The 288,358-nt window shown below is 40.4% G+C and overlaps 1 protein-coding gene across 3 annotated transcripts; it reads left to right on the top strand.

Annotated features, from left to right (window-relative positions):
• Positions 1 to 73,104: 73,104 nt before the first annotated feature.
• Positions 73,105 to 210,785, top strand: QKI (QKI, KH domain containing RNA binding). 3 transcript variants are annotated; one of them, XM_065888478.1, is made up of 8 exons: positions 73,105 to 73,246; positions 108,795 to 108,937; positions 124,874 to 124,990; positions 174,538 to 174,681; positions 201,230 to 201,317; positions 202,685 to 202,984; positions 205,736 to 205,810; positions 209,735 to 210,785. In XM_065888478.1, exons 1-8 carry the CDS (start codon positions 73,105 to 73,107, stop codon positions 209,749 to 209,751), a joined length of 1,026 nt encoding a protein of 341 aa, XP_065744550.1. In that variant the 3' UTR covers positions 209,752 to 210,785. The 3 variants fall into 3 exon arrangements, with proteins under 3 accessions (XP_065744550.1, XP_065744553.1, XP_065744551.1); XM_065888481.1 differs by lacking the exons at positions 205,736 to 205,810; positions 209,735 to 210,785 and adding an exon at positions 204,950 to 204,975; XM_065888479.1 differs by lacking the exons at positions 205,736 to 205,810; positions 209,735 to 210,785 and adding an exon at positions 203,697 to 203,740.
• Positions 210,786 to 288,358: the final 77,573 nt, after the last annotated feature.

Raw genomic sequence — 288,358 nt, 5'->3', positions numbered from 1 at the left:
TTTACTTCTTTCTTTTTATCTCTATTTTCTAAATTTCCACAATGCGTATGTACCACATCGGTTGTAGGTTGAATTGTGCTCCCCCCAAAATTCATAAGCAGAAGTCCTGGCCTTTGGTATCTCAGAACGTGACCTTACTGGGAAATAGGGTAGCTGCCGATGTAATTAGTTAGGTTAGGATGAGGTTATGCTGGGGCAGGAATCACAGGTGTCCTTATAAAAGGGGGAAATTTGGACGCAGAGACACACACACAGGGAGAATGCCATGTGAAGATGCAGGCAGAAATCGGAGTCGTGCTGCCACAAGCCAAGGGAGGCCATAGATCGCCAGTGAACCACGGAAGACGCAGGAGCGGCCTCAGCAGGAACCAGCCCTGCCCACACCTGGATCTCAGCCTGCTGGCCCCCAGCCCCCGGAGAAAGTAAAATGTGTTGTTTAAGCCCCGGTTTTTGGCAGGTGCTTTAGCCAGTGATGCAAACTCTCAAATAAGAAGAAATTACAGAAAAGTTAAAATAGAAAACCCGGGGCCCGGGGCGTGGTCGCCAGCCCTCACCGTGTCAGGAGCTTCTGTTTCGAGGGCAACAGGTTCCATTTTATAAATGACAAAAACATTCTTCCTTACATTGAGCTGAAAGCTGCCTGCCGGGCTCTGCCGCCCATGGACCTCATGAGTCAGTCTCCCCGTGCGTGAGTCACTTCTGCTCCCCAGGGCAGCACAGAGGAAGAGGCTGCGCTCACGGGGGCCTCCCGGAGCCGCCCAGCTCTGCGCTCTCCCCGCCCACCCACGCTCCCGCACCCCCAGGCCCGGCGCCCACCCCAGGGGCACCGAGAGGGATGCTGAGCCAGCGTGGTCCCAAGCCCTCAAAGAGCCGCCTGCCTGGTGAGGTCGGAGTCTATTATTATAATGAACTGCCTCATCCTCCCATCACGTGGACCTGAGGCCCGGCCAGAAAGCTGAGCCGACGGCCCAGCCGCTGGAAATAACTCCCAAGAATAACCGGCCTGCGCGTCTCCCCGGGCGCCCCGCAGAAGCCCAGGCCGCCCGCTTCCTCCCTGGGCTCCCCAGGACTGAGGCTATCATGTCTCACACACTGAAATACAATAAACTGGAACAATCGGAGGAAGTGTGGAGCTTTCTCCACACTCGGAGCGAAAGGGGACCCTGCTTATCAAAGTGACAAGATTGATTCAGTTGCTACAGACTTCCAAAGACTTCCTTTCCCAAAAGAAAGGCCGGGAGGAAGGTCATGTCCTTCGGCCACCTCCACTGAGCCAGGAGCACCATCTGCTTCACGTCAAGCAGGTCCGTCAGCTCGTCCATCCGGGCCCTGGAGACTGCAATACAGCACCCGAGGGGGCGGACAGAGGGAGGCGCAGGTCCCCTAACGCCAGCACGTCCCTGTCAGCTACCCCCCAGGAAAGGGCAGGGGAGGAAGGGCCAGGAAGGTGGAGGGTAGGAGAAGAGGGGGGAGGGTAGGAGAAGAGGGGGGAGGGGAGGAGAAGAGAGGGGGGAGGGGAGAAGAGGGGGGGAGGGGAGGAGAAGAGGGGGAGGGGAGGAGAAGAGGGAGAGGGGAGGAGAAGAGGGGGGTAGGAGAAGAGGGAGGAGGGTAGGAGAAGAGGGGGAGGGGAGGAGAAGAAGGGGGGAGGGGAGGAGAAGAGGGGAGGGGAGGAGAAGAGGGGGGAAGGGAGGAGAAGAAGGAGGAGGGGCAAGGGCTCCCACCAGCACGGGGGGGCACCACCTCTGCAGGGACTGGCCCTCCAGCCCAAGCCCCACACTTTCCGATGGCTCCCCACTCCATCCTCCCGGCCCACAGCAGCCAGAGAGGTCTCCCACAGCCTCACTTCTGTCATGTCCTTTCCCTACTCGAAAGCCTTCCCTTTCGCTACCTCGCCCGGAGTGTAGAGCACATCCTGAGCGGGGTGGAGAGGCTCTTGGTCCCCTGGACCAAGCAGGCCCCACGTCCTGTCCGGGTCCTTGTCCAGGATGCCCCCGCGTTGAACGTCCTGTCCTGTCCTGCCCCACGTGGCCGGGCGGAGCCTCCCAGCGACCCCGCTGAGCCCAGGCTGAGCCCCCCGGACCCTGCGCCCCTCCCCTTGGATGCGGCTAAAGCTCACGTCCCAGGCACTTACGACGGCGTACTGGTGAGCAAAGGGCGCGCCCCAGCGGGCTGGGCCTGAGGGGGCCGCAGCCCAAGCAGAACCACAGATTGTGACATTAGAGCAGGCGTTCCTTCATCCTGCAACAGGGCGACAGGGCCCCGCTGGAGACTTACCAGGGGCCCCAGACAGCCGGGTGCCACCGGAATGAAAGCCGGGCTCTCCCCGCACCAGTCTGAGCAAAGGCATATGAACCGGGGGGCTCTCTCTTCTCCATGGGCTCTGAAAAGAGGGGACCCGTCTAAGTTTGACCGCCACCATCTGGGGAGGAGGCTCCCCCAGGGACAGAGGGACATATAGAAACCGGAGGCCAGTTTATTGGTTTCACCTGGAGGTGGCTTAAAACAGCACCTCCAACTGCTGTTTGCAGAGCACGGGGCCTCAGAGTCCAATTGTTTTTGAACAAAGAAGTATATCAGAGGGATGAGGGCATTTGTCAAGAGCTATGCGAACCCACCCTTGAGAGCCCTGCTCTGGGGGGACTCCCTGAGTTTCCTGATCCAAAAAGCCAAGAACCAGACGGAAGACAGGGAAGATAACTGCCGGAAGGCGCTGACTGCCTACGTTTATGTCCTTGGGAGACTTCAGGGACAATCAGCGCTAAATTTAGATACAGCTTCGGAATCCTTCTCAACACTACCCATCAACCAGGCCTGTAAGTTGAAGCCGATTTGCCCTACACGCTTAGTGAGGAGGGCCCTATGGTGTCCACCTCCCAGTGACGCAGTGCCCGAGACAGCAGCCGGCTGGGTCCTCCCTGGGCGTTTCTCAGTGCCACACCCCAGGCCCCTGCTTGCCCCAGCTCTAGGGCCTCCCACAATCTCTCTCCACGGCCTAGAGGCGCTGAGCCGCGGGCTTGCCCATGGGAACTGCACACATCAGTTATTAATGCAACTTCCTGCAGACTGGCCCTGGAGAATTTCCATGGCACCGGGACTACTCAGAGGAATTTCAGTCTGTCAGTCAATGAATCAGTCAACACCTACCGAACACCTTCTACAGAGACCCTGGACCTTGGGAGAGGAAGGGACGCGGATCCTTTTCTTCATCTGATGAAAACTGCTGCATGCTGGCAGATGTATCAGCTACAAAAATAGAGAAAATTCAATTAAAAGTGCCTCAAGAAATAGGACATATATCACATAACAAGTTCAGAGTCAACTACTCAGGGCTGGGGAAGGCCGTGCTCGGTCACACCTGAGGGTGCCAGGCACCCCCGACTCCCTGCTCTACCTCTGTCACATCAGCGGCCTGTGGTCCCCAAAGGACTGGATCCGTTCCGGACACCGTGTGGGTCCCGGGACTGGATGAAGAGGCAGTGCGGCGGTCGCCTCTTGCCTCCCCTCACGGGAGAGAAAGCTCTTTCCCAGACATTCCTAGCCAGCTTCCCCTCGGACCCCATCGGTCTGAGAGGTCACCTGCTGGAGCCTAAACCAATGGCCACCAAGGGGAAAGGGGCCTCCAGGACTGGCTCAAACCCCAGGGGCCTTAGAAGGACAAAAAGCGAGGGACCCCTGTTGCGAGGCTTCCACCTGTCTGCCCCTGACGTGCACACAGGCTGCCCACGAGTTCAGGGACCTCCTAGATGCCCCCAAGTCTCTCCGTAGACCTCACGTTAAGATCCCCCGAGGGCCTGTGGGCCAGACACCATGTCACCGTGAGGAAGACACAGTTCTCCACTGGAGAAGCACGAATTCCGTTAAGAGGGGACACACAGGACCCGGCTACACGAAGATCACCATAGTAAGTGTAAAAACAGCTGCAACGGAGGCCACAGGGAGGGGGGCGGTCAGGGACCATGTGGGGAACAAAGAGGATGGTGAGAATGGACGGGATTCCAGGGGCAGGGCAGGCAGGCAGAAGGCGTGGCCAGCAGGCCTTCCAGGCCCAGAAAAAGCCCGGAGTTCTCACATGACGAAGAGTTTGCAGCTGTGGTTACAGCTCAGCCACTGCAGACCTACTGCTGTATTTGTATTGAGTCCTTTTGATGACAGCATGAGTTCTGAGAACAAAGCTTCCAGCTAGGCCTGTGTAACTGGAGTCCAGAGCCAAAAATAGCTGCTCTTCGCATGCACACATAGGGCCTGATCTGAAGCTTTGACCGCGTGTTTTTGTCTTTTGTAAAACTCAGCGGGGTCCTCCAAAACCACAGAACAGGTGAATGACCAAACATTTCTATTTGGCTAGTTCCGTCGTGTATAATATTCTTCTAGTTATTTGCTACTTTCCTAAGTGACTTTTGAAGCTGTTTTGAGGTATAATAGAGAGTGATTTAGCAGTTTAAGAGGTTGGAGTTCTTATCATAACGTGAAACCACGTGCCAACCTTGAGTAAAGTTTTCTTTAGAGAGACGTATACACGTGCTCAGCCAGTATTTCTCAGTTGAGTCAGGAGATGCCCCAGAGAGCACATAGCTTGCTTGTCTCTCAACTGAATCCCTGAGCTGGATTTTTATACCCTAATACTGGTCAATACAAAATGAGTCATGAGGAGTTAACAGGTAATATGGAGAAATTAAGACAGTTATATATATTTCAGTATATATTTATTAATAAAACAATACACAGATAATTATATCCAAATCCCTTTACCAGCATAAAATGAACTGCATTTCTTTATAGCTTCCTTTCATCTGTATCCATATATATTTATACATTATCTTTAAAATATTTTCAGCTACTTCAATATATTGCATCCTACTTGACATAATTTTATATGCCCTCTATTTTGTAGACCCTCTGTCGTTTTTTAATCACCACATAATATGTTATGAAGTTACTATTCTATGACAAAGTAACCGTTGCTGCATTATTGGATTTTTAAATTTTTATAATCTTCCCTACATGTCTCATTATAACTTTCTCTTAATTTGAATAATTTCATTCTCAGGAACAGAATTATGGGATCAAATTGTAGAATATTATGGCTCTTGATAACAATTACTAAATTGTCTTCCTAAATAATAAACAAATTTGTACTTAGAAATTTCTGGATATTCCTAGTTAACTGTAGTTTCACCAGCATCTCTGTTATTATAATGGTATTTGATATTTGCATTACTTTCTTCTTATTTACTAGTGAGTTTAATGTGTAAAGGTTTTTTTTTTTTAACTCTCTAGTATTCATTGAATTCATTCATTTACTTTTATTTCCACTTCCGTAAACTGTGAACTCTTTTGACCATTTTTTAAGGATCCGTATGTGCTTGGAGATTCAAGGGCCCTTTATGTATCTGTCACCTTGAATCTCTGCATTTGTTACAAGTGGACTTGCTGTGACTGCATTATTATTATTCACCATCATTGTTATTACTCTGTGCCGAGCTCCATGCTGGATGACTTCATTACCACAACCTTATAAGGTAGTATTACACCCATTTTACAGTTGGGAAAATAGTGCCTCTAACACTCACGTATTTTAGCCAACCTCACAAAGCTAGAAAATGCCAGTCCTGACTTCAGACAGTCCCCACTGCCCCGCAATCCTCCCGAAATTTTTTGTACAACTTCTTTCTATCTTGTGTATTCTGGTTACTTGGGTTTTACAGCATTGTGGTTTTTAATTGCGTATAATCATATATGTCCATATCGTCTTAAAAGTTTTGTTTGCCTGTTGTCATAATTACCACTAAGTACACATGTATTGATTTTACTTGATACAGGGATTTAATAAACCCCAGTGAAATGTTCTCATTCTTATTTTATAGAGGGATTTTGACATCCCAGGAATCACTTGAAATAGATTTTTTTGTTACTGGAAAGTTTTGATGTAGAGGGATTTTTTTCCGTAACTCAGATTTATCCATCTTCATTTTAAATTCATATGTAATAATACCATTTTCCAAATGAGAGAAGGAAAATGAAGCCTTCACCAGTTGTACTTTGGTCAAAGAGTGGAAGTGAGATAAATTTGAAGACTCGGGGGTGATTCTCCCTTTGTATCCTGCTAAGTTGCCGTTGCCAAAGCCAGACTTAAAAAGCCGTGCCCTTGAGATGGTGGTGAGTCTCTGCTCCCAGGGCAGACCCTCCAATCACTGAAGTTCAGAGGACCCTCCTGGGCTGCTGAGTGTCGTCTGCTATTTACCTTTCGTCAAGTTCTGACACAAACCCTGAGACATGGGAACGGTCTCATCTGATCCTCTCGGGCCACGGGCTCCATGCGGCCACGTGAACTGTCCTGGTGTGCTGCCGACATGTCAGCCGCCAGCCTAGCTCTCCTTTTAGCTCTCCTGCAGCCCCAGAGCCGGCAGCTCACGCCAACCCCAAGTTATGAGAACCACGGCTCCACTGCCATGTCTCCGAGGTGACAGAGGGATTCCTGAGCCACACATACTGTTGCTTTGGGATACAGACCCTTTGATTTCCAGACTTCCTGCTGCTGCTGTTGCTGTCATTCTGAGCAATTCTGAAGAATCAGTTCCTACAATTGTCCTAAACCCAGACACCGAATTCCTGACAGGTGGTTCATTCTGTCCTTGCTGCTGGAGCACGCGACAGGGGACCCCGACATTTCCCTCAGGTCTGCCCGGTCCCACAGCTCTTCCTCTGCCATGTGTGGTCAAGCTTTGATTTCAGCTGTAACTTCTTGGAACACAAACTGGAGCCTGCTTTCTATTTCCGCCTCGCCCGCTTTTCCAGAGCTCTCGCATCTGCTGAGTTACAGGCCTCACACACGCGTCTCTTTTCTCTTATTGCTGCTGCGTCTCCCTGGCCATCCAGGCCGGTCGTTTCCACACAAGTCTGGTCCTTTCTCGGTGGTGCTGACCTCCAGGCAGCTCGGCTCTGGCCCCCACCTGGTCCCTCAGGACCTGCGCGCACAGCTAGCCCCTGCTGCGGATGGACCGCAGGCCAACGTTCTTGTTTTCTGGCCCATAGTTTATTCTGTGGCTGAGAAAACCGTACCTCCCATATATGATCATGGTAATCTCTGGGATTTATCATAATGATGAATCAGTTTTTAGGAATGGGTGAAACAGGCTGTATCAACTTCCCAGGGCCACCGTTACAAAGTACCCTAAACTGGGGGTCTGAAACCAACAGAAATCTATTCTCCCACAGTTCTGGAGGCCACAAGTCTGCAGTCAAGGTGTTGACAGGGCCATGCTCTGTCCAAAGCCTCTGGGGAGGATCCTTCCTTGCCTCTTCCAGTTTCTGGTGGCCCCAGGTGTCCCTTGGCTTGTGGCAGCATCACTGCAGCCTCTGCCTCTGTAGTCACACGGCATTCTGTCTGTTTCTGTCTTCTCTTCTTATGAAGACCCTACTCATATTGGGTTAGGGCCACCCTAATGACCTCATCTTTACTTGATGACAACCGCAAAGGCCCTATTCTGAAATAAAGTCACATTCACAATACTGGTGGTTAGGACTTCAACCTAACTTTTGGGGATACAACTGAACCCCTAACCAGCAAAGTCTGCCTTTGGCCCCTTCCCCATCATCCCCTTCTGCATTTCCATCCCCAGCCTCACCGGAACCCTCCTTTTCCTATCTCCATTCCCTGCTCCCCAGCCCCGTTCAAAATCGACACCAGCGTGAGGTAGGAGGGAAGATCAGTCCATGTTGGGGTGGACAAACGATGACACACTCATGTTGGAGCTTTCTGCATCCGTGAAGGAAGATTGGGGGGTGGGGCGGATGCTTGGGGCCCTCGAAGTCGTTTCAGAAGCCGTTCACCCGGTTTGCTGACACTGAAGGCACCACTTGCACTTGGACCCCGATGTCCCCTGGGGTCTGAGCAAGTCCGCCTCTCTGCACCTGCTCAGCACTTCACGGTGGGATGAATCATCTGGAATTGCAGATCTGTGAACACAAAATGCACAAGCTCGTGAAGACAGAGAGGGTGACTGTAAAGAAGCAGGGTGAGTCCCAAGGGGATCGCTTGACTTTCCCACTTGAGTGGAGGAACTTCTGTGCAGATAGGAAACCAGCGATGCCTGCCAGGAAGACAGATACAAGAGACACGTGTTCTTGGGCTGCTTTCCTGCACCCGCAGGTGGCACGATCAATCAGTTAGAGGGGGCTGGTCCCTACGGGCCTGGAGGTGTCCTTGAAGTCCCCTCCGTCAGCACCGCAGGCAGCACCTGGGGTCATCAGGGGTTGACACAGAAATGAAATCTGTCTGCCATGCTTGGTCTGGATCTGGAAGACTAAGCATCCTTCACGTTCTGAACTGAGCTGCCTTTGACCACTGCTGCCCATCTGCCCATCTGACTGACAGATCCGCCCTCCTTCCCAGCTTCTGGTGAGTAGGGCAGGGAATGAGGAGGGGAGAGGAGCCCACAGAGAGCCTGGAGGCCACACTCCTCAAGGGAATAGGGACCGCTTCCCTGTGCCCACCTGTAGACGGTGACACTGAAGGCAGGGCCAGGCCACCTGAACTACATTGTTCCTTAACCTTTGTCGCCTGCTCGGGGTTCAAGTCAAACCTGCTAGGTCTAGCTCCTGGCTTGAAAGCCTGGTGGTTCAAGGGGAAACTGGGCTCTCGCTCACAAATACACTATTTAGAAAGTATTTACAGTTGGAGGATGTCACATCTGGGATATTTCAGAGTCGGCCATCTCTTCTAAAATTACGTCTCTGAAAAAATAAAATAAAAAAAGAAAAGAAAATTACGTGTCTGCTGTTCTTATCGATAGAAATATGCTGCATCCAAATTTAAATTCCAACAATAGATAAAGCAGCTATTCATTTAACCGGTAGGTTTTTGGTGCCTCCTTCAGAAGTTTCCTTTCTAAACGATCCATTGTATACCTTTTATTTATTTTAAAAAAATTTTTATTGGGATATAATTGATTTACAATGTTGTGTTAATTTCAGGTGTACAGCAAAGTGAATCTGTTATACAGATACATATATACACTCTTTTTTAGATTATTTTCCCATGTAGGCCATTACAGAGTATTGAGTAGAGTTCCCTGTGCTCTACAGTAGGTCCTTATTAGTAATCTCTTTTTTACATAGCAGTGTGTATATGTCAATCCCAGTCTCCCCCGCGCCCCCCCCAACTTCGGTTTTGTAGATAAGTTCATTTGTAGCCTTTTTAAAGATTCCACATATAAGCAATATCATATGACTTTGTCTTTCTCTGTCTGACTTACTTCACTCAGTACGAGAATCTCTAGGTCCATCCATCATATATTCTTTAAGTCCCAACTCTGCTGGCGCATCTTTAAAGCTATTTTATTCATAACAACTCATGATGACACAAGCTACACAGAGTAAGTGAAACCCGTACGTGAGGCTCTCAGGTATAAATTGAAATACACCGGTTTGCCATGTAGAAGAAATTCTCCACTTTCTGTATTAATCACCCACCGTCTATCGGACATAGAAAGAAACATCAGATTCCTAAAAGCACATCTGTCCCCTGTCATTAAACTCTCTGTGCGACCTCCTGGTCCTGCCACCAACCAGCCCCATCCACTTGGGAGAGGGGGGCGAACTGTCCCTCGGGGCCCCTCCTCCAGGGCCAAGCTCCCAGCAAACTGCCCAGGTGCAGATGCCAACCGACTTCCCCAGGCCGATCGGGAAGCTCCCCGGTGTGTGTTCAGATCCCGACCCGAGCACTGCAGGACGGAAACAGGAGGAGAGGGGCCCCTCCCAGGCCCGAGCTCCCAGTCAGCCGTTCCTTCCAGGCTCACTCATCCTTCCTTGCCCGGTCTCCCCCTCCGTGACCTCAGGTGCTCCTCTGCTGGCCTGTCTCTTCTGCATCCCCACCTCGTCCTTTTTTTCAGTCTTGCAGCCCCCCTCCCTCCCCGAGGCCATGCTTGGGGTCCCGTAAAGAATTCAGATGACTTCTCAATCTGCAGTACATCGGGGGCTGGGAATGACTTTGCTCAGTTCCGACTTCCAAACCCATTCCCACCTGGACTCCTGGCCGGGAGGGTCCTTTAGCCTCCAGAGAAGGGGGAGCAAGAGGTTTACTGGGGGTTAGGCTTGTAAGAGAGGAGAGGGAAGGAAGCGGGACTGGGCCAGGAGAGCTCAGATTGCAGATCCGGCAAAGCCTCAGCCAGCTCCAGCAGCGCCACCATTAGAGGGTGGGAAGCTGAGCGAAACGCCCAGGCCTCAGACCTCCCGCCGGCACCGCGCCGGTCACCGATCGGGAGCGCTCAGGAGAAAGAACCATTTCTTCTCTTCCCTGCGCCTGACCGTTAACAGGGGCCACCAGCAGCCAAGGGCACTCTGCTGCTTGGTGTCCATTTATAGGGCATGCGTGACGTCACTGCAGGTAACGTCCAGGCAGCGCCACTTCCGACTCACGAGTACACAGGCTCTCAACAACCTTGAGTACTAAGCTCGAGGTGCCGCAAACGTGCCTTTCGGAGCTTTCCTCGGACTGTTTTTAAAGTGCAGATGTGGCCAGCGGCACGCTGGGCCCCTCCACGTGACGCAGGCGTGCAGGGCCCGGGCGGGGGGGGGCGGGGGGCGGGCAGCCAAGCCTTGGCCGCTGGGGGACCCGCGAGGCCTGGCCCCTGCAGGCGGGGCGGGGGCCGGGGCACTGGGTCGGCCTCAGGCCCACCCCGCCCCCTCCCCATCCTCCAGGAGTCCAGCAGCTGCGGCCCAGGCCTCCCGGTGTCCCGCCCCAGGAGACGGGGAGAGGACGGTGAGTCCGCCCGAGCGCCCGCAGGCGGGCGTGCGGCATCTGTCACATCAAAACCTCCCTAAAACTAAGAGCTGATGTCGTGAAGCTGGAGGGTGGGAAGCTCGAGGTGGAAGCGCAGAAAGAAAGAGCAAAGCTCTGTGAGAGGTCTTCACCCCTAACCACTCGGGGGGGCACGGAAGAACCAAGCCCACGGCAACCGTGCCCTTCAACTTTAGGGATACCCTGAAATGCCTACTTTCCAGTGACAATTAGCCAGCAGGAGACTTGTTCAGACTACGTTTCTTCCAGCTTGAAGTCCAGCATAAGTGGGTCCCTTCTCCCGGCCACACACCTTCCCTCCTCCTGCTGGGGCTCCCCCCTCCCCCGCCCCCGCCCCCAGGGCTTTGGACTTTGGGACAGTCGGACAGTCAGTCACCAGAGCTGCTCCCGAGCCCCCTTCCTCCTGGTGAGCCAGCTGGGCTGTTATCGTCCACAGGGTTCTCACAGACGCTGCCCGGTGAGGACAGAGGAAAGGGCCCCAAGTGACGGTGACGGAGACCTGTCCCCCAGGGGGATCAGCGCCCAGGGAGAAGCTTCTGGTGGGCAAAGGCCTGGAACGCCAGCACTCGGAATATTTTCATTTTCTGAAAGTTAACACGCTGGCAGCTCGTAACACGGCCAAGTGGTTATGAGCTCAAAAGCTTTGCGAGAGCTTTCTGCTGAGGGCTGGTTAATGCGGTCTTTTAGCGGAGCACTCCCGAAGCTGAATCCCTAACTGGAGCTATAAATAGGTGTGATAAGTACCTGAGAGTAAAGCAGCTCCAGCTAAAGGGCCCTCCTTGCCCAGGGGTTCCGCCTGCAAAGCCCATCGAAGGGGGTGGGGCAGGGGAGAAGGGGGACAATAGGACAGTTTCGGGAAATGCGTTCCTCCCAGGGGCGCAGGGCAGGGATGGCACCATATCCCGAGGGAGCCCCGTGGAGTGGTTCCAGGCTCATTCCAATTAACAGGCACCACGGAGCTGCCTCCCGCGCCACTCACACCACCGCCACCCAAACCCAAGGCCCGAGGCCCTCAGGCGCGCTTGCCTGGTGACTCACGGTGGCCTCGCTGGCCTCCGCCCTCCTGCCTGTAGCCCTGCTTTGGGCGGCCTTCCTGAATGCAATACATATAGTTGAGGCAACTTGTAGGGATATTTTGGGGAGACAGCTGTTGGTGATTCTGGCCGAGAGTTATGGGTGGCACTGGCGGAGGGGGCTGGCCCGGGGAGCTGGAGCTGGGGAGCGGGAGATGTGGCGTCCCCAGCGGGATGCTGCCTAGAAGCCACTGAGGGAAGGGATGCGTAAGCAAGTGAAGGATGGAGTCTCTGCTGCCTTGGAGGGTGGAGCTGAGGTCAAGCGGATCCTAGTCAGAGATTTCCTAGAGGAACTTTCAGACGCTAAATGAGGCATTCCTCTTCCCAGTGTTCAGTTATTCGCAAAGCAGCACGTGGGAGCTGCAGAGAGTGTGCCCAATGCAGGAACCACTGCTCTCATCTGTAAGATCTTGAAGCAACATCTGGAACCTTTGTCAGACGTGAACCTTCTTCCCAGTTTGGCTAAAGCACGTTTCCCACTTCATCCTGAAATGTTAATCAGTTTTACACACACACACACACACACACACACACACACACACACACCCCAATGGGTAGAATCTTTGGTCAAACAAGGTTGGGAAATACTACGTACTAAATTTCTCTCTTGGGCTCTATAATGTACGTTAGAACATTAAAAACTCCAAAAATCCTGCAATAAAGAAACCTATTTAACTTTACTTACCCCAACATTTCCTAAATTTATTTGTTAAGAAAGAACATTTTTCATAGTGTAGACAGAACAATACCCTCTCAAGGATGTCCACATCCTAATTCCCAGAACCTGTGAATATGTAACCTCATGTGGAAAAAGGGATTTTGCTGAGACGATAAGTTAAGGGTCTTGAGATGGGAAGATTTTTCCTGGACTCTCCTGGTGGGCCTAATCTGATCACAAGGATTTTTATGAGAGAGAGGAAGAAGGTCAAAGTCGAAAGGAGAAGGACCCTGGAAGCAGAAGCTGGGGTGATGCATTTGGAGATGGAGGAAGGATACAAGTCAAGGAGTGTGGGCACCTCTGGAGGCTGGAAAAATCAGGCAAATGAATCTCCCCAGAACCTCCAGAGAGGACACAGCCCTGCCCATACTTTGAGTTTAGGACCCACATTAGGGTTCTGACCTCCAGAACTGTAAACAAATAGATTTGTGTTAAGCCACTGATTCTGTGGCAACTTGTTACGGCAGCAATAGGAAACCGATACACAGAGTATTCGTATCTCACTGTCGACTCTCAGAATTCGGGAAGCTGAGGACATCAGCTTGATTGTCAAGCACATCAGACCTCCCACCACATGCCTCCCCAGGCCCTCCCTCTGCCACTTGGCTTCAGGTCCTCCTCAGTCTTGGTCTTGCGATGTGGTAGCAGCTATTGAAGGATCACATCCTCTGGTAAATCAGTACATGGGATTATCCATTTTTTTCAAACACTGATGATAGAACAGGTCCGAAGGGGCTGAGGTCTTGTTTCAGGGACTGGTCCCACGCTGAGCTGCGAGAGGTCTGTGCGCCGGGAGCACGTGCAAATGTTCTACACACGAGCGATGACTCTTCGCAGCCAAGGATGCTGACATCCTTGCACTTCTTCCTGCTTCTCCAGCAGATCTCATTAAAGAGACTCTGTTCAACTTCTCAGCCTCCTCCACGAATAGTCTGGGAAAGGGCCCGGCCAAGAAACCTTCCAAGTTTCCTTCCAGAACCAGTTCTAAGTCAGTGTTTGTTCGGGGCTAAGAGTCCAAATGCCTGAGATGCTGTGTAACGCGGCGCTACCGGATGTTTTGGTGTCAAGACAGGTCAGAGGGCTGGAAACAAAGTAAAAAAGCATAAAACCACCCGGCTGAAAGTTTTGCGAAGGAGAACCAGATCAAAAATGAAATTACTGAAAGAGAAGAATGCCTCCAATGCTTTGTTTTTCATACGGTGGGGCTTCAGGGCAGGAATTCAGTAGCGTGGCTGAAGCCTGGAGTTCAGTCACTGCCCATCCCATCACACTGTGTAGCTGCTCCCGGGGCCATCCCGCCCTGGCAGCCAAGTGAAAGCGTCTGCAGTCCGGATGCACACGGGCCCCAGGTGCGCCCGCCGCCATCCAGGCCCCCGCACTCCCGGTTCCTCTGGAAGGCTCTCCCCGGCTCCGTGCAGACAAGTCCTAGTCTTCAAGGCGCCTCCATCAGGCCTGCCCCAACTCACCAGCCAGAAACAACCGTTCAGTCCCTGGGACAAGCAGTGTCACTGCCTACCTGCAGCTTTCTGATGGCCCTTCACCTCGTCCCATGCCAGAAGTGCATGCACGTCTCCTTCATGGGACCACAAGTTAGTTCATTGAGGGTCTGTCCTCGCCAGGGCTCCTTGCATGGAGGATGTCAGAAGCCGCCCCCCCTGGCTGGGTCAGTAAAGGAAATGAATTATGAGAATGTTGCTGCATCTCGTGGAACGTGTCATCTGCCCCGTGTCCCTCAGCCTTATCTTGCTGGGGGATTAGTGCCCTAGGGAGGCTGTAGCAACGTGCACAGACGGGGCGAGGGGGGAGATCGAGGTGTCGGCAGGGCTGCTTCTGGCTGAAAGCGTGGCAGAGCATGTGTTCCAGGCCCTCACTGGGCTCCAGTGGTGTGCCGGCCGTCTTTGTGCTGGCTCATAGCACCGTCACCGGGGTCTCTGCCTCTGTCTTCATGTGACTTCTCCCCGAGCGTGTCTGTGTCCAAACATCCTTTTTTATTTTATTTTTTTAAAGATTTTTATGATGTGGACCATTTTTAAAGTCTTTATTGAATTTGTTGCAATATTGCTTCTGTTTTATGTTTTGGTTTTATGGCTACGAGGCATGTGGGATCTTAGCTCCCCCACCAGGGATCGAACCCACACCCCCTGCGTTGGAAGGCGAAGTCTTAACCACTGGACCGCCAGGGAAGTCCCCGAATGTCCTTTTTTATAAGGACACTGGCTATATCACATTAAGGGCCCACCCAAGGACCTCATTTTAGCTGAGTACACCTGCAACTGCTCTATTTCCAGTAAGGTCACATTGGGAGGGGCTAGGGGTTAGGGCTTAACATATGAACTGGGACTGGGGCGACTCAACTCAACCCCTAACACTTAGCGACAGAATCCTTGTTTTGACTGACATGACAACGTGGCCAGTGAAAAATACTTCTCTCTCCACAAGTCCCTTTATCTGGAGGTGGCCACAACGCGACACCCAGCTCTGGCAAATGTAATGCAAATACAATTCTTTGGGGAGGGCTTCTGGAAAAGCCAGAGCAGTTCTTGTCCCTGTCCCCTCCTTCCTTCCTGAGCACGAGGTGACACAGCCATCCTGCTGCAGCCACGATAAAAGCCACGTACGGAAACGGTGGGCAAGGCTCAGAAAGTGCTGGGGTCCATGGTGGCTTTCTGAGCCTCTGCGCTGTCTCTGGATGGACTACTTGTCACATGAGAAGATAACTTCTCCTTATTTAAGTAAGTCAGTTGTTCTCAACCAGGAGCAGTCTCCCTCCATCCGGGAGACGTATGGAGACATTTCTGGCTATCGTAGATGGGAGAGTCCTACTAGCACCAGGGATGCTGCCGAACAGCCTGCAGTGCACAGGGCAGCCCCTGCCCCGCAGGAGGGCATTACCTGCCCCAGATGTCCCAGGGCGGAGATTTGAGAAAGCCGATTCAACTCACGTGGCAGGTTTCTTGTTAGGCCTCGTTTAGGACACGGTAGGAGAGACAGGAAGAAGTTTCCCTAAAACAAAAAGAAACGGGGCCACTGATGGGGAAGACTCATTGGGTGTCCCCTTGGAAGGGGGAACACATGTTTCTCAGTTTTGCATCTTTCCTACCACGCAGCACAGTGCCTTGCCTGCAGACAATGCTCGCTGGTCACATAAGGAATGCTTACCATTACCCAGAAACGGCAAGATGCTCTGTGACTAAGGACCCTTGTCACTACACTGTGTATTTAGGGGTCTCAGCGCACAGCTGGGTGTTTAGGAAAGAACCTCTTCCCATTGATACACAAAAGATTAAAAGTAAGTGCCCTCCATCCACACTACCCCAGATATATTTACTAAACTTTTTTTTCCGGGTTTCCAGAATCCTTTGACACCGATAGTATGTATAGTGTACTTTTTTCAGGTTAACATTTGGACCCATCGCTTTAAATTTAAAGGTTCTTCACCTGGAGAAGTATCGAGGTTTGAATAACAATATAGTGATCACATCATCTGAAAACAACGAATATACTGTTTAAAAATAAATGCATCCTAACTAAGCCTCACAACCATTTGGATGCTTTGTAATTCGTTCTTTAGGCCCCTCCCCCAGCCGCCAGCTCCTTTCTTCCTTCCCATACCCTGAACCATTGGCTCAGCTGTCCCCCTCCAGGGTCAGGACTCTTCCCTCGTTCCCTAAGGCCACTCTCACGCCACCCCTCCAAACTGGTCTGCCATTTGTCCAACTGTCAGGGCCCTGCTCATTAACTGACTGGTTAACCTAATGATCTCAGTTCAAACAAAGGTGTTTCCAGCTGGGAATGGGTTCCTTTCCCCGCCCCCTCCCCCCAGCCCCTGGAGTACGGTTTGTGCTTAAACAGGAGCCTTCAAAGGACACACAGTCTCTCCCTGCAGTGGTGGCAGGAGTTTCATTCAGTGACACAGGTCAGTGAGGAAGATGATTCTGATTGAGGGGCCTTAAGGACCCACGAAACCTCAATGACACCCCCATGTGTTAAACACCTCAAAGTGCCAGACCCCAGGCCAGGCATTAACATGCAGTATCGCCTCCTCACAGACCAGGAAGGGAGGACGTGAGTGTCTGCATTTTGCAAATTTGGGGAAGAAGGTCACAGCAATTAACCCATTTTCTTTCGCAACAAACCCAGGTCTGTGTTTTACCCCATGTGACCACTCCAGCCTGCCTTGTGTACAGCTGGCTTCTTGGTGGGTTCTACAACAGTCCCTTTAGAAGTAAACAGGTATGTCCCCGTCCAGCCATCCAGCTGTCCAGCCGTCCAGCCCAGGCGGGGGTCACAGCATCTACTTCCAAGTTACAGAGGAGGCCTTGCTCTGTGGTGAGTCTTCCGTAGCACCTCCCTGCTTGTGCCCCTCTGACCTGACCTCCGCTGCCGTCCTTCCCAGCTCTGCAGCTACTAAGCGAAGACTTGTAAGATATTCAGGGGAGAAAGGAACAGATTCACCAGGGCCACGTCTCTTCTCCTAAGTCTACATCCTCATGTCCAAATATGAACCTGCTTCTGAGCTCTGCAGCCCAGAAAATACTCCACAAAGCTGGGGGCCACTGCGCCTGCAGGTTCCTGTTCTGTCACCACCACTCAGCCCTTCTAAGGAATTCCACAGAGAGGGCATCCTCCAGCATTTGCATCAGCTAGCCTTGCCCCCAGGGGGACCGTCAACCCATGGTCAGGCTGAAATACCGCACTTCACCTTCTCCAGAAATACCTACCTTGAAAGAATTTTTACAAATCAAATCATAAGCGCATTAGAGTTAATTATATACTATTAAATTCACTGCTGTGGCAAAGCCTTGGAAAATGAAGACCCTTTTTCTAATTAAACAAATGTCAGGTCACCTCTTTGCTTTACTTTTCTGTAACACCTTCTGAGTGAAAATGAGGCATATTCACGTACCAAAACATGTTGCCAAAACAAAAGTAATAAATCTAAGAAACATTTGGAAAGCCAGAATTCCTGACCCCTTTTAAACATCTTCAATAATGAATTTCAGCCTGTACTTTTCCTGTGGAAGAGCACGGGGTTTGGGGAGCAGGGGGCGGGGAGGACACAGAAAAGAGCTCACAACACACTCTCAGTCCTGGGGTTGGAACCATGGCAATAGTCGGAATATCTGAAGCGAGAATGAACCAAAGTCTTCACCGAGTCCAGTAGTGACAAGCTTGATAATAAAGCCTGCACATTCAATTCTGCAACCGCGCATGCTTTTTATGCAATTTGCATAGGAATTTCGAGAATGTGAGGGTGTGAACTGTTAGCAACTCTGTCTATAATTATTGAGGGATTTTTTTTTTCAGAGTAAAAAAATGTTATGGAGCTTAAATACAAGCTGAGAGGAACACTGCATTAGTTTTTCTTTAAATTTCTTTCAGACCAGTGGGAATCAAAATTGATAATGATGGAGCTCTCTTTGGTAAAGAATGATAGGGCTGAGGTTTCTGATTATAGCTGCAAATGCTTTAAATAGCTATCAAAATTAATTATTAAGAGAAGTAACCCTCCTTTACTCGTAGAAGACTAAACCTGTGAGAAAGGGGAAACTAGAAGATGTCAGTACAGGATCTTTTAGGGCAGCAGGAACTTTAAACGGGATGCACATCTGTCAGCATTTCAGGACTGGAGATGTTACTTATGAGGAAGTGTCTCCAGGAGACATTTTTGGCCTCAGAAAGTCGTGAGAAAGAAAATGCTGTTCTTTCTTTCAGCTGGGGCTGTTCAGCTCTGGAGGACAGGAGGGAAATCAGACCCTCGCTCTCGTGTTTCCTCCCTGTGGTTCTGAGACAACGATCTGCCTTACAGAAAACACATGCCAGACACAGGACCACTTGTCTCTCAGCCACATGCTAGGGTCTAGACGGTGCCCGGGGAGGGGGGTGGCACTCCAATGTGTGAAGGGGAGAAGAAAGCAACAGAGCTAGCTAGATTCATTTCCTTTTTTGATTCTTGGAGGCCAGCTTTCATTTCCCCAAAGTACATGCCGAGTTGGCATGAAGCTCCCAGCCTGGCCACCCCTGGCAGAAGCTGTGGACAAAACCCCAAGATTTGGGACTAAGCCTTCAGAAGCACAAAATTCTGCAGACTCCTGCAGACACGACGGCGTTGCTGCCTTGTGGCCACACTTCCAGAAACGTGGCCGGACAGCGGAATCTGGGTGGGGCAGAGCTAGGGAAGCAGGTGTCCCAGAGCTTGGGTGTGTGCACACATGTGTGCTGCTCTGCACATCCGTGTGTGGCACGTGTGGTCTGGGCTTTGTTGGCAAGGATAAAAATCATGAAGGTATTCAGGGTCCCTTAGGCTTGAAGTGCAACTCTTTTTTTTTTTTTCCTGCTTGGCTACACATGTGCAGAGGAAGTGAATCTCCACTACCAGTGACCTCATTTCCACTGTTTCTCAACGAGGCGCTGGGCTGTCAGGAGGATGCTTACTCAGCCGGTCACTGGGCCAAGGGGAGTGGAGGGGCTGCAGGCACAGGCGGTGGTGATGCTGCCCTGCGCTCTGCTGACCCCGGCCCCGCAGGCCCCTCCCCCCATGAGGGCACTTGGTGGTCATTCCCGAGATGAAGCGTTGAAGGCCTAGCCATTGCCAAATATAAAGAGCCCAGGTGGACAGGATCCAGCAGCTGGGGACGGAGCATTAGTTCTATGCAGAGAGACCAGAGCTGTGACGGTAACAGAGGTTTCCTGTGATTATGCCATGGAAATTAATCACCCAACAGAATCAGCAAAACATCCATTATTGATGACGTTGGCCAAACTGGAGATAAATCGAGTGCTTTATCCCGACCCAGTGACAATGATAAATGACTTTTATTAAATCAATTGATCAATTCAAAGCCAATAAATCAAGACATCCAGAGGTCGATCAAAGCAAGGTTCTAGCACAGGGAGCCCAGAGGTCAGCTCCACACAAAACTGGAACTTTCCAACACACCAGGACAGCCTACAGGCGAGCAGAAAGTTAAAAACAACATGCTCCTAAATCAACTATATTCCAATAAAACTTTTTTAAATCGACTATATTTCAATAAATTTTTTTTTAAAAAAGCACTTTTTGCTTCTCTGCTTATTTCTTCAATTTTGAAGAAAACTAGAAACAGGCACTATTTTGCAGTTAGAGACGCTGTACACGCGATGCAAAGAGGTGATGTACACCGCAGAGCCCCAGGGAGAGAGATGCCCTGTGCTGTTACAGTGCCCTCCACCAGCAAAGCCCCTTCCCTCACACTCTGCATCTCCTCCAGTCCTCACGTAGCTTGTGCTCAGTCTGCAGATGGTATTGTTGCCACTTCACATGTGAGAAAGTCACGGGTCCTGGTGGGGTTAGGAGGCCCTGCCAGAAACGGGAGGGAGAAGGGGAGGCTCAGAATGTGGATGTGGAGGCCAGATTCCCAGGCGGAAGGCCTCCGAGTGCAGAGCCGCCCCTGCTGCAGCCCAAGTCGGAGGAGGTCTGGACTCAGGACCGCAACCCCTCCCTTGGCCACACCCCTGCCACGTGCCTCGGGGCCTCCACAAAGCCGGTGGATGAGTCTCTACACACCCACCCACCCACACACGGCCTCACACACACACACACACGGACAGGCACGCACACACACACACGGCCTCACACACATATACACACACGGACAGGCACGCACACACTCACTCACACGTCCTCACACACATATACACACACACGGACAGGCGCGCACACACACGGTCTCACACACATATACACACACACACGGACAGGCGCGCACACACTCACATGGTCTCACACACATATATACACCCAGACAGGCACACTGACACACACACACTCACACGGCCTCACACACATATACACACACATGGACAGGCACACAGACGCGCACACACTCACATGGTCTCACACACATACACACAGGCACACACACACATACACTCACACGGTCTCACACACATGCCCACATACTTACAAATGTGGACACACACACACAAGCACATGTACACCATTAAAACACACACTGTCACACCCCCCACACACAAACATGTCCACGCTCTGTCACACAAACCAGGACACCAGGGCCGTCCAGTGAGGCTGGGAGGTGCTTTTCTCTTTTCTTCCCTCTCCCCCAACACTGACCTGCGTTGTAGGCTCAGATGACAGGCAGAAGATTGAGAAATACCATTACTTTCTCACACAAACACTCAGAAAGAAAGAGATAATGCAGGCAGAGGCTCTACAGGGGCGATATTGAAATAAGAAGAAGGAACTGGATCCTGAGAAGAGCCCTTCGGTACATTAAAGGGAGACAGATGTGTGTTGCAGATTGGTGGAGCTTGGAGAGCATGGTGACAGGCTGATCAAGAAAATACTCTGACAATTTCCTTTAAAGCTTACATCTGAGAAGAGCAGGTTTTTGAAGTACGGGTTGGGTTTTCCAAGTACGAACTGTGCTTGGGAAACTTAAAAGCTTTCTTGAGAATGTTAAGGCGCTCACATATCAGGCAGCAGTGTCTATGCGATGCTGTGTTTTATATAGCAAAGCCTCTCATGAGGGGCTTTATGGATCTCTATTTGCACACTTGATTCAAACCTTCCTGGGTAAGCCTCAGGCCGATGGATTAGGCCTTGGAGGAGGCAGTGAGACAGAAGCCACGCGGTAAAGGAGAAGCCTCAACAAAGATTAGAGCAAAGGGGTCCTGTTGCAGGGAAAGGGCGGCGGGGGAGGCTTGAAACTGTTACCCATGTAAAGATAAACTGCAGAAACTAACGTTGTTCTTTATTGGACACTCATATGTTCAATCAGTACTTCACCAAGCTACACATACAGGGAAAAAGTTGCCCAAATAACACTTTACCAAACCCATGTACGTAAGTAAAATAAGAAGTCCTCAAAGGACACAGAGCCTGAACCCACTCAAATAAAGTCCAGAAAACGAGAATTACAGAGACAGAAGAATACATATGTTCTTTATAGCTGTTCATAAATGTCAAGGACTTGCTGAAATAGCTGGAGTGTCTTGGAGTCCTGAGTCCCCTGAAGGGAATTTGGTTCCAAAGCTTCTTCCGGGAGTGTGATGAGATGTGGGATGAATGTGGGAGTTGGTGTCAGGGCGAGGCGGAAGGGCAGGCGTGCCCAGGAGAACACGCAGCACAGCATGAGGCAAGCCGGGAGGGAAGAGCGGCTGAATCCCAGGGATGCGCGAACCTGGGGAGGATGTAGAAGAGCTGGGTGGAGCCTCCTCTGTACCTTAGGTAGAAGGGAACACCTGGGAAGATCATAATTAAGGACAAAATAATGGCTGGTCTTGGGCTGGATAAACACAGTGGAATGCAGCAACCTTGGAAGTATAAGGTTCTGGAACTAGATACACCCAAATACTGTGGGGGAAAAGACCCAGCTTCAGGGACTGGAGGAAGTCCAGTTGGGCAACCATCAAACCCACGAGGAGGGAGCTTTGTGGCCATCCTGATGCAGTAGAAGAATGCTGATTACCAAACCGATACCAACCAGCAAGAGGTCACTGATGGAATATCCCAGACTCCTTGTTCTTCCTAGTGAACATTATTTTAAAGTTCTGTATTTTCCTTTATTTTTATTTTAATAATTTGGAGGAGAAACCTTTTTAGACACAGAAAAGTTGCATAGATGGTCCATTTTGTTGTTGTATTTCCTTAGCCTCCTCTGCTCTGTGACAGTTTCCCAGTCTTTCCTTGTTCTTGATGGCCTGACAATTTTGAAGTCATCTATTTTGTAGACTGTCCCTCAATTTTGTTTTTTTTCTGATGTTTTCCTCATGGATAGACTGCAGTTAATGGATCTGGGTGGGGGGAAGACCGCAGAGGTGAAGTGCCATTCTCATCACATCATGTCAGGAGTGCACGCTACCTACCTCACATATAAATGATGACAGTAACGCGGTCACCTAACCACGGGAGCGCTTGTCAGGCTTGTCCAGTGGGCAGTTACTTCGCCCCCTCTTGCAGACTCTGTTCTTTGGACGTCCTGCCATATTCAGGGGCAGAGATCTGGAGAGGGGGGCATCTGCATAAATTATTTGGAGTTCTTCCGTGAGGATATTCGTCCCTTCCCTCCCATTTGCATATGTATTCAGTCATTTATTGGTGTCAGCACAGACTCGTGCAGCTTTCTTTCGGACTTGGAGTTATAATACAGTACTATGCTATTTACTTTTGCACCAATCATGACGGCTTTGGCCATTCGCATGTCTTCAGGTTGGCGCTTGTATCCCTGTGACCTGCCCCCATCTTGGGGTTATCTGAGCACTTCCTCACTTCTTTGCTACAACAGGATGCCCAGGCTCATCTTATGTTTTCCCTGATCCAGTCTTGGAACGTGCCATGTCTCCGAGAAGCCCTGGTGCCTTTTATTGGAGAACTGCGTTTAGAAACCAAGACACGGACCCTGCACTTGCTTCACGCTCCTGGAATCTTCCCGCTTCTAGGCCCCCTCAGCTGACAGAGCTAGGAAATGTGTGTACGGATGCTAATTCGCGTGTACACACAAATCTATCATTACTCTGGTATCCGTCCACCTGCATCTATATGATGCTAAACCTGAGTTCTCCCGGATGTCTCTGACCCTAGTCTAGCCTATCGCCTTGTGCATCCAAAACCTCCCCCTCCAGGGGAAACATGCCTCCCGTCATCCACCACCCATTACTTACTTGCTTGATACAAGCGCACATGTGAAACTGCTTCAGAGCTGTGAACCTGTACCCCTACTGAACGCTTTCATCTATGCTTTTGAAGCAAAGAATATTCACATTTTAAGCTCACGCACAATGAAAGCTTGGAGATGTAAAAGCACATGAAAGAATCGGGATTCACAAAGATATCAGACAGCTAGAATAAGGAATCCAAGTAAAATATGAATTAACAGCATGCACAAGAGTCTGAAAATAGATAAGCGAGGTAAGTAGAGAATTACAGGGACCAAGCTCACTGGCAGTTCGGATGAGACGGGAAGGGGTGGACGTATCTGGCTGACTGCAAGCTCAGGGTGTGACAGTGCAGCCAAACAAAAGTCATGGCAAGAGTCGGCACTCGATGAAACAGCCTGTTCCAGCCAAGGCAGGAAAGCGCCCCTGGTCTGAGCTCAGGTCAGACACCATCTCTGCACATGCAGGCGTTTATATCCGCCCTTTAAAGAGTGCACAGGAGAGCGCGCAGAGCCACGCAAGGGGGGATGGGATCATGCTCCCAAAATACTAGCAGGGATTAGATGTACCCGGTGCCACTCCAGAGGACAGAACTGAGACCCCGCGGGCCTGAGGATCGCTCCCAAACCGATGGCGCCCAACAGTGGTGGGGGGAGCCATCCACCGCATGCGCTCCTGACCTGGAGGGCAGCAAACTCAGCACCCTCGAGATCCAGGAGGCTGGGGGGCAAGGCTAGAGGACGTGTGCTAGAGAAAGGGTCAAGAAAAAGCTAGAAGGACATTGCAACTGGGTTGTTGGCGACGAAGCTTCAGTGAAAAATGAAAATGGAACGAGGAATCGCAGTGAGGGAGGTCAGGGGACAGGACAGCCAAGATCAAGGAGCAGGGGGAAGAGGGGCTGCGAAAGACTCCCAAGGGTCAGATCCCACCTTTGGTTCAGTCGCAGTCTACTGCCAGCTAGCAAAGTCTGCTCGGAGGCTACGGAGGAAGGTGGACCCAGTGAGGACAGTAGGAGGAAGACAGAGCTTGTGCGATTAGACAGAAACCTTTCCAACAATTAGAGTTGTCCAAAAATAAAACATAGTCCCCATCAAAAGAGTGATTCAAACAGACTCAGTCAGGCAGCATTAGCGAGCATGGCTGCCAATGACAAACCACTGCAGACGCACCGTGATCGCGAGAGCTTAACAGATGCTGGGAAGAGAGACCCGGGTTCTATCGGGCTTGGAGGGCAACCGAACCAGGGTGAACAGGTGGGATCCCCAGGAATCAAGCAATGCTCCTCAGAGGTTCAAGGTGCCTGGGATGAATAGCACATTAGGGGCTGCAGGGCACTGGAAATGCGCTTGATTTGTGTGGTCTTGGGAGTGGCTTCTGTTCCTTCTTTTACATATATATCTTTGATTTTAAAAAGACAGTATTTAAAAGGGAACCCTGCACCCACGGAAATGAGTCAGGAGGCCAGGATTCTAATCCTGACTCAGCACACACTCCCTAAGTGTGCTTGGGATTGGATGCGATTTTTCAGATCTCGCCCAGCTCTAAATTTTTTACGAAAGAGATTCTGTCATTTAAGACAAGACTATCTAAATTGCTACTTCCCTAGAATGTAATTGAGCCTCTTTTCCAAGCCTGGGTATTGTTTCTTTAACATCTTTGTTAGCAGAAGGAAAATGGATTGAAAAACAAGCATCTGACGTCCTACCAGGGAAAAAATTCAAATCGTGGTGAGGAGAAAACATGTGAATGGATTCAAAGCTTACACATAAAGAAGCCCAAAAAATCAAACTTAGATCTATAGCAGCACCTCACGATGTGTGCCAGAAAGTGACCAAAATGTGCAAGAGGCGAGACCAGACAGTATGTCAGGACAAGTTTAGAAAGGAATACAGCCGCACAAGAGCCAGTGCTATTTCGGTTTGCATATGGAGAGACATCCTGTCATGGGATATTATATTCTCTGTGGGCACCTCAGAGCACAGTAACAAGGACTCCTGAGAGATGAAAAGGAAGATGGAAAGCTGAGAACCAGCACACGTGCTAAGAGGCCTGTGGGGTTTAGCCCAGAGCCCGGCGCCTTGGAGGAGCTCAGCAAATGTTAGTTGGATGAATAACTCGAAACTAATGGTGGAATGGAGGGGTGGGCGCGGGAGGAGATATTTACTTTGTAAAATGTGAATAAATAAGCACACGTCCAGGGTGAGACTAACCCAATCTCATATTGATATTTATATCCGTATGTGTTTGCAAGTCATTTGGGCAAAGGTCAGCACCTGAACCATGATTCTGAGCAAAAAAATGTGGATAAAAGTCAATGTAGGCAGAATCACAAACAGGAAATACACACTGGTTCCCAGAGAACAGAGAAGCTATTTCCCAAAAGGATTAGGGGCAGCCCAGAGCACACCGGGAAACCATCCTGGGGAATGAGCAGACCCACACAGCGGGCATCTGTCCTCACAGGAGGGTGCCCACAAGTCGGGCAGAGCGGCTGCCTGGGTCATGTCTGCATCTCCATCAGTCGACATTTTCCTCTAGCCTTGATCATCCCTGTGGCCCTCCCAGACCTCGGAGGTCTCACCTGACCCTGCAATGCTGGGGTTTGGGGAAGACAGTGTGAGTAATTGCAGATGAAAGAGAAAGCTTGGATTTGGGATGTGCTGATCATTCTGTTCGTCTGTCAGCAAGCTTCCTGAGCTTCTAAGGTAGATGAAATACGGAACTGATAAGAGAGCTTGAAAAAGAGATACATGTCCTTTGGAAACTCAAATCACAATATAAGGGGAAAAAACACAATACAAACAGAAAATTGATTATAAAAATTGGCAGCTTTAATAATTGTTTAAATAACAAGACAAAACAATAAAATGTTAAGAGAAGACAACAGAGAGATACACAAAATGCTTTGTGAATAAGATAAATGATTATTGGGCATTTGGGGATGACCAAGGTGAGATCAAACACAACTTGGGAGGAAGTTTGGAAGGCTGAGGGTGGAGGTGGCCTTGGGTGAACACCTCCCAGGACCCAACGCTCTGTGCCGTGATCTCCTGGGATCTGAGGAGGAGAGGCCACCTCTAGGGTTGCCCATGAGGAAACTGAGCCTCACAGAAATGAGGTCACTTGCCCAAGTGACCATGGCTACTAAGTGGAGGAGAGAGATTCAGCCCCATGTTGCCCTCACAGTGCACACCCTTCCCTCTCATCTCCAGGGCCATGTGATGGGCGAAATGATGGGGTAGAACAGAAATCATTTTTAACAGGTGTCAGCTTTGGTAACAACAAACGAGAGTGTGGGAGAGCCAGCCTTGGAGAGCTCTCCAGGGGAGATTACGAAGGCCATGCTTCCTCTGGGAATTCTGTTGATAAAGCCTGGATCCCTGTCAGTTCAGGGCCGATTTTTATTTTTATTTTTTATTTATTTATTTTTGAAGTAGTTGATTTACAATGTTGCATTAGTTTCTGGTGTAGTGATTCAGTTATACATACATACATACATATATATTCTTTTTCATATTCTTTTCCATTAGGGTTTATTACAAGACGTTGAATATAGTTCCCCATGCTATACAGTGGGTCCTTGTTTTTTATCTATTTTATGTCAGGGTGTGTATCTGTTAATCCCCAACCCCTCATTTATCCCTCCCCCACCCCCTTCCACCTTTGGTAACCATAAATTTGTTTTCTATGCCTACGTGTCTGTTTCTGTTTTATAAATAAGTTCATTTTTTAGATTCCACATATAAGTGATATCATATATTTGTCTTTGTCTGACTTACTTCACTTAGTATAATCTCTAGGTCCATCCATATTGCTGCAAATGGCATCATGTCATTCTTCTTTATGGCTGAGTAATAGTCCGCTGTATATATGTACCACATCTTCTTTATCCATTCATCTGAGGATGGACATTTAGGTTGCTTCCGTGTCTTAGGCATTGTAAATAGTGCTACTATGAACACTGGGGAGCATGTATCTCATTTTTTAAATTTTCAATAATTTTACTTCTTGTTTTTTCTCTTAAGTTTTTATTTACAAATGTTAACATTTTACCATGTGTGTTTTATCATATTCTGTTTGAGAGCAAGTTTTATATAAGATGTCCCTTTGTCCCTAAATTCTTTAGTGCATATTTTTTAAAAAACAAGGGCATTCTCTTACATAATCACAGAATATCAAAACTCAGGCATTAGGTTTTTTAAAAATATTTATTTTGGCTGTGCCGGGTGTGAGTTGCGGCATGCAGACTCTTAGTCGTGGCATGCATGTGGGATCTAGTTCCCTGATCAGGGATCGAACCCATTTCCCCTGCATTGGGAGCTTGGAGTCTTACCTGCTGGACCACCAGGGAAGTCCTGAGGCATTAAGTACTGATACAACACTGTTAGCTGATTTACAGACCTTAGATAATTTTGCCAATTTTTTTTTTTTCCACACTGCAGGGCATGCAGGATCTTAGTTCCCCGACCAGGGATCGAACCCAGGGCCCCTGCAGTGGAAGCATGGAGTCTTAACCACTGGACCACCAGGGAAGTCCCACATGTATCTTTTTGAACTAGAGTCTTCTGCAGATATATGTCAAGGCTAATTTTTGAAGAGCTTGCCTCTGTCTTTCACACACTTCTCTTTCACCGCAGCGTCATGCTTCAGCAAGATCAGCCTTAGGGTTCAGGGAAAGCCTAGTGTGAAATACCATAGGTGCTTCTGTCAGGCTGTGAATCAGTACATGGTGGAGAGCATGCCTGTCACCCTAGATTCTACCTGCTGTGCTTTCCAAAGATTTGGCCTATAAATCAGAGACTGGGAGCCCATGAGTAAAAATTTAAGAAAGGATTGTTTTTGTAAATTGTACGTAAACTGCATGTAAATTGCTTTTTCTTTGTTGATTTGGGACAAAAAATGTCATCAGACCCCATGGACTCCTTGAGCAGTATTCCCACTCACAGAGAGAGAAAAAACGGGGCTGCTGGTAGGAGCTGTTTCCTCTCTCGGACTCTGTTGCCTTTCCTCTGTTCCCCATGGAGAACAGGGCCGCAGGGACGATTAATCTTAAAGATGGAAATTTTATCTTCTCCAAGTGGGAATTTGCTGCATGCCTAGGGTTGAGCTGAAGTCAGTTCTGAATGGGAATGTCATGCTGAAGAGCCTCTCTGGTTCTGACAATACTATATACAACTTCTCCCTTGAAGTACCAAGTTCTGAAAGTCAGAAGTAGGTCAAAATGCAGGTCTTCGGTACCACGGTTCCCAGGGTGATTCTACACTTTAGGCCCTCAAACCTTCCAGACTCACTGGTCAGAGGCCTGGCCTGGGGACTCAGATCCTATTTCCAGTCTTGACCACAGGAGGCAATGTCCCGGGGGACAAGTCACAGCTTCTCTCTGCCTCAGTTTCAGCTCTAAAACCTAGAAATTCCGTGACTCAACCTCCAGGGGACTGACTACAGTACTCTAAATATCGCCCTTCTGCAGGAAACTTGGACACCGGCAATTAACTATCACCTGAAATATCTGTCAAATGAATGAATGATTGGACAAAACGAGTGCCACTCAGGGCTCTGAAACCATTTTCTTGAAAACTTTGAAGGAACCGTCAAAGGCAAAGTTCAGCAACCAAAACCTGGAGACTGATTTATTGTCACCAAACAAGTTGAAAAATCTTAGTAAAAGACACTTGAACCTTTTAAGTATCATCTTATGGTAATAATGACCTCTCATGCATATTTATGCACTTAGCTCTATAATAACCACTTCAAAGTCTAGGTTTTTTTTCCCCTGGGGAATGAAGCTATGCGAAACGTGACAAAATATTCCAAGTTCAAAGGTCCAAATATGTAACATACAAAAATGTTGGAATTTCTCCCACAGGTAGAAAACATCTGAGTGTTTATTGACTCAGAGAGCATTTGAACACTCAACCCATCCTTGAAAATCCTCAGAAGCTTTGCCTCTCCCTGCTCAGCATTCTTCCTGAGAACACAGGCTGACATCATTGAAGTGTAGGTAGGTTAGTCTGGGTCGAGACAGGTGAAGTTTGCAGATGGAGAAAACTGGTCAGGTATTGAACAAAAGTTCCAAAAGATCCCCGCAGCCAGAGTTGCTTTGCAAAACCTTGTTACCGTTACTCAATGTCATTCATTACCCTCGGAAAGTAAAATCGTATGACGCCGTTTCCTCAGTAAGTTAATTATTCTGTTTCTTTGTATGAAGCAAAACACTACTTTTACTGTTAATTAATATGCTAAAATTAGGTTATACCATTCTGGACATGTGAAATTGAATTTAGTACCTTCAAATATGTTTTTTTAAAAGCCGGTCCAAAATAAATGCCTTCAACGTCTTTTCTTTTTCCAACTGAGCATAAATTTCCTTCCTATGAAATTTTATTTCTTCCTGCTATTCTAAATGACATAATGCCACTTATTTTCCAAAGGGAGGGAAAAAGAATAATAATGAGACATTCAGTTAGCATTTCGAAATTCAGATATTTAATAATAGAGCAAAAAAAAAAAAAGAAAAAGAGAAGAAAAGCAAAACTACAACAAAAGAGATACAATCATCCATGAGTTTTGGGACCAAAATAATTAAACGGAAAAATGAGAAGAATTATTTATTTTTGGACTAATTTTGGGCACTTAAGATTTTTCTTTTCCCCATTGATTAAAGTGAAGATAGGAAATTCAGAAATTTCTTTTCTTGCAGAGGAGCAGAAGTAACACTTCCACCCCAGAGAAAGGCAGCATGAAAGTTCCATCGGATGCTGGGACACAAAGTGACTTCTTGGTTACCTCCGTTCTTCTGCTTTAATGAAATTCCCTCTGATGTATCTGCCATCACGCACTGTTAATTACTTTTCTATTTATTTAGTAGACTTACAAGTGGAAAGCAATCTATTGCCAGGGAATTGTTTGACTCCTATTCTAAGTAGACAGCATTCCGATCCAGTGAGGTTGACAGCAGCCAGAGCAGACTTTTATCTCATCGCCACATTAAATTAGCACCCGGCAGGCCCTAGATACAAGAAGAGGTTTTTTTTTTTTTTTTTTTTTTTTTCCTTCTCTGCAAAGGTTAATAGTTCTTAGAAGTCAATAAACGGATCCTGGGCATTCTCTGTGGTCAGACCCTGCTTCCTTTCCCCTGGAAATGATAGGAAGGATTAAAGGAAGAGTTTACATGGCTGGGGCTGGGGTGTTGTGGAGGGTTCATGTGAAGGGTCTAACTGAGCACGTAGCCCTTTACATGCATCAGGTGAAATGACTCCGAGAGATGAACGGAAGAGCGAGTTCACGTCTAAAGAACAGTGGTGCTCACAAGTCCACGATGTGGCTTTGTTCCTTTGCACCAGGTTTCACCAAGCAGATGTGTGAATTATGGGCGCATTAATATGGGCCTGACCTTCCTTCTTCACACCGTGGTCATCTGGTGGTCAGTTAAGGGGAAACAGAGGCAGAGATAAGACTAAGAGAGGAGCACAAACCCCATGAACAAATGGTCCATCCCGACTTCTCTCCAACAGCCGAGAGGTCCTCCCCATGCACGAGCAGGACATGAAGCCTCTCTCCAACTCAGTCTCCTCTCACTGCGTGCTCTGCTTGGCTTGTTTCGCTTCGTTTTGTTCTGCTTCAGTAAGACCGCAAGGGGCCTGGCCTCCTTCTGGAACATTAAAATAGCCAAAGAAGAGGCACAGTGAGGGAGAGCAGAAGTAGGATGAGCTAGCAATTAGAATTCCACTTCCTGTTTCCATCTTTTAGTGAGACTTCCTTCCTTCAAGTCACCATAAGTGGCTGACTGTTCTATTCCAATGACCGCCTATGCTTGAGGGACTGCATCACTTGGAGTCTAGACCCTGGAGTGTGTGACCTGAGAGGCTGACCCCATCCTGGCTGCTCCCAGGCTGCCTGGTCCAGGCACGTGTCCTTCCACGCAGGCGCGTCAGCTCTCCAGCCCCTGAGGCTGGCTCCAGCCTCCCCTCCGTGTCACGGCAGCTTCCTCCCCAGCCGCTCACCCAAGACCTTCATTTCCTTCGACTTTCAACTCCAAAAAGCACTTCCTGACTCTGCGGGGCCCACACTGGTGACATCCTGGCTCTGAGACTTGGGAAGACTTGCCTTGTCATCCTCATCAACTTGTAGTTGCCTTGAAAGCAGGATTCCCGTGTCCTACAGGAAGGGTCCGTCTACAGGTCCTGGGACCCCAGAAAGGAGCAAGGAGCTGCAGACATCCTTCTCCCTTAGGGCTCCACTGGCACCAGACTGGAAGCCCCAGGCGGTCCCCTGTGGATAGACTGCCCTTTCCTTCCACTGCCTTCCTTGTTGGGACCCATCCTCCTTGGTGCCGCCTCCCAGCCCAGGCTGGGCCCCCTGCTGCAGCGCTGGCTCCGTTCCACAGGCTCTGCGATGAAGGCTATTTTCCACAATGTCCAGTCAAGCCTCTATGAACAGGGAGCACCTGTGGACTCTCCCAGACTACCCTCCCCAGAGCAACCCCACCCACCGGCATCCTTCCCCAGCCCCGGCCGCCGTGGGTACAGACACCACCTCCTGATGGGAGGGCTACTTTCGTGAGGGTAGGATTAGATGCTCTCTCTTTTCTTCTCTGGTGGGAAAGTCAATTATGCATGAGAGTCTATTAATCTTATAAAGAGTTATGGAGCTGAAGAGGCTGAATCGAACAGCTGAGGTTTTAAAGAAGTTGGAGCACCGTAGCCATTATTATAATGAAGTTCTGTGATGTATAATCATGTCTCTGAGTGACCAGGCACAATTCTTTAAGTCTGAGAAATTGTAAGTGATGTGTAAGGGGTTTTTTATGTATACCAAGCAGCCTCCCAAAAGCTTGTGCTCACAGCCAACCGTCTTCAGGTCTCCCGTCTGGGGAGGACACCTACTCTTAGCCTGATCATCGGGTCTTCAGCACCTTCTTTCCAAAGCTGGCAAACCCCACAGGCAAGAAGGGACCTCCTCCTCCTGTTGTCTGTGCACAGGGCCCAGGGAACTGGACAGCTGGAAAGAGGAAGAGGGATGTGCAGCTGCCCCCTTCTATCAAGACCTGTTTGTTTGTCTGTCGCTTACATTTGGTTCAGTGGCATAAAAAAAAAAAAAAGGAATTTATCTTTCTCCCCAGATGAAACAAACAGACGCTGGGGACCAGAGACCTTGCAGAGTCAATAAAAGATAAGTTATAAAATCCATAAAAGTGCTAAAAGGAATCAGAATTGCAGCAAGTTCCAGGGTTTTTTTCAGACTGCTCTGTTTGATCAGCTATGGGGAGAGGGGGAAAAGCCAGCCATGCATAAATTCCATCTGTTATCTCGCATGGGATGCCTGTGGCTGGAAAAGGAGCAGAGGAGAGAGTGATACTGGAGCTGTGAAACTGACCAAGTGGGAATGGAGAATGGTGCTAGTGATAAAGACAAAGCTGTCCTAATCAATTAGCATTTAACTTTTGTAAAGATCTTGGAGGTGATGGATTCTTTAGATTTTAATGTGCGTCTTCAAAGTAATTTTGTAAGCTATTTAAATGATACTCCCTTTTTTTTTTTTTTTTTACACGGGCCTCTCACTGTTGTGGCCTCTCCCGTTGCGGAGCACAGGCTCCGGACGCGCAGGCTCAGCGGCCATGGCTCACGGGCCCAGCCGCTCCGCGGCATGTGGGATCCTCCCGGACCGGGGCACGAACCCGTGTCCCCTGCATTGGCAGGCGGACTCTCAACCACTGCGCCATCAGGGAAGCCCGATGCTCCCTTTCTACAACTCTACTTAATTTGATTATACAAACCATCCTCCAATCCTTGGATATGCAAATGCATCATCAAAATGATTTTTTCCATATTTTGATAGAATTTGATGTTGGTTGCAGTGATAAGAAGTGACATAGATTGCAGCAGGGCATGGGTAATCTGCTCACCTGGCACACTGAGGCCGTTCAGATTTTAAGCAACCACTTCTTGAGAATCAGCCTTAAGAATAAAACTTTGAAAACCAAGCACAGGACAGTGATTGGGGTTTGGAGTCAAACTGCCTTATATCTAATCCCAGAGCCACCAGGATGCTGAATTTGTGAATTCAACTCTCAGACCCTCAGTTTTCCCACCTATAACTTGGGGATAATAAGATGTAGCTCACAGAAATGTTATAAGGATTAGCAATTAGAGTGAAAACACCTATCAGAACACAGAGAAGACACTCATGACACAGCTGCTGTCATTACTCTATTATTACTATGACTAGGAATATGGGTTATTCCTTCAGCAAAGTTATTTTTCAAGCAGGCATCAAGTGATATAGTGATGCTGAGATTATGTCCATGGCTGAGCTATGCAGTGATCCTAGATGAGAGGTTAATTGTGATGCTTCTTGGAGGGGTCCTCACCAAGAAGCACTAGCCTGGAATGGCAGATCACCCATTCACTCAGCATTTCTTCAATTCCTTCTGTGGATCAGATTTTGTGCTAAATGCTGAGGATTGAAGGATATAGATTTGGAGCCATAATCCTCCTAAGCCATAAGCCAGCTAAGGATGCTGCTGTACTGTAGGGACAGCCCCCTGCGGCAAAGAATCATCTAGCCCCAAACATCAAGAGCGCCCAGGGTGAGACACCCGGAGCTGAGGGCACCACGTGAGCAAGCATTGGGGGCTGCAAGAGACACAGAGCATCTGGGGAGGCCAAGCGATTCAGCGTAGCCGCCCTTGGGGTGGAGGGAGGGCAGTCGGGATGTGCAGACAGGGGTCCAGTCAGGAAGGACCTTGCAGCCATCGTGAGCTAAGGTTTGCTCCCGTTTCTGTGCTCCTTGAACTTACCCTGAAGTAGCTCCCGCATGAGAGGAAAGTAAACTCAGTCCACCATACTGGAAAGCAACGGTCCAAAAGAGCCAGAGTTCGTGTATCGTCCTGCAAAGTCGAGGAAACTTTGCTTCTTTTCACCATTAACATAAAAATGAATGACATGGTCTTTTTCTCTTACAGGTTTAAAATCAGTGCTTCAGGAAGCCCAGTGCTGATGTGTAATCCAGGATGAGAAGTTGGAATGGGCAGGACAGGCCCTGGAGAATTTTGAACAAGGGAGTGACATGAGCAGATGTGTGGGTTTGGGTCCTTTCCTCACACAGGGCTGCACCAGAGCAGGCCAATTCAGCAGTGCTGACAAAAGCCACCTCCCCAAAGGACCGATTCATGATCTGATGCCACTGAGATCCGAGGCCACAGCTTGTTTTGAGCTGCCAGCAGCAGTGGGATGAGAGTCACAGGGTCCATTAACAGAAAGAACACTGCGCTGAGACCCTAAGAGCACCTGAAGGCTCTGGCTCTGCCACTCATTAGCTGTGTGACCTGAAGAAAACCACTTCCCCTCTCTGGCCGCAGGTGACAAGAGTAACCTGGGTGAGAAGAGCTTGCAGGCTCCCAGCCCTCACATTCCGGGCCTCTTGGCTGTGAGATGCGCCTTTCTGCCAGGTGCCCCCAGCATGGTGTGGTCTGGGAGGTCGGCTGAGACCTGGCTGACACTTGCACGCCGGCAGCACCGTTACAGGCTTGGGGAAGGCCCCGTGGCATTTAGCAGCAGTGAGTTTAATTTTCCACTTTCATAACTTCATTCCTTTGAGTCTTGAGAACTCTTTGGCCTTCAAGAGTCCCTTATTATTATACAAATCTCCCGAATCCCTTATCAGCTGACTTCTTAGGCTGCAGAGAACCCTTCAGCAAGTATTAACAGGAACGAAATTTAGGAGAACGGGAGGGAGAAGCCAGCTTGCGTTACAAGAGTATAAATACCGTTCATGTTTTTTCAAACGCATTTCCTTCCCTGTTCATTTAGGTAAGGGTCTTTCTCTCTGGAGTCGCAAAGCAATTCACAAAACCAGAGATGGATGCTTTCCACCTGCCCAGCGGGCCATATTTGGACCGAAGGCACATGGAGAGAGAGAGGAGAGTCGTGGAACCAGGGACCTTTGTCTGCACGTCCAGGCAGGTGGTCACGGGCTCGGAATACACCCTTAACTCCTCCAATGCATTGCCTCATCTGAAAAATGAGTTGAAAGAGATGTCTCTGCATCTCTGGCAGCTCTGCTCTCTTACGGCCATGAGCGGGGAGCCCGTGGCTCCAAGCTGGCTCTATAGGGAAAACTGGAAACGTAACCCTGCTGACAGAGAACGGCCCGGAGAGGCAGGGACGTGAAAGCAGGGGCTGCTCCGTGGGCACCTCTGGGTTGAAGTCGCTGCTTCTGCTGAATAAATATCGATAAGGAAGAAGAATGGCCCCCAATTAAAAGGAAACCAGAGAGTGGGAGTGGGCATGACAGCATCCCAGGAAGGGAGGAGGGGAAGAAGGGGCTGAAATGGTGGGTGGAGGGTGGCACTGAGACCCCAGGCAGTGCTTCCCCGTGTGGTTTGGGAAAACAAACTAATAACGGAGGGATTGCCCCTGGACTCACAAGCACGCGCAAAACGCGTTCGTCCCTCTCATCCTCACTCTTACTCTAAAAGTAAAGATCACACGGTCACGGTGCCGGACAGTTTTCAAGGACAGTCCAGGAGCCTGAGCCTGCAGCTTTCATGCCATCTGTGTGTCTGTCTCCTCCCGGCATCACCTCCTAGCCCCCTTCTACCATCGGATCCATTCCCTGGTTTGTCCTGCATCCCCCTCCCAGAGTCACCTTCGCTGGATGGTCCAGGAGCCTGGCTGTCGCTGGAAAGAAGCTGGAGCCCTGTATCCAGGGTGAGCAGGTCTGGAGGTGATGCACGCGCAGCCCATGGCGGAAGCCGCCTCCAAGGCCGGGCTCCAGCTGAGCTGACACCCTGAGAAGGACTCGGGAGTTTGGAGGCATATTGAAAGACTTTTTATCATTTTGAGGATTAAAACCCTAGATTTGGGCTTCCCTGGTGGCGCAGTGGTTGAGAGTCTGCCTGCCGATGCAGGGGACACGGGTTCGTGCCCCGGGCCAGGAAGATCCCACGTGCTGCAGAGTGGCTGGGCCCGTGAGCCATGGCCGCTGCGCCTGCGCGTCCGGAGCCTGTGCTCCGCAACGGGAGAGGCCACAGCAGTGAGAGGCCCGCGTACCGCAAAAAAACCCCACAAAAAGCCCTAGATTTGTTATATATAAAATATTCATAAATGGGCCCAATTTCACATTTTATTGATTGACGCAGAGAAATGCGGGTCTCAGCAACACAAGTCATGGAAACCTTAAGAAAGAGATTTTTTGAGAATTGCCTTTGCTGGAGTATCAGGGCTCAGCCAGGGCTGAGCCTCCTCCTGGCGTGGGAGCCTGGCACCAGAACCCCTCACAGAGCAGGCGCCCCAAGGCCAGTCCTCAGACCTGGGATCTGCTGCCCCGTCAGAGCCACTGGCTGAGCCCACGTGCTGGCGCTGTGGATGGTCCCGAGAGCGCTGGGCGGGAGGCCCTGTGGTTCCCCAGCTTCAGAAGTGGACATGGAGCCCTGAGTGGGTGAGAAACTTGCCGAATCAGCCACGGCAGAGCCAAGATCCAAACTCGGGCAGTCTTGCTCTGGGACCCACATCCTGAACCACTAGGCCAGCCGTTCCCCAAGCGCGGAGGGGACTGAGCAGACTCCGGGGCCCTTTCAGAGCATCCCTGAGGTCAGAGCCAATTTCATAATGACACTAGGGTGTCACTGACCGTCCTCCCTCTTACTCTCAGGAGTAGATAGTCAAGGCTTCCAGAGGCTGCTTGAGACGTGGTGTTATCATCACTCTGACAAGTAACGTCCCGCGAGATTTTGTCCTTGTGTCTGAAAAACGTTTAGTTTCTAATAAGGTCAATGTTGATAGATATTACAGCCCACCTATGTCTCTTTGGGATTCTCAATGATTCTTAAGAGTGTAAAGCGGTCCTGAGACAACTCCTAAAGGGCACCTGCTCCAGGCCCCGCCCAACCCACGCAGGCCCTGTACCCTGTGGCCATCGGCTGCCCACCTGTCCCAGACCCCAGCTGCGGTGGCCTCCCCAGCCCGCAGCCGCCATGCTTACACCATGGCTGGTTGTTCTCACGCTTCACTGGGGCCATGTTCTCCTTGGCGAAACTGAAACTTGAAAGTGGAGCGATCCTGGACGTTATCAGAGTAGCGGCAGCAGTGACAGACTCTAGAAAATGGCAGCTCGATGACACCACCTGCGCTGGATTCCGTGTAGGTTCCTGAAGTGGATTGTCGGGCTGCTGTGTTTATTCCCCAAGCGACCCCAGGAGCTGTCAAATATCTTTTTCTCACTTAAGGTTGCTTGAAAAAAACAGAAGCTTAACTAATAGGAAAAATTTACTATACCCTTCCTGGACTCCCCAGTCCCCCTGCTTATTATAATGTACTAGTTTACCTTTGGGCTCAGTCAACTGGCAGGTCTCTCATCTGCTGCCTGAAACTGCAGTGGGCCTTCCTCGCTGCGGACCACCCCCGGCCAGCCTCAGCACCGCGCTCCTTGTCTCCCTCACAGCCCCTTGAAGGAAACATCGTGTCTCCAGCTTCTGTGTTCAGATGGGACAAATGAGACCTGGGGTCTGGCTGACCTAGGCACCTTTTACGAGAATAAGACAAGAAGACCGTATCTTATTCTCTGGGCTCAAAGCCCCACTGAGAAACTGGGTACCTTTTTCCCCTGAGCAACCCAATTGATGGGCGTAAAATATTCCCCTAAATATAAACTGGCCAGTAGGCAGCAAGAGAAAATTTAACTAAAAGAAAAGTAACAAACATTAACTATGATCTAACAGGAAAGATCTGTGAATTCCTTGTTCCATGGTGAGTTTTCCCTCTCTGCTCTTCACCATCGGTGGTTTGTTGAATAGCTCCCCCTCAAAAGACATGTCCACATCCTAATCCCAGGAACCTGTGCATGTGACCTTATTGGGAAAAAGCGTCTTTCCAGATGCAATTAAATTAAGGATCTTGAGATGAGACCATCCTGGAATACCCAGGTGGGCCCTAAATCCAATGACAAGTGTTCTTATAAGAGACACACAGAGGGGAGACAGAGAGAAGAGGGAAAGGCCATGTAAAGACGGAGGCAGAGATTGGAGTGATGTGGCCATAAGCCAAGGACAGGCTGCAGCCCCCAGAAGCTGGAGGAGGCAAGGGACAGAATCTCTTTAGAGCCTCTGGAGGGAGTACAGTCCCGTCGATGCCTTGACTTTGGACTTGTGCCCTCCAGATCTGTGAGAGACTAGATTCCTTTTGTTTTAAGCCACCAAGATGTGGTAATTTGTTACAGCAGCCCCAGAAAACGAATCCATCACCTTAGATGAAAAGCCTCGTGATTTCAGGGACTCCCACCTCTGACTCCAGGAGGTGCCCCCAAGTGCTCCCGGCAGCCCTGGCTGTTCCACCCCTGTACTCGTTCTCACCCTGTTCCCTACCTTCCCCCCAGCTTCTAGGTAGAGAAATGTCCTATGTGGTTGAGTCATCTTGTGTTGATGAACTTACATTCTGGAGTTGCCAGTGATGTCCACAGCTCTCCTTGGCCATTATGACTAGTAAACGTGTTTTATTGGTACATAGATCTTGACCCATATGAGTTTCAGCATAAAACAAAGAGGAGTTTCTTCTTTAGATAAACAGTGCCCAAGGGCCAGAAGCATAGTCAAGCCTTGCAAAGACCAAGAGCAGATGCTGATAAGCCTTGAGACCCCAGGCAGTCACTGGATCACTTAAGTTTTTCCATCCTCTTCATTTTTCTCCCAGTAACCCAGCTCTCCTTGCCTTGGTCAGCTAACGATGGCCACCCACCCAAGTAACATCCATTCCAACTTCCTGATTTCCCTCACCTGAGTCCAAGTAAGCGGCAGAGAGATGACGCCACTAAATGCCAATTCCAAACACTTGGGAGAAAGAAGCTGAATGGGAGAGACCCCTGGCTGAGACCAAGTGGGCAGAATCACGTAGTATAAGCATGGCTACTAGGGCCCATTGCGGGGAGAGATGGGTTCTCAGAGAAGGGGCCCATAGGTTTGTTCAACATAGCAAAGAAGCCCAAAAGGGACTGGCCAGCGATGGCCACTCCTGGCAGAAGGCGCAGCCCTTGAAATAAGGGGCCATCTCAAGGGGGCAGCCTTGTCCGGCCCCTCTGCCCACACAGAAGGTTATCGTGTGGCTCTGCAACTTTCTTCCTACTTGTCCCCTAAATGGATTTATACATTAGAATGTATTGTTAAAGGAATGACCTTGGCTTACTCAGCTCCCTCCGTCCCTGTGTGCTTCCAGCACCCCCGGCTGGATAGAGCATCTTTTAGGAAGAGCCTCCACTTGGTATTTGCCACACACCCTCCCTCCTGCCCCGCTACCTTCTTCCCCATCTGTGTCCCATCAGACACAGGGACAAATGGGCACAATGCCAGCTGCTGAGCCTACCCCCGCACGCCTCTCTCATTGGGGTGCGGGGGTCATTCTAGGGTGACGTCCAGGTATACATGCTTGGACGCTCACTTTCATATTTCCTCCATGTGCCACGAAGGAGGTCAGAACTCAGGTCTGTGCCCTAGCTGACCAGACGGGACATTCCGTGATGCCTGGGGACCCTTAAGAGAAACCATATCCGGTTTTGTGTATGGGCGTATGTGTGTGGCTAAACATGAAGAACGAAAATGAAATTCCAAGTTTCCAAGGACGTGAGAGAAGCAAAAATAGTAAACGGGGAAAATGGGAAATATTGTGGCTGTGGCAGCTCAGGTGGGTCTTTGATTTCCCCTCTGACCCCCCCTGGCTTCATGGTTGGCTGCCCCTGGATAATAGAATTTGAAAGTGCCTCCCAAGCAAAGGGCAGAGGACCCTGTTAGGTCTGAAAATGAATGATGAACCCCAGGCTTAGTCCTGGTTAGAGAAGGATAAATAAATTTAAAATTGGAAATTTGTCTTAAATGGGTTGTTAATTGCCATTGAGCTTCAAATATTTGAGTTTATTAATTTCTCCCTCACCCCCTGAATTGTATTTCAGCAATATTCCCCTGTTATTAGGCTATTAAATCAGACATATCAAAAAGGATGCATTTATTTATATCTTCAGAGACATGTACATCTAATAGTTCTACTGTGCATATTTTATATCAGGCAAATGCCGCCTGTGATTTGTCTCATCAGCTCTGAAGGGCCTTATTTTAATAAGTGTTTGGAAGATTTGACTTGAGCCAAAGGAGGAAGATGCCCTATATCTGTTTGAGCAGTGATTTCTTAAGAACCTTCACCCTGAAAGAACTAGCTGTTTTTAGACGTTGTAAAATCCCTTCTTAAAGAACCCAAAATGGATAAATTAGGAGATTGGAATTAACATAAACACGGACCTTGGGCTTCCCTGGTGGCACAGCGGTTGAGAGTCCGCCTGCCGATGCAGGGAACGCGGGTTCGTGCCCCGGTCCGGGAAGATCCCACATGCTGCGGAGCGGCTGGGCCCGTGAGCCATGGCCGCTGAGCCTGCGCGTCTGGAGTCTGTGCTCCGCAACGGGAGAGGCCACGGCAGTGAGAGGTCCGCGTACCGCAAAAAAAAAACCCAAACAAACAAAAAAAACACGGACCTACTGTACAGCACAGGGAACTATACTCAATGTCTTGTAATAACCTATAATGGAAAAGAATCTGGAAAAGAATATATATATGTATACATATATGTATATATATGTATATACATATATATACATATACATACTTTGCTGTACACCTGAAGCTTACACAACATTGTAAATTAACTAAACTTCAATTTTTAAAAAATGGTTATTGAAAAAACAAGAAAGAATCCAAAATGGTAACCTCTAGAAAACAAGAGATTTGAAAATTGGCTGCAATGCCGGAAGATCTCCACGTTAATAAATGTAATAAAACCAGTCAACATCTGGAGAGCATCTAGTGCATGCCACAAGCTCTTTATGAATGCTTATCACCTCATGAAATCCTCACAACAACCCGAAGGGATGGAATATTTTTATCCCCATTTTACAGATGAGCAAAACAGAGGCTTAATGAGATGAAGTAATTTGCCCAAGAGGCAGAGCCAGGACCAAAACTAAAGCCTACCTACCTGACTGGAGCCCATGCCTTTTCCACTTCGCCTCCCTTTGTTGCCAAGAAGAGTTAGTCCACTCTAGAACATCCTCAACAAAGTGATATCACCCCTTCCCCCTACAAGATGATGGAAATTGACTCTTGGGGTGCAAGAAACCGCATTCTTTTTACAGAAGAGCACAGATATCCATACAGCACATCATCAGGTAAACAGTACACCTGTGGTACTAAAACTTCACCGGAGAGGGCAAATAGGAAAAGATATCTGAAAAGGCACCTTGGAGAGATGAAGATGAAAAAGGTAGAGAAAAGGCTATTTTCAAGCATCTGCAGTAATTCACTGCCCCACTTGTCCTTGTGCACAGCGAAGGCTTGTCACTGTCCTGCATTCTGATTACTCCTGCTGTTTTGTTTTCACAGCTCAGATAAACCGGACATAAGCTAACAGTTAGCTCACTGTAATAGGAGGGCCCAAGCACCAGTGTTGCGCTGCAAATTCCCTTTGGCTGTGACAACTTTCTTATCTGATGAACTTTTGTTAAAAGACCACGAATTCCCATTTCTAAAGGAGGATCAAGTTTTCATGTGAAGCCCTCCCAAATCGCAGGAACGATACTTTGATGTCCCCATTTGTTTATGTTTTGGGGCTTCTTTAGCCCAAGATTCCTGATTCTTTTTTCTATAATGTACAGGAAGGTGGTGGAGAAAATATGAGTTTGGACTATACCAGAAAAACTCAGAATTGAATCATGGTCTACTCCTTCCAATTCATGAGTCCTGGGGCAAGATATTTAATCTCAAAGAGTCTCCCTTTTATCATTAGTCATGTGTGGCCATTTAAAATTAAATTCATTAAAATTAAGTAAAATTTAATATTTGGCTCTTCAGCCATACTGGCCACATTTCAAGGGCTCAATAGCCACAGGTGGTTTACCAACTGGACAATGCAGGTAAAGAACATTTCTATCCGACAGAAAGTTCTGTGGGACAGCCCTGCCCTAAAGACAGGAAACAGGTCCTTTCAGGCAACAAATTTTCATTGAGAACCAACTTTGTGCTGGCCCTGTCCTAATCACAAGAGATGATCAACCCGAAGTCCCTACACTTAAAGAAGTGTTGCTATTATTCTTACTACAGGCTTTTGTGGTTTCCTAAGGAGTGGGCAGTGGAGGTGTTTAAGAATACTAGTATATCAGGGCAACATGGCCTTGAGTCTGAGCCGGGTGATATGGATACATTTACTAATTCTCTCCGTTTCATCATCCATAAAATGGGTCTACTAGTAACTCACAGGATTGTTGTGAAGATTAAATGAGGAAATGGATGTCTGGCACAGCCGGTGCTCACTACGTTACTGCTCCCCTAATTAAGATAAAAATCAGTCGGTTCCCCTAATGGCTAATTGGTTCATATATTAGGATATTTCTCCTGCTGTCTGGGATTTATTGGTTTGTTATGAAGGCCCTATCTCAGTATATTCCTAGAGGTTACTTGATAAAATAATACTACAGTCACGCTTAAGTTGCCATAGGAATCCATCCTTTGATTCACATTCGAGAATTCATTACTTACATAATAATCTTAACAACGTTCTTGCTGGTATTGGTTGCTGTAATTACAGAAGGTTGGAACTTGAAGAGATATCAGAAGAAATAGCACGGAATTCACCTGTTGTAAAGGCAAGTAAAACCCAGGGGAAGGAGTGAGGTGCCCAAAGTCACAGCTATTTAGCCGCAAAACAAGGACGAGAAGGCGGACGTCTAATCTTCCAAGACAGTGTGCTTAGCATTTCAGCACATTTCCTTTGCTCCCTATCGTTTTGGCAGGGCTCCACTCCCCAAAGAAAACTACAATAACCTCTTGATCATCTGTCAGGCGAATAAGTCCTCCTCAGCTCTGAACACGGAAGTGGGTGTCCGGCCTTCAGAGCTGAGAGTACCGGGGTATCCGTGGTGATCGGGGTAGCACGGCCCATGACAGCCAGGGTGGCCGGTGGCCGAGGGACCGTTCGCCTCCCCTGTGTTAGGCGTCACCTCTCCACCACCTCTCCTGCAGACGACCAGCCTGGGAGGGGAGTTGCTTTTCCCCCTTGATGTTTATTTTGTCCAGAGAGTGCTAGTTATCATCTAAAAGAAGACGTGCCATTGTTACTCTTCTTTGCTCGTCACTGGATAGAAAAGAATCCTGTGCTTTCGAGCATTTTTTGTGACACACTCAACTTTTGATAGAAAGAGAATGAAATGTTAAGAGAAACTGCACATATAAATCATTAGGCACAAAGAAGGGGCTATAACCCTCAGCCAGGTTTGAACTTTCCTACCAGAAAATGAAATGTTTTACAAAAGTGATCAATTTCACTCCATGGGCAGTGAGGTTGTGAATAAAGAAGGCTTTTTTTTTTTTTAAATAAAAATGGCTTTTTCTTGTTTTCTTGTCCTCCAGAGTTCAGAACTTTTTTATATTCCCATCAGAAAGCCCCGAGAATGAACACTTCAGTCGACTCTGGATTATACATGGGCCACCTGGATTGTTTCCATCTCCTACCACTGAGGTGGGTCTCCATCCAATTACACAGTCCAGGCAGTGAGGGAGGTGGGCTCCCCCTTCTCTTTCCTTCCTTCCCCTCCGGCAGTGAGAGGAAAGGAGGAAGAAAGAGCAGAGTAGAGAGAGACACACTTTCCCCTCAACTGGTGGAGAAGGGGATGCATCAGCATTTCAAAGCAGAATAACATAGTTAGAATAATCCAATCACCAAACAATTGGAATTGCTAATGCCTGCAAACTTCAGATAGCTATATATATTGTTTGATTTTTTTTTTTGTCATCAGAAATGTTTTTTAAAGAATTCAGCAATTTAATGTCTAAATAACAGGGACCAACATAGTTTTGCCTTTGTATGAGAAAAGTATGTAGTTATAACTCAATGGCAATGTAGAAGCAATTAGATTAGTCTTGGGGTTTGAAAAGCTTTCTTTTTTAAAGGCCTGTGGTTAGTTTTTATGATATGATTGAATTTGTAACAGAAAGCCTGGCCTTGCAATTGGACTCTGATTTAGACTATCATAAAGGGCTTGTATTTCCTTTGGAATCTTATGGCATTGGGCATGTATGAAAATGTCCCAACAGGAAGAGGAGGGAAGAGGAGGAAGTGTATGGATAGTTAGATAAAGTGTAGAAACTGTCACAAAACAGTATCCATCCTGTCCCCTCCATACAGGCATGGAGCAAGCTAGCAATCACAGACTCATCTGTACAGTGAGGTATATTGGCTGTATAGCTGCCCGAGCTCCTTTGCACTAAAGGCCCCAGTATTCTGGATGCTCTGCAGGGCTACACAACAATGGGGATTGATTTCTATTTGGATGAAGGTAACGTGATTAAACCTGAAATTGGCTCTGTGTGTATCACGGCTTGTTTGGGATTAGAATAACAGGAGAGTAGAATTTCCCACCCATCTGTGAAGAGCTTTAAATTAGAGATCAGAATTAACTTGGGGTCCCCGGGAGCACATGGAATGATCCAGTAACTGAGTAAGCAGGCCCTTGCCTACCATGTCTGGGGGCCTGGAACCCTCCTGGACCCAGTGGGCCAGGGCAGAGACCCCTAACTGACCTTGCCCAGGGGGGCATGTCACCTTCTTCCCTCTCTTCATTCCTGGCTGCTCTGTGGCTCCGCACCACTCATTTTGGCTCCGTTAATTCAGCACCAGTTTTCCAACAGTTAGTTTAATTTATGATATGGTCTGGACATACTCGCTGGTCCTGACCTTCGCCCTCACCCCAGAATATTATTTTCAGCATTCGCCCTCTGGCTCTCCCACTGCAGCCATGGGCAGGAGGTGATCCATCCTGTCTGGTCCCACATCCCAGGCCCAGAGGGACAAAGGCCCAGGCAAAGGAGTCCAGTTCCCACCCTCAGCTCCCAGTCAGGTGGGGGGCCCACGCAGGGATGGGGCAGAGAGATGAAGTTGGCTACGCTTGTCTGCTGTGCTCCTACTTTGAGGACGACATGCAGAACGCTTTTTTTCTGGCAGCACCAACGGTCGTTGCACTCCTCCTATGAACCTGGCATTCACTCGGGTCTCACCTTTGGAGGGACAAAACCCGCACACGAAGCTCTGCCTGAGAAGTCCCAATGGATACGCTCAGATCACACATTCACCCAAAGTAAAGCAGAGCTCCTAAAGAGAGAGGGTCAACGGAACAGGTGTCCATCCTGGAGTATGAAGTTTGTCCCAATCTTAAAGGATATGGTGGACATAGCCCATGACGGGCAGTGGGAAATAAACAGATGTACAACCCAGGTAGACAGTACCTACGTGAGCCAACGCGGAGAAGCTGGGTCCAGCTGACACACCAAGTAACTGAGTATGGGATGGAAGTCCCCCATGACAGGGCCACAAATAACTTCATACAATGGGCACAGCTATTGCCAATCAGAACAGATTCCAGGGAATTCCCTGGTGGTCCAGTGGTTAGGGCTCTGCGCTTCCACTGCAGGGGGCTCGGGTTTGATCCCTGGTTGGGGAACTATTGATAAAATCCCTTGTGCCATGCATCGCGGCCAAAAAAAAAGAGAGAGAATAGGTTCCACGGTAGACAAGAGTCACCAGAGAAAAACTGCTCAGGAATGGAAAAGCTCTACCGATAGATCTAAAAGGAACAGGAAGATCATTTAAGCCAGTGTGATATCAAAGAATCTATATTTGTGTTGTCATCCTACTGCTGTTTTCTCAGGTGATTCTCTAAAACATAGTCAACTACGTATAACATCATAAATAATGTACTTGTAATTTACATTTTTCTAACTGAAAAAATTTCAGCCATAGCCCCAAGTTACATGCATGATTTAACAGGAGATGAATAACATTTTAACTATGAAAAAAACCTTTGAAATAGTGCTGTTTCCTAACAAAATAGTGGTTTTAATCCTTGGTCCTGTACTTTCATAAGATTACAAACTGGAATGGTTTAGGTTACAGGCACCAGAATAAGTTAGTTGACCTTTTATTGCTATAGCACTTTCAACTTGGAAGGCACCTTTCAATCTATCCTGGCATTTGTTCCTCACGTCAGCCACAGAAGGCAGGCGTGGGTTTGACCGAGAGCTTCATCCTTTAGCCTAAGGTCCCCCTCACTGGGGAGCTGAGAAAGAAGGTTGAGCCTCCGTGCTTTGACTGCCTCTGACCCTTCCTCATATTTGGGGACACCCCTCTCTTCTTGGAGAAAACTGCTTCTCTCTCACTGCACCCATCTGCTTCCAGTAGGGACGAGACAATCAAGGACTTGCCCCCATCCAGGGCCCCTCACCCAACCTGAGCGCACGAGAGGCTTTTCCTGGGACTTTTCAACTGGCGTCAGGCTTGGGGCGAGGAGGTGGGCGACTTTAGTCACATTTTGTTTTTCTTCTTGTAGCAAAATCGTGAGATGTGGGGCGCAGGAGTCGCTGGTGGCAGTGTGTCCAACCACGTGTAGGAAGTCTGCCTGAGAATAGAAAAACAATATTCAGTGAGAAAAGAGAGAGTCTTGCTAGCATTCAGATTTCTGGTTCCAGTGGTTTTTGAGGCTCAGTTGCTTCTTTTCCATGGTTACTTGAGACTGTCAGTAAACCCTTTTTTTTTTTTTTTTTTGCTTAAACTATTTCCAGTTGAATTTATGTTCCTTAAAAGACCAAAGGAGTCATAACTAATGTATCTGTCCACAACATTACACTGCATGAGTTTATCATAATCCACTCTCATATCTGAAGGAAAAGGACTCAGTGAAGTTAAATAACTTATCCCAAATCTTACATTGAGGTGTTGATATAATTATGTCACTCCCCAGTATATGCTATTAGGACCCTATACGTGTAATTAATAAAGGTTCACATACACCATCTCCCTTGTCTTCTATGACAAGCCCTTAAAATGAATTGGACTTGGATAAGCATTGTTAGCCTTAATTTTGGATGAGAAAACTGAGGTTCAGAGACAGTAGGTGATTTCTCTCCTGTCAAACAATCAGCAAGCGATGGACCCACGTCTTCTGACCTGATGTCCAATGGTCCCTCCAACCACACTTCACAGTACGTCCTCACATGCATAAAAAACACACATAGACAGGCAGGCACACCCAGGTTCATTTCAATCAAAAATGAAAATCGAATTCAGCAAAATAACTGTTCTTCTTAGGAATATTTTTAAGTGTTTTAAGATATTGCTGCTCAAAATTATTTGTACTTTTATTTCCTGCTGAAACGTTGGTTTAGGAACCACCTAACTCTTCTGCAGATCTAACTGTGATAAAATATTTTCCATTATCTTGAGTCTTGATAACATATAAATAGCTTGTACTTTGTCTCTTTTGGTTTTGATACCTAATGAAATGTGAAAAAGCAAGATGACACATAAAAGAAAAGCAGGGACTTCCCTGGTGGCGCAGTGGTTAAGAATCCGCCTGCCAATGCAGGGGACACGGGTTTGATCCCTGGTCCGGGAGGATCCCACATGCCGCGGAGCAACTAAGCCCGTGCGCCACAACTTCTGAGCCTGTGCTCTAGAGCTCGCAAGCCACAGCTACGGAAGCCTGTGCACCACAACTACTGAAGCCTTTGTGCCTAGAGCCCATACTCCGCAACAAGAGAAGCCACCACAGTGAGAAGCCCACAGACCGCAACGAAGAGTGGCTCCCGCTCGCCACAACTAGAGAAAGCCCGCAGGCAGCAACGAAGACCCATCGCAGCCAAAAAATAAATAAATATAAATAAATAAATATAAAAAAAAAAAGAAAAGCAAAAGATAACTAATTCAGAGATTAACTTTGGAAAAGCTCCAAAATTGGATCATGTAATTAGTTCACAGCCTTTGGTGGAATTAGATTTATTCAAACAAATTCCATTCACATAGTTTAGGAAGACTGAATGATTTGGTAGGTGAATTCTGCTTAAAATTAAGGATTCATAAGTCTTATTCCTCATTTTCTCTATATATCAACTGGTTTTAACAATCAAGAAAACCCAAGAACTGGCACTAAATTATTCACTGGAAAAACTGATGGTGGACACAAAAATGGTGGAAAAAAGGCCACAACAAAGCTAAATCACAGCCACTCTTCAAAAGACATGAACATTCCACGAAGGCAAGTAGCCAAGGATGGTAGGCGCCAAACTTGATCGCTTTGGTTGTCGTATCCTTGTGCAACACTGTACAGGGGTGAGATGAGCAAAAGGCTAGATAGGACCACTGGTTTTTACATTGTATTTTTTTGTTGTTGCAGGAAATCTAACATATAGAACCATCGAAGGTGAGATTGCTGTCACTGTAGGGGCCAGGGAAGGAGACACAGAAGCCCAGGGCTCTGTCAGCCATTGGGCAAGACAAACTCTATGGGGCTTTCCCACTTGAAGCATTTATTACTCAATATCAGCTGCATTTAACCATATGTTTAAATATTGATTACAGTAATTTGATCATATCTTAAGACATTACTCAATGGAAATTCTTCCTTAGATGATGAAAATTCAGACCTAAGATTCAACAATGTAGATAACAACTAATCAATATAAACAAACCATCCAGTTGGGTAAGTCACCTAATCAAATGTTAAAAAGAAAATGTTTGGGTTTTTTTTTTTTTTTTTTTCACTGAATTGACTGGTTGTCTGTCTATATGGACAAAATAAAATGATTGTTTCATTGTGCAAATATTTCTCGGACAGTATCCCCCCTGTTTACAAACCAGCTATTTTCAGACTAGTCAGTACATGTACACACTTTCAGAGAACAGAGGGAGACAGGTCAGGGAAGTTTTGAATTTGGCATTTAGCCAGAACACTTTTAAATTCAATTTGGATTTAGGCTCAGCTGTGAAGTGTGTGCCTCCGTGTAGGGCAGTAACAGTTTTAGATTGGAAAAATATCATGATGTGTAACAGCTGCCACTCCCAGTGCTTCCATGAAAACAGACTGGGCTGGTCTGCCAGTTCACATAATGTTTGAGAACTGTGTGCAAACATTCTGAAACAGGCAGTGTCATTAAACTTTGCAATGAGTTGGGTGAAGGTTTCAAGGATCAAATATTTGAGAAACAAAAATCATACCATGAGATAAACCCTTGTGAAAAATGAGACTGAATGCAAAATTGTTGTTTTTAATATTTCAGCTCTGAGTTAAGACTTCATAGAGATATTTTCATTTATTCCTTGCTGTTTTAATACAAATTCAGATCAGTTCTGGTTTGAGAAAAGATGATGTTCTGCTATGCTTTTCTATTTGCATGAAACTCCATGGTAATGAAGCTGAACTAGAGAAAAACAGAGGTTGGATGAAAGAGGAGGTCTCCAAGGTTTTGAGAGTGTAAATGCTGAGTTGCCTATATTTTGTGCGTATTTAGTTGTGTTTCAAAAAAGCAAATTAAAAATTATAAACTGTTTTCAAAATACATATATATTTGAATTAATAAAAGATTCAAATTTTGTCTATATTTCTCCAAACATGACCATTTCTCTGACATTTTGCATGTTTTACTCTGATGTCAGGAGAGGTAGTGTCTCAAGATGATTTGCACACAGGTTTTCCATCCTTCCTTGGGCCTGAGCATTTCTGTGACCTTGGAGTAGTTTCCATGAAGTTCCTGTCAATCAGTAGACACCAAAGGACCTCCCTGACCAGGGACAAACTATTTTTCTTAACAGATTTTATTGCTGATTTCTTGTTACATAATTAATTAATTTTATCATAGAAAATATAGCTCAGCAAAAATAATAAAGAAATAAATAATAACAAATAAAAATTCTTTCTTCTTAATCTTCCACACTAGAAATAATATTACTTTATCTTTGCCCATTTACGATTATTTATACAAAATAAATTCCCAGAAATTATAGCCCAAAGGCAAACAAAATTCTAAATCTCTCGAATATCTATTATTAAATGGCCTTGCAGAAATCTTCTATCAATTTATAGTATTATCATTAGATTATGAGACTGTTTCCTCGCTTTAATAACAGTGGCTTATATCATTAAGACATAGTTTTCAATTTTATAGCCAAAAAATAGTTTTTCTTTTCCTGGACAAACTTCTACACTGTACAGAGTTTGTCTTTGGCTTTCTCTACCCTGTTAGATGTTTCCTTTATGTGTTAGTGTCTCTGCCACTGCAAAAATGTATCTCTGTTTCCCAGGGAACCCTGTTCTAGAACATTCTAGTGTATTCTAGTGTGTTCCTCTACAGGACACTGTTACAAGGGCCTGAACAATAATTTCAGTCAGGACTTAACAACTGATAGCATCCTGCCATAATACATACATGTTTTTTAAAGGCTATAACCAATAGGAATTTTAAGAAGTAAAGTAGACTTGTGAGGAATGTATTTTTAGCCAAGGGAATCTTTCTTGGAGACCCTCAACTTACTGCAAGCAGCACATGGCCTTCTATGGTGGTTATATAAATGGCTGGCTCTCCTGTTTCCTGTCAAAGTGTTACTTAGATGCCAGTCTCAGCCTAGACCAGGTGCTGAGTGCCGGTCGGCTCCTTACACAAGGCCTCCCCAGAGCCTCTAGCAGCTTGAAGTATGGGCATTAGTTGGGCTTGAACCACATGCCATCAATAGGGGTAATAGTTCTGTATTTATTTATGCATAAATTGATATGTGTGTTTAACTTTTTTGATCAAAGCCATGCAGCATTCATTTTAAAACACTTACTGAATACTCACACTGCTTTCCTGAGCTTTATACAAAATGTCCTTCTGAAATACTTTCCAAGCAATGCTTTTTTTCCCCCAGGGGAAATTTGGAACAATTTTGTGAACATTTCACTAAATTTTTCTTTAAAAGCTAGATACAGTTTCTTTAAACTTAGATATAGCCAAGTGCCTATTCATTCAGACAAGTAAGTAATAAACGACTACAAAATAATGCTGAGCTAATGCAATTCCCTGTCTTTGCATCAGGTGAAAGACAGTTAACAATTCCTGTGTGAACATTTTGTCTTCCTTTTTATTGATGAAACTGATCTAAAGACACTCTGGTTGTAAGCTAAGAATATGTAATGCTTAGATCATAACAATAGTTACATAAATAGACTACAGTCAATTATTATCTCGGCTTCTAATAACTAAGAATCAAGTAACTGGAGTTTTTTTTTTTTTTGGTATGGGAAATAGGAGACTATGTTCTGTAATTTACTCTAATGTGAAATAAACAGATAAATATTAACAATTAACAACTTGTTTTCAGTGTCAAAAAAAGGTGTAGGGAAGTCTCCTCTGTGTCGAAAGGGGAGCTGGAGATCCACACTCTGCTCTCTGTCCCTTTGGCTAGAGCCGCAGTGAGGGCTGTGAGGGGCCTGAGGTGGGATTTCTCAACCTTTTTTATACCCTATGAAGATAGGTGACAAGAGCCAGGCCGAGTATTTCTTGAATTTATCAAGAATTTTCAAAAATAGCAAACATGATCTTAATCTTTTTGTATATTATGACTTACAAATGAAAATAAATACCAGGTGGGGGTAATATTCTTTAAAAAAGAAAAAAGAACACTTTTAAGCCTAATACCCTGATGTCATTAGCAGGGCTTTGACCTACTGCTCTGGCATCCTGTGTTCACAGGAGAACAGAACAGAAGAGGAGTAAAGGTTGGAAAGACTACCGTTTCTGGCAGTGAGATATTAAGGCCATTAATATGTCTGCATTTCAGTTCCAGTGTGCCCATATATTACTCTATCTATTAAAATATCATAAAGATTACCTATAATTAAAGATGATTCAGAGTCTAAGCCATAACTAGATATAATTTCATGCAAACACATTTAGGGTGAATTCCCTTTAAAGTGGACTTAGCTAGCCTAATGAAAACATTATCTACCAGGCACTGAAAAGACAAGAAAAAAAAAAAAAAAAGACGCTATATATGGGCAATACAATAAAAACCGTGACAATCTTCTCATGGATTCATACCCAGATAATCTGTATTGAAGGAATAGGTATAGAGCACTGCCTAAAAGAAAATGTTGGCCAGTTCTTTGTTTTCTAATAAACGGTTTATTTCCAATATTGAAACTCTGTCCTTAATTTTCTTCATCGCTGGGAAGAGCTGGGCGAGCCCGTTCTCATTTTTCAATCATGTTTGATTTCACATTTGTACCGACTTGACACACAGCTACATTTGCAACTCCAGACAGCAAAGATGAAACTTTGTTCCTGCTTTTGTGTTGAGCTGTACAATTTATTTCTCTGGCAACAGATCTTAAATCTCTCTTCCTCCCCCCTCTCTCTTTTCTTCCTTTTCATGGGAACTGTTTGGTGAGCGCCGACAAAGCGCTGTGTGTGTTTTTTTCCCCTTTGCCTGGTTTCTGTGTCGGTGTGTGCAGGCACGCATTCATTAACGTAATGCCTCAACATCCAACAAGAGCGCATCATAAACCCGGGAGAAAAAGCCTCATAAATATTTAGATGCTCCTTCTACCTTCCAAACGAGAGTGAAAAAGCGTATTTCGTGAGGAGCTGGTCTGGGTTAATCTGCATGTGAATCAAGAAGAGGGACAAAAGGATGAAAAGGTGATGGAAACTCGAATACAAACCCTCTGGTCTCCAGGGGGTCATTCATCTTGTTCATGTCAATATCACGGCGGGGCTTGGCTTTTTTCTGCGCATGAGCAAACAGAGCAGTTTCCAAAGACAGCTGGCAAAGGCTGTGTGTGCTTTGTTCTACCTTGTAGTTTTCTAAGGAACGAAGTTGCTTTACACTTTGTATTTGACTGATTTCTTCATTCTTCTTAGTTGCTGCTATACATAGGAACGATGCATCTCTATTTAGTGATGTATACAAATATACAAGACAGGAAGTATGGACAAGATTTTTTTGTGTGGCAAAATATACATAAAGCTTACCACTGTAACCATTTTTAAGTGTACAAGCCAATGGCATTAACCACAATCACAGTGTTGTGTAACCGCCACCACTGTCTACTTCTAGAACTTTTTCAACACCCCAAACAGAAGTTCTGTACACATTAAACAACTCCAGACTCTCCCCTCCCCCAACATGAACAAGATTTTTTTTTTTTTTTTTTAAATCCATCCCTAAAGTCCCACCGTGGCGTTAGAACTCCTGCCACTTGATTTTGGAAGGACTGGGGTGTGCACAGCAAGGGAGAGTGAAGGAAGGTAAAGATAAAGAAGTGAGATAAAGCTAGAAAAGTCTTTTCTTTTAAGTGAGATTTCACTGAGCCAATGAACTCAAAGCCTGGGAATGAATATGGGGAAAGAAAACTTGGATGCCAAATGGCTAGTCTGGTTTTCACCAGAATGAAAGAAAATGACAGGGAAAAGTTTAGCAGCTTTTGAAAACTCTCCATTTTTATAAGGAATTGGTTTAAGTAAAATTTTCAAAATAAAATTCAAAGATAAAACCTCATACTACCTGATATTATTCAAGACAAAAAAGTGGATTTTATATTTTATAGAACTATTCCACCAAATATTGGGGAATATACTGTATGTGACCAAAAAACTGAAGTGAAGCCCGGGAGGATAACCAAAAATTAATTTATATTGTTATTTCTCATTTTGCAAGTCTCTGGGGTTGCAACTATGTTTTTTTAAATGAAAAACATATTTAGGTATTATTGGTCAAATTCCACTACAAGGCAACATATTATGCAGGAAATCCCAACCCCCAAATTCTCCACTTTAAGAAATTTTTAATGTAACTTCAGTGCAATTTAAAAAATACAGTATCTTGTAATAACATATAATGGAAAAGAATCTGAAAAAGAATATGTGTGTGTGTGTATAAACTGAATCACTTTGCTCTACACCTGAAACTAACACAACATTGTAAATCAACTATACAGTCACTTAAAAAAAAAATTGGGCAGTCCTGTTGAGACCATATGTGAGTGACTAATATTCTTCTTTCCTCAGTGGGCTCATGCCTGCTACTCTCACTGATTATTTAAGGAATTTTAATATTTGATATAATGTGAAGATAGGATTATCAAGAGGACTTCAAGGCAGGTGTTGGGGGAGGGGAGGGAGCATGTAGAGCCAGCGGCCCAAGGGAACTGGGGGAAGGGGCAAAGCTGGTAAATTGGGAACTCTCAGTCATTCTTACTATTTAATGGCAAAACGGTTTCTAATTAGCCTAACCAAAAAGGAGGTTCACTGACCAAGGTGACTGGGAAATATAAATCAGACATTAGCGAATGCAGGAGCTCAAACGATGTAGTAAGGAAGCATGCTGCCATACTGGCTCTGCTCTCCTCTGTGCGGGCATCTTTCTTCTGCGAGCTCTTTCCATGTAGCAATTACCACCATGACCACTGCATCCCTAAAATATCTTCACCAACAACCCGCCAAGAAGAGAGATCCTGTTTTCCTGAAGTTTCGGTGAGCATGGTGGCAATGATTGATTAGCCTGCCTAGGGTCAGGTGGGTCTGGGGGAAGGGCGGGGAGTCCGGTGTGTCCCGCGCATGATGGCGGAGGTATTAAGCCACACCAAAATCACACTACATTTCCCGCATAGTGAGAGGTTCTTTAGGGAAAAGAGGAGGGGGGAAGGGTATATGCTGAGTAGACAACTATAGCTCCAACTGTTCACCACAAAATCGATCCTTCACTGAGCTCACTGTATCTGAGTTGGATTGGTAAGGACTAGCTAGGCTGCCAGCCAAATGCGTATTAATTTAAATACAATAAAACTGTTTCTTTTCTTTTTTTTTTTTTTTTTTGCGGTACACGGGCCTCTCATTGTCGTGGCCTGTCCCATTGCGGAGCACAGGGTCCGGACGCGCAGGCTCAGCGGCCATGGCTCACGGGCCCAGCCGCTCCGCTGCATGCGGGATCTTCCCGGACCGGGGCACGAACCCGTGTCCCCTGCATCGGCAGGCGGACTCTCAACCATCGCGCCACCAGGGAAGCCCTGTTTCTTTTTTAGGTAACAGAATTGTGCAGGTGAAGAGGACCGTGACACGGCCTTTCTCCAGGCAGTGCTTTTGGGACCAACATCTTCAAGTCTCCATTCCTGCAGGCCCCAATGGGACAGATGATGGTGCAGGACATCCCTCAGCTCACATTCCAGCCACTAGAACTCAGTCATGTGGCCACACCTAACTTCAACAGTGGTGGGAAGTGTAGATTATCTGTGTGCCCAGGAAGAAGAGGAAATCATTTTGATGAACCACTACTGATCTTTGCCTCACCAGTCACCACCATCCTGCAAATGGGGTGCAAACCAGAGGCACTTGTAAGGGCCTCATAATAGCAGTTATTTCGTTCTTACTATGTGCTCGGGGTTGTTTCAAGGGCTTTGCATATATCGACTCACACAGTCCCTCTCATCAACCTGAGAGTTGGGATGAGACTCCTCTTTGGAAGATGAAGAAGCAGAGGCACAGAGAGGTTGCAAAACTAGAAAGTGCTGGAGCCAAGATTTGATACAAACAGGTTAACGACCCGGGGTGTTGGGGAGACTAACTGAGATGATGTTTGTAAAAGTCACACCCCGTACACAGGAATCAATCAGTGGAAGTTGTGAGGCTCCAGAAGGCTCTTTCCTACTGAGTCCACAGGACCACTGCGGGGGCCTGGATCCCTTCAGTAAATCAGAGCAATTGTTGAACCAACCAAGCTCATGCAAGGGTGGGACCAGCCATCAAGGCTGCCTGCACACATCATCTTCCCAGCGGGACAGCCTTTCCCCAGTATCTGCACACCCTTCCCCTGTCCTTGGCCTCAGGCTGAGTTAGTAGCTCCCGGCTCCACATCCTGAAGGACTTCAAGCATAATCCCACTAAAAGCCCGTTACTTTGTAATTTTTAGTTTACTCGATCATTTTGCTACCGTGCAAACTTCTTGAATGCAGAGACAATCGCTCACTTTGTCTCAGAGACAATGCCTCACATCAATGCATGAAACAGAGTAAGGTGCCTACAAGTGGTAACTGGATATTGACAGTAGTTGTAACTGCCAATGCATATTGAGAAACTGCTATATTCCCAGCATATTTTAAGGGCTTTATAATCATTGCCTCATTTTATCCTCACAGTAACACTCTAAAGTGGGTATTGTCAGTATCCCCGTTTCGCAGCCGAGGAGACTAAGCATTGCTTAGTCATGGTGTCTGCCCAGCTTCACAGCAGAGTTGGAGCATTCTATCACTGTATCACCTCACTGGGCCAGCTTTAATTTGGTGACGAAGAGACTCACAGCCTGCTCTATGCCAGAGTCATGGAGACACCTGGGAGAAGCAGAGAAGCAATTGAAGAAGGTTGGGCAGGGAGTCCGGGGTGTGAGGGACAGTAAGGACAGACCCCAGGGCCTCAACCACGAAATGTTCCATTAGGGACTGTGGTGGCAAGTTGAAGGTCAGAACGTGCAGCCTCCAGCCTGGGAGAGAAGCTTTGGAGGGGAAGGAAGACAGGGCACCTTTGTCAGGGGGTCAGAGATCGGGCCTGGCCTCCCCAAGCGCTAGGGCAGCACCTCCACAACAGAGAAGGTGTCCCAGGGACCTGCACTTACCGGAGAGATTGATAAGAATGTTCGGGAAATATTCCAAATGGCTGACCCAGGTCTCCGGTGAAATGTAAATGAGGTCAGGCTCTGAACCCCTGCTGGATTTTTCTGAGATTCTCTGGCAACCTGGTAATTTTCCCAATGTTTGTAATTTTTAAAAACGACCTTTTGATAACGAAAACTCCTTTGTCCTTTTCCTAATTTGTGTTTGTTTTGGACGCAGCGGGTTTGAGGAGAGGTTGAGGGCTGCGCTGTGCTGTGTGGCCCACGGGGGACAGGGCTGGTGGAGAACCACGGGAGGAGCTGGAAAGGAGAAGTGAGCAGCCTTAGTTCAGGGGCTTCCGAGGGGGAGGAAGGCAGGGGCTGGGGCTGAGGGGCTGCGGCCGGGCCGCTGGCTTGGGATGCAGGGGGATGGAGGGAGCTGACAGTTCTTTGGCTACTTCTAGAACTTAACTCTCAGACCCAAGAAGCATCTGTGTGTCACACCGAACTTCACGTTGGCATTAGGGGAAACTAGTGCACACAACCTCTTTAGTACAAGTGCAGTTTACATTAAATTAGGATGGAAAGACTATACGCTTTGCAAATCTCCTTTGTGAGGATTTCGGGATCAGAGACACCCAAGAGCTGGAATCACCTGAGGCTTAGCATCGCAAAGGGGGAGCACTGGCGCCTGGACTATTTGGTCAGAACTGTTGGGCCTTGGAAGCTTCTGGTTGCTGTGCAGATGAGGCACGGGTAGAATAAGGTGTGAGGTTTAATTAGCACGAAGATCTTCTCCCCAGATCCGGGGCTTCCTTTTGACTCTGAGGAGGGAAAACAGATAGTGAATGACAGACTTTTTTAGTCTTGTGAGGTTGGCCACGAATTTAATTAGATTCTCATAAGAAATGACAGGTCTGAGGATCCTTTTATTTTTTCTTCTCTGAAATGCTTTCTAGTATTTTCCTATGGTTAACGTTACACGGAAACCAGGACCTTTTCTTCAACAATGTAGGTTTTGCAAACAATTGCAATAACAGCACAAAATCTGAAAGCCCTCTTGAGCCACCTCCAACCAGCCTGAACCTGAGGGCACAGGGGAAGAGCAGAGCCACATAGCACTCTGGGGTTGAGAGACAGATGAGCTAAAGGCTGAGCTAGCAGGCGAGGAGTGGCACTTTTGTGTTTAGAACTTGAAAAATAGTGAGCTATTAAACTCACTTCCTAGGAAACTTGCCTTTTGGAAATTGTTTCCTTGTACTCTTTTCTTTCTTGTGCAATTCCCCTTTACTGCTTATAGAATGACATCGTTAATGAATGCTGTGCAAGCAAAGCTGAGACTACTGAAGACTGTCAAATGAAGGATAAATGACAATGACAAGTCTTATGTTAAGTATTTTTTTAAAGAGCTATATTTGCTGGAAACCCAGCCAAGTTTCCCATCCAGAAAGTGCAATGATAGACATTAAGGACAAAGTTATGGGATATATGCCTCATGGTGCTAAAATGCATACATTATGTTATGAATAAAAAATTCTGTCACTTCGAACAAGCAAGTTTCAAGATTAAAGTAACTCATGGCACCTCCTAGACTCTGTGTGGAGAGGCTGTTGGGGGCATAGGAAGTGACCCTCTGACCAAGATGACAGAGAAAATGGGAGAAGGCAGAAGCGGAGAGGCAAGCTATTGAAATGGAGACTGAATGGGGGAGGGGAAACACCAGAGAGAGCACCAAGCCCTGAGCCCAGATTTGTGTCATTTGCACGACAGCTCAGTGATATGGCCAAGGTTTTGCTTTGGGAGAATCTGGCCTGAATATAGGTGATTTAAGTTTTTTGCTGTGGTCTACAGCATGACCCTCACTTAGTGCATAATTGTTGTATACAAGTTACAACAAGCCAGTTTTGTAAAAATAGATATCCAGAGGAAAATTCTTATCAAGCCCTTATAACGTCAGGGATCCAGTTATAGTTCAGGTTGAATCACACCCCGTAGGAATCTATTGATAACTCTGGCCCTCTTGGTAACAAGAAAACATATGATGCAAATGTAAATTGTGTTCAACATTAGTATTACAACGGGTATGTGATTCACTGTGAAGCTAGACTCATAAAACTGTTTATTTGAAAGATTCTTTTTTCCTTTCAGCTGCCTTGATTTAATTGTGTGTCCTGGCCTTCACTCTGAAATGATGTACTGAAAATCATTTGGCTACCTTGAAAACCTCTAAGAGAAAGTGTTGGCTCCATTGGTAAATTTTCTGGAGGCTATACACACAGCCTGGGGCTGGGTGGTGGTGACAGATCCCAGGGCAGTGGTCTCAGAGATCTAGGCTTGCTGAAGCTGAGGCTTCTGGGGGTTCCCTTGGAGAGATCAAGTTCACCTCAGGGAAGGCCCTGGGAACCCAGAGCTGTCACTGTCTTCTAGTTGCTTCATATGTGATCTAATAAACTGACTTGCAGGAGCCACTTGTGAGTATCCGAACACTGGACTCCTCCCACCCCACTTGGTGATTTTAAGTTCCTCAAAACATGAGCTATTTTTTCCCATGGTATCTGACTTAAAAAAAAAAAAAAAAAAAAAAAGGTGGGGGGATGTTCATTGCTTTTCTTACCAATGTCTGCTGGGACATAAGAAAGCATGGTTTTAGAAGAAGATATAACAATTATAAATATATATGCACCCAACATAGGAGCACCTCAATACATAAGGCAACTGCTAACAGCTCTAAAAGAGGAAATCGACAGTAACACAATAATAGTGCGGGACTTTAACACCTCACTTACACCAATGGACAGATCATTCAAACAGAAAATTAATAAGGAAACACAAGCTTTAAATGACACAACAGACCAGATAGATTTAATTGATATTTATAGGACATTCCATCCAAAAACAGCAGATTACACTTTCTTCTCAAGGGCACATGAAACATTCTCCAGGATAGATCACATCTTGGGTCACAAATCAAGCCTCAGTAAATTTAAGAAAACTGAAATCATATCAAGCATCTTTTCTGACCACAACGCTATGAGATTAGAAATCAATTACAGGGAAAAACACATAAAAAACACAAACACATGGAGGCTAAACAATACATTACTAAACAACCAAGAGATCACTGAAGAAATCAAAGAGGAAATCAAAAAATACCTAGAGGCAAATGACAATGAAAACACAACGATCCGAAACCTATGGGATGCAGCAAAAGCAGTTCTAAGAGGGAAGTTTATAGCTATACAAACCTACCTCAAGAAACAAGAAAAATCTCAAATAAACAATCTAACCTTACACCTAAAGGAACCAGAGAAAGAAGAACAAACAAAACTCAAAGTTAGCAGACGGAAAGAAATCATAAAGATCAGAGCAGAAATAAATGAAATAGAAACAAAGAAAACAATAGCAAAGATCAATAAAACTAAAAGCTGGTTCTTTGAGAAGATAAACAAAATTGATAAAGCTTTAGCCAGACTCATCGAGAAAAAGAGGGAGAGGACTCAAATCAATAAAATTAGAAATGAAAAAGAAGTTACAACAGACACCACAGAAATACAAAGCATCATAAACTCTACTACAAGCAACTCTATGCCAATAAAATGGACAACCTGGAAGAAATGGACAAATTCTTAGAAAGGTATAACCTTCCAAGACTGAACCAGGAAGAAATAGAAAATATGAACAGACTAATCACAAGCAATGAAATTGAAACTGTGATTAAAAATATTCCAACAGGGGCTTCCCTGGTGGTGCAGTGGTTGAGAGTCCACCTGCCGATGCAGGGGACACGGGTTCGTGCCCCGGTCCAGGAGGATCCCACATGCTGCGGAGTGGCTGGGCCCGTGAGCCATGGCCGCTGGGACTGTGCGTATGGAGCCTGTGCTCTGCAACGGGAGAGGCCACAGCAGTGAGAGGCCCGGGTACTGCAAAAAACAAAACAAAACAAACAAACAAAAATATTGCAACAAACAAAAGTCCAGGACCAGATGGCTTCACAGGTGAATTCTATCAAACATTTAGAGAAGAGCTAACACCCATCTTTCTCAAACTCTTCCAAAAAATGGCAGAGGAAGGAACACTCTCAAACTCATTCTATGAGGCCACCGTCACCCTGATGCCAAACCAGACAAAGATACTACAAAAAAAGAAAATTACAGACCAATATCACTGATGAATATAGATGCAAAAATCCTCAACAAAATACTAGCAAACAGAATCCAACAACACATGAAAAGGATCGTACACCATGACCAAGTGGGATTTATCCCAGGGGTGCAAGGATTCTTCAATATACGCAAATCTATCAATGTGATACACTATATTAAGAAATTGAAGAATAAAAACCATATGATCATCTCAATAGATGCAGAGAAAGATTTTGACAAAATTCAACACCCGTTTATGATAAAAACTCTCCAGAAAGTGGGCATAGAGGGAACCTACCTCAACATAATAAAGGCCATATACGACAAACCCACAGCAAACATCATTCTCAATGGTGAAAAACTGAAAGCATTTCCTCTAAGATCAGGAACAAGACAAGGATGTCCACTCTCACCACTATTATTCAACATAGTTTTGGAAGTCCTAGCCATGGCAATCAGAGAAGAAAAGGAAATAAAAGGAATACAAATTGGAAAAGAAGAAGTAAAACTGTCACTATTTGCAGATAACATGATACTATACATAGAGAATCCTAAAAATGCCACCAGAAAACTACTAGAGCTAATCAATGAATTTGGTAAAGTTGCAGGATACAAAATTAATGCACAGAAATCTCTTGCATTCCTATACACTAATGATGGAAAATCTGAAAGAGAAATTAAGGAAACACTCCCATTTACCATTGCAACAAAAAGAATACCTAGGAATAAACCTACCTAGGGAGACAAAAGACTTGTATGCAGAAAACTATAAGACACTGATGGAAGAAATTAAAGATGATACCAACAGATGGAGAGATATACCATGTTCTTGGATTGGAAGAATCAATACTGTGAAAATGACTATACTACCCAAAGCAATGTACAGATTCAATGCAATCTCTATCAAATTACCAATGGCATTTTTTATGGAACTAGAACAAAAAATCTTAAAATTTGTATGGAGACACAAAAGACCCCGAATAGCCAAAGCAATCTTGAGGGAAAAAATGGAGCTGGAGAAATCAGACTCCCTGACTTCAGACTATACTACAAAGCTGCAGTATAATCGAGACAATATGGTACTGGCACAAAAACAGAAACATAGATCAATGGAACAAGATAGAAAGCCCAGAGATAAACCCATGCACCTATGGTCAACTAATCTATGACAAAGGAGTCAAGGATATACAATGGAGAAAAGACAGTCTCTTCAATAAGTGGTGCTGGGAAAACTGGACAGCTACAGGTAAAAGAATGAAATTAGAACACTCCCTAACACCATACACAAAAATAAACTCAAAATGGATTAGAGACCTAAATATAAGACCGGACACTATAAAACTCTTAGAGGAAAACATAGGAAGAACACTCTTTGACATAAATCACAGCAAGATCTTTTTTGACCCACCTTCTAGAGTAATGGAAATAAAAACAAAAATGAACAAATGGGACCTAACGAAACTTAAAAGCTTTTGCACAGCAAAGGAAACCATAAACAAGATGAAAAGACAACCCTCAGAATGGGAGAAAATAGTTGCAAACGAATCAACGGACAAAGGGTTAATCTCCAAAATATATAAACAGTTCATGTAGCTCAGTATTAAAGAAACAAACAACCCAATCCAAAAATGGGCAGAAGACCTAAATGGACATTTCTCCCAAGAAGACATAGAGATGGCCAAGAGGCACATGGAAAGCTGCTCAACATCACTAATTATTAGAGAAATGCAAATCAAAACTACCATGAGGTATCACCCACACCAGTTAGCATGGGCATCATCAGAAAATCTACAAACAACAGATGCTGGAGAGGGTGTGGAGGAAAAGGAACCCTCTGGCACAGTTGGTGGGAATGTAAACTGATTACAGCCACTATGGAGAACAGTATGGAGGTTTCTTAAAAAACTAAAAATAGAATTACCATATGATCCAGCAATCCCACTACTGGGTATATACAAGACACATGCACCCCAATGTTCACTGCAGCACTATTTACAATAGCCAGATCATGGAAGCAACCTAAATGCCTGTCAACAGACGAATGGATAAAGAAGTTGTGGTACATGTATACAATGGAATATTACTCAGCCATAGAAAAGAACAAAATTGAGTCATTTGTTGAGACGTGGATGGATCTAGAGACTGTCATACAGAGTGAAGTAAGTCAGAAAGAGAAAAACAAATACTGTGTATTAACGCATGTATGTGGAACCTAGAAAAATGGTACAGATGAACCGGTTTGCAGGGCAGAAGTTGAGACACAGATGTAGAGAACCAACATATGGACACCAAGGGGGGAAAGCCGCAGTGGGGTGGGGATGGTGGTGTGCTGAATTGGGCAATTGGGATTGACATGTGTACACTGATGTGTATAAAATTGATGACTAATAAGAACCTGCTGTATAAAAAAATAAATAAAAATTCAAAAATTAAAAAAAATTAATAAACTGGCAAAAAAAACCAAGCATGGTTTTGCTGAGCAGGCAGGTGGGGCAGACGCCCCTGTCCCTTCACTCAGCTGTGCCTGCTGGTTGAGCCTCCCATGCTGGGGGTTGGAGAAAGCCCCTGACCTGGCATACCGCAGCCCAACAGCTGCCCAGACCTCACGTTTTAAACCCTGGGTCAGCCCTTAACTGTCAGTGTGAGAACGACGCAGGGAATCGTGGGAGCTCCTGCAGGTCTGGGAAGGCGGTGCCTGTCTGCCCCAGCCCTGGCCCCTCCAGAAGGCAGGATCTTCCCAGCTCCCTCCACTAACTGCTAGCTCAGGTGTTTATGAGACAGGGATGGGAGGGAGGCCGCCTCTCCTTTTCCACATTTGCCCCACTACTACAGAGCTGTTTCTACCGTCCGGCCGCTGAAAACTTGGTCTTGGAGAGCATGGAGGCCCCGCGCCAGCTTTGGATCAGCCGTTGCAGCTGACACCCCAGCCAGCCTGGGATCAAGGCTCCTTTTCATCAGGTTATTTGTCCTTTTACTTCCTAGTGTCAGCAGTCCTGGGAACAGGAAATGGTTTTGTGCAATAGGAAGTGGCAGGAAACTGATGACTAACTACTTTTGAGCATTGTGGATACAATTTCAACGTAAAGAGAGATATTTACACACGTTCCAAGACACACGTGCATTGATAAATGAGAGCTATATCCAGGCCTTACTCTTTTCAGTTTTTAAAATGATACTGTTTACTGACAGCTTAATGTGCTCCAGGGATTTTGCTAGGCACTTCATATTCATTCAGTCACATAATCGTGACCACATCCTTAGGTTGCATTGTCCCATTTTATAGCAGAGAAGAGAGAGTCAGAGGTTGTTTAAGTAGTTTCTGGTAACTGCCAGGTCTAGACTCTTGTGCTCAGCTGCCTCCTCTAAGGACCAGCAAACTCTTTAGGGTGAATATTTTAGGGCTTGTTTCATTGCTTGGGGTTTAAAGATAATTCATCTATGTCACCTGTGAGAAAAGCATTCCTATGGCTTGGCAGGTCGTAATGTAGCTGGGCAAGGTATTATGATTTCATATCTTCACTGTGCAGAGGGAAATACTTCTCAGACCCCTGTTGTCTGAGCCTAGAGATGAAAGGCCTCCTTCCCCCACTAGGCTCAGCGCTAGCATCCCTGACAGCGACATGGCCAGCCCCTCCCATCCCACTTGGTATCTGCTCTGTGCTCCAGACTGGTTGATTAAGTGAAAGTGTGCCTTCATGAAATCAGGCACCGGACCAGCTGAAATGCTGAAACCTGAGGGAGAGGAGAAAGTCAGGTTTGGCTATTAGTCCCTAGAGGTAAAGGAACCTGGAGCAGAGAAGGGCCTGTTGCTTCTGCCCACCAGCAGCCAGGCCGCTGGAGAGGAAGCTGGTACTGGAGGGGGAGGGGGATTATTGCTGGCATGTCAGCTGATGGGACAGCTTACAAGACCACCTCTGAACTCCGTGAGCCCAAGTCTTTCTTCTCTTTCCTCATTTCACAATTTAACAGTTTAGTGTTCTTGATTCCCTCCTTATATTCTTTCTGCTCTTTTAATAGCTTTACCTGGACAGAGAGATGACACTAGCAGGAGAAAAGCCCCATCCCACTGTCTGCCACAGTGCCAGCATGCAACTTCCCACTACTACTTAATTCCAGGCTCACACTATAAATACAGGGCACCCGTTTTAGAACCACTGAACAAAAAGTGTTACTCATTTCACTATGCTACATTTTACTTCCACCTAAAAATGATGCTTACTGCCAACGGATATGGAGAAAATTTCAGTGTAATTAATGCTAGTTAATCAAGTTGGTGGCCCTTGAAGATCTATAAAAGGTAACTGTAACACATTTTTACAGATGGGCTTGGACAGAGTATTTAGGAAATAGTAAATGCTGGCATCATCAGTATGACCTGGACAGTTCAGCCAGGGAACGTGAATGGCTATATAGGACTGGGGAGAAAGCGGAGCAGGGGTACTTCTTCGATGTGAAATATAAAGAGTTTACCATAGAGAGGATGATTAATTATTTTTCAGTTCTGGCAACAACCTGTTTATTAAAACATTATTTGGTGGAAAATAGAAAGTAAAACTGAAGACTTTAGTATTTTATTGTAACCTGGTAAACACGATTTTCATAAAGCTTCCTTCTAAATTTGGGTATGTGCTCAAAGAACTTATACATATTTTAGACAAAAAATTATCCACTTTAGTTGCAGTTAGTAAAAACTAGTAAACTCAAGTTTAAGATATGAAATAAACAACCTCCTAATACATAACTAAGCTGACACAAATAGAGGTAATATTGAAAATGTTAACTGGTATGGCAGACGCACAAATGACCCGAGAGCCTGCTGGCCGGGTGGGAACAGGATGCCGGGTGCCATGCCTTTGGTTGCTGGGTCAGGGGATTCTTGGGGGCTCTGGAGAAAGGGCTGAGAGGTGTGGCTAAGAGCTAACAGCGGTAACTATGCCCTAAGGGGTGTTGAGTATCAGTGCTGTGAATAAATCGCTTCTTTTTTGGTGTATTTAGAAAATTTTTTTTACTAATAATTGCTTTTACTCTTATATCTAAATAAATAATAAAGTTAAAGTGATTCTGATAAAATATCATTGCCATACAAGCCCCTTCAATATTAAATTAAGAGGTACTCATTTTCTGACCTGTTATAGATGCAGGGGACTATGGATGCTCTGGACCCATTGCCCCAAATAATATGTTTCCTGCAGAGTAAGACCTATCTCACACTCCAGGAACCACTGCGTCACACTGCAAAAGCTCTTCACACAGGGATAGACACTGAGGCCCCTCCCTCCACTCCTGTTTTCCTGGTCACCGAGGGTAAGGATTTTCAGATGCTACTATTTACTCAGGTTAGTATTCCAGGCTGTGAGGCGCTTACACAGCTGCCTGCCATCTCTAGAACCCAAATATGTCTGTGTTTCTTTTTTCTTTCGTTCATTCAAACAAGTAATTATTGAAAGTAGATCACTTGTAAAGCATTTAAAGAGCAGAAAGAACAACAGGCCTGGATTCTACCCTCCAGGAATTTTTATGTTCTCCTAGTATAAGTTTTTCCACTGGGAACTCTAGATGCAATTTTTTAGTGCTCCACTTTTATTAAATTGTAATATGTTTTAAGAAAGGGACAAGACTTGGTTTTAACACTTTAGAAATTATGAAAATAAGATTTTCAGTCAAATGTATTATATTGTCTACGGGAAACAAAAATTCATACATACAATTTTTTTTATTTTAATAAGGAGTGCAAAATTGGACACCTACGATTTTAGAATACATTTCTTATTGCCACTGCATGACCACCCATCTGTACACAGGGTTATCCTAAGCACAGAAATTAAATTACAACAAAGTATTTGCAAATGTGGATGAAAACATTTTATTCAGAGTCACGGAAGTTTAGAACTTCTAAAGACTTCCAAGATCACTCGGTTCAAATCTCAGAGACTGAGCTCCTTACTCAGTGTCACACAGCTCCTTAGGCTACAACTAAGAAAGCTTTTCTATACCCAGCACAGCATTCTTTTCTCTACATGACACCAGCAGTGTTTCAATTAGATATGAGAGCTTAATGTTTGAAAAGATTCAACAACATCACTGGTTAGAAAAAGACAGACTCATAGATGACAGTATTTTAGCGATGAAAGGACACAGATCTCAGGGCACCCAAATTTAACTTACAGAGGGGCCAGCAGGGCTCCGTAAGTCACCCAGGACTTGGAAGGTCTGGTTTGAACGTTGTCCCCAGCATTTACTAGCTGTGTGATGAGTCATGTCATTCTGTTAACTCTCTGAGCCTTCGGTTCTTCGCTGTGAAATGGGAATAAAAATGAACTCAGAGCTGCAGGGTACTCAGTGAGATAGTAACTGAAGTGCTTGACAGTTCCTAGGGGCTCGGTAAGTGTCAGTCCTCTGTCCCGCTGTTCCCCTGGGAACTTGGTTTAGAAAGCGTGAATAGAGAGAAAATGCTGGAAAAACAACATTTAGGCTATCAGTTGAATTTCAATAAAGGATAATGGCATTTGACTAAATGGTTGGGACATGGGTAGGCACTTCTCTTGCTCATAAATTGTTTACTCACATTAGTTATTTAAAAATAATGCAGAGATTATGAATCAAACAGTATCTGTTTAATATGTCAAAAAAATCTAATCACAGATTCATCCTGAAGGAACCAGATCCTAAAGGAAAACAAACAAACAACAAATGAACCCAATCCAGGGAAACACTATGGAAACTGTTTTGCAATCCTAAAACCATGAATGTCTGAAAGGTGATCAAAACAAAATGCATATTTACTTGTCTCATATTCCTATAATTAACGGACAATTTTTTTAAGTTAAAGTTTCTGTTTAAATAAGGAATGAAGGTTGGATTACATGGCACAGGGGCCTGCATCCTGGCTGAGAATGTTTTTGCCTCTAAAGGTTCATTTAGGGTCAAATGAGTAGAAACCTGACACCCTCGGTTAACATTTCACCCCAAGCAGTGGTTTAAACTCAATGTTAGTATTAAATCTGCAACCATCATGTTAGTGGTTTAAAAAGGCAGCACAGTTACCATTAGATGCGAGCAGTGCCTTTCATTTTACAAATGCTGTATTTACACTGAGACATAGATATAGCCTCACGGAGGGGAATCCATAGTACTATTTTATCGATTCATTTCTTTGTATTAAAAACAATTCCCAAGGCTCTGCTCTATGAACACGTTAGCTTGAATTCAAGGCCAACCACAATCTGGCACCTCCTACTCTTTATGGAAACTCCTACCCTAAAGCCTATACTTTCCCACTTTCCAAGCTTTCCTTGGTGTCCTCCTTCAGCTCTGTTGCTCTTCCTCAAGCAGGAGAGCCGACCCAGCTCTCCGTGCGGTCTTGCTTTGCTTTCCAGGCCTGGAAGCTAGTGCTCATTTCCTTTCTTAAGGTCTTTTGTCTTAAGCATCTACTTTTATTAGTTAACTTTTCATATGTATGTGATATTAACTCCCAGCTTAGTCTGTATGTGCATTAGGGTTAATGACAGGTATTTAGATATAACAGGGACTCAAGTATTTGTTGATTAAAATAGTCACACTTAAAATGTGTCATTTTCAACCTTTTAAACAGTACCTGATAAGCCATCTCACCAATTCAAAAGGGTACTCAAGAAATCTTTTCAGACAATAAACAAACATTTACTTCACAAGGATAATGGGAAAGGCCCACTCCCTTTCAGGAAAATCTAAGGATTAAGACTTTTAAAAAGAACATTTGGGACAAAAAGCCATCAAAGACTGATGCTTAAGTCCAAGAAATATTTTAGTTCCTGTAAGAACTCCATGGTGCTGAAGAAAAAAATGTTTGGAATACTATAATTTTCTATTTTTAAATGTCAAGAATGGCAATAAACAAATGAAGCCAATCAAATTTAAGAGAACAGAAAGTGTATTTCCACTCGTGGTTAATTACTGATATTCGACGTGGAACCATTTTTAGTGTAATATATTAGATGACAATTTCTCACAGTGAAAAATGTTCTAAGGATCTTCAAATGGGAGCTAACCCATACGTATATTGTAAGTCACTATGTAACTTATGAATACATTGTAACTTATAAATATCATAAAAATGACTTTTTTGTAATAATGTAAAATCTTTCCACATTAATTTTTAGCTTTTTAAGCTCCTGGAAGGCAAGTGACGTATCCCAAGAATTTCTGTGTTCCTCACTGCACTTGTCATTTGTTGGGTAATTAATGGTGTGATATATGCCTAAAATGCCCGAGGTAGGAGTTTGGGAGAGAAAAGGGAGAGATATTGTGGATACCTGCAGACAGGTGAGAAGCCTCGCCCTGTGCGGATCCAGTTCTGCCCTGTATAGGACCAGCTACTTACTATTCTTAAGCATCAGCCATCTCTCTTCTGAAATCTGGCTATTCATGCCCACCTCAAGTGTTTGCTATACAGATTAGAAGAAATAATGTAGGTAAGGGTTTTGCACAGTTCAAGTACTTAATACTTTTTTTGGAACATATTTTTAACGTGCCTATATGTACCACGCACTCTTCTAGGTGTTGGGAATTCTAGATAGAACAAATTAAAGTATTTGCTCTCATGGAGCTTACAGTGTAGGGGGAGGGGACAGACAAATTTACCCATAGGTAGAACATGTCAGGTGGAAATACAACCTATGAAAAAAATTAAAAGGGGGGGTGGGTAAGCAGATAGAATATGGAAGGTGTGTGTGTCTACATACATGCATATGCTATTTTATACAGAGGGTGGTTAGGGAAGCCTTCTCTGATTAAGACCTGAGAAAGAGTGGGAGGGGGCTTGCAGATGTGTGGGGAAAACTCAGCAAGGAGAGGCAACACCAAGGCAAAGTCTTGGAATAGAAGGCCTGCTTGGCCTGTCTAAGGGAAGGGAAGGGGGCGGGACGGGGGGGGGGCAGGGTGGGAAGAGCCCAGGCTGAGGTCATCCAGGCAGCACGGGCCAGAGCACCTGGGACCCATAGGCCTCTGTAAGATCTTTGGGTTTTTCATCTGTAGGGGTAAACCACTGAAGAACTGTGAGCAGAGAAGTGATCTATGTATATTTGAAAAGGCAAAAGATAGTAGCTATCATCAAATGCTGTAACTGTAAGGGATTTAATACATGGGAAATGAATACCGTCTATCACTGTTCTTTAACTTTTACTTGGTTCACCTAGGTTTTAAGAACCGGTGAGCCATATGAAACTGCAGTTTCTATGGGTCAAAAATGGTGGAACATCATCATAAGTTCCAACCTTACAGGATACGGTTAGTAAAGGGGCACAGAACGTGGATTTTAGAATAAAATATAAGTGGATTTGAATCCCTGATCCAGGCCTCATGAGCTACAGTCTTGGGCAAGTTACTTAACCTCCTTCTCCTTGGGTTTCCCCTTATGTAAAATGGGGATAAAAGCATAAGGTTAAAGCCACAAGGTTGAACTAACAATTAAATGAGATATACATGTAAAGCACTTAGCACAGGGCTTAGGAGCTTAATAAACAAGTGAACAGATTAAGAAGGGAAACTGAACATTTTAAACTAGAGTCAAAAGAATCACTTAGTACCAAACCCCTTTACAACTACCTATCATTTAGCCAGGTAGGGAGGTAGCATACCTTACACTGGTTTTCAAAATGACAACAGCTTTTTGGTCAAATTACTATTCCCTGCATTTACAAAATTCACCCTTTAATAGATAATTAGGTGAATACTCTATACCTCTGCTAACAGTGATGGATGTTGGTGAACTTAAAATATTTGAGTTAAATGTTTTTAACTTTGTCTAACAAAGCAATTCCATTTCCTCTATCAAAGCAGCTTAATTTTAAAAGCAAACTCACTTTCTGCTTTTTAAACGGACAGGCCAGTAGTTACTTGCCAGAGTTTTTGTTTGAAATTCATTTCGTAGTTTCAATACAACTCAAACTTAGAAGTGTTCTTCAGAATTTGTTTGAAGCAAAATTTCCGCCCCCCGCAAAAAACCCACTAAGTTCTCACTTAAAACACAGCTGACATGATTATAGACATGAAATAGATATTTCAGCCACGTGTCACGCTTACAAGGGTCAGTTTGATGTTAAATAATTTTGTCTACATTAATTGAACATGTCATAAAGGGCTTGCAATAAAATGCAGATACAGACTTGGTGGTTGACATTACATAACCCAAATTTTCTGAACTGCAACTGCATTGTTGCAGTTCAGAAAATTTCCCCAAGCAAACCTAAATGTTTGAAATCGATTGTATTGCATGAAAAACCTCGTGCCCAAGGTATGATTACTTCTGCAAGTTTGCAAATTTGAGTGTTGACTTTCGCTTTTCCAACTAGGTGCATGCTCGGTGTTTCGTCTCTTTATCGCGGCTTCATTTTGTTGCTGGATACTGATGCCGTCACGAAGCGCTACATCACAAACAGCTTGCACGTTCCGCTCCCGACTTGGTACCGCCGGTGCTCACTCTTCACCGCAGCCTGGAAGAGCTGGATGCCGCAACGGAGCGGACCCGGGCCCGGAGCGCGCCCCCCAGCCCGGACCCACGACGCACGGCCACCGCCACAGCCACGCAGTCGGGGCGGCAAGGGGCGCCCACGCGAACCCGCTGCTCCTCCGGTTCCTTCCCGCCGCGTGGCTCTCGAAGCAGGAGGGGACCGCTGGGACAGCGGAGGTCGTCGTGCGGGCCCACCAACGACACAGCGGCAGTCTGAGCACATCGTGAACACGTCCTGCGCAGGAGGACCCAGGGCCAAAGACACGTTACAGCGCAGGGCCGAGAGCCAAGACCCCGCTACTTCCCGCCCCCCGGGGTTCGACGGCCCGGCCACCTCGCGCGGGGGTCCCCGCACCAGGACCCCTGCGCTCGGAACGCCCCTCCCAGTCCCCCGCCCGGGGCCGCGCCCCCTCCCCGGCCCCGCCCCACGCAGGCGCGCGCAGGCCCCGCACCTCCCCCTCTGCTCCCGGGGCCCCGGCGGGGGCGGAGCGACCCTCGGAAGGGGCGTGGCCTCCGGCCCCCACGCACGCACGCGCTCTCAGGCATTACGGCTACGTGTCGGGCCACGTGACGCCCAGCCCGAAAGTCCCCCGTGAAGCAACAGGACGATAAAAAAATTTGTTTGGGTGGGGGCGGCGGGGAGGGTGGTGGAGAGGCTTTTAAAGAACTATAGTAACGGGGGTGAGGATAGGGCTGTGCGGCGGCGAGCGCAGCCCTGGCGCGCAGTAGCTCGTCCCGCTGGGAATCCCTCTCCCGTAACACTACAGCCAGACCGCGCCCGCCACATGAGCCGGCCCGGCGGCGGGGAGCGAGAGGCGGCGCCCCCTGCGCCCCCGCCCCAGTGGAATGCACAGCCACCCAGCCCCCTCCCTCGCCTTTCGGCCCAGCACCGGCCCCTCCCTCTGCTCTCGCTCGCTCGGGGCGGCGACCCCGGCCCGGCGCCCAGGCCGGGCTCCTCGTGCGCCGCCTCCGTCACGCCGTCCGCCGCCGACCCTTCAGGCTGCCCACCCCGCCGGAGGGAGACGGCGCGGCGGCGGCGGCGGCGCCTGGGCCGGGGGGCTGCGGGGGGCGGCGGCGGCGGGAGGGGGAGGAGCGCGCCGGCCGGGCCCAGCTAACGGCCGCCCTGCTTGGCCCCGCCTGCCGCCCGCCCCCCGCCCCCGGCCCTCCCCGCGTCGCCGCCCCTCCCCCCGCGCCGCCGCCGCCGCCGCCGCCGTTGGCAGCGCCGCCTGAACTGAGGCGAACTCCGCCGCCAAGTGAGTGAGGAGGAGGAGGAGGCGGCGAGGAGGAGGAGGAGGAAGAGGAGGAGCGGAGTCAGAGCGCGGCGGCAGCGGCAGAGGCGGCCGCGGCGGAGACCAGCCCAGAGAGACCCCGAGCCCGCGGCAGAGGCGGCGGCTGAACGGGCGCGACCAGCCGAGCGAGAGGCGGCGGCCCGGCTCCTCTTCGTCCGGCGCCGAGCGGCCCGCGCCCGCACTCGGCCCGCGGAGACCCGCCTCCCGCCCGCCGGCCTCGTGAGCGACGCGCCGAGCCGGCGGCCGAGGAGCGGCGGCGGGCCGGGAGCGCGTCGGGCCGCGGGCGGAAAGTGCCTGCGGGGGCGGGGAGAGCGCGGCGAGCGCGCGGTCCGGCCGCCCCGGCGCCCGGCGCGGGAGCGGAGCGGAGCGGGACGCCGAGTCCGGAGCGGCCGGCTGCCGGGGCTCCCCGCCCCTCCCTCCTCTCCGGCGGCGGCGGCGGCGGCGGCGGGCGGAGTGAGCTGAGGAGCCTGGAATATGGTCGGGGAAATGGAAACGAAGGAGAAGCCGAAGCCCACCCCAGATTACCTGATGCAGCTGATGAACGACAAGAAGCTCATGAGCAGCCTGCCCAACTTCTGCGGGATCTTCAACCACCTCGAGCGGCTGCTGGACGAAGGTGAGTCGCCTCGCCGGCCCCTCGCGGCCCGCGCCGGGGCGGCGGCCCCTCTTCCCGGGACCCGACGCCCGCCGGAGTATGGGGAGGGCGGGAAGGTGGCCGGTGGGGACCGTGCGCCTGGGGACGGCGAGGCCCGGGCGGGGCGCGAGGAGGCGGCGCCGAGCTGGGCTCGCGGGGTGCGGCGGGCGGGCCCCGCCGGCGGGACGCTCCCCCGGACGCGGGGCCCCGGCTCCGGGACCCCTCACCGCCGGCGCCCAAGCGGGTGCGCTGGGGGAGGCTGCAGGGCCCGCGGCTCCCGGCCCGGCTGCTAGCACCGTGACGGCCCCGAGCTGCGCGGGCCTCCCGGGGAGCAGCCCGGCCTCGCCCGCCCCGCGCCCCGGGGGCGCCTGAAGGACACCGGCCTCGGGGTCGCTCCCTGAGGGGGCCCTCCCAGAGGTCGCCGGCGGCTCCCGGAGTGGGAAGTCCAGTGTGGCTTGTGGTTTTTTTTGAAGTTTGTGTAGCTTGGAGTACTCGAGGGGAGTAGCGTGGGGCTGGTTAATTTAAAGGAATTCCAGAGCAGACCGAAAGTACTGCTGATGCAGCCGAAGGCGAGGACAAAATGACAGCGGAAAGCACTTTTTATCCTTTTGTTTGGGGAAGCGAGAAGTGTTAGGGAGTTGAACTTCACTTTTGGGGGTGGGGGTGTGAACGCGAAATACCGCGAGGACACATGTAAACGTAATCCCGCGTCCGAAAGAACTTCGGCGGAGAGCCTTCTCCCGAGGGCGCCGCCGCCTCGGCTGCTAGGACGGGAATCCAAGACGTTTGAAAGGGCCAAGATAAAAACGAGTAGAAGTTCGCAGCAAAGCTTTGTTGGCGGAGAGCTGTGGCGAAAGAAGAATGACGAGAAGATTAATTTTGGCCAACTCTGGGATTACTTTAACAAGGTCTTAAGCAGTGACCGGGACGATTCGCGTCCGGTGGCTGTGCATTTCTGGGGGACGCCTAGGAAAAAACATGACCAACAAAAATGTTTATTTTGAAAATCAAGTAGCGAGGAGTTTCTTCTCCTTAGAAGCATCACCGGGGGACTGCTTAAAGAAAACGGAAAACTGTCCTTTATAGCGATGAGCAGGGGATTTTAGATTTTTTCGCAAGAATTTTGAGAGTTTTTACAATAGAGCTGGGGGAAAGGAATCTGAAGGTTAGAGTTGGAATGTCAGGAAAGAACAAAAGACCGGAAACGTCTCCGTGTTAAAAGATGGTTCAAGAAGAATCCCAGAAGCTTTTGTTGTCAAGAAAGTCATAGAAACAACTTTAAAAGTACAAAACTGTTAGCTATTACTGCGTACTTGTTTTTTTGCCTACATATGTTAGAACATACAGCAGTAGCCCATATTGAAATGGACTTTTTCCGTAGTTGAAACAGCAAATCTGCTAACACATTGTTCCGGAGAAAATCTGAGCTGTCCCTTTAAGGGGTTCTGCTTTTCCTATTTGTGTTGGCATTTGAAAGATTGTGGAGGCAGAAAACTTTCTGGAATGTCAAAAAAAAAAAAAAAAAAATTGCTGGAACTCTTAAATTGAGTATTTCCAAATGTGGGCGCTAAGGGGCGCCAGTTATTTTTTTAAACATGAGAAATGTTTGGAGCAAAATATGTAGCATACTCAATTACCTGACCTATATTAAATTTAGTTGAAACTTAAATCATAGGTCATTTCATTTGTCGTTTTGTGTCCATATATGTATTTGAAAACTTTGAAAACACTTCCTTTCAAATTATTGGAACAATTTTATTACAGTGCAGAAGTAATACACTGTATTTTCTTCTTGGCATATTTTGGTGCAGTTAAAGTTTTGGTAGTATTAGCAAAAATTTTTGTTTTTTCTTTAAGCACAGTTGTACAGAAGGAATCCTTTATAACCATTAAAATGAAAACAGGTTTTGACGATATTAGGGTTAAAGTTAAATTGCATTCTTTGAATTAAAATGTTGAATTCAATCAAACAGCATAGGAGATTATTAAAAAGTTCGGAAATATTTTCTCATTTGCACTATTTGAAGTAAATAATTTGAGTTTCTCTGATTAGTTCTGAAAGGGTTCTCATTTGTACTTTTATGTTGGTCTGAAATCTCTCAGTGATAATTTGGAGTTGGTTCTGTTAAAAAGTTTCTAACCTTTGGTTTGGTAATTTTTAATCTTCTGAATTTAGAATTCATTATGTTATTATTTCTAACAAAGGTTTGTTCGTTTCTCTTCGCCTGGAAATAGTAACCATTTGAGTTTTAAATGTTGGAGACCACTGGTTGAGGATGATATATTCTAAATAACATATATTTTTTCCCTTTCATTATGGTTTACTCCATCTCTTGTCTCAGTTCTGTCTTGAGTTTTAGCCTTTTCAACTCCCCAGCGTAAAGATTGCTTCTGTATAATAGCTAGGATGTTTAAAAAGGGGCAGCATAATGACTAGGAAGTTTGATTGTTTTTTATCAGACCAGTACAAACACACAGGAAAAGGGGTTATTCCTTAGTGTGGAATAAGCTGCTTCCTGTAATTGTTAGCCTTATTATAAACGTATTTTGACTTAAGAAAAATAGTGGTTTCTGAAGTGCATCACGTTTTATCCATGCTGGGTGACTTAATTCTGAAATTTGGCAAGTTGTGCTTTACCTCTTTGTGGCCTGTCATTGTCCCAAATAAATTAATCATGACTTCTGTTTGTGGTTAGGAATTCTAATTTCCTTTGTCCATATGATTGGCTGAAAAATTGTTTTTAAATTTAGTTAAAACTGTAAATTTTACTTTAGTGATTAGTTTAATCGAGTTAAGATACTGTACTTGGTTACAGTAGATGCGTCTTCTGATAATTAGAGGTTTTGAATGAGTAGCAATTTTGAAATATTTTTCAAAAGTAAGCTTTTGAAAAATTTCCTTGTAAGTTTGAGAGTTTTTATTTGGCTGGTTACATATTTGGGATTTCTGTGCTCTGGATTTTTTTGGTTGATTAAGACTTGAATGCTTTAGACTGAACATTTTAATTTTATGCCAAGTTAACCTTTAGCCTATATTTTAACTATGGACTGTGAACAATCTTTTTTTGTTTTCTGTTTTTTTTTTGCGGGGTGGGGGAGGGGTTGTCAGCTTTTCTCCCAAGTATCATCAACCTGGTTGATTTTTTAGGTTGTGAATGCATTCTAGGTTGGGCCAGTCATATGAATGACATAACTTCAGTTGATAATTCCGATACTTAATCCTTCGTTGACAATAGAGACGATTACAGATAAAACCAAGGTTTAAAAGTGTTAAACTGCTCTGCCTTTAAAGAGAAGTTTTCTACTGAACCCTGGGACCATCCATCCTTGGGAAAGAATAGCTATTACTAGGGGTTTTTTTTTTTTTTTGGAAACCTTTCTTTGTCGTGAAAATGAAACTTAAGCAGGAACACAGGAACAGTATTTGAATGCAAATTGTTTTAATAAAGTATTGCAGTTTAGAATTGAGACGGTGTAAAAGTAAAAATAAAATCAGTTTGACTTAAAAATCCCAAATAGGGGGAAATGGAGATCTAGAGATATTAAAATTAGATTCTGATTTTTCAGTCTTAGGCAGATACGAAAATTAACGAATATATAGTGTGGTTTATGAGGAAGGCTAGCCTAAATCTTTTTATTGTGAATAACTGAAAAATCAGTGTGTGGCTCAGAAAAAGTGAGCAAACGTGTTAGAGTCTGCATTACTGATTTGACAAATTCACTTTTTCATGGTCTTTTTTGGAGTGAGGGAGGATGTAAGTTTTCTTTTTGACCTCAATTTATTTTCTCTCCCTGTTCCCTCTCCCTTGAAAATGAGGGCAAAAAGTATTTTAAATTAAAATTTGCTTTACTAGTGAACATTTTCCCATGTTAATTTCCATTTGTTATGCATTCATTATTGAATGTATCATTCTCAGTTTTCCTGCACTTCAGTTTTCTTTCTTTTCTTTAGAAATCTTGATCAGTTTAAAAATTATACGGTTATTTCTTAGTATTGAGAGGAATTTTGCTGTATAAGTTTACTATAGTTTTGGGTTCCCCCCCCCCAGAAGAAGCCTTGTTGACAGTAACCAATATCTGTGACAAACAGATTTTATTTAAGTTGAAGTAATTAATCTGTTGTTTATGAGCAAAGGTTGTGTTTTTGTACACACAATCCTTTGACTTATTAGTGATAAGAAGGAAGCCAGTATTTATAATCAGTTCTTTACATTTTCCTTTTTGCTCCTCACCCAGGAGGTGTCAGCAGCTATAGTAAGGTAATAATGGAAAGGAGAATTTGTATCACGGGTCATTTATTCAACATTTATTCTGAATTTTCGAAACTCTACTCCTGTGGGCCGGCTGTGTATTCAAAACGCATGTACATACTATGATGCAGGTGACTTCTCTTTCTTAACTTTATCTAGTTTACATGCTTTGTAGTAAATTTGTACTACCAAGGATATAATGTAATGGATTTAATGGAAATAGGTCTCTGCTAATCACATTTGCTACTGTGCTTGGTATGAGCACCTTTTCTTAAATGGCTTTGAGAAAATCAAGTGAAAACAAGTTAATTTTGCCTTTTCAATGCTTTGTACGTATCTTATTTCTGTGATTATCCCCCTAGTAGTCACAGTCCTGAAGCTGATTGAAGTGCATCAGTTTTCCATAAGAACAAATGGCTTTTGGTTTACTTCTTAAGAGAAATAGATTCCTGCAACAAAAAACATGAAGTGGACCCCTCCTTGCCTTTCCTGAGCATGATTCAGATGCTCGTTTTTTGAGGCCAGTGTAAGGTTTTTAATTTGTTTTTTGACTCTTTTGGTATTAAGAGAATTACACCAGTGTGATTATAAGGGCAGCTTTTTATAATCTGACTGGAACTACGTTTAAATTTACTTGAGAATCCAGTGCTGTTAATACACTGTTTGATTTATAGTGGTGCAGTTATAAGTAAGACTTGCTTTATTCAGTTGGAGATGTTGGAAGTGCTATGCCATTGTTAGGATTTATTTTTTGATTAAGGAGCCTACTGAGCGATTTTCTGTTACTTATACGTCAGCTGTTGTGAAGATATGCAAGGATCTATTTTAGGGTCAAGGGAAGGGGATAGTGCATGGGCCCATGCCAAGAAGTCATAATTAGAATTAGGTACCAATTTTTTATTTACATGATTGACAGGACTTAGTCATTTTCTCCGGCCCCTCCTTTTTTGACATTAAGACAGTTCAGTGTGAATTTTAAGTGCAATAATGTATTTTTTTTTCTTAATGAGAACTTTTAGGAAATGCTTATATCCCTTTTATTTGAATTAGCATTTCAGTTTTAGGACTCAAAATAGCTAGATTGTTTGATATCCAAGTAAGATTTTTACAGCTTTATTTTCATTTAAAACAGAAAGCAAAAATAGCATTAAACTTTTCATAGTGAGTACAGTTTGTTTTGTTAGTGTGATTGTGTTACGAAATTTGACTATAAATATAGCCCCGGCCTGTGTTAGGTACTATTCTTTATGTAGTTACCATCATACTTAACATTGTAATATTATTATCTCTTTTTGTGTCTGTCTTCCCTGTTAGAATTAGTTCATTGAAGGTGGCAACCTTATAGCCTGGCACATGTATGATCTCAGATGTTTGTTGAATTAATAAATAGGTTCACACTTTAAATCTTTTTCTCATTTCTAATTTCTCTAAAACGTGGGGTTAAGCAGATAGTTTTGGCAATTAGAAAAAAGGTACGTGTATTTTTTTCTTAAAGGTGGTATTTTTTAGAAATCTTACAATATTTTTTGCAGTACTTTCCCTCAAGGAGCCTAATCTTAATTTTACTTGACTACCATCGATATGACTGAGAATTAAATTAGAAAGATAAAATTGCTTTACTTACGCAGTAGTTTCTAGCCAGTCCTTATACAAAGTATATCAGTCCATAAGTATATCAGTGCTCGTCTCAGCTCTTGAAAGTTTTGGCATTTATGGAATTATATAGGTGAACCTTCCCCTAGTCAATTACCTATAAAAGTCAGCATTCAATGGATACGTAGTTCTTGTACTCTGTGAAAAGCACAATAAATATGAAAGATTCCTTGTCCCTAAGTGCTGCTTTGATGTGCTCAGGATAAATAAGGACTGTTTGAATTGTTTCATTTAGAGGAAAGCTGAGTATAAACATAGGTGGCTGTTACAGTAATTTAACACAAATAGCAATTTTTAAACACAGGTGTTTCTTAAAGCTAATTTGAAACTGTGCCTTTACTTAGAAGACTGATAAATTGACATTTTCAGTTAACTGAAGTTTAACCCTCTTAAAAGTTTACTTTTCTGTTTTAGCCCTAACAGCCTTAACCGTGTTTTAAAATAAATCTGTCAAGAGTTTTTAACAAATATATAGCTTGTCGAAGTTAAGTGATTTATCCAGAATTCTTGTAATTAACGAGGCAGTGACTGTATTTAATGTATTCAACACTTCCTCAGTTTTCTAAAGCAGAAACTCTTAGTTGAAAACCCAGCAATCCTATCAAGTCTAATAAAATAAACAAAATTGTGTTTATGTTCATAATGTTGCTTTATATATTGATTCTAACCTACATATTTTATTAAACTAAATTTTGAGGCTGGTGAATCAGTTTACTGTAACATTTCTATCACATTACCTGTAAAACAGAATTTGTCAATTTGGATGCTTTTCAAGGGTGTTGAAGTCTCAGAAAAACATCAAAATACCATTAAACCCATGAAGTGGTCCTATGCTGTATGGCCATGGTAATAAGGAAAGAGTGTGTGTGATCACATGTGTGCAAGCATGCATGTGTATAAAGGGAGCCATGCAGTGAATGTGAACTGGCCTTGAAATCCTTGGGGGGTTGGGTGCTAGGGATGGTGAAGTTCAGAGCAAGGAAGATTTTCAAAGTAACATCTGCCTGGCCTCAGGATTGAAATGATTATATATCAACAGTGGAAAATGGAGTGGGTCTTAAATAAACCCCTGGCTTTTGGCTTTTGTGCAGGATGAGTTGTAAAGATTGGGCATGATCACCTGGTCAGTTGCAGATTATTGGAGGAACCCGTGGCTTTTAAGCTCATTTAATAGTTTAAAATATATAGGAGAAATAAAAAATGTATAACATACATATATTTATTACATTAAAGAGAAAGGAAAGCACTGGTAAAAAGCAAACTCTTAGGCAGATTTTATTTGGAGCCTTGTTTTCGTTACTTCAGTGTCATACTATTTTACAGGGTCTCAAAATTCTTTTACAAAGAGTGTTTGAAGAGGTGTGTATGTGAAAAGAACTAGAAGAAATACAAAACATTTCTTCTTAGATGCAGTTGAGTATAAGGCATATTAAAGTAACACCAGAAGTTCATGGAATTTCAGAGCTACCAGGGACCTGGGAGTTTGGGGGATGAGGTCTTCATTTCATAGGTGCAGAGACTGAGGTATGGAGAGGTTGTGACTTGTCCAGATCACAAAGCAAGGTGATCTGTTTGGTAAATGTGCCACTCCCTGAGCGGTACTAGAGAAGAAAAACGCAGCCAAGTACTAGAAAACTGCTACTGTTGCCTCAGGTTGTGAACATGAAGGGGAAAAAAAAGCAAATGGGGGTTTTGCTAATTCTGTGATATGTTGGAGTTGAGCAAAATGCTGGTCAAATTTTCGGAGCTAATATAAATATACACACACATTTTTTACTGGTAAGTCTTTATGATAGTTAAAGGGCTAAAAATAAGAAAGTAAAGGCGTTTTAAGAGACTTTCAGCTCATTCACTTAAACTTCTTAGTTACCAAAAGACAGAGCTTTAGCTCTTAAAATAACATGGTACAAATAAATCTAGTGAATATTTAGTATTGTTGGTGTTCTTTTATTACTATTTTTAATAACTACTCGAGGAAAAAACATTTCTGACTGGAAGGTTTTATTTAGAGGTTTAATATTGCTAGGTGATTCGAGTCAGGAATGTATACACTTGTATCAGTTTTAGATTAGCATAGGGTGGTTAAAAGCATAGGTAGGCAACTAAATAAAGCCAGCCAAGAGGTAGATGATGATGAATCGAATGGAAATAATGCTGCACTGGGTAGCTCCTACATCCCATTCCCGATGCCCACATCTGGAGCATCCACTGTTTCTTTCAAGTATGTGCAAAAGAATTAAGTATAAACCACAGTTAACTTGTTTGCTGGGTTACAGTAATTGTATCATTCTGATAGAATTGATTAGAAGAAATAAAAAATTTCAAACCAAGGCCAAATATAAATTACTCTGAAATTAACTGCCCCTAATTCTTTATTAGCGTTGCTGCTGTCACCACTGTTGCAGTGATGCTTCCATTGTTATGACGTATTCAGGTGTTGACTCTGTGTGTGTGTGCATGTGTACACAAGTGAGCCAGCATAAAGATGAAAATTAATTCCAGTTTCTGTCCATATGCTAATGAGACTGTGTTGCAAAGTAGTAGCAGTTCATTGACAAGTAGACCTGGGATTTAATCATGACTTGCAGTTAGCTGATTAGTTTAGTGGTCTTGGACATATAGGTAACCTTTCTGAACCTCAGCTTCTTCATCTGTAAATTGAGTTATCAACTGCCCTGCCAAACTTTAAATCAAAATACTCAGAGGCTGGAGAATATTATATGCAAAAGAGCTTCGTAGACTCTAAGGCTGCATCATCTAACTTCTGTCAACATTTTAAGGTTGTTTTTGATAGGATGGACAAGCAGATAAGCAAAGCAGTTTGTAGAGTATGAGAGAAGAGGAGAAAAACGGAGAAAGGTAATTTATCCACATGCGCATCACCTAATTTTTGTGTGCAGGAGAATCATTCACTAGTAACATTCTGAAAGTTCAGAAGTCACTTTGAGCTGAAGTATATCTAGTAAGGTTGTTTTGAGAAGTGGAACTTGGGTTGGTATTCATAGGTGAATGGTATTATTAATCGGTATTTAATGAGGTGAATGGGGGGGTGAAGGATGTTCCAGCAGAAGAGAAAAGTGCAGTGGTGTCAGAACAGTAGTGATGGGAGATTGAAAGACTTTCACAAAGTGTGTTTAGATGAAGTTACTTGGAATGGCAAATGCATATAGAGAACTAGTGAGAATTAGAAGAACAGAGCCAGAAGACTAATTCAGGGCTATATTGTGATGGGCCTTGAATGCCAGGGTGAATAGTTCAGCTTGTTTTGTAAGGAACCATCCATGGCTTGGGTTATATCAGGTTGCCATAATGAAATCTTTGGGGGTAAACTAAGAAGAGTGTATAGAATATATGGATTTAAGGAAGTAGAATTTGGATATAATGTGGAGAGTTAAGAGATTAGGGAATTATAAGAAATTGTTATATTTTCTCGAAATATTTAACAAAAATATATTTTGATCTTTCTGCATTTTAGATTTAAACTCTAGAGTTTTTTTTAAAAAATGGTGTTTATCTAAAAATAAACATGCATACAAATTATTTTTTCTTTACCCATAAGGCCCTAGCTATCTCTTTAAAAACTAGCAGTATTCTACATAGTGACTTCACACTGAACAAAATGGATTAATCCTACAACTAATATAATAATCAGTCCACATTCAGATCTCTGTAGTTGTCCCCCAAATATTCTTGTGACCGAACTGGCTTGTGCAAATCAGAATCTGACTCAGGACCATTCATTGAATCTGGTTGTTAGGACTGGAAGTCTTTTAAATCTAGAACCATCCCTTTTTTTTTTTTTTATGACATTAATGTAACTTTCTTGTCACTGGGCTTGTTCCTTTATGTCATCTGTATCTATTACTTTGGCAGTTAGATCTAAAGAATTGGACAGGTTCCAGTATAATGTCATAGGGGATACTGTGTATTTAATGTTGCATTGCTCTGGGGGCACAGTTCTGGTTCTACTGTTAGTGAACCTAAAATTGATAATCTGGGTTAGAGTGGAGATAGACTGATCCTTCCACTGTAAAGTTAGGTGTTCTTTAAAAGGTAAAGCTTTCTTTCATCAGCAGGGAATATGACTATTATAAAATAAGTTCCTAATGGAAAAGTCAGATCGGTGATTATTATTAATTATTGGTTGGTTGTCAAAGTAAAGTGTTGGTTTCCTAGCTGGTTCAAATGGTGACTAATGAATTTTTTCTGTGTTTCATGATAATCATTATGGGCTCATGGATCTTCATAGACTCACTGCAATTAATATTCTTTTTGATATTCAGGTTTTCACAATTTTGGCCTGTGATAATCTAACTGGCTCTTGTGTCTTTTGAAATCTTCCTTGCTTTTTGGGACAGTTTGATGCCCCAAGCTCACCTGCCCCACAGCTAGCATTAACCCTTTCTCCAAGGTCCTTTTTAATGGAAATGGTATTAGAGATGTGAATTTAGGCATTAAACATGTTGATTGCTGTCAGGGTGAGGTTACTTCCAGGCCATTGGCCATTTTCTGAGCTAGACAGTATCGTTTTTAAATTAATGAATTCATGTGTGTATTTTCAATTCTATTTTAACATTATATTTACTTTTATAATCATATCTTTCTTTTTCTGCCAACACCAAAATATCATGGTTTCTGACAATGACAGAATTACTTATTTACTTTATCCTACAATGTAGAGAACATACTTTCAAAATAATATTACTAATAATAGTAAAACTACTGAACATGTTTAAATGTTTTTTATACATTTTAGACACGTTACAGATGATAGGTAGAACCAGTAACCTCTTGTTCTTCTGATTGTGATTTTCTTCCTTCTTTCTTTGGCTTTATTCTATCCATAGGGTTTTTCTTTTTCCTACCAAATCTTGTTTTTGACCTTTTGATGATGTCATTTATTAGCTAAGTTCTTTTGTTGTTATACTGACTGTTTCTATTAGCTTTTACCCCATGTCTAGCAGAAATTAGAGGAGAATATATTTTATAATCAGGGGTTAGTGAGTATGTATATTTATGGAGGTAAGATCCAGAGAGATAGTTAACTTAAAAGGAGAAGGTTGTGCTGTTCAGGCTAGTGATTTGTATCTTAAGCCTGAAGGGCAGGAAGAGAAGAGAACATAGCAGGCAAAGTGTTTTAATTTAGTAAATTCTTCTGAATAATATCAGTAAAAGAATAAGGATAGCTCTTTAGGCTTTAAAGTTCCTGTGAGTTAGAGAAAAATCCCTAGGTAGAACTTAAGTATTAAAATTTTATTTCTAAGTAGTTCCAAAATCTCTACTGTAAAGTTTTTGTCCTTAAGAACTTTTGGTAGTAAGGAAGTTATGTTCCAGCAGATGGAGATACTAGTACACAAAAGACAGTGTTTAGTGATTAAAATGTGTTGAGAAATAACCCTCTTGCCAGAATAGGAAATTTTTCTCCTTTAAATTGTAAGAGAAGAGTTGCTGAGGAATGTAACAAATATTGGTTATTGACTTTAATATTTGGGGTGGTATGTAAATCAGTTGTGGTATTTCTTTAAAGAATTTGTCTTTTTAAGAGACCGTGTGTTAGCTATAGAAAATATATAAAATATGACTGGTGTAGGACATTGGATTGATTACAGCAATTTTCTGAAATACAGTTTTTACCTTTACAGCTTCGTTGTTTGAAGAGTTTTTGTTTGTTTTGGAAGGGGACTAAGTCTGTTTAAAGGTATTCTGTTTGTATACTATCTTTGCAATTCTAAAATCTTTAACCAGGTAATTGATTCCTGTTTATTAATCTAAGTAAGAAAAAAAAAGTGTGCCATAGTTTACCATTGCATGATAAAGTTCTTTTGGAGATTATAGTTTTACTATAGTAATAAAAAATTATCAGCAGTAAAAAGGTAATCTTATCTCAGTTTATTATAGTTTATAGCATTCCTTGTCAGTTTTTTTTTTTTTGGTTAGGTAAATATTATATAATTTTGCTTTAAAAATGCCTTGCAATTGTTAAACACATATTGCTTATTCAAGTTCCTTCTTATGAACTTTCTGATTTGTGGAAGTATGTGTTTCGTTAATAATTAATGCATTTAAATTATATTTTTCTAGTTGCTATACTGAGGTATTTTTAAATTGCCAAGTCAATCGTAAAATACCATTTTTCCTTCCATCATTTGAAGTTGAAGTCAGACATGAGAGAAGAATAATTATCTTTGTCTATATGTAGAGGACCAGGGAAGAAGAGATCTACGGTGGTACCTTTGTAGAACTGTTAATAACTTGCATTTTGCTTTTTCCCCAGACTGTTCTTTGTCTCCATTTTGTTATTCTTGAAATGTAGAGAATTGAAGATGCAGACTTTTTTTTTTTTTTGGCCACACTACATGGCTTGCAGGATCTTAGTTCCCTGACCAGGGATCGAACCCTGCAGTGAAAGCGCCTGGTCCTAACCACTGGGCGGCCGGGGATTCCCTGAAGATGCAAACATTCTAAATTTACCTTTCACAACAGGGTGGTTTGTGGTCTCTGAATCCTGGGAAAGGTGGTGGTGTGAGCGCAGAGAGTTATCGTAGCATACTGTCTTTGAACCTTACTGTGAATTTTTATTTTTCAGAGGAAGATTTTGTGTACACATTTTTAAGACAGTTTCTTATAGTCATTTGAGAGTTTATGAGAATCTTAAATATCTTCCTCCTAGTAATCATTAAAAATGTATTGTTATAAGGAATTAGACACATGTATTCTTATCATAACAAATAATCTTCATCTCATGGAAAAAGACTAAAATGTATCAATGAAAAAATGAAAATCACCCATAAATCAGTGATAGTGACTCTTAACATTTTTGGTGAATTTCCTTCCATTCTTTTATCCCCCCCCCCCCATTTATGGATATGACAACATTGGGATCCTATTTTAATAGTATCACTGAGTGTGTTTTTTTAAAATAAATTACATCATGAGCATTTTCCCCTGCCATTTTATATCCTTTAACAATATAATTTTTATGGTAACATAGTTCGTCTTATAGAGGTCTGTTAAATTTATTAACTCTTCTATTGGACGTATCATTTTGCTTTCAGGAAGTTGTGTGGTGATAATATTAGTGGTTTCAGAAGTTTATTACTTACTGTTTGTTTAAAAAGCCTTAAGTTACTGAGTGTTGTAACTGGGCCCTGTGAATACCTATTTCTGTAATGTGGTAATTGGAAATCAGCATTTGATGCTGCATTCCAGTAAAGTGATTGCTCTTATGTGACATGCAATTTTTGAGTAATGTCAGAGTTGCATATTTCACATATTAGCTTTTAGTGACAACATATTTATTTGAAATTTTTTATTCTATTTGCAAATATTTGAATGCATACTATGTGTGGGATGTTAGGAGGAATACAACAGGGCTTCAGATTCATTCCATACCTTCAAGTTGTCTGAGTAGGGTAGATAGCATGAAATAAAAGTAATATATACTAGAGGGGACTAAAGACTTGCTAAAGAGGTCACTTTAGGGTAGGGAGATTATGGAATGTTGTAGGAAAAGAGGTAAAAAACTTCACCTGGCTCTTGAAAGATAAGATTGAAGTGGTGAAAAGGTAAGGGAGTAGTGCTGTAGACAAAGGGAATGCTATCCTTGAATGTGAGAACATTTCGTAGGAGAAAGAAAGTAATTCTTTACTGTAGAAAAGCTTAAATGCCTGGATTTTAGATTCTGTCGTTTTGATAATGGGAGACCCATTTAAGGTTTTTCCTTTTATATCTTTCTCTTAGTTGGTTTTTTCATTTATCTGCCTCCATATTTATGTTTAGTGTATATTAATGTGATGGACTGCTATGCTTGCTACAGATTTTCTTGACTTATTTACTCTCCCCCCTCCCCAGTATTTTGCCACTTCAGTACTTCTAATCTACACATACCTACTTTGGCTGGCTTTCTGTTCTGTTTTACTCGTACATTTGGATTTACTTAGCCCTTTATTACGATGCCTTTTGTTTTATTTTTTTTCTGTATTGTCTGTTGGTGATTGTGTTGGGTTTAGGTGCGTGGGGGAAGAGGTGCATCTGGATTAGTGAGTGTGATTTCTGGAATGGTGAGTCTAAGCTGTGTACTAAAGGTGAGTTGCTGGCATATCTTGGTCTGTATGTGTGGTATGGGTCTTTGTCTTATGCTTGCCTTTCATCATCCTCTCCATTTGCTTTTGCGCTAATGGCTTGAAAGACTGTGCTCTTAGGTTGGAGGGGAGAGATTGAAGATCTGCTAATTTAACTGTGGTTTGAGGGAGGCTTTAGGGAAGTGTTTTTGAAACCCATTCCATGTGATACTGGCTTCTTGAAGTGGTCTGAGAACAGAAGGGTTCTGTAGTCAGATAAGTGCTGCGTATTCTTTTGTGTTGATACGTTAAATATCCAGGACCTGCAGTCAAGAATTTTCTGAAATTGCTTGGTAAAGGAATGCCTTTTTTTTTTTCCTTCTTGGAACTAGTGGTGTGAGGACATATTATGGGACATATTAGAGAGATGATTATAAAGACCTGTGGATCTAGAGAGAGGAAGGTTTAAATAATAATTGGGAATCTTAATTTTGAATGAGAATGCTGGTTCAAGTCAGTTCAAAGTACCCTTTGAAAAGATAGTTAAATTTCTTTTAGTTTGGGACTATTTCAAATTCCATCTTGAAGGAAGCAAGAAAAGTGTCCTTTCTGGCTTTATATTTAAACAATTGACGCAAAGGGTTTCAATAGTGAATTTTATTTCAATTAGTGTATGTTATTTAAATAAAAATGTAGATGTGCTATTTTAAAAAGTATAATTCTCTAGGTAAAAACAGACTCTTCACAATTTAAACGTTAGAGTGAAACATGCTTTGAAATAGATAAGCACATAGAAATATGTTGATGTTCTAATATATGCCTGGTTTAAGTGTAAAATTTTTAAATTTGGGAACTGATGAATTGTAAGGCGAAGAGGAATTGTTAAATTTTGAAAAGAAAAATATTTGTCTTTGTTAGAGTGTTTAATAAACATTGAGATGCAGTGATGTAGTTTTGTGAGGTCTGTAAATCAGTAACCAGTTGAGTGTTTTCTGTGAACTTCTGTTTTAGTCTATGCACATAAGATGTTAGCTCTCTTTGTTGTTAAGCGGTTATGCAGTCTTAATCATAAAATGAAATTTTGATGACGTTTATAATTTGCAGCAGCCTTTCAAAAGGGGGGGGAGTACAAGGGTTGGATGGTAGAGTAGCATTTCACCTGGAAGGCCCAAAGGATTTTTATTAAAAATTTTGTCCTTGTTCAAAGAAAAACTCTGTAATTCAGATTTTAAAGCTGGAATGGATCTTAGAGATCACAGTTCCATCCTTTAATTGAATAGTATGTAAATGAAGTTCATTTACATGAAGTTTCATTTTCATGAAGTTTTACAGATTAGAAACTGCTGCTTTCAGAAATGGTAGCTCATTTGGCTCTTGTGACAGAAGTATATCTGTAAGTTATATTATTGGCCAGAGGGTACCTTTGGGCCTGGTCCCCTCTTTGGAGAATTATGTCATGACTGATAATTTGCATAACGTGACTACCTTCTGATATGAGTGGTCTTAATTATTTTAAATTTTATTTCATTGCTTGAAATATCTACCTAGGGTATTTTAACTTTTCCTCTAAGTAAGAATAAAATTAAGCATTTAATTCACATAGTGATACTGTCATTAAACTGATCTTTCAGGTCAAAGACAGAGAAGGTTCTCCTAGGTTCTTGGTAGTCTCCATTAGCATTTTCCTGCAGGCTGAATCTAGGTCTAGGAACAATTTAGTGTATATTTGGATAAGAACTTTGACTGCCCATGTTCTATACAAATATTTTAAAGTCATTTGTTAGAGTAAACTATTCCTCTCCCCCTCCCGCAACTAGCCTTTCCTTATAGATCTAGGTCATGTGTCCTAGAACAATGTGATAAAAGTCCAAGATGAAGATAAGGGAAAGTGAGAAAGCCACTTGGTATCTTTTGAATACTCAGTTCAGATTCTCTGTTGTTGCTAGACTAATATTGAGACATGTTTATGTTGATGTTTTGTACAGGTTTTAGTTTCATAGGCCAGATAGAGTAGACTTATCTAAAATTTGAAGGATGATTAATTTAGGAGAGGTGTCTTTAAAAAACTATGTTCTTTTTTAAGTCTTGAGTAAAAGAAAATATGAAAAGGGGAAGAGAGTAGAGGGATGGATAAATGGATCAGTTAGAGAAGGACGGTAATGAGGGAAGGTGAAAGTCAGATCTGAGTTAGAAAAACCCTAGGTTTGTTTTTAGGTTATAGAAAAATGTACAATTGACCCTTGAACAACACGGGTTTGAATTCCAGGGGTCCACTTATACGTGGACATTTTTCTTTTTTTTTTTTTAAATAAATTTATTTTTTGGCTACGTTGGGTCTTCGTTGCTGCGCGCGGGCTTTCTCTAGTTGCGGCGAGCGGGGGCTGCTCTTGGTTTCGGTGCGCGGGATTCTCATTGCGGTGGCTTGTCTTGTTGCGGAGCATGGGCTCTAGGCACGAGGGCTTCCTCAGTAGTTGTGGCTCGCGGGCTCTAGAGCTCAGGCTCAGTAGTTGGTGGTGCACAGGCTTAGTTGTTCCGCGGCATGTGGGATCTTCCCAGACCCAGTGCTCGAACCTGTGTCCCCTGCATTGGCAGGCGGATTCTTAACCACTGTGCCACCAGGGAAGTCCCATACGTGGACATTTTTCAACAGTAATAAAACATGTACTACAAGGTCCATGTTTGGCTGGATCCATGGTTGCAGAGGAACTGTGGATGCGGAGGGTCGACATAAGTTATACCCTGATTATCTACCTCTTTGTTCAAGGGTCAGTTTTGTTTATTTTACATGTCGGTAAGGGATGTGAGAAGTGGAAGTCTTTCATTCTGTAAGTCAAGAGTCTCCTTGATTGTTAACATTATTTATTGAATAACAAATATTTATTGGGTTGGCCAAAAAGTTTGAACTTTTTGGCCAACCCATATATGCTGACAGTATAAAAGTGAACGAGAAAAATGGTATAAACATGAACCAGAAAGGTATATATCTTAAATTTTTAAATGCTACCTAAAAAGAGAAATACTTTGTTATGTACACATACATATATACTTATATAACAGCTGAAATGAAAGTTTCATGAAATAACAATTTGTATTACCTCTGATGTAATATAGTATTTTTCTGTTCTATTCCATTTAAAAAAATACTGGTTGTGACTAATACTATAGATTGAATGGATTGTGACCTGTGTGGTTTTAGGAAAACTGATGTTGACTCCTGCTATAATTTAGTTTTCAATACAATTAAAAAAAAAAAATCCAGCACTTTGCTGGGTGATGGAGTTACAAAGATGAATAAGGTATAGTCCAGTTTTTAAGGAGACATACAATGGAGTGGATAGAAATGAAATAAAAAACGCAGTGCGGTGCTTATATTGCTGTGACAGAGGCATGCACAGGTTAAGATGGGAAGGGATCACATCATTTGCTAGCAGGAAAATGAAAATTTATTCCAGGTTCACACTGTATGATCTGATAATTCATCCTAATGTGAAATTTAAGTTCTCTTTTTTTCCCCTGTAAATTCTAAAATGAATACAGTGAAGTTTACTTGAAAATAAGAGATATCTGAATTTTTGGTCTACAGACCAAGTTTGTAAAAGTAAATGTTAACTTTATAGATAATCTTAAAAAAAATCTAAATCTCACAAGTGAGTAGTATTGTCCTAAATACGACATGGTGACTAGCTTTAATGCCATTATTTGGGAAATATTTTTATTTCTTTTCTGACTTTTTTTCCTTTGAAGTTTATATTGTGACTTACTAAGAAAGTAAAGTTAGATAGAAGTGTTATATAAACACATATATCTTTTAAAATTATCTTTGACCATTGGCTGTTTGCCCAGATAGTAAAAGTTAAGGTACAGTACAAACTGTGAACTTTTGAATGATAGGACAAAGGTGGATACTTAATTATCCAACACTGAAAAATTATGTCTCTGTATTGGAATTTGGAAATATTCTGTATATTGACTTTTGTGGTTAACTGATTTGCTTGCAGTAACACTGAATGTGAAAATTAGGAAATTGGTTGCGTTTTATCCTAAAAAAACTTAAAGCATGGCATTTCTATAGAATCTAATTTCATTTCTGTGGGTTACACAATTGTTACAGGCTTTTCCTGTGAGTGATACGCTACTGCATCAGGTTGAGGAAGCTAATATCTGAGTGGATGTGGTGGTTGCCTTAGAATGATGTTGCCATCAGCAGTGGAAAGTGTTTTCCTTATAGTCCTTGTGCAGCAGGCCATGGAGTAAAGCACATTTTTATAATAAAGGTGATGAATTTAATCGCAAACTGGCAGCCAAATGGAAACTGCAGACCTTGATACTGGGAGAAAATTGCCAGTAAAGCAACTCTTGAGAGAACAAGCTTTAAATTTACCCACCCATTTCGACATTGAGGAGAACTTGGGGATCACAGGATATTTTGCTTGGTCTGTTTAGTTCAGATGAATGACACCTGAGTGTTCTATTTAAGAGTTAGAGATAGTTGGTTTAAAGTTGCTTCTGCTTTGTACATAAAGCCTTTAACACATACATTTTTGTATTTTATTAAAATTCTAAAATACTGCTGCCTTTTTGTATTTCAGCACATTGGTATGCCTAGTGAATTGAAATCCATTTACCACACTTAACGTTCATCTGCTGTGTAATTCATGTTTCTGCCACTTATATGATGGACTGCAATCTTAAAGGATGCAGAATAATCTCGGTTTATAAGCAACATTGAATTGATAAAATGTCTGTCATATAAACTATCAGTTTTTGCTGTTTTATATTTAAACAGTTTATATTATAAAATTTAAACAGAATAGTAGAATTTCTATTATGGGCAATCTGGACTTTGTCACTTTTTACTCTAAGTAACTAATGCTTGTTGTTGTTTATGAATAACTTAACCCTTGATCCAACATGCGGCATTTAGGGTGTTTAACCCTGAATCTTGGTTATATTGTTGCATGTATTTTGAGGTGTACTTTCCCCCCATGATATACGTATTTGTTAACAGATATGCGTCCAAGTTTAGAGAATTATTTGTGACTATTGGAAAGTGAGGCCTTTCGGAGGATGGTAAATGTTTAGTATGTAAAAAGACCAATGAAAGAGATAAAAATATTTCTTAGTATACTTACTGAAACTACTGGGCTCCAAAGGGAAATAAGGATTTCTTCTAGGAGGTTATCAGATTTTGTTTGGATATACAACCCTGATCTGATAGATTTTATTTTCTGGGCAGTATGGTACATTTTTAGAGTAGAGCTGTGACAAGTGTGTGTTCTCTTTAAGTATAGGATTATAGAAGTGTTTAGTTTTAAAATATGGGAATTTAAATTTGATGGTTGAGAAAGCAAGAATAGAAGGAAGAAAAAAGGCTTACAAATTAATTCTCTGTTTTTAGGAAACAGTTTATTGAGGTTGTGCACGTGAGAGTGAAGGTAAGAAATTAAGAAATAGGAGTATTAGTTTTTCTTATTAAAACAAGTACCAGCTATTGTATCTTTGCCATTGAAAGTGGTTTCATTTAAATTACTTTTAAGTGCCAGATTGTAATAACATCCATATGAGAAGTAAGCTTCTATGTAATGTTGGAGATAAATTAGAACGTTTAGCCATCTCTGAAATTTGCAGAGTTTAAAATAAATCAACTTCTTTATTCTTTTGTCAGTGATACGTGCTTGGTCATTTGGTTTATTTGGCTTAAGTAAGCTGTGGCAAGTTTAGAATTCAGAGATAGACCCTAAAGATAATATTCTTTATGCTCGACCTTTGTGAGAGAAGTGAAGTATAATCATTTTAACTGAGGCTCCTGGTCCAGTAAATTAGTACGTTGAAAGCTTTATTTTCAGTTTCAGAAAAAACTAAAATTCCACGCACTTAATATACAAGATGAAGTTAGAATAAGGCATATGGAATCTATATAAATTGTATACATAATATGTATGTTAATATATTTCAACAATATTTAATATATTTTATATGATATGTGTAGTATTTGTATATGCACACATACAATGTATATAACTTATATATAACTAATGATATGTAAGTATTGTGCGTGTATGTGTTTGCATGCATGTGTATATATGTGTACACATCTGTATACATATAGTACTTCATTAAAACTGTACTGCTTTTCTTTAGTAGGCTGAGTATAATTAGTTGTTTATAGGCTGAGACTGAATTCAGTTTCCATAGATATTGGTGGTGGTTTACTTTTTAAAAAGGTTTTTTTTTTGTTGTTTTAGTGATATGCTTCCATTCACATCCAAATTTATTATTGTGATAAAGGTGGCCACGATTTAGTTCAAGATTGTTTATGTCGGAGTCCGAAACACCTGATGCACCTAAGATTCTGAGTTCTGAAAGGGTTTTAGAATTACGTGTTTGAAAAGTCACATCACTGAATTAGCTCAAAATTACAGGATTGTCAGTGGAGTGAAGTAAGGGGAGTGTTACAGTAATATGGCAGTTTCAAGGTGACAGTGTAAGATGTGATCCTTTTGTGTTGTTTTGTTTGTTTTTGTTTAGATAACTATTTTAAGGTATTAAGTTGTAGTTACGTAAAGATATTTTACAAGCCAGAATGTCTTCTCAACTTTCCTTCCCCCAAATGACTCATTTGAGGTTAAAATAATCTTAAAACTCCTGAAAAGTGGTTAAACCAAAACAGGTCAGATCCTGGAGCAAACACTTTTTAAAGAAGGTGTTGTGGGAAAGGTGCCAGAGAACATTTGCTCCAAGTATTTAAGAGTCATTTTTAATAAGCTGAGTGTACTGAGGGGTTTCTATTTGAGTAGTTTGTAAGGTTTTCTGGATTATATGTTTGAATATTTGAGGAAGAGCTTAGTAAAAATGAGTTGGAAAAATTAAGCTGTATCTTTCTTATTTTCTGCCTCCTTTTGTCATTTATAGTGAATTTGTGTGTAAGAAGTCAGTTGCAAACAGTATTTGGTAGGTGCCTTTTCTGAGTATCTTTTATGTCTATAGATTCTGCAAAAAGACTGATTATAGATTTTATGTAAGAGATATTCATCTGATCAGCAAATATTATCTTTCAGACCCACCTGTCAGTATACATAATTTTACAGAGTATATAATTTTACATCACAGTCATCGTTAGTGATGATGATATGGATATAACTTATGTATCAGGCACACTCTCGCTCTCTCCATTATCTTGTTTAATCTTTCTATCAATCCCGTGAGCTGGAAATAACTCCATTTTATAGATGAAGAAATGGAGGCTGACTGAGACACTATAATGGGTTTTTTTTCAAAGATGGCACTTTCAACAGTTCATTCTTTATCACAGATTATTATTTACAGTTTTTCAGTCACCTGTTCTGTAAATTTCTTAAAAAGTAAAATTTTACCTAACTTGTGAACTGATAGATTATGTTAGTTCTGGACAAAGACCTGGAGAGGCCAAGTTTTTCTTTAAACTTGTCTTCCATTATATGCACCGTACATTAAATTAGCTACTGTAACTACCACTCTAAGGAAGGTGGTGGTGTGTTGACTGTGTAAATAGCTTGCTTGACTTGAAAGGGTCATTCTTTTCATAAGAGAAAAGATAGCACAGCATGTTCAGAATGTAGGAAGTATATTAAGTTTAATTCAAAACTTGTTCCATTTAATATTGACCTTCTGAAAGTGGGTTCACTTTTTCTGAAGTCTTGATACTCTGATGTCTTTCTGAAGGTTCCTGCTAATGCCCCCAGCCACCTATGAATTGGCCTGGCGTTGAACACTTTTATGGCCTTTTCCACTTAGCTGCTTTAAAAAAAGTATACTGAGGGGTTCTAATGTACATCTTATCCTTTTCTTGCCTATGAAATTATCTGACTAAAGCTGGCAGATCTTGCTATCCTTAGTCTTCCTAGGGGTTTGGTTTCAAACTACTATTAGGGAGGGCCTCTAATGACTGGATTTCACTCATTTTTGAGTGTGATAAGGTTAGTACAGTGTTGTTTGAAATAAGGTTGTTTTTTAGATTTTGGTGTTTAAATCAGTAATTTTCTACTTGTCTTTATCAAGGCAGGCTTTGGTGAAGACAGAACTTTGTTCTTAGAAATTCTGTTTGTTACAAACTTTCCACTGGGAAAAATACATAACCGTTATCAAGGAACAAATACCAGTTTGAATGGTAACCTGAATGTCTTCAAACCTTAGCATGGCTGCTCTAAAATATTTGAGAACTTTTTGAGTAAATGAAGAAATACCTTGAGCAAGGAAAACAGAACCACTTGCCTGGATAATCATAGACATTACTAAAAATAGATGGGATTAGAAGTCAGAAAACTAAGGTCTGGAAAAAAATCCTTGAGTGGGACAGAAGAATATATTTTAAGCTTTTTTTTTTCCATGTATCAGATCTGTCAACATAATTATGTATCATAAGAGTGATAAATATATGTCTGTGTTTTTCCATTTTCATTCTCCTTTTCTTCATCATAATTAAAGTGAGGGTTTATGTATCTAGAATCCAATTTTTCCCTAGCTTAGTCTTTTCCCACTATAGAACCAAATGAAACCATAGAGCTCTGGCTTACTCTTTAAAAATTGCTTTGTCTAGGGCTTCCCTGGTGGCGCAGTGGTTAAGAGTCCGCCTGCCGATGCAGGGGGCATGCCCGGTCCGGGAAGATCCCACATGCCGCGCGGCTGGGCCCGTGAGCCATGGCCGCTGAGCCTGCGCGTCCGGAGCCTGTGCTCCGCAACGGGAGAGGCCACAACAGTGAGAGGCTCGCGTACTGCAAAAAATAAAATTGCTTTGTCTAGTGTTCAGGCCCAGGTATTTATATCCGAGGACGCTCAGTCTCATCTGTCAATCACTTCTAGCACTCTGATCTATTTACATAGAAACCGCTTCTTACTGCTAGAAGAATTATGATGGCAAGAACCATGTAGCTTACCAGTGTGTCCCTAGCACAGTGCCTGATACTGTAGAAAGATGGGTCGTTTTCAGTCAATAATAGGAGCTTTTTGAGCATCTGTTAGTGCCAGACACTACGGATATTTGTTAAGTGAAGTAATTTTTTCTGTATAACTCAGAAGCTTATTAGGTCTTGAGTTATCTTAGATGTGCTTGTAAATGAGAGTAGTCATAGGCCGGCAGTCCCCAACCTTTTTTGGCACCAGGGACCGGTTTCATGGAAGACAGTTTTTCCACGGATGGGGCAGTGGTTCAGGTGGTAATGTGAGTGTTGGGGAGCGACGGGGAGTGACAGATGAAGCTTCGCTCGCTTCCTTGCCTGCCGCTCACCTCCTGCTGTGCAGCTTGGTTCCTAACAGGCTGCGGACTGGCACCGGGGGTTGGGGACCCCTGTCATACACCTTAAACGATTTGTTGAAGGATATGCAGCTAGTCCCTGGCAGAGCTTAAATGAGAATCTCTTCTTTGACTTTCATTCTACTTTTAATTTGGGTTGTACCATTCTTTCTTTCCTTCATTATTATTGTATATATATTATATATACAATAATGTGTTTCCCTCTACGTTTCCCTCCTTTTTCCTTTATCCATATCTCCGATTTTTACCCTCTTCCCCATCTTTATTTCCTTTTCTGTCTGACTCTTAACTGTCTGCCATCACTGCTTTTCCCATCATCAGGACCACTTGTTCTCGTAGCAAGCAAATTTAATTTTGGGAGTTGGAACAATAAAGTATGGAGTCAGACCTAGATTGGGATTCTGACTTTTTCACTTTCAAGTTATGTGATCTTTGGTGAAAGTACTTAATCCCCAAATTCCAGTCTTCTAACTATAAAGTGGCGATGAGAGTAGTACTTATCTGTAAGGAAATCCATCTAAGCAGACTGTAATAATGAAGTGCTGTCCTCCAAGGCAGACTTTGAAGGGAGACTCATACCTTGGAAAGAAGTTTGACCTCGTTCGTCTAATCTGAGTTTAAGAGATACTTCTCCTCCTCACTGATTGTGTGGTACCCTCCCCACCATCAGTCAACTCTGTTTCATTCCCAGGACTTGCCATTTTGTGAGATCAGGAGGAAAAAGTTTGGGGTGGGGGCAGTTAAGGAGTGATTTTGAATGTGTCAGTATTACATGTTTAAAAGGCAGTTGGATACAGGTGTTTGGAGTTCAAGGAGAGGGTTCATCTGGAATGTCCTTAACCAGGGTTCTTGTTGGATGGTATTGGTAAAATTTTTATGATAGCGCTTTAGTTTCCATTACAGTGAGTTAAAGTTTTATGACCTCAAAAAGACTGCTGTATTCTGCATTTTAAAAGCTCACATTAAAAATGCTTTCCAAGAATATTAAGTGATAATAGAATTGAGTCAGTAAAAATATAGTACGTGTAGTTCTGCCAGTAGCATATGTAACATGAGATTTTCTTAATCCAGTTCTTTGTAAAGTAAAACGGCTTTGGTTTAATTAAAGAGGATCGTATTGTTTACCATATTAAAATAATGTTTTCAATACCCATTATGTTGACATCTGAGGGTACTGTATATGCTGTTCTTGTTACAGAGATGGAAGTTTTATTCTTTCCTAATTTCAGTTTTGATACTTGCTATAAAAGGACCTTTTTGAACGTGTGTGTAGTAGATTTTTATTATGCCTTAAAAAACTCCATAACTTTTTCATAGTATGAAAGATTTCTCTTGTATATGGGCTGCTGTAACACCTGTGAATGTCATTTGACGTTCATTTGCTTTACTTCGTGGAGTTAAGGTAACGTGCAGATCAACATGTTGCATGATTACAGATTTTAGGCTTTTCCTATATTGAGCTTAGATGGAGTGTGGAATACAATTAAAAAGGATAATTAAAAATCAAAGAAATTGTTACCTAGGAAAAGCAATTCACCTCTCCCCCTTACACAGACATAATTCCTTCAGAATTTGGGGGTGTTCTGTTTCATTTTCACTTTGGTTTACCAAGTTCCTTTTAACCCCCCCGGGGATTTGAAGTTTGAAGAAGATAAAATACATAGGGACAGACCCCTTCTCACCTCCCCAAATACAACTGTGTAGAGCCTGGTCACACAAGGATTTGGTGCTTTACAAGAGTGTCATTTAAACTGAGTCCTGGTGCCTAGCAGTTTAAGACATTTTGGAATGTGTAATTTTGACAAGAGTAGGGCGGTCTGTGCTTATCATTTGGTTATTGAGTTTATATTAGCCCTTTTTTTGTGGGGTATTGAAACAGAGTGGGCACAGAATGGGATTCTCTGAAGCAACGGGAGGGTGCACTCCTAATTGATAAAATTTTAGAGCTGCAAGAAACTATGCATGTGATCTGGTCTAACCTCATTTCACAGAGGAAACAGACCCATAGGGTTAAGTTCACAGCCGCACAGCTAAATCTTGTAGAGAATCAGAAGTAAAATCCAGGTTGTATAAACTCAAGGCTGGTGCTTTTTTCCCTACTGCATGTAGTTCTTAGAAAGATTCCCTTTCTACACGGAAAGGTCATTGTTTATGAATTGTAGTGTTTTTCCTTGTTCTTAAGGAAGATTTAAAAGTACATGTGTTTTTTAAGCAGTACCTGTTAAAGAAAATTAAAGAGATTGTTGAAAAATTTTTTTATTATTTTAAATTAAAGATTATTTTGAATGATTTTGATGTCCTCAGTTTAATTGCTAAGCAGGCATTTTCTTTTTATTTTTTTAAAACACTAGAAAAGTAAGACATTTGCATGGCTTTCATTCTCTCCCACAACTATCCCCCTACTCCATTAGAATAAGTAACTCTGAAGGCTAAAGCAAACACTTTGTTTTTTTTTGTTTTTTTAAATGAATTTAGACTTATAGAGAAATTGAAAAAGTAGTGCCGAAGTTAATGTTAACAACTCATCTGATTAGGAAATTAACATTGATTCAGTATTATTTACTCACTTGCCCATATCTATTCAGATTTCACTAGTGTTTCTACAAACATAGTTTTCCTGGTTCAGGATCCAATCCAAAATCCCACATTGCGTTTAGTGGTGATGTCTCTTTAGTTTCCTCCAGTCTGTGGCAGTGTCGCATTCTTTCATCATACTTTTCTTGACACTTTTGAAGATAACTGGTAGTTGTTGTATAGTGTAGAACATTCTTCAATTTGGGTTTGTCTGATGTTTTCTCAGTATTAGATTGAGGTTAGCGTTTTGGCAAGAAAACCACAGAAGTGCTGTTGGACCCTTCTCAGCGCATCATACCAGAGTACATGTCTTATTATTCTTAATATTAACTATCACATGGTTAAGGTGGTATCTGCCAGGTTTTCTACTGTACAGTATTTTTTTCCTTGGTAATTAATAAATATCTTATGGGAAGATACTCTGAAACTGTACAGATATTCTGTTTCTCTTCATACTTTCGAATGGTTCTTAGCTTGCAGTAATTATTACTCTGGTGGTTTTCTAATGATGATTTTATTTATCCATTTTTCCTTCTATATTTATTTATTGGAATTCTACAAGGAAAATCTGTCTTTTCTCTCATATGTATTTATTCAATTATATCATTATAGTCTCATGGATTATAATCTATTACTGTCATCGTATTGTAAGTAAAAGCTTCTTAAAAATGTATTTTTGAAAAGTTAATACATTGAGATGATTAAAAATTCAAAGGCCTGTTAGGAGCCTATATGGTGAAAAATCTCTTCCACTCCTATAACCTGGTTACCCATTTCCATTGCTATGAGTTTATTTTTATTCTTCCAGAGATATTAAAAGGGTTGGGAAAAGAGTCGTTAGTAAAAGTTGCTAGATTCTCAAGTATTACTTTTTAGCTGGATTCTGGTGATATCTACCATTTTACCGTTACGTATTCTTTAGATATACATTGACAGATATGTCTTAACCAGATTTCTTAACCTTCAGATTTAAATTTTAATACAGCAGGTATTATATAGAGATAAGGACTGGTTTCCCCTGAGTATTCTAAAAAATTAAATGACCAGAAGGCAACAATTTTATTAAATAATACTTGATACATAATATGTAAAGCTAACCAGGTTTAAAAGTAACCTCCAAACAAAATCCAATTTAAATGAGAAAGGATGCCTATTTCAATTAATAATTTTTATTCACCTAAAAAAAATGCTTTCCTCCACTCTAGTCTGTTTTTTCTAATAGCCTATTTTGCCGTCTTTAGGAATCAAGGCCTAGATTTCTTCCCCCAGACTGCTTTCTGTTAGCATGGAGTAAAAGAGGAGGGCTGCAAAGACTTTTTTGGTAGTCACAGTAACAGTACTGGACTGTACTTGTTACAGCATGGCTAGCAATAAACCAAAAGTTGGATTGTTCCACTTTTTTTTAAATTTAACTTTTATTGGAGTATAGTTGCTTTACAATGTTGTGTTAGTTTCTGCCGTACAGCAAAATGAATCAGTTACATATATACATGTATCCCCTCTTCTTTTGATTTCCTTCCCATTTAGGTCACCACAGTGTGTTAAGTAGAGTTCTCTGTGCTATACAGCATGTTCTCATTAGTTATCTATTTTATACATAGTATCAATAGTGTATATGTGTCAATCCTAATCCCCAGTCCCCCCCCACCCCCTGTTGGTATCCGTACATTTGTTCTCTGCCTCTGTGTCTCTGTTTCTGCTTTGCAAATGAGATCATCTATACCATTTTTCTAGATTCCACGTGTATGTGTTAACATATGATACTTGTTTTTCTCTTTCTGACTCTTCACTCTTTATGACACTCTCTAGGTCCATCCACATATCTACAAATGACCCAGTTACGTTCCTCTCTATGGCTGAGTAATATTCCATTGTATATATGTACCACATCTTCTTTATCCATTCCTCTGTTGATGGACATTTAGGTTGCTTCCATGTCCTGGCTATTGTAAATAGTACTGCGATGAACATTGGGGTGCACGTGTCTTTTTGAATTATGGTTTTCTCTGGGTATATGCCCAGTAGTGGGGTTGCTGGGTCATATTGTTCCACTTTCTTATTTTCCATCTCTAATTACCATCTCTTAAAGTGAGTTTCAAGGACTTCTTATTCCAGAATTCCTTTGTGAAACCCTAAATGAAAGCTGGTTGCACTAGCTATGACCTTGGACAAATTCTTTACTCTCTGAACATTTCCTTCCTTCCTTTTTTTTGTAAAATGGGTATTATATACTACCTCAGATTCTGTGAGGATCACATGAAAATTCATATACAGTATTTTTAGCATGGTGGAGGTCCTCATTTAAAAAAAATAATTAGATAGGTCTTTGTAGTTTGTTTTTAGACCTGAGAGTGAGTGATTTAGCCTTTATTATAATTTTATATGGGGAATCCAATATTCTGCATTTTGACTTAGAATTCTTTCTACCATCCTAACGAGGATAACTTAATTAATTTTCTAAGTGTTATTATTGTAAAAAAAAATTTATTTCGTAATGTGAAAGCTAAACTGTCCTTGTAAATCCATCTCCCAGAGATGATTACTCTTAATAGTTGTTACATCCTTTTTTTTTGACTTCTCTGTGTCTATCTAAAAATTCACATAGTATAAGTTGGATCACATAATAGACATTCTTTTCTGTAATCTTTGAAAGAGCCTTTCCAGGGAAGTGCAGCTACTATTAAATACCTTTCATGTTACAAAACTGCTGCTGAGAACAATCTTGGAACTAGGATGGAATATATCATATTTTTTATGTGAAATTTACCAACAACTTTGAACAACTGTTAATTTTGGCAGTTTAAAGGAGGGCTGTTGAATTTAATTTTGTAGTTTTTCTTTTTGTGCTTGTAGTCCTGAAATACAAAACGCAGTTTAACTGGAAAAAAAAAAAAGATCCCGTGTAGAGAATTGGCAGTAGCTTGATTTTTTTTTTTTTTTTCTTGCCAGTTTCAGTGTAGTTGCCTCAAAATTAAATCAGATTTATTTGGTCAAGTAAGCAAAATATATTCCATTAAATAGTGCATATTCTCTAGTAACCTGCTTTTTAATTCATTGTTTTCTGTACCTTGTGGATGTGGCTTTTAAAAATGAGCACAATGAAGTTATATTATTCTGTGGGTTTTGCTCAGCTCAAAATATCTTTAAAACTTTCCCTGTATTTAGTAAACCCTGAGTTAGAGGTTCTTTTTTCAGAAGAGATCTTTGTTGCCCCTAAGTACATAAGGGCATATAACAGCCACCTCTTTGTATAGTAGCAGTTGTCCTTTGGTTATAAGTAGACTTAATATTATTGCTGTAAGATGTAATGAATTTCATGTAAATAGAGACTGGTGATTTGTTAATTAAGACCTAAAACAACTAAAATCTTACTTTGCTTTTTGTGTTAGTATACCAGGTTAGCGTTCAGTAAGAGATGGCTTGCAGATAGTGAGGAAATAATAGATTCCATTGAAATTCATTTAGAATGATGAAAGCTGTCATTTTAACTTTGTTTATAAAATGTATACTGTGTACATCAAAGCATATGTACATATTTATAAAGAGTTGGCTCTTTACTGAACAAATTGTTGGAAAATGTTAAATTAAAAAAATGAGGCATTTATGGTCAAATGACACTGTAACCTTTTCATTTCTTCCTGTATTTTAGCTCCAGCTGTATTACAATGATAAGGTAATTTTTTTGATGAGTTTAAATGTAAGGCTCGAAGAAAAGCCAGATAGATGCCCAAATAAAATGTATATGTCTATCATATCCGCATAGCTGGTTGAGCAGTTGGAATTAGCTACCACAACACTGAGTGTAAGGTGTGGTTTGCATGAAATTTTCTTCAGTGTTTTGAAAAGCCATCTTTTAATTTGCATTGTTACAAATTCTGAAAATAATTCTTTCATGCATTTTTTAAATATTACTTGTGTATCATTAGGTTTTTTTTACTACTGAGCTGGTAAATACTTTTTATATTTTATTTCCTAATTTTTATTTTCTTGGTTTTAATTTGTTGAAAAATTCTAAACCAGAAAGTAAAATAGGGCTATATTTTATTCTTTAGTCTTCCAACTTTGCAGCATTAAATTTATACACAGCCATTTATCTATCTTCTGAAATGACTACTTAATTTTGTAAGTTAGGTTTCTCAGCCTGTATTTTTCTGTTCTCCAGTATTTCCTCATGTTGTCCTAATTCTGACATTGTACTCTTCCACAGAGTGGTTGGTCTATTAGTTAATCTAATAGTTCAGATTTTAAAAGAATGTGCAAAATTTTAAGGTGGCAGAGGATGGGATGCACATACAATATAGTTCAGATATAGTAAAAGTGGTGGTAATGAAAAAGCTAAAAACCAAAGTGAGTTAAAGCTTACGAAACATAAGAATGAATTTAAAACAAACTTTTAGTTACATCCATAGTTAGGTGAATTAAGGGAAAGGGAAAAGACTTAAGGCTGTTGATATAATATTAATAGGTTACATAAAACAGAACTGTGCAATGATTGTTTTCCCTCTTAGGAGCAGAATTCACTAACTGATAATTGAGCTTTAGTTTGGAAAAGGAAAAAAATCAAGATAATTAAAGCAGAGAAGTGTGAGGAGACAAAGTAGTATAACCAAAGCAAATTTTCAGACCTAGACAAAAATGGTTTTCAGGGTATTGAACTTTGAAAAAAATGTGATCACTGAGTATCAATTCAAGAAAACGTGGAAAATGAGAGGAGCCTGAATGCTGGAAAGGTTAATACTCCCAGAAGCTGAAAAGCTTACATTCTCAACTTGATGGCACAACTTGTAGATTCCAGAAGTGATTATTTCCTGTTTAACTCTGGTGGATCCAGAGGAAGGTTCCAGTTCTAGTGTAGCTTGAGATGTCATCAAATAGTTGATACGGTATGCTTGAATTTTAATATCCAGGTTAGAGAAACGTGTGTGCTATGAAATTGCAGTTAGTTGGATCCTTGACTCACAGAATAGTCATCCCTAAAGAATGTCAACTGGTAGATTCACATCAGTCTGAAGGTATTAGTCTAGTAGAAAACAACCATGGAAAGAATTTAAATTTTCCACTGGAAGTATGGAATGGTGGAAGGTTGGCCTACTACCTCTACCATGTCAGCAGTGCACTGTGCTCATCAGAGAAGGAAGGGGATATTCTTAAACGTGCCGTGGAAGTGGAGTGTCTGGGACCGGAGGTAGGCAGCAGCCTCAGTCTGCATACTCATAGGTGGTCAGGGAAGGATGTGTGTGCTATAGGGTTTTCCATTTTAAGAGAGACATAGACAAATGGATTATGTCTAAGTGAGTGGGAGGGTATAAAACTATGTCATATAGTTTAGAGAAGAGGACACTTAGATTACAGAACTTTTCAAGTATTTGTAGGACTGTCATATGAAAGAGGCATTTAACCTCTTTGATGAGCTTTGCAGTGTTGAGAGGGGGTGAGTGGGAGAAATTTCAGGGAAGGTAAAATTCAGTAAAATTTGTAACGTTTGAGAACGGTTCAGAGATGTCTAAAACAAATTGTGTTGATATTGGGGATATTTTGGGGTTATTGTAATAGGAATTTGTACACTATGTGATTAAGCAAATGGTTCTGAACTTGTAGTTCTCTGAACCACTGCTGTAGTTTGATGAAGGTAGTGTGGAGATGGGAACGTTAGAGCATTAGCATGTAATGTTTGATGCAACAAAAGAATATGTAAAACATACTAGTTTTGAAGCGCTCCTATGTTTCATAAACACACACCTGTGAGCCCCACTCATGAAGGAATTGAGAGCATTGCACGTGCCCATGCCTGTGACAGGTTTCTGTCATATTTTGGCTAGGATAACATTAACGAAAGCTCTGATTGCCAGGCCTTAAAGAGTAAAAAGCTTTGGAGACAAAACTTTCAAAAAACATTGGAGTTATGGGGAAAACAATAAATGAGTCTTTGCCTCCTAAGGTTGGAAACCAGTGGATTCAGTGAAGTCATTCAGTAAGCAACCTTCAATCATATGAGGTTCAGGCACAGGGAGGGTAAATAGGAGACTTGTCTGAAATCACACAGTTACTGTTAGAACTGTAATCAGAACTTGTCCTGACTTTAGTGTCGTAAGTAACGTGCCAGGAAGTGCTAACGATTTGTTGGCTAGAAAGATGCTGTTGATAAAGGTAGTACTCAGCTGGTTAGAGTTTACAGTGAAAATTGTAAATTCCTTGAGAACTCAAACTGTCTTAGTCACCTTTTCATTCCCATCAGTACTGTCTTGTATGTAATTTGTTTTCTATTATTAAATTGAGTGATATCTTAGAGACTGAAAGAAACACGGTAGAAGGATTTTTAAATTTTAAGTGGAATATATAATTACATTGTAATTTTACTTCACATACTCCTGTCATTAGAAAACAGGTCAGAGTTCCTGTCTTCTTGACTTTAATACCCTATCTGTGGCAGAGTTGATGATGCCTGCTTTCACATCTCTAATCCATATCTCTTCCTGTTCTTCTGCCTTAGAGTAGCTAAGCTCATTCCTCTCTTGATTCACCCAGTTGAGGACCCACTGTATATTCCAGGCACTATTGTAAGAGCTGGGGATACAGCAGGTAACAGAATTTCATGGAACTCTAAGCTATTAAATAATCACAAAAATGTTTAGAGAAATACCACTTAAGTGGTAAATGTATCTTTTCTTCCATTATATCATCTAATTGGTTATATGAAGTTGTTGGGTTTTGTATATTATTTTTTTTTTTTTGCGGTACACGGGCCTCTCACTGTTGTGGCCTCTCCTGCTGCGGAGCACAGGCTCCAGACGTGCAGGCCCAGCGGCCATGGCTCATGGGCCCAGTCGCTCCACGGCATGTGGGATCCTCCCGGACTGGGGCACGAACCCGCGTTCCCTGCGTCGGCAGGCGGACTCCCAACCACTGCGCCACCAGGGAAGCCCTGTATATTATTTTTAAATCTAGTCATCTTACCTGAATTTTCTTATTTATAATGGATTTTCTTGGTTTTTCTAAGTTTGATAAATTTGTTTACCTGAAAATCATTTTTTCCTCTTCAACCTACTGTATTACTATGTTTAAAGATTTTTTTAAAAATATTGAATTATTCTTGCATTCATGCTGTAAATTCCACTTTGTCTTGGTGCATTATTCTTTTAATGTGCTGATGGTGGAGCTTGTTCACTTAGGATATTTGCATCTCTATCTACAAGCAAATTTTATCTGGTTTTCTTTTATGCTATTGTCAGGTTTTTATATGAGTGTTATTAACTTCATAATAAGAATTGGGCAGTTTTTGAGGAGGAAATTTTAATGTAATAAACTAATGTTGAAAGTGCCTTTACATAGAGACCTTGACTAAAGGATATATGTGCAATTTTAATTAGATTAAAATTTTCTAATGCCCTCTGGTTAACTACTTGCTGTAATTACTTAATTATGTAAACAACCATTTATATTTAAATTGTAGGTCATTGGAAATTTGATTTGAGAATTGCTGTCATATGCTAATTTAAGATAAACACTAATTTGATACTGGACATCTTTGAGAAAGATTTCATTATGAGAGTAGAAGTATAAAAAAGAACTTAAAGAATCAACTCTTGTCCTTATAATGTAGTTAAACGCAAGGTACCTTCTTTTGATTTTTTTAAAAAAAGAGTTCACTTGCTATACAGAGATAAACACTTGGTAAACTTTGACAAACGAATTGTTAGTTAGGAGATAAGATTCGTTATAACATGAGTATTGCCATCACTGAAGCAGAAAATGTATTGTAGTGCAGTATTTTCATTGACAGTCTTTGTAACTGGGTGAGAACACCTTTGATCATGCCTTTTTACTGCAGTGGATTTTATTTAACTGAAAGTGATTTAGATAACTAGTTAAGAAAATTAAAGTGTGAAATTTGATAGTTCCTTAACAGCGATAAATTGAAATTCTGTGTTTGGAAGGCATACAAATACAACTTAAGTGGTAAATGTATCTTTTCTTCCATATGAAATTACTGGTTTTTGTATATTTATATATTCTTTAACCTAGTCATCTTACCTGAATTTTATTTATAATTAAATCTTTTGGAATTTTATTATTTATTTTAAAAATTAATTAATTCATTCATTTTTGGGCTGCATTGGGTCTTCGTTGCTTCATGAAGGCTTTTCTGTAGTTGCGGCCAGCGGGGACTACTCTTCGTTGTGGTTCACAGACGACTTCTTGCAGGCTTCTCTTGTTGCAGAGCACAGGCTCTAGGCGCACAGGCTTCAGTAGTTGTGGCACGTGGGCTCAGTACTTGTGGCTCATGGGCTCTAGAGTGCAGGCTCAGTAGTTGTGGCACATGGGCTTAGTTTCTCCACGGCATGTGGGATCTTCCTGGACCAGGGATCAAATCCGTGTCTCCTGCATTGGCAGGTGGATTCTTAGCCACTCTGCCACCAGGGAAACCTGGAATTTTGTTTTTAAATACTAATGGGCACAAGCTTTTTCCCCAAGGAGGACATAATCCATAACATGGAGATACGGTTACAGATGCATTCAGCTAAATTAATAATGACAACCCTTATTAGACAGTGTATTCCTTTGGGCAAGGGCCTATCCTCTAGCACATCATGGAAGCTTAATAAAGAACTCTTGAAGAGTTAATTGATATCTTTGTATAGGACTTGATCCATTAAGATAGATTTCTCATAATTTTTTTTTTTTAGAAGTGATATTCATACCTGGGAACTGTCATAATTGTTTTAAAAGGTCATTGACTTTAGGTATCTCTGCTTTCTTTCTTTTATTTCATTCATTAACTCATAGTTTGATCTCCATACCATCTTTTCCTCAAAACTTCTGGATCACCAATGGCTTAGTGGTCACATCCTAGGTACCCTCTTTTGCTCTTTACCTTACGGTACTTTTGTGGTATTTGACACTGTTGATCACCCTGTCCTTGAATCTGTCGTTTTTAGCTTCTTTGATGCTTCTCTTCCTGGTTCTCCTGTCTACCTCCATTTCTTCTTATTTTGAATCTTCTTTTCCTCATCCCTTAAATGGTGCTTTTCCTATAGGGTCATTCAGTTCTTCCTTCTCCCTATACCCCCTCTAAGACATCTCTTCTGTTCCTATAGCTTTAAACTATACATTTGGGTATCAGACTCAGACTTCTGCTGAACTTAAATTTTGTGTATCTGTTGGACATCTCTGTTTGGATATTCCAAAGATACCTAAAATATCTAAGGAAGTGGTCTGGTTTAAATCTCATTCAGATAGGTTAGTTCTGAAGTATAAAGGAAGCCTTGGTATTAGTTTTGTCTTATAGGCATTCTTAGGATAGTTATTTGGCTGAAGCTATCATTTGGAATGACTGGGTTTTTTTAGGTATGGAGAAATTAGGTAAAATAACTGGTCTGTAACATAGTGAATAAAAGCTTGGGCTCTGAAGTTACTTTGGGGACTTCCCTGGCGGTCTAGTGGTTAAGACTTGGTGCTTCCAATGAAGTTATTTTTAATAAAATATATTATTTGGTATAAATTTGATTTCTGGTAGAAATTAATTAAGACTGTAGTTCTGTTAAATGTAGACTTAATCCAGAGAATGACAGACTAGGTCAACAGCTCTTCTTTGAGTTTTAACACTTTATCAATGAAATCCTCCCCTACCCTCTTATTTTTTTTTTTTCCTGGGCTAGTAAGAATATTTTTTTGTCTAACACATTTAAAATTTTTACTTTTAACAGAAATTAGCAGAGTACGGAAAGACATGTACAATGACACATTAAATGGCAGTACAGAGAAAAGGAGTGCAGAATTGCCTGATGCTGTGGGACCTATTGTTCAGTTACAAGAGAAACTTTATGTGCCTGTAAAAGAATACCCTGATGTAAGTATATTTTGTTTATCTTCAATGTTTTTTTCCTGCTTCACATACTTTGGGAAGAGATATATCTGATGGTAAATACTTAAGCATTGTCAGCTGCTTTTAAAAAAAATTTCATGTGAGGGACTAGAGGCATGAATACTTGGTGTGGATAATTTAATTAAAAATTTTTTTTAAAATATGTTTCTATTTGAATGCTGCTGTGTCACTTTGGAAGTCTAGAACCAAGTAAAGACTTGGTTCTAGATTTCAAATTGAGGCAGGAATTATGGAAAGAGCTTTGGCCTGAATGTCAGAGAGCATCAGGTACAACTTTGTGCTTGTCTTTGATCTGACCTCAGCGAAGCTGTGTCATCCTTTCAGTAAAATGAGAGGCTAGACTTTATGACAGCTAAGGTTCCTTGTAGTGCTAAAATTTTTATCATAACCATTATTTATAATATTTTTTTCATCTTAGTTCCTTGTTCAGCTATTCTCCGCTTATCTTGTTGCAGATAGCCTCCTTATACTATACAATTAATTTATAAAAGGCTCCAACTCTTTGCCTTTTGTTACAAAGCCCTACATGATATGGTCTTTTTTATTTCTGACCTCATCTTAAATGATTTTCCCTCTTCCTCAACATACTGCAGTTAAATTGGCTGTTAAGAATAAGTTAAGTCTGTTCCCAGCCCAGGTACCTTTATGTTTGCTGTGTATTGATCTTAACCGGCTGGCTTCTTCTTGTCATTAAGTTTTTAGCTGAAGTGTCACTTCAGAGAGGACTCCTGACCATTTTATCTAAAAGCAATCTGGTTACTCATTATTTCACTTAAGTCTCTTTATTTCTCTGCAACAGCACTTATTATTTGGTATTTTTCTTTTTTATTTTCTTATCTCTCCGCAGCACAATATAAGGTACTTAAAACAAGAACCTGTTTTTGTTATTTACTGCTATATTCCCAGTGCACATAATATTGGCACATAATAGGTATCCAGTACCTACTGAATGTATAAAGGCAAATTGATGGCTTTTAAATGTGTTTCAGAGGACTTTTCTGAAAGGAAATACAAGAAGGGGCTGGTATTGTAAGGTCAAAAATGTGATGTGTACTCTAAGTTGCATTGATTGTCTGGATAGTATTATAGTTTGGAGATGGGAAGTAAATGTTATAAGTTGAGTTAATGGGGAAAAAGTGTTGCTATTTCATAAGATGCGTTTCTAATATAGTTTTCTTACAAGCTAATACATTTACTCTTTTTTTTAGTAAGTATTTTTGATTGCAAATATGTAAACAGTTCTGGATAACATAGGCAAAGAAAGAGTTTGTTGGAAGATAATTGGGTGTGGTACAGAGTGTTAAAGGAATAGCTGGAGAACAAAGCTTCATATAAGACAGGAACCAGGGCAGTTCTGAGAATCTCAGCAGTGGGAGTTTAGACCTTCCCTGTTGAGAGCCTTGCTCTTAACATAATTTGGCATCAGTGCCTCTCAGATTTTATCTTCAAACTTCAGATTCTTAGGAGAGAGAATGTATTTTGGACCAGTCTGCCACGAGTAAGGCCTGGGGTTAACTGACATAACCTAGACGTGACCACCCTGGACCTATTCTGGGTATTGGATGATTCCTTGGTGTGGTAAATTGTGATTTGGGCAGCTGTCCCAATTGGAGTCTACTACTTTTTGGTGTTTCATATCTCCTAAAAGATACCAGCCTTCTCATCTGCTTGTTTGAACTCTAAAGGATAAGGATTCAGCACAAGCCATTAACATAGAATAGGTAAGAGCATGAGACTGTGTTAGAGAATATAACCTTAATCTGCCTGGTCCCCATTCTTTAAAAAAAAATGCTATTCAGGGAATGATGTTTATATTGCATTACTTAAAAGACACATGTTCTGTATAATCCTCTAAGTCAGAAGAGATGTATTTTATATTGTGGGTCCAGGGGGAGGCACCTTTTTACTCTATTCCTGTCCTTTTTCCACCAGTTGAGTTTCACTGTCATGGTCAGCTACAGTTGTTGACACGTGTGTTGGAGCGAAACAGTGTCTAGTTCAGTGGTTGTCAAAATGTGGTCCCAGGACTATAGTATCCACACCTCCTAGGAACTTGTAAATGTTCAAGCCCCACCTCAGACTAGATGAGTCAGCAACTCTGGGGCTAAAGCCCAGCAGTCTGCCTTCCAAGCCCTGTAGATGATATTGATGCATGCTAAAGTTTGAGAAGCACTGCTCTCGTTTGTTACGTTGTCATCATAAGCTGGGCTAACAGGTAATCACGTAGGGTCCTTTTACCAGGCATTGTTTCAGAAGGCAGGTGGGGGTGGTGAACTGAATGTCTCTGCTCTTATGGAGCAGGCATTGCAATAGCAAGAGACAGACAATAAACAAATGAATATTTTCTTTAGGTTCAGTCAGTGCTGTGGAAAAAAAGTGGAGTAAGCAGATAAACAGTAGCTATGTGTTTATAGTCAAGGAATCTCTTATAAGATGAAGGGAATGCAGAGACATGAATGGAGTGATGGGGAGGAAGGCATGAAATCGTCTGGGGGAAGAACATTCCAGGCAGAGTGGTTAGCAGTGCAGTGATTCTGAGGCATGAGCGTGCTTGGGAAGTGTAGTAAGACGCGAGGTTAGAAAGTTAGCAGCGGGGCCCTATCCTCAAGGGGCTGTGGGTCCCGGTAGGGATTTCCGATACTGCTGAGTGAAATGGAAAGCCAGGGAGTGCTGTGGGCTCAGTTGGGTTTTAATAGATTCATTCTGGCTTCTGTGTGGAGAAAGGCTATGTGTGATGGTGACAGCAGGGAGACCAGCTAGGGGGCAGAGGAGGAACTTGAACAAGCGGACTTAGAAATCCTTGGATCCTTCATAATTGATGACTCGGAGCCAACAGAATTTGCTGGTAGATTGGATAATGGGGTGTGAGGGAAAATTAGGAATAGCTCAGAGGTTTCGATTGATTGGAGTAACAGAATCACCAGTTCTTGAGCTATGAAAGACTGAGGGAAGAGCAGGTTTGGGGGTGGGACTTAGGTTCTGATTTAGAGGTGTTGAGTTTGAAGTCAGACGTCCAGATGTGGGCATGTCAAATAGGCAGGTGGGTATATGAGTTGTGGATGATTCTTGGCACCCAAAAGTGTCTATTTTATCAAAGCTTTTTAAATGAGAAATTTAGTTATTCATAGGAGAGAAACAGGTATAAAGCTATTTTGGTCCTCCAGATCATTTTTTTTAATACCTTGATTTTAAATTTCTGTTAAAAGAATTTGGCAAAATTGGGATCCGCATATAGTTTTTCTTTGAGGTTATCAATACATACCAAATGAATAGTAACTGTTTTGTAGTCTGTACTAGGAACTGTATCTCATCTTTAAAAAAAAATTAAATAATGTTAAACAAAATAAAACAAGGACGTGTGTTGTGTGTCTGATTTTGGCAGTATGGAAAAGATTTTATTTCAGAATTATGAATTAGATATTGGCCACGATGAAACAAATATGCATTTTTATTACTCCTGTTTTTCTCAATATGTCTTAGAGATCATTACGCATGCTTCTCTCTCACCTCCCCCTTTTGTATGTAGGCTCGATTTTGTGAGTGAATTCATCCTATTTGACTCAAAAATGCTTTATTAAAGCTTCAAAGGGGCAGTGTAGCACAGTGGGCAAAAGTAGGGACTCAGACTCCTGGCTGGCTCTGCTGCTTGTATTGTGACTTTGGGCAAGTCCGATCCTTAGTTTCCTCATCTCTGTAATGGAGATAGTCTCTCACAGGCTTATGAGGGGTTATAAGTGAGTTAATACATGTAAAGCACTTGGAAAATGCCATTATGCTGTGTAAGTATTACCAGAATGTAAGCTCCATGACGGTGGGGATTCTTCCCTTTTTTGTATTCTCACTGCCTAGGATAACGTCTAGTAAACAGTAGATGTATAATAAATATTTGTTGTGTGTATCTGTATGAAAGCCTCACTCTTTCAAATATTGCTGAAATTAAAAAAAAATGTGTTGCCTTTTGAGTTTGCACGTAGCAACTTATTTATAAAAGTAAGTGTTAATTTGGAGGTATTGTTTTGGAGTTGGCTGTGTATAGCTCTGGGACTGATAAGAAAAGAAAGTCTTAGATCACGTGTTTGAGAAATTAGTGCCTTATAGTGTCCTTCGCAATGTTTTTGAATCAGTGGCTTAATGGTATGGGAATGAGAAGGTAATATGAGTAGCTTGTTGAAGATGTATTAAAAATATTACACATTTATTAATATTTATACTTATTAATAAACCAGACTTGTATTGCATCTCTACTGTGTACTAAGCACGTCCTGGAGGTGGGAATATTAATTTAGTAGAGAAAACTCTTTGACATAGTTGAGGTAATAGTGGGTTTTTGAGCCATTCAGGCCTAGGTTTTGAATCCTGGCTTAGTGCCTTCCTGGCTGTATTTGTCAACAGTCGCCACGGCAGTGCTCCATGTAAGCTATCCTAAAACTCAGTGGCATAAAATAACAAGCGTTGATTTCTGTGCTCTTTATTTAGTCTACACTGTATGTTGGCTGCAGTCCTGCTGATTGGGCTTAGCCGAGGTTGGTCTAGGCTGGCTCTGGGTGGGTTTAGATTACCTTTATGTTCCTGCTGGGCTCAGCCCAAAGGGGCAGCAGCTACTTGGAGCAAGCTCTTTTCATGGCAGGTCACTGGAGTGTCAGAGCCAAGCCAAGCCAAATTGCTTAAACACGTGTAAGACCTCTACCCTTCTTCCATCAGCTAACATTCCATTAGCTCAGTGATTGTCAAGTGGATGATTTTGCCCATCTGGGGCATTTGGCAATTTCTAGAGCTATTTTTGGTTGTCAAAACTTGGCGGGAGTACTAGTGGCCTCTAGTGGGTAGATGCCAGGGCTGCTTCTAAACATCCTACAATGCATAGGACAGCCCTGGCAACCAGGAATTATCCTGCTCCAAATGTCAGTAGTGCTGAGGTTGATAAACTGCATTTTCAAGTCACTCCGTCCACATGAGAAGGGGACTAGAATAAATATTAGCAAAAAATAATTGAGACTATCACATTGGCTTTGAGCACATGTAAACTTTAGAATCTGTTTCCTTGCCTATAAGATCATAAGGTCTACGTCATAGAATTATTTAGAGGAATGAAGATAACAAATATATGGTATCTGGATAGAGCACTCAGTACGGTTCTTATGATCATGACTAAGGAAAAAATTCCTATCCTTGAAGGAGCCCACAGTGTTATATGAAAGAGAAAAGCTATTGCATTATCATATAAGACTATTTAAGTTTATCATACAGTCATAAAATGACCGACGTGGATGAAGACTAAAGTTAATGCGTAGGCCATCGAAGTGTTGATTTGGCCAGTTATTAAGGACTTGTTTGAATCCATGAAGATCTTATAAACAGTATATGAATGGAGTTAACTCTGATTGATATAGGTAAAATATGTTATATTTTAATGAGTCAGTAATAATTCTGTCATTAAATTTGCCTGGTTATTGTTTTTGGGTTCTGAGAAATTGTTTTATAGGATCTGCCAGAGTGGTAGAATAAGTTTCAAATATTGGCAGGGTCTAGCTGTTAGGGATATTAGTTAGCCTGTATATACATGAACAAATTAGATCGCAAAGCTGTTAACTTGAGATATGTTATGATAAATTGTAGTGAGACTTTACCCAGAAATGTTATATGAAGATAACTTTGATTTTCTGATGTTTTTAAAATGGGTTTTAATTTTGAATGATTATAGCATTAAAAGGTTTGTCTTGGGTCTAGGCTATTCGTGGTGACACATATTGTCAAAGGGTTGTACGATGGGTAAATGCCCTTTCAAATATTTTTTCCAGCTTGTAGGATTTCAACACGGCAACTATAAATAATAATGTAGATTTATAATGTTTTTCACAGTACACACTAGCTCATGATAATAGTCTATGTCAGTGGTGGAACATGAGTTTTAAGTCACCTTTCAATTTATTTCTCTTGGGCTTGCAGATAAAATTTGGCTAGTCATAGCTTCAGAGTTAGTATGGAGTTATTCGTAAGTTTCACTTTCTCAAGATTGTCTTCTGCAAATTGCCTGTTGAGCTGGCATTGGTTTTGGAGGAGTTATGAAAAGAGAAAAGGGGTCAATGCAGTTGGTTATCTTTACTTAAGCCTTTGTTCCTTTGACTCTTGTGGCTTTCTTAATGTGTTGAAAGACTGGATATAAACTACTTTCGTCTTTGATCTTCTGAGAAACAAATGGACGTTAAGTCAAAATTTAATGATCTACTAAGTCTCTCTTCTCAATACCAAGGTTAAGCCTTGATTTTTGGCAGGATATGATCTTAATTATAAGTGAAAATATTTTAAAACATCTGCACATCTCTCTTCTTTGGTAATTTATACAGGAAACTCTTAAAGATAGACTGTTGATTTGAAGAAGGTTAGATACATATTTTTATTGAATGGAGTTGTGAAATGTTTCAGATTACATATTAACATTGGAGTTTTTAACTTAGCAATACAATTTGATAATATAGAGCATGTCTAAGTTTCTAAGTTTTAGGTAGAGAAACTGTTATTGTTGACTTGTAACTTTAAACAGATCAATTTAGTGAAGGTCAATTTCATGACATTTGGTTTTGAAGTTTCATTTTTATTTCATTCTGCAAGGATGTATTGAGGGCCTACTGTGTACCAAATATTTAATAGGCTCTTTGTGGTCTGAGATATACTAAATTTCTTAGGATGTTAATAGAAATTATTCCAAAAAGGATTTCAAGACAGTCTGAAAACGAATTTTGTTTAGTTCAGGTTTTTTCAAAATTTAATGGTTTTTAAAATAAGCCCTCTTAGAGTCTTAAAATGTGAATGCTTTCTTTTGTAAGTAATATATTTTGATATTAAAAAGGACTAGTGTCTAGAAGAACAAGTTAAAAGATGGAGTTTGTTTTTAGGGAAGAATTATTGCTTGTAAGCAAATGTTTTCCAGGCTCAGCTGAGATAGAAAGTTTTGTCTGTGATTTATCTTATCCAAAAAGAGTTTGTTAGGATCTGCTCTGTTAAAATTATTGTTACAAAGGACTTACGGAATTAGATGGAAACCTAATTACAGGCATCCACCTCCATATCTCTAAGATTCTCACTGAAGTAATCAAAGGAATAAAATACAAAGATTGGAGAGAAACCTGCCTCTCAGGGCTATTGGGTGTTTCTGTTAGATATTAAAGGAAAGCTCAAGGTGCTGATCTGCTCTTGGCCCATTTTGGGAAAGCAGTGTCTCCTGGAAGTGAGTGAAGCAGTCAGTAACAGAATCTTCCTAACCCTAACCCTCTCCCCTCCAAAGTTGGCAAATGAAAATGGGGTGTGGAGTAGTCCAAGGTTATACCACTTGAGCTTGGCCACCCGTTTTTGTGCCTGCTTAAAATTTATTTTGTGAGTAAATGAACTCATCATATGAGCAGAAAACTACTGTAGTTTTTGATAGAACCTGCCTTAACTTTACCCCATGGACATTGAAATAGAACTTTTCAATGACTAGCCTTGGAACTAAATTTAACTATTTCATTGGGAAAGCATATTATATGTCTTAATAAACCCGGCCCTTTAGAACAAAATAGTTCATAATAAATTAGGGACTTCCTGAAATCTAATTTTTGACTTCAATAGAACACTGCTTTTCCTAAGTTCAAAAATAGTATCAGGGGCTTCCCTGGTGGCGTAGTGGTTGAGAGTCCGCCTGCCGATGCCGGGGACACGGGTTCGTGCCCCGGTCCGGGAAGATACCACATGCCGCGGAGCGGCTGGGCCCATGAACCATGGCCGCTGAGCCAGCGCGTCAGGAGCCTGTGCTCCGCAACGGGAGAGGCCGCAACAGTGAGGCCCGTGTACCGCAAAAAAAAAAAAAAAAAAAAAAGTATCAGTAAGTAGCCTACCTAGCATGAACTTGGCCATCTCCATGTTTCATATTGGTATGACAATTTTTTCTTTATTGCTTGGTAAGGAATTGATTGAGTTTAAAAAAATGTATCTATGTTGTATTGTTTGGGGTTATAGAACAATGATTACTTTTTTGCCTTTTTATTTGTAAGATTGTATAAAAGCAGTATAAATTTGCAGTTTTAAGGACAGACTAAAAAAAAAGAAAAACAAAATTTGAGAAGTAATTAGAAACATAAGGCCAAAGAGGAGATCTGAGTATAAACCAGTAAAATTTTGATATCATTCAGTAGCAAGAGCCTGAACGAAGGCAGTGGCAGTTGAAATGAACACAGGGGACAGATTAAACAATGAAAATCTTAAGATTTCTTTGTTACATGTGGAGGATAATATTGTAGAGGAATGATAAATGATAAAAGTACTATATTAATAGAATATAATAATTAAAAGTCACTGTAAACTGAGTTGTACTTAACAATTTAGAAACATTGAAGCAGGGTAATATAAAAGAAGTTACCAGTAAGTCAAATGGAACTAAAATCTGTTCCAAAAAAGAGCAAGTCTCTTTAAGAGCTAAATTAGTACTTTTGGAACAGTGTATGAGGCTATTTTTTTTTTTTAACATCTTTATTGGGGTATAATTGCTTTACAGTGGTGTGTTAGTTTCTGCTTTATAACAAAGTGAATCAGTTATGCATATACATATGTTCCCATATCTCTTCCCTCTTGCATCTCCCTCCCTCCCACCCTCCCTATCCCACCCCTCCAGGCTGTCACAAAGCACCGAGCTGATATCCCTGTGCCATGCGGCTGCTTCCCACTACCTATCTACCTTACGTTTGTTAGTGTGTATATGTCCATGACTCTCTCTCGCCCTGTCACAGCTCACCCTTCCCCCTCCCCATATCCTCAAGTCCGTTCTCCAGTAGGTCTGTGTCTTTATTCCTGTCTTACCCCTAGGTTCTTCATGACATTTTTTTTCTTAAATTCCATATATATGTATTAGCATATGGTATTTGTCTTTCTCTTTCTGACTTCACTCTGTATGATAGACTCTAGGTCTATCCACCTCGTTACAAATAGCTCAATTTCATTTCTTTTTATGGCTGAGTAATATTCCATTGTATATATGTGCCACATCTTCTTTATCCATTCATCCGATGATGGGCACTTAGGTTGTTTCCATCTCCGGGCTATTGTAAATAGAGCTGCAGTGAACATTTTGGTACATGACCCTTTTTGAATTACGGTTTTCTCAGGGTATATGCCCAGTAGTGGGATTGCTGGGTCATATGGTAGTTCTATTTGTAGTTTTTTAAGGAGGCTGCTATTTATGAATACAGTCTAAGGATCTATGAAATTGTTTTCTCAAGTTTTGCTGCATAATCTGTGGTCAGAATTATTAAGTATTTGATCTCCTAGACTCATCTTCAGGGTCTGAGGTAACACTTGTAAGCTCAGTCTTGACTCAAATAATCATACTCTTCTCTCTCGCTCTTGCTGTCTCTTTTTTGAAGTTATACGTATTTGTAGGTGAATTATGTGGATGAACTAATAATCACATAAGGGCTTTCATTCATGTAAAAGGTTTGATTAAGGTAAAAAGAATATGTATGTTGATTATTAAAGCAGTGATCCTAATCAGTAAAAGACAGATGACAATTGAAAAGGCAAGGCTTGGTTATGTAAAAGTAGTATGGTAATTATATGCTTTGTGATGTAGGTGGAACTCATTCTGAAAGTAAATTTGAATCTGAAGAGGGTTTTTATAAACTTGGTACAACATTTTTTGAATGATTAACAAGAACGAGAAAACTAAACATGAGTATCTGGTTTGATCAGGGTGTATATGTTTAAGGTCTTTAGAAGAGAGGCATTATGCCCTACGGTGTCCAAGCTCTGTAGTCAACCTAGGTGTTCTAGGATTTGGACTACTTTTTTAACCTCTCATGTATTAAATGTAGGTGATAATGGTAACTGTCTTCTAGTGTTGTTGTGAGGATTAAGTGACTTATTGCATGTAAAGTGCCAAGCATCGAAGTTGGCTTTTACTGGAACACTCATAGTAGAACATATTTCAGCGTACTCAACACCTAAGAAATGTTGAGTGACATAATCCTAGCACTCATGATACTTCCGTATTGAAATGGAAAGTGGAAATAATAGTTGTTTTGTTTCTGTGACATCATTGACTCTGTCATTTGGAATTTATCCTTAGATCAGTCAGGTTTACCATTTAAAAAGTTTCTGAAATGTGTAAGAGTTCTGTGCTGCCTATAACTTATTTAGTGATTTTACTGAGAGTGAAAAATCACTGTGATTTCTGTGAACTCTTTTAAATTGTATTATCCAACAATCTGAACAAATACTAGTTTCTTCTGAGTGCTGTATATTGTGTGAGGCACTGTGGATTAAAACACGCGCACTGTGGATTAAAACACGCGCACTTGTGTGAGGCACTGTGGATTAAAACACACAAACACACACACACACACGCCGACCCCCACCCCATTGTTGGTTTCTGACTTCAGGGAATGCCCTGCGAAAGACATGCAGATCGTTGCATACTGTGTGACAGAGGGCTGTAAGAGGTGGGTACAAAGTGTTCTGAGATCCTCACTTAGGAGGAGAAAACATCTGTCTCAGAGTCAAAGAACACATAAGGAAATCACAGAAGGAACACTTGAGCTCAATACTATGTGATGAGGATTTGACATGTTTGGTGGGAAGGAAGGAGGAAGAAAGGTGTTAACAGGGAACGAAAATTGTACATACCTGCTGTTTTAGAGAACAACATGTGTCTGAACAGAGGATAATAGCAAAAATAAAGGTTCAGAAAGTAGTTAGGGATCTCTTAAAGGGGCTTGTTGTATGAGTTTTGACCTTACACCGTGAAAAATATTGTCATCTATTTGTGTCGTAAAACCCTTGTTGGCTTTCATTGCCTTTATATTTTTATTTTAATTGGTTAAATAATTTTTTGTTTTTCTAAGTACTTGTTTAGCTTCCACAACGACAATCATCATCTTATTCACCTGAGTTTGTTTTGTATGGTTTCAGCCTCTTTCCCAATTATATCTATACTCATGGGATAAAAATTTGACATAATTAGGATATCCAAATTTATATGCTATAGATTTCATATTTTGGTTATTATTGGTTACCGGTTTTCACTTTTACATCTGTTGATGTAAATGCTTCTTAACATAGCCCTGTGCCAGTAACAGAAGATGTGTAGAAAGGCCTAATATATGAAAGGTTTTGCAAAATGGTTCCTATAGTAATTATTATATAGCTTAAGAAGACATATTTGGCTGCTCATCTAGAATTAATATGAACATAGAGAAGGGATAAGACATCTGTCTCCCCAAAAAGTACGAGGCATTTAGATACATTCATTGTTTGTTCGTGTTTTTTAAACAGAAGACTTTCCTTGATATTCTCCCCCCCACCCCAAACTCTTGGATCCATGACCAGACTGATTTCAGTTGATGAATGAATATAGTTCTGACATGAATATCGGTTGGTATTTTCATTTACATTAATGAGTAGCTGAAAGTGAAAATCATGCAGAGGTATGCTGAAACTTTACTTGTTCATAAATGACAAGAGCAGTTTATTTGCTGAATTGGATAATGGTTTCAGATATTGGAAGAACATTGTGCTATTCACAATGAGTGACTTTAGATGCAGCAGACTTTTAAATTTAATCTGCATTGTTAACATTTTCTCCTTTGCTCTTATAAGTCGAGTTAATAAAACAGTAAATCAAGTCAAACAAAATATTCTGGTACTTTTAATTAAAAACAGTTGTATTGCTAAGTAGTCACGACTCTTGTCTCATCTTACACATTTGCATAAGATGGCTTACTAGTGTTGACTGCCACTTGAGGTGGTCCATTTTTGGTCATCTGCTAAGCAGAAGACTTTATCAATACATATACATTTGTGCGTGTGTGTGTTTGATACCTACTAAATTGCTTTTGTGATCTGATGTAAGGTTTGTAAGATATATAACTAAAATCACCTTACAGATACTAGACAAAATACTTAAAAACAGATTATCAATTTATTGTATGAAAAGCAATCCAGAGAAATACATCATCTTTTTAAAATTGTTTTTCCAAAATTTTAAGCAGAAATTACTGTTTAACACTTCTTAGAAGTGTTTCACTGAAATGCTTTTAGAAATCCAGTTTTTATTCTCTCTTTTGATAGTGTGCCACAGAAGGTTTTATCTTTAATTGTACATTTTTAAAAAGGTTAATAGAAAGATTTGCTATAATACTTTATATTTTGTCATTGGGAGAACTCTGTCATGTCTATTTAAAATTAAGTCAGCAGCAACAAATAGCATTAGACATGACTGTTGTTAACCTCTTCTTTAGAAATTAACATGGCACTTGGCAGAGATATAATTGGTAAGCCACAGAGAAGGTCTGTACTTAAACAGTAGAGTTAATGAATGTCTCTTTTTTCTTCTTTCAGCCTTTAAAGTTGTAGTTAGCTTAGGCTGTTTGAAATGATTTTCTTTGAATGTGTTGTGACATTGGTTTAATTGAATGAAGCTGCAAAACTAGCATGATAAATCAACACAGAATGAAGTTTAATGCAAGGCAAATGATATTAACTTGGAAATTGGTTGCAGTAGACAAAGCAGCTGCTATGATTAATTTTTTTTTCATTCTCTACTTACACCACTTGGAGAAGGATGACCTTGATGGTTTCAGTTGTATCAGAACCCCAGTGGTATGCACTTTAACACATTTGAGCTCTTTTTTGCTGGTTGTGGTGCAGTAGAGATTGGTTAATTTATAAGGTTAGGAAAATTTTGTTACAGATTTAATATGTTGGTTTTGACTGGCTTTAAAACATTTTTTATTTAGTAAATAATAATTGGAAGGATTACTTAGCTATGGTAGAAGTTTTTTTCTGTGTAATCTTAATGCTGTGGTTTCAGCAAAAGAGATTTAATACGTGAAAAGAATAGAATGTGCCAAAGAGGGTCTTTTTCTTTTTTTAAAATAAATTTATTTATTTTTATTTTTGGCTGTGTTGGGTCTTCGTTGCTGTGCACAGGATTTCTCTAGTTGTGGTGAGCGGGGCCTAGTCTTCGTTATGGTGCATGGGCTTCTCATTGCAGTGGCTTCTCTTGTTGCGGGCTCTAGGCGTGTGGGCTTCAGTAGTTGTGGCACATGGGCTCAGTAGTTGTGGCACATGGGCTCAGTAGTTGTGGCTCGTGGGCTCTAGAGCACAGGCTCAGTAGTTGTGGCACATGGGCTTAGTTGTTCCACGGCATGTGGGATCTTCCCGGACCAGGGCTCGAAGCCATGTCGCCTGAATTGGCAGGTGGATTCTTAACCACTGTGCCACCAGGGAAGCCCACAGAGGGTCTTCTAGGTGTTTATATGTCATGAAGTGGAGGCCAACCACTTTGACAGAGGACACAAATATAAAACAATTACATATTAGTTACTTGAAGTGCTAAAGTACCTCCATTCGTAATGCATTTTTTCCAGACATTCTTTGCCATGTTTGAGATATATAATGTATGCTAACTATATGAGTTACTTTGGAAAAAGATCTGTATAGAGCACAACTATTATTGAGGAAGAGCTGGCAAAGACTACTTATTTTAAGAAGCAGTCAAGGTAGAAATAGAGTAAAGGCATTTTCACAGGTTTCTTGAGAGCAAGGAGAATTTCTCCTCTTCCTCTCCTCCCCTTTCTCCTTTTTAAAAAAAATTCCTAGCATCTATTTCACTCTTTGCCACATAGGAAGCCTTGAATACATGTTTCATTAAGTTGAATTTGAAAATGAAATGTTGTTTCCTATTCTACTGAAAAATACTCAAACTAAACAAAATTACACATAATAAGCATAATGCTTATAAAGTCTGGGTCGAATAATTCTAATATCTAGAGGTCTGGTGGATTTGTTTCTTTTGTCTTGTTGTTTCTTCAGATTTTTGTTAATGTCATTTTACGTTCTTGTGTATTTGGTTATTTTCTAGTGTGTGCCAGATAATGTATTTACTGAATAGCTTACAAAAATAATATAAGGCCTAAGATTATGTTGTCCTCCTCCAGAGAGAATATATGTCAGCTTCTGACAGGTACCTACTGTTAACTAGCAACCCAAGATCACCTCGGTACAGTTTTGCTTATTGAGGTTGAGACAGTTTTGATGTTCATATGCAGAGTCTGTAAGGTCCTGGGAAATTAGGGTTCACTTTTACCCCCAGAATGCACACCCATCAGATCCCTCCCCAAAGCAAAGACCGGGGACGGGGAGGCGCTCACATTGGTAGTTACACACTCCAACCCATGTCCCTTGAAGTTCAGGCTCTTAGCTGTCCTCTCCGGATTCAGCAAACATACCTAGAGGACAAGGAGTTCCCCAAAGCCAGGCTAACATCCTCTTGATTCTCTGTCCTCCCTATGATCCTGAATTAGCAATTCTTCACAGTTTTGCTGGGTCTCTCATGCATTCAAGCAGATGTTTTTTCCTTCTGTGTCCTATTTTACTGGAATTGCTCAGCTGGTTTGAATTACCCTTAGTACTTAACAGAAAATTCCATGAAATTTTTTGAGAGGTTGCCTTTAAATCCAAGTACATCTAGAATTGACCAACTTCACACAGTACAGAGTAAAAATATATTAGAACGAGGGTCTGAGAAAGAGAAAAAACACACATATCACAGAAAATCTATCAACAGGCCTGGCTCTCTGTTCATTTAGAGCAGACTCTTCCTACTTTTTGGCAACTTGCCAACCCCACCTTTATATATAGTCACAGATTCTATAAAACTTTATTCCCTCTCCTCAGCTTGGTATGGAAAAACTTATATCGTAATCCCCAGAGGGAAGAGGGCTTTCTTCCATCCTTATACGTGTACTACCCGTCTTTCATTTGGGAATCACTTTTGTAAGATGTGGCAGTGCTGGTGAGCAGCTAAGGCAAAGTAAGAAGCCATTGGAGTACAGAAGATTGAAGAACTGCCCTGGCTGCTTAAGCCTTGACAGCAGTCAATTCTGGCATATTAGTGTTACTAACGATACATTAGCAGTAGGATTAAAATGCAAGAAAAAAATAGGAAGTATAAGAATTAGTAACTTAATTGATTGAATAAGTTAATAGAAACCACCCATCAGTCTTTGTGGAACTGATAGTATAAACATTTGGTTTTTTTTGTCTTTTATGCAGATGACATGTGAATGAGGAAAATTTACTTTTCAATATTCAGAGTCAATCTGTTCTTCCCATTGGACTTTTAAAAAAAATTAACTTCTGTGAATGAATACTTGACATTTCTGTGGAGGGATGATAATTATATAATTATTTTTGTCACTGTCCTATTCGTGATAAGAGTTAAGGTTCTTTGTCAAAGTAGTAATATAAGCTAAAGGTAGAAATGGAAAATAGAAAGGAAAATAAGTATGCAGAGATAAAATTGTGCAAGGAGTGTGGTGAAAAATGTAGACTCTCATGACAAATATTTAGTATAGGGTGGAATCCAAATTTGGCCATCAGTGTTCTGGCAGCCAACCCCAGAATACAATTCTCTCTGAACAGTTGCTTTGGAGAAAGTATAACTTAGATAAATAAGACAGGAGTTCTCCCCCAAGGATTTCTGCAGAAAAGGCCACCACTATCTAACATAATGAACAGTTCCCTGAACCCTGTCATAAAGGATTTTGTAGAAGGGATTTGCATTCTTGGGTGGCACCTAAGATTTTGTCTAACTCTTTAATATACTCTGGTTTAGATTACATGTTGATGGGCAATTGAGTATAGTACCTGTTTTAGATAGATACTGTTGTTCCTAATCCATAATTTGTATTAATACATACGAAAATTTCAAGCTAAACATGAGCTGCTGTAATTTCACCCCCAGACTTGTCAAGAAATTCATAAGATTTTATTTCAACTTAATATTTTTTAAAAATCTAACTGAAGGAAGTAAATTTATACTTTAAAATAACTTTAAGTGAATAATGTATGTTGATTTTTTTTCCCCCCCAGTTTAATTTCGTTGGGAGAATCCTTGGACCTAGAGGACTTACTGCTAAACAGCTTGAAGCAGAAACAGGATGTAAGATAATGGTCCGAGGCAAAGGCTCGATGAGGGATAAAAAGAAGGTAAGTCCTTGAAAATGGGGCAGGTCTTTATGTGAATAATTTACTTATACTTTCGAATTTTAGTAACAAAATATCTAGACCCTAAAACACTATACATTATTTGATGTCTGAAACCTTTGAACTTTTTAAAGGTGTTGTCATGATTTTCCCTTTTTGATTATCATTTAGCCAGCTAATATCAGTCTATGATATTACCTTTGGTTTTTACACTTGAGAAACGCCAGTTTGGAAATTAGTCAGACTATAATGTTGTATATATAAAAGATGTAACTAAAACTTTGAAAAATCTAAAATGTTTCTTTTGATGAGATTTAAATGAGAAGGATCAAATGAATAACTTTGGATGTATGTCATCTCATCAGGAGAGTTAGTAAACATAGGAAAAAAAGGCTTATAACTAGCCATATGAGAGTCATTTTGGTTTTTACCAACATTTTGTGTTGATTTTAAGTTTTCTAGACATTTTACTTTAAAGTGTATTGTTCCTGCTTTCTGCTTTTTTCTTTTGCCACTCTTGTTTTTCTAGTATAATCACCTAACTGCCTACTTTAAAGATTGTTTTTAGGAAGGTTTTTTTGCCTTGTTTCCTTTTATCCAGTGATACTAAGAGGCAGAATACTTTTGAAATTTCTGCCTGTGTGAAAAATGTTTGACTGATTTTAAAAAATAACCTAGAATTTGATTGCCAAAGATGAGATTTATTGTTAGGAAGGGTTTGTTGTTTGTTTGTTTATTTTTTAAATACATTGCCTTGAAAGGGATATCAAATGATAGACCTGTTATGTTACGTTATGTTATTGTTATGTTAGAGCGTGTGCATTGAATCACTTTGTGGAGCTTACGGAATGACCACCAGACCGATAAGGCATTCTGACTTCATTCTGATATGCATCTTTTTGAGCTTCTCACTTCATTTCATTTAAGCTCTCCCATAAGCTGACTGGATCTCAATCATTTTCTCTCCTTACAGACAAATAATGACTTAGTAGTTAAGTTGGAGGGAGAGGCCAGTCAATGATATTATCTTTAGATCTTATTATAAGCTGTTCTTGTCAGCTGAGTATAAAGATACTTTGAGGGAAGCATGTGAGTTCTCCCTAAGCATATTTAGCTGTTGTATTTAAAACAACTTTTTTTATTAGAATCTTAAAAAAATTTAAGCATATTGTGAATCAGCTGAGTGGCAGTCTCATATCGCCATGCAGTTTTGGTTCCCGTTTGCACTTATGGTTGCGTTGCATTAAATAATGCTAATTTAATAGCCTAGGGACAATGAGATGAACTCTCAACAACTGAAGGACAAATAAATCTTCACCAAAAGATTAGTGTATCCATCAGTTAAACAAGTTATTAATATCGGTCAGTTAACAAAACGTGTTTTGCCCTCTCCTCAGCCTCTCTTAGTTCTGTAGTAATGACTCTCCACTTACTCCACTCACACACTCACAGGCGCTGAGGATTAGAGCTTGGAACTGTAATGAGACATGGTGAGTTCTGTTTTCAGTCAAGTTGAACTTTGTAGCCTGAAGAACATTTTTCTGCTATCATTTTTGACAGAAGATTAGAGTGGTTAAGAGAGTAAGCTCTATAATCATCTTGCTTTTGTTTGAATCTTGGTTCTATCACTTAGCAGCTTTGTGATTTTAGCAAATTACTCCATCTCTTTGTGCCATATAATGTAGTGAGGGAGTAGTGATGTCACTTCTCTTACGATGGTTGTGAGGATTAAATCAGTTGTAAAGCACTTAGATAGTAATCAATCAATTAATGTTAATGATTGTTCTTAATAAATTTTATATTAACATTATTAGTACATTTTATGTTTAAACTCATGTTGTATCATGAGGGAATACTACAGTTTTTTACGCTTTGGAAACGACAGTACTTTTGTTGTTGCTTTGTGACCTTTGAATATCCCATATTCTGATGGCTTTTCTGTTTTGTTTCTCTGGTGGTTGGTGTGTCCATATTCTGTCTTGTCCACTTTGTTCTTAAGCACAAATAGAAGCAGTTCACACATTTTATTATTTTTTTTAATATGTACTGTTGTCTAATGAGATAAAAAATGTTTACAGATTAATGCATGAAAACAGTAATAAATTAAGACACCAACAAAATTTTGACTGCAGATTATATTTTTGGTTTTATTAAAGTGCTACAGATGAACATACTTAGGGGATATCAAGTTAATTTGAATGGCTGTCATATGTTTGATATTATGGTGAAGAATTTATATGTAGATATATAATGCCAAGAGTGTTTTCTGTAATCTTAATTTAAATCTGCCCATAATTGTCAACCAACTCATTTTGGTTTATGCTGTACTAACTCTGCCCATTGAGTTCTTAAAAGTGCTAGTAAAAAATCAAAATGGAAGGTACTGTCGTTCATTGCTTGGCTGTTATTTTTATTTTTTTGGCTGTTATTTTTAGAAAGAACATGACAAATAGATGGAAGCAAAAAGAAATATAGTAATAAGGCCGATTGAGGTATATTTCATGTGTTTAAAGGAAAACTTTAAACTTTTCTGCAGAGTTGTCAGTTTATGTAAAAGCTAGAAAATAAACCTTAATTTACTGACTGTCCAAGGTATTATGATGGAATACTGTTTGCTGATTTGTATCCTTCACTGCTAGTCTGATAAACCCAGTGAGGGCATACCATGTCTGTTTTATGGAGTACTTCCCTGTTGTTTGATCAGTACCTGGCACAGAGCAGGAACTGGAAAAAATTATCTGGGAAAGGAGTGAATGTTTAGGTAATAAATGAAAGGCATAGATTCTCCCCTATCCCTGCCCCATAAAAGATTTTATAAATAGAGATAATTATAAATCCTATGTGCTTTTAATTCTTTTGGGAAGATAGGCAGTGCTGTATCATTCTAAGCTGTTGGTTTTAAGTAAGGGAGTGAGTGTGCCACTTTAATTTTCATTCTCTTAGATGGGTATTACTTCAGCATTATTGATAGGCACAACAGTATTGCCATTGTATAAAAATACCCCAGGGGAATGGTACTGGGTAAACTCATGGAGCCTAAGAGCAAGAACTGCACTCAGACTTAGTAGGAGACTAAGGAGCCATGCTTGTATTTCTGCTCCCCACTCCCACCCAGAAATGTTGACCGGTGAAATGTCTACAGTTGATCAAAGCAGGGTTAGTCAAATGTTGTATCTTCTGGAAATTTCCAGTAAGACTCAGCAATTCTAGTTAGAGCTCTTTACTTGAAATGAAGGGATGTACACTCAGGGAATCAGATGACCTTCTAAGGCTGCAAATAGCAGTGGCCAGATGGTATTAACCACTTTCATGATCTGTGCAGTGTCTTATTCAGACCATTCAACAATCTCAAAAGATAGTTTTTACTCTTCTAACAGGAATGGAGGCTTAAAGAGGTCAAATAACTTATCCAGTCCCTCATTTCTAACTAGTAACTACACTCAGTATAAACATACATCTTGCTGGACATTGAAATTCAGCTCTGCAATTCATTCTCTTCAGAACATGGGCTTTGAATTTAAAATTAGATCAATCTGTAATAAAATTTTAATTCAGTTTTTAACTTTGTTTCCCAAATATATTTGACCACAGTCTCTCCTTTCCAAGAGCTATCCCCATAACTTCTTGAGGAACTGCAGTGTTGTATGGACCATGATCTATGAAATGTTATTAGAGAGGCATATTGTATAATTGCAAACATAAGTAGAATTTCATAACTGTTTTTACATGTCACTTTTCATATACGTTATAAATTTTTCTTAAATGTCTCTTATAGTCCTATTAATTTCTTATGGTGCATATATATTTTAACTAGTTAATATGTGATATTTTTAGAAAAGTTTAAAAGTGTATATGGTCTGGGAAAAAGTATAGGCACCTGCTTCTATCACTCTAGAGACTTATTGACAATTTTGGTATGTTTTCTTGTAGATCGTTCTCTCTGCAGTTATGTACACTTTTACATGTGTTATAGAAAGTGAATCTTTTACTATTCATGATGCTTTATAATTGGCATTTTCTCCTGCAACCTTGTACCCTGTCCTATGTCAGTTTATTTTTTTTTTGTTTTTGGTTTTGGTTTTTTTTTGGCAGTACGTGGGCCTCTCACCGTTGTGGCCTCTCCCGTTGCAGAGCACAAGCTCTAGATGGGCAGGCTCAGCGGCCATGGCTCACGGACCCAGCCGCTCCGCGGCATGTGGGATCTTCCCGGACCGGGGCACGAACCCGTGTCCCCTGCATCGGCAGGCGGACTCTCAACCACTGCGCCACCAGGGAAGCCCCCTATGTCAGTTTAATTGGCAAGTAACTGAGCTTTATAATGTCTAAGACTTTGTGCTGGCTGATAAGAAAGCACACTTAAAAGATGTTTCAAGGCGATATTGATAGTATATGCAAAAATAAATTTGCTTGATTTGTGGGGGCAGCTTAGACTTTTATTTTTATGAAAGATGTTGTTGCTCTCTCAACACTTGGAAAATAATCAGATTAATACAGTTTTTTGTTTGACATACTGAAGTGGCTGTGATAGCCAGTGATACAACATCACGTACAAACATGGTCCAAACAGCCTGCTTTATTGATCTTGTTGAGTACTAGGCTTTCTCACAACCTCGAGCGTAGGTATAGTTTCTTTAAAAAAAAGAAAAAAAAACACAACCAGAAAAACCACCTTTCATCGTGGCACATTTTGAACGTTTATTCATCACCCAGTGTCAGCATTGTCCATCTCCTTCCATGTGTGCCCACATTCCCCCTTACCCTTCCTCCCCCTCCGCCTACCAGATGATTTGGGGAGCAAATTCCAGACATAATTTCAGCTGTAAACATTTTATTAGGTGTTTCTAAAATAGAAGGACTCTTTAATGCTATCATGTTTATGTTTTTTTTAAATCACCAAAACAATTTCTTTGTGTCGCTATGTATCTTGTCATTGTTCACAGTTCCCTTCTTGTCTCATAAATGTGCTTTGAAAAAACATTTTCATGGTATCCAAGTGAGGGCCGTATATCAATACCTTGCTTAAGAGATTGATAGATCTCTTAAGCCATTCTCACCCTCGCCCCCATTTCTCCTTGTAACTTATTTGTAAAAGGACTGAGTTATTTGTACCAAAGATTTCCCGTGGCTTGTGCTGATTGCACTTTCATGGTGGTGTTTAACACTTATCTCTGTCCCCTGTATTTTTGGTAAATTGGTGGTGAGAAAGGTTTAATCAGATTTAGATCTCCTGCCCTCCCTTCCTCATTTCCTTTCTTCCTTTTGAAAGAAACTTTCACAAGCAGTGCTGTGGTTGTGGTACCTAAAATCTAGTTTCCTCCTGATTTCAGCAGTTAACTGTTGATTGTTTTTTAGGCCCTTTATTTCAGTAGGAACTCCAAAATAGTTATTATCCTGTTTCTTTGCTCTTATTAGCTAGGTTTACTTTTTATAGGAGAGGTGGAATAAATGCTCAGTTCTTCACTTACTAGGTTTAAAATAGTGAGTTGGTTCCTAGGAATCCTCCAGAGGTGAAGAGTGAGGTTTTTTGTTTTAATTTGAGTATCATTATGAATGCATTTAAACAGTTTTAATGCATTTCAGTTCATTGCACTTAAGTGTTTTTAACTGATGATCACGTGGTTTGACCAGTGGGGGGCCTTTTCAAATTCACTTCCAAATCCCTTTAACACAATCCTAGTAGTTCGGGGCTAGTAACTTTGTTTTCTGGTGTATATAATAGTCCAGGCTCATTGTAAGATTTCCTCCCCAGACTTGAGATCAGCCACTTCTTTAAGGAACCCTGATAACTATTAGTGAAAAATAGTATTTGGAAACTGCATTATGGGCTCTAGTGTCACTCATTATTTGTAGACCTTTTCAGGACAGAGTTAGGAGATACATAGGTACACACACACACACACACACACACACACACACACACACACACACTCAGGAATATAAGTATCTTTACAAAGTTCATTCTCATTTAAAATGAAAACTACAGTGTTTTATTTAATTGATCTTGTATCTATATTTTGTTTCCCACTGAAAATGCCGGTTCCTAATGACACAAAATGATTGATTTTCTTTATTCTAAAATATACAAAACAGTCTCAGAATAACAATACAAACACTACTACCAACAGTATAGTCAGTGAAAACAATTTTTCACCAGTTCTTACTGTTTTTAGGGTATGTTTCACTAGAGAGAGAAATTACTTTTAAAGCACTCAATAGTTTTTCAGTATATATCAGTTATGCCATCATATGGATAAACAGTTAAGGTCATTTGTTACACTTGGATTTCTAGTTTTACGAATTTCTTATTTTTCTGTTACTTGTAAAATATTTACATGGTTCCAAAATCAAATCTAAAAAGTAGGAAATTTTCAGAGAAGTCCTGCTTTTATCCCTGTCTCTTTTATCTATCCCCCATCTTGCAGTTTGGGTAAATTTTTTATTTTGGTATTTGGCTTATCCTTCCATTTCTTTGTTTTACGTGAACAGTTACATGAGCGTGTGTGTGTGTAATTTCTCACTCCCTTCATAGATAATTGTATACTCTATACTTTTCTATGCCTTGCCTTGTTTTTTTTGTTTGTTTTTTACTTAATAGTGTATCATTAAGTCACTTACTGGCAGTATATAGAGGCAGTCTTTATTCCTTTTAATAACTTCATCATATTCCATTGTGTCTGCGTACCGTAAATTATTCCAGCATTCCCCTATTAATGGACATTTAGATTGCTTCTAGGCTTTTGCTGTAACACATAGGAAGAGTGCTGTATTGAATAGCTTTTATATACATCTTTACGTATACTTGCTAGTTTATCTTTGGAATAGAATTACAGAAGTGGTATCACAATATATAGTTTTGCTAGCTAGTGCTAAATTCTTCTCTTTAGGGATTATTGTTTTGCATTACTTCAGCAATGTATGTGAGAACCAGTTTCCCAACAGATTCACCAACAGAGTTAAACTTTCATGTAAGGCGCTGTTAAAGAAGCTGTTCCATAAGTATATATTTCTCTGTGTCTTTAAAAGGTCCTTGCTGTTATGAGCAATGCAGCCATCTCTGATTTCCCAGTTAGACAATTGTTTGAAATACACTTCTTATTTTGTCATTGAACCCATTTATGAATAATGGTTAGACATAGTTGAAATGGTACTACCATAACTGGTCTTAAGGTCCATTATATTGTAATAAACTTCTGGTTGGGCCCGAGAAACTAATTACTGTTTTAAATGTTTTCAAGAGGAAAAGTGCTGTAATTTTCTATTAGTTCACACAGCCCTTCTCAGCTAGGGCTCCTCATCTTAGAAGTTCTTCAGTTTCACTGAGAGTGGTTCATAACAAGCACCACTATAGATAGGAGAGGTTAATTATATGTAATTTATGCCTTGGGCCAGGCATTAAGTACTTGATTCCCTGTGGAACCAGTTGAGAAAGGCTGTACCCTGTGAGGAATGGGTTTTTTCTCTGTACTTTATATCCCTGGCTTAATACCCCCCACCCTGACCCATGCCATTGGTACCTTTGACTCAGTGCATCATAGAGTAGGAATTTTTATGGATTCTCTCTTAAAAATGTTAATTTTAGGGCTTCCCTGGTGCAGTGGTTGAGAGTCCACCTGCCGATGCAGGGGACACGGGTTTGTGCCCCGGTCCGGGAGGATCCCACGTGCCACGGAGCGGCTGGGCCCGTGAGCCATGGCCGCTGAGCCTGCACGTCCGGAGCCTGTGCTCCGCAGCAGGAGAGGCCACAACAGTGAGAGGCCCGCGTACCACAAAAAAAAAAAAAAAAAGTTAATTTTATAAATTACATGCTTAGAAAATTCCATGTATCTGATTTGAATAGTAGTATTTAGCTATAAAAACAGGTCAGTTGCTTTAGAAGAGTGATTATGAAAATTATAGTAAGGTATAATCTGGTTTGGAAGGAACCCTATTAAAGCCATGAAGTCTAACACTTGTTATATCTAATGCTGTCATATTTTATTTCTGTACTGCACATGGTTGTTACTCTATTTTCACCACCTCCTGTCATAGTTAATTTAATACCTTTTTAGGCAGCAAGTATTTTTTGAATGCCTATGATTTTTTGTCCTCAAGTGTCTTTTATCCCCAAGATACTGATAAATTTGACAGTGGGCTAATGCACAGTGTGGTAGATAACCACAACAGGTGTTATACATTGTGCTGTGGGACGCCAAGGAAGTGATGAGTTCTTTTACAGGTTGAGGGTTTCAGGGAAAGCTAGAGAAGATGGGACTGGAGTAGGAACTTAACAGGGCAGATGAGTGGAATGGTATTCTAGAAATCAGAGGTAGGATCAACCAGTATGTGTCCTTATGCTAATGCTTGACATATTGCAGTGGAAGTTATAAGGTATAGTGGGAGAAGTGGTATTGGAGACAAGGTTGGGATCTGAGGATAATAGGACCTTGAATATGATATTAAAACTTTTTCTTTTTATTCTAAAAGCAGTGCATTGGCACTTATGTTTTTAAAGTAAGGAGTTATATGATATGGCAGTCAAAGGGATGGATGGAAGGGAGAAGAGACCAAAGGCCACAAACAAATAACCAAGTCTTAGAACACTTAGAAAGTTCTTCCCTATGTTCAGAAAATCTGTCTTTGGAACTTAGATCCTCTGATCCTAATTCTACTTTGAATTTAAAACAAAATAATCTCTTAACCTTAGGGCCTTTGACATACTTAATGACAGTCCTGTGTCTCAGAGGTGTCGTACTCTAGCTATAAACTAATTCCCTAGTAACTTTAAGTCCTCCTCTGCTTTTTTTCTTTCTCTCTCTCTCTTTTTTTTTTTTTTAATGTCATGGGACATAGCATTGAATTCAGCCTCAAAAGTGATTGATTGGGGCTTCTCTGGTGGCGCAGTGGTTGGGAGTCCGCCTGCCGATGCGGGGGACACGGGTTCGTGCCCTGGTCCGGGAGGATCCGCATGCTGCGGAGCGGCTGGGCCCATGGACCATGCCGCTGAGCCTGCGTGTCCGGAGCCTGTGCTCCGCGACGGGAGAGGCCGCAGCCTTGAGGGGCCCGCGTACCGCCAAAAAAAAAGTGATCGATTGGTTTCTTTTTAAAGAGAAAGGAAAGCCTGCCTTTCTGGAAGAGTTTTAAATCTACTTTTCAAATTATCTGCCACAAAAGAACATTACAACAAAATTCTAATTCATCGTAGACCAATTCTTTTGTAAAATATAATGAAATTATCAGAGAAACAATTTTTAAAAGGTAATTTTAATCCTATTTAAAACTTTTTGTATCAACAGACAAAACTATACAGTCAGAATGCTGTAAAAGTTCCTAAACGCTTGATTTCTGTACTGGCAGGCTACCTTTGGCAGCAGCTCTGGCTTAAACACCAGCTTGCTGTATGATCCGCTGGTTTTTTCAGGACTGGAAACTAGCCCTGTGGTGTCCTCTCCTCCCCACTTTTCTTCTTTCTTCTCATACCCTCATTTTTCCTCTGAGTGTTTTCAAAATATTCTTTTTTTTAGTTCTGTTTCTGGTTACACGTTCATTTTGGACTCAAGTGACTTAGCTTTGTTTTAAGATGGAAGAATATAAAGCAGTGCAATACAAATTAAATGTTTAATTCAGATTGGATAGTATTTCAGTACATTTTTATAGAAAAGAGTCATTGCTTTGCCTGTATTAAGTGCTAAGAAAGACTGGGGAGATTTGAAATAAAAATTCTGCTACTATTTATTTAAAGTATAGTTTTTTTTTTAATTTGTAAGACACTCTTCAAGGGATAAAAAGATGGATCCAATGAGAATAAACCTGTTTTCATTACTAAAGTAGCTCTTTGAGTAACCTGTAAAACTTAAGCTAATTACTCTGCCATAGATCTAATAATACCAAGATGAGTTAACTGTCCATGTCTAATGAAATGAGACATGAGTTTCAGTGAAAAGAGAGAGTCCATTTTATCACTCGATGCTGTTAATGAGCCTTTTAAAATTCAGTCTTGATTGGATAGCAGTCAGTTTAGTTAAGGAATCTTTGAGCACCTTATAATGTGTTGTATATATAACAGATTTTCTTTCAGAAGGTTCAGTTCTCTGTGGACAGAATTAGTAGTGGAATGTTGCTTATGTGTTTATCATTATGCTGCATCAGTTGATTTTCTTTTTCAAAATCCTTTAACAAGAACTTCGATGGAAAATTTTTTTCCGTTATATTAGTGACAAATTATTAGACAGTTTCATAAGCCTAGTGAGCCATCCTATTCTATCCTACTACTTTTATTTTTCTCCTTCAGTTATGAAAGATAACAATTTAAAGAAATTATATTGTTGCTCTTTGAATTTTAAAACATGCTATTCTTTTATTTTAAGTCATGTATAATTGTTAACTTTTTGACTTTTAAAGACATGTATAGTTGTTATTATTTTTTTAAATCAGGAATTGTCATAGGGCCGGGATGATATCACAGTCTTTGGGTCCAAAAAAGTCAAAACTGTGATTCTTCATTTTGTGAATTATATGTTACTTAGAAAAGAGCAAATAGAAATTATAGCAGGTTAGGACTGCTCCTAACAACTTGGCCAGTTGATTAATTAAGACCTTAAAAGGTCTTAATAAGTTTTCAACTTAAGCTTTTGCTGAATTCAGATACCTATAAAGTATTCTAAATATAGATTACTAATCACTTCACATAGAAAATACTATTATTTTTCATATTCTGATGTGAAGGAAGTTCTGTATCATTTCACCTTTGTAACTGATAAGATTAATTTCTGACTAGTAACTTGTTTTCGTTCTTGCATTTTTGGCAAGGATTTTTTGTTTTGTTTTGTTCGTTTGGGGGGGTTTTTTGTTTGTTTTTTTAAATGTTGTGTCCTCAGCACATAATATTAGTTTGCCCCATATTGATGATACTAAGTTTCATCCTTTGGTTAAAATGGCATCAATCATATTTTTTCATTGTAGAGATACTTTTCCCCCATTTAAATTAATAACTAATCTAAGGGGAATACTTTGCAACTTTGTAAATATCCTGTTGCCAACAAAATTTTGCACCCCCCCTCCAATACTCTTCCCCACTACTCCCCGTGTGGAGTTAGGTTAAACTCTCCACTGAATTCCCGACTGCCTACTTACCATTTGGACTGGGTTGAATGGGGCGGGGCGGCTGGTGACAGCAGTGCTGAGTTGGTGGTGGTGGTGAGGGTGCAGCACGCTGAGCACCTGTGGTGACTTAGGTCTGCTCTCTCATCGCTCCTCGGGAATTCACTCATTAATTCCCAAACAGCCCTATGAGGTAGCTACTGTTGCTTTTCTAATTTTATCGGTGAGGAAGTGGAGACATAGAGGAGGTTCTCTTCACCTCAATAGTGAGTTGCTTACTCAGGATTTGAACCCAGGCTGAGTGCAAGAGTTTCATTATTACATTGTGATTTTCCTCAATAGTCTTTTGATCTCCTTATCTCCACTCTTCCTCTCTGGCTCCCTCTGGCAACCAGAGTGATTTTTAAAGAGTAATCCTGCAATATATTTTTATGTGTTCAGTAAGAGTCAGCTCTTTACTGTGGCTAACAAGGCCCTGCTTGGTCTTGTGTCTAGCTGCCTTGCAGGCTTCTTTTTGCCACCTCTGTGACTGAGGTCCCACCTTTCCATTCCTTCAGCATACTGATGCTCTCCTTGTAGGGCTTTGGTCTTGCTGGTCCCTCAGCTGGAATCCTCTTCCGCTGGTATCTTTTTGTAACTCAGTCTCCACTTTCCAGATTTCTGTTCAATTTCACATTTTCAGAGAAACCTTCGGTAGTCACTCTGCCGCAAAACAGCAAACCCTGATGCCTTGCCACACTGCTCTCTTACCCTTTTGCTCCTTGTATCCATTATCACTCCGGACATGCTTTACCTGTTTATTATTATTTATCTTCCCCCATTAAGGGTGTGTGTGTTTGGTGATGAGAGCAGAGAGCTGTCTGTTTTGTTCACTGCCCTGTCCTCAGTTTGTTCACTGCCCTGTCCTCAGTGGTAGAGCTGTAAGTGTCTGCCACGTAGTTGGTACCAAGAAAATACGTGTTAAAGGAAGGAATGGTTTGCCTTTTAATTTTGCTTATAATTATTTTACATAAAGAAATTATGACCTGAACAGTCAAACTATATTTTATGGTTTTTTGGATTCTTTAGTATCAGAGGCTTTTACATTCCTCAGTAGTTTGTATAGATATTTGCTATTTTCTGTTATCATTATGGTTTTATTTATTCAGTTAAATCTTACATTCTTTTATAAATTATTTCTGCAGGGTAAGATTGCAAATTCCACATTTTCAGTTATTTTGCTTTTAAAATAATTTTAATGACTTAAATTTTAATCACTTTTGACAGTTGTCTGTTTTTTTCTCAATATGTGAAAAACGTAAAATTAGAATTTTTGAAGTTCTTAATTGAGTAGCAAATATTCTTTTTAACTTTCTGAGGAATTTTTTTGTCCAGTGGTTTAGTTTTTGGAAGAATTTGCTCCGATTGTATAGGTAAGAATTTGCCTAGGCAATTAGTTCTGATTTGTCCAGGTGTGCTATATTTGTTACCAAATGATCTAGGAAAAGTAAGAGTAAATAATGTTTGTTTTGCTAAGAAAAGGTATAGTGTTTCTAAACCATAATTACCTTCATATTTTGAAGTTTTTCTTCTCAGTATAGCTCTTTGGAAGGGCGACACTAAGGTTTGGTTTGCCCAGTACAGTTTCAGCTGTACTTATTGTCTAGGCATAATTATTAGTACCTCCTTTCACTTTCAAATTATCCTGATTTGGATGACAAATTACATAGTCCCCCTTAGTTTGGGGCATTGTTTTGGTGTTTGTTCAGCTTTCTTCCACAAAGCATTAGCACTGTTCTTAAATCTCCTTGTATGCTGGCTGTCTGAGATTTGTTGTTATGGAATGATACTGTGGCCTTATGAAAGTTTTGATAGAAAATTAAAATGTTGCTTTCAATATGTGTGTCAAAGTGCTGCCCTTAGAGTGAAAAGTGATTTCTGTTTATTTGGAGAAAATAAATTGTGGAAGATGTGTACATCAGAGGATCATTGTGTCCTCTGGTACTTGATCCCTTGCTTGTTTATAGGATTTGATTCTTGTTCTTTATTAGTTTACTCTTACCAGCAGCTGTGGTTAAAAGAAACAAAACAAAACCACTTGGGAGATATCCTTGAGTCCTTTCTACCCTCAGTTAATCATTTAACAGATTTGCACAATTGTGTAGCTCAGTATCTTCTGAGTTCCCACAGGGCCTCCCCACCACCATTGTCTAAATCTGTGCTCTCATTATTTTTTGCCTAGACCTCTGCAGTCATCTCTTAACTGTTCTTTTTCCCCTCAGGTAATATGCATAGTATCTACTAAAGTCAATTTTTTTGTTGTTATTGATATCTTGTTAGTATGTTTATATATATGTGTGTCTTTCTGTCTAGGTATATGCAAGGTTGTAGTACTCTTTGTCACGAAATAAAAAAGGTTCTTCTCACCCATTGCCAAGCAGTTAAATGTCCTGTTTCCATTCCTGATTTACCTTTAGTTACTATAAACTTTTTTATTTTATTATTTAAGCTGTGTAGATAATTTATACAAAAAAATAATTTTACCTATTAACTTTTAGAATTCCCATTGTGTACAGGGCACTTTTCTTTTTACTTGTTGATATAAGAGAGCATAAGATTTTTGTGTCGAGGCTGTCTTAAGCATTTGTTCAGATTTTTCGTATATCTTAAAAACCTCAGGAGGTAATCGTAGTCGTTCAGAAGCATCTCACATCACAAATGTGATGGTTTAGGACTTAAGGTTTTTAAAAATGTAGTTTTTATAGCAAGTTATAATTATCACAAGAAAATAATGAAGTCACCATGGAAAACAGTACATGAATTTGTGTTTAGAACATTATACATGTGTAGAGCTAACTGGTAGAAGAGTTCTAAATTTTAAAAAAAAACAAAACATTTTATATGTTTGGCATGAGGGCAGAAATCATTTGGCAGGAAATAAATGTTATCCTGATCAGATCTCTCTGATAGAGGCTTTTTTCACAGTGGAGTGTTTCGTTGTAGTCAAGGTTGAGGTGCATGTAAATACCCCAAGATGATCTTTCACGTCCTCCGTCACCACCAGGTAGAGGATACCTTACGGGAGTTTCTGTGATTGAGTTTAGGATGCTTGCCATCCCTAATCTCCCTCGCTTGCCCCAGGCTTGTTTAATTAGAACTTGCTTTAAGGTATAAGCAAAAGCATATCGTCATTTCTCACTAAACTAGCCTTAGTCTGTATGTTTCTTTTCAAGTGAAATGCCTAGACCTGTGCTCTGTCCAGTAGGGTAGCCATTGGCTGTATACGGAGATTGAAATGAAAACTGAACAAGAGAACAGTTGAGCTGCTCAGTCACGCAGTCACGTTGAAGTGCTCAGGAGGGCCTGTGACAAGTGGCCGCCCTTTTGGACAGCGGGTGCAAGCCACTGTTATTGTTACTCAGAGTTCTGTCGGGTAATGCTGCCTTAGGGAGAGCAAACTTATATAGAAAATGCGGAGAAATAAGCAGTTAGGAACAAATTATTCCTGTTTCTAGCTTTGTATTTCGAAGTAACTAAATTTACAGAAGAACTGCAAAAAGAATATAAAGAACCCTCCCCACACCCCATGTGCCTTTCACCTCATTTGCCAATTTTTGACATTTACCACTTTAGTGCTCTCAGTCTTCTTTGTTTCTGTCCAACACTTCCCTTCCCTCTTTTCCCCTTTCAATTTTTTGTTTTTTCCTGTCATTGATTATTTGGGGGAAATAAATTTCCATTATTAAAAGTACTTAAGAGATGATTGTGAATGTTTGGCAGGTTTTGTACATTTATCTCTTGGAACATAAACCAGATTCTAAGGGTGCTCATTTTGTGTTTTTAGGTCTTTCCTTCCATTGCCATTGATACAGTATGTATTTAGTTATACTCATTCACTCAGGAGTCACTGATTTCAGTGCTTTTCCGCTTTCTGAAAAACTCTTTAAACTCATTATAGGAAGAATTAAAAATAATCTAGAAATGTGCTAGTGACCAAGCTCTTAACTTTTTTCCATGGTACCTAGATATATGATTTATTTTGGACCAATTTGCAGTATATGAATAGGCCAATAATAAGTAAAACCTAATCTGGACATAGAAAGTGAGTTTTATTGGCAGTAAAGATATGAATACTGTCAGTGACCATTTTTGAGCAATTCTCCTTTGATGGAGTGATTAGATGAAAAACAATTCATCAAGCTGTCAAGGAAGACCAGGACCCATTGTGACATAAGTGCCAGGCTTGATGAAAAGTCTGAGAAGCAGTGGTAGTGGCATCACCAAGCTCAAACATGGTCTTGTTTCATTACCATCACCAACAGTGTACATTTAATTTAACCTTAAATGGCAGTGTAATACAACCAAGTCCATTAACTCCTTCACACAATGTTATTTTCCAGTCTCTTCTATGTTTTCAGTTCCATCCCTTAACCTTCTGAACAACCAGCCCATTCCTAATTACCCCTACATAACATTTATTCACATGTTTTTTTCTGTCTAGAAAATTATTTCTTCTACCTTTTAAAATTTATAACAAAATTTAATAAGTATTTTTTGATTCCCTACTCTGGGCCACACACAAAACTGGGAGGTTGTTCCCGTGGAGCACAACTAGAGAGGAAGACAGAAAATAAACAGGTAAGTAAATGAACACTACAGTATGAGATGGTGATAAGTGCCATGAAGAGAATAGCATCAAATGGTGTAATAAGTATGATCAGTGTGGAATGCTTCTAACTAGGGCGTCCAAGTCAGGGCTGTGGGCAGAGGTGACATCTATCGTGTGACAAGAGGGTAAAATGAGAGTAAGTGTAAAGCACTCAGAGAGGAACGACGGTAGATTGTCTGAGGAATAGCAAGATCAGCATGGGTGGAAAAGAGCGGGAGATATCCTTCCATGCAGGCAGGGGAAGGAGTCTGGATTTTATTGCAAGAGCAGCTGTAAGGCAATGGAGGGTTTTAAGCAGAGTGGCGTGACCTGAAACCGTTAGAGAGTGGGTTGTAAAGGGATGTGTATACGGACGGTGATAAGAGTTGAAGCAAGGGACTCGAAGGTGGGCTACTGCAGTTATATTTCTGATTTCCTCAGTGAAGTGTGGACATAATTAATGCCCATTAAAAAATTATGTTCTTATCACAGAATTTTAGTCAGCCAGTTTCTTGAAATTTCCGAAGTACAGGAGCATCAAATAGAAGATGCAGAAGAAACACTTAAAAATTTTACTTAAATATAAACAACTGACACATGACTTAAATTACAAAATAGAAAAAAAGAGAAAGACAGCCAACAAGCACTTTATAAGTTAGTTGAATAGGACTTAAGGTTAAGAAGGAAAATAGTAATTTAAAACCTGTAAGTAAAATCAATTGCCTGAGTAGAGAGAATATGTGAGGGTATTTTGCAAGAACATCAGTGGCCATTTTACTTTTTCAAGTCACACCGAGACATAGGTAACAATTTCTGATCTTCTTGAGGTGTAAATGTTTCCCCTCTCCCCAATATACATGATTCTTCTCCATACTAACACTTGCGTATAGCTTATAATGTAAACTTACTAAGTAAGATGAAAATAGTTTCTCAATCAAGTGGTTGGAATATTTAGGAATAATAGGTGTCATTTAACAGAAAGTTTTAAATTGTGTATTTGAAAATTTTTCTTGACAAGTCTTGAAGTAACTCTAAACAGACAATGTGAATTAGGGTATGTTCTTTCCTTTGGTCACTTACCGTGCTTTCCCACCCAGCTCTGGCATATATACACACGAATTAGGTTGCCAAGAGAGATTTATTCCAAGGATATGTTTTGAATGATTTTAACATTTAAAAAAAAACACCCCAAGGCATTTGAGGCAGAGATGTTTTTTAGACAATAGTTGTTTAATGAGCTGCTTGTATATACAAGGGAAGAGAATAGGCCTGATTGCTCACAATCTGATGTTTGAAAAAGTATTTTCCTGGATCTTATGTATTTGCATATCTAATTGCTATGTAATCAAAACCAAGTGAACTGTAGCTACTTGAAACTCTAAAATGAAAGGCAATCATCTGTATGGGGAGTGGGGGGGAACCCCTAACATGCAGGCTAGCCTGAATATTAGCATTATAGGCTTCTTGTGTTTAATTATAGGTGTTTCACTGAGCAGTAAATGTATGCTTGTGTAATAAAAAAGCGAATATGACCCCGAAACACCAGCTCTGCTTTTTGGTAACAGAGCATTGACTTTGAGAGAACTTAGCATCCTTTGTGTATTTTGGTGATAAGGGATTGTGCCAGAATGGCTGTTAATTACTTGCTTTGTTTGATATGGAAAGCACTGGTTCCACACTTTTCTTCCTACCAGTGACAGCACCCAATTAAAATGTGTATTAAAGCAGCTATAATGCCCTCGGTTATCTGTTGGGAAGACACGAGGTAAAGAAAATTAATTTGACTTTTTCTAGCTGCTTGTTGGCAGCTTTGTGTTTGGTAAATGGAAAATAAATAGAATAAAAAACTATTTACTCCAAGATGTACCGTATATCCTTTTATAGACTTTAACATCTTATTTTATGATTTCTTGCTGCCTCATAAATGGATTATTAAATTAAGAGAGATGTTCTTAATATTCTTAATTTGGAAGTTTAGTAGCCACTGATTATCAATTAAAGCTCTCTGTATATTTTAACTTGTTTGAACTTCTAAGTCTAACACAAATTTAAAGCTCTGGTTTTTTTTAGTTTCCTTATCATCAGATCAGTAAATTACCTGGTAGTTTGGTATCAATTCACGTTCCTAACTTGAGTCTTTGATCAGTGTAATTTGGGTAATTAATAACTACTAAGGACCGCTGTAGGGAGATTACAGGTAATGCATGTAAAGGATGTGCAAGCCTGTGTACATCCTGTGTATGCTGTTTGATGCTGCTCTACTCAGTGTCATTCCTTTTAATGTTGTTTGTCTCTGAAATATTTTTCTTAAAAAAAATTATTTATAAATCTATTACAGTAAACTTCCAGTTTGTTATGTTTTTCTGTGCTCTGCCTGCTGTCATGTACTCTCAGCCAATGAATGCTAGTATAGTGGAACACACGCTTACATATTCCTTTCTCAATTATCATAACACTGTATCAAAGTACTCTCAGCCAGTTGAGTGTTCTACATTATATGTGGTTCACTCTTCTGTGAGAAGGAATCCCAAATTCTAGCTGACCCCTGAAACACACATGTGCAAAACAGACTTAAAGGATCTCAGCTAAAAGATCTGAACTGGGACCAGACTTGGCACCTAAGAAAGTTTGCAGTTCTGAATTATCAGCCACCTTGGCCTCATTGATGTTTATAAAACACTACCTGTGACAACTGAAGAATTCACATTTTTTTTTCAAGTGTACATGTGCATTCACCAGGATAAAACATATGGTAAACCATAAGGTGGAAAAGATTGAAATTATATAGGGGATGAGCTCTGACCAAAATGTAATTAAATCCCAAATATTTGGATATTGAGAGCATGTCTTTATATTCCATTGGTCAAGAGATGTCACAAGAGAAACTAGAAAAAAATTTTAACTAAATGATAATGAAAATACAACATAAAATTTGTGATATAAAGCTAAAGCAGTATTTACAGGGAATTTATATCTATAAAAGTTTGTATTTTAAAAACTTCAGTTATCTCATTTTCTACCTCATTAAAATTTAAAAAATACAGCAAACTAAACCCAAGGTAGGTAAAAGAAGACAATAAAAGTAAGAAGATAAATTACTGAAATAGAAAATTGGCAATAGAGAAAAACATGTGTTTTTAAAAAATAAATTGAAGATTAATAAAGTAGAACTATAGCCAGACTGATCCAGAACAAAAGAGAAGACACTAACTACCAGTGTATGTAATAAAACAGGGGATATCACTAAAGATCCTACAAATATTAGGAAACTTCTAAGGGAATATTATGAGCAACTTTCAGCCAATAAATTTGACAACTTAAATGAAAAGTCTTTGAAAAACACAAATTATTACCAAGAAGTGACAGAAATTTGGATAGCCCTATACTGATTAAAGAGGCTGAATTTATAATTTAAAATTTCCCCACAAAGAAAATGTAAAGCCTAGGTACTCACACTAATGAATTTTATCAAACTTTAAGAAAGAAATAGTATTAATCCTATATGAAGTCTTTTCATAAAAGATATGAGAAGGGAATACTTCATTTTAACTTTACCATAAATTGGTAATTACTAGCGTACCATGATACCACCACAAAAAGAAAATAAAGATCAATATTCCTCATAGATGCAGAAATTCTAAATAAAATTTTAGCATGTTGAATTCAGTGATATATGGGGTATATCTTGGCAATGCAAGATTAGTTTAACAGCTGTGAATTGATCAGTGTAATTCATCATATCAGTAAATATAGTAAAAAGCTATATGATTATTTCAAGAGATGCATTAAAAGTATTGAACAAAAGTCAATACACTTTCATGATAAAGCCACGTAGCAAACTAAAAATAGAAGGGAACTTCCTCAATTTGATAAAGACCACATGTGAAAATACTTATAGCAACATCATACTCAACACGAAGACTCAATGCATTTCTCCTAAGATCATAGACAAGGCAAAGATGTTTGTTCTCATTACTTCTATTCCAGGTTGTAAAGAAGGATGGTCTTAGCAAGTGCAGTAAGACAAGAAAAAGAAATTAAAAGGCATACAGACTGGGAAGAGAGATGTGAAACTCTGTGTCCATACTTTCTGATTGCTTATATAGAAAATTTTAAGTTACATGAAAGGTGAGTCTCACAAGAAGAGATCGTGATCTTAAATTTGCATATACCAAGTAGCATAGCTTGAAAATATATAAAGTAAAAATGACCAGAACTGAAAGAAAAACACAAACCCACAATCATAATTTTAGCATAACTCTAAATAACTGATAGAATAAGGAAACTCAATTAAGAATATAGAAGATCTGAACAACACAGCTAGCAGACTTGACCTAATTAACAAAAAAGAACATTGCCCCCAACAGTGCCATAATTCATTCCTTTAAAGTGCATGTGGAACATTTTGCCGAATAACTGTGTGTTGGGCCAATAAAGAAAGCCTCAGCAAAGTTTGGAAGTCTGAAGTTATTCACAGTATGTTCTTTAATCACAATGGAATTGAGCCCTGGGAATCAGCCAGAAATTAAAACTAAGGGTTGGCCGTAGATATGAGGTACATTTAGACTTGAGGATCTAGAAGTAACAGTGAAGTGAGTCAAAGCAAAATTTAATAAATAGAAAATGTACTGAATATTACTTTGATGATTAACTAAAATAAAAGACGTTTCTTTGAAAATTCATGGGAGATTGGCTCAAGATGGCATAGTAGAAGGACGTGTGCTCACTCCCTCTTGCGCGAGCACCGAATCACAACTAACTGCTGAATGATCATTGACAGGAAGACACTGGAACTCACCAGAAAACTCACTGGCACATCCAGAGACAAAGGAGAAGCCACAATGAGATGGTAGGAGGGGCGCAGTCACAGTAAAAATCAAATCCTGTAACTGCTGGGTGGGTGACTCACAAACTGGAGGACACTTACACCACAGAAGTCCACCCACTAGAGTGAAGGTTCTGAGCCCGTCAGGCTTCCCAACCTGGGGGTCTGGCAATGGGAGGAGGAATTCCTAGAGAATCAGACTTTGAAGGCTAGCGGGATTTGATTGCAAGACTTCGACAGGACTGGGGGAAACGGAGACTCCACTCTTGGAGGGCACACACAAAGTAGTGCGCGCATCGGGACCCAGGGGAAGGAGCAGTGACCCCATAGGAGACTGAAGCAGACCTACCTGCTAGTGTTGGAGGGTTTCCTGCAGAGGCAGGGGGTGGCTCTGGCTCACTGTGAGGACAAGGACACTGGCAGCAGAAGTTCTGGGAGGTACTCCTTGGTGTGAGCCCTCCCAGAGTCCACCATTAGCCCCACCAAAGAGCCCAGGTAGGCTTCAGTGTTGGGTCTTCTCAGGCCAAACAACCAACAGGGAGGGAACACAGCCCCACCCATCAGCAGACAAGAGGATTAAAGTTTTACTGAGCTCTGCCCACCAGGGAAACACCCAGCTCTGCCCACCTCTAGTCCCTTCCATCAGGAAGCTTGCACAAGCCTCTTAGATAGCCTCATCCACCAGAGGGCAGACAGCAGAAGCAAGAAGAACTACAGTCTTGTACCATGTGGAAGGAAAACCACATTCACAGAAAGATAGACAAAATGAAAAGTCAGAGGACTATGTACCAGATGAAGGAAAAAGATAAAACCCCAGAAAAACAACTAAATGAAGTGGAGCTAGGCAACCTTCCAGAAAAAGAACTCAGAATAATGATACTGAAGATGATCCAGGACCTCGGAAAAGGAATGGAGGCAAAGGTGGAGAAGATGCAAGAAATGTTTAACAAAGACCTAGAAGAACTAAAGAACAAACACCTAGATGAATTAAAGAACAAAGAAACAGAGATGAACAATACAGTAACTGAAATGAAAAATATGTTGAAGGAATCAATAGCAGAATAACTGAGTCAGAAGAACGGATGAGTGACCTGGAAGACAGAATGGTGGAATTCACTGCCGGGGAACAGAATAAAGAAAGAAGAATGAAAAGAAATGAAGACAGCCTAAGATACCGCTGGGACAACATTAAGTGCAACAACTTTAGCATTATAGGGCTCCCAGAAGGAAAAGAGAGAGAGAAAAGAACCAAGAAAATATTTGAAGAGATTAGAGTCAAAACTTCCCTAACATGGGAAAGGAAATAGCCACCCAAGTCCAGGAAGCGCAGAGAGTCGCAGGCAGGAGAAACCGAAGGAGAAACATGCTGGGACACATACCAATCAAAATGACAAAAATTAAAGACAAAGAAAAATTATTGAAAGGAATGAGGGAAAAATGACAACATACAAGGGAACTCCCATAAGTTTCACAGCTGATTTCTCAGCAGAAACTCTATAAGCCAGAAGGGAGTGGCACGATATATTTAAAGCAATGAAAAGGAAGAATCTACAACCAAGATTACTCTCCCTGGCAAGGATCTCATTTAGATTTGATGAAGAAATCAAAAGCTTTACAGACAAGCAAAAACTAAGAGAATTCAGCACCACCAACCCAGCTCTACAGCAAATGCTAAAGGAACTTCTCTAAGTGGGAAACACAAGAGAAGAAAAGGACCTACCAAAAAAAAACCCCATAACAATTAAGAAAATGGTCATAGGAACATACATATTGATAATTACCTTAAACGTGAATGGATTAAATGCTCCAACCAAAAGACACAGGCTCACTGAATGGATACAAAAGCAAGACCCATATATATGCTGTCTGTAAGAGACCCATTTCAGACCCAGGGACACATACAGACTGAAAGTGAGGGGATGGAAAAAGATATTCCATGCAAATGGAAATCAAAAGAAAGCTGGAGTAGCAGTACTTATATCAGATAAAATAGACTTTAAATAAAGAATGTTATAGGAGACAAGGAAGGATACTACATAATGATCAAGGGATCAATCCAAGAAGAAGACATAACAATTATATATGTACCCAACATAGAAGCACCTCAATACATAAGGCAACTGCTAATAGCTCTAAGAGAGGAAATGGACAGTAACACAGTAATAGTGGGGGAGTTTAACACCTCACTTACACCAATGGACAGATCATCCAAACAGAAAATTAATAAGGGAACACAAGCTTTAAATGACACAGTAGACCAGATAGATTTAATTGATATTTGTAGGACATCCCATCCGAAAACAGCAGATTACACTTTCTTCTCAAGTGCGCATGAAACATTCTCCAGGATAGATCACATCTTGGGTCACAAATCAAGCCTCAGTAAATTTAAGAAAATTGAAGTCATATCAAGCATCTTTTCTGACCACAACGCTATGAGATTAGAAATCAATTACAGGGAAAAAAACGTAGAAAACACAAACACATGGAGGCTAAACAACACGTTACTAAATAACCAAGAGATCACTGAAGAAACCAAAGGGGAAATCAAAAAATACCTAGAGACAAATGACAATGAAAACACAAACGATCCAAAGCCTATGGGATGCAGCAAAAGCAGTCCTAAGAGGGAAGTTTATAGCTATACAAACCTACCTCAAGAAACAAGAAAAATCTCAAGTAAACAATCTAACCTTACACCTAAAGGCACTAGAGAAAGAAGAACAAACAAAACCCAAAGTTAGCAGAAGGAAAGAAATCATAAAGGTCAGAGCAGAAATAAATGAAATAGAAACAAAGAAAACAATAGCAAAGATCAATAAAACTAAAAGCTGGTTCTCTGAGAAAATAAACAAAATTGATAAACCATTAGCCACACTCATCAAGGAAAAGAGGGAGAGGACTCAAATCAATAAAATTAGAAATGAAACAGGAGAAGTTACAATGGACACTGCAGAAATACAAAGCATCCTAAGAGACTACTACAAGCAACTCTATGCCAATAAAATGGACAACCTGGAAACAATGGACAGATTCTTAGAATGGTATAATCTTAGAATGGTATAACCTTCCAAGACTGAACCAGAAAAAACAGAAAATATGAACAGACCAATCACAAGTAATGAAATTGAAACTGTGATTATAAATCTTCCAACAAAAGTCCAGGACCAGATGGCTTCACAGGTGAATACTATACATTTAGAGAAGAGCTAACACCAATCCTTCTCAAACTCTGTTCCAAAAAATTGCAGAGGAAGGAACACTCCCAAACTCATTGTATGAGGCCACCATCACCCTGATACCAAAACGAGACAGATATACTACAAAAAATGAAAACTACAGACCAATGTCACTGATGAATATAGATGCAGAAATCCTCAACAGAATATTAGCGAACAGAATCCAACAACACATTAAAAGGATGATAAACCATGATCGAGTGGGATTTATCCCAGGGATGCAAGGATTCTTAAGTATATGCAAATCAGTGTGATACACCACATAAACAAAGTGAAGAATAAAAACCATATGATCATCTCAATAGATGCAGAAAAAGCTTTCAACAAAATTCAACACCCATTTATGATAAAAACTCTCCAGAAAGTTGGCTTAGAGGCAGCCTGCCTCAACATAATAAAGGCCATATACGACAAACCCACAGCAAACATTATTCTCCATGTTGAAAAACTGAAAGCATTTCCGCTAAGGTCAGGAACAAGACAAGGCTGTCCACTCTTGCCACTGTTATTTGACTTAGTTTTGGAAGTCCTAGCCACGGCAATCAGAAGAAAAAGAAATAAAAGGAATACAAATTGGAAAAAGGAAAAATGTCACTGTTTGCCCATGACATGATACTATACATAGAGAATGCTAAAGATGCCACCAGAAAACTACTAGAGCTCATCAACGAATTTGGTAAAGTTGCAGGATACAAAATTAATGCACAGAAATCTCTTGTATTCCTATACACTAACAACGAAAGATCAGAAGGAGAAATTAAGGAAAAAATCCCATTCACTGTTGCAACAAAAAGAATAAAATACCTAGGAATAAACCTACCTAAGGAGGTAAAAGACTTGTACTCAGAAAACTATAAGACACTGATGAAAGAAATCAAAGATGACACAAACAGATGGAGAGATATACCATGTTCTTGGATTGGAAGAATCAATATTGTGAAAATGACTGTACTACCCAATGCAATGTACAGATTCAGTGCAATCCCTATCAAATTACCAGTGGCATTTTTTTTTACAGAACTAGAATAAAAATTCTTAAAAAAATTTGTATGGAGGCACAAAAGATCCCGAATAGCCAAAGCAGTCTTGAGGGGAACAAACTGAGCTGGAGGAATCAGATTCCCTGACTTCAGACTGTACTACAAAGCTACAGTATAATCGAGACAATATGGTACTGGCACAAAAACAGAAACATAGATCAATGGAACAAGATAGAAAGCCCAGAGATAAACCCACACACCTATGGTCAACTAATCTATGACAAAGGAGGGAAGGATATACAATGGAAAAAAGACAGTCTGCTGCTGGGAAAACTGGCCAGCTACATTTAAAAGAATGAAATTAGAACACTCCCTAACACCATACACAAAAATAAACTCAAAATGGATTAGAGACCTAGTAAGGCCAGCCACCATAAAACTCTTAGCGGAAAGCATAGGCAGAACCCTCTGTGACTTAAATCACAGCAACACCCTTTTTGACCCACCTCCTAGAGAAATGGAAATAAAATAAAAAATAAACAAGTGGGACCTAATGAAACTTAAAAGCTTTTGCACAGCAAAGGAAACCATAAATAAGATGAAGAGACAACCCTCAGAATGGGAGAAAATATTTGCAAACACAGCAACTGACAAAGAATTAATCTCCAAAATATACAAGCAGTTCATGCAGTTCAATATCAAAAAAACCCAAACAACCCAATCCAGAAATGGGCAGAAGACCTAAATAGACATTTCCCCAAAGAAGATACACAGACTGCCAACAAACACATGAAAGGATGCTCAACATCACTAATCATTAGAGAAATGCAAATCCAAACTACAATGCAGTTATCACCTCACACTGGTCAGAATGGCCATCATGAAAAAATCTACAAACAGTAAATGTTGGAGAGGGTGTGGAGAAAAGGGAACCCTCTTGCACAGTTGGTGGGAATGTAAATTGATACAGCACTATGGAGAACAGTATGGAGGTTCCTGAAAAACCAAAAATAGAACTACCATATGACCCAGCAATCCCACTACTGGGCATATACCCTGAGAAAACCATAATTCAAAAAGAGTCATGTACCACAATGTTCACTGCAGCAGTATTTACAATAGCCAGAACATGGTAGCAACCATGTTGATGTCTATCAACAGATGAATGGATAAAGATGTGGCACATGTATACAATGGAATAGTACTCAACCATAAAAACTAATAAGAGCCTGCTGTATGAAAAATAAATAAAATAAAATTCAAAAATTAAAAAAAATTCATGAAGTAGATAAACTTGTATAAAACTGATTAAAAAAAAAAAAGCAGAACTACATTTGATGTCATTAACTGTAGCACTGTTATTTTCTGTACCAGCAAGGGAAAAAAGGCAACCAAATAACCTGAGAGAAAGCTTGTTGTTCATGTAGAAGTTGTTTTGTATAGACTTACTTAGTCCTGTCTTTTTAATTATATTCATTGGTATATCTTAAAAGGAAAGTGTAAGTGAAATTATTTAATACTTTTCTAAGACCATCTCAGAGAGTTCTATCTCACCTTTTTACTCAGTCATACTGTATAGCAGGCTAGTCCAGGAATGTTGATGATGCAGCCTTTTTAAAGGAGTGCTTCATTATTCTTCCTGATAGTTTTTCCCATAGTATTGCAAATTTTTATACACGTTCTTGTCAAGAGAAGTAAGGGGTCTGAGGTTTTTATCCTACTTGTAAGCTAATAAGTTAACTTGCTACCATGTTTTTGAGGATTCTGGCAGAAGAACCAAGACTCCTGCATCAGAGACCAGACTTTATTACCCACAGCAAAAGCAGTTAACAGGCTATCGGCTTATCTGCACTGATTCCCTGAGCCTCAGTTCCCAGCCTGACATCTGTACACTTAGTGTGCTGCATTGCTGAAGAGGAACCAAGGCCAAGGTCCCAGCACTTGTGAACAAGCAGCAGACCATGGTCTCCTATGCCAGTATTCTCAAGATGGGGTCTCCTTGTCTTGCTTAGTTATCTATGTGACTGACTACAGAAACTGCTCAGTTTGAGGAGATAGTTAAGCTTGCACACCCTGTTAGAACATACAGGGATGCTCCAGGCTTGTGGGAAACTGCCTCTCCCACGAGTGATCAGGCAGGGACAGATGTGTCCTACTGCTTCCGGTATTAGTAAGACACTACAGGTTTCAAAGATGTTAAAATATTTTTGAAAGAAATTTCTTAGAATGGGTGACTTGCTGTAAATAAATACTAATAATGGAAATGAGGGTCAAATTGGAAATATTGGAGATATTTTTTAAATCATGGAAAATCCAGTGAACAACTTTAGAGTTATAAATTTGAAAACTCATTAACTGGAATTCTATATTTTATAGATCTGTTTCTGAATCAATTTTAATAGTAAAATCTAATAAATTCTTTTTGCTTATTAGAAAATATTGTAACATTTTGTATGTGTGTGGGACTGAATTGAGTGGTTTCAAAGTTCTGAAGGTACAGTCAAACTGACCGTTGGTAATTGGGATAATTCTAAAAGCAAAACGAAATGAAGGAGTGCGTTGAGTACGTTTCATTCTCACCATTTTATTAATTGTGTATATTACTGAGGGACAGTGGGTAGGCCAGTGGAATTAGAATAAAAACTGTTTTAGTGTAATATATAATGTGTATATTGTGGAAAGAAGGGGTAGATGCAGAGGAATGGCAATTGAGAAGTGGAGACGTGGTTATTCAACAAATGATGTTAGGAGAGTTGGGTTTGCATAGGCAAAAAGAAGTTCCAGATGAATTAAACACAAAGTTTAAAAGCAAAATGGTTAACTCTTGCATGAAACTGTAGGAGAATGTATTTGTGACTTCAAAGTACGGAAGGGTTACTGAGAAGAAAACTCATAAAGGAAGATGGATAGATACAACTACATTGGCAAAAAAAAAAACCCTTGTTATGCAAAAGACATAAGGAACCATTAAAGGACAGCTACAAAAGTATTTATATTCAGAGTATATGAAGAGTTCATTCAAAAACAAAAATAAGACCACAAATCCAGTAGAAAACTGGGCACAGTATGTGAAAGGACAACACAAAGAACAGGAAACTAGAATAAACAATGAACACATGGAAATATGTTTTACTTTATTAATACTCAGAGGAATGCACATTTTAACGAGAGTGATATACCATTTGATACCCACTGGGTTGTCAAAAATAAAAATACTACCTGGGTCTGGAATGTGGAGAAACATAAACTCCCATGCAGTGAGGTGTGGGGAGTGTATATTGATACTGCCACCTTGGATAGCAATTTGGCAGTGTCTGTTATTAGTAGGTGTTTATTTTTAAGACCTTGTCTGTGGAAATTCCACTATTTATCAGTTCCTTAAGAAAATCCTGCACATGTATTCTGGAGGGTGGATATGAGGGTGTTTACTGCAGCATTTTTTATAATAAAAAATTGGAAACAGCATAAATAGCCGTTAATGGGGAGATGGAAATACCGGTCTCTTCATGTAATAGAATATTACGTGGTAATGAAAAGGATCAAATACACTTGATTTGACATATACTCAGTCTTGAAATTGTGATGTTTAAGAAAAGGGCAGAGTTTAAAATTTTTATTCTAGGTACTTTTCTGTTTAGTGTTAGAAGTATATATTGATGTGTTCTTTATGCATTGAACAATTCGGAAAGGGAACCATATCACATGGTGATATGATAACATGTTATTCCATATGTGAGATGGAATTGCAAGAGAGTTTATGTCTCATTTATTAAACTATTAAGAGATACTTTATTGAATACTTGACTTTTTTTTGTGGGTGGGGGTGGATAGGTAATTAGCTACTGTTTCTATTTAAGATACAAAATTAGTCTAGCAATTGATGGTTAATAAGTGACCAAAGCTTCTCACTTTTCTTTTTAATCTCTCTCAAATCTGTTGCCTCATTGCAGCATAATCTGTGCATTTATGTAGGAAATTATTTTCAAAGACTATCTTCTCATGATTAAATACCAGCAAACTAAATTCAGTCATATTCAGGGATGTTAAGGTAAAAATGAGATTAGTATCTCTCTGTGGGTTATTAATGTCTTGAGTACAGGCTCTTTGTAGAAAGTTAAAAATAATACGTATGCATACACACAATACACATACAGTCTACTCTTTCTGTTGCTTGAAGGTCTTTTTTGGGTAAAGTGGAGAGTTTCTAAAAATTCATCTTAAATTGTTATATTTAGTTAAAAGGGGGAGGAGGTTGTGGCCTTTTCAATATGCCTTTAATGCCTTGATAACTTACTTCAAGAAGTCTTTTCATTTTCCCTGTCTTAACTCCTTTCTATCATGTTTATTGAGTAAAGATTAATCCAACATGTTTAGTAAAGAAATTACTTCTTCACACCAAAAATAATTCTTTTTTTCTTAGCAGTGTGGGTTACCAAACACAAGTTCGTGTGCCTGTTGCATACGGAGGCCAGATAAACTGAGACGTCAGAGTTTGGAGCAGAGAAAGGTTTATTGCAGGGCCAAGCAAGGAGAATGGGTGGGTCATGCTCAAAAACCCCGAACTCCCTGATGGTTTTGGGGGAGAAGTTTTATAGGCAAATTTTGGGGTTGTATGACTTCCTTCTGGTTGGTTGGTGGTGAGGTAACAGGGCGGGGCTCCAGCAGTCTTCTGCTCAGCCTGGAGTTGGCATCCCCCACCCGGATAGGGGCCTTAGTTCCTGAAGAGGACCTCAAAGATATTGTTATGTATACTACTTAAGGAGGAATCAGGATGCCCCAAGGCTGCACTGTTGTTCCTTGACTGCTCCTGCCTTGTCTCTGCATCACCTCTGCTCCCTGATTGTTTGAACCTGCCATTTGGAACGCTTGGAAAGTCAAGGAGACTGATTGAAGCCTGTTTCCTACAAGCAAGAAACAGGGGACATGGAAAGGCTTTTGTGCCCAGGAGGGACCCCTCAGGGTCCTGCTAGGTTTCAGGTTTGGTCCAGATTCTGGAATAGACTTCAATTTTTTCAGCTTAAAAATACTTCTTAAACATATTTTGACTGCTGTGAAACACATGTTGACAAATGGTTAGCCTCTTTACATTCATGCCATAATTATGGCCTTGGTCGCTTAATGGGGTACTTTAAATTTTATTGTATAATTTTTATGAAGGTGAAACTTTAATGATAAGAGTGCAAGTTAGGGGTTAACCAGAGAAGCAGCAGGGGACACACACACACACACACACACACACACACACATTTATGAGGAGTTGGCATATACACCTGTGTTGGTTCCTAGTCGAGGGTCCAGAGCAGGCAGTCAGGAAGGACGATCCATGGGGAAGGGAGAACAATTGTAGACCCATTTGGTGTTTGGAGTAGCTTGAGCTTAGAAAAGGCCTAATCCCAAAAAGTTTCCAACTGAATAACGTAGGCCCACCCAGGATAATCTCCCTTTTGAATAAAGTCAACTGGCTAGTGAGTTAAATTACATGTACAAAATTCTTTCACAGCAGCACAGATTAATGCTTGGTTGAATAGCTGAGAGGAGGTGTATATATTCTACAAAATGGCCATTGCCTCACTTTTGTCCTCCATGCTCTTGGGAAGGAATACACTTTATTGCTCACCCTAACTTGGAAACACACTAGAATGGAATTCTGGCAACTGTAGTTGACACATCCAGATAACTTAACTATTCTTAAATAGTAGCTTTCTTTATTTAGTTATTGCTATTAAAGATTAGTTTCATAAATGAGCAAGGGATATAAATTTAGATGTTATTAGAAGATATGGAGAAGATACACAGCTATTTCTAGGTAGCTAATATCAATCAGGAGTCACCTGGTCCATTTTTGGCCTGTATTTAGGTTATACTTAATAGATGGGTTTACCGGCCCCTGCTAACTTTTTTCCTCCCTGGCATTGATTTTATATGTTCAGTGTACAGGCTCCTTTTAATATTTAATGTGAAGGAAAGTGGTAATTCAGAAGGTTTTTATCTAAGCAAGATTTCAGTTTATTAGAATTCAAGTAATCTAGAAAGATGTCTGATTCTTACCTTAAATTGAAATAGAACTATAGAAGCTGACTAGGAAAAACCCATTTCCAGGAAAACAGGTCACATCAACTGAAAATTAATTAATTCATTTCTTGATTCCTTTATTTAACAGACTTAATAATTTAGTGTGTGTGTTTGTGGTAGGCTGTATGCTAAGTGCCGAAGATACACAAGATACAGTGCCTGTCCTTTTATAGGCAGGATGGACAAGTATAGCTTTTAATTAGAAGGGGCTCAGAGAAGCATGGTTGGAAAATAATATGTTTTACATAGAAATAATTTTCCATTGGTAGTACTTTTTTAGTTTTATTCCAGTAGTGGGCATAACTGAGGGGAGCTACAGACTTACGAAGTCTTGGGGTTTCCTGGGTATATTTTTCAAAATGGTTTCAAACTACTTGAATATGTTAAGGAAGAGAGTATTTTATACTTTATTGGGAGGAAGGCCTTTGTTATTGTTGTTGGCATTAAAGCATATGAGCAAGGGATATAAATTTAGGTTGTTAACTGTTAACATTAAGGTTAAATTTGTACATGTAGATAAATTGTTTGCAATTTATGAGCTGCAGACTTTGAAGGTTAGGGTTCCATTTGTTGTGTAGTAGTTTCTGTTATCTGCTGAAAATAAAATCAGTTGTTCTTGTAACATGGAACAATTAGGAAAAAACACTCTGTTTTTCAAGGAAAATCGAGTTAAATCGATTTGTAAATTCATTTTGTCTTCATAGAATGTTAATTTTGTACTTTGGCAAGAAGACCCAACGAGGTAAGCCTGGGGAGGCCACAACAATTCAGCCATTTCCAGCTCTCCAAAATACAATAGGTGTTTACAGAGGCTTGCATTTTTAATGGCTGTGTAAATTTATTTATTTATTTAGTATTTAGTCTTTCGTTTTAGAGTAGCATGAAAGTAGTCATCGGATTGTCTGTTCAGTGTAAAGAGCTATTGGTACGTGTTCTGCTCTGTAGATAAACTTAGCTGAACTAGCATTGTTTATATAGAGTTGGCGTTTACTGAACTTAATATTTTCTGTCCCATTTCCCACCAGATTAATTTTTATTTCAGAAACTAAACATTTGAGTGTGAAGAATATTCTTAAGACGTGTCAGTCAGGAATCCTAATCCTAAGTAGAATCCTCACCCATAGTAGAAATAAAAAGATGAGATACATAGAGATATGGAGTTGCCTTATCAAAATGTGTCAGTAATAAGAATCAGATGACTAGGACAGCTAGAGGACTGCTAGAGAAGTTCAGATGAAAGAGCTCTTGAGACAGCTTGACAGAAAGGGGGCCTTGGAGATAATGTCACATTTCATGTGGACCTAAGAAGAGAATGGGTTCAGTGATGATGCTTCCAGTATGGCACAGTGGAGAGGGGACATGAGAGAAAGAGTCAGATTTGCGTTCAGTTTTGGGTCTTTTACTTACTTCTGTGGTCATTTTCAAAAACATGTTTTCTCTGGTTGTAATGATTACTATTAGCATTATTTAAGTTGAACTTTGTTCTCAAACTTAACCATAGCAATTGTTAGTGGTAAGCTTAATTCATAAGCTTTACAGTGATTCATATGGTTGTTACAAAGTTTGTCTTAGACCTGAGCAAGTGTTTTCCACTGCATTCATATTTCACTTAGATGGTGAATAACATTTGTTACCTCTGTTCCTTAATTAAGAGGAACTGGAGCCAAGGATATTCTGAAAGAGAGTGGACTTGGGTGTCCTGTGCAAGCACATCTTATTGTCTTTAATCACTAGTGGACAAGTAATGTATTCTTCCTTGGTCACTGAAAAATATTTCCTTGGTCACTGATGAAACACACACACACACACATATATATTCTTTTTAATTGAAGTATAGTTGATTTACAATGTTGTGTTAGTTTCAGGTATACAGCAAAGTGACTCAGTTATAATTATTCTTTTTCACATTCTTTTCCATTATAGGTTATTACAAGATACTGAATATAGTTCTCTGTGCTATACAGTCAGTCCTTGTTGTTTATTTTATATACAGTGATGTGTATCTGTTTGTCCCTCCCCCACCCCTTTCCACTTTGGTAACCATAAGTTTGTTTTCTATGTCTGTGAGTCTGTTTCTGTTTTGTAAGTAAGTTCATTTGTATCTTTTTTTAGATTTCACAAGTGATATCATACTATATTTATCTTTCTCTGACTTACTTCATTTAGTATGATAATCTCTGCGTCCATCCATGTTGCTTCAAATGGCAATATATCATTCTTTTTTATGGCTAATACTCCATTGTGTGTGTGTGTCCCACATCATCTTTATCCATTCATCTGTCGATGGACACTTAGGTTGCTTCCGTGTCTTGGGTATTGTAAATAGTGCTGCTATGAACATTGGGGTGCATGTATCTTTTCAAATTAGAGTTTTCATCTTTTCCAGATATATGCCCAGGAGTGGGGTTGCTTGATAAATATTGATAGTAACTCTATTTTTAGTTTTTAAGGAACCTCCATACTGTCATCCATAGTGGCTGCTCCAATTTACATTCCCACTAGCAGTATAGGAGGGTTCCCTTTTCTCCACATCCTCTCTAGTATTTATTATACGTATTCTTTTTGATAATGGCCATTCTGACCGGTGTGAGGTGATACCTCCTTGTGGTTTTTGATTTGCGTTTCTCTAATAATTAGTAATGTTGAGCATCTTTACATGTGCCTGTTGGCCATCTGGATGTCTTTTTTGGAGAAATGTCTATTTTGATCTTCTGCCCATCTTTTGATTGGGTTGTTCGGTTTTTTTGATTTTGAGCTATATGAGCTGTCTGTATATTTTGGAAATTAAGTTCTTGTTGGTTGCATCATTTGCAAATATTTTCTCCCATTCCGTAGGTTATCTTTTCATTTTGTTTATGGTTTCCTTTGCGGAGCAAAAGCTTATAGGTTTGGTTAGGTCCCATTTGTTTATTTTTGCTTTTATTCCACTGGAACATTTTTAAGCTGTTATTAAGACTTTGAAGCAAATAGTATCTGATTATACACTTATATGGATGTCAGTTGATAACAAGGAGAGGAATTTAAGAATTTCACTTTAGTTCCATATCTCTGAAACTTGAGCATGCTTGAAATGATTTCTAATAAGAAAACAAAACATCTGAAGTTTTATTTTTTATTCTGCTGAGAGATTATTCCTTTCTTGGCTGATACAGTTGAATTTTCAGGTAATTAGCTCAAATTGTAAAAATAGCAATAAAATCGTTAACCTTTAACTTGAGCATTAACTATTGGTAACGTTGGATAATGTATAAAATATATAAAAAGTGACAGTTTGTAACAATAAAAAGTCTTAAGTGTAACAGGCCAGGTTTTAGTTGGCAAAAGTTCAGGATTTTTTTAAAAACAGGTTTTAGGGAAATTATAAATGTTGGATGTATAACTGTAATTCATGAAGGAAAGCATTCATTTAGTTATTTTTGCCTATTAAAATCCCTGTAGAGTGGGGAAGAAAGGTAAGAGACAATTCTAAAAGCTACCCTCTTTTAGCTTGACTACCAGCTATTAGATGCAAGTGTTTGAAATGGTACTCTTGGTTGTGTTCATACTTGCTTGTATTCAGACTCTGTTGAAACCCATTCAAGTCATGCTAACAACATCATTGAAGAGTAATCTTGATGTTTTCAATTTATTAACATCTTTGACATGTCAGAGTCTTACTCTGGATTGGTTATATTTCAGAAGTACCCACAGGAAGTGAAAGTATTTGGTATCTTTAAAAGGAAAATTGCATTACATCACATACTGTTCTGCATTAATTAACCATATGACTTTTATGCTTCTGTCTTGCTAATAGAATTATACTGAAGGGTTATAAGAAAGATATCATTTCTTATACCTTGGTAGCCAAATTTTAATAAAAGAAGAAAAGTCTTGGATTTTTATAGGTGTTGGATGATAGGCAGTATGATATAGGAAAAACATGAAACCCTGGATTCACCTAGTTCTTCCAGTTAAGTAAAGTTATCTTTGCTTTTTATCCACTGAGAAGTATGGATATGTGAAATATGTATTAACACTTCGGAATATTAGGAGAAGAAAGAACTTTGCTCATAATACATTAACCATTTGGATAATTCAGAATTGAATTTTTGCTCACCGTCAGACATTGTATCATCCAAATTGCTATCCAAGAAGTGTAGAGGTATGCTATTCACAGTAATTATACCTACTACTATCTGGCGGTGTATTAGAACTCTTTGTAGAGCTTTTTAAAATGTGGATGTTTCCGACACATCCCTCCTATAATTTCTGGGGTGTGTGGTGGGTTCCATCTACATCTATTTTAGTTGAAATAGGATAATCTTAAGATACTTAAATATGCCAGATAATTTTAAATGTTACAGATATTTTAGATAAACACACAAAGACTGTTAACCATGGGTTTTATTTACTTTTATCATTCTAATCTTAATTCTAAAACTTCTCAAGGTTGATGGGCACTACCAAGAAAAGAATTATGACATTCCAGGTATTTGGGGTGGGTACCTGTATTTTTTAATCTAGAAGAATTGTTGGTTAATTCCTAATTTATTTTATTTTATTATTATTATAATTTTTTCTTTTTTTTTTTACTGTGGCTTTAATTTTGAGGCTTTGTAATTGAGGAACTGTGACTTTCCTGATGGTTATTTATGTTAACATAATATCAGGAAGGAAGTCCCGCAGTGGATTTAAGGGAAATCTCTGTTAGCTGGAAAGCCATCTTTTAAGAAGACTTAGGAAAGGAGTAGGGGTAGTAGGAGTTACACAGCAGAAGTATTAGGTACTGTGAGATAGTCACTGTCTTAAACACCCTTTCATTCATTTAATCCTTGCAACCCTGTAACCTTTACAAATGAGGAAATAGAATTTCGTGAGATATCATCAGTCAGGCTTAGTATGCTGTTTTATAGCACAGTGAACTTTGATGTCTGTCACTCATCTCAAGTGTAAGTAGTTACTCTGTTATTACTTATTTTATGTTTGTCTTCCTTCCTAGTCTCTAAGGTCTTCAAGGGCTTTCATGTTTGTCCGTTACCTGTCATAAACCTTGTTCACTAGGAAAGTATCTTCTGTATAGCAGAAAAAGTTGATAAATATTTATTGAAAAAAATCAATGAATATATGAATGAGTTAGTCAAGGTTATTACTGAGATAACTGAAATATGGTACTGAAATAAGGCTGGCATTCAAGTTTGTGTTCTTTCCTCACTATATTACGTACCTTGTTCACTTTTGGGGGGTAGGGAATATTTAATTCCAGATATTTCTGTGGTGCTTACTATATACAAAACATTTTGCCAGATAAGTTAGGGAAATGGTTTCTAACATATAAGGACAGTAGTTTACATGTGTTGAGTAAAGAAAATGCATAATGATGTTAAAAAAGCCTACTGTGGGGACTTCCCTGCTGGCGCAGTGGTTAAGAATCCGCCTGCCGGTGCAGGGGACATGGGTTTGAGCCCTGGTCTGGGAAGATCCCACCGGAGCAACTAAGCCCATGAGCCACAACTCTGAGCTCGAGTGTCACAAATACTGGAGCCTGTGCTCTGCAACAGGAGAAGCCACTGCAATGAGAAGCACGCACACTGCAACGAAGAGTAGCCCCCACTCGCCGCAACTAGAGAAAGCCCGTGCACAACAATGGAGACCCAACACAGCCAAAAACACATAAATAAATAAATAACTTTATTAAAAATAAAAAAGCCTACTATGAATTTAATAATGCATTTTAAATGACTTTGTACTGTGTTTATTATGGTAGCATGCATATATGTTGAGAAACTAGTAGTATGTTTGTATATGACACAGCATTTAGTTTATAGAATATATACATATAAAATAAGACAAATACACAGATAAGTATTTGAGAGAAACTGATAAAAATATCATAAAAGACGTGCAAGTCCGGATCTGTGTAGGGTGGAAGAACGGAAGAATATTAAGCTACTGGTTAGGTACCAAACTCTTACTTAGGCATTTTTAAATGCATTGTGAGTAATTCAGAAAAGAAAAAGAACTGTCTTGCTGTCTTGAGGCTTATTATTCTGTATCGGATGCAGAAGACTATATTATAGTATTAAGTATATTATAAAGCCATAAAATTCTATGGAAGGAAGCAAGGTGGGGGAGAGATGAATTCTCATAGAGGGGGTGACTTGGGAAAATATTATGGAAGAAGTATTTGAACTTTTCAATTTCATTAAATTTTTATAAATCCTTTTTACTACCCTTAGTCTGTTTTCTGTAGAGCTCGTGGAATAATCATGGCTTATTCCTCTTCCTGGGAAGCTGTGGTCATCCTCTTTTACATGTTGTTTCAATTCCAAACCCTATGTAGAAGGCAGTCCAGTGCTTTGATCAGCTGAGTTCTTCAGTCTGAAACCTCAGAGATTACAGGTGGATCTTTATTAAGCTTCTGTATCCTAAAAATTATATTTTGAAATAATTTTGTTTTAATATGTTTAATATATTTTTATTGACTGAGTTAATTTAAAAAATAGATTTCTTAAGCTAGTACTCTTTATCCCCAAAGTACTTTTCCAATTTTTTTTCTAAATTACAACTTCTAGTCATGTTATTTTATTTGCTATTGTTCAGTCTTCCTTTTCCCATATTCCTACTTATGTCATTTCCTGTAATCTTCTATTACTCTTTGATTTTAAATAGAAGCCTGTTCAAACCATGCTGACATCAATTATGAGATGGTAGCTACTCTTCTATGTGCTATACAAACATAACACATTTAGAACTTACTTCTGTTTTACAGATGAGGAGACCAAGGTTCAGATACTTTGCCTGAGATTAAACAGCTAGTAAGTGGCTAGTAAGTGTAATATCATAAATTCCTTAGACTATCATCAAATGGATGTTAAAAATCATATTTAAAAATGGTATTCTAGGGCTTCCCGGGTGGCGCAGTTGTTAAGAATCCGCCTGCCAATGCAAGGGACACAGGTTTGAGCCCTGGTCCGGGAAGATCCCACATGCCGCGGAGCCTGTGCGCCACAGCTACTGAGCCTGCGCTCTAGATCCCGCGAGCCACAACTACTGAGCCTGCGCTCTAGAGCCCGCGAGCCACAACTACAGAAGCCCGTGCACCTAGAGCCTGTGCTCTGCAACAAGAGAAGCCACCGTAATGAGAAGCCTGCGCATTGGAACCAAGAGCAGCCCCCGCTCGCCGCAACTAGAGAAAGCCCGTGTGCAGCAACGAAGACCCAACACAGCCAAAAATAAATAGATAAGAAAATAAATTTTTAAAAAAAGGTATTCTAAAACAAATAATTGTTTTGTTTTGGATATCTATAGATTTTACTTTCTGAATAAATTCCCTCAGGAAAAAGTTTGTGACGGTGAACTACGCGCTGCCATTCACTTACTGTCTCCTTAAAGTTACCATGCCTAGACCTGGTGATGATTTTTGCTCGAGGCAGCAAGTTACCCTGTAGGTAGATTTGTCAAAATGTTCATCTTGTTTCTTGTTACGGTTTTGAGTGAAATAATTGTAATCTTTTTGGGTTTTTTGAATATTTAACCTTTCTTGTCTTCTTAACATACTGTTAGTTGTAAAGTCTTTAAGGCAGAAGTGTATAATCTGAAGTCAGTATAGCTGAGTGACATTGAGTAAGTCAGGTTTCTGCCCATTAGTTTGTCATTTTTGAATGAGAAATAGGTATTATAATAATATCTACCTCTAAGTTTTAAAAAGGATTAACTTTATGGATATAAAATGCTGAGTACAAAGCCCTATATATGTTATTTTTTGTTAATAATAGTATTAGCTGTGGCTTCATTTTTGTATCTCATGCTGTACTCTATCTAGTAAATATTGAATAGTTATGGGACACTTATTGTGGTCAGTGCAAAGAGAGGGGAGGTGAGTGATTCCAGACTTCTTGGAGCTTTTTGGATAAGACTTAAGTCAAAAGAACTTAAGTCAAAAGAACAAATGATAGAATGGGAATCTAGGAAACATCCTGTCTGAGAGAACCTGGAGAAATTTTCATTGAGGTGATTTCTGAAATTGGATTTTTGATGACTTGGGAAAGAAAACGGGTACAAGTAGAAATGGTAGTCCTTTTTATTTTTAATCTTCTTTCCTAAGTGTGCTGTCAACAAGTAAATGTTTCAATTTAATATTTTAAAACATCACATTTTAAAACAAATGGTTGTTTTTCTATGCCTTTAATAATCTTTATGTCTGCTAGATGGGGGAATGAATAAGATCCAGTACAAGGTTTCACATATGAATAGTGAAATGATTCTATTAATGCTATATGTGGAAGCATTTCATGCTTCCATGGACAGTAACTACTTTTATATGAGTGATTGTTAGCGACAGAAACGCAGCCCAGAGTTGCCAGAGGATTTCATGCCAGTTCTTCTTACTCTCGCTCTTTTTCTTTCTTTTTTTTTTGTTAACATCTTTATTGGGGTATAATTGCTTTACAATGGTGTGTTAGTTTCTGCTTTATAACAAAGTGAATCAGTTGTACATATACATATGTTCCCATATCTGTTCCCTCTTGCGTCTCCCTCCCTCCCACCCTCCCTATCCCACCCCTCCAGGCTGTCACAAAGCACTGAGCCGATATCCCTGTGCCATGCGGCTGCTTCCCACTAGCTATCTACCTTACGTTTGGTAGTGTATATATGTCCATGACTCTCTCTCGCCCTGTCACAGCTCACCCTTCCCCCTCCCCATATCCTCAAGTCCGTTCTCCAGTAGGTCTGTGTCTTTATTCCTGTCTTACCCCTAGGTTCTTCATGACATTTTTTTTTTCTTAAATTCCATATATGTGTGTTAGCATACGGTATTTGTCTTTTTCTTTCTGACTTACTTCACTCTGTATGACAGACTCTAGGTCTATCCACCTCATTGCAAATAGCTCAATTTCGTTTCTTTTTATGGCTGAGTAATATTCCATTGTATATATGTGCCACATCTTCTTTATCCATTCATCCGATGATGGGCACTTAGGTTGTTTCCACCTCCGGGCTATTGTAAATAGAGCTGCAGTGAACATTTTGGTACATGACTCTTTTTGAATTTTGGTTTTCTCAGGGTATATGCCCAGTAGTGGGATTGCTGGGTCATATGGTAGTTCTCTTTGTAGTTTTTTAAGGAACCTCCATACTGTTCTCCATAGTGGCTGTACCAATTCACATTCCCACCAGCAGTGCAGGAGTGTTCCCTTTTCTCCACACCCTCTCCAGCATTTATTGTTTCTAGATTTTTTGATGATGGCCATTCTGATTGGTGTGAGATGATATCTCATTGTAGTTTTGATTTGCATTTCTCTAATGATTAATGATGTTGAGCATTCTTTCATGTGTTTGTTGGCAGTCTGTATATCTTCTTTGGAGAAATGTCTATTTAGGTCTTCTGCCCATTTTTGGATTGGGTTGTTTGTTTTTTTTGTTATTGAGCTGCATGAGCTGCTTGTAAATTTTGGAGATTAATCCTTTCTCATTTGCTTCATTTGCAAATATTTTCTCCCATTCTGAGGGTTGTCTTTTGGTCTTGTTTATGGTTTCCTTTGCTGTGCAAAAGCTTTGAAGTTTCATTAGGTCCCATTTGTTTATTTTTGTTTTTATTTCCATTACTCTAGGAGGTGGGTCAGAAAGGATCTTGCTGTGATTTATGTCACAGAGTGTTCACTCTTTTTCTATTTAAGCATTAGGCAGCCATTGATATTTGAACTTGCTGGGAAATGCAATTAGAAATCACTTGATCATTTTTGTCCTTTTATGGGAAACTGTTTGCATATATTTAGTTCAGTCTTTCAGCCTTAACTATGGCATTATCAAGATCATATTTAGCTTCCCAAATGGTCATGGGTACTGTAAGTGGCTCTGCTCCAGTGAAAGTTTGCTAATTTTGGTCATGATTGGGACAGACCAATATTATTTGGCCATAGTTTGGCCTTAACTGGTGATACATAAGTTGAGTTTCAAAATACAGTAATTACAATTAAATTAGTGGAATTAATATATGATAATTGGAATGAGGACTTAACGTGACAGTTTTTCAATATTTGTAGGAGTTAGGTGTTTCTTATGAAGGAAGAATATTGAGAATAGTCCTTTTGTTATTAACTGGGAAAATATTTGACATAAAACTTTAAAAGTTCTTTGAATTTAGCAAATATTTCATTGTGCTAATAAGCATTTGTTGAATGCTTGCTGCCTATAAAGACATTCCTAGATGATGATTTCCACAAACTGAATGTAAAAGTGTTCTAATTTTTATATATTATTAGAAAATAACCTGCTCTGAAAACATGATGGTTGATGGGACTCAAGTTCAAGTTGAAATTTTTTTTGAAGTCAACTTTATAACTAGAGTCAGTGAGCAATTTAATTATGTATAATCTCCTTTAAGAAATGTTCCTCAATGTACGTTTCTTAAACTAATTTAAGATTGTATGTACAACTGGGGATAGTTATATGTTAGGCTTTATCACTTGGCTTAAGATGTATATATTCATAAGTGTGTTATTGGAACCTTGGTTTGCTTAAATATGTAACACTTTAGAATTCCTTTCTAGGTGGTTTTGGAGTATGAACTTTCACATTAAGAGCACAGTAGGGGAAGAAGTCTTGTGCTTATTTGCCTGACTACAAATGTATAATTAAAAGAGTCTGTCAGCAGGGGTTGGGGCAATCAGTGTGTTCTGATGCTTCATGTTATAATTACTTTGTTGTTCAAACAGATATTGTAATTAGAGCATAATTTTAAATTTCAGAGGTCAGTGACTTATCGAGGTTTTTGTTGTTGTTTTGGTTTTAATCAAAAACAAAGGTAGTTTCTCAGATTTTGAGAATTTTTTTTAACATTTGTATATCGCTGTATACAGCAAATGAAATGGATGATTTTTTTTTTTTAAGGTTTATTATTATTTTTTTGGCTGCATTGGGTTTTCGTTGCACACGGGCTTTCTCTAGTTGCGGCGAGCGGGGGCTACTCTTCGTTGCTGTGCACGGGCTTCTCATTGTGGTGGCTTCTCATTGCAGAGCACGGGCTCTAGGTGTGTGGGCTTCAGTAGTTGTGGTGCACGAGCTTAGTTGCTCTGCGACATGTGGGATCTTCCCAGACCAGGGCTCGAACCTGTGTCCCCTGCACTGGCAGGCTGATTCTTAACCACTGTGCCACCAGCAAAGTCCCCTGAAATGGATGTATGCATTGTGTATTAAGACAAGATTTTCGTTTTCCCCTATTGCAGATTTTAGTGAGTGGAGGAATTGTGTATTAAGTGGCCACAGGTTTATCATTTTTGTGTCATTGAAATTTGATAGGCATTTCTCTCATTTAGGGTAAAAAGTGTATTTGTAGGTGTGAGAAATCTGTTTTACCAGGTACTTCTCTGCCAGTTGTGGATACTGTTCTTCATGTGACTTTATCAGGAATTCATTGACAGAGAAAGAGAACATGACATGGAATTAGGGGAAAAAAAACACTAAATAAATTTACCAGATAATTAATCTGTTTCTTTATCTGCATCCAAATTCCCTACCAGCTCTAAAATTCTATGAGAATAAGATGTGCTTAAAATTCCACATAAAAAAATGTTTAAAGGTAAAATGGTGAAGTAGAAAAACTTCTAGAGAGTCAAGACTTCAGTGTTCTGTTTCTGGCTCTTTCACTAATTTATGATGCTATTTTAAGGCAATTTACTTAATTTTAGGGCGCTCATGTAGGTGATGTCATGTTTTAGGAATTGGTTGTTGAGAGTTGCACGCTCTAATGTTCTCCCTGATAGAACACTTCCTATCTGTATGACTTGGGCAAACCTTATGGGCCTTAACCTCCTCATTAACATGTTAGTGAGAATTATAGGACCTCAGTCTTATGGCTCTTAGGATGACTGAGTGAGGTGATGTGTTTATATTGCTTAGTGTGGTACTCGACAAACAGTAAGTGTTTAATGAAAGCTTGGGTAGTATCAGCATCATTTTCATTTCTGAATTTCTTTATCATCGCGTGAGAGACTAAGAGCTACTTGACATTTATTTCTCTATAGTACATTTGCCAAGAATATAGACCATAATAAAGTATTATTGGTAAATGTGTCTATCTGTTTCATAATCAGTTATGAATGGTATTATAGAGCTGTTTTATATGCTACTGAACTTTAACTTATTATATAAATAAAGATACATTCCATTTCCTTGAATGCTGTCTTGTCATTTCAGACTCCCTTAAATAAAAAAAACACCAAGGTCATCAGTTTTGAACTTTTTTTAAACACAGGAATTATTTATGAATAACTTGTCTTTGCTATCATTTTGCTATATTATATCATTTGTTATATTAAGATACAACTTTAGTCTTGCAGTTTTAAAAAGGCTGACCCTTATTTACTCCGTTGTTCTGATATATTGAAACAAGGTAATATTGAGCTGATAGAATAAAGGAACAGCACTGTCTTGTGGGATATGAAAATCAGCGCTCATGAGCATTATGCTAGAGAGTCTGAGTGAGTTGACTAGAAGAAAAGTAAGAGAACAAGAATAAAAGATAAGGGGTAAGGATTTTCAGATGTAACTGGCAACTTAAATAGGAGGTCAAAAAGAAGCAGGCCCAGAAACAAAGATAAATGATCAAGGGAGACTGGAGGCTTATATAGGGAGACACAGTAATAATGAATACAGGAGAGCACTGTGGGGAAACAGTTTGGTGTTTGATTTCAGTGATGCTCCCCAATAATAAAAGCACAGTCGTTCAATTCAGTAAATCTAATAGCTAAAGACAATGCACAGATAGCTATCAGTTATAGTATGACACACTTAGAGCAAAGGATAAATAAAAGTAAATATTAAAGGAAGCATTCTGGACGTAAGTGATAAATTGCATGAAGTTGTGGGTATCAGGATCCATGTTTGTGAATAGGCCAATTTATTGACAGCGTGGAGTGAATGTAAGCGAGAAATGGCACCCGAAGTTAGTGTGGATTGAAATGAATGGGTGAATGTACAGCAGCCTCTTTGTCAAGGCAAAAGAAAGCTGATAACTGCATTTCAGACTTTCTTCAAAACCAATTGGTCTTTGTCCTCAAGTATTAAAACTTCACACTGACTCAGAAAACTCATTCAGGGTCAATAATAGCTGAGACATAATTGGGGACTAGTTTGCAGAAGGGAGGTAATGGGCTGAACATGGTGAGTTGAGAGTGCTTTGGAGACAGTGACACACACATGTCAAGTTGGCAGTTGAATTTGGAGGTCTAGAAATAAGGACTGTGCTGGAAATGTAAATTTGCGAATAAGTGGATACAAAAAACCCATATTATTATTTATTGCTGAAGATTTGGTGGCACATTATATAAAATGCTTTTGGTGACTAAAACAGAAATTAAAATAATTTGTAATGAGCTGTTTTTTCCACATCAGTTTCTCAGCTGTTTATTCCTGAAATACTATTTGAAATATGACAGTAAAAATAAATTAATGCCTCAACCACAGTTTCTAGGAGATAGACCATATTTGGTGTATCTCCAAGACCATATTTGGTGGTGTATCTCCAAGACCATATTTGGTGTATCTCCATTTTGCCGTCAGTCCTCTCTGCTTCATTTCATCCTTTTCTTTGTCCCAAATTATTTATTAAAGTGAGAAATTTGAGGAGTAGATTCTTACTGCAGGTATTCTGGGATATAGAAGTAGACACCCTATATATAATCTTACTCTATCTCTTGTTTGTTTATAGCTGAAAGAGAACCTTTATGGATATGTTTTATTGACTTCTGTAGTGTTTGCCAATTCCAGGTTGCCTTTATTATCTGTTTGAGAAACAGAAAGAAAATACAGGGAGAACTTATATTTGTAGTGAATAATTCCTAGGCTCAAACTCACTGTTAAAGGCATTAACTCTTCCTGAGTTAGAATGGTCCACAGTTGTATAAAAGTGGCTTGAGTGGAATGATCTTAAAACCTTTTTTAAAATGAAGTTTAATATGCTCATAAATTAAAAATATGTAATTCTGTAGAGCCTGATGTAGAAAACATCCTCTGCTAACAGCCAGCACCACCCACAGTCACTTCTTACTCTTGAAGAGATTCTTTAGGTATTTATTCTCTGTTGCTGCATTTTGTGCTTACCTTGCTACTATCTCACTCTTTCATTTTGTGAGAACTCATGGGGCCCTTTCCATTTGGAAGCTCTTATCATTCAGTTTTGTTTTAAAAGTATGTAATACGTTGATGATTTTTCTCCTGTCTGCTTCCTTTTTCTTGGTGAGACATCAGTAATTCAGTTTTTGGACCTCTTGGACTAGTTCTCTAATTTTTATACTCTTTCTCTGCTGTTTTCCATCTCTGTCTTTGCTACTATGTGGAGGGAGAATTCAGTTTTTATCTTCAAACCCCTCTATCAACGTTTTTTATTTTTACTATCATATTTAAGTTTCAAGAGTTCCTTTTTATGTTTTGAATTCTTTTCATAGCATTTTTTACTTGTTTCAGGGATGCAGTATCTTCTCTTAACTCTCTGAGTCTTTTTGAGTTTTTCTTCTCACTGCCCAGTGATTGCTTTCTTCAGGTGGTTTCCTGTTGTTGTGTTGGCCAGACTTTCCAGAGAAAGGTCTTCCAGTTTCTTGCCCCCAGTGTGTGGGCTGGCTGTCCTCATTCTGGGTGTGGAGTGGGAGAAAAGACTGGATACCTCAGCCTTCACTGTGTAAATGATCCTGTCAGCTGCCCATCAAAACCCAGTTCTAGAAAGTGGAACTCTTTAGGAATACATTTCTAGTCTTTTGCTAGAAATTAGGGAGTGCTAGATAGCCAGCTTTAGTTTAAGGATAGGGGATGCGGAGATTCAGCTGTTCCTTCAGTTTTCCAGTCTTAGCCCCACCCTTACCCCCGACTTTTACTGCTGCCAATTTCCTAAGCCTTTATGGAGGCTCTAAGTATAAGTTGGTTTCTTCTTGCCTGGGTTAGCTAAGTCCCTGACCACTTAGCCATCTGCTTTCTAGTTTTCCAAATTGTTTCCTTTCCCATTTTCTTCTTCCTTATGATTTTGTGCGTTTTAAACTGTACAGTGTTTTAGAAGAATCTTAGGAAGGAGTGAAAATTACATTAGATACATTATTAGTTATACTAGATACTACATTAGTAGTAGCTATACTAGATACTACATTAGATATTAGTTATACTAGATACTAGATACTACATTAGTTTCACCTTTTTTGTCTATAAGTGTTTTCGAAACCATAAGCAAGACTTGTTTTGAAGCAAACATTAGGGTAGGTATAATTTTCTTCTATTTTTGTATTTTTAACAGGCACCTAAGTTGATGAATTTATTAAGAGTATCATTTACCAAGGTGTTGTACAACTCAAAAATTTATTCCTCCAATAAAGCACAATTCAAATTATACTGCAGCTTTATTCTTTGTTCCTGTCATGCAAATAATATCCGTTCCTTTTTAAATCCTCTGACTTTTGTCTTCCCCATGTATAAAAATTTCTGTGGCAAGTCACTTAGGATTTTAATTTTCACCCTTAGGCCTTTCTAAAATATTTTGGATTATAAATGTTCCTCAGTTGTCCTTGTATTAGTATCTGTGTGCATTAATAATACCACAAACATGCTTTTTAGTGTCTTTGTCTACTAATTATAACATCTGTGTCAGTTTTAGGTTGATTTCGATTGATTGATTTTTCTTATATGTGTTTCATTTTTCTCCTCCTTTGCCTGTTAATTTTTTTTTAAGTTTTTTTTTTTTTTTTTGATGAGGACCATTTTTAAAGTCTTATTGAATTTGATACAATATTGTTTCTGTTTTATGTTTTGGTATTTTGGCCCCTAGGCATGTGGGAGCTTAGCTACCCAACCAGGGATTGAACCTGCACCCTGGGCATTGGAAGGCAAAGTCTTAACCACTGGACCGCCAGGGAAGTCCCTGCCTGTTAATTTCTGATTAGATGCCAGATAGTGTGAATTTTACCTTGTTGGGGGGACATATTCCTGTAGTTATTCTTGGGCTTTGTTCTGGGACACAGTTAAATTGGAAACAGTTTGATCCTTTTAGATCTTGCTTTTAAGATTTATTTAGGCAGTATTTGGAACAGTGTTTGGACTACTGACTAATTATTTTCCACTACTGCGGCAAGACCTCTGTGCACTTTACCCAGTGTCTGTGTATCATGAAGTCTTTCCCATCTGGCTCTGTGTGAGAACCTGGCACTTTTACCTTGAATCCTTTGGCTAGTTGTTTCTCTGGCCTCTGGTATTTCTTCCCACATAGGCGCTGATCAGTGTTCAGTTGAATACTTGTGTCAACTTTGTGCAGATCTCCAGAGTTCTCTTTCTGTGCAGCTCTTTCCAGTATTCTTTTTGGTGAGCTCTAGCTGCTTTGGTCTCCCAAGACGCTAAGCTTAGTCGTCTCAACTCAGAGAGGCAGCCTGGCACCGTTCCCAGGCCTGCAGCCTAGAGATTCCCAGGCCAGGGAGCTGGGACAGTAATGGGTCTTACTTACTTCATTGATTTCCCATCTCTCAGCCTCACTGTCCTATTGCCTGAGGTCCAGAGACTTGAGGACTGATGTTTCTTTTGTTTTGCCTGGTTTTTTTTTTGTTGTTTCAGGTAAGAGAGTCTTGTTCGTGTTACTTTATCTTGGCCTGAAGCAGATGTCCCTTATTTGTACAGATGTAGAGACACTTATAGGTTCATTAAAATATAAACATACACACGCGCACACACACAAGGAACTTTATAAAATTTATCTATAAAAAATTGATAAAATACAAATTTTAGTGAGAAAATATCGTCAACAGTTTTCAACATAAAAATTAAACTCTGGATTTTAAAATTGGTTTTTATTGCCACAGTAGAGGTACATCTACACATTTTATATTTGGCACACAGATAACCCTGACTGACGTTCCCAGTTTCTTGACTCATTGAATCCTCAGGTCTGTCAGTTTTTCATGGTGTCCCCTAGGTGAAAAGAAATACTTCGTAGTTTTTCTTCTTATTATTAAATAGTTACTTCCAAACAACTTAGTTTATCAAAACAACTTAAACTGAAAAAAATTTTATTTTATTTATAAATAGCCACATTATTTATTAATGGGATTTGTTTTCCCTTGGGCACTGTTCACATTCTCAAACCTGGGAATCAGATTGGACACTACCACCCTGTTTTTCTGTTCCACATTGATTTTTGCATGAACTTGGCTTTTTATTACAGCAACCACTGAAAACCTAGCATCAGAAAGATAAGACATCATCACAAGGAATATAGCGTGATCTAATATTGATAAAGTCCAGTATTTTGAGCTAGAAGTTTGCATGGTATCTGACAGGCATCAACTATTGTTGTTTCCCTTGAAATTTCAAGTACCCCCGTGGTACCCCTGTGAGCATACTGTGGTATCTCTGAGTTTACTCCTTGGGAACACATAGATGGCCTACCATAGGTTGGTGTGCTTTGTTTTGTTTCTCGTTTCCCCTCACAACATTTGGGTGCATTTTCATACTGATGATATTAACAGAAAATAGAGGCAGAAGCGTATACTTTAAGAACTTATTTCTATCCCTATTGGCTGAGTTCCATAGATTTTTTTCCTAGCATGGCATCTGCAAACATATGAGTTGTAGTAGAAAGCTGTTTTTTTATACCAGTTTTATTTTCTTTGATTGGAATCTCACCATTCAGTAAACAGTAATCTTTAAAGATGAAAGTTCAGCAACAGGTATTGTTTATGTATGGTACCTGGCACTGAACCATATGCATTTATTTATACCATTCTTATATTTATTTATAAATTTTTATTGTTTTTAATTTTTAAAGAATTCATATTTATGAAATATTTATAAATATATTTGTATATTATCTCTAAAGCTTAAAGCAAGAAATGGTTCTGAAGTTATTATATCTTAGGTGAAAGGGAAGTATGGCCAACTCTACTTCTAAACCTCCCTATAGCTTGGCAGTGTTTTCAGCCTGGGGCTCACTAAGTCATTTGAAGATACCAAGGAAATGAAACGTAGATGTTCTCTACTAAAACTAGTATTTAAGATGGTATGGTTAAAGAGTAACTGTACAGTTCACTGTTTTCAAAGTAAGGTCTGTTAGAAATACAGTTAAGACTATTCTCACATTTATTCCTTGTTGTGATTATTTTTATAATGAAATGGTTCTATAATTACTACTTGAAATGCTTAAAACAAATGGCATTTGTCTTACACAGTAGTGTCTGTTGGCAAAATACTTTTCCTAATCTTGAATTCAGCCAATGTTATTAAAAGTAGTTGTAACGATATGGAAAAATTGATGAATTTTAGAATGAAAATATTGGTTCAGTTCCTGAATTGGCAAGGTGTTCGTCAGTTGACCATGACAGGTGCCTTGCTTAAATTAGCCTCGGTGACCTTGTATTTACTCATAAGTAAAATATAGGAATGATAACACGCTTTTCATGATAACCTGAGGATGACACTATACATAAGTTTCTTGGTACATAAGAGCACTGCAGGGGTTGTGATTGCCTTGTTCACTCTTATACTCTTAGTATCTGGCTCCATGCTTTTGGTACATAGTAGGTGCTCAACAAATATTTGTTGAATTAGCTATCAATACCCAGTAGTCTCACACTCAGGCTTTTTGCCAAGAGAAGAATTTAAAAGGTTTATAATGTCATAGCAAAACAATGCGAGCATAGTTTAGTAATTGCAACAGGTTATTATCATGAAAGATGTGCTCTCTCTTTGAAAAGAAAAATTTGTAATAGTATGCTTTGTAAATTTTTTAGGAGGAGCAAAATCGAGGCAAGCCTAATTGGGAGCATCTCAATGAAGATTTACATGTACTGATCACTGTGGAAGATGCTCAAAACAGAGCAGAGATCAAACTGAAGAGAGCCGTTGAGGAGGTGAAGAAATTACTGGTACCTGCAGTAAGTAATAATTTCCAAATCATTTACTATAGAATAATAGACAAACATAGACATTGCTCCAATCCTTAAATGGGAAAATCTGTTCCCTGTTTATTTTTTGTGAAGGGAATGTTGTGAGGGGAGCAAACTCAATTAGTGGCCTGTTTTTTCAGAAGTATTATTACCTATTATAGGGTAGGAATGTAGGTACGTCATCAGTAAGTAGGGTGATGAAAGCTTTCTCTCTTTTTTTGGATCAGTTTCTCATTGAAAGCAAGTAGTGGGTGTACAGAAGTCTGTACAAATTAATACTTATGTTGGGTGAGCTGTGTTAGTGGGAGCACATTATTTGAGTTGTCTGTGGGTTCCACGTACTCTCCTGGCATATATCATTGTTTACCACAGAAAGGTTAATGTTTCATAGTGAAGTTTTCCCATAATATGGTAAGATTTTCTTTTAGAAAAATAAGAGCTAACTTTTACTAATGTACCAAGCACCATTCTGAGCACTTTTCACACTTTTAACTCACTTAATATTTCTAAGATAATAAAAACTATTGAAGTTCATACTTAGGGATTGTAGATAAGACACCAAAAGGAATTTTGGAGGATGACATAAGAAAAGACCCCAAGGAGAGGAGTCACTGAGGCTGGAGAAGAACCAGGAGTGTGGAGTCCTGGAAGCCAAGAGAAGTTTGTTGCTGAAGATTGTTCAGTTAAGATAAGAATGGGGAGTTAACCATTGGATTTAGCAAGTAGTAGTCATTGGTGACCTTGCCAAAAAGATTTTTGGATGGTGGATTTAAAAGCCTGATTAGCTCAAGTTCAAGAAAGAATGGGACAACAGAAAAAGGAGTTGAAATTTTTTCCCCTAAGATTTCATTATTTAAGTAAATGATCTTTTCAGTACTCTTGGCCTCTCAGTTCTTTTATTGCTTCATCTTCAGTGATCTTAACCTCCACTCCATATAAAGTGCATTTTAAATTTAAGTACTTTACTCATATTAAAATTTCTAAGTTGCCTTCCAGAAAATTTGTACCAATTTGTAGTCCTGCCAGTGTTATCTGAAAATACCTGTTTCTCAGCACAGTCTCAAACCCTGGGTGTTACTAGATTTTTTAATCTTTAATCACAAAAATGTGAATATAATAATTCTCATGGTTCTTAAAAATATTTATATTAGATGAGTTTTTACATTAGCTTTTTGTAACAAAAATTCTAAATCTTCACGATCACATTTTGAACAGGTACACAATCCCTAGTTTCATATTGTTTCTGTGGGGAATATTGATTCAGTTTACATATCATTTACAGAATGAATTTATAGCTAAAGTATGGGATTACCTTTGTATTATTTCAGTATAAATGTTTCTTACCTATCCATGTAGAATAAATTCTTTTTTGGAAAGAGGTAGAAAGAGAGTTGTGTGTAGTTTAATGTTTTTGTGCCTATTATGTTTAATGTTATATAGCAAAAGATCTAATCCTGGCTTAAGGGACCTGGGGGTGTGGAGGGGAGAGTTGGTAGACTTTGTGCTTGATTTAAAATTTTATAATTAAATGTAATAAATATTCCATTTTGTATTTTACATCTGGAGATAAGGCTAATAAATCTCGGTTAAGGTTGTACCTGTGCTCCTTGTGACATAATTTTAATTTTTCTAATAATTTTGATGATTTGAATGTGTCTCCATCAGTTTACGTAACACCACACATAACTTAATGTTTAGAGTTCAAACTTTCAAAATTCAAAGTAGGGTTTCAAAACAACCTTACAAAGTAAGTTCTTTTCCCCCCATTTTTCCAGCAAGCACAAGAACTCAGAGAAACCTTAGCATTTTCTAATTTCACTGCAAAAGTAATAGGGATTTTGAGATGATCACACTTCATTCATTTGTAGAGTCTTAATGTTTTACCTAACAAACTTGTTTACCCTCGATAATACCATTTTTATTTCAGATGTTTCTTTGATTTCAGTAATCCGTTTATTTTAATCTCTTTTGTTTCTTAAATCACAGAATAAACCATGCATAACTAGAGAAGAGTCATTTCTTTAGTTACATATAGTATAACTAGTCTGGCAAGTCTAAATCTGTTACCATCAAGTATCTACTAAAAATATCCTTTTCATTGTAGGTACAGTTAATCAGTTGTTTAATCTCATTTCCATAAATCTGAACCATACCTCCTCACATTCTTGAGATCTTCAATATACTCTTATAAGTACAGTGAAACATTTTGTGAAAATCAAATCATACTCACTGATAGAAAAGGGCTATTGAGCAGTGCTCTGATTTTGCTCATCTTTGGGGACTTAGGTCATCCTTGGCAGAGACCAGCTGCTGACGTATGATAAGTCTATCTCCAAAAGTATTTCTTGAAGACATATATTCTTGCCAACCCAGTTAAAATAACCTGTCTTTTCACTTTTAGTCTTAACCCATTCAGTTCATTCTCTCATAAGTTAGTACGAGTGATTTTTTTTTTTCTTTAAATAAATCATATAAAGATTATCAGTGACTTGCCATTTCACTCCTCTGGAAGTGGGGTAACAAGTGAGTTATCTACTCTGAAATTCCTTATTGTATACTGAAGAAATGGCTCTTAATTGTAAACAAAGTATGGGTAGTTGTAAAAATTTTAAAGTCAGAGAAGGAAAATGTTTATGAAATAATTAATTTTAGGACTTTTGATGGCTTCATACAAGTATAAAGTAAAATTTCACATGTATTATAAGTATTGGTTCTCTCCAAGTTAGCTTATAAGTGGGAGAAAGACTTTTGAAGTACTAGAATGCAGTATAAGGAAATGAGTGAAAAAACATTATTCCTCCTAAAAAGATTATGGGGAAATCCTCAAACTGGTAGAATTTTACTGAGTATATAGGTAGAACATTAAGCAAAGGTTATATAGGAAGAAACAATCATGTCAAGATTTGATACGGTAATAGCCTTCTCATTTTAAGTGAACCCTGTAAGGAAATTAGTGTTACTTGGAATTATTAGGGATTTGTGATTCTGCATTTGTGATTTCTGGTTTTATGTAACTGCTTTGTTCTGAAAGTTAATTGGGTGGAAAAACTAGCTTTTATGATTCTTATGGAGTTTTACAATATCGACTATTTCCTAATTTTAGCTAAATATTTAACACAGGATATGTTGATCATTTTTGTTATTAGGCCGAATTGCAATGTGCTGCTATGTGCTTTTCTATAAATTTTTGTTTCTTTAATTAAACTTCTATGATGCAGTTACTAATTTAATATAACCCTATGATAAATTACTTCATAATTAGACAAATGGTATATTTTAGTAGATTATTTAATTACTAATTTTATATATCTAAACCTTAGGCTTTTAGACATGTGTGTTGAACTGGTTTATTATAATTAGAAAACTTTCTTCAGATGACATTTTAATGCTTGTTCTTATTCACATCATAATTCTCACACTTTTCCTGTGAGCCTTTCAAAATAAACTGGGCTGTTAAATTTCTTGGCTGAACTTCTTACAGTCTTTGCTTAGCATTTACCTAATGTGCTTACAAATATACAGAATTTTGGGAAATTATGACTTCTTATCTTTGTATATTCAAATCACTTTAACATAGATTTGATCCGTACAGAGAGCTTGTATATTAAATTAATTTACTCATTTGCCAATTCTGTCATCAGATGTTTTTGTTTCCTTTATTCTTGCTACACTGATACTGTAATATGCTATAAATTCCCATTTCTTTTGCCTTTTGTAACAGAGTATCTAAACCTGCTTTTAATTAATTTGGTCTTAATATTCTCATGTACATATTAGGACAATTGATTAGTTATTGTGCAGGCCCTTGTTAACCATTTTAAGGACTTCAGCTTTTAGTCTAGAATGGGTGAAACCATTGGAGTGCTTAAGGAGAGGGAAATGAATGACATAATCTGATTAATATTCTATAAGGATTTCTGGCCTGCTCTGTTTAAAACAGAATAAAGAACACAAGGTGAAAGAAAGGAAGCTGTTGTAGGAGTCTGCAAATTGTGGCCCATGGGCCAAATCCAGCCTCCCACCTGTGTTTGAATAGCCCATGAGCTAAGAATGGTTTTTACATTTTTTAGTGGCTGGGGGAAAAAATCAGAAGAGTAATATTTGGAGAAGAAGAATATATCATGAAATGTGAAAATTATATGAAATTCAAATTGCATTGTCTGACAAGTTTTATTGAAACACAGCCATGCTTATGCTTATTCATTTACGTGTTGTCTGTGGCTGCTTCTGCGCTCCAGTGGTGAGTTGAGTAACTGCCAGAGACCATATGCCCAGAAAAGCCATTTACTGTCTGGCTTATTACACAAGAAGTTTGCCAATTCCTGGACCATTGCATAAATTCAGACGAGAGGTGATGATGGGTTGGGCCAGTGTAGCCATAGGGGTGAGTCATGGTCTGATTGTGAGTATATTTTTACAGTGAAACTGGCAGGTTTTGCTAATGGATTGTCTGTGGGATGTTAGAAAGCAAGGCATCGAGGATGACACCAAGATTTTTAGCCTGAACAACTGGAAGGATATAATTGCTGTTACCTTGATGAAGGATATGTTAGGAACAGATTTTGAAGAGATTACTTGGAACTCAGTTTTGGATCTAGTAAATTTGAGATGCCTGTTGGCTATCCAAGTGTAGCTATTCTAGTATTCTGTTAAGATTAACAAATACTTATTCCAGGTTGGCTGTATTTTAGAACACTAGGGGTACAGAAAATTATTTACGGCAAGATCTTTAATATTTAGGCAATGACATTTCCCTCACTGTATTTCATGAGATACTTTTCATAGGTATTTGGGGTAAAGGAAGCCTTTAATATGCTAGTAAGTATTGTGAACCTCTGGTAGAAACCATTTCCAAATTTAATTGACCATCAAAAATTTTTTTCTGAGATTGTATTCACATCTAGCGTTATAGAGATACCTGTTTGAGAAATAATCTGGAAACTCATGATTTAAATACATAGGAGCTGTCTTTTTAATGCTGAAGAATAGTCATTTGAAGACAAGGAAGAAGAGGTGCTTCTTGAGGAATTTTTTCCTTTTTTTTTACACATAAAATAAAAACTCATTCATTTGAAATGTACAGTTTGGCCCTTGACAACTGTATACAGCCACTTCCACAGTCAAGATTTCCATCATGCCAAAAAGTTTTCTCTTACCCCTTTGCTATCAATTAACTACCCCCCCCACGCCCCCAGGCAACGACTGGGGTTAGTTTTGCCTTTTTTTCTATTATGATCTAAAAACTTAATTTTTTCCCCCCAGCCTTATTGGTATAAGATTGACAAATAAAAATTGTTTATATTTAGGATGTACAAGTGCTTTTTTTTTGAAGGTGTACAATGTGATGATTTGATATACATCTATACATTGTGAAATGATTATCACAATCAAGTTAATTAACACATTCATCATCCCACATAGTTACTGTTTTTTTATTTGTATGATCTACTCTCTTAGTAAATTTCAAGTGTACAGTGTTATTAACTGTAACCACCACGCTGTACCTTTGACCCCCAGAACTTACTCATCTCATAACTGAGAGTTTGTACCCTTTTATGGACATCACCCCATTTCCCCTACCGCCCCTCCCTTCCCCCAGCACCTGACAACTACCATTCTACTCTCTGGTTTTATGAATTTACCTATTTTAGATGAGTTTGCCTTTTCTAGATTTCATTTTTTGTGCCTGTCTTTCATGTGGCGTGGCTTTTCTGAGGTTCCTCCATGCTGTTATATGTGTCAGTGGGTTGTTCCTTTTTATTGATAATTAGTATTCCATTTGAATACATAAGCCACAGTTTGCTTATCCTTTCACCTGTTGAAGTTTTAATTTTTATTTCTCTGAATACAAGTGATGTGGAGCATCTTTTCATGTGCTGCTTGAGAAATCATATATCTTCTTTGATGAAGTATCTTTAAATCTTTCTATCATGCTTTATTGTCTTTTTTTTTTTTTACTATTAAAACAGTTCTTTATATATATTGGGAATACATCCATTATTGGACAAATATTCTAATCTGTGGCTTGCCTTTGTCTTGTGGTTTTGTGGGAAGGCTTTTAATTACAAATCCCATTTCATTCATAAATATAGAACTGAAATTTTTTTTTCTTTTTTTTGTATTTTTCAAGGAATTTGTCTTTGTCATCTAAGTTAAACTTTTTATCATGAAGTTGATCATAATATTCCTTTTTTATCTTTTTAAGGTATGTAGGATCTGTAGTAGTGTCCTTGCTTTCATTCATTATGTTAGTAATTTGTGACTTCCTTTTTTTTTGATCAGTCCAGCTCTAGAGCTTTATTAATTTTAATCATCTTTTACTGCTACATACCAGTTTTTGGTTTTGTTGATTTTTCTCTATTTATTCCTTTTCTGTTTCATTGATTTCTGCTTTTATATATTCTTTCTACTTTATTAGGGTTTAACCTTATTTTCGCAGCTTCTTAAAGGTGGAAGATTAGTGACTTGAGACCTTTCTTTTATACTTCTGAGACCTTTTGTTTATACTAAAAATTTTCTCTCTGAATAATGCTTTACCGGCATCTCAAATATAATATTATGCTGTATTTTTATTACTATTCACTTCACAGTATTTTCTAATTTTTCTCATGATTTCTTCTTTGACCTATGGGTTATTTCCAGATGTTTCCAAATATTTGGGACTTTTAAATTTATCTTATTGTGACTGATTTATAACTTAATTCTGTTCTTCTCAGAAAATGTTTTCTATAAGATTTCACTCTCTTTGCATCTAATTAGGACTTTTTATATTGCATCACATTGTCTGTTTTGGTGAATATCCCTTTTACACTTAAAAGCACATGTATTCTGCAGTAGTTGGATATGTGTTTTATAAATGTCATTTAGGTGAAGGTGGTTGAAAATGTTCAGTTCTTCTGTCCTTATCCATTTTCCCCCTATTTTTGTTAATTACTAAAAGAGATGTGTAAAGATCTCCATTCATTCATTTTAATAATATTTATGCATACTAGCGTGTTCTCCTTGAAGGCACTGAAATGGCAGACTAATTTGATGTGTGCACATGTGTACATGTATGTATGTATAGCTTACACAACCTATATGAACAGTTTGGCATCATTAAAAGATTTCACTCTTTATTTTATGTAATGGCAACTTTCCCCTTGTTTTAATTTTGAAGTCTTTGTCTCCTCCTCCCCCCCCAAATGCCAATTATTTAATGCAACACATTTTCTAGAGTGATAGTAACAAGCAGTATATAGGTGGCAATCAGTGTTCAAGAAGATGTTATAGAGGTTTACAGGAAGATGTCACAGTGGACTTGGGGTATTTAGGGGAGAAGATTTCACATAGGTGGGTGAGACTTGAGCTGGAACTTCAAGGTACAAAGTTCCTAGAGACAGAGGGGATTAGTGTATATGCATTTTAGAGGTGGAGAGTTGTGCATTTCAGGTCATTAGAGTGGTAACAAATGCAGTAGGATTGCACAAATCATGCATGGTCAGGGACTGTCACTTAAACTCAGAACTTTTATTTCCTTATATGTAGAATTGGGTTATTGTTGCTTACTTGTCTTAGAAGGACTTTGTAAAGGTAAAAATTATTATTTTAGTTATGTGAAAGTGCAAGACACATGTTCCCTCATTTCTTCTCTTTTTCTTTATGTTGTATGGATTGATTACCTTAGCTACATCATTGGCCATGCCAGTTACAAGCTCATTCCTGGTCACAGGAGGCACCATGCCAAAAGAAAGTGATTCTGTCCCTAACTGCAAAAGGCGCCCTAATTGCTAGTCCATGATCTCACCAATATACCTTTTTGCTTACAGCGGCGTAATAAATAAGAAAATTGTAAACCACTTAATGTTACTTAAAAAAAATAACGTGTATACAAGTATCTCTGTCCCCCCACCCCCCCTCACTCACTCACTGTGGGAGTACATCTACCGTCTCTGGTATCAGGTGCCATCCCTCTTTCAATTAATTCTCATTCTGTTTCGTTGGAAAAGAATGCTGTTTCATCATTAGCTAAGACACATAGATGCATATCCTATGATCTTTACTAATCTTCTCTGAAGGGACATAAAAAACACTAGAACAGGGGCTTCCCTGGTGGCTCAGTGGTTAAGAGTCCACCTGCTGATGCAGGGGACACGGGTTCGTGCCCCGGTCGGGGAAGATCCCACATGCCGTGGAGCGGCTGGACCCGTGAGCCATGGCCGCTGAGCCTGCGGGTCCGGAACCTGTGCTGCGCAACGGGAGAGGCCACAGCAGGGAGAGGCCCGCGTACCGCAAAAACAAACAAAACACTAGAACAGTGGAAGTTGGGGAATATTACTGATATAAAGACTGGGAAAGTAGAAGTGAGGGATACCTGCTCAAATGTCTTCTTTCTCACTATAATTTTTCCTTTCTTTCGATAAGAATGGGGGTAAAAGATTTCTGTTGGGGAGATGGAATACTAAACTGAAAAGACGAAATGAGTCACCATAGCCTGTATTAGAGAAATTAAATGATTTCAGGCAGTTGAAGTTTACACTGTCTCATAATTTAAGACCAGCTTTGGTACACAAGATGCCACTAGTCCCAGACAATTCATAAAGTGTTTGTTTCACTTTCTTACTTTATGGGGGGTATAAGTGTGTCTTTTTTTTTTTTTTTTTTTTGCCTCTTTAAGTTTGTTTATAGGTATTTGAGGAGTTGAACATGAGTTGGTTTTGAATATATAGCTGATCTCTTTATGAAAGCATTTATAAACATAGAGCTCAGTAATATTAACCTAAGTAATTGATCTAGTAGATTCTGAGGAATTTCCAGCTGAGGATTTTGAAATTTAAAGTTGTTGCCAGTTATTTCAAGAATATTATGAAATTTGAAAAAGATTATTTAAAAAAAGTAACTTAAATTCACTTTTTAAAAAAAACTATAGTTGTCAATGTCATCATTATTTGGGAGAGTAGTGAAAAGTGAAGGGTCCTTCACAAAATAATTTTTTATTAAGTTTGCTTTTCATGTTTCCCAGAGATTTGTTTCTTCTAGTGCTATCACCATTTGACTCATAGGTAACTGTGTATTAATTATCACCAGAAAATAAATGAAAAGAATTAAAGAGTAAGATAGGAAGAGAGGTAATGACTCTGGAGATAGTGTAGTCTCATCTTGGAGTTCAAGTTTTAAACTGGATTGTTAATGAACTGATGGCCCTGCATTTAGTTCTTGACCAAGGGATCAGTAATTGAAATCTGTGGTATGATTTCCCTCCTTTTCATGTTATTGGGAAAGAAGGTAAGGTATTAAAAGGTACATTAAAAGACATCTAGCTGTAATGCACTTGCCCCTTGATAGAGCTGTAACGTGAGAGAGCATCTCTCTTACGTAAAGAGGGTGTTGCTACCATTTTCTGCCTTGCACAACTATTTTAATCTGGATGGGAGAACTGTCTAGGGACCCAGAGTACAGTAATTAGCAGTCTCTTCAGAGTGTCAGAGCAGAATTACCATTGTAATGGTTTAGCTGCAGGATAAAAGGATTGAATTTGGGTCTTCCTGTCTGCCAAACTAAATGAGTTGCCATGGGAATTTTTAAATGTGAGAGGCGTTTACGTAAAGCAGTTTGGCGGGTTTGAATAAACTCATAAATTACAGGTTTGAAAGCAGCCAGTCCTTGCTTCCTCTCATATAGGCAGGACTGTATAGAAGGCCGATAGCTTCTTAAATTCTTCATGTGAATAAGCTGATCCATGCTTCCATGCAGATGATCCGATTACTATGGCTTGTCTTTTCACTAAATATAGTACAGTAAGCACATTTAAGAAAAGATATATTCTTCCAGATCTCTGGAGGAAAAAAAGTGACAACTCTAGACATAAATTTGCCTTCCTAAATTAAGTGTATCTTCAAATAATGCTATTAAAGTGATTGTTTTGTTTTAATAAACATTAACCTAGGATTAATTTTGCTTAGTGCACATAATATATATCTTACACTTGTCACATTTGTCTCACAGAGGTGAACATTTAAAGCTTTTTGGAAAACAAGTAAGGTACTTATACTCGTAAACTGGATTATTCAGGTTGCATGTAAATACTTGGCAGACAGAGCTTTGGCTTTCCCTGTCTCTCAGAAGAACTGGGTTTTTAGTGGAATGACTTTTTAGTGAGAAAATGCTGCCGTAAATGCCTCCGGTGATGAACATCACTTATGCTTCCTCAAGATATCAGTAATAATAATAGTTCTTGCATTGGTGGTTTATATCCACCCTCCAGAAAAAGCACTTAGTGAAATTTAAGTATTAAAATTTTTGAGACTGTAAAATATTCTCACGTAATGAATAAGTTCTTTGGGGGGAAGTCTGTTAACATTTTCAAGTCCCTAGATTAAAGTTTTGTAAGGAAAGTGAAAAATTGGTTGTTGCTAACCTTAGTAGCCTGTAAATGTAGATGAATTTTTCAAAAATGTTTCACAAGGAGATGCAGGAATGCAGAATGGTTGTTCAATTCCGATGAGAAAGTATAAAATAAATATTTTTTAAGTACAATAAATAAATTTTTATGTATTACTACTTAAGGTATAGTTATCAAAGTAGTAGTCTGATTCAAATTCTGTATTTCTAAGATTATTGTTGAACCTTAATAAATCAATAAAACTAGACCCAGTGACAGGGAAGACTTTATAAAAATTACATTTAAATTTAGAATACAAAGACCATCATAGAAGTCCAGAACTCCTGGAATCAAAATGGCGTTAGCATGTTATATGCTTAAGTGTAAGGTACTCTGATGGGAGTGGGTGTGTACTGCTTGATAAACATGATGAGAGAGAAAAGTATTTGCAGAAATTGAAATGTGCTGATTAATTTTTTCTTCCAGAGTGGGACAATTTAATTCAATTTTACATCAGTTTCTTTGTATACCTCACCAGAATTGCAGCTGTGTCATTTATTCTGCATTAGGCCAGTCACAGGAACATGTTCCAACTAGAATTTTCACAAATAACTAAAAGCGCTGTATCTTTGGATAGATAGCAACCCATACAGACAGGTTAAATTAAGAAAGTGTGACAAAGTGTAGACTTTAAGACTTCAATCACTATCAAACCAAAATTTTGTGAATCACTGAGCAGCTCTATGAGCTCTCTTTACTACCGTTCAGCCATAATGTTGTCTGGAGGTGGGTCAGGCTTTTTAAAACGATCAGAGAGGCTTTTCCCCAAACTTGAGGCTTCAGTTTAATGAAGTTTCTTGGTGATAATAATAAAATATGTCTTATCTACAAGTTCTCATAAATAAAGACTTTGAGAAACATCTTCCTTTTTGTTCGTATAAGGATTCATTGAGGGGTAGCTTTTCTAAATACAGTATTTTGTGGCGGTCGGCAGTGTAGATGGCTTACAACTCGGAATGTGAGGTGTTGCAAACATAAAACAGGGCATCTGGGCTTAGAATAATAGGGCAACGTATGTTTATTTCTGAAGAAATATTTTTGCAGTTTATATAGGAAGTTCTTCCATTTTAATCTTGTATTCCATGCATCCCTCAGAATTTGCATGTTGAATTTGTTATATAACATTTTATACTTGCTTGTACCTGTTTGTTCTTAAATATTAGTGTTTCTCTTCCATGATTAAATATGCTGCTCACTGGCTGGGATAATGCAGTTTCTTTTTTTCTCTATTTCCCTATTAAGTGTATGGTATTCTACACAAATCTAAAATTAATTTAAAATATAAATATTTTTATTAAAGATTCAAGTTATTTAATAGAAGAAAATAGGTGGGTGATTTCTCAGTGTATCTTCTTCAGTTCAATTATTTTCATGCAACCCTTTAATTTGTTTGCATGCCCTTCTGATGGTTGGTAAGTAGCATCATGTTCCTTCTATTTAGGTGAAACATTTGTAATCCATTCACTTTGTATTAATGTACTTTGAAATTGGATTGACAAAAAAAGTTAAGAAAACCAAATGCCCCATATTTTATTTAACTTGCTCTTATTTTTTGACCCTTATGCTCAATTTTTCTTGACATTTCAAATGTTTTAGTGTTGCATTTATAAGTAGAATTCAGATTAACTACCACTGTGAGATTTTAGCACTATATGAATGAGTCACATGAGCATTTTAGTATTAAGACTGTCTCAGGTAAACTTATTTGGTAGCTCATCTCATGGCTTGAATTTTCTTCTGTATTTTTGACAGCTGAATTTTGAACATTTAATTTCAAAAGTGATACTTATTATTATTAATTAATTAATAATAAGACTTCTCCTTTATGGGAATTACTCTGAAGCCTATATTGCAGGATTATGTAAGTAGATGTCTTTTGTTTTTTATTCTCTTAACCTTTAATGCCTTTGTGGAGAAAAAATAATCCTTAATGTATAAATTAAATATAAATTGATTTGTTTTTAAAGTTATTCCATTAAACTGTCATGGCATCAGTATTTTTGCTAAACTTCTTTGTAGAATATAATATCTCCGAGCAAGTTAGCAGATTCATGAATTCGCTTACTTTGTGGTATTATTTTATGAATTCTGTGAATGGTGGCGATATGCTCTGTTTAAATAAAATACCTTGATTACTGAGTGTAGCACCTGTGGAATTATAACATACGTGTAGAAATTAAAAGACGCACTTAGTGACTGTCAGAAGCAGTTCAGTTCACAAACTTCTACTGAGAAACTGCTGTTTACCAGGCTAGAAACCAAGACTTCAATACACAGAAAGATTTAGATTTAGTAATATAAATGAGAATGGGACAAAACTAATGAGTTTCCCAATTACTTATTTGATCACTTGATACTTGTTCTTCAGAAATGTCGTGCTCTCACTAAAGGTGGATACTTCCCAGAGTGATCTCTCTAATTTGTTTTTCTTGGGCAGTCTCATCAGTAACCATACCTCCGAGGACCACTGCCATAGTGATCATTTTTTATTACGCTTTTAATCTTGAACTCCAGATCACCAGTCTTTTCAGCACCTCCCCATGGATGACATATAGGCATCTCAAACATAACATTTCCAAAAGTAAAATCACATCCATCCCTGTCTTCCTCATACAGTGATTGCTACATTGTGTTCTCTGTGTGGATGACATTAGTTGCCTGGAAGTCATATGTCCTTCATTCCACCTCTGCTTTCCCCCAGGCCCCCACTCCTTTCCACATACTTCCTCATCAAGTTCGGCTTCTGCCTCTTAATAGCACATGACTCTTACCTTTTCTGTTTTCACTATTGGGCTAGATCCACTGGTACTCCCTCCTAGTTGCAGCTAGAGCTCACTCTCTTTTTTCCTGTCCTTTTCTTCTTCTTTCAGTTTTGTTGAGATATAATTGACATACAGCACTGTAAGGTGTACACATAATGATTTGACTTACATCATGAAATGATTATCACAATAAGTTTAGTGAACACCCATTGTCTCATACGGATACAGAATTAAATAAACAGGAAAATATATTTCCTTGTGATGAAGAACTCTTAGGAGTTTTTCTTTTAACAATTTTCATATATAACATACAGCAGTATTTATATCTTTCATGTTGTACATTACATCCCTAGTACTTATTTATCTTATAGCAGGAAGTTTGTACCTTTTGACTGCCTTCATCCAGTTCCCCCTTCCCCTACACCCCGCCTCTGATCTCTTTTTCCATGAGTTTGTTTTTTGAAGTATAAGTGACCTACCATCTTATATTAGTTCCTGTTACACAACATAATAATTTGATATTTCTATACATTTCAAAATGTTCACCACAATAAGTCTAGTTACCATCTGTCACCACACAAAGACATTACATAGTTATTGACTGTATTCCCCATACTGTACATTTCATACCTGGGACTCATTTATTTTGCAGCTCAAAGTTTGTACCTCTTAATCGCCCTCACCTATTTCTTTCTGCCACTGCATCACCTGTTTGTTCTCAGTATCTGTAACTCTCTTTCTGTTTTGTTATGTTTGTTCATTTGTTTTTTAGATTCCACAGAGCTCTCTTTTTAATATATAGAAGCACCGTCACACTCTCTGTTACACGTTGCAGTGGCTTTCTGTCACTGCATGGTAAAAATGAAAACTGTTTAGCATGGCATTCATAGCTCATCTCCAGCTGGTGTGTACCTAACTTTGTTTCATGTTGTTTCTCCTTTACCCACTTATAGTCCCCCCTATATTAAATAACTTAAAGGTCCCAGAACACTCTGTTTATTTGGTGTATTATAGTGATCTCTGGATTGGAAGTGGAGGAAGTGGATAGTAGGTTTCATAGTAGAAACTAAGATGGGAAAAGGCTCAGGAAAAAAACCACAAGAAAGTTTTCTCTTAAATACTCCACGATTTAAAACTTCCAGTGAAAGACCAGCAAATAGGAAACTTTTTCCCTGAAAACACTACACAGTACTTGTCAGGTTTCTTAAACAAGTACATATTAATATGCAATAGTAGTAGTGTTTCGCTTTGTTATTCATAACCTCTTAAAGAAAAAGTTCTATTCTTTTTAAATCTCTAACACATTACTGTTTTGACAGGTGTGTTAAGCATCTGCTTATGTTCATTGAACAAATGTTTATTAGTATTATAGATACGAGGAACCTAATAATACAGTTGTTTTTTGAAATTAAGGTATGCAGTCTAGTCTGTTCTGCAACAAATGAAGAGGTGTGCTCCAAATAATAAACAATCAGAACTTTGGTTATAAAAAAACTGTTGATTTATAAAAGGTTTTTCATGGGAAATTAGGAGAATTTCAAACTTGCAATAACAAAGTTATTTTTTCCTGTGAGAATTTCAGTAATCAAAAGATTTTTGAAAAAGCTATAAATCTGGTACTGTAGACCCAGATTATAACAGGACAGATCCAGAGTTGATTTACTTCTAACTCTGGAACCAGAGCCATTGCCTTTTTACAATTAGCAAATTATTCCTTAAGTATTTATACCAAATATTTAAAGCATCGAGCATCCCAACATAAAGCTCCTTTTGCCTATGGAACGTCAGTCAAATTTTTACCAATAGCGGCTTTGCCTGTATGTATGTTATTCTCTAATTCATTGCTTTCTATTTTCATTTCTTATCATGAAAGCTCATGTTAGAAAAAATACCATTTTCTGTCTGTATATTAATACCAGTGGTAAGAATTGTGCCATCCCTCAAAATAATCATACAAAACTGAAGCACTAGAGCTTGTTGAGGAGAAGAAATACTTGTGTAGTTTAAAAACCAAGTAAAGCAGTGATTCTTAGATTTGATCATGACTATAGTTACAAGCCAATTAAAGTGTATTTGAACCACTCAGTCCTTTGTGGGTATTCCTAAATTAAGGAAATGCATTACAGCAAATTCTTTGTAAAGCATACATCTTTTACATGAACCCAATTTTAGGTACTGATTTTTGTAAATTAGAAGTATTTGAAATATAAAATCTGCTAATGGAATCTAACATATTTAAGAGTATACTAATTTTATATATGTCTGGTATTTTCCATACTAAAAAAAAGAAAACTTAAAGTACAAGTAACTTTTAAGAACTATATATTGTACATACATGTGATACATACGTATATATTTTACATGCACATGCGCACGCGTGCACACACACACACAAGCAATCAAAACAAGCAATATTCGTACTCCCTAATCTTTCTTTGTTGTTACTGGGCTAGCTCGTCAGGTGAATGCTGCCAGGCACAGAAAAAGTGATCATCAAGTTTACCTTATACATAACCTTTTTAGTGAACTACAATATTTTTGTAACAATTTTAGCAGATGGTCAGTTTTCATGGGAAAAAAAGTGGGGAAATCACAGCTCTCTAATGCCTGAGAAAAAGCCCAATTTGAAGGAATTGTTCAAGGAACTCAGTGGCATTATTCCCATTTGGTTAGCAATTGTTTTGTTTAGATGTTCTAAAAAATAAAACCAGGTTATTGAAGGTTCCATAAAATGAATACCCATACCTTTGTGTAACCATGTACATTAGAAAAGCCTTTTTAGGACATAGTTTAACGTTGTGTGCATCTTCTGGAATGAAGAGGGGATTAAATAAATGCAATTCATCTTCATGGTATTTATTCAAAAGAAGTAGTCCCCCATCAGGAGAGCAATTTATAACAGTTTTCTTTTTTCTTTTTGAATTTTTTTTTTTATACAGCAGGTTCTTATTAGTTATCTATGTTATTATAACAGAATTCTTTATAAAACAGAAGGTTAATGTTGAGCGCTAGGGAACCATTAAACACCACCTGACACACATACAGTTGGTTTTACCCTCTAACCATCTCTCACTTCTATTCTTGTCTCTCCATCCCCACTGGAATTACCTCAGTTCGGATATCATTATGTGTTGCCTGGGTTGGGAACCTATAATTGCCTCTTAATCTTGATGATCTTGCTGTATTTTTCCAAATATTCTCCTTATTGAAGCTAGGGTGATACTTCTAAAATAGAAATCTAATCATGATTCTCCTTAGGTTAAAACACTTGGATGACTTCTAATTACTCCCAAGAAGTACGTCCAGTTGCTTGAGCATGACTTATTACCTTAGCAGCTTTACTATTTATTTCATACTCTTGATTCTAAATTTTTGAACATGTTCATTTTTTCAGAACCAACTTCATTCTTTCTCCCCTCTTTAACTCTCACTCATCATTTAGGTCTCAAATTGTTATATTATTATGTAACAATACCCCAAAGCCTTCCCTCCCTGTTCATCACCAGCCCAAACTTCATTCAGCACCGTTGCAGTGTGTTTCTGGAAGGTCCTTATTGTCAGTCATTTCTCACTGCTTAATATTCTGCTTCCAGCTCCTTTCCCCAGTCCCCCCGCCCCCACCACCAGTTTCCAAGAGGGCAAACTATTCGTTAGTTAATAAAACCTGTCCAAGAGATAGTGTTTCAGTAAACATTTATATAATGAATATAATTTTTTAGAATTTCAAGGACTATAATACAAAAAATGTTGGTAGAATATTTCATAAAAATAGTAAGATATAAAATTGAATAACAAATATTAAAGGAAAAATTCCATTCATAATAAGACTTATGTGGGAATAAAAATGCTGTTTTCCTAGAGTGGTAGATTATGGGTAATTTTAAAATACAATTTTAAAGCAACATAGAAGCACCTAGATTTGAAAAGACAATACCTAAGTCAATTTGTTTGTAAGTCCCAGTGACTTCTGTGTTTTCTGCTTTCAGTTCCTGGGTATATCCTACTAAACAGACTAATGATCCTGTCCTTGGTAGCTTAAGATGGTACTGTTTTCTCCCTCCTTAGTGGTATATCATTGGTACCTTTTACAAAATAGATCAGTTTAGTGTGTTTGGAAAGAAATCTATTGAGGCAGGTGCCTCCCCTCCCTGTTTTTTTTGTGGGTTTTTTTCCTCTTTTCTTTTTTTTTTTTTTGGCTACACCACGCCACATATAGGATCTTAGTTCCCTGACCAGGGATGGAACCCATTCCCCCTGCACTGGAAGCACAGAGTCTTAACCAATGAACCGCCAGGGAAGTCAGTGCCTCCCTTCCTTGATGAACTCATCAGGTGTTACAGGGAATTCCTTGTCAGCCTGAACGTACCTGTTCCATTCCCAGCACATCTGTTGACACTATGTACATTTAAACATTCAGCCAAGACATGAGGTCACAGCACGCAACTGTCATCTATGACTTACAGCAAGTTCCATCTGCTCTTTGAAGAAAGAACTCTTGGGTTTCTTACAATGCTTTCCGGCATTTATATTTTTTTCACCACTTTTCAGTTTTGTTTCTATTGATAATTTTGTTACTAAACGTTTATGGGTTCATTATTGGATACGGTGTGATTTTTACTGTTCATAAAACGCCTCAAAATACAGGGTAAACATAGCAGCCACAAAGAATACAGGAAGAGCCCAAACCCAAAATGACCGTGCATAATCAGCTTGCTTAAGGAGAGTGGTTTTATTGGTTTACTGTAAAAGTTAATAAGGTTTAAATCTCTTAAGTAGAGGAACTTCCTAGATTGCTTTCCTCTAAGGTATGGTGTACTCTAGCACAACAGCTGTTCCACTCACAATTGGTCTTGCTATAGAAGAAAAGTTTTCTAAGGCAAGTTCAGTCAACTGCTGTACTTAACTTTCCCTGATTTATTTTATGCCTACTTCAAAGTGAGGTTTTTAGATTGCTATGTAGATAGCTTCCCACTTAAGAAATAGGAGAGTATTTGCAATTTACTTCAGAGGTAAAATATTTTTCATCCCTAAAGGAATGTGTTGTTTACATTCCAAATTCTATTTATTGTTATTTGGTTCTTCAAGTGTGACTAAAGCGAACATGGCTTTCTCACTCTCACGGGATGGCTGAGTATAAGAAGTATTCAAGTGCTTTTTTCACATGGCAGCCAAATTCCTATCTTTTGTTTAATTTTACCCTAAAGTACAGCCAGTGGAAGAGATAATACTTGTGTTATATACCTTACAGAGTTATCAAGAGGATTAAATGAGATAAGAAAGGTTAAATTCTTTATAAACAGATAAAATAGAAACTGTTATTCAAATCCCAGGGGGAAAAAGTGTCTTTTAAAAAATGAAATACTTAATTAGCTTTATTATTTTTTTCCGACCAAGGAAAACTGATAAATGTCTCAACAATCTGCAACAAAAATTATAGTGCAAAAGACAGTCTGATCTGCCTTCAGTGCCTTTGCTGCTCCTGTGCGTCAGAGAGGCCAGATGCTGCCGGCTGGCATTTGAAGAAATGACCAGCCTTTCTGCCTTCCCTGCTTTGTTTTCCCTTGGCCTTAATTTAGTTCAAAGTTTTAGTCAACTATTTATAATGAAGGTATACCTTTAGATAGCTTATGAAGCAGCAAAGAAAGTTAAGGTGGGAGTCGACCAAAATTAAAGGCCTCAGGTGTGTCACCATAATGATTATATCCAAGAATAGTTTGAATATAAGGAAAACTGGCAGTGGTGACTTCAGATTGCTCTAAGGACCAAGTAGCTCTCTGCCTCTGCTCTCCTTTGAGGTCATTAGACTGTGCTTGATGGCTCAGAAATATAATGAATATCTCCTAGTGAAAAATGGGTTACTTTCAAGAATCCCTGTAGAAGACTGACATTATACTGGAAGTCTTTCAAGACCGTTTGGGGTGAATTAGTAGTTCTAACACAGATACTCATAGGTGAGTTTAGTTCTCATGGTTAACCCCCTACAGTTGTGCATCACATTTTGTCTGTATACCGTTGTATGTATTCTAGACAGTCTGTGGTTATCATCAGATCCTTAAAGTGATTTGTGATTCTTTCCCCATACTTTTTCATCTGGTCTTCCACTACACCCTGTGTCAGCTTCCGTCATAGTATATTTTTGCCTACTCCTCTTGTATACCTCTCATAGCAAATAGATTTTTAGACCCTGTCTTCAGGTTCTCACTCTTCATCTTCTGCTATAGGATAAGGCTCTCTTAAGCTCACAATTTGTAGTTATCCTTTCTTCTATTGCCCCAGCCATATAGTTTGATAAAGTCCACCTACAATACAGTCAACTTTAGAGGTCTTTTGTTTTTTCCTATAAAATAATGATGTGGCTCTATCATTATTTATGTTTATTTTTATATCTGCTGTCATTATTTATATCTACTATCATTATTTATTTATTACTAATACTAGTATGTAGCCTGAGTTGTGGATCATAGAAATCTTTCAAAAGTTTGTCATTTCTATTAAGCTTACTATAAAAAATATTTCAAATTGTATCATACTATATTTCACATAGAAAGGAATAAATGCTTTCTAGTAGACGTGGCTTTTCTTTTCCGAGATCATCACAGCTTTGAGACAAATCTGTTTATAGCTTGTCAAAAAAAGACAATGTATTACCCTAAGGTAAAAGTGTTTTTTAGTTTTATAAAATGTAGTTTATGTAGTGTGTGGAGCTTTGTATATATGTGTTTGTCAGTGAGTGTGTGTGTTTGAGTGTTTTAAGCTTTTCTGATTAAATAAAATGCTTCATGCTTTTTCTCTGCCTTACCTTGCTTTATCTGTGTTAAGTTGTTGCTGCTGAACCAGGTATTGTGATTAAATCGGAGTATACTGCATAGTGTAATTAATGGGAAATAGAAAAATACATGACAAGATTTCTTTCCCCTTTACTGTGTCTCTTAACATTTTGACCCACGGATTTTTCAGTGAAACGGCCTTTTTTGCATACTGTTTGAACTAAGGGCTTGCTTTGTAAAAGATGAGCAGGCTGTATTGCCCAAGTGAAGTAATGACGTTAATTTGACTTTGCCTCTCCACCTAAGTATAGGAGTTCCGATACATCTTTTCGATATTGAATTTCTGTAACGATTCTGGGAATTTCTCTAATGTACTTCGATCTGTGAATATCATTTTTTTGGTGTGTTGGACTGATTAGCAGAGTATCTGCATCATAGTAGGTGCTCATTAGCCTCTGTTAACTGAACAGTGAAGACTGGGAAAAGGAAGGAACATGAATCAAGGAACCTTTAAATAATCTAAAGAAATAACAGATCATCAGAGTGTACTTAGATTTTTGACACAGAATGAAGTTGGTGATATAAAAGGAGAGGAAGCTGATGTGGCCATAAATGCCAGGCGGGGAAATTCAGATTCTGATGAAGCAGTGCTGGGGAGCCAATTCTTTATCAGGAAAACAGAAACCACACTAGGTATTTCAACAGAGAGAATTAATAAAGTTATTGGTTAAGTGGGTGTTGAGAACTAAAAATGGAGAAAGGAGATAAGAGTGTAATTCAGATTTAGAAACTCCGGGAAGCAGCTATTATACCAGGGCTGGGAGATAAGAGAGAAAATGGTACTGTTATTAGATCTTAAGACATTTTGAGAAAGTTCTGGCAGAGGGAGAACCTCTGACAAAGTGGTGCCACTTGGCTGGTGTTAGAATCTCAGTAGCTCAGAAGAGTGGCTACACTGGTTGTGGCTGAGGGCTGGGGATGCTCGGCGAAGCCGGTTCTAGAAGCACTGGGAGAGGAGTGTGGGGCCTGCAAACAGCTGCCCCTGGCAAGGTAGGTGCAGAGCTGAGAACAGCTGGCGCCGGAGGGAGCGGCGTTCCTTCTCCCCTCAGCCAGCTCTTCATTCTCACTTTAATGCCCCCTCACTTGGATAGAGCCTAACAAACCAGCTGGCCTAGAAGATATAGAACTATATAGAGTTCTAGACCCAGCATTTGAAAGCATATGGCAGGTCAGCTTGAAATTTAATAATTGCTGTATCATCTTGGAGAAAAATGTTCTGAAAATGGTGTGGGAGATAATTTTTCTGCTCGCTTTTTATAGGCTAAGTTGAAAAGTAGACCTCAGATTCTTATTCAGCTGTCTCCCTGACATCTCCACTGGGGTGTTTAAAATAAGCATTTCAAGCATAATATTTTCAACCAGAACTTTTGGAAGTTCACTCAGCCTTTGTCTTCTCATTAAATGGAGTCACTGTCTCCTTTATTGCTTGATCCAAAAACCTCATCATTCTTTAATGTCTCCTTTTCCCTCACCCCCTATATCTAGTCAGTCATCAGGTCCTGTCAAGTTAACTTACTTTTTCTGTCTGTGTTACTTCCACCCCAGTCCAGTTCTTCTTCTGTCACCTGGACTGGATTAAAGCTTGTGACTGGGTCTCTTTAATCATACTTGAGCCCCCAACAGTCCATTCACAAAATACCAGAATAAGCCTTTAAAGACATGCTGTTATGTCACTGCCCTGTATAAAACCCTGTATTTAAGTGTAAGTCCTTAAGTTCTTTGTCAGACTTTTCTTTAGTTGACAGGGCAGATGCAGGCGATGATTGGTATTAAAACTGTTTATAAACTGTGGTCACTCTTTGTTTTCTCTTTACTGTTTGCTCAGCCCTGTTCTCCAAGTGAATTAAGTCATGTACTTTAATGTTGGAAAACCTTTTCTACTCATTACTTCAAATTTATAGAAAAGTAAGAATCCATTTTTTAAAAATGTATTGAGTAAGTTCATGTTTGCAAGGTATTGGAGGCAAAAAGAAGACTGGTGTATTGGTTATTAGTTGATTCATGCCTACAGGTCACGTAAGGAATTTCCTTAAAACAACATGAAAAAACAGAAAAGAAGAGATAACACATGGCTCTATATGATTGATTTCCCCAAAAGGAGTAGCATAAATTTAGGAAAGTGATATCATTATCTGTGGGAATGATTAGCAAAGGCTACTCTGGAGAGGCCAGTGACCTGTCTCTGGGCTCTCAAAAGAGGCATACACAGCATGCTTCTAGAAAAGATCTTGTCTAACTTAGAGGCAGAAAAGCACAAAGTATATATTCTAGGGGACAGTGGACAGATGATTCTGACTAGTGCAAAACATTTGCAAATAGGGCTGCATAGAAGTTGTTCAGCACCTTGAATGCTAAGCTGGAAAGTTTGGGCTTTTATTACAGGCAGTGGTTCAGATTATTGTGTTAGTTGACATTTTAATTATTTGGAAATAAACATTTGTTTTAGCTCTGTTGTACTTAATTACACTGTTGTAGTGGGGTTTTTTTAATGTGTACTTTATGGATTTTAAAATACCAAATAAACATAATTTTCTTCATTTCTTACGTGAATTCTTTGATGAATTCAAAAAGTGCTTCCACTTTAAGTCACCGTGCATGACATTGGAGAAGGTAATGACTTTGGATCAGGTACTCTGGTTTGAAAGCTGGTTTTGCACTGTGACCTTGTATAACCTTGGGTAAGCTACCTAATCTTTTTGAGCCTCCGAGATAATAAAGTACCAATGCCATAGATCTGTTATACAGTATAAATGCTTAAATGATGAAGATCTAATATCTAATTCTAATAAGGTAGTAGAACAGTATATAAATTGTTCTACTTTAAAACATTAAAACCATGTTACTCTGATCCAATATTAACCATGATCTATTTCTATCACTTTTAACATAGCTGTTAAATATAACTGATAACATAGCTGTATATTAAGTAATACATGCATAAATTATATATATTTATACAGATCCATAATTTGTCATCCATAATTGCAAACCCCAAAAAGTTCAGAAAACTGTGTTTATAGTCTTTTTAATCCCACTTAGTGTAAGTATTTTTACGTTTGTTATAGTTTGGATTACTGAAGTATTCCACCAGACCCATTGGGAATGTTATGTAATCATTGGTATATTATTTTTCTACAAATTTGAAAAGTTCTCAAAACACTTCTGATGTCACAGGTTTTAGATGCAGGGCAGTGGACCTGTAGAGAAGTTATCAATGTTTGTTATATTTTTAAACTTATATTTCAAAGATAAATGTGTTACAGTGTTTTGATAATCTTCACGTAATGTTTTCCATGCAAAATACATTTACCTCATGACCCAGCAGTTCCACCGCTAGGTAATTATCCAAGAAAAGTAAAAACTTATGTTCACAAAAAAAGCCTTGTAGGAGAATTTTCATAGCAGCATTATTCACAATATCCCAAAACTAGAGCCACCCAAATGTCCATAGTTGTCTCTTGAGACACATAACGTCATGCCCTGTGAGTGCAGAGTGGGTAGGAGTGGTGAGGATGGAAGAGAGAAGCTTGTTCTGGAGTGAGACCACCAGGTTCAAATTCTAGTTTTGCGGACTAAATTCTGTGTTCTGCTAGGAGATACTAGTATAGCCTGCCATAATGTGATATAATTCAGTGTGCATACTGTAATTCGTAACTTGTAAGTCTTGGTGGCCTCCAGCAACTGTGTCATTATGACACACTTCACTGACACCACCTAGTGAAAGCTGTGCTGCTCTGGTTTTTATCCTCCTCTGTTGATGTCACTAGATCAGTTTTTCATTTCCTGTACCCTGCAAAAGGCACACACATGTATGCACAGGCCCTGCACATGCACACATGTATTTCTTCCGTCATCTTCTTTGCCTTCCTCCCAAGTTTTACACTGCATCACCAGCTAGTGAGTGTGGTTATTTTGTTACCTGAAAGAAGCTGTTCAGTGAAAACGTGTTCTAGCTCCTCTTCTTTGTACAGCACTGTGTATGAGGCATTGTGTCACCTCACTTCTTCTTTCATCTTTATTTCTTCTTCTTACTTTTCTGACGTTTTCAAATGTGTACCACTTTCTTGTGGAAGGTGACTGAAGGTATACCTGTTGCTTTTCTTTCTGTTTATATAGAGTATAGTTTATATACTTACTTTGGTATTCTGTTATACATAGATTTGGGTTTGAAACGATGTGGCAAATTTTAATTTTTAGTATCACTAGTTTTCAGTGGACAAGTTTATGCAGTTTTATCCTAATAGATTTCTTTTTATAAATTTCTTTTATTTATTTTTGGCTGTGTTGGGTCTTTGTTGCTGCACACAGGCTTTCTCTAGTTGCAGCGAGCGGGGGCTACTCTTCGTTGAGGTGCGGTGGCTTCTCTTGTTGCAGAGCACGGGCTCTAGGCACATGGGCTTCAGTAGTTGCAGCATGCAGGCTCAGTAGTTGTGGCTCATGGGCTTAGTTGCTCCGCAGCATGTGGGATCTTCCCGGACCAGGGCTCGAACCCGTGTCCCCTGCATTGGCAGGCGGATTCTTAACCACTGCACCACCGGGGAAGCCCCATAATAGATTTCTAATTCTTCTCTTCCAGTGACATTGCTTACTTATTTTTATCTTTAGCAAGTAATGTGTCTTTCAAATAAATAATATTACTTCTTTTTTTTTCATTCATCTGTACATGTTCATAGGGATCAAGGAATAGCAGTTCCACAGAGTGCGAGTATCTTTTCCATTTTCTGCTACTGCAGAGTAGGTTACCGAAAAGTCGGCAGTGGAACATGCCGACAGTGGCACATCAGTCTTCATGATGTTTTCACTTACCTTAAAAAAAATTCTTTGTAGTTTGTTAGAAGTCCACTTCGCAGTTCTCTTTGTTACAAACTGTAGTGCCCCATGTGCTGTTACAGTGCCAGGGACAGAGTTTTGTGTAATAGGAAAGGACTGAGAAGTTTGTCACCTGCTCCTTTCTTGAATCAAGAAGGACCAATGTTATATCAGAAAAATGTATCATTGGGTTACTTTCCTTTGAAATATTAAGTCCCGAGGCTTAGATAATGCATAAAATATGTGAACAGCACATAGTTTCATTTCTGCCACCATCTTCAGGGATGAACCTCATCTTTCTGTTCCTGAAGATTATCCTGCAGGATTTAGACATTTGAGATTTGTAAATACAGTTAAAGATTTCTCGTACCAGTCATTTAAAAACTAAATCCTAGCAAATGACTTGGGGAGATGGGATGAGTGGGAAGATAGGCAGTGATAAATAGGAAATAGGCTCTGTTCTCTAGGAGCTTGTTCTTTGCTTGGTAGTTGCGATATACAACAAACTGATTCAGGGCAGAAAAATACGATCTAGGGATAGCCCTTTGAGAAGGTAGCACTTAGGTTGAAGTCCGCAGGGATGAAGTAAGATTTGGAAAGAAGTATGAAGGGTAGAATGGAGCGCAGAGAAGCATTCAAGATGGAGGAGATAGGAATATGCACAGAGATGAATAACGGAGTGATTTGGCTTGATTTATAATGTAAGATATGTGTAAAGAACATAGATTGATTTAACTTGAGAAGATAATTTGGGGCCAGGCCATAGGTAATCTAAATGTATTATTATTTTTTTAGATGGCAAGAGACCATGAAGGGTTTTAAGACATGAGAATGTTAAGAAACATTAAGATGAAAGTTTTGTTTTGGGCAGTTAATCTGGCCATTGTGCATAGATTGATTGGAGAACAGATACTATTAACACATTATTGTAGTAGTTTTGGTAATATACCAATAATGACAAGAGCAAGGGTGACAACAGTAAATGGAGAGGGTGTGGGACAAATCCAAGGTAAATGAAATGGCCATTTTGATGATCAGAGGCATCCCTGGGTTTTGCCTGTTGCATAATTACTAATAGTGCCCCATTTCACTATTAAGTTTTTCTTGGCTTGGACAGTGTATCAGATGCCCCTAAAGATGGATTTGCTTTAGAATTGATAGCATTTGCTAATTGAGGGGAGAGCGGGATGTTGGCATAAGAAACGAGAATATATACACAAATTTTAGAAATTCTTATGATTATGATTTTATTAAATTTTCCTTTTTGGGAGATTAAACAAATTTCCTTACCTGAATACCACAGTCAAATCTTACATGTTTAAAATCCCAGTTTGTTTTTTGTCTTTTAATGAATACATTTGAGTTTTAGACTCTTCAACAAAGTGATAGGTACTATAGAGACTATACTGTATTTAATTTACCTAATATTTCCATTGATTCCATTTAAAAGTAAAGCTTTTTAGAAGAACATTAATAAATCAGTGTAGCTTACCTTAGGAATGTAGCTGGTGGCAGTTGAGAGTATCCTGTGTATCAACATCCCATTACTGAGAATGGGCTTCAGCATGTAGCACCTTTTGGTTCCCTGATCTTTCTTCCCTGATTGAAACAGATGGCTATAGTCACATGATACCTATTTTAAGGTTTGTGCATAGATATGGCTGTGATGTGTATAGACCATTTCAAGTGCTCAGTGCTCTTGTATTTTCCATGTATAGGCGGAGGGAGAAGACAGCCTGAAGAAGATGCAGCTGATGGAGCTTGCAATTCTCAATGGCACCTACAGAGATGCCAACATTAAATCACGTAAGAATGAGACTGAGGCTCAGCGCTACAGCTGTTTCAGCTGTTTTGTCCCCAGACCTCTCCCCTTTTGGCAGCACAATACGTGAACAGTTAAACAAAGTGAAGAGTTGAAATAACTGTCACTTGATATGGGACTAACTGTCCCATTTTTACTGCTTTCAAGAATTGAGGGCACTCTCTTGATTTTATTTTATGCCAGCATGCCTCAGTTTTGAGTTTACAAACTTTTCTTTTATTCTTTTGATGAAATTTCAACTTCTAAATTCAAGAGTTTGGGGAAATTTTCTGTTAACTTACAGATTTAAGACTTCTAGTTTGTTACATTTATGCAAAGGACAAAATTTTTAAAAAAATAAAAGCTAATTTGGAATATATCTGAATGCAGTGATTCTTCTGTTGATTTCTATTCTTTCCCCTTGCTTGCACATTTTTCCTCCAGTATTTTTTTCTCTGTTGATTTTATATGTGAGTTCACAGAGAGCAGTAGATGATACTATTTTTTAATCCTGTTTTCCCCTTTATATGTATTGTGCATGCTTTCATAAACTGTAAGAGGATTGCTTTTTTATATTTAAAAATGAAATAATGTGAAATTTATATTTTGAGACAATCTGAGTTTTACACATCATTCATATGAACATGATGTCATTTAAATTACTAATTTTTTTTAAAGAAATAGAATTTTAAAGACATAGCCAACTTTCCCAAATATAGGCACCCTAGTGTGTTTAGAGTGGTTACTTTTACAAATGGTTGGCTTTAATTTACTCATGAAACTGAGTATATCATTAATAGTCATGTGTTTAGGAATGTAACATTTTTTTGTATTGTTTTTTCTATAAAGAAGTTAATTCCTACAGATGCAGGAAATTAATAACTGTTGGTTATTTGACTAAGTTAATACAATGAAAATTATGCTTTCCTTCATTTGTAACTGAAGCTACTCTTTAGAAATATACCAAAACTGTATTTCTGTGGACTCCGATTACCAAGTATTTTTTAACATCTTTTAATGCAAGTGTTTTTTTGTGCTTCTGCATGCACCATTAGTCTCATGAAACCTTAAAAACATAGATATATCCGATATATGAAGTAAATATAACCTGTTTTAATGGTCTCATTCTTTTTTTCCCCAGTGGCTTTTTAATGTTTGAACATTTATTCTCAATCACGTTGGGGAAGGGGAAGCTGTTTTGCATTTGGTTGGTGTGCTTTGGCATTTCTGTGTGACCAGCGCATGTACTAACGATTTCCTTTTATTTTTCTTCTTCTCTGCTCTCTCCTTCCCTTCCCTGCCCTCTCGTTTCCCACGTCTCACCTTCGGCTGTCCCTGTGCCTCCTTCTCAATCTCTTCGCTTTCACTGTAGCAGCCCTTGCCTTTTCTCTTGCAGCCACAGCCCAGGCCGCTCCAAGGGTTATCACGGGGCCTGCGCCCGTTCTCCCGCCAGCTGCCCTGCGCACCCCTACGCCAGCTGGCCCTACCATAATGCCTTTGATCAGACAGATACAGACCGCTGTCATGCCAAACGGAACTCCTCACCCAGCTGCTGCGATAGTCCCTCCAGGGCCCGAAGCTGGTTTAATCTACACGCCCTATGAATACCCCTACACGTTGGCGCCAGCTACATCGATCCTTGAGTACCCTATTGAACCTAGCGGTGTATTAGGTAAGTTGTTCTCCCTGTATGGTTAATGACATTTTTCTTCATAACTTCTGCTGCCCCAGACTTTGAAATGATATATCCATTTTAGAGAGACAAGTTTCCATTAGAAAGACTGAAAACTAAATTTTGTTCTATTTCAGCCTCTTATAAGGGTTTCCTCCTGTAAATAATTGTACCTTAAATTTATTCAGATTTACTTTGGTGACTGAAATTCACTTTGGTTGGGTAAATTTGAGATGAACATTTTAAACAGAAAATACTTTTCACATTTTTGACATCATTGCGGTCATTCTGAGTTTTAGATCCCACCTATTGGCCTATCCTCTTCATCAGCTCCACCACCCAGTTTTTAGATTCCTTTTGTGTCGGAGATTTATTTGTCAGCTAAAATTTAAACTTCTATGTGAAAGTTTTTTGAGATATTTTTAAAACTGATGTGTGCTTTCTAATATTTGTGATCACTTAAAATATGAAAGGGACCAATAGTTGCATTCTTCAGTTTTCTTCAGCTTTTCTCTTTTGAAGTCCTAGTTAATATTAAACATAAGAGACACTCTTAATTTCAGTAGTACAGTATGGAATGAAGTAAATACCAAGTCACTGAATTAGAATCACATTTGGGACAAAAATTAAGATCATGCTATAAATGCTCGGTTTTACATGAACAAAAAGTGGTGTGCTTGAAAAAGACATTACTGATGCCTTTTTTTTATAGAGTGGATTGAAATGCCAGTCATGCCTGATATTTCAGCCCATTGACTTGCTGGATGAAGGACTAGAGTACAGCAGCTGTTCTAACACGACCAGTCAATGTGGAACAAACTGTTTCCGGGCTGCCCCTTTGTTTTACCAGACAGAATTTGAATTCTTTTTTCTTGAATTGTATATGACCTTGGTGCTGCGTGCATGTTGTTGACTTTTAGGACTTTGATCTTTTAAGTTCTTTTTTTCCCAGCATTAATATTGATTTCTAAAAATATGAAAGTCTTTAATGAACCCAGACACTAAGATTTAAACTTGAAAATTCATTGTTCAATTAAAAAAAGCCACGATGCTCTGTATGTTATCTGTGTGTGTGCATGCACTCAGGTGCCTTTTGTTTCATGAGCAGATACATTTTATTGTACATGTTTTCTGTTTATCTCTAAAGCATTGTAAAAAGTATTATAGGTCAGAATTATACAATAGAACTGTTTATGAGAGGCCTGTTTCTGTTGCATATTTCTCAAAGCATTTTTAAAATAACATGTAACCTATAACCCCTTTGCGTCTTCCTTTCTGTTAACGCTCTGTCCTGTGGCCCCATGCCCGCTCCTTTCCCCCAGAGCTCCTCTCTGCTGCATGCACAGCGTCTGTTCGAGGAGTTTGACTGTTGCTTCCTGCAGGGCTGGCACTCTTAGCCACCAGCTGCTGTTCCAGCACTCTGAATGCAAGATCTAGCTGATTTTGCCTCGTGGAATTCTACTTACATAAGATTAGTTTTTCTAAAATGAAAAAAGGGGTGATGGACCAGTTTACTGCTTAGAAACAGCAAGAGGCACTGCAGTAAAATTTCTCATTTTAAAGCAATGTGCTTTTGTTGTGTTGGAAAATTTTTATTTATAATAATTATTAGACTGACAAAATTGAAAGCAAAATATACAGATACCTATTGACATTCATAAGATGAATAATAATGAGTACTAAATGACGATTCCATTATCAATTTTATTTCTCGCTTTGCCACCTAAGCAGTAAAACATATTGACCACTTGGAGAACTGAGAAAATATTTCAAATTGCTGTGTTATAATAAATTTGCACACAGATAACATGCATGCTATATATCAAGTCTCATCATATTATTTTAAAATGAGCAGTGCCCTTCAAAACGGATGCAGACATGTGTGTTGGTGGTAGTGAGGAGATTGGTATTAGCATCAGATCTTCATTGATGACTAATTTTTAATTCCCTTCCTTTTATCTTTAGGTATGGCTTTCCCAACGAAAGGCTAAGAATTCAAGAACGGTCTTAACTGAACCCTCATCAGATCTGAATTTAACAAATGCTTAGTCTCAGCAGCCTCCAGGGGGTGGGAGGGACGCTTAGCCTAGCAGTCAGTGACTGACTTGCACTTTTGCACACTGATAGAAAGGAAAAGTATGTTATTAATTGGTTTAGGCTGTAATCTTACAAAGTAACGGTAATTTATAAAGGAGTGTATAGTAGTATACTGACTGCTAAGTGTACTATACTGTTTGCTTTACTAATCACCTAATTCATTGCAGTTCATACTTATTGACTCAAAGTTTAGAACCACAATCTGTAGGCTTTAAGTAATTGCTTTTAAACCTTCTTAAGTGATAGACTCTGGAAGTGGTCTTAAGGTTAGCAAATAATTGTCAGTATTAAACATGGCATTATTTAAGTAGTCCTGCTGCAAGAAAGGCACTTCAGTGAATATGTGACTAGTAAAGCTTAACTATGTTTGGATCTAATAGAGTTCATGAAATCTGTAACTTGGGATTGTAAATGAATGGATAAAATAGGTTAAGGCCAAGATTATTGAAATGAATGCAATATTAATAGATGCATATATACGCAACATATTATGGTTAATTTTAAGACTACTGTGCCTTAACATGTTTCCTAAAAGAAAACTTTTGTAGTAAACAAACATTTGAAATCCATTTTGATAAACCTGCTGTTAATGTTTGTTATCTTTTCCCTTGTGAATGTTCTCTAACTTTGTCTTGGTAATTGCAATTTAACTAGGTGCGGTGGCTACTAAAGTTCGAAGGCACGATATGCGTGTCCATCCTTACCAAAGGATTGTGACCGCAGACCGAGGTTAGTTTAGTTCTGCAGTTCTTGTTTATGAGAAATGCGTTGGGTGTCCATAAGATTTGTTACACCACACCTGATGGAAGAGATATCACTGCTTGCCTGCACATCGTTTCTTTTCTTTTTCTAAATTAATTTGTAATAATTGACAGGTTTAAGGGTTGGGTTTTTTGGGGTGTTTTTTTTCCTCCCTTCATATTTTAACTTATTAAATTCTATATTAGTATGTACAATGATTTATTTCTACTAAAACGTAAATTAGTCCCTTTGGGGAGCTATTAAATTTTCATGTTGCCTTAGTTATTTTTCAGGAATAATTTTTGCTAAAATTTACCTTTTAATTGTTCTGAAATTTTGGGTTGGTTTTGCAAAATGAACTAAGCGGATGGTGCTTTAATGAGAGAAGTAAAGGAATATATGCCTCCTGTGTCCTTTTGGAGAAAACTGAAGATTTAGTTTCCATTTTCCTTTTTAATAAGATACTTGAACCACTGTATACACAAGGGTATACATGTCAAGTACTTAGCTGAAATCAACAAAGTAAGGACTGTGAAGATAACTTTGATGAAGTTGGATTTTTTTTTATAAATCAGAAAATCAGTTCCCTTTTATTCTTACATTTTCTTACCAAAATGGATCCTTTGATTTTTGTTATTTGCTGCTAAAACATATTATCTGAAGGTAAACTATCTCTTGAAGCTCTGTGGTGACATGAATCCAGCTGTTTGAAAATCCTTTTTGACTAACCTGTGACTGGGAAATAAGTCTTCATTTTTCTCCTTTTCAGCATTTGTAATTTGTGTCCTATATATGCCCTTGGACCCTTTTATAAAATTATTTATGTTTATTGAGGAGTGACGGTTTCGGTTTATTGACATTGTTTTCTAAGTTTGTCATTACAAGGTAGGAATCCAAAGCAAGATAAAAAAGGATTTTTCACAAGCTTCTATTATGGCACATCTATTACCTACTAATTAATTTGATCAGAGTCTCTAATACTAGTGGTGGAAAGTGATGTATTTATACCCCAATCCTACATTTTCTATGAACTTAAGAAAGACCTACCTGTTCTACATGGTTATCTTGAATACTGATAAATATTGGATACAGGTGTTGTCCACATGAGAATAAAATCTTCCCAGAGACACTGACGATAGCATCATACATAATTAGTTTGAAGACTTTTAACTAATACATATATTACTTGTAGAGATTATTCAATAAATAGACCCCCAAGCTCAATGATTATTTATGAAGATAATGTTAAGTGTCAATGTGTCATGCACAAGTAAACCACCCTTTGTGTATCAGAAAAAGTCTCCTAGTGAAGGAGGAAATTTTTTTTTTAATGTTTTTTTTAAGTAACTTGCCATTTAAGGAAACCAGATAATTCCGTGAATAATCAGAGCTTTTTTCCCCCACATTGTTCATGTCTAAAACAGTTCTAAAGAGTATTTAAAAGTAGTTTTTCTTCTGTTAACCTTTCCCTACATGCTCCTTTTAGGAGATTTCTCATAATTTTGTTTTAACACAATAATTACTGGTCTACTTAATGCTCCAGTGCCTTGAGATAGTTGAAATTTTAGGAAGATTTTACTGTATTTGGAAATGACAGCACATTCCATGTGAGGCTCTTTTGTAGTTATATGTGTTTGGATTAGTCCTGTCATTGTTTTTATTAAAAATGCAATGTCAGCAAACCGAAATGCTACTTTTTTTTTTTTAAATAACAAATACTCATATACTGCTGTTACTATCACTGTATGCACTCATTGGGTCTAAGGGAGAGGTCTGAAATCCTTAACTTAAATTATTTTATGATACTACTGTTTTCTCTATTTTTGAGGTTTTTTTTAATTATTATTTTTTAATCTTTTGAAGGGAAGATTAGTGTAAGTATTCATTTAATACAAGGAAACTCAGCCCTTAGACATATAACCATGTAATTCTATATGAGCATTTAGAGTACTACATGGTTGAGAAATATCTAGTTCTTTACTAAAAGTAAACCCACCTCTACACATAATTTGAAAACTGAATTTGAAGCCTATAAAAGACCAACTGACTTTGTAGTTGTGATGAACCATAAGTGCTTTTGCACGGTTGATACACCTGTGTGTACTGTAGGAGGCCAGGACTTGGCAGAGGATATAGTCTAGGTTTACTGGTATATATGTAAATGGTAGTTTGTTTATGTATTCCACACGCAAAAAAACATAATCAGAATTTTTCTAAATAATTTTACAGAAACCATCGTTTATATAATTTGTTATAAGAAACTTAATACAATTTTAATCAAAATTTTAAGTGATTTCAAAAATGCTTTAAGATTCTATATTTCTGGAGTACCTATGAAGTGGTATGACTACATCATGTTAAATATTTATTTTCTTCTTTGATTTTGGAATAGCAGTTTTTAAATAAAATTCCACTTATTTTTAAGAAATTCAGGGAAGATTTGGTCACACTGAAGATACGGTATTTTTGTAGTATTTATAAGGTATCCTAAATGATAGACTATAGAAAGCATTTTTGTTATATGAAGGTAAACCAGTCCATTATATAGATCATTTACACAATGTGAAATTACACCCGCTGGGTTTTGACTCATGAAGTGGCACAGAATCTGCCTTTGCACTGAGTATCTCCTCTGCCTTAGTCACAGTGGCAACAGTACAGAAAATTCTCTCAAACCTCAGAATATAGTAGAAATAATTAAGCTATTGAGTGAGTCTTAAAAATCATACTACTGTTAAGTGGACCAAGTTTGGTGAAGCAGAATGTGACAGAGGTTGATTAAGGAAGGAGCAACTCAAGGACATTGGGAATGGTAACTTTTCCACTTGAGAACTACTTTATGTTTTACTGTAATTTTTTTAATTTTTTTTGTTCTGTTTGTTACTTTGCAAAAGAAAATAGTATTTACAGGTGGCTTCTTTTAAAATATAAAATATAAAGCAGGAATGTATATGAAATGTCAGATTTTATTGTTATTTGCAGAGTATTAGCTTTGAAATTGAATAAAGAAAGCTGTTTGTAGTTTTAAAATGCCTTATTGGTATCAATTAGAAATTTCTTCTATTTTTTGATGTACTTAGAGCTTTTTGAGTATAGAATTTTAAATGGCAGGATTTTACAGTGTTTACATGCAAGTGCATTTTATAAGTGTTCTATATGTGTAAAATAGTATTTTCAACTGGAAAGTGTTGGCTAGTGCAGAAGGCCTGGCCTTTTTCTGGTTCCCATGTTTCCTACACTGCTAGACTACAGTTTAGTATTGCATTGTGTCATGAGGCCAAGAAATTCCATGTTGTTTGTAAATAGAATAATTGAAAAAGCAATAAACATGTATTGAACAAAAGAAACCTTGTTTGGCCCAGAGTTTATGTTGAACCAAATTATTCATAAAAATTTAAATTTCTTTAGATTCATTTCTGTTGATCATCAGTTATTAATAATCACATCCATCATTAATAGTTGCTTTAATGCTTGCATCTGAGAGAATACTAATGCTTAATAGCAGTCAGATACTGATAACTGCACTGACTGTTTCAGAATTCTGTATACCAAACCTATTCATTGTTGTTGTTTTCCAGTTTTCTTCATTGACTGCTACTAACTATTAGTTGTTAGTTGTATTTTATTTCTATTTTTTCCTGTTAACAGTTTTTGGTTTTTTTTATTTTGTTTTTTTGTGGGAGTGGGCTCTCCTTCATTTGTTCAAATCATGATATGAACTTGTCATGATTTTTATTGTATTCTGTAGATGGTGTCAATCAGTTTGTCAGAATTAAACATGCTTTTTTTTATTAGTTGTGATTAGTTTTTCATGTTGTCATTAAGCCGTCACTAGCTGAAACTAATCTCTTCTCTATCTTTTCTTTTCTTTTTTTTTTTTTTGTTTTTTGTTTTTTGTTTCTAACCACCCAGCCGCCACCGGCAACTAACCTATGACCTTCTGACCTCTGAACTCTTCACCCAATGATGACCTGACCATGCCTGCCTGCTGATCAGTTAACTGGTAATCGCCTTTGCTTGCCTGTCGTCAGTGCAGCGAGCTGAGGCACTTGTCCGTTCGTCTTACCATCTAACCAAACAAAAGACAAAGAAATTGTCCTCCAACTCAGCTTTTGTTTTTTTTCGTTTTTTTTTTTTTTTTTTTTTTTTTTTTTTTCTTTTTTCTGTTTGGGTGAAAGTGGTTCTAGAACCTGCACTGAATAGTAGTAAAGCAATAAGGCCCAATTCATCCCACAGCACTGATCATCTTTTAATGTCCCACCCTAAGCGAACGGTAAGAAGGCCTCACTTCAGAAGGGGAGACAGATGGCCCTTAACTACTCAGTGACAGAGGCAGTTACTGTGAGAGACTTCTAGGAATCTTTTCTTCTCATAGCGAGTCAAAGCTCTCTGAATGTACTGTGTGATGATGCATCATGCATGAACCTTTGGTCAGGGATGTCATTGGTGAAGTGATTTCAAAAAGTATTCAAAATTTGATATGCTCTTTAGTCACTACAGTGCCCTCAAAGGGCAGAAGTTGCAGCCTTTTTTATATTGCCTGCCAAAATTTGAAGTATTAGAAGTGTGCCATGAGAGAAAAACTTAAGGAATTTTGAAAAGTAATGCAAAGAACAAAACTGCAACACTATTTTTAAAAAGATAAATATCTGAGTTAAAATGACTGAACCTTTATTTTACACCTCCTTTAAAAAATAGACAAGAACAAGGTACATGCATTATGTGTCACATTACTGGGCAAACTGTTCAAATATTTTTTTTAAACCTCCCTGTATAGAAAAAAATCATTAAGGATGTAAAAGCCATGCTTGCCTATTTGCTGTATACATGTAATGAAATTGTAGATAAAGTGTAGTGCATTGAAACAAATGAACAAAAAGTAGATACTTTTACTATACAAGGGTGCTGGTGCAGAAAAAAATATATATTTTTGGAAATGTAGCATTTTATACTTTCAAGTGTTATAAAAAAAAAAAGAACAAAGAAACCCTTTATTTCATGAAATGATTTTTTCTGGTGGTTGTCAAGAAACAAAAGACCAAAAGAGCCTTTTTGTCTTTTTTTTATTTTTTAAGTATTGGAATAAGTCTAAAGAAAAGAAAGTGCCTTATTTTCCTTCATGGTCATTTAGTCAACTGTCCTGTAAGATCAGCTCCTCCCTCAGAATACAAGTTAATGCATGTTACTCAGTCGCCCAGTATGTGAAAGAAGATGTGAGGGGAGACAAATGAGTTGATGGTTTGAATTATATGATTTTTGCCACGTTACCTTGATATAAATTTGCCAAATCTGATACTGTGAAAAAATTTGATAACTTTTCTAATGCCTAGCAAGTAAGTTTTAAAACATTCTTTTAAAATCATAATTGAGTGCTTTTGGTTATTGCGATATTTAATGTTAGTCCAAAGGATTCTGAAATAAAAATTATGTGTGATCTGAACGCCACTTTACAGACAAAATTAGAGCTCTATTTTGTTGGGGGCGGGGAGGGGTATTGGATTTTGTATTATTAATTGGAGGCAATAATACTATATTAGCAACCTTTTTCACAAAAACGAATCTTTCTGCTTTTCACTCTGGAAAACAAGGTTTTTAAATGAACCAAATTTAATCGGACTTGTTTCTACCAAAGCAGATCGCTGGGTAGTCCATCTCTGCTGGTTTTTGTAACCTAAGCCAACAACGCCCCCTTTTTAACTTTAAAAGAATGTGAAAAACTAGCATCATTGTGCATATACTACTCAACTACATGTGAGTTTAAACTTCCAATTTCTTACGAAGTTCAGTTTTGTAGTTGAAGCGATTTGTGCACAAAGCCGACATCTAAACTCTTAAGTAATCATTAACTGTTCAGTACCAGACGTGGCAGATATCAGGTGGCAGTGGCTCCCCAGCTCGTCAGCTCCTTCCCTCTTACACACCTTCACAGCTTCACAGTCAAAGGTCAGCAGTAAGCTCAGTAAGCACCTTTGTGGTGACCTCCTCCATCATCTTGTCTCACTTGGAAACTGTTTTCAGTTTATTTACTATGCAATAGACATTCATTGTTCTGTATTCAGCTAGCTTTAGTTTAACATGCCACTGCTTTGTCTTTCTGTTACACATACAGTTGTTTTGATTTATTTACGATATATGCTGTGCCATTTTGATTTTTATTTTGTTTGGTTGGTTGAATAAATTTGCGACACTCAAACACTTGAGGTGATGATGATAGTTTAAAAACGATACCAGTATTTGATCTAGTTTCATCTCAACTATGTTATACCTGGACATTTTAGATGTTTATCAAAGGTCTTTTATGGGGAAGAAAGTAAATGTTTGAAATAAACGTGTGACATTTATGAGTAATGTTGGCTCTGAACAAACGTTTGAAAACTTAGTTGACAAAATTTTGGATCAACTGAAAAAAAGCATGACTTTTGAAATCTCTGAATGCCTTGGTTCTCAGTATTATCATTCTTTATTGAATTTATTTCTTATTAAAATATGTAGTTTTTAAGACTTTTTTTTTTTCTGACAGTATTATGTAATTTTTTAGTGCGGGTAGATGGGAGTGTCGCTTGTATGTTACCGTACAGCTGACATGTATTTTTGTCTATTCTTTATTATCTCAGTAGTTTCATGCTATCTATGTATCATAACCAACCTATTGCCTATGAGAAACATGTAAGATAATGTATTTACAGCCATTGTTACAAGTTTATAATGTATTTTTCTATCTTGTTTTATATGTATGTTATATAACATTCAAAAAGAATTTTTTTCTTGATTGAGAAAAGGATACAAAATGCAAAATCCACAATTTTGATAACTGAAAATTGCCAATTGTTTTGCAGTACTTTATTATATTGGGTGTCTTGTCTTTCTTGGGCTTTTAGTTAGCTAATGAATGAATACATTAGACACTTTCGGGTTTTAGTTGGGATTTTACATAGCTTGCATTTTAATTCTTTGGTTCTTTGCTGTTTCTATTAACCCATAGCATTATTTTAATAAATGTTATAATACCAACCTACTAACTCTGGACTATGTCTGTTTATTAACCTTTACGTGTTTAATTAAAGTAAACAAATAAAGACAAAGGAATGTAAAGTCTTGAATTCCTGGACTAACCCTGAAGAACGTGACCACAGATAACATAGTCATAACGTGACTTGTTTTTTATGTTGTTGTTTGTCAGCTGACAATTCCGCACACTGTTAAAATGGCTTTGGTTATTCTGGGCTTTTACTTCGGGGTGGGGGGGTAGGTAGGTGCCAATAGAGATGGGAACAAAGTAGTGTTGGTTTGAGGCGTTCTTCTAGTCTTGCCACTTGCCTTTCAACCTCTGCATTACTAATTCCACAATTTCTTATTTTTCCTTCTCCAAAATAATCACTGTCTGCTCACAGCATAAAGAGTAAAGAGATTCGTCATAATGATATACCCAAGAAACCAGTTTGATTCTTTGTTGAACCATTTTTTTGAAATTTCTATAAGTAGATAATTTTATGGTCACATAAAGCAAGGAATCTGATGTCTTACCTTTATTCAGATTTGTGTTTTAATTGGACATTTTTCCTTTATAAAGAAGTTTTGAACTGTTTTAGCCAGCTGCTCCTGTTAGAGGGGCTAAACACAGGTAAAGCCAAAGGTAAGAGTGGCTCTGTGTCTCAGGACAGTCCAGAGTAAGCCGTTCACAACAACCACAAACCCGCCTCTCCTCGTGGAACCCTCAGCAGGAGGTCAAACAGCGTCACTCAGCTTTATGTCTCACCCTGTTGAAAACACAGTCAGAATACATTAATATAAGAAGTTTAAGGGAGAAGAAATAGCATTTGAAAAGTTATATATATCATGGTTTTGCATGCAGGTCAATTTAAGAAGATCTATTAAATATCTTCATGCTTTCCTTGGCTGCAACCTAGGTAAATTGACCTCTACTTATCGATTCTTTAGTGTAACTCTTGAGGTGCATTTTTATTTCACAGATATTGGTACTTCCTTTTCTGTGAAATAGTTCTCCTGGATAATAAAAATTCTCAGGATGAATTTTTGCATTGTAAATAATGCTTATTTTTGTAAATTACATTTTATTTATTTTAAAGTTCTAAAATTTGGGGCTAAAATGAGTCACATGTTACAGAAGACATAACACCAATATGCTATTAACCAATCAAAGTACTACCATAGTATATATACATACATGAAATACATAGAATAGCGAGAGCATCTGATTTAATCATAATTGAGATGGTTCTTTGGATCAAACATATTGTTTCTCCAGTGGGAGGGGGGGATGCATTATTATTAGGTAGAGCTTTACTATGCTACTCTGTAAAAGTTCACATTGCCATACAGCTAATATATATTCTGTAAAAATCTGAAGATGTCATTCAAGCTGCTAATATACAAGTCATCATGGCACCATGTCACTGAAATTGATGAAGAATTTCTATACAATTTATTCCACATTTTCTGAAGCCTGTGAATGCAGTCTCATCTCATTTTCAGTTAAGAGTACTACTTTTATGTATAATTATGTCACATTGCCACCTTTTATGTTGTAAAAGTCCATTTTTAAAAGACAAAAATAACATTACAAAACCCACTTTTATACAGGCTGTAACAGTATAAAAAATGGAAACACCGAGTTGTTAGAATGATAAAATGCCAGAGGCAGTTTATTGTTTTATGCTCCTAGTACTTGACAAAGCAATTGAAAGTTAAGCTTTCAGTCGAGAAGTTGGTGAAATTAATGTACTTAGTAGTCAAGCATTTTTTTCTTAGGCAAAATGTAGTATGAAAGTCCATATTCACATACACCTACTCTGTAGGGCAGAGTCCACCTGAAAGGGCAGTTGAAGCACCCTGTCCATAAAGCCAAGATGTGCATATGTTTACACAAGATAGGAGGTGGTTAAGTTTCTAAAATACTGGATAAATATGAAGGATCTAAATTTTCTAGTACACCAAAAGCGGACAACAGGTTTAAACTGCTCATTACCAAATCAATCTTTTTTTTTTTTTACCAGCTAAGTCTAACACTTTTATAAATGACAGTCTAAGGCTTCTCCAGTTTGGGGGGAGGGGGAGGGGTTTGTTTGTGTGTTTGGAATAAGATAGTCTGTCATTCCTTGATAACAATTAGCAATTGTAGCATTTCCAGCAAGTCATTTTTAGTAGAAAGAAATGTATTGCTAAATTACAATCCATTATTTAATAGCAGAAATCACCCAGAAAACTTTTTGGACTCAAACTTTCTAAGTACATAAGGTAATTTTTAAACATTGTCACAAGTTTCTTAATACCTTCATTTAAAATGGAAAAATAATTCATATTACAGACAATTTTACTTTTAGAAATACTCATTTGATACACACATGCAATTTTATCTGTGGTTTCTTTTAACATAACATTATCTAAGTTGAACTGCCTTTGCTGTGAAGAGATGTAACAAAATTATATGCCTACCTGGTACTCAATGCTGAATCAAACTGGTTCACCTAAGCGTAGTACTCTCCTTTCTGTGTTTCTGCTGCACTAATTGCAGGGGGTGGGAGAGGAGGAGGAAGAGTTAATTCTCAGGAGAAGTAGTTGGTAGGTGCAGCAGGTAGCAACACAGCGTGGATTTCTCATTGCTTACAGTTTTGCTGTCCCTTCGTGGCAAAAGACACCACATTGTGGGGAAAAGCACAGCTCCCGTGGTAAAAAAAATTTATACCTTTTTTAAAAATGCTATTATCGAGAAATTTTGATTACCAAATACATCTTTTGTGGTTTATATTGTAGTGGTGTGTATAAAACACTTAGAATTTTATTTGTGGAAATTGTACATAGAAAAGTTGAAATAGGTCTTCCCAAATCCTATGTGAATGGAGAACCACGTTAAGACTGTACATGACGTGCAATAAACCAACTGGAAAAAGTGCATGTGCTTCATCATCCTCTCAAGCCAGCGGCAGCTGGAAATGCTGCTTATGCCTGCCCCGCCCCCAAAGACCACACACACCACACGTATACATATCAGAGTAAAGGATGTACATTTCACTTTCAGTTTCTATTGGTGCTTTTAACACTATTTAAAAGAAAGCAGAAGAATGTGACATCCTGGAGCTCTAATTCACTTCACTACAAGCTGATCATAACATTTTCCCTGATTTCCAGTGATTAGAAGAGGAAATCAGTAAACAGACTCACTACAACGTTTCTCGGTTGGATGTGCATCCCAAATACTTGTTTCTAATTAGGAAACTCAGGTACAATTCTCATATAGTTTTTAGATGTAAGAAAAAAGAAAGGAGTGCTGACCAAATTTTGATCCAGTAGGCTATGTGAAAAGGAGTAGTGTCATCAATTTTTTGAACAAATAAGAATTGGTAAAAATACCAGTGGTTTGAAACCTTTTCTCAGATTTTATCTTGACATCTAAGTTTTAGGGCTCCTTTGCACCTGAAATTCCCCAGTCCTTACTTACTCATAAATCCATTCTCCAGGTTTCTTTTCCTCCTTTCTGATCACGCGCTAGAACCTTTGTTTTCCTTAGCAGTATTCTCCCCACATGCTTCTAAAAGCCGACAGAATCTGGGTCCAGAGCATGGGTACAAGCTAGCTGCCCACAGATGGCGGCGTTTGGTTTGGCCTCTACAGTGTTGCTGTTGCTTTAATTACCTGCCAGCATTTAAAGTCTCAGTAGACTTTTAAAAATCTATTCATAAAGTCTACACTTCTTCAAAGAGCAAGTTATCTAGAAAACTGCAGCCTGCATGTGCCTGAGGCAGCCGTCAGCTGAAACCGATGAATTCCACTATCCCTTTTAAACCAAGAGCTCCCAGTTACACACTGCCCCACTACTCCTTACTGCCCCACTATCACACCTGGATTGTTGATTTCCATTCTTCTAACTTGGTTTCGTTTTTTCGTCCCCTCCCTGGTTCCTGTAGACATCTGTGCTTGCCTCTTCAGATTCAGAATGGTGATTTTGACTCTTCAGACACCAAACTAGCTTCTCAAAGGGTATAATGTAAAACAGGTTTTAATGTTTCTCCTGAAAAATCAGATGAGTATCGTTTCTATATAAAAATTAGTCTGATAATTCATACATTTCTTAATATTTAGGGAGGAATTTCTGTTGTGTGGAAGGATTGGATGACATTTGGGTTTCCTTCCAAATGTCATTTTTTTATAATTATCTGCTCCCTCTTTGTAGGAGCTCTTTGTGGTCTTGTTAGAAAGCAGTTAAGCTAATTGAACATTTAAAAAATATCCCACATCTAAAAATATATATATATTAGTTATAGTAAGTTGGGGATCATGTTTTTCCAGAAAATGTACATCAAAATTAGATTCTCCAGTTGAGTACTATTTTGTGAAGTATAGAGGGAGTGCTTATTTTTATGTGCTATACAGCAGTGCCAGCTTGAGAGAGCATCTCAAAATTAGGATGAAAATTTAACTCCTGTGGTTCTGCTTTCTTAATATATGCACTGGTTACTTAACCGAATACTAAGAAAAACTAGGGGGAAGTGGTTAAAAGTAAAATATTAGAAGAAAACATTTGCGAATTAATCCACAAGTATTTTCTTATGGAACTATTTGAGTTGATACTAAAAATTCCATCAGCACTCATTTAACTTCAAACTTTATCAAGGTCAAGAATGAATAAGGTACCATGCCTAAGCTTGAAACCTGAATTTTAAAACTCCTTGTCACAGTGTTTTAAGTGATTTAGCCCATAAAATTAGAATAGACTAATAGTGCAGGTGAGAAGCCGTCTTGAACACATTTTAATTATTTATGTTAACGATGCTTTTGCCCATTGTTTTCTCACTGAAGTAAAAGAGCACTGAAAAACTGTTCAGAGGTTAAACTTATTCTAGATTTCTAGATGGTGGGAAAATGGAAAACTTAAAGTTAGTGGGTGGAGCATATGAAAACACCAAAGCTAAGAATCTGAGAAGCTAAGATCTAAACTGGTATGCCAGGGAAGAAAACTAGATCAACAAATCAAACGTACAAATGCCCCACCTTAAACTATTATTCAGGCATCAGTCTGTGCGGCTATTAGCAGGAAAATCGGTTTTGAAGTCAAAGGAAAAAATTAAGAAAACTGGGAAAGTTTGATATCACATCTGAGAGCAGTCAGTCTGTCATCACTAAGTATCAGTGTTGGTTTTAAAATGAATTAAGTCTCTCTCATTGTTCTTGGAGATTATAATAAAAGCAACCTGGCATGGCGGGACATGAAAGAAGAAAATGCCATATAAGTTTTATTTCCATGTCTTCCAAAGGGCATCCCATTGCATTTTCACTGAATTCTACATGAGTCTATTTGACAAAGAGATTTTGTGCTCTTCAAGGAAGACATCACAGATGTGAACTCAGTCAATTACCTATACTAATAAATACCAAGAAAGCCTTGTCAATACCTTGACTCCTTCAAAGAGGTGTTAACCCAAATTTTTTTTTTTTATAAGTTTAATTAATTAATTTTTGGCTGCGTTGGGTCTTTGTTGCTGCGCGTGGGCTTTCTCTAGTTGCGGCGTGCAGGCTTCTCATTGCGGTGGCTTCTCTTGTTGCGGAGCACGGACTCTAGAGCGCATGGGCTTCAGTAGTTGTGGCTCTTGGGCTCTAGAGCGCAGGCTCAGTAGCTGTGGCTCACGGGCTTAGCTGCTCCGCGGCATGTGGGATCTTCCCAGACCAGGGCTTGAACCCGTGTCCCCTGCACTGGCAGGTGGATTCTTAACCACTGCGCCACCAGGGAAGTCCCCAAATTTTTCTAAATTGCTTGTTATCCTCTACTAAAGATTCTCCACCTCCACCCTTAAACTCCATCCTAGAGAATTTATAGCAAAGAAAAGTTATTGAATCAAAGTATAGATTGTATCTGAACTAAAACTAATGCGAAGTCATAGCCAGGAGGTATAACTTGTTTTAATTATTGAAATACACATGTAATATTTTTATGTACGGAACTCCACATGTAACTGTGCAACGAGTTGTGGCCAGAAAGAGTATTATTAAGGGCAATATTGGGAAGTTCATTCTTTCCTTACCACTGTATCCTCTAAATTCAAAGAGAAGTACTACTTTCTTCAAGACCCCCATTGGACAGAGCTAATGGAAAGGAAAAATAGGAAAGAAAAATGTAAACTTAACTAAATAATACAAACTTGAAAAATGGAGTTGGTTACCACACCAACTCCCATTTCTTAAGTATTTTTTCACATGTGATCCTACTAGACCCAAAGGTGATGATGAGAACAACGCACACTGTGAGATCTATATCCTTCTAGCAGGTTCCTAGCTGAGAATTTGGTAATAGTGTCAAAATGAGCCACCTGGCAGACAGTCTTCAGCAGGTGGTGGGGAACGCCTCACGTTTTGATGCACAATAGGCTCTTCTGCCTCTCCTTTTCCATCTGAATTACCACCTACCCTCCCTATGAACATTTCTTAAGAGTAGGATCTCTTTGTAGAATTGCTGTAATGAAATTAAAATACAGAAATAGCGGGGTGGGGTAAGCTGTCGGGCTACGTGTTAGAAAGGGGTTGTTGCAGTACCAAATCGTCTACCGATGGCTTTAAAAAGTAATTCTCAGATAAAAGACACTAGGAAGTATCCCATCAGGAATCAGTCATGTCTGTCTTGTACTTGGTGTTACTCATATTGATGAATTATGAGCACCACAGTCAACTTTTGAGCCCTTAACTGGATTGGACGCATGGTGTTAAATCAGAGGCAACAATCAGTAGTACATGATTCAATAAACTCAGTAACACAATGAATAAAAATAACCATTTCTCTGTATATCGAAATGCATTAAAACCAAATGGCTGTGTATCAAACTTATGTTGCCCAAATACGGTAAAGCCATGTAATAAGACAGATTAATGGTTTAAAGTCAAACCAAGAGGAACTCACCCACTTCGGGATCCATGTCCTTTCAAAAATGCTCCTTGGTGACCAGTGTGGGAGATTTTGCTACTCAGAAGCCTCGAATATGTGGTCTGCGTAGACAACAAAAATAGGAAGTTTCAATAGAAGACATCATTTATTGCACAAGTAATTTTCAGCCTCTTTTTGAAACAAAAGTTATCGATTTTTTCTACCACCCTTAAGTTACGCTCTTCAAACAAAGCAGCTCTAAGAAATTTTTAAAATATTTATGAAGCCACAAATTAAAAACCATAGAGTATACACTGATGTGTACAAAATGGATGACTAATAGGAAAATAAATATTTTTTAAAAAGAGACAAATGTATAATGTGTATATTGTGCATTTACTTTTTGTTTTTCAGAGCTATATAAGCTTGCTTTCCACAGTTGCACCGTGGACTTATTTTGCCGAAAGCGTCCAAATATCTAAAAACCTGGTGTACTGCAAAGCCAATTAGAAAGGTGTAACCGGCTCCTCAGGAGTTTGTGTGCTTTGTCAAAAGGAATATAAAAACTGCATGTCCATTATCCAAATAAAGATTTCAGTTCTACATGTACCTTATAATACGCCAAGTTAATTTGGAATATGTGTGTTTACAGAGATAATTAACTATCTTTATTGAGGCTGCTCGATCATAGTTATTTTTTCATGGTTTCTTCCATCACAGAAAATGTCACAAACAAATAGACGTATTTTATTTTGTTAATTTAATGCCCTGGTGATTCTGGCAAAGGTTTTGTTTTTTAGAGCAGGCTTTAGCTTCACAGCAAAATTGTGCAGACGGTTCAGAGGTTTCCCAAATCCCCCCTGCCCCTCACGTGCACAGCCTACCCCACAACCAACATCTTGTACCACAGGAAGCATTCGTTACAACCGGTGAACCTACGACAACACATCTTAATCACCCAAAGTCCATGGCTTACACTACAGTTTACTCTTGTTTGGACAAATGTTTCAGGGCACGTATAACTCATTAAGGTATCGCGCAGAGTGGTTTCACTGCCTTAAAAGTCTTCTGTGCTCCATCTATTCACCCCTCCCCCAACCCCTGGCAACCCCTGATTTTTTACTGTCTCTATAGTTTTCCCTTATCCATATAGTTGGAATCACACAGTGCGTAGCCTTTTCAGACTGGCTTCCTTCACTCAGTGACGTGCATTTAGTTCTTCCAGGTCTTTTCATGACTTGATAGCTCATTTCTTTTCAGTGCTGAATAACATTTCATTGTCTGAATGGACCACAGTTTATTCATTAAGTTACTGAAGGACATCTCGGTTGCTTCCATGTTTTGGCAATTATGAATAAAACTGCTATCAACATGTGTGTGCAGGGTTCTGTGTGGACATATTTTTCAATTCCGTTGGGTAAATACCAAAGAGCATAATTACTGGGTCATACGGTGAGAGTATGTTTAGCTTTGTAATAAATTGCCAAACTGTCTTCCAAAGTAGCTGTATCATTTTGCATTCAGAATTTAACAGGAGGAGGATGATTAAGGAGGTAAATATATATATTCATATATATATATATTTACATACACACACACATATATATGTATATATATGAATTTCAAGACTGAACTGGTCAAGTTACATTGTTTCAATAGACAAATCCAATTTGGAATTCATGCAGATTTATTAAAACTATAAATATAAGTGAAAGAAAAACTCCCAAAATTACTAAGCCGTTTTATGCACACAAGAAACGTTTGTGTGCTGAGAAAACCGTGCTGAATACTCTTCCTGTCCTCTGTGAGACAAGAGTGAAGAAACAGCTCTTGCTTTAAAACAGCTCACAGCCTAGGGCTGGGGAAGACAAATTCACGTAATATAAAAATAGTATGTTAATTATCCAGTCTACAGAACAATGGCATTCTAAGCCCCGATTCTTTGCAGAACATCTAGTAAATTTAAGATTCTCTTGTGAATAGGGAAGCAAAGCATATGTTTATGGTAAGATGGTTAGATTTTACGAGAAAGTCTTGCTTCTTGATGTAGTCATATCTGAAGTAACCCCATTTCCTAAAAGCCCATCTTATTGAATTATTATTCAACAAAAATAACTGTATAAAGCGACTTTGGTTTGGCCGTTCAGTCTTAAGGGAAATAACCCGTTTGTCCTCCTCCTTCTCTAGTTCCCTGTTGGGAAAGGCGTTTCTCAGGCCCAGGCCTCCGGCAGCTCAGCTCCTAACTCTCCATGTCCTAGGGAACTAGGGGTCTCCTTTGGATCCAAAGCCAAGCCCTAGTGTGATGTCGCCCCCCCACCCCAGTGTAGGAAGGCTTATGGCCCTCTTCCTACTAGCCGTGTTACTGACCTCAGAAATCTTTCTTACTCCCGTGGGATACATTAATAATTAGCATCAAAATTAAATAGGTCTCCCTGAATCCTTTTACTATGGTCCTTGTCTGAGAAGAGGAATTTTATCTAATGGCAGCATGGCATTTAATCTTAGTAGTCTATATACTTTTAGAATAAGATTCTTCCTTTTTAAGACTGGGAGTCCTTTTGTGAGCTCTGTTCTGTGAAAGCAGCCTCAGATCTCAGTGAAAATACATCTAGTGTGGCCTTAGGGATAGGGGCCCCAAGTAGGGTGTACCTTCAGTTTCATCTCTCTGCATTTAACTGTGATTGGAACCTAAGTGCTTAATAAATATCTGCTGAGTGAATAAATGCCACCATATGCCCCCCCGTCCCCCCCCGTTTCCAAAGCTGTGCCCAGAGAACTGTAGATTCAAGGGATAGGCTTAGGCCTTGAAATTGGTGTGGAAACCAGTGGACCAGCTGGCTGGACCCACAGTGAAGGCCTTGAAGCAGGAAGAAGGAGGTGGGCGATCACTGGGTCCTAGAACAACCCGAGCCTGTGTGTGCGTTTGATGGCACCAGTGCCGGGGCCATCCTGCCCTGTCTCTTCCATCTACAAAACAGACTATGTCGCTCATTCATATTCCAACGTTCAGGACTATCTTTGATCATCACTTTAAGCATACACTTAAGTTACTGAGGGATGGGCAGCATCCAGAAAGCAGTTTATCCAAGCGTCCATATCTCAGAGACGGCCTAGCATCTTTTTATAAGCATCCTAAATAAGAAGAATTAGAGAACAGAAAACTCGTCGAAGCCCCTTAGAAGTAACAGTAACTTTGTGACCGTGCAGACTCACACCCTACTGCTTGCAGATGAGGAAGCAGGTGCCCAGAGAGAGACCCAGAAACGGTCTTCCTAAATACATACACACGGGCGACAGACCTGGGAGTGGTTGGTTCAAACCTCTGCAACACGCTGAGAAGTGGCACTTTCAGAGCAGAACAGCTCAAATTTATGAGGCACGATTTTCTCACGGGGCTTCACTGACACAAAGATCTGTACTGTAAGTGAACCCCACTCTGCAGCCTATTTACCGCTTCAGGTGGCATTTGCTAAAAACAAAACGTTTTCCAGATGTGTGTCTGATGGAATTGCATTGTGACAGGCGACCTCCAGCGTGTGTCTCAGTGCTGAGGCGTGAAGGGGGAAGGAGTCACGTATCCGGGCAATTCCAGTCACTCGCTCTCTCCCATTTCCCCAGCGTGCTTGGCGTGCGAGGACCTTTGCTGGTGGCATCTGAATGAGCGGTCCCGCGCCTCAGAACCCCCATCCCCTCGGCTTTGGAATCCTGAACTAGCGTCTTCCCCCGCATCCCTACCTCTCGCTTATCCCAGAGTGCACCCAACTTTATGCTTTCTGCCAAACTATTCCAAACTTTTCCGTCACTTTATGGCCCAACCTAGATACCATACCCACCTCTCTCAGCAAAGGTGAAGGAGAAGGAGAAAGTGTTATGTCAGGAGGCCTGGCTTTTGCCCCAGAACCCTGGGGGTCAGGTTGGCTCCCCAGAACAGGGCTTCCCAAAGTTTTTCCAGTCGTGGTACATTTAGAAAATAATGGAATAGGTGACAGGGAGCAACGGACGATGCTACTAGTAGCCTGAACCAGAGACCCCGGTTCAGGAGGCACTAGCTGAGCGGCTAATATTTTGGATGGACTTAAAATCCATTCCCTTTATACCAGGGGTGGGGTAAAGCAGAACCTGTCACTCTGGGGAGAGTCACAATGTGATATTAAATGTGACAGCTCCAAGTTGAAAGAAGTTCAGAGTTAAATACAACAAACAGAAAACGAGGATTGTTCACTTACCCATTATCTCCTATTTAGAACATGGCAGGTGTCAACGTTTCACGATCTGAAATTTATCTTGACTTTCTGTTACCAAAAATTGTTATAATCTGTTTACTCTTCCTACCAAAACATAAGGTATTATCTACAAGACATGACTTTTGGTCCTCCTGGGATCCAGTACGTAAGTTCTATTCATAAACGATTGGTCTCTTACTTCTAATGTCCAGTAGGCTGTAGCCGTTTACTTAAGGAGATATTCACACTAATGTTTCCATCAGAAAGCTGTCTGCTGGTAGGGCCTGTGCACTTATAAAGCTCTTACATCTGATGTGGGTTTTTCCAAACTGTACAGTTGGCCATTTAAGCAGAACTGAAATATCTACTATTAAAATACTACGCCACATCTAAATTGAGCCCTAGTCTATAAACTCTTGTTTATTTAACCTAAAAGTCATTTTTACCAATAATTACCAGTGAGTACAAAGGCCTCATTCTCTATAACAAAAGCTTAAAAAAATCACCTACTGCTAATATTTGAAATGATACACAGGAGACTAAAAAGCACTCGCCAAACACGTGTCTGAAACTGTTGCCTTAAAGTGTGAGTGTTTGGGCTTCTAAAGGGAGTTCTGCATCGTTTTCACAACAGAAATCAATTGGTCTTGACTTACTTTCATTAATAAATCCTTGGAAAGTACAGACTTAGGTTAGGACTCAGGGAATGGAAATTACCGAATTTTAACCACTTTTCAGTAATCAAGGAGCACACAGCCTAGCTTGAAATGCACCGGCCAGCACGGGGCGTCCAATGAGAAGCAGCAGGGAGGATGCTCAGGGCGGCTCTGCTGTCCGGCCCGCGTGGCCGCACCATCGGGCACTCAGCAAACCCTGGGCAAGAACAACTAGGATTTTGGAGAAGAGCTCAATCTCATGCTTCCTTTTGGGAGGTGTGTAACAATTTGCAAACCTATTTCTCACATGACGTTTGATTTCTCCTTTGGACCGAGGAGAGCAAAAAGCGCCCGAGTCTCTTCGAGTTCTCGATTCACAGGTTTCTTCGCCTGGGATTCTGTCCTATATGGTGGTGTGCTTTTTAGCAATTTGTATTTTCCCAAATATTAGCAGTAACGTGACTTCCCCTCCCCCTTCAAGGAATGAGGCATTTGTTGCCCTTGTCATTATTGCCATAAACAGATTTTAGGTTGAATAATAGTTTGCCATCTATGATGACGGCACCAATATCCTGTGTGTGTCACAGACCTGCCCCAAGAGCATCTGGGAACAGACCTTGGAAACCACTGCCTTGCAAACCTGAGGTATCACCCCAGTGCTCTCCCCAGTTTTGTACACAGACACAGTAACGCCAGACAGTGATATGAACCACAGCCAGGTGGAGATATGAAGCAGGGTTTTCTTCTGTGGCCCAGTAGTAGCCCCTTCTCCCATCCAGCACAACAGGGTTGAGCTCTTACTCTCCCCAAAAAAGTCACATCTGTGTTTTTTTAAAAGAGTTAAGAGTACTTGTCCATCACTCAGAATTTCCAGTTAGAATCCTTCATCTCTAAGGTTTTATATTAATATCTTTCCCACAACACAGGATCTCCATTTATCAGCGTAACATAGGTTATCTGGGTTTATGGTGACTTTTTACATCTGGTGATTCTGAACAGGTTATTTAAACCTCAAATCTCAGATTTCTCATCTACAAAATGGGCAGACAGTGCCCACCTCCTAGGGCCCTTCAGAGGATTAAATGAGCTAATAAGGAATGTAAGCTTTTTAGCACATTAGACTGGGAATGGTATATGTTCAGCGAGTGTTTGCCATTATTGTCTTGTGTTTTTCCTGGTGCTGCATTTATTTAAATACAAATAAACATACACTTAAACTATTTGGAGTCAATGGTCGGGGGCATTTCCTACCTTATTAAAGTCCTGAAAGGACGTAACACGCCTTCCTAAGAAATGCACGCACTCAAGGTCGGGCACCCACAGGCGCTCTTGGAAGTGTTAAGCAACATCTTTTGCACATTTTCTACGTGATTAAAATAATTGACGCATTTCATAACAAACCAAAGTTTTCAAATAAAATCAAGCTAGACTCCTCCCCCACCTATAACAGGCATATACGACTGTGATTGCTGGATGTGTCACTCTTAAGCAATGCTATTTAAACCCTATATATCCTTAGAATAAATTCTACTTTGTACATTAAACTTCAGTTTATGTGACTTGAAAATTTCAAAGATCAACAATACCTGCACATACCCCCAACAATTAGATTAGGATGTTTATTCCCCGCTGTTTTTCTATCGTATGAATATTCAGATGAGACACATGCATGTAAACGATTCGGCTGGTGACCAAGAGGAGGCACACAGATGCCAGCCTAGTGCCGACAGCCTCCAACCCTTCGCTGAGAAACCTTCCCAGAAATGACTTTTAAACCCCTGTCCTCTGCTCACTGATGTCAAGGCACCAGGGGCACGGCCTACGGTGACCAGACACCCTAATGTCCTTTTTCATGGACCACAGAACTTGCAGGAAGGTTATTCTTTTAAACCCTAATGTTGAAGAAATACAACCAAAGAACTGACAAGCAAATGAAGATGAAGGAGGCTCTGCTGGTCATCATTTCGTCCGTGTTCCTGCAAAGGAAGCCCCACTGTCACTTTACCAGTCCCTCCAAGACACATCTGTGACTTTCCCAGGCAGTGACTGGCTTTGCTGTCATTGTCAGAGGAGTGAGCAGTGCAGAGAGAACCCTCTCCCGCGAACAACGTGGGTGACTGGAGCGAGGTCTGCCAGGCCCACTGCCCTTTGTCGTCAAGGGAAGGTGTAGAATAAGCAACCCCATCTGTGCACTACCCACGTGCCTGCTGTTTCCTGACATGCTTCCTGTAGGACAGATTTTGCTTCACTATTTCCACGGGGACCAGGCCAGCATGCAGACAGTAGAAGCCGGCTGCAGCCTTTGAAAGAGCCATCGACTTGGTTCCGAGGGGTAATCAGACACCGAGCACGATTACACTCTTGAATATCTTAGGCTCTTACGCTGCCTGTGTGAGGACAGCTTTGCTTTGCAAGAAACCCAGCCCCTCTGAAAGCTATGATAGAAAATGCAGTAATAACAAAATTACTCATTGGAATGTGACATAGAGCTGCTCTTAAACAACTCAGAGAGAAGAAGCCAGAGTGAGGGGGAGGTGAGACCAGAACTGAGACTGGGCCCCTCAGGTGGTCAGAGGAGAATCCCGTGAGAACTGATGATGAGAATGGTCAAAACACCCTCCTAATGGGGCAGCTGGCGAAAAATGGCGGGGAAAGGAGGTGGCGAGATCGCCAGTGTCGGTGTGGCTGTTGTTTTCTAAACTTGTAAACTCTCACATTCTTGGGTTTTATCTACCACGCTTCCACAGTAAAGCGCATGCTAGAAATTTTGTTTTCTTGGAGCAGATCAGAATGCTTGTCAGAAAGCAAGAGCCTTGTAATTGGCATGAGAGCAGCTTTCCAAGCTCCAGACTGCAAAAGAAAGTCAGGATGGGAGCTGAGTTGTGGAGTAGAGGAGAAAGCTTTGTATAAACATGGAACCACAGTAGCAGTTGTTCAAGTAAATGGATTTTTGAGGTTGGAAGCCCCGTTTTTAAAATAACAGAGGTGTGAAAATGATGCCATTGGTCAACTGACTAGAATAATGAAATTGAGTTGGTAATAAAGCTGGGAAAAATGTAGACGGTCAGCAATGTAATCGTGCGGGGAACCTCATTTTTCACTCGGAATCTTAAGGAAGTTTCATCTACATGCCATGTAGATTTAAAAGTACTGCATGTTACATGACAGCTTCCTCCATCTGGTCACGTAAGAAACCTCTGGGATGGGAGTGAACTGAACTTAGTGGGCATGAACTTAAATTGTGGACACTGTTTACAGTCATACGGCATTTTACCAAAGGCTATTTCCATTTTAAGTTCTTCCCCACTATTTAGAATCAAATTCAATATATTTTCCCGCCTTGTGGTGGAGGTACCTGCAAAGCTATGGAAAAGGATGCTTGAGACCCAACAAATCCAACATGGAACCCCCCATCTTCCCTTTCAGAGATTTCTATCTCACCATCCACTTGTTGCCCATGAACCTGGAAGTCAGCCTTGACTCCTTTCTCTCGGGACCTCCCGCTTCCGGTGACCACCCTGTTAGTTTCATTCTCCATCATCTTCCTGTCCAGGCGCGGCCGCCATGTTGATGCTGGACCACTGCAGTCACCCCATCACCCTTGGACAGCACCTCTGCTTCTGACTTACTGTTTCTAGCTAATCCTCCACCCGACTCAGACGCCCTTCCAAACTAGAGAACGCGCCTGGGCTTTCCCACTCCCATCCCTCATTTTTTTCGGAGTCTAGAGCCCAGACAGATTCTGTTTTTTGTATTATCCTCCTTTCTGCAAGCCCCTGACATGCCAATTACAATTTAACCTTGTGGACAAGCTATTGTTACTGAGGTTGTGTTATGCTCAAAGCAGCGATTCCTGCAGACATCTCCTTTGAGATATTTGTCACTTTCACACAACATTCATATCCCTTTAGCATCTGCTTTAATCCCCCTCACCCCCACTCTATGCCTCTGTCTATTCCAGCCTCTCCAGTCACCAGAATCCAGCACCCCTTCCCCAAAAACCCACCTTTGTAAAACAGTCGCCTCCAAACCACCTCACACACCTGCCTTCCTCTGCAAAGCAAAAGCCCGCTAGTGGGACGAACCATGACTATTGTTGTTCCCGAAACACGTTCTTGAGGGGCTTCAAGTCAACCTGTTCCCAAACCACGCTCTTGGGGGGCTTCAAGTCAACCTGTTCTTGAAACACGCTCTTGGGGGGCTCAAGTCAACCTGTTCCTGAAACACGCTCTTGGGGGGCTTCAAGTCAACGTGTTTCCAAAACACACTCCTGGGGGACTTCAAGTCAACGTGTTCCCGAAACACGCTTATGGGGGGGCTTCAAGTCAACGTGTTTCTGAAACACGCTCTTGGGAGGCTTCAAGTCAACGTGTTTCCAAAACACACTCCTGGGGGACTTCAAGTCAACGTGTTCCCGAAACACGCTTATGGGGGGGCTTCAAGTCAACGTGTTTCTGAAACACGCTCTTGGGAGGCTTCAAGTCAACCTGTTCCCAAAATACGCTCTTGGGGGGGCTTCAAGTCAACCTGTTCTTTAAACACGCTCTTGGGGGGCTCAAGTCAACGTGTTCCCGAAACACGCTCTTGGGGGCTCAAGTCAACCTGTTCCTGAAACACGGTCTTGGGGGGCTTCAAGTCAACGTGTTTCCGAAACATGCTCTTGGGAGGCTTCAAGTCAACCTGTTCTTTAAACACGCTCTTGGGGGGCTCAAGTCAATGTGTTCCCGAAACACGCTCTTGGGGGACTTCAAGTCAACCTGTTCTTTAAACACGCTCTTGGGGGGCTTCAAGTCAACCTGTTCTTTAAACACGCTCTTGGGGGGCTTCAAGTCAACCTGTTCCTGAAACACGCTCTTGGGGGAGCTTCAAGTCAACGTGTTTCCGAAACATGCTCTTGGGGAGCTTCAAGTCAACCTGTTCCTGAAACACGCTCTTGGGGGCTTCAAGTCAACCTGTTCCCGAAACACGCTCTTGGGGGGCTTCAAGTCAACCTGTTCCCGAAACACGCTCTTGGGAGGATTTGTCAACGTGTTTCCGAAACATGCTCTTGGGGAGCTTCAAGTCAACCTGTTCCTGAAACACACTCTTGGGGGGCTTCAAGTCAACCAAACACACAGCTGATGATCTTACTCAAGAATCCTGGCAACACTCACACACCCTTCATGCTCAGCTCCCCAGCAGCATCTCTCCCCGCCCTCTCTGCCCCTCGCGCTCTGAATGCCAGTCCTATTTGAATGATTGTTATTCCAACAGATGTGCTCTTTCACCTCTCCAAGCTTTAACCATGCCACTTGCTATTTCCTCTGAACACCATTATTTGCTTCCTAATTTTGCTGGCTAACTGATCCTTGTTTTTCAACACTGAAGTCAGAAAGTCTCTGCTGAACTGCCAAATGGTTAGTCAACCCTTCCAAGTATCTGAGAACTCCCGTAAGGCACTCTGGAAATGTCTGTAGTACCTTCTCACACTCCTCTGTGTCTATCACCAGCTCATGATGACCTTGAGATGGGACCCTTGTGTTATGCATCTAGCACATAGAATCGGTTCTAACACTTGAAAGATAACCAGTGAATGACTGTTCTAAACTGAATGATAGATTTCTGTGTCTGGTAATACATCAGACTGAGTATTCAAATATGTGCTCCCACTGAAAACAGCAAAACATTGTATAAATTATCAAAACCTTTTAAGCCAACAAAGTAGCAAGAAAGTCAGGAAGCCTCTAGTCAAAGTTTAGATGATGGCATGAACCTAGAGAAGTAACTGGAGCATGGAGACTGGCTCTTGCTAAGGGGATATTTGCTAGGCCAGGAAACCTGTGTCTCAATTTCATTATTTTGTGAGGTATGCAGTACAGTATGCAAGACTTGGCACCAGCCCAAGGTGGGGAGTCCAATAGGAGCCCGCACCTCAAACAGCTGGGACTCCTTAGTACAAGGGTATATTAGAAAGGACTTGCCCACACAGACATACAAAGGACCATACGGAGAAGTGTCCACTTACAGCTCTGAGTCTGCCTGGTGGAGGAAGAGAAAAGCAGGCTGTCCCTGAGAAGTTTAACCACAAGGTATCTTCACACCAACTTGCAGCCTGAATTCAAGCCTCCTTGATGGACTAAAAACCATCTCAAGCCAAAGATCTGGTTTAAACCTTCCAGAAACAAAGCATAAATCTTCTCTGGAAAAATATTCCTTCACCGCAGGCCTCAGACTTTTCCAACAAATACAGTTCCAAGAAAAATGAATGAATAAGCAAACAAGGAAATAAGGCACCAGCAGTGAAAACTCATATATGTGTGTAAGGATAGAAATACAGATACAGATACAGCAGAAATAGAGTCACAAAGACTTAAAGGTATGAGAGGTACCAGGAACAGACTACAAAATTTCTATGTCTAATACATTGAAGGAAATAAAAGACAAACTTGGAAATATGTGTGAAAAATAAGAAACTTATTAGAACAACTAAGGACATATAAGAGACAAATAGAATGCCTATAAGTGAAAAATATAATAATTGAAAGTGAAATCCTAATGCTTAGGTTTGAAAGATTAGATACATCTGAAAAGAAAATTAAGAAAATAACCAGATGTAGCACGGACAATGTGAATGAGATACGAAAAATATGAAAGACAGAGTGATTTCCAATATACATGTACTCAGGGTTCTAGAAGGAAAAGGAGATCACTAGGCAAGGCCAATAAGTGAAGAAACTATGAGACGTTTCCAGATCTAATGAAAAACACCAAATCATAAATTCAATAAGGTTAATGAACAAAAAGAAATCCACATCTAGACTTTCTAAATTTCATACTTAGTGAAAATATTTCAAGAATAAGTGCAAAATATATTTTCAGATTAACCGAAAGTAAGAGTTTGCCAGCAGACCTATGCTAAAGGGAATTCTAAAAGACGTATTTTAGGCAGAAGAAAAGTGATCCTTGATGAAATATCTGACATGCAAATAGAAGTAAAGATCACAAGTCATAAATATGTGCATAAGTTTAAATAAACTTTGTATAAAATAATATTTTGAGGTTTATCAAAAACAATATAAAATTAAATGTCCATCAATAGTATATACATTAGAAAGGGGTAAATGGAGTTAAAATATTGGATCATTCAGGGCAGGTGCAAGATGCTAAGGTAGAAAGCCCCTGAGCTCACCTCCTCTCACTAGCGCACCAAAATCACAAATGTCTGCAGAATAACCATTGATGAAAAAGACTGGAACCTACCAGAAAAAAACTCTTCTACAACTAAAGATATAAAGAGGGAACCATGGTGAGATGAGTAGGAGGGGTGGGGTCACAATACAGTCAAATCCCATATCTCCCAGGCCAGTGGGGCTTACTTTTGGGAGTCTCAGAGGGCTAGTGGAAATAAGAGACTCCTCACTTAAAGGGCTCACACAAAATCTCACATGCTCTGAAACCCAGGGCAGATGCAGTAATCCTATAGGAGCTTGGGTTAGATACCTGCTGATCCTGAAGAGTTTCTTGGTGAGGCAGGAGGCAACTTCAGCTCACCCTGGGGACTTAGACAATGGAAGCAACCATTTCTTGGAGCTCCTTCCACCACGTGGACAGTGGTAGTGGCAAGTGCCATTTTGGAATCTTCCCTCTAGCTTATTAGTCCCAGGACCCAAGGCTACCCTTGCCCAAAAGCCTGCAGGCACCAGTGCTGGGACTCCTCATGCCAAGCAACTAACTGGGCATGGACACAGCCCCACCCACCAGCGGACAGGTTGCCTTAAGACCCCCTGAGCCCACAGCTACCTCTGGGCATAGCCCTACCTGCCAGAGGACCCAGGACTTCGCCACACACACCATGCAGGCACTAGACCCAAGATACCCATGGCCCTCCAGCCAGAGAACCCAGGACCCAGTCTCACTCACCAGTGGGCAGGTACCAGGCTCAGAATCCCTGGGTGCTCTGACACCTGCTCTGGGATCCCTGGGTCCTAAACCCAGATCTAAGGACCTCTCTTTACCCACCAGTGGGCAGGAAACAGCTCAGGGGTCTCTTGGACCCTGACTCTACCCACCAGTAACCCAGCACTAGCTCCAGGGCCCCCCAGGGTTCTGCAGTCAGCTGCCTCATGATCTAGTCCCCCCAATCAGCAGCCAACAGCCTCCACGCTAGGCAGGACTTGGCAGCCAAACGGACCAGAGGCCAATCAAGCCAACAAGACTGCCCACGTAGGCAGTCTGCAGCAACAGAAAGACTCACACAGCCATCACAGGGGGAACCCCTAGAGCATAATAGCTCTGGTGATGAGAGGGGAGCACACTGCTGGTATACATAGGATGTCTCCTATAAAAGGCCACTTCTTCAAGTTTGGGAAACATAACCAACCTACCAGATACATAAAACAGCAAGTTAGGCAAAATGAGATGACAGTGGAACATGTTCTAAATAAAGGAACAAGATAAAACCCCAGAAGAAGAACTAAGTGAAGTAGAGAGAGGCAATCTACCCAAGAAAGAGTTCAGGGTAGTGACCATAAAGATGATCAAAGAACTCAGGAAAAGAATGGATGCACAGAGTGAGAAGTTAGAATTTTCTAAATAAAGAGTTAAAAAATATAAAGGACAACCAAACAGAGATGAAGAATACAATAACTGAAATGAAAAATACACTAGAAGGGATCAACAGTAGACTAAATGATACAGAGGAATGGATCAGCAAGCTGGAAGACAGAGTAGAAGAAACCACTGATGCTGAACAGAAAAAAGAAAGAAGAAGAAATCAGGAAAGTTTAAGAGACCCCCTGGGACAAAATCAAGAGCACTAATATTCACAGTGTAGGGATCCCAGAAAGAGAAGAGAGAGAAATGCGCTGAGAACATAATTAAAGACATAACAGCTGAAAACTTCCCTAACCTCGGAAAAGAAACAGACATTCAAGTAAGGATAGGAAATGATCCACACACAAAGCTAATAGGAAGGTTAAGACAAAAGTAGTAAAATCATCTATATCCAAAATAAGCAGTTAAGGATACATGATATCAAAAACAGTAATTGTGAGGGGAGAAGAGTACCAATGCAGGTTGTTAAAATGCATTTGAAATTAAGAAATCAACAACTTAAAGCTATCAAGCATATATATAGTTTGTTATATATAAACCTCATAGTAATGACAAACCAAAAATCTACAGAAGATACACATACACAAAATAAAAAGGAATCCAAACAACACTAAAGATAGTCATCAAATCCCCAAAGAAGAGAACAACAGAAGGGGCAAAAAAGGCCTACAAAATAACCCCCAAACAATTCACAAAATGACAATAAGAACATACATATCAATAATTACTTTAAAGTAAATGGACTAAATGCTCCACCTAAAAGACAGAGTAGCTGAATGGATACAAAAACAAGACCTATATATATGCTGACTACAAGAGACTCATTTAAGACACACACAGAATGAAAGTGAGAGCATGGAAAAAGGTATGCCATGCAAATGGAAATCAAAAGAAAGCCAGGGCAAAAATACTTATATCAGACAAAACAGACTAAAATAAAGACTGTAACAAGAGACAAAAACGGACATTACATAGTGAAAAAGGGATCAATCCAAGAAGATATAACACTTGTAAATATATATGCACCCAACATAGGAGTACCTAAATACATAAAGCAAATATTAGCAGACATAAAGGGAAAAAATTAACAGTAACACAATAACAGTAGGGGACTTTAATGCCCCACTTACATCAATGGACAGATCATCCAGACAGAAAAAAAAAAATCAATAAGGAAACACTGGCCTTAAATGACAGATCAGATAGACTCAGTAGATATAATATATATAAATTACATATACATGTTATATGTAATATATAAATATATTACATGTAGGTATAACATATATACACATATATATACATAATATATATATAATATATTCTGGTACCAGGTGGCGATCCCTGGGCATCCGGTGCCCTTCAGTGGCCTCATCTGGGTTGTGCTGCCATCCAATGGGCAGGATGGGCATGAGGTGGCCAAGGATGCTGTATCTGCATGGCTGCTGGAGGCACTGTGTGAGTCTGGGGTCAGCCTCCCCCGGTCTGCTGGGGTTTGAGGCAGGAGGTACCATGGTTCAGCAGTGACCTAATCCTCTCCACACACAGCCTGAATGAGAAGGCGGAGCCTGTGTCAGTCCCTGGCCCAGCAGGTCTGGGCAGCTGCTATCTGATCCCAAGAAGGGGAGGAACAATAATAATATTATTATTATATAAATATATGTTTATATTATGCTTATATTTATCATTTTTATGTTATATAAAAATATATATAATATAAATACATGTATAAAACACTCCACCCAAAAGCAGCAGAATACACATTCAAGTTCACATAGAACATTCTCCAGGATCACATGCTAGGCCACAAAACAAGCCTCAGTAAATTTAGGAAAACTGAAATCATATCAAACATCTTTTCTGATCACAACACTATAAGACTAGGTATCAACTACCAAAAAAACCCGGAAAAAACACAAACATGTGGAGGCTAAACAATTTGCTACTAAACAATCAATAGATCACTGAAGAACTCGAAGAGGATATCAAAAAATACCTGGACACAAATGAAAACAGAAACACAATGATCCAAAATCTATCGTGGGAACAGCAAAAGCAGTTCTAAGAGGGCAGTATATAGTGATACAAGCTTACCTCAGGAAACAAGAAAAATCTCAAATAAACAACCTAACCTTATACCTAAAAGGAGTTAGAAAAGAATATACAAAACCCAAACTTAGAACAGATATCAAAGATCAGACAGAAATAAATGATTAAAATAATAGAAAAGATCAATGAAACTAAGAGCTGGCTCTTTGAAGAGATCAACAAAATTGATAAACATTTAGCCAGACTCATAAGGAAAAAAGACAGGGCCCAAATCAATAAAATCAGAAATGAAAAAAGGGAAGTTACAGCTGAAACTACAGAAATGCTAAGAATCATAAGAGACTACTATGAACAACTATAAGGCCAGCCAATAAAATAGACAACCTAGAAGAAGGGACGAATTCCTAGAAATTTATACTCTCCCAATTCTGAACAAGGAATAAATAGAAAATATGAACAGACCAATTACCAGTAACGAAATTGAATCAGTAATAAAACAAACTCAAAACAAAAGTCCAGGAAGAGATGGCTTCACATTGAATTCTACCAAACATTTAGAGAAGACATTACACCTGTCTTTCTCAAGCAATTTCATTAAAAAAATTGCAGGGGAAGGGACACTTCCAAACTCATTCTACAACACCAGCACCACCCTGATATTAAAACTAGACAAAGAAGTCACAAAAAAAGAAAACCACAGGCCAATATCACTGATGAACATAGATGCAAAAATCCTCAATAAAATATGCAAACTGAATCCAACAATACATCAAAAGGATCATACACCATGATCAAGTGGGTTTGTCCTAGGGATGCAAGGATTTTTCAATATCTGCAAAAATCAATGTGATACACCACACGCACAAATTGAAGAATAAAAACCATATGATCATCTCAATAGATGCAGAAAAAACTTTTTCACAAAATTCAACGTCTATTTAAGATCAAATCTTTCCAGAATGTGGACATAGAGGGAACATACATCAACATAATAAAGGTCATACATGACAAGCCCACAGCTATCATCATACTCAATGGTGAAAAGCTGAAAGCTTTTCCTCTAAGATCAGGAACAAGAAAAGGATGCCCACTCTCACCACTTTTATTCAATGTGGTATTGAGGTCCCAGCCACAGCAACCAGACAAGGAAAAGAAAAAGAATCCAAATTGGTAAGGAAGAGGTAAAACTGTCATTCAGATTACATGATACTATTCATAGAAAACTCTGAAGATGTCACCAAAAAATTACAAGAACTCAATGAATTTGGTAAAGTTGCAGTATACAAAATTAATATACAGAAATCTGTTGCATTTCTCTACACTAACAAGCTATCAGAAAGATAAATTAAGGAAGCAATCCCATTTACAACTGCATCAAAAAGATTAAAATACCTAGGAATAAACCTTCGTAAGGAGGTAAAATACCTATACTTGGAAAATTATAAGACTCTGATGAAAGAAATTAAAGATGACATAGAGAGATGGAAATACATATTGTGTTCATGGATTGGAAGAATTAATCTTGTTTAAATGACCATACTATCCAAAGCAATCTACAGATTCAAAGCAGTCCCTATCAAAATACCAAGGGTTTTTTTCATAGAACTAGAACAGATAATACTAAAATTTATATGGAACCACAAAAGATCCTGAATTGCCAAAACAATCCTGAGAAAAAAGAACAAAGCTGGAGGTATAACCCGCCCAGACTTCAGACTATACTACAAAGCTATAATAATTAAAACAGCATGGTATTGGCACAAAACCAGATACAAAGAACAATGGAACAGAATGAGAGCCCAGAAATAAACTCATGCACTTACAGTCAATTAATCTATGACAAAGGAGGCAAGAATATACAATGGAGAAATGACAGTCTCTTCAATAAGTGGTGCTAGGAAAACTGGACAGCTACATGCAACAGAATGAAATTAGAACATTCTCTAATACCACATACAAAAGTAAACTCAAAATTGGATTAAAGACCTAAATGTAAGACTGGACACCATAAAACTAGAAGAAAACAGAGGCAGAACACTTTTTGACATAAATCATAGCAATTTTTCTTTCTCCTAAAGCAAAGGAAATAAAAGCAAAAGTAAACAAATGGGACCTATTTAAACTTAAAAGCTTTTGCCCAGCAAGGGAAACCATTGACAAAACAAAAAGACAACCTACTGAATGGGAGGAAATACTTGCAAATCATATGACTGATAAGGGGTTAATATCCAAAATATATACACAGCTTATTAAACTCAACAGTAAAAAAGCAAACAACTCAATTAAAAAAATGGGCAGAAGACCTGAGTAGAAATTTTTCCAAAGCAGACATACAGGTGGCCAACAGGAATATGAAAAGATGCTCATCATTGTTAATTAGAGAAATATAAATTAAAACCACGATGAGATGTCACCTCACACCTGTTGGAATGGCTATCATCAAAAAGACCACAAAAAATGAATGTTGGCAAGGGTGTGGAGAAAAGGAAACCCTCATACACTGTTGGTAGGAATGTAAATTGGTACAGCCACTATGGAAAACAGTACGGAGGTTTCTCAAGAACTTCTACCATATGACCCAGCAACTCCACTCCTGTGTATGTATACGAAAAAAACAAAAACACTAATTCAAAAAGATACATGCACCCTAATGTCACAGCATTATTTACAATGGCTGAGATACGGAAGCAGCCTAAGTGTTCATCAGCAGATGAATGCATAGAGAAGATATGGTATGTGTATGTATATACACACACACACACACACACACACACACACACACACAGAAGAATACTATTCAGTCATAAAAAAGAATTAATTTTTGCCATTTGTAACAACATAGATGGACTTGGAGGGTATTATGCTAAGTAAATTAAGTCAGATAAAAAAAGACAAATACTGTATGATATCCCTTATATGTGGAATCTAAAAAAATAAGACTAGTGAATATAACAAGAAAAGGGAAGGGGGATGGGCAAGATAGAGATAGGGGATTAATAGGTACAGACTACCATGTTTAAAATAGATAAGCAACAAGGATATATAGTACAACACAGGGAATACAGCAAATATTTTATAATAACTATAAATGGAATATAACCTTTAAAACTTGTGAATCACTATGTTATACACCTGTAACTTACTCAATATTATACATCAACTGGACCTCAATAAAAATGTTCAAAAAATATTGAATCATTCAGGTTAGGCTGGGTTTTCCTACAGTAACAAGCAGTCCTCAAATGTCAGTGACAGAATACAATAAAGCTTTATTTTCCCTTACACCACCTAGCCATATGCAGGTCAGTACGTGCTCAATCACAAGCCCTCAAGGACCCAGGGGAAATGAGTTTCCATGTTGACACATCTTTCCATATTCAAAACGGCAGGTGGAAAAGAATAAAGGGAATCACTCATTGCTTCTTAACCACATACGACCTCCTTCACCTCTTCTTAGCCAAAGCAAGTCACGTGGCCACACCTACATTCAAGACATGGGGTGTGGGAGGGCAATTCTAGCATGAGATTAAAAGGAAGAGTGCTGGGCACAGTCCTGTCTCTGTTAGAGCAGGAGAACAGGGTTTCTTCAGAAAAAATTGGTGTTTGTTTCTGCAGACATGATAGCACATGATGGGGCAACCACTAAGAAGAGTTACAAAGTATTTAACTTCCATTCTGTGGAGGAAAAACATGGGCAGAAAAATAATCCATACATATAAGACCAAAAAAAAAAAAAAAAAAGAGGAAAATAAAAAGTCAGGAAAAGTAAAAGCTACAAAATAAGATAGAAGATATAAATGTAAACTTAACAGTTGTAACAAATTATAAATGAACTAAAAAGCTCCAGTGGAAACACAGAAGATTATTATACTGGATTTAAAAAAAAATCTAGCTACATGTTGTTTACAACAAACATATCCAAAGTACAGGAGACAAAGAGACTGAAAGTTAGAGGATGGAAAAAAATATATGCGAGCAAAATTCCAGGCAAAAGAAAGCAGGCGCTTCTATATAAGACAAAATCAACCTAAAAAAAAGATACATTAGAGATAATTATAAGACATTTGTCGGGGGGACTAGGGGAAGATACCGGAAGAGTAAGATGCGGAGATCACCTTCCTCCCCACAGATACACCAGAAATACATCTACACGTGGAACAACTCCTACAGAACACCTACTGAACGCTGGCAGAAGACCTCAGACCTCCCAAAAGGCAAGAAACCCCCCACGTACCTGGGTAGGGCAAAAGAAAAAAGAATAAACAGAGACAAAAGGATAGGGACGGGACCTGCACCAGTGGGAGGGAGCTGTGAAGGAGGAAAGATTTCCACACATTAGGAAGCCCCTTCGCGGGCGGAGACTGCAGGTGGCGGAGGGGGGAGCTTCGGCGCCGCGGAGGAGAGCACAGACAGCAACATGGGTGCGGAAGGCAAACCGGAGAGATTGCCGCACAGAGGATCAGGGCCAACCGGCACTCACCAGCTCGAGAGGCTTGTCTGCTCACCCGCCGGGGTGGGTGGGGCTGTGAGCTGAGGCTCGGGATTTGGTCGGAGCGCAGGGAGAGGACTGGGGTTGGAGGCGTGAACACAGCCTACAGGGGGTTAGTGCGCCACGGCTGGCCGGAAGGGAGTTGGGGAAAAGGTCTGGGGCTGCCAAAGAGGCAAGAGACTTTGTCTTCCCTTTGTTTCCTGGTGCGCGAGGAGAGGGGATTAAGAGCGCTGCTTAAAGGAGCTCCAGAGACGGGCGTGAGCCGCGGCTAAAAGCACGGACCCCAGAGACGGGCAGAAGATGCTAAGGCTGCTGCTGCCGCCACCAAGAAGCCTGTGTGCGAGCACAGGTCAATACCCACACCTCCCTCCCAGGGAGCCTGTGCAGCCAGCCACTGCCAGGGTCTCGGGATCCAGGAACAACTTCCCCGGGAGAACGCACATTGCGCCTCAGGCTGGTGCAACGTCACACCGGCCTCTGCCGCCGCAGGCTCGACCCGCACTCCGTGCCCCTCCCTCCCCCTCCCGGCCTGAGTGAGCCAGAGCCCCCGAATCAGCGGCTCCTTTAACCCCGTCCTGTCTGAGCAAGGAACAGACGCCCTCCGGCGACCTTCAAGCAGAGGCGGGGCCAAATCCAAAGCTGAGCCCCTGAGAGCTGTGAGAACAAAGAAGAGAAGGGAAATCCCTCCCAGCAGCCTCAGGAGCAGCGGATTAAATCTCCACGATCAACGTGATGTACCTGCATCTGTGGAAAACATGACTAGACAACAAATCATCCCAAATTGAGGGGGTGGACTTTGACAGCAAGATTTATGATTTTTTCCCCTTTTCCTCTTTTTGTGAGTGTGTATGTATATGCTTCTGTGTGAGATTCTGTCTGTATAGCTTTGCTTCCACCATTTGTCCTAGGGTTCTATCCGTCCGTGTTGTTTTTTTTTTAAATTTTTTTCTTAATAATTAATTTTAAAAACTTTATTTTACTTTATCTTCTTTCTTTCTTTCCTTCCTTCCCTCCTTTAGACAACGAATCATCCCAAATTGAGGAGGTGGACTTTGAGAGCAAGATTTATGATTTTTTCCCCTTTTACTCTTTTTGTGAGTGTGTATGTGTATGCTTCTGTGTGAGATTTTGTCCATAGAGTTTGCTTCCACCATTTGTCCTAAGGTTCTATCCATCCGTTTTTTTAAAATTATTTTCCTTAATAATTTTAATTTAATAAATTTATTATATTTTACTTTATTTTATTTTACTTCATCTTCTTTCTTTCTTTTTTCCTCCCTTCCCTCCTTCCTTCCTTCCTTCCACCGTCCCTCCCTCCCTCCTTTCTTTCTTTCTTTCTTTCCTTCTTTTCTTTTCTTTCTTGCTTGCTTCCTTCCTTCCTTTCTTTCTTCCTACTTCTACTAATTCTTTCTCTAGTTTTTCTCCCTTTTATTCTGAGCCGGGTGGATGAAAGGCTCTTGGTGCCATAAGTCAGTGCTGTGCCTCTGAGGTGGGAGAGCCAACTTCAGGACACTGGTCAACAAGAGACTTCCCAGCTCCACATAATATCAAATGGCGAAAATCTCCCAGAGATCTCCATCTGAACGCCAGCACCCAGCTTCACTCAACTACTAGCAAGCTACAGTGCTGGACATCCTATGACAAACAACTAGCAAAACAGGAACACAACCCCACCCATTAGCAGAGAGGCTGCCTAAAATCATAATAAGTCCACAGACACCCCAAAACACACCACCAGATGTGGACCTGCCCACCAGAAAGACAAGATCCAGCCTCATCCACCACAACACAGGCACTAGTCCCCTCCCCCAGAAAGCCTACACAACCCACTGAACCAACCTTAGCCACTGGGGACAGACACCAAAAACAACGGGAACTATGAACCTGCAGCCCGCAAAAAGGAGACCCCAAACACAGTAAGATAAGCAAAATGAGAAGACAGAAAAACACACAGTAGATGAAGGAGCAAGATAAAAACCCACCAGACCTAACAAATGAAGAGGAAATAGGCAGTCTACCTGAAAAAGAATTCAGAATAACGATAGTAAAGATGATCCAAAATCTTGGAAATAGAATAGAGAAAATGCAACAAACATTTAACAAGGACCTAGAAGAACTAAAGATGAAACAAACAAAGATGAACAACACAATAAATGAAATGAAAAATACTCTAGATGGGATCAATAGCAGAATAACTGAGGCAGAAGAACGGATAAGTGACCTGGAAGATAAAAGAGTGGAAATAACTACTGCAGAGCAGAATAAAGAAAAAAGAATGAAAAGAACTGAGGACAGTCTCAGAGACCTCTGGGACAACATTAAATGCACCAACATTCGAATTATAGGGGTTCCAGAAGAACAGAAAAAGAAAGGGACTGAGAAAATATTTGAAGAGATTATAGTTGAAAACTTCCCTAATATGAGAAAGGAAATAGTTAAGTCCAGGAAGCACAGAGAGTCCCATACAGGATAAATCCAAGGAGAAATATGCCAAGACACATATTAATCAAACTGTCAAAAATTAAATACAAAGAAAATATATTAATAGCAGCAAGGGAAAAACAACACATAACACACAAAGGAATCCCCATAAGGTTAACAGCTGATGTTTCAGCAGAAACTTTGCAAGCCAGAAAGGAGTGGCAGGACATATATAAAGTGATGAAGGAGAAAAACCTACAACCAAGATTACTCTACCCAGCAAGGATCTCATTCAGATTTGATGGAGAAATTAAAACCATTACAGACAAGCAAATGCTGAGAGAGTTCAGCACCACCAAACCAGCTCTACAACAACTGCTAAAGGAACTTCTCTAGGCAAGAAACACAAGAGAAGGAAAAGACCTACAATAACGAACCCAAAACAATTTAGAAAATGGGAATAGGAACATACATATCGATAATTACCTTAAATGTAAATGGACTAAATGCTCCCACCAAAAGACACAGATTGGCTGAATGGATACAAAAACAAGACCCTATATGCTGTCTAAAAGAGACCCACTTCAGACCTAGAGACACATACAGACTGAAAGTAAGGGGATGGAAAAAGATATTCCATGCAAATGGAAACCAAAAGAGAGCTGGAGTAGCAATTCTCATATCAGACAAAATAGACTTTAAAATAAAGACTATTAGAAGAGACAAAGAAGGACACTACATAATGATCAAGGGATCAATCCAAGAAGAAGATATAACAATTGTAAATATTTATGCACCCAACACAGGAGCACCTCAATACATAAGGCAAATACTAACATCCATAAAAGGGGAAATTGACAGTAACACATTCATAGTAGGGGACTTTAACACCCCACTTTCACCAATGTACAGATCATCCCAAACGAAAATAAATAAGGAAGCACAAGCTTTAAATGATACATTAAACAAGATGGACTTAATTGCTATTTATAGAACACTGCATCCAAAAACAACAGAATACACATTTTTCTCAAGTGCTCATGGAACATTCTCCAGGATAGATCATATCTTGGGTCACAAATCAAGCCTTGGTAAATTTAAGAAAAATGACATTGTATCAAGTATCTTCTCCGACCACAATGCTATGAGACTAGATATCAATTACAGGAAAAAATCTGTAAAAAATACAAACACATGGAGGCTAAACAATACACTACTTAATAACGAAGTGATCACTGAAGAAATCAAAGAGGAAATCAAAAAATACCTGAAACAATTGACAATGGAGACGTGACGACCCAAAACCTATGGGATGCAGCAAAAGCAGTCCTAAGAGGGAAGTTTATAGCTATACAAGCCTACCTTAAGAAACAGGAAACATCTCGAATAAACAACCTAACCTTGCACCTAAAGCAATTAGAGAAAGAAGAACAAAAAACCCCCAAAGTTAGCAGAAGGAAAGAAATCATAAAAATCAGATCAGAAATAAATGAAAAAGAAATGAAGGAAACAATAGCAAAGATCAATAAAACTAAAAGCTGGTTCTTTGAGAAGATAAACAAAATAGATAAACCATTAGCCAGACTCATCAAGAAAAAAAGGGAGAAGACTCAAATCAACAGAATTAGAAATGAAAAAGGAGAAGTAACAACTGACACTGCAGAAATACAAAAGATCATGAGAGATTACTACAAGCAACTCTATGCCAATAAAATGGACAACCTGGAAGAAATGGACAAATTCTTAGAAATGCACAACCTGCCAAGATTGAATCAGGAAGAAATAGAAAATATGAACAGACCAATCACAAGCTCTGAAATTGAAACTGTGATTAAAAAGCTTCCAACAAACAAAAGCCCAGGACCAGATGGCTTCACAGGCGAATTCTATCAAACATTTAGAGAAGAGCTAACACCTATCCTTCTCAAACTCTTCCAAAATATAGCAGAGGGAGGAACACTCCCAAGTTCATTCTACGAGGCCACCATCACCTTGATACCAAAACCAGACAAGGATGTCACAAAGAAAGAAAACTACAGGCCAATATCACTGATGAACATAGATGCAAAAATCCTCAACAAAATACTAGCAAACAGAATCCAACAGCACATTAAAAGGATCATACACCATGATCAAGTGGGGTTTATTCCAGGAATGCAAGGATTCTTCAATATACGCAAATCAATCAATGTGATAAACCATATTAACAAATTGAAGGAGAAAAACCATATGATCATCTCAATAGATGCAGAGAAAGCGTTTGACAAAATTCAACACACATTTATGATACAGACCCTGCAGAATGTAGGCATAGAGGGAACTTTCCTCAACATAATAAAGGCCATATATGACAAACCCACAGCCAACATCATCCTCAATGGTGAAAAACTGAAAGCATTTCCACTAAGATCAGGAACAAGACAAGGTTGCCCACTCTCACCACTCTTATTCAACATAGTTTTGGAAGTTTTAGCCACAGCAATCAAAGAAGAAAAGGAAATAAAAGGAATCCAAATCAGAAAAGAAGAAGTAAAGCTGTCACTGTTTGCAGATGACATGATACTATACATAGAGAATCCTACAGATGCTACCAGAACACTACTAGAGCTAATCAATGAATCTGGTAAAGTAGCAGGATACAAAGTTAATGCACAGAAATCTCTGGCATTCCTATACACTAATGATGAAAAATCTGAAAGTGAAATCAAGAAAACACTCCCATTTACCATTGCAACAAAAGGAATAAAATATCTAGGAATAAACCTACCTAAGGAGACAAAAGACCTGTATGCAGAAAATTATAAGACACTGATGAAAGAAATTAAAGATGATACAAATAGATGGAGAGATATACCATGTCCTTGGATTGGAAGAATCAACATTGTGAAAATGACTCTAGTACCCAAAGCAGTCTACAGATTCAATGCAATCCCTATCAAACTACCACTGGCATTTTTCACAGAACTAGAACAAAAAAATTTCACAATTTGTGGAAACACAAAAGACCCAGAATAGCCAAAGCAATCTTGAAAACGAAAAATGGAGCTGGAGGAATTAGGCTCCCTGACTTCAGGCTATATTACAAAGCTACAGTCATCAAGACAGTATGGTACTGGCACAAAAACAGAAAGATAGATCAATGGAACAGGATAGAAAGCCCAGAGATAAACCCACGCACATATGGTCACCTTATCTTTGATAAAGGAGGCAGGAATGTACAGTGGAGAAAGGACAGCCTCTTCAATAAGTGGTGCTGGGAAAACTGGACAGGTACATGTAAAAGTATGAGATTAGATCACTCCCTAACACCATACACAAAAATAAGCTCAAAATGGATTAAAGACCTAAATGTAAGGCCAGAAACTATCAAACTCTTAGAGGAAAACATAGGCAGAATACTCTATGACATAAATCACAGCAAGATCCTTTATGACCCACCTCCTAGAGTAATGGAAATAAAACCAAAAATAAACAAATGGGACCTAATGAAACTTCAAAGCTTTTGCACAGCAAAGGAAACCATAAACAAGACCAAAAGACAGCCCTCAGAATGGGAGAAAGTATTTGCAAATGAAGCAACTGACAAAGGATTAATCTCCAAAATTTACAAGCAGCTCATGCAGCTCAATAACAAAAAAACAGAAAACTCAATCCAAAAATGGGCAGAAGACCTAATAGACATTTCTCCAAAGAAGATATACAGACTGCCAACAAACACATGAAAGAATGCTCAACATCATTAATCATTAGAGAAATGCAAATCAAAACTACAATGAGATATCATCTCACACCAGCCAGAATGGCCATCATCAAAAAATCTAGAAACAATAAATGCTGGAGAGGGTGTGGAGAAAAGGGAACACTCTTGCACTGCTGGTGGGAATGTGAATTGGTTCAGCCACTATGGAGAACAGTATGGAGGTTCCTTAAAAAACTACAAATAGAACTACCATAGGACCCAGCAATCCCACTACTGGGCATATACCCTGAGAAAACCATAATTCAAAAAGAGCCATGTACCAAAACGTTCATTGCGGCTCTATTTACAATAGCCCGGAGATGGAAACAACCTAAGTGCCCATCATCGGATGAATGGATAAAGAAGATGTGGCACATATATACAACGGACTATCACTCAGCCATAAAAAGAAACGAAATTGAGCTATTTGTAATGAGGTGGATAGACCTAGAGTCTGTCATACAGAGTGAAGTAAGTCAGAAAGAGAAAGACAAATACCATATGCTAACACATATATATGGAATTTAAGAAAAAAGATGTCATGAAGAACCTAGGGGTAAGACAGGAATAAAGACACAGACCTACTAGAGAACGGACTTGAGGATATGGGGAGGCGGAAGGGTGAGCTGTGACAGGGCGAGAGAGAGTCATGGACATATATACACTACCAAACGTAAGGTAGATGGCTAGTGGGAAGCAGCCGCATAGCACAGGGAGATCAGCTCGATGCTTTGTGACAGCCTGGAGGGGTGGGATAGGGAGGGTGGGAGGGAGGGAGAGGCAAGAGGGAAGAGATATGGGAACATATGTATAACGGATTCACTTTGTTATAAAGCAGAAACTAACACACCATTGTAAAGCAATTATACCCCAATAAAGGTGTTTAAAAAAAAAAAGACCCAAAGTAGTGTCAGCAATGGGAGTCTGAAATCAGCAAGTCCCGAGAATATTCCAAATGTGCAGCCAGAAAACCAAAGCCCAGGGTCAGAGAACAAAAAAAAAAAAAAAAAAAAAAAGACATTTGTCAATTTTTCATAATTAAATAATTTGGAGCAGATAAATTTAAAAATGATCAGAAGTATAAAGAGAATTAAGCCAAGCCACATTCAGACTGGATTTTAGTGTAGTCTCATTAATCAGTAAAGCAGGTACACAAAAGTAGGGATATAGAAAGCAGATAGACTATTTAAATAATTATGACTAAAAATATTGACATATTGTTTTTACTTAGAACATTGTATCCAATAACTCCTAAATACACATCACTAACTGTATATTGTACCAAAGCAAGTCTTCAAAAGATTAACTAGACTCTGCTCTCTGTCTACAGTACAACTAACCTAGAAATCAAGAACAAAAATATAATCAGAAATTCCTCATATGCTTGAAAACTCATAAATACATGACCAACAGCATGGGTCAAATAAGGTGTCATAATGAAAGTTAGAACATATTCTGAAGTGAATGATAGCGTAAGTACCATATATCAAAATATGTATGATATAGCTAAAGCAGTAGTGGAGTAACATGTATAGAATTGGAAGTTTATACTACAAAGTATCAGTAAGAAAGGCCAAATGACTGAGTGGGTTCTAGTAGGAGTATGGAGGCAACCATATCTTCATATTCCTCCTCCTAAAACCACACAGCGCAACAAGGAAAATGTATGAAAACACTAATAATATACACCTTTCAGTAAAACTGTAAGATGGAGAAAACCTGTAAACTCCAAAACATCAGTAAGTTTTTTGGGGAAAAAACCCCCCACAGAAATCAGTATAATCAATACAGTATAATCAATAGCCACTATGGGTGCCAAGAAAGAAGTGGGTGTTCCCAGAGGGTTAGTGGAAACACAAGAATGAACAGGGCAGGACTGAGTACCAGGGGAGAAAAACGGAAAAGTTCTGGAAAAATCCATGGAGAACAGAGGTCTCTGGATTAAAGAAACTGCCTGTCATTCTAGCAACAGACAAAATAGCCCTTTAACTGAGAAACCAAGGGAAGTAGTCCTTTAGCTGATTTGACTTCTTCTGTTAAGAGCTTGTTCAATAAAATTCAACTCACATGAAAATGAATTATAAAGGTAAAAATTCTACATTCATAGAAAGATACTGTAAGAAAAAAAGAAAATGAAAGCTTCTCAGCAGGACAAAATTAACAACAAAAAGAATCCACAAAGCAGAGGCTAATTGGCATACAATCTTTGAAAATGAATTGTAAGAGAAAAACATCCCTATTAAGCAACTGCAACTCTGAAAGAACGTCACAAACCAAAATTTTTTTAAATTCAGAGATAAATGGAAGTCAGAAAATTTTGGAAAAACATGCAAAATCGTTTCATATTGCAGTGTACACAAGGGAGAATGAATATCATGGAAATACGAATAAGGGACAAGGCTTCCCAGGTGGTGCAGTGGTTGAGAGTCCGCCTGCCGATGCAGGGGCCACGGGTTTGTGCCCCGGTCCGGGAAGATCCCACATGCCGCGGAGCGGCTGGGCCCGTGAGCCATGGCCGCTGAGCCTGCGCGTCCGGAGCCTGTGCTCCGCAACGGGAGAGGTCGCGACTGAGAGAGGCCCGCGTACCGCAAAAAAAAAAAAAAAAAAAAAAAAAGAATAAGGGACAGAGTTCACAGAAATGAGCAAAGAAAAAGAAAACTGATGAAAGGAACTAGAAAAAAAAATGATTAAATATAAGCAAAAGATGTTACCGAACCAGGTTCCTTTGCCGGACTCTCAAGTCAAACGCCGAGCCGCCAAGGTTTGAAGCAGAGACGGTGTTTACCCACGAGGCAGCCCCGCGAGGATCTGGGAGCACAAACCTCAAAGCTGTCTCCCCAAAGGCAGGGGCTGGGGCTGGAGCTACTTATCGGATAAAACCGAGGCGGCGGAGCGTGGGGAAAGGCGGCTGGGAATACGAGGAAGGCGAGATGACTGTTCTGCAAGCTACACGCTTCCTCACCAGCCTCAGGTGTTAGTATTTTCTGAGCGTGGAGTTTCGGCGCTCTGACGTCAAGAGGTCACTGAGAGGACACTCACGCATGTCCAGTTACAGGGTCGGTGGTCCCAATCATTCTTAACAGGCTCCAGCTCGGAACCGGACGCAGCTGACTCCGAGTTCCTGAAAAACAGCCCTGCCGAATATCTTACTAGTTAGGCTCCTTGAGGCCTGAAGGACCTGCAAGATTTTTGTATCAACAATCAAAGCCAGCTTGATCATGAGGCAGGTTACAGATGTAATGGATCTGATGATTTACCCTCAGTTCAAGGAGACCCAACGTTTGTATAACTGATATGCACAAAGATATAAAAAAATAAAATAGGAAAGGTATTTTTAAACTATCATTCAAGAAAACTTCTCTAATTTTTTTTAATGGTGTAAAGTGACCCTAATGTTTATATGGGAGAGATCCATACCTGAAAATAGTCAAGAAAAAGGAGAATAGTGAGGAAGGACGTGAACCACCAGCTGGCAGAATTGGAAAGTCAGTGTACTCGGGTCAGCTTGGGAGCTTCTTAGAACAGACATGCGTATCAGTGGAAGGGATAGGAAATCCAGAAATAGATCTCAAATATATGAGAATTTAATATGTGACAAAGTGGTATTTCAATTCAGTGGGCAAAGATGGATTATTTAATACACATTGTTCTGGCACAGCCAGCCATCTATTTGTAAGAAAATAAAAATAAATAAAATATACAATTCTTATCTTACATTATATAAAAATAAATTCTGCGTGAGTTAAGTATTCAATTAAAAAATTAAAAAGAAAAAAACACTTCAAGCAAAATAAGCAATTATATTTACAGTCTAGGGGTGAGAGAGATTCTTATCTGGCAACCTTGAAACAATAAAATAGTAGAATTATATGACTATATAGAAGTCAGAAAGTTTTGTATGGGAAAAGAAAAAATAAGCATGCCTAAAAATGAACAAAAATATAGGCATTGTTGAGGAAAGAGTTTAATCTGTATAATATACAGAGAATTGTTACTAATTGCCAAGATGGGTGTAAATAACCCAGTAAAAAAAAAATCGGTGAGAGATTTGGAGAAGTAATTCACAAAAAAGCAAATCCAAAATGACAGTGGTATTGAAAGATGATCAAATGCAAAATTGTCAGTGTAAGATGGCAGCCCAGTCTCGTGATATTTCTGAGCTACCAAACAGTTGGGCAAAAGCAACAAAAAGACTTTCTAGTGAGCATGTGAGGCTAAGGGCACCATCAAGCATGGCAAGGAATGTAAAACTTTACAATTGTTTTGGAAAACAAATTGGGAATATTTGTTGGAACAAAAATATACTAACCCTCTAACCCAGCCGTCTCACTCCTGAGAATTTATCCCATGGAAACAAAGCATCAATCTGTAAAATATTTGTAAAAGATATTTATCACAGCATTGTTCACAGTGGCAAAACCAAATGAAGATGCAGAGTCAGGGAAATGATTAAGTAAGTTACAGAACAATCACTGGGGATATTATGCAGCTGTCACAAAAATAAGGAATTAGAATTATACAGAATTGCAGGAATTTTACAGCATATTGTTGCATGTGAAAAGAGAAACTATAATACGATCTCCCTTCCATAAAAAAACTAACTGATCCCTTCATTATCTAAGTATATGCATGTATGTGCATGTCATAAATATGTGTGAGTATAATTATCTGAACATTGAGAAAAATATTTAATAATCTATAATGTTAACGTCACGTGGCAGAGACCTCTTCCTGGTCGCCAGAACCCAGCTTGCTACATCGATATCCTTGCCATCCGTGACCTGACCATTACCACCTCAAGGTCACAATTTCTGTTAGTTGGGATAGCACAAGCTGCTATAAAAAAGAAACCAAGGAATCTAGTGGCTCAAATTAGGTAAAAGTTTGCTTCCTGTTCAGATAAGGGTCCAAGGTAAGTGTTCAAGGTTGACTAATTGCTCTCCCTCAAGCAGCAGTCTGGGAAAACAGATCACTGAAGACTGGTGGCTTGTTATGCTACGGCATAACATTTGGTAAAACTACCCCTGCAGGACCTCGGAAGGCAGAGCACGTGCCTGTCTCACCTGCGGCTCCAGGAAAAGAACTCGTGTCCTTGATTCTTCCAGCGCGTGCCGGTGGCCTCGTGTCTTGGCTCATGGCCTCGTCCTCCAAGGCAGCAGTACAGCAACTACTGTCCTCTCTGACTTCTTTCACAGTCCCGTTTCCTCTCTGACTCTGACCCTCTTGCCTCTTTCTTACAAAAGAAATCGCTGCTGATTACATTAGCCCCACTTAGATAATCCAAGAATGTCTCCCCATTCATCTCAAGGTCGTTAATTAATCATATTCACGAAGTCCCTTTTATCATGTAAGGTAACATACTCGTGAGTTTTGGGGCTTAAGATGTGGACATCTTTGGGGGGAAACATTATTCTGTCTACCAAGGAGGGAAAAGAGAGAAAGCAAAGGAAAAGCAAAAAAAAGACCAACGTCATTGGTATATTATGCAAAATTATGTTTCTTTGTGTAAACAAGCAACTTTTATTTAGTTTTTAAATTTTTAAAAATAATTTTTATTGGAGTATAGTTGATTTAACAGGCAACTTTTCAAGAGAAAACAATATTTGAAATAAAATCATAAAGGAGGAAGTAAAGGAAGGGGAGGCAAAGAACGGGGAAGAAAGAAAGAGACAGAAGAAGCGGAAACAGCAATTTTCGAGGAACAATTTCAGCTAGTGTATCCATTCATGCCACTGGGCAGGCAAAGGTATTTCATAAGAAACCATTTCAAAATTTGATTTTATTTCTCGCAGTCTGAGTTTCAGTTCCCTTGTCTGGAACAGAAAAGCAAGTGAGGGCACGGATAGAGATTTTCATTTTTAAAACGCTCCCAAGGTACTGCCTTTCTAGAACAGAAAGCTGCTACTCTCTCTTCATTATAGAATCAAAATCTTTTTTCTTTTTTCTTTTTTTTTCTGAACTGGCGTTCATTGAACAGTCTATCCACCTGAAAGCCAAGCTGGACTTCATACAATGCCTGCCCATTGATAGGTGCTGGCAAGACCCTTAAGAAGGCCAGATAACTTTTGAAGATGGTATTGAGAAAAAAGTAACACCTAAAATAAAATTCTTAGAGAGAGAATCCCTTGGCGAGAAATGAGATGAAATTAGGCATAATACCTATTTTTATCCTCTTGAAATTCAAATTTTCTGGAACCAAGAGTAAGGTTACGGTGTTTTCTCCTTTAATTCCTAAAGAGTTTGAAGAATAACCATTTCCTTTCCTTCCTTGTCTTTCTCTCACCCTTGAGACTGAATGCAGTCTCATGGAGGCTACCAATGAACAAATTCTCGTTTGTGGGTATCACAGGACAGCTGGGGGGGCCACGGGTACAGGCAGGGCCACATGGGTACAGCTAGGGAAGTGTAACCAGTCAGAAGCAGTGCACAAGATCTAAACCTCGATTATAGCTCTTCAAGCCCAAGCAATCTAGATCCCCTCTCCACGAGGCTCTTCCCTAACCCTGAAAGGCAGATCCTCCGAGGCCGTCCTCTGAGAGCAAATGAACAACACAACTCAGAACCTGCCTTTCCTTCTCTACCAGAGCTGCTCTTGGCCACCCACCTGCTGTCAGCCCTTAAAGACAATGCAGGTTTCCAGGTGAACACAGGCTGGAGCTGGCAGATGTGTTCTCTTTGACGATCTGTTTAGTCCATTGCCGTTTCAGCTGTAACTGTAAAAAGTAAAGAGACAGATAAATCCAACACTCACACAGCCCCCTCAGTAAGTTACTATTATCCACGAGCCTTTAAAAACATGGCTTGCGCAAGAAGGCATTGGAGCTAAATTATCGTTTATGTTTGTCAGAGGAGTTGCAAATGTGTAATAAGATTCCAGAGTTAATGTTTTGTGCAAAGCGCTTAGGAGAGCCAGGATGAAACTGGCTCAGGCTCCTGGGGTTTCAATTAAAGATAGTTTCTAATCAAGGGTGGAGCAAAGGCTGTTTAGGAAATGTCAGTTCATTGTCCAATCCACTGGTGCAGCCAGGGGTTCCGTCTGAAGGCGCTGGGACACCTTGGACCCCACGCACGTGGCTGCACATTGCCTTGGTGTCAGTGGCTCTGCCCCGAGTTCTCGTGAAGGCTGGCTGGTCAGCACTGAACAGCAGCCCCGAGTGCATCACCCCAGGACAGAACAGCGACAGGAGCAAGTCTGCGTCCCCACCAGGGCACCGGGCACGCCCCTCCTCAACGGTCCCTTGCCGGAAATGCAAAGCGCAAGAGCAGGGGCCTGCCCAGCCCCCCTCTCTTCCTCCCCTTGGCTGTCATCTCTCAGGCCCTCCGTGTCCTTTCCCCGGAAAGGTCGCCCTAGTTGGGGGCTCTTGAGAGACAGCAGCATTGAGTAGAAATGCTGGGGTGCGAGCAACCGCTAGGGATCTGATGGGAAACCCTTTCGGACTTCTGAGAAGAACCATTTGTTTGCTCATACGCTGAATTTTTTCCTATTACTTTTTTTGTCAGTCACGCAGAGAGCAGGAAGCCCCTGAGTTCTTGTCTTCTTTATCTACATTTTCCAATTCGGGGTTCGACCTGCGAGTGATGAGGCTCTGAGTCTCGGTGGAAGAGGTTTCTTAGGAACTTAGGGCCACTCCTTCCCTCCAGCTCTGCTGCCTGCCTTCCACCTGCTGTCTGATGCGGGGCCTGTGGGCATCAGATTAAATTGTCTGTGAAACAACTAGGTCTCATGCGTGTTGGTTGGAATTGGGTGTGAACAGCTGTTCTCCCGTCTGTACCTGGAGGCAGGGTGGCGTGGAAGGTACAGAGGGCAGCTGGGATGTGGGCGCTGGGTCCAGCCTGGATTCTAGTCTCTGTTCTCCTCACCTCTAACCGAGCTCCCTCCCTGTACTCTTACTCGACACCGTCCAGCCTCAAACCGCAGCTAGAAGCATCTTTCTAAAAACAAACGGGACCAGGTGAATCTCTACTGGCTTCCTGTAACACTTGGAATAACAAGGACGAGGGCAAGGGCAGGCCTTGGCTGCAATCCCACCTGGAACCCTACCAGGGACTTCACTTGAGATGCCATCTGGAATGCACATGGGACCCCATCTGGACCCCACCTGGACCCCACCTGGAATCCTACCTGGGACCCCACCTGGGACCCCCCTGAAACCCTGAGACCCCACCTGAGACTCTACCTGGACCCCACCTAGGACCCCCCCAGGACTCCACCTGGGACCCCACATGGAACCCACCTGGAACCCTACCAGGGACTCCACCTGGGACCCCACCTGAGACTCCACCTGGAACCCTACCAGGGACTTCACTTGAGATGCCATGTGGAATGCACATGGGACCCCATCTGGACCCCACCTGGACCCCACCTGGAATCCTACCTGGGACTCGACCTGGGACCCCACCTGAGACTCCACCTGGGTCCCTACCTGGAAGCCCACCTGGGCCCACTCTCCCTCTTGCTCACCAGGCTCTACAGCACTTGGCTCCCACTGTGACTCCGCCACCCCACACTCACTCCCACCTGGGGACTTCTGCAACCAAGGGCCTTGGTCCCAGTGCTCATGTGGCTCCCTCCTTGTCAATTAGGCTCAGATCTACTGTCTCCTCTGTCCTGGTGTCTAAAGTAGCCTCTGAAGTGAGCCCCCCCTCACCACCCAGCTTATCTGTCAGGGCACTTACCTCTAGTTGAAACGATCTCATTACTGACTTGCTAGTGCACCCCTGCTTCCCACTCGAACATCAGCACCATGAGGGCAGGGACCTTGCTTGGCCGCCTCCCAGTGCCCTGACATCTGGGAGCTGCAGGTGAGCAGCCTGGGCTCAATGTGTCCTCCGTACGCGGCTGCAGTGGCCAATGGGCCGCTTCACTGCTGTGGACCTCAGCCCTCTCACTTATAGAAGATCCCTACTGCTTACCGCAGGTGTTAGAACACACGTACAGGTGAGAGAGGGAGCTCATCTTTAGATACCTCCCGAATTACCCTAAAGTGTATTTGCTCTTCTCAGTGGGCATCTTATTAACACTGCTGTTAAAAAGACCACAGCCGCTGGCCGGCTCCACCTTACGTGAGAGCCATGTGTCAGCGGAGTTCCATTGTACAGAGGGGGTTACACTCTTTACTTATAGACTGGGAGGTGAGAGCTGGGGAGATGGGCAGATAGGTGTGACCTACCGAAAATCTACTTACCTCCAGAGGCAGATGAGCTTGGACATACTTTGTGGATGGTGAGTCCGGCACTAACCACATGGATAGCTTTGTTCCCTGTTCCAGCAGGAAAACTGTCTGTCACTATTTTCACTGTATACTGGCTGGCGGTCCACTTACCCCTGCAGGGACTTGGTGAGCTGGGAGGGCGACCGGGGCCCCAGACTCCCTGCAGCGTTGTGTAAAGCAATCACATTAGTGGGGATTTTGTGCTAGCGTTTGAAGAATGATAGCCTCCAGAAGGGGCTGATGCAAAACCACAAGGTCTGTGCAGGAAGCAGCCAATTGATATCTGGGCACAAGCTCTCATTTCATTAATGCTGCTGCTGTGAAGCCAAATGAAAGCTTATGAAGTTAATTGAGTAAAACACTAAGAAACAGGCATCTTATCTTAAGGTTGCAGCAACTAGTGGGTCCTGCAGGAATCACTAGCACATTGTTTTGATGAAAGTGATTTATAAGGATGTCCTTGAATGTTGAGAAACATAAATGAAAGTTCTAGGTGGCCTGTCCGGTCATGCTGGGACTGTTCCAGACCAAAATATATCCGGATATGCTTTAAAAGGCATTTTCTTTGGTATATCACAGAATAATAAAATCCCAACTAGTTCTTTTTTCAAAAAAATCCAGGTCTCGGCCCTCCTGTTTATGTCATAATCAGTTTACTATTAATTTACATTTATTAACCTCAGTGCGGGCACAGTTTTGTGTGTGTGAGTTGAACCTGCAGATGAAAATGTGGTTGAAATAAAAATTAATCTGCCTGTCCCCTTCTTTTTTCCCTTCCCCAGTCCAGGGAAGGCAGAGAATGATGGGGCGGCCTTCAGGGAAGCAGAAGTTCGGATGGCTCCTGGGGTCCAAGGCTCTGCCTGGTCCCCTCCTCTCAATCTCTATATCCACTCCACTAACGTCTTAGTTTTCTGGCTCCTAAAATTCTCTTGTTGTTGGATCCATTGCCGTGGAGTAAAGTTTAGTCTTTCATTAAAATGCAGATTCCGGGCTTCCATGGTGGCGCAGTGGTTGAGAGTCCGCCTGCCGATGCAGGGGACACAGGTTCGTGCCCCGGTCCGGGAGGATCCCACATGCCGCGGAGCGGCTGGGCCCGTGAGCCATGGCCGCTGAGCCTGCGCGTCCGGAGCCTGTGCTCCGCCACGGGAGAGGCCACAGTAGTGAGAGGCCCGCGTACCGCAAAAAAAAAAAAAAAAAAAAAAAAGCAGATTCCCCCAGGAGAGGACAAATTTTTGAGCCTTAATCACCGCCGTTATATCCTTGGGTCCTATGAGCAGGATTTAGAAGAGGAGGGGGGAGGAGGCTGAGACGGGGAACTGCTGCACAGAGGCGAGTGGAGTCCAGCCCGGCTCCACTGTCTGGCTGCAAAGCTGCCTACAGCCACGCCCATCTGGCGGCCTCTCCGTGTCCAGATTTTGAACTTTCCACTTTGAAGCTTCAATCATAGGATAACATCACTCTGAAGCTGCATCTTCAATTTTAACGTGTTGATTTGAATCACCTTTTTGTCATTTTTGTCTCATTTGTGTTGTTTTCATATAAAAGCCGAATAATTTTTCCATTTTCATGCATGATAGTCGCTAAGATTATTTAGCTGCCTAAGTTAATAACAGTCTGTCATCCAGAAAACTAGTTTGCATTTCATTTGGGGAAAAGATTTTAATAATTAAATACAATCAGTAGTGGAATTATCATTCTAGCAAATATCAGAATCGGAAAGAGACGCTGTGAATTTGCACTTAGCGCTAGCGCCATGGATTCCATTATGGCTCTTATTTTAACAAGCTTCATCATCTTTATAGGTTTCTCTCTGATTTCATCTCCTTTCCCTCTTTTATTGCTTGGCTCATATAAATGCTTCTGTTATTTAGTTAATAGGAGGCAGGAGGGAGAGATGTATATTTCCCACTCGATATTAACATTAGGTAAGTCCCTTTGGAGACCTTTTGATCATCCATATAATGTGTGCACTATACTTATATATATATATATTTTTTTTTTTTTTTTTTTTTTTTTTGCGGTATGCGGGCCTCTCACTCTTGTGGCCTCTCCTGTTGCGGAGCACAAGCTCCGGACTGCAGGCTCAGTGGCCATTGCTCACGGGCGTAGCCGCTCCGCGGCATGTGGGATCTTCCTGGACCGGGGCACGAACCTGTGTCCCCTGCATCGGCAGGCGGACTCTCAACCACTGCGCCACCAGGGAAGCCCTATACTTATATTTTTAAAGGCACATTTGATTAAAGAAAAACAGGGTAAATTCCATGGTCTTACTTTCCAGACTCAGTCAAAGGAGCTGTGCTTCATTTGTTCCTAGCTAAGAATTCATTTCCTCCCATCCCTTTGGTTCTTTTTTTTTTTTTCCAGCTGTGTTGGGTCTTTGTTGCTGCACATGGGCTTTCTCTAGTTGTAGCTACTCTTTGTTGCAGTGCACGGGCTTCTCATTGCGGTGGTTTCTCTTGTTGCAGAATTTGGGCTCTAGGTGCATGGGTTTCAGTAGTTGTGGCACACAAGCTCAGCTGCTCTGCGGCATGTGGGATCTTCCCGGACCAGGGATCGAACCTGTGTCCCCTGCATTGGCAGGCGGATTCTTAACCACTGCGCCACCAGGGAAGCCCTGCTTTGGTCCTTTGATAAAGGCCAAGGGAGGCTGCTGGCATGGACTGGCCAGCAAGCTTCTGAGGCCAGATCCTCCCTGCACTGTGGTCCTACAGAGCTCATGTCCGGGGCCTCTGGGCTTGTGTTCAGCGCCGTGAAATGTTGGGGATTTCCCACAGGCCTGTTTTCACACCAACACGCTGGTCTAATTCTTATAACCTCTGTTTGATCCGTAATTCTTGTGATGGCCTCTGATCCTCTTCCCGGGGGTGTAGTCTGTCATCGCTCTGGGTGGGGCCACTGTTAACACTGATGGGAGTTACAGGTGGGAGAACAAGAGCCTGGTCCCCAAGGTGGCCCGTCACTGCATGCCTCCCAGATGCAGACAGAGGGAGGGGGACGGTCCCTCCTTCCTCACCCCCCCCATCTCCCTCCTTCTCTCCCTGCCTCCCTCTCTCTCCTCATTCTAAGGCCCGTCACAGAGGGCTCATTTGCAGGGCACAGCTGGAGGTTGAGGGCAGTGTGCCGAGGGCTGCTGGAAGCTCCTGTGCCAGCCCTGCCTGGGCTGTTCATCCTGGGGAGTCTTCTGAGGACTGTGTCGTGGAATGTTCCCCGGCCCCTGAGGGACGGTGACCTCTTAGCAGGAGCAGCCAGCCTGGCGCTGAATTTCTGGGCCAACGACTAGGAAGGATGAGTCTGGGACCCTGCCTGGAACCCAGCCTTCTTGGGACCGATCTACACTTTAAATAGTCACAAGGAGGGAATGTAGCTGGTTTGCACTTTTATAAATAGTTTCTTGTTTCTACTAATAACAAAAGCAAAAAACTACTTTTGCTTATAGCTTCTGACTTCAAATTTGCCTCTTGCATGTATATTTCATAGAGATGAAATGTACTGAGGTTAAATCAGTTTCTAGGAAGCACATGTAGTCCTTACCTCTGGAATCCGCACTCCCCAGCATTCTGCAAAGAGCCAGTAGCACAGGTGTGGTGGGCCGCAGGTGTGGGTAGCTTCGTGGTAGAGCTGTGCCGCTCCCACCTCTGTCCTCCCCTGGGGAGAGCCACTAAGCAGGGCGTCAGCCTATCTCCATGCATTTCACTCAGTGTGCTCTGCAAGTATTTAATACCCAGGATGTCACGCAAGAATGAAACCACAGAAACATCCTCTCTGCGAACCTGTTTTCGCCATCCTAGTGCCGCTGCTTGCTGTCTGCTCTGCTCAGCACTGGTGATTTGCAGGCCTCACTCCGGGCAGCCTGTGGCCTTGGGCTTTGTGAGGTGCCCGCCTGGCCGCAGGCTCGTCTGCTTGGGGCGCCCAGGCAGGCCCCAGCGGCCTTTCCACGGAAGCTGTGGGCTGTGGTGATGGAAGGGTGGAGGAGAGAGGCACTTCCATAAAAAAAATGAAAAACAGAAAAGAAAAGCTGTTTTCCTTCAGTTTATAGATTCATGGGGTGGAGGGTGCAGACCCACTTCTTGTGAATCCTGATGCCCGTCTGGGGGTGCAGGGAAGATGCCGCGCTTACTCTGGGGATGAGGACTTTATAGAATTTATGTTCCCCCAAACCTTCTGCCTAAAAGGAGGGGGAGCAGGGAGAGCAAGAGAAAAGGAATATCACACATGTATCCAAACGAGTTAATAGAAAACCGTTCGTTTTGTCTTCACTTGGAAAACATGTGTCTGAGTTGGAAGGAGACTCATTTCAACTCTGGCGCTGGCAGATGGACACGAGTCACGCTTTTCAGAGGCGAAGCCGGCCAGGGTCTCTGGGCTGGTAAGCTGCTCACCTCTCGAATCCACAGAGCGGCGTGAGCACCGAGCAGGTTCGTGCCTCAGGCAGCCCAGGCTCCGGCTGCTGCTGCGTGTGGGCAATCATGAGAATGAGAAGGATAAAAACACATGTAATAATATTTAGTCACAACAAGTACAACAAACCCTCAAGACAGATTAAACGTTTTCCCCTGTTCCAATGAACGGAGGGCTCCCCGTGGCTCAAGCACAGAGCTTTATCCACATCCGTGTCTCCAAGTTTACCTGCATCAGCATCACCTGGGGCCATTAAAGCCCCGAGTTTGGGATGCAGCAGGTCTGGGGGTCGGCCTGCGTTTTTGCCCAGGCCCCAGGTCATATAGGTATTGCTGACTCAGGGACAACACTTTGAGGAAAGCTGGTCCACGTGAACTCATTTAACCCGAATGAGCCTACAAGCCCGCCGTCCTTCTTCTCTCCACTGCCCAGTCAGAAAGCTCAGGCACAGAGGCTTCAAGGACTTGCCTACGTTCCAGTCCGAGCGGGTCAGCCTCTGAAGCTTTGGACCAAAACCACCGTTGTCCACACCACACAACCTCCTCGGGCGTAAAGGGTCCAGTGGAAGCTAGCTGATGGCCTTGGCCTTTGAAAACTGTCTTAGTCTTTCCTACAATCACCCTTACTTCTTCACGTGGAGCATGCCTGGGCACTGAGTAATGATAATAGACTTGCAGCTCTACTTTATGACCCAATAATAAATATGAATCCTTCTGACAAAAGTTGTTTCAGTGGTAAAGGCTGTTGTTTTTAGCGTTGGGCCTGAGATAGTGAGACCCTTTGCTGAGAGAGAAGAAAGGCACCTGATTTTTCTCTCTGTTTTTTTTCCCTAAAAAGCAAATATCTTTACCTCCCAACTCCCACAAAGCAATTTTTAAAGGCACAATAATTGACCATTGCTAACCAATTGAAACATTGATCTGTTTCATATGTACAGTTTTCATTCTAAGCATTAAAAAAAATTCTTGAATGATAAATTTCTAAGCATTAAAAAAAATCTTGAATGTTAGATTTAATCTCAACATCAGCTCTCAAACCCCTGGAAGGGCATGCAAACTTTAAAAGCCAGTGAACTGAATGGGTCGTTTATAACATGAACGTTCTAGAAGTTGTTGGAGTCCCAGGAGTATACCCCATCAATTATAAATCGGTACTGGGTGTTTACACAGGTTTCTTGTTTATCATGATTCTGAATCTGGTCTTCTGACAGATGACAGTCTCTCCTGTTTTCTTTGAGGGGATACAAGCCTAAAATAATCCACGTGTCAGAGCCCAGCTTTTCCATATGGCCCATCTTGCAAGCAAAGGTGTTCTTTTAGCTGGGGCGACTTTTCTGATCTGTAAAACAGGCATGAGCAGGAATTTCTTCATCAGTTGCAGCCATAATAAAGAGGTCTGAGGAGGCTCCCTCAACTCCACCGTTTCCAGCAGCTAACGTTTATTTCATGCTTGGGTCTGCATGTGGTCTGGTCCGGGTTGGGCAGCAGAAGGGCTTTCTCCTGACAGATCAGCAGAACACAAGCAAGCCAATGGCCTCTGGTTGTATCACGCCCACTAAGGCAGGGGGCAAAGCTGGTTGCGGGGCCGAGCCCAGCTAAAGACTCAGAATTCTCTCCTGCCATGGAAGCGGGCGGGACGTTTGCTGAACAGCAGTCTACGCCATCAAACTCACAGTGTCTTGTAGCTCCATTAAAAGAATCAATCAATTCAAGGGGAAATACATCAAATTGGTCATTGCACAGTTTAACTTTCTTAATAGTCATTTTCTTGCTGCAGAAATTTAGCCCTAGGTTGATGAGGTTGCTGAGTGTCTGTGGATATGATATATTTCCACTCGGTTCACAGTGAGTGGTTAGCAAATTTGCTGAAGGAGACTGCTTGTATCTTGCCAACACGTCCCAGTCTCTCTTCATGGATTTTCGTTTTACCATAATTAGGATACACGGGTTCTGGCTATGGGATACTAAAGCTGTGAATTATTTCCTGTGAAAACATCTATGATATTAGTTAAAGAGAAAAATCTCACCACCTGTTGCAAAGGAGCTAGATGAAATTATTTGCGTTGGACTAATTTTTTCATTTTTAGCTCCTTTTAGGGTTTGGGTTTGGGTTTTGGTCACACGAACTGACACAGACCATGATTTGTCCTTGTCACAGTTGCAGGCGGTTAGGTAGAGGCCACAGAGGGGACCAACTGCTCAGCCCATCCTCCAGCCCTCCAAGCTGGACGACCCCGAGCAGACACGGGGAGGAAGGGGGCGGGGGGACTGGAGTATCTTCTGGGTCTAGGGTGGCTCTGAAAAGTCTGGACCTCTTCTGTGTTGTGCCTGCTCTGAGGGCCACCAGGACAACGGCTCTTCACTTTCTTTTGGGGTCATGACTTGCTTTGAGAGTCTGATGGAAACTATGCATTCCCCTCCAGAAAACATACACATAAATATACATACCAAACTTTTAACATTTAATCTTTAATATTCCTTTGAAATGCAGTCCTTGAATCCCACCTTCTTTTCTGGAATTTTAGATACAAGTTGATGCAGATGCTAAGATTTTTTAATGCATCTTAAAAAAGTTTTAAGTCCCTACTTAATTAGATTTGCCAACATGCTTTACTGATTTCTTTCACCCACTCTTTGGGTTCACTTTCTTCTTCCTGAAGTATATCCTTTGGTATTTCTCTCAGCAAAGGTTTCTAAGAGTGGTAATTCTTGTCTGCATATGTCCGAAAACATCTTAATTTCACCCTCATCCTTGAATAATAAATTAGCTGGACATAGTATCCTAAGGTCATAGCTCTTCTTCTGTTATCTTCTGCCAGTTTACGCCCTCATTTGTTTGATCTGTTTCATGTTGGGTTTCTTCATCAGCTGGATTTCCCTGTGCTGTTTGTAACTTTTGTTTGAGAGCTCACGTTTTATGGGATTCCCTCCTGCATGCACCTCTTTCAGGTTCTTTTTCGGGCTGTGTTGTGTTTTTCGGGTTCTGTATTAGTCAAGGTTCTCCAGAGAATCAGAGATGATAGATTTATTATAAGAAGTTGAATCACACAATTAGGGAGGCTGAGTCCCATGATGAAGCTGGAGGCCCAGGAGAACAGGTTGTATGTTTGAAGCCCTGAGAGTGGAGCACCAACAGTACAGAAGGACTCAGAACCAGGGGTGCTGATGGTGTAGACCCAGTCCAAGGGCAGGAGAAATCCATGTCCCAGCTCAAAGTCAGGCGGCAAGAGAGAAAGAGAGAGGGAATTCTCTCTTCCTGCGTCTTTTTGTTCTGTTCAGGCCCTTGAGGGACTGGATGGTGCCCACCCACACTGAGGAAGGAGATCCATCTTACCCAGTCTGCTCAGCCAGAAAGCCCCTCACAGGCACCCAATATCTGACAGAACACGTGGGCACCCTGGGGCCTGGTCAAGCTGACACATAGAATTCACCATCACAGGTTGGAGGGGCTGTTTCGGGTGCCCTCAAAGGGGGGCTGGGGTGTGTTGACCTCAACTCCCATCTGTTTGGGGTGTGAGAGTGGCTGTGGATTTTAAATACACGTGTAAAAGGTTTGATCCCTTGTTTCAACGTGTTCGGAGAGCTCCGTGTGTGCTTCCATTGTGATCCTGACCCAGCAGCCCCGTGTCAAGGGACAATCATGGGTGGCAGAGTATGTGACAGGCAAGCTGCAGGGCTCCCAGGAGTGTTGGGGAGCGTCTCCACGGTACAGGGCTGTAGCCGCGAGGAGGGTTTCTAATTCAGAAACGCAGGCGGGATCGAGGTCTGGGCCTCCTGCAACTCTGCCTCGGCCACCGCACGTGCCCCCAGCAGCGCTGCCCACAAAATCCAGTTCCCATGGCCTCTCGCGCGTGGCTCCAGCCCTGTTACTTCTCAGGTACATCCACAAAACTATTACCTGTTATCTGAGCTACTTGAGCCTCTTTACCTTGAAACCAGAGCTGAGTTGCAAGAAGAAATTGTTGTGTTTAAGTTTCTAATCGCTTTGATTTTTCTGGAAGTACAGCTTCTGTGTGGGAAATGAACAGTAGCCTGGGAGCCATCTGGGCTCACTGCTGGGAAGCTCAGCACACCCCCTGGGCTTTCTAGCTCTGTTTACACTGAGCTTCTTCTTTACAGCGCTGTTTTGCAAGTCCAGAAGAGTGAAAATATGAAGCCAGCAGGGCAACGGCCACCAGCAGTGCTTGGCGGTGGTGTCCTGAGTCGCATCTGTAAGACTTGGCTGATTTATAGCCTCTCTTTTGTGAGGCTGGGGCTCAACGCATCGCCCAGGGTCCTGGTGGGTGGTTTGCGCGTTTACTTCACAAGACTTGGTCTGTCAGGTTAGATGTTAGTGGAAGCCATGGTAAGCAGTTACTGAGAAAGTCTCAGTGGTAACATCTATTTGTACTCACCCAAAACTTCCAAATAAATTTAGTTTCCACACAAAAATAGGGATTTTCAAAATTCCATAATTTTGCTACTCAGAATACAATTACAAAACTAATTAGAACAAGTTAATGATAAATATGCAATATATAAATACAACTAAAATACTGAAGGCCATAAACATTATTGGAATAAAAAAATGTATATATGTATGTGTATTTACTGCATGGCAACAGAAAATTGCAAAAACTGCCTATGTGCCTCAAATTAGTTTGTAAATTTAGTACAATTTTTACTTTGATTACAACAGATTCTTTGGCAACTTGGTAAAATGATTCCAAGGAAAATATCCAAAGAAATTTTGAAAAGAAGAGTAATGATGAGATCTTTCTTACAAAAATAGCATTTTCTAAATTTTCCATGAAATTTCACTTTAAAAAGAATGGGGAAAAAACCTTTTTTTTTTTTTTTCTGATTTGGTGATCTTTGCTCTTTGACTTACCCTCTCCTTGTGAGTTTGAACATAGTCTCACAGATGGGAAATGAAAGCCATAAACTAGATTCATAGTGGGATTTTGAGAGATGCTTTGCGACTCAAAGATACCATGACGCTCAATGTTTAAACTAGTAAAATGCTCACAAAATGGTTAAGATTGGTGTCCTGCAGAAGTCTCAAGTGTCTCCAAAGCATACCTTAATTGTGGTGTGTGATCTTCTTGTTGGAGACCAGGATATTTTTTCCAGAAGCTATCAGTGATGGATGTCAGTTACAGAGGGCAAAAGCCTTGTGTTTGTTTTACACGACTGAAGAAATGAGACAGCAACAGAGGGCAGCTGGTTTTTTTTCTCTTATTCCTCTTCTCATGGAGGCAGATCAATGACAAGATTAACTCAAAATGTTATCAGAAATGGTTCTAGATTTTCTAGCCCATCATGGGACCAATTCAAATGCTAGTACCTAATAAGAGAAAAGGGAAGGATCCACTTGGTCCCTGAGGTATCAGTGGTCTCAAATTAGGTCATCATCCTTCTAAAATGATAATTACTATTAAGCATCCTAGTGTAGCTATCACTTTCCTGTTCAGTGCCTACTTTCCCCTTGCTGTGTCATAACTTTGTTCAGATTTTCCTCCCTCTTTATCATAGCCATACAGTTCAGAAGACATTTAGCATATCCCCAAATCCAGGAATTTATGTTAGCCAATGGGACGTGGAATTCTTCTGGGAACCATTATGGTTCCATGGGGGCCCTGATCTAATCTGTCTGAATCAGATGTTTATCTGTGGTTTGGAGGGGGAGGTTTTCTTTTATTCTCTTCTGCTGGCCATGAACGAGAACACATGTTGCTCTGAGGGTTACAGTGACCATCCCACAACAAGCCTTGAGAAGAAATTGATACTAGAACAGGAGAGTGGAGAGAAGAAAAACATCTGGATCTATGATTCCTTCTCCACTGGCCTGTACCACACCTGGGTTCTCTGTACCTCCAATTATGTGAGCTAATAAACTTCCTTATTGTCTAAGCTAGTTTCAGCTGTGATTTCTGTTCCTTGCAACCAAAAGTATCCTATCTGAGATAAATACCATACAGTTATACCTGGCTGGGAGGTTGAATGGTGGTCCTCGAAAATATATGTTCATGTTCTAACCCTCAGAACCTGTGGACGTGATTGTATTTGGAAAAAGGGTATTTGCAGATGCAATGAATTTAAAGGTCCTGAGATTATTCTATACAACTCAGTAGTAATAATAATAATAATAAATCCAATTAAAAAAGGGCAGAGGAACTGAATAGATATTTTTCCAAAGAAGACATACAAATGGCCAACAGATACATGAAAAGATGCTCAACATCACTAATAATCAGGAAAATGCAAATCAAAACCACAACAAGGTATCATCTCAAACCTATTACAAGGGCTATCATCCAAAAGACAAGATAACAAGTGTTGGATAGGATATGGAGAAAAGTGAACACTTCTGCACTATTGGAATGTAAATTGGTGCAGCTGCTATGAAAAACAGTATGGAATTTCCTCAAAAAAGTAAAAATGGAACTACCATATGATCTAGTAATCCTACTCCTGGGCATATATCTGAAGGAAATGAAAGCAGGATCTCCTTGAGATATCTGTACTCCCATGTTCATTGCAATATTAGTCACAATAGCCCGGATATGGAAATAACCTAAGTGTCACTCAACAGATGAATAGACAAAGAAGATGTGAGAAATATACATATAATAATGGAACGTTATTCAGCCATGAGAAAGGAGGAAATCCTACCACTTGTGACAACATGGATGGGCTTTGAGGGCGTTTAGCTAAGTGAAATAAGTCAGACAGAGGAGGACAAATAGTGTATGATATCACTTATATGTGGAATCTAAAAAGTCCGAAATCATAGAAACAGAGAGTACCATGTTGGTTACCAGGGGCTGGGGAAAACAGAAGATGTTGATCAAAGAGTACAAACTTCCAGTTAAAAGATGAATAAGTTCTGGGGATCTAATGTACAGCATGGTGATTACAGTTAACAATACAATATTTTAATACAATATAATACAATACAATAATTTAATACAGTAGTATTAAATACTTGAAAGTTGCTAAGACAACAGATCTTAAATGTTCTCACCACAGAAAAGAAACAGTAATTACTGAGTAATATTCCATTGTATATATATATACATCTTCTTTATCCATTCATCTGTTGTTGGACATTTAGGTTGTTTCCATGTCCTGGCTATCTATGATGGAATATTACTTAGCTATAAAGAGGAACAAAATTGGGTCATTTGTAGAGATGTGGATGGACCTAGAGTCTATCATGCAGAGTGAAGTAAGCCAGAAAGAGAAAAACTAATATCGTATATTAACACATATATGTGGAATCTAGAAAAATGTTACAGATGAACGTATTTGCAGGGCAGGAATAGAGGTGTAGACGTAGAGAATGAACATGTGGACACAGCGTGGGAAGGAGAGTGTGGGACGAACTGGGAGATTAGGCTTGACATATATATACCATATGTGTAAAATAGATAGCTAGTTGGAACCTGCTATTAAGCACAGGAAGTTCAGCTCGGTGCTCTGTGACGAGCTCGATGGGTGGGATGGCAGAGGTGGGAGCGAGGTCCAAGAGGGAGGGGTTATATGTATACATATAGCTGATTGACTCCACCGTACAGAAGAAACTAACACAACATTGTAAAGCAATTATACCCCAATTAAAAAAATTTAAAAAAAAGGAAACAGTAATTACATGATGTGATGGAGGTATTAGCTACTCTATCGTGGCCATTTTGAAACATGTAAGTATATACATTGACACATTGTTATACGTCACAATGTTAAATGTCCATTATATCTCAAAAAAGCTGTAGAAAAAAAAAGATGAGCTCACCCTGGATTATCCAGGTGGGCCCTAAATTCAATGATGATAGAGACAGAGGTTAGAGTGACGTGGCCACCAGCTAAGGAACACGGAGAGCCACCAGAAGCTACAAGAGGCAAAGAAGGATCCTCTCCTAGAGGCTTTGGAGGAAGCGTGGCCCTGCTTCCATTTTAATTTCAGATTCCTGGCCTCCAAAACCATGAGAGGATAAATTTCTGTTTTCCAAGCCACCGTGTTTGGTAATTTGTCACAGAAGCCCCAGGAAATAAATCCAACCTGGTGGGAGATCAGCTTCAATGAACATTGAAATGAACAGAGCTGAGACCTGTGATTGTTTTTTGGTCCTTCCTGGAAAACACACCAGCATCAACCCACAGAGGGACATATCCTGCCTTTTCTTTCTGGCAATTCTTCCAATTAACATCTTGTGTATTGCATGTCTTTCTGGTGCCCTGCCTTTCTCTACACACCCCTGTGGATTTTTGAGGTTTTGCAGACACATATTCTAAAACCTGATGGGTTGAGGTTTTTGGTCACATCTTTGGCAACTCATCTGTAGGAAGAAGGTAAGAGCTGGTCCAAAAGGGGAAAAAAAGCTGCAAAATCTATGGCATCATTATTCAGAGGAGATTTTCTGGTAGAGTTATAACTAAAATTTTTCAATAAATTAATTTTACAGACTTTTAAGGGGTAGCGTTTAGATGAATGGATATATTACTTGAATTTAAATTCAGCCCATTAAGTCGTCACTTATATTGTTGTTGCAACATTAACGTTAATGACGCACACAAATAAAAAAGAAACGACACAAGAAAGCCATTTGCTTTACTGTTTTGGGTGAGCTGAGCCAAATGCTTAATAAGATACTCTTTGTAGTCAGAGCTGAGTCTTCCAGAAAGGAGAATACACAGCAAAAGCAAACTCTTCTTATCAGGAGGCATTCTACAGTGTGACAAGACGGAAGGCGCAGCCCTGATCACCAAGTGAGGAAGAATACAGCTTCTGTATTCTTGCTTGTGTCTCCATTCTATCTTCCTCCATTCTGCTTTTCTTCCATTTCCCCAATATATGAATCAGCCCTCTGGTTCCTATTCCACTTCCTTTGCTCTTAATTTTATTTTCTTCCCTGCTTCTTTCTTCAAATATCCTCCAATTCCATTGAGTTTGTTCTACCCCCCAAAACTTGAAATCTGACATTCTCTCTGATCACAATCCCCTACTTTCTTTCTCAGGTAAACCTGGATCTTCACTGTGACCTTCAGCTCAAACTATAGAGTGCTTTTGTGCTAATTAGAAAAAGGTGTCCCCTTTTGGACAGGCAATTTGGAAAATGACTCCCTTCTGCATGGTCACAGACCCACAGGCTCAGTGCTTCACCAGGATGACAGCGTGGATGTATACCCCACACATCCCTTAGGGTGAACTTCTGTGTAGTCCGAAAATGGCACAGTCATCTTGGTACCCGGTGCTAGCCATCTCACTGTCCCTTTTCTCAGCCCATCAGGTTGTGTTGGCCGTCATTAGCCTGTCTACTACTGGACCCCTTGGTAAATCTTTCAAATATGCTCTCCATGATGTCTCTGATTCCTCTTCCTCCTTGTCCTTTCTTGGACCACATCCTTGAGTGCAGAAAATATGTGTGTTTGATGTGCCACTGGGTCCTCATCCTGGCATATGGAGCTGGTAGAATGGTGTTGCCATCCAGAGTCCTTTGCCAAGAGCTTGGTAAGTACTGAACTAATAAATGCATTGTTTCCTTTCAATCAACCCATTAATCAATCTCACATCATTTTCTCTCTGCTGCTGCATTTTACAGAGAAAGTTGTACATCTAGGAAGACTGACATCAATTCAAATTCACATAGTAGAACTCGGACAGCTCTCAGTGCTGCTGGGAAATACTTATACTCATCTTGAATGACTTCTTCTCATAGGTCCCACAGAATGTATTACAAAACCACCATCCTTCTCAAACTCCCACTTGAGTGTCCTTTTTTAAAAATTAATAATTTATTTTTGCTGTGTTGGGTCTTCACTTCTGTGCGAGGGCCTTCTCTAGTTGTGGCAAGTGGGGGCTACTCTTCATCGCGGTGCACGGGCCTCTTACTATCGTGGCCTCTCTTGTTGGGGAGCACAGGCTCCAGATGCACAGGCTCAGTACTTGTTGCTCACGGGCCTAGTTGCTCCATGGCATGTAGGATCCTCCCAGACCAGGGCTCGATCCCGTGTCCCCTGCATTAGCAGGCAGATTCTCAACCACTGCGCCACCAGGGAAGCCCTTGAGTGTCCATTTTGGGAACAGAATGTATTACCTTCTACATTACTAAATCACCTTACATAAACTTGAGGCCATTTGAGTTTTTCCAACTTCTGCATTCTCCATTTTCTTTCCATCTTCATGCAAACTTACCTTGTCCTCAGTAAAGATGTGTCCTTTCTTCTCTACCAGACTACCCCCTCCACTCTCACCATTAATCAAAACTTTGGCCATGTCTTCTGCAAACTCACTTTACCAGTTTTCCCTTTGCCGTGTCCTGTAGATATCATCGCTCCCGCCTGCTCCGTTGCCTCATTTTCCATGCTGGCACCCCAGCTATGGTCCTCACCACCTCTTACCTTGCCATTTCAACAACTTCCCAATGTGTCCCTTGTCTAGGTGCTCCACTCTCAACCTTTACAGGCTGCTACACTAGTCCTTTGAAAGTTCAACTTTTGGTTGTAGCACTTCCCATCCAAATAAAGCCATCAGAGGTTCATTGGTTGTCGATACAGAATGGATTCCAAATTCCATAGCCTGGCCTTCAAGGGTCTATATATTCTGGGTTCAGTGGAAAACTACAGCCTTAATTTCCATAATTCTCCATTTTTACTACAGTAAACGGAAATACTTTCTGTAACCATGCCCCATGGTTTGAGCCTCTGGTTTTATTCACGTGTACATGCTATATTAAGTGTTTTTCAAATTTATTGCAAACTTTCTGCAGGCTGCTTTGTCAATATGTTAAAAAAATCTAAATGTTGCATATATAATTTTACTTCTAAGAACTTATTCTAAGGAAATAGCGGTGGATGAACACAAGATTCAGAACACTTTAAATTTAAGTATATCTTTACACTGAAAACCTTTTTCCTAATGTTGTTAACAATTATTATTTGTCTTATCTCTAGTATGTGTGTGTGTTTCAAAATAATAATGATATTATAACTAACAAAAGATAGAGAGAGCAATTTAGGATTACTTTCAGATGTTTTCTGGCCTTAGGATATATCCCATTAAAGACATACCATCGAAATATTGTGTTTTAGGGTTATTATAAGAATTCTTTCATGTGGTTAAGATACAAGCTGGATATTCTTTTGGCTTATCTTCAGTTTTCTGAGAGATTTTTTTCTTTTTAAATTAATTTTGCTTTTAAAATTTGTAAAACATTATGTAGATTCAAAGCCAAAACCGTTGGGTCAGGTGTGTTCAGTAAGATCGAGCTTCTGACCTTGGACCCTCCCTCCCCTGTCAGTCGTACAAGGTAGCACACTAGTAAATGTTGCTCTGCAGCTTGGCTTTTTCACTTGACCATTTATCCTGTAGATAACCTCATAACCAGAGAGAGAGATTCCTAACTCCTTTTACAGCTACATAGTATTCTGTTGTCTTCAAGTTCATTCAGCTCCATTCCCTGTTGATGGACATTTAGGTTGTTAACAGTCTTTGCTGTTATGAACAGTAATAAGTAACTAGCCATGTGAACATGTCATTTTGAGTTTTTGCCAGTGTATCTTTGGTACAGGCTTCTAAATATGGAATCGATGGTTCAAAAGGGTAATGCATATGTAATTTTGTCAACTCCTGCCAAATCTCTCTTTACAGGGACTGAATCATTGTCATTCCCACCAGTAAGTCCAGCAGGAGGCAGGTTAAGTCCTGACTCTTTTCCCATGTGTGGTCAAGCTTTTGGATTTTCACTAGTCTGATGAAAAATGGCATCTCAGTTTCAATGAGCAATTCTCCTATTATGTGCAAGGTTGAGCTTCTTTTCCTAAGTGTGTCATTTGTGTTTCTTTCCAAAGAACTGATTTTCATATCTCTTGCCTATTTTTCTATCAGGACACACTGTTATTTTTAAGGATGAAAACTGTTTCCATTCCCTTTTATCCCTTTTACATCTTGAATGTGAGGAAATGGCGGAATCCAGAGGTTAACATAGCTTTCAAAACAGAATCATCACCTTTACATAGTTACCATTTTTCTTTAAAGAATGTCTGCCAAGCTAGGAGTCCACAACTGTCAATTAGACCTACTGACTAATAGTTCATGCTGTCAATGCCCACCCCCAGCCCAGCCAAAGACCATCAAGAAAACACACCTGTGTTTGAAAAAGTTGGGTTGATTACTTGTTGTCCTGAGGGGTAACGTACACCACTGGGAACTGTGAGGGTTGCAGTTAGAGTGTGTTAAAGAGGACTTATAGGATCTGGGCTTTAGTTGGGTGATTTGGGGGAGGATTTAAGCTTTGCTCTGGATTGGATGCTGTCAGGAAGTGGTGGTAATTCTATGACTGGGCTTTGTAATAAATCTTATCTAAAGGAGGGAAGACTAGATCAGGGCTAGGCTATCACTAGTAAAGACACAGTCACTCATGTCAGCCAGGATGGGGGGATGTCAGGTATTTGGTGGCCTGGACAGTGTGCATGGTTTGTCTCTGTTTAGACATGATTACTAGTGGTCTTATTCTTGTCTCAGTCCATCATGGTCACAAAATAGCCTCGTCTGATGTGACATCTTGTGAAGTTTTCTGTGTTCACCAGAAGAACACCAAAACCTGCCAGGCCAGCTCCTGGACAACAGGACTGTTTTTCTGTTTCTCAGTGGGCACCGGAGCAGAGCCTCAGGCCCTGTTACTGTAGTGACAGGTGACCTATCTTGTAATGTTTAGTGATTGAAATTCTGAGGAAGTGAAAATACCCATATTTAGGTATTTATTTCACATGGAATTGTATAATATCTCATCACATGAGCCTTTGATTATGTTCCACCTGAGAGAGGGCCAGGGTCCAGAACCGTGGTCTTCTTTCTGGCTTAGCCTTTCAATACCCAGAAAGTGTCAAAATTGATGTAGCCTAGGGTAGGGGGATCTGGCTCTGAGAGAAGGAATTTTGACTCAGAAAAGAGGGAAAGGGAGGTTGAGGGGAAGAGGGGTGAGCAGCTCAGGGATGGGGGTGGTCGGCTCCAGGGCTGGGAATTGGAAGGACTCAGAGTTGCCCCACCTTCCTCTGGTTTTTCTTAAAATTCCCATTTCTCCTCAATCCTCTCACCACAAACAGGACTTCTAGCAGTGGATGGCTCTGGGGTAAATGTAAATGGATAATAAACAAGAGAAGAGAGGGTTGGCCACATTTGGGATATTGGAACTAAAAATCATTAAACTGTCTTGGAAGCATCTAACAAGGAGGGTGTGGTTATAATACTTCAGAAAGTACACCTTGGTTTGCTTAGAAATTCTAAGGCAACATATAAGTCTCTTGAAAATCTCAAGATGTAAATGATTCACACTTTACATTTTAAAAATAATGGATTAGACCAACAAGAAAGTAGATATTTAGGTAATTGGAAATAGCACTACATATCTGAATATTGAAAACAGGTATTGCAACCACCTGGAAAGCTATATCACTTTTCTGAACTTCACTATTTTCCTTTGCAAGAGGTCTTTCTCTTAAGTTGTGGTACTGATTAGATGTGGTAATGTGTTTTTACAGCATCTGGTATACTTCCTGGCACATAGGGAATATCCAATAAATCATAGTCAATTATAATAATAATGAATCTGAATCTTCTGCCTTAAAAATATTTTGTGCACCTCTAACATGTTGATATTTTCTCTTCATAAAGCAATTCTAAGTTATAATGCAAAGGTCATAAGTGGGATTGTCTACATTGCCAGGATGCTAAAAGTTAAAAAGAATTAGGTTGTAGGGGTCTTTGGAACCACAGGGAGGCTGCAAGCCCTCTCTTTCTTGAAAAAGAAGTTGCAACCTGCCCAGCTGCCCACAGACCTCCGCATGTGCTGTGGGCAGCCACTCTCAGATCCTCTGGGAAGATATAGAACCAAATCTTCACAGCACAGGAGACTAACCTGAGCGTGGCCTCACCTTGGCTTAGGGCATGGTTAAAGGAAAAGCCTCACCCTGCATGTCTAACCTCACTCCTCAGAGGTGCTTCTTCTGCCCTAAAGATGTCCGAGAGGCAACGTAGCCTCAGAGACCCCAAGGAGAGGGCAGAACTAGGCTCACCCTCCTGCACGGTGCTGAAATGGACAGCGCTGCTCTGAGCATCCCTGTCCCGAGGCTCTGGGGAGGCGGAATTGCCATCAGCCCTGTCAGGCTCTCAAGAGCAAGAGCAGAGTGCCTGGCGGGGAGAAATGCCACTTGGCAAGGGAAAGGCAGGAAGCTGTGGATGCGTGTAATGTACCTGATCAGGTCCTGCCTTTTCCATTGGAGAAACAACTTTAAAATATCAATGTTCTCTCCAGGACCGCCAGCAGCTATGAGTCTGCCGCCCCATCTCAGCCTTCTTCCCAGCACATGGTGTTTGTCAATTAGAGGGAGTTTCCAGAGCTTACTGAGCAAACCCAACAAAATCAGAATTAAAAAAAAAAACAACTCTGGGCTTCCCTGGTGGCACAGTGGTTAAGAATCTGCCTGCCAATGCGGGGGACACGGGTTTGAGCCCTGGTTCGGGAAGATCCCACATGCTGCGGAGCAGCTAAGCCCGTGCACCACAGCTACTGAAGCTTGAACGCCTAGAGCCCGTGCTCCCCAACAAAAGAAGCCACTGCAGTGAGAAGCCCGCACATGGCAATGAAGAGTAGCCCCTGCTCGCCACAACTAGAGAACGCCCGCGTGCAGCAACGAAGACCCAACGCAGCCAAAAATAAATAAATTTATTTAAAAAAAAGCAAAAAAAATTAAAAAAACAACTTTTATGGCTTCCATTAAGTGGCATCCAAGGACAACCTAACCAATAACATTTCCTGCCACTTTCCTCTGGACTAGACAACGCTATGCCCTTAGTCTGAAGCATTGACCACTTGGTCATTGATGATACAGCTAATCAACGATCACTTTCTTAGTATGGCTGAAAGTTGCCAATATTTACCTTTGGGAGTGATATAGAAATGGACAATAATTTGGATGGCTTTTTTCCTTTTAAAATATGAAACGCTTTGAGGTTGGGATATTATCTATCGGCCACGTGACTGTCCTAAATAGCCAGTGTTATTCATTGACTGGACACTAAACACGTATCTGTGGAGCACTGTGGTATGCAAAACAAGGGCTGCCCAAAGTGGTCCACCTCTGTATCCACAGAATCCGTAAATATGTTACGCTACATGACAAAGGGGATTGAAGATTATAGGTAGAATTAAGGTTGGTAGTCAGCCAACCTTAAAATAGGGAGATTGTCCTAGATTATGTGGTGGCCTCAATGTAATCACAAGGTTCCTTTAACGTAGAAGAGGGAGGTGGAAAAGTCAAGGTCTGAGTGATGAGATGTGACAAAGACTCCTTTGCTGGCTTTGAAGATCAGGGGAGAGGGGCTGTGAGCCCAGGAATGTGGGTGGCCTCTAGAGGCTGGAAAAACCAAAGCAACCATTTCTCCCCTAGAGTTTCAGAAGCAACCAGCCCTGTCAGTGTCTTGACTTCAGCCCAGTGAGATGTGTGTCAGACTTCTGATCTCCAGAACGATAACAAATTTGTGCTTTTTAAAGCCAGTATGTTTGTGGTGATTTGTTACAGCAGCAATAAGAAACTAATACATCACCTCCATGGTCCAGGCCCTGTGCTGGGCCCTGAGGATAAAGGGGTGCCTGAGATGCGGCCCTGCCACGGCAGACTGACGCCCTCTCGGGGCAACTGCGCTGCGGTGTGGTTACTGTTTAGGGTCCACGTCTTCTTGTTCACCTGTTCCTGTCCACATGGTGCTGTGACAGCCTGTCCCCCTGTGGGGACGGAGCGGCTAGAAAACTACTGGACTCAGTGAGAAGAAGTGGCTGTTTGGAATTACCTAACTCTCCCTTTAACTCTAGTAAATTATATTACACATTAAAATTGTTTCCCCAACTGGTTGTTTTGATTATACGGCACAATTTAACTCCTTTCCAATCAATTATTTTTTCCTTTGAATAACTTAATTGCCTTTTATCCAATGTACTCAGTTGTGAGGTTATCCTCAGCCTCTGTCCAGGGGGCCCAGTCTCGGGACAGGCAGGTCTCCGAGCATCTGGGAGGGCAGGAGTGTCCTGGGCCTTCGTGGGCTTGTCGTCTGTCAGGGGATGGAGGGCACTTCCTCGTTGGTTATCGATGCCTTTTCTCTAAATTGTTTGGACTTGGTTTTGTCATCATAGCATCAGTGGAGAAGGAGAAAGGGACAGCTCGGCATTGGGACAAGAAGCCAAGCAGGAAATGCTGACATTAGGGAAAGTGGACAAGCAGAAGGTCTGGGCAAAGCCCTGCTTGAGAACCCAAAGCAGAACCACAGGAAACCACTGGCTTCCTTCTCTAGGACCCAGCTCGAGCCTCGCTGGGCGGAGCTGAGGGCAGCGGGGCGGGGCTGTGCGCAGTCTCACCGAGCAGGCGAGGACTTTGTCCTGAACAGAGAAGAGGACGTCGTTTTCCTTTGTTCCACGGCAGCCAAATTCCAGGCCAAGCCCAAGGTCAAGCCATCCGTCTGTTCTCTCCATGTATGTGGATCCGGCAGCTTCTGCAGGAACAGGAAGCAGCGAAAAGACATCATCGTTAGAGGGTCCGTGCCGTGGGTCGGTGTGGGAGCCTGGGCGGAGCGCGCCGTCCTGTAATGAGGCGCGGTTCCCAGCCATTTCACCACAATTGTCATTTAGGCTCAATTACGGCCGCGGATCTCATTACCCCTCAGTTATCGGGTTATCACCACCTTGCAGTACAAGGAATGCCGTGAAGGGTGCGTTTGTCTTGGCTCCTGGTGGCCGTGCCCTTAAGTGTCGAGCCAGGAGGGGTTGACACAGAGCCGGGCTGGTGGACGTGTCATCCCAGCTGATGGCTTCATTCTTCACGGATATGTGACCGGCTGTCCCGCAGGTGGCAGAGCTACGGACGCTCCCCCCTTTCCCCCATCACTGCTCCTGAAATAACCCACGAACGTTTCCTCTCATGCCTTGTGTTGTAGGATGAGCTAATATTTTTATTTCCCTGTTTCCACTTTTTCAAAAGCTTCCTTCTTTTATATCCTCATAATCCAGTTACTTGGGTTGCTGGAGCATATGTGTGCTCTTTTTCTTTTCAGACGTTCATCTTATTTTCTTTTTTCTTCTGCAACCTGGTTAAATTCACCCATTCATGTATTCAATCATTGCGACTTGACTTTATGCCTGACGTTTCCACATTCCAGGGGGAGAAATCACATGCAAATGAGTCAGTAAATATGTAATTTCAGGAAGGGAGGGGGGCCCAGAGGGAAAACATATCAGGACAAAGGATAGAGAAACTAGGCAGCAGGAAGGGCAGCCATTTACATAAGGGGTCAGGAGGCCTCTCTGCACCAGGGTGAAGTGACCCAGAGGCCGGCGGAAGAGCTGGGTGGAGAGCATCGTGGTTGGAGGTGCACGCAGGCCTCCTGCAGGGACTCAGCACAAGGTGAGGAGCGTGAGGCCAACTAAGTACACCCAGTAGGGTCCCATCCGTCACTCCCACAGAGAAGAGGGTCTGGACTGGCCAGCAAGGGGATTCAGGACCCCGGGATGCTTAACTAATGAAAACTACCCCCCTGCCTATTTTAATATAAATTATCAAGCTATTTCCATCAAAAGTAGATGTTGATGGAGAAGATGCTTGAACTATCCAGATAGTTGCTTCCGTTTTCCACATTGTTTTGTAGATGGAGACAAAGCCTGATTCAAGTCTTCTTTTATGAACGCTGCTTATGACTTATCTTCTGCTGGTAGAAGCACCCACTACAGATGGCGAATATTAAGGATGCTGCTTGGAGCAAAGTCTTGACTGGGCTGGAATGAGTTGAGATGTTTGGTGATGCTCGATGCCACCGCCCCAGGGGGCAGGATGAGAGGAATGTCATGATCCCATAATACACCCACAGTAAACAAAGCCTTAATTTACCAGATAATGGGCTCTTTGTATTTTGCACAGAGATTGCACTGTCAGAGCAGCTAGTGCATAAGATAGGAAAAGGAACAATCTTTCCAGGTAATGTAGGGGAAAATGTAATTTTGCAACACTTGGTAGAGCAGGAGGCTAGAAATTGAGATTGAGGGAGAATGCTGTTCTCTGTTTAAAGAGCACAAATACTGTTTGCAGAGAAAAGATCTGGCTTTTCTATTTTTCTCTCATTTTTAAGAAGTAAAAATATAAAATCTTAAAACGTAAGGAGCATGTTTTCAGGTCCTGTAATAAGCAGGGTAGAGAATGAAAGGTGATTTAAATGGTAGAGGCTAAATTTAGCTTTGTTTTTTATGAGTGGCTCATAAAATTTCTTACTGAGGAAAAACTGAATGAATAAAGAGAGGGTAATTCTTCCTCATCTTAAGGAAAATTTGAAATTCTTTTCAAAGAAAATAGCATATAGGCAATGTCTTAGTTATCTATCGCTGTGTAACAAATTACCCCAAACGTAGTGGATTTAAATAACGAACACTTATTATCTCAGAGTTTCTGTAGGTTAGGAATTGGGTGCAGCTTGGCTGCTTGTCCCCGAGTCCCCACACGGTTGTCACCCAGGTGTCAACAGGGCTGCTGTCTCATCTGGAGACTCAGCTCGGGGCAGGGTCCCCTTTCAGGCTCACCACATGGGTGCCGGGAGGATTCAGTTCCTCGCTGGCTGATGGCCAGAGGCTGTCCTCAGTTCCTTGCCTCGCGTGCCTCTCCCTAGGGCAGTCCACAGCAAGGCAGCCGGCATCTGTCAGAGTGGGTGTGAGAGGGCGAGACACAGCCTGGAAGATGGAAGCCAGGGTCTCTGCAGAGCCTAACCTCAGAGGTGACATCCCGTACCTTCTGCTGTTTTCTATTCACAAGAACCTTCCACAAATCCCAACCCATTAACGTTGCTGAAGCAGGGATATTTGAAGTGAGCCCATGTCATTTCATGGGATGACCGAAAGCCTGTCTGGGGCAAAAGGATGGTTTTGATAGTTAATAAAACAGGAAGAAGGCAGGAGGGGGGTCTTCGAGGGATTCTGGGGTTCGGGGTTTGAGCGTTAGATTGAGTGATGCCCTGAATACGTTCTCTATAACGGGGCGTCTCGCATGGCAAACCACTTTCCCCTCTGCTGGCTTTTCCCAGGGCCTGGGTGACGCCACACTTCTCCCGCATCCCACATCCTTGTCTGTTTCCAGAGCCTTGTACATTCACCACATTGTCACCTCCTTAACTTCTGCTCTTGCTGTTTTCGTAAGAGCCAGTGACCAAGGCATGGCTGTAGGAGTTTTGAATTTTAGATTGCAGACTCAGGTGATGGAGAAAAGTAAGCTATTTACTTTTCCTAATTCATTTCTGTTTTTCTAAATCTCAGTCTGTTTCTAAATCTCTTGCTGCGTGGTCTTTCCATCCTGCTTTAAACTGGGCAGCTTTTCGTCTGTTGTCACTATTTTGTTCGCCTGTAGACTTGACTGAGGCAGGCACTTGAGTGTGGTGTCTCAGTGCACCGCAGTGCGGGCAGCCCCGCGTGGAAGGTATTCTGATTAACACTGCGCAGACAAGGAAACTAAAGCCGAGGCAGAGGAAGAGAGTTGCCTGGGTTCTCCCTGCAGAGAAGGTGGAGAGCCGGGATTTGAAGCCTTGACTTTTTCCTTCTAGAGCTGCAGCCTCTCTTGTCACGCTAACCCTCCTCTGCTTTAAATAACAACCAGTTGCACACCCTATATTCCCTTTCAGAATGTAAACTTCTGAAGGGAGGGACTTGAACACAGCAGACAATCAACAGATAATTTTTGAATTGAATAATTAAATAAAAAGAAATTGAGTAATGTGAGCGATGAAGTCTAAAAGCAAGTGGTTTTATGTCAAGGAAGAAAGTCTTTTTTTTTTTTTAAATGCAGGTTCTATAAGAACCTGATATTTGTAAAAAAATAATAAATAGCTTTGTTGCTAGGAATGCAAATTCATGACCTACCATAGACAGTACTGTAATTCTGATAAGCAATGTTTGTTCAAACAAGAGTGGTTTAGTGTTATGAATTATTTAGTTTCTCCTTCAACATGGAAAATAATTCAGATCTGATCGCATCTTTTGAAAATGTCAGGTGTGGTATTAGACGGTTTTCTTAGTGTCTCTGCTGGTGGGAACCGGGCATCATTTCCTGATCAGTCCAGGGGCCAATGAACCTTCAAAGCCAACCCAGGAATGTTTCTGGGAAGAAACTAAGAGATGAAATGGAGGCGGAACAAGAAGTTTACCGTGCTCAATATCTGGATATTGGAAACACCAGCCACTTGTCTGAGTAGGAACAGCGTCCCTGGTGTCTCAGGGGCAGTGAGAGCACCAAGAGATGCAGACGGGCAGGGGCCCAACTTCACGGAGGCTGGAAACGTGAGACAGAGCCAGCAATTTGTGTGGGGCTGCAATTGTGTCAAGGATGCCGGTGATTTAATCCTTATTCCCACCCCAGGAGGTACTATTATGAGCCCATTTTACAGATTAGTGAGCTAAGTCTCAGAGACGTTACACAACTTCCTCAAGGCTCAGAAGTAAGCCAGAATTTGCACCCAGGTATTCCGATTTTAGGAGGTTCGCACACTCATTTTAAATAGTACAGATGTGTTATTTGCCTGTCTTCAAAATCTGGACATAATCTGGCGCTCCAGAGAGAAGTTCCACGTTTATTCTGGGGAGCACACAGTCGCTGTCACTCAGCCTCTTTCATGCGGGAACTCGGGTCAAAAAGTCAGGCCTGTGGGAGGAGCTCATCCTCCAGGCTCTATTCTGGGGGCACAAACACAAAGCAATGCCCTCCATTAACTTGATTCTGCATAGAAATGCATGCCCCTCTGCTAAAGATCTGTCCACATACAACCATGTCGTTTATGTCAGGACGTGTCTGAGTAACCCTCCGAAATACGGGGCTGCGAGGAATTTTGCATCTCCGCTTGGTCCACCGGGAGGCTCAGGGTCCATCCCAGGGCTTAATTCATCCCGAGTTTGAAATTTATTCCCATACAGCCCCTGCATGTGGGAAAACCACCAGATTAGTTGCGTTATTTTCCCATTTTCCTTGAGTAGTTTCAGATCATTTCAAGTATCTTTTGTGCATTTCCAAATGGGGATTTACTCTAAGCCTTTCTAAATCTTTCTTTGGAAGTGTGTGCGTGTTGAAATATAAAAATTTCACTCAGGACATAGACCTCCTCGTACCCTCCATTTTGTAATGAGGCTGACCTCGGTGGCAACGTCAACATTCTGTGGCCTTAGGCATCAACTAGAGCAGGGGTTGGCAACTACAGCACACAAGCCAAACCTGTCCCACCTCGTATTTTTTGTAAATAAAATTTTATTTGAAAGACAGCCACACAAATTTGTTTCTGTATTGTCTATGGATGCTTTTGTGTTAAAATGGCAGATTTGATGAGTTGTGACAGAGACCTTATGGACAGTCTGCAATCCCCAAATATTTACCATGTGACCTCTTATAGAAAAAGTTTGCCGACCCCTGAAATAAGATGCAAAAGTAGTATACTATTATAGAAATTCATGTATGAAGACAATTTCAGCTGACCTATCTAAATGACAGGGGTGCATTTTTTTGTAGGTGCTGGCATCACATAGGGCTTAGTGAATACTTCTACTGTAAACCACTTCATACATGTTGGGTCCTGGGTTCAGGGAACAGGGTGGGTCCCAGTAGAAGTCTTTTCACCAGACGTGTGCCTTTGGGAAGCTGCTTTTCCGCTCCAAAATACCTGAGCAGTTGAGGGTGTCAGAAGGAATAACAGAACTGAATTTCTCTGTGCTACTTTGCGGGAGGTATGGTTTCAGAGCTCTGTTTAGCCCTCGAACTGTGATACTTTTCAACAACACTGTGTCTAGGGATCCTTTTAATCTAACCACTCGTTACCACCTTCCCCCCCACTACCCTCATGTAGATTTGGGGAGTAGTTTGCTAAATTTTGTATTTATTATAACGTTCAACCCGCATTATAAGTATGGGAGAAAATTATACTCCATTCATTCTGAAACTTGAGTGAGGGGAATTGACAATACAGATACTGAAGCCATTGAAGGAAAAATAATGAAGAATTGAAGCAGTACGATATGTAATTAGAATAAATCTATTTTTAAAACACTTGAGTTCACCAAATAATTTCCTTCTTTCCATGTTGCCTATGTGGACATATCTTTAGCTAACTAAACTCATAAAAAGTCACTGAGATGAGAAAACTCTGTATTAAAATAAAATTTAGATGGATTTTTAGTATGGATTGAATATAAGAACCCATAAAGATTTATTGCTATTATTTCAAACATCATTGAAATTAGACTTAATTATCTGTGCAATTTGCTGGAAATAGCATTTTAGCAATTTTTGATCAAGTATATGTCATTACTTTAAAAATAGAAATGTACCAAACTGCTTTTAAAAAAATTCCCCCCAAACATAATTGCTAAATTGCCTGTTTGAAAAAGCCTGTCCTTTCTTATCCCTAAGAATTTTGCCACCCCTCACTCTTGGCAAATAAGTCCTTTTTGTTTGCTTCTTTTCTCGACCATGATGTTTTTGAGCAGCCAGATGTGTCCATGTGAGTACCCAGAATATTCCCTTGGAGGGACAAGGAAAGATATCCCCTCTTTGGGAAGTTGTAGACTTTGAAAAGACATAGATTAAAGCCTTTTTATTGCTGGGCTTTTCCTTGGGGAAAAGTAATCTTGTATTTTCTCTGAGTGTGCCTCTGTCTACACTGCATGGAGAAAAGCTGAAATTTATCAAGTTAATTAACTTGGATACTTCAACTGAGGAATCGGGCTCTGCAGTCTACTTTTGTAAGGGCTCATTTCCTTCAAGGTGACAAGGTTAAGTTTGTGGAGTTTCCCTGGAGGCTGTGATTTGTTTTTCATACTTGACTTCTTCACGGGACTCTACATCACACAGGTGAGATGCAGCAGCTTCCGTGGGCTGTGTGCACAGAAAGACCTCTCTCCGTGAACCACGCCATCTGGATTTGTTCCTGGCCTGGTGGCGCCCTCAGGCTCAATTTCTCACTGTTTGCTCCAGGATCCACTCCAACGTTCCCCCGACACCTCCTGATCATAGCCGATACCTTGGCGTCCCACCCGCCCGTTGCCCTCACTTGTGCTCTGTTGCTCCAGGCCCTGTTTTCTGCTTGGTTCTCTTCACTAACCATCCAGTCAAGTCTCAGGACCATGATGTTTGGCCCCTGCTGTCCTCAGAGCCTGACTCTCGCTGGCCTCTGGTGTTCAGGATGTCCCTGCATAGGAAGAAAAGGCCAGTGTGTCCAGTGCCTGGAGGCCTTCGGTTCTGAGAGGAGGGGTGTCACAGAGCCTCCGTTTGCACTGACCTTTTCTCAGGGCTGCTTGAGGAGCAGCTCCATGTGGGAGAGCAAGGGTGACCCAAGTTTGGGACAGAACAGAGCCTACTTCTTGGATTTAGACGTACCAGGCAAGTGTAGCCACACTGGGAGCTGAGAGCCCTTGGAATCAATATGTTTAAGACAAGTGCAGGCTGAGGACCAAGGGCAAAGAGCCTTGAGGAGCCATGCTCTCATTCCTCAGACCTGTCTCCCGGTCCAGGACCCTGTGTCTCACATCTGCGTTTTAAGAGTGTGTGTGTGTGTGTCTGTGTGTAATGGGAGTTGGGGAGAGGGAGAGAGAACAAGAGAAAAAGAACCAGCTGGTGAGGAAGAGGGGGAGGGGGGTTGGAGGAGGGGATTGCAAAATATGGTCTATGGTTACTCCCATCCAGGCAGAGCTGCCTCTTTGCAATATGAGTTTGTTTTTCTTCCCATCAGGACTTAAAGCCCATTGTCCCCCATGTGCTCCCCTAACCTGGGCTGGCCTTGTGATGACATGCTCTGACCCACAGGACACAGTAGGAATGACATTTTGTGACTTCGGAGACTAGGCTTTAAGAGGCTTGTGACGTCTGCTGCCTCTTAGAACACGGCCCCGAACGGCTCTGGGAAGACACCATCTAACGTGATGGGGTGGGGGGGTGGCCATGAGGAGGAGAACTTGGTGCCCAGCCACAGCCACATGATCACCGGGCATGTGGGTGAGGCCATCACGGCTCTTCCAGGCCAACAGTCCAGCTCGATGCAGCTGCGTGAGTGAGCCCAGGGGAAGGCAGCCAAGAAGCAGCCCCGTCAGATTTCACAGAGACATGAAAAATAATAAATCCATGTTGTTTGAAGTCTGTGAGTTCTGGGGTCATTTCTTAGGCAGCAGATGCTAAGCCAAGCTGCTTTACACAAATGCTATAAGGTATTTTGGGGTCTACCTCCACTTCTTTGGGGAGCATTACATGTTTCCAACATCCTGAGAGAGTTTATTATCCTAGCAGCTGGCAAGGGAATTCCCCTTGAAGAGAGACTATTCTTTTTGGGAGTAGGGTGATGGTGGGGATTGATGAGGCTTTGAGAGTGCTTTGGGGCAGAAAGAGAGAATGGAGGCACCAAAGTAACAAAACTTCCCTACGTGAGAAACAAACAGGGGCCTGGGTGTTGGGGGGAGAGGTGGGGAAGGCTGGAACTGAGCATCACTTTGGTGGGGGGCATTTGTAGAAATGTCTGAGGGGCTTTGATGGGGAGGTGTCAGATGATTTGCTGCCGAGTCCACACCTCCATCCTTTACACACAAGAGCCTTATGGGAGCTTTTATTTGGATGCCCAGAAACATCTGGGTTATCCATAGTTTCAGTACATTGAGGACCCGAGAGGTTCTGACATGGCGTAAGGTGTCAGTGAAGTAGATGGTGGGGAAGCTGATTCTTTGGGCACCCAAGGGAGGCTAAGTGGGTAGTAAAGGTCTCATTAAGAGGCAGCATGTGGAGGCCGGAGCAGAGAGCCAGAAAAATGGTGGACCCCAAGCACTTTTCCCTGGGAGTCTTGGTTCAAACCTGTGTGATGGCTCTGGAGAGAACCAGAACTAACCCGAGGTGGGAACCACACAGGGGGACTGGGACCCACTATCAAGAAAAGATAAGAGTACCTGACCAAGGAGGTGAAGGACTTAAACGCTGAGAACTATAAAACATTGATAGAGAAAATTGAAGATGACTCAAAGAAATGGAAAGATATCCCATGCTCTTGGACTGGAAGACTTAATACTGTTAAAATGGTCATACTATCTAAAGCAATCTACAGATTTAATGCAATCCCTATCAAATTACCTATGACATTTTTCACAGAATTAGAATAATCATAAAATTTATATGGAACCACAAAAGGCCCAGAATTGCCAAAGCAATCCTGAGGAAAAAGAACAAAGCTGGAGGCATAACTCTCCCAGATTTCAGACAATACTACAAAGCTACAGTAATCAAAACAGCATGGTATTGGCACAAAAACAGACATATGGATCAATGGAACAGAACAGAGAGCCCAGAAATAAACCCACACACCTACAGTAAATTAATCTTCTACAAAAGAGGCAAGAATATACAATGGAGAAAAGACAGTCTCTTCAGCAAGTGGTGCTGGGAAAGTTGGACAGCTACATGTAAATCAGGGAAGTTAGAACACTCCCTCACACCATACACAAAAATATGCTCAAAATGCCTTAGAGACTTAAATATAAGACATGACACCATAAAACTCCTAGACAAGAACATAGGCAAAGCATTCTCTGACATAAATTGTAGCAATATTTTCTTAGGTCAGTCTCCCAAGCCAATAGAAATAAAAACAAAAATAAACAAGTCAGACTTAATCAAACTTATAAGCTTTTGCTCAGCAAAGAAAACCATAAACAAAATGAAAAGACAACCTATGGAATAGGAGAAAATATTTGCAAATGATGTGAACAAGGGCTTAATTTTGAAAATATACAAACAGCTCATACAACTCATTATCAAAAAAACAGACAACCCAATCAAAAAATGGGCAGAAGACCTAAACAGACATTTGTTCAAAGAAAACATCCAGATGGCCAACAGGCACGTGAAAAGATGCTCAACATCGCTAATTATTAGAGAAACACAAGTCAAAACTACAATGAGGTTACCACCTCACACCGGTCAGAATGGCCATCATCAGAAAGTCTGCAAACAATAACTGCTGGAGAGGGGGTGGAGAAAAGGGAACCCTCCTACACTGTTGGAGAAAAGGGAACCCTCCTATACTGAATGTAAATTGGTACAGCCACTGTGGAAAACAATATGGAGGTTCCTTAAAAACTAAAAATAGAGCTGCCATATGACCCAGTCATCCCACTCCTGGCATATACCTGGAAAAGATGAAAACTCTAATTTAAAAAGGTACATGAACCCCTATGTTCATAGCAGCACTATTTACAATAGCCAAGACATGGAGGCCACGTAAATGCCCATCGACAGGTGAATGGATAAATATGGGTATATATACATAGTGGTGTATACTCAGCCATGAAAAGAATGAAATAATGCCATTTGCAGCAACGTGGATGGACCTAGAGATGATCATACTAAGTGAAGTAAGTTGAACAGAGAAAGACAAATATCATATGATATCACTTATACATGGAATCTAAAAAAATGGTCCAAATGAACTTATTTACAAAACAGAAACAGTCTCACAGACGTAGAAAACAAACTTATGGTTACCAAAGGGGAAAGGTGTGGGGGAGGGATAAAACAGGAGTTTGAGATTAACAGATACACACTACTATATATAAAATAGGAAAACAACAAGGACCTACTGTATAGCACATGGAACTATATTCAATACCTTATAATAACCTATGATGGAAAATAATCTGAAAAAATAGATATATAACTGAATCACTTTGTTGTACACCAGAAACTAACATAACATTGTAAATCATCTATACTTCAATTTAAAGAAAGATAAGAGGCAGAAAAAATAGTCACCTTGCTAGTGTGACTGCAGTTCGAAACTTTGCTTTAGTGAGAACCGGGGGATCAGATGCTCGCCTGTGCGGGACAGCCAGGAATGCAGAAGGTGCTCAGTGAATGTCACTCGATTCAGATGCATGGCATGGCGAGCAGACGGGAGAAGGGTCTCCTAGGGCTGTTAATTTCCAGGGAGAGAATTTACAATGTTTTTTTCTGGCTGACTCAGCTGATCAATGTAGTTTCAAGTTAACTTTTTCTTTTTGTAAAAAAAAAAATGTGCTTCAATTAAGTAAATAACCACTTACTGACATTCTCCTGAACAATTTTATGCATCTGTATCAGTGCCCTGTTGCTCTATAACAAATTACCACACCTCCAGCAGCTAAAACAAATCATTACCTGATAGTTTCTGTGCCCAGGTGGCCACTGTGTGGTTGTCTGCATCTTCAGCTCAGGGCCTCCAGAGGCTGCAATCAAGGTGTCGGCTGGGGCTGGGGTCTCATCCTGGGCTCAGGATCCTCTGCTAAGCTCACGTGCCCTGCGGAGAATTCATTGTTTGTGGCTGCTGCAGGCGGCTGCTCTCAGCTCCTCAAGACCCCCGTGGGCCGTTCACAGCATGGACGTTTGCTTTCTTGCAGGCCAGCAGGAGCGAGTCCCTACGATGTCACCTTCTTTCAAGGGTCCACACGGGATAATCTTTTGATCACCAAAGGCAGGGGATCGGAAACCCCACCGCAGAGTGGTACCTCGTGACATCCACAGGTCCCACCACACCAGAGGGATGTGCACGCCAGGGGTGGAATCTTGGGGACCGTCTCAGAGTCCTGCCCCCCACAGTATCTGTGTTTCAGCAACTTGCTCCCCGCTTTGGAAGGGGCTGTCACAGGCTGTGCCCTGTCTTCCAGCTTTCTTCCGCTCGCATGGTGCCCTCCCCTCGCGCACTTTGATTTGCCCACTTCTCTGCTTCTCTGACTGCAGGGTTGAGGGTCTGGTGCTTACCTTCCCCCACTGACACGGTGATCAATAGGAAAGATTTCCTCTCTTCTTTGGCTTTGCAGCATTTACTTTTAATTCAATTGAGTTGAAAGGAAAAACTGGTGTAAATCGGGAGAACGAGGAAAAATAATGTACTGGTGCCCCATATTCAGAAACCATATTTTAAGTGACAGGAAAGTTGGTCCACCATGGAGCATTTTCACAGAGACCATATTCACCAGACACATGCCCACCTTTCGTGCCAGCCCAGCTTCATGGAGAAACTAGCTTGATGCTCAATGGGAAACCAAGTAGCAATGGGTTTGCATCTTGTTAGATTCTCTCGAGGTCTCCAGATGACAGTTTTACTCTTTTTTCTTTGTTCTTAGGTGTGCTGTGCTCATTTAGAGCGCAACAAACTCAAAATCAATGTCTGCGTGTTTCTGCAGCCGGTTCTCCGTGCACGGAGGTGATTCAATGAGGTAATTAACGCCGACATGAAACCATCAGCATGTGTGGGTGATCAAGACTAAATAATTCAGAAACAAATACTCGATGTGTTTGGCATGTTTAGATAGACTTTCACCTTGTTTGCCTTTATAACAGCTCCCAGATTCCCGGTCTGTTGGTAGATTATGAATAATGAGAATGTTACTCCTGCCCTGAAAGCATGGCATTTGCAAATCACATCATCATTTCGCTCTTAAGAAAATACCGCGTTATTCTATTCTGACATATTTTATTTTCAGGATGGAGAGCAGTTATCTACATAGACTCACCTCAGAGCGCCTACAACTGATGGAGCCTTATCACTTACATAAATAACTTAGGCATGAGCGTCATTACAGGTATAAATCAAAAGGACAACTTATGCTTCCAGATCGCCTGTGTTTGTAAATGTATATTGCATCTAGTAAGGTGGCATGCCACCTGCAGAGCTATTCAAATGGCTTAAACCTCACTAGCTGTTGGAGTCCGGCAGCCAACCAAGCAGCTGTGACCTCACAGGCTGGTGTGACACAGACCTGATGTTTACTCAGCAGATGGGAGAGGGAATCTGTTTTAAAGCTGGCTGTGCTCTAGAACAGCCAGCCTTGAGGTTCCCTTG

This window comes from Phocoena phocoena, chromosome 12 (assembly GCF_963924675.1).
Source record: "Phocoena phocoena chromosome 12, mPhoPho1.1, whole genome shotgun sequence".
NCBI classification, from domain to species: Eukaryota; Metazoa; Chordata; class Mammalia; order Artiodactyla; family Phocoenidae; genus Phocoena; species Phocoena phocoena.
This window is presented reverse-complemented; position numbering and strand designations above follow the sequence as displayed.

Excerpts from the sequence above, each read along its gene's own strand:
- QKI (XM_065888478.1), top strand. The coding sequence starts at position 73,105 with ATGGTCGGGGAAATGGAAACGAAGGAGAAGCCGAAGCCCACCCCAGAT. Across the intron at positions 124,991-174,537 it reads CGATGAGGGATAAAAAGAAG|GAGGAGCAAAATCGAGGCAA; the intron begins GTAAGTCCTTGA and ends TAAATTTTTTAG. Across the intron at positions 202,985-205,735 it reads TGAACCTAGCGGTGTATTAG|GTGCGGTGGCTACTAAAGTT; the intron begins GTAAGTTGTTCT and ends CAATTTAACTAG.